This window comes from Mercenaria mercenaria, chromosome 14, assembly GCF_021730395.1.
Source record: "Mercenaria mercenaria strain notata chromosome 14, MADL_Memer_1, whole genome shotgun sequence".
In the NCBI taxonomy this organism is placed as follows: Eukaryota; Metazoa; Mollusca; class Bivalvia; order Venerida; family Veneridae; genus Mercenaria; species Mercenaria mercenaria.
Window position 1 is genome coordinate 56,518,884 of NC_069374.1, and position 266,612 is coordinate 56,785,495.

General features: G+C 33.9%; 2 protein-coding genes across 3 annotated transcripts; both read right to left on the reverse strand.

Annotated features, from left to right (window-relative positions):
* Nucleotides 1-19,923: 19,923 nt before the first annotated feature.
* On the reverse strand, nucleotides 19,924-200,090 carry LOC123527894 (plexin-2-like). 2 transcript variants are annotated; one of them, XM_053523577.1, is made up of 28 exons: nucleotides 199,832-200,090; nucleotides 198,572-199,418; nucleotides 192,401-192,503; nucleotides 190,146-190,352; nucleotides 189,865-189,996; nucleotides 176,350-176,450; nucleotides 162,324-162,435; nucleotides 149,630-149,771; nucleotides 126,138-126,234; nucleotides 110,159-110,255; nucleotides 109,730-109,879; nucleotides 105,388-105,495; nucleotides 96,795-96,891; nucleotides 94,292-94,461; nucleotides 86,603-86,754; nucleotides 85,563-85,674; nucleotides 84,427-84,563; nucleotides 72,781-72,960; nucleotides 69,278-69,392; nucleotides 62,928-63,037; nucleotides 59,198-59,342; nucleotides 57,330-57,498; nucleotides 49,031-49,243; nucleotides 47,350-47,458; nucleotides 37,667-38,193; nucleotides 35,260-35,433; nucleotides 34,199-34,357; nucleotides 19,924-32,873 (listed from the first exon to the last, which is right to left on the reverse strand). In XM_053523577.1, exons 1-28 carry the CDS (start codon nucleotides 199,854-199,856, stop codon nucleotides 32,854-32,856), a joined length of 4,710 nt encoding a protein of 1,569 aa, XP_053379552.1. In that variant the 5' UTR covers nucleotides 199,857-200,090; the 3' UTR covers nucleotides 19,924-32,853. The 2 variants fall into 2 exon arrangements, with proteins under 2 accessions (XP_053379552.1, XP_053379553.1); XM_053523578.1 differs by lacking the exons at nucleotides 190,146-190,352; nucleotides 199,832-200,090 and adding an exon at nucleotides 190,445-190,519 and having other exon boundaries at nucleotides 198,572-198,603.
* Nucleotides 200,091-241,264: 41,174 nt separating this feature from the next.
* On the reverse strand, nucleotides 241,265-243,644 carry LOC123530931 (uncharacterized). The gene is made up of 2 exons (XM_045311709.2): nucleotides 242,720-243,644; nucleotides 241,265-241,957 (listed from the first exon to the last, which is right to left on the reverse strand). The coding sequence occupies exons 1-2, from the start codon at nucleotides 242,945-242,947 to the stop codon at nucleotides 241,676-241,678; spliced, it is 510 nt and encodes a 169-aa protein (XP_045167644.2). The 5' UTR covers nucleotides 242,948-243,644; the 3' UTR covers nucleotides 241,265-241,675.
* Nucleotides 243,645-266,612: the final 22,968 nt, after the last annotated feature.

The following is a 266,612-nucleotide window of genomic DNA, read 5'->3' on the forward strand; positions in this document are numbered from 1 at the left end:
CTTTACGCCCAGCATGGATCCAGACCAGCCTGCGCATCCGCGCAGTCTGGTCAGGATCCATGCAGTTCGCTAACGGTTTAATTGCAATAGGCTTTAATAGCGAACCGCATGGATCTGGATCCTTTCTGGTCGCAAAGCCATTATGTTGGTTTTCTCATGGTGCGGCTCATATATTTACATATGAGCCGTGCCATGGGAAAACCAACATAGTGGGTTTGCGACCAGCTTGGATCCAGACCAGCCTGCGCGGATGCGCAGGCTGGTCAGGATCCATGCTGTTCGCTTTTAAAGCATATTGGAATTAGAGAAACTGTTAGCGAACAGCATGGATCCTGACCAGACTGCGCGGATGCGCAGGCTGGTCTGGATCCATGCTGGTCGCAAACCCACTATGTTGGTTTTCCCATGGCGCGGCTCATATATTCCTCGTGTCATTACTCTCACCCACGTTGTCTCTTTTTTTACGTTCGTTTTTGAATGATTTGAGATCTGTATACTGTTTGATTAGTCTCGGAGACAGCTGTCTCTTGGAGCCCTAGAATTTGATATTTTATATACAATTGTTACATTAGCGCAACACTTCACGCTATCTCTATCTTTGAAAGAATGCTGCGCCTTGTATTGAAAATTTTTGGAAACCATTAATTCGGAAGGTCAATAACTATGCATTGTATCATATGTTTTCTTAAAATGTTATATTGATCTATCACTATCAATATATACACATTGAATACAACACTAAGCTATGCCAATTTCGTCCAACAAAATATATCTAATCATATAGAAATAAAGAAAAGATTTTGGACAAAATTTAGCTGTCCATACACAATTTCCGAATTAATTCGAAATATAAAATATACTGCTATAGTTCTAAAGGAATGAAGTGCATGTTAAATTTGATAATACGTATTTTTATGTCAAAATTGGCGAAAGAAAAACATCAGAATCACTGAGCACGTTCTCTCATAAAACAAAGAAAAGGACATAAACAACTATATTAAAGAGTCAAGCGACGATGTACAAGTGGAATACTGTTTAATCAAGAAAAACGCCTTGAGCGTATGCGTTTTGATGTTAAACATTTCCCATCTACTTGAATAATTTTGCATGTGGTAAGTAGTTGACTCCTGTCTTTGGGCCAATAGGTCATTTTGGTTTTTCGTAACTGGAGAGTTCTTCCATTAACAACAGTGAAACTTGTAAAAATAATATCATATTGTCAGTAGGTGATTTCTATTATCTTTTTGGATCTTTAAGCCGAACGGCCTAGGTCAACGTTTACTTAAGCTTGTAATTAAGCTACATGTCCAGTATCATAAGGGCAATCGTGGAAGCATATATATGTCACAAACAACTTCAATTCATTGAAAGAGTAGAAAACTGGTGAATGATCTTTTAATATCAGTTCGATTTACTAATTATATGCATTTTATTTGTATATTTCATATATAAACTGTTGAATGCTAAGTTCTGTGCTTGTAATACGTAAATATTCCTTTTTATATTCGGTATTGATACATCTCATTTACCGCCATCATCGTTTGAAAATATGTATATAGTGCATTTTTAAAACTTGACGTCTTTGAAATAAAATGTACATACTGACTGAAGGTGACTTATAGGTCCATGGGACCGGGTGTTCTTAGAATTATGTAGCTAACGTTTGGCTTTATATGTATACTGTATAATACATGTCACTGTAATAAAATATTTACTTACTTACTTTACTTATTAAATCCATGTGAAGTTATTTAACCCAAAGCCTAGAACATTGATTTAAAACTTTAACCCATTGAAAGTGGTAATTTTTAAAGTTGTAATTTGCGCATCTTTCATAAAAAATACTTTATCATTTGAAATTTACTTTGAAAACAAAAAGATAAAAAGTTACAATTTATGTAGATCTGCTTTGAAAGATAAATGCCATCCTGTTAAAAAACTGCCAATTTTCTAATTGTAACTACAACTTTTACGAAGTCGCATTGTGACTAGTTCTACATTATTAAATCTGTACAGTTTATACCTAACACAAAAGACGGATTATAAAAATACATGTTTTTTAACGTTGATGCTGGGTAGTAAATATTAATTTTTACAAAGATGAAATCTGGGCATAAGATCCCCTTAAGCATAAAATGATTCAAGTGTATAGTTTTATATACACGAGGTTTTATATCTAAACAGCAAATTTTCAGTCAATATATTGCAAACTGATTGGCAATGATTTGGCTGGCACTAGCAGTCCTTTTAGTACCTTGATTAAGTTGCTTGTCACTGTGGTGGGTATATTAAACGATTAGGTCAACAGTGATGCATATTTTACAGCAGAGTTTCCGCCAAACATTCTGTAGCAATTTCGATTTTTAGGAGACTGTACTATTGAACTTTTAAATAATTACCGAATATCATCTAGACGTGTCACAAACCAAATTAAAACATAAAATCAAAATGCACATTTTCTTAATAATAATAATTATTATTATTATCATCATCATGTTATTATTATCATGATTTTCTGACACTCCTCCTCCTTCATATGGTCTGTCTTCTGGTTCAGAAAATGCTCCTTCTTCTTCCATTTCTACATCTACCTGGTGAAACACATTCGTATGTAGTCTAATGTCTATCACGTTTTCTATCAGCAAAACTTCAACTAAATACAAAGCCATTCAGATATAAGGAGAAATTATACAAACTTGTTTTCGGTCAGCCAGAGTTTAGTAAATCTTTATTAAAATAAAATGGATTTTTAAACAATAATTATTCTCCCTTAGCTATTATAAAGAGCAATTTCCAACATCATATATGCTAGATTCATTGACTGCTAAAATCTTTTGATATGATTAACAGAAACGAATTGTTTAGTTAAGCTGTGAAACCCCGTGTTAGATACATTCCGAATTCCATAACTTTATTTATTTATCACTAAGCTTCTCTTTTAGATATATGAACAAAACATTTCACATGCCAAAGGTCTACCATAGTTCCGCGGTTTGTCTCAAGATTATGATGAACTTCTGATAGGTAAGAGTGACGAACATTTTGATATTTCTCTACAAACCTTCTTATCAGACACATTGCTTGTCCGATTTCAAAATAATTCAAGGAATGTCTTTTTTTTGGTGACAGTCTTCCAAGATATTTCAGACTAATCTGTTTCGACACAGACATGGTCACTGTGCCATATCAAAAATGGCATCAGTACATTTGAAAGCCAAAGAAAAACCAGTAGATCAGGTTGACATTTACTTGATTTACATACATGTATATACAGAACAAATGAAATGTATTTGGAAAAAGATATCGAATATAAAAGATTACTTTTTTTTCTTTCAGAATTATTTTTAAAAACTGGGTAAATTCATTGTGAGCACGAACAAAATCCCTTTCTAACTCCTCCACAAAAGAAATTACAGAGACTAAGCATCTGTTAAAATTCCAAGTTTTCCGCCTAACATGTTTTGCTCCTGCATGTCCAAATGCACGGAAGGACCCATGAAATAAGGGTTTGTTTGTTCAACATTTAGATAAAGAATGGCAAGGTTACAGGTTACATTTGTTAGTTCTTCCAAAAGTTAAGTTGTATCAACAATTATAAACATCGTTTTAAGGTTTAGGAGTATATCACCAAAACACAGAAATATTTTATAAACGAACAACATCGTTACCAATATTTCACCTGACCATTACATGTTCTGTCGTACTGTCCCGTACTGAAAATATTCTGAAAAAGTTGTCCCCCTTTGAAAATGAATGCCATTTGTAAAGAAATAAAAATAAACAATCGCTGAAAACTGTGTTCCACCTAGTTATGTGAAATTTCAACACTCGCACGCTATTACAAATGCATCAAAACAAACATGTGTAACAGTTCCTTGAAAATTGTGAGTTTTTAAAAGCGCTTGACTGTCTGGAAGTGGGGCCTGTTTAAACAGTTCTTTTTTCGGAATTCAATGCTTATATCAGTATATTGACACTTGTTTTGTAGAGTAATATAAGTAATATACACGCTATCATTACAAAAACAACAAAACAAGTGTCAGTATACTAATATAAACATTGAATTCTGGAAAAAAGATTGCCTAAATGGGACCCACTTACGGGCAGTCAAACGCCTTCAAAAATTCACCATTTTCAAAGAACTGTTACACATGTTAGTTTCGATTCATTTGCAATCGCATGCGAGTGTTGAAATTTCACATAATTAAGTGGAACACAGTTTTCAGCAATTGTTTATTTCTATTTCTTTACAAATTGCAGTCATTTTCAAAAGGGACACTTTTTCAGAATTTTTCAGTACGGGACAGTACGGCATGAACATGTATGGTTAAGTAAATATTGGTAACGATGTTATTGTTTATAAACTATTTGTGTTTGGTGATATATCCTAACTTAAGGCAATAGGAACATTACTATTAGATTAATGGCGCTACGTTTGTGCTTTTCACATCATTCTAGCATAAAACTGCTTTCTTGTCACTTTTCGGGGGTATTTTAAGGTAACTTGACATGGACAACCAAGATGGCGTCACGAAATTTGGATTGGTCACATTTATTTACTCGTATAGACGCAAATGCTGCTATCAGCGGTCTAAAGATGCTTTTAATCATTTAATTCCACATATACAATGTAAAAATGCATTTATTTAAATTTAAAATCATGTTTGAAACTCACATAAAAATATGTCATTTTTGTGCACATTTGCGGAAAGTTATAAATCCAACTGAAAATAATTTATATCCTCCTTCTTTGAAGATGTCCTTGAGGTGTCCACCTACGACATTGAGTTTTTGCTATTTGCTCTGGAATTTCGTTGTAAATTTAATTTCTATATTTTACACCTAAAAAGTTGAAAACTACTGCAGTATGAGGTATTAAAAGTTCCAAGTACATGTAAGTTTTTTTGTTCTTATTTCTGAGACTTTAATCCTCACATATTTAGAGTTTTGAGTGCTGTGTTCATTTCTTAGTAATTCTACATTGTTTGTATTTTAATTTAATAAACGTTTACAATCATTTCAATCTGTGTCTAGTTCAATGTGCTTGCTACTGTTGAATAACCCTCATTTCAAAACTTCACTGACTTGCATGGAAATCTCATGGGAAGCGTGGGTCTTAGGCCTACTAAATTAATGTATGTTATGTATTGCTAAGTACATTTTCTTGATTTTTTGTTGCCTCCAGAAAATATAGAGCCATGTTTGTTGACGATATTCTGCATTTGAACATGCAAGGGTATAAAACACAATGTAATTTACCCAAATTCAGCTATGTTTAGGTTCAGTTTCCGTCATAGGATGGGTGAGTTTAGGTAAACATATTTTTGGAATTGCATAGCCCCTTGTTACTGAATTTATTTGCAACAAAATATTGAAATTTATAAGGACTTCGGACACTTTCTATATGACTTGCCTACTCAAGAGTAAAAATGAACCACTGAGAAATAGTATTTAATTAATTACTCAAATACTATTTGAATATTTCTTAAAGTCAAATTTTTCAAATTTGTTCATAAAATGGTAATTTTTTCTCTAATAGAATTACGTACCCTGTTATATACATAAAAGCTTAACAACATTGTCCCCCGTGCTCAAACCTATTTGGCAGCATATGAGATATTATTATACACATTTTGTGACTATTGTGTTGATGCAAGGGGTGGAGCAGTACTTTTAAACAAAAATATAACTACATGGTGTTCCCAAATGTAAAGTAACAATACTTTTTATATTATTTTCATAATTTGATAGTCACATATTTTACATCTGTTTGTAACTCAATACTATTACAAATGTTTGAAAGGGATTATTGGCATGTTATACATGTATAGTAGGAGAGAAGCAAATACAAAATGTACTGTGAATTCATTTTATTTGTTGGTTAAATTTTCATTGGCTTATCCGGTTGTTTGTTGCAGTAGATTGGCAAATGTGTGCTGTAAACACTAGCATCACACAAAGTTATTTCTCATGCCTCTCGCAACGCGCATGCCACTTGCGATGAAGATGTAATTTGTTTTCCATTTGTTTTATTATTTTTGTATTTTTATATATTTTTATTTCTTTATTTCTTCATTTCTTCTGAGCATTTATATTTATTTCTTTTAGAATACTAATGTCACACACATTCATTACTTCATGTTCTTCCTTGTGAAAACTGAATGAAGATGTTCTTTGCGGGGACTAGGCCTAAAAACAACAAAAAGAGACAATATGTGCACAGAAGTTAATCTGATCTGATTATGTCTATCCAACAGAATTAACCCTTAGCATTGATATGCCTGTTCATGCATAGGTCAAGAACAGTAGCTTCTTGGCAGGTCATATCGGTGCGGTTTCACATTCAGTGTGATGCCACGAAAGTGATGTGTCAAGTCGCTTTCCATGCAGATGGCTAACAAATACGGCTAGACGCGAAAACGAATAACGGTCCAGCCGAGTTTCAGGTGGAATTTTATGCAGAGACCTGCTTTGCTTTATGCCCTACAGATGACACATTTCGAATATGTTTGCCACAACTTCAGCCCTGAATAGACAACATTATTATAGAGGGTTGTTGTCGACTTATCCGATTAACTTTTTCCGATCCAGCTTCCTTAGAGCTCAGAAAGACTGTCATTTCGGATACATTTTATTATATGTTTAGCGAAATGAGCGTGCCATGGATAACACATAATGGCTTTGCGACAGATGGAACCAGCCCAGCCTGAGCATACTGCGCAGTCTGGTCAGGATCCATGTGTTCGCTTTCAAAGCCTATTGGAATTAACAAACCGTTAGCGAACAGCATGGATCTGATAGACTGCACAGATGCGCAGGCTTTCTGGATCCATGTGGTCGCAATTGCACTATGTTGGTTTTCTCATGGGGCTCAATTTATCTGTGCATGGTACTTATCCAAGCAAGCCACCCTACGTCCTTGATAAGATTACTGCTTTTTTAGTATTAATGTTACAGCACACAATATCTGCCACCACTTATACAGAGCTATACAGACATGTACATGTACTTAAATAACTACCTGAACCACTGTAATAAAACTGACCGGTCACTTATACATGTATACCTATTCACACATGTAATGCATCAATAACTTTACATTACGAACAGTGTATAGATAAATCAAGTACAGGTTGTTTGAAAAAATATCGTTCTCTTTTTTTTTTTATTTATTTATAGGATTTTAATCTAAAAATGTCATTTTTTCCTTAAATAAACAGATTTTGCCACCGTTTTCGACTGGAATTCATATATTTAAAACTTCCATAAAGTGATGACATTATATTTTTACGGAAATTAAACATTTTATTTTTTCAAGAAAATATACCCTGGCCCACATAAAATAAGAAAAACATCTTGATAGGAACAGATACAAATCAGTTTCTGCTGTAATAAATTAACTAATATATTGAATTATCATTGACTTGAAACGATTTGGGTATTGTTCAAATACTTAATGAGAAATTTGCATTTAAAATGTAGGCTAGAAGCATACGGTAGTGTCCGAAGTCCTTTACATACGAAATTACAGAGCAAATAGCATAAAACTCAGTGGATAAGTTCTTTTGTTCATAGGTGGAGCACCTCAAGGACATATTCAAAGATATGAGGATATAAATTATTTTCAGTCTGGATACATAACTTTGTCGCAAAATGTGCACAAAAAATGACTGGTTTTCATGGTGAGTTTCAGAACATTTGATTTTATAATTTTATAAATTAAATGCATGTTTACAATTGTATATGTGTGTATTAAATGATTAAAATGCATCTTTAGACCTCTTTAGCAGCATATCGTCTATATGAGTAAATAATGTGACCAACCCCAATTTCGTGACGCCATCTTGGTTGTCCATGTCAAGTTACCTTAACAGGAGAGAAAACGTGTGTTAACAGAGAGATTATCGCGCTCACATGCTATTATAACACCTTTTATAGATGCACGTTCCGTGGCAAAGCGTAAACGTATTACGGCCCCAAAACAGATAATTCAAATGGAAATGACTTCAACGTGAAAAAACAACGCATACTTTCCCGCGCGTTTCATGGAAACTTAATGACGTTGAGTGACAATATATTAATTTATTAGTTTTTTTTCGCATTTTATGCTAGAATAGCGTTAGGCCATGTTGATTTCGTATTATAACAGCTTCAGAATTCCTCGTGATTCTGCAGACGTTATAACATGAAAAAACATGCGTTATCCCTACATTAAAACGGCTGAACCTTAACATAAAACAAAAAATATCATTTCCGCTTATGTTAAGGCATCGCCTACAGTGGCAGCCATTTGACTCAAAATTTTACATGTAAATTTTCATAAAAATAAAAGATGACCAAGTGGTAACTATAAAGTCAATAAATTTGTCATAATTATGTTTTAAATGTCTATGTGAACATATGCAAGTAGAAGGATGTGCATTTCACTACCTATATTATGCCTTTATTCGATATTTTTTATGACAAAATTTTGCAATTTTATCTGCAGTGAAACTCAGTATATATTCAATACATTTCAAAGATAATTACAGCCAATTGTAAAGCAGACCGTGAAGAATAAAGTCTTCAGAAATTATTTTGAAATTTTACCTGATTACTGAATTATACAGTCCCAACACCATCTTTATCCAAATTGTGTTATTTGTTCACACATAATTTACATGTATATAAACAGGTGATATTATAGGATTATGTATAGGTTTACCTGGCTACCTGTGGTCAGTAATGCATGTACAAACAACATTTTAATTAAATTTACATGGGGTTGTCTTTTTGTGTCTAATGCAATAACCAGGAACAATTTCGACAAAAATCCTTAGGAGTTTGCAGTATACATATTGTACTATGAAATTAACTAAATTTTGTTATTGTAATATTTTATATATTGGAGTTCTACTGCACATAAAATTTCAATATTTTGGGGTAAATTTTCGGTCTAAACGAGACTCAAATATTTTACAAGCGGCATATGTACTATAAATCATCATATGCTTCTTATGTTGATGATAATTTGACCAGCTGTTAAGGCTTTAGTGCAATTTTCAAGAGAAAAATACTTGGCCTGAAAATATGAACTGATACTGAGTTGTGACTGTGGCGATGCCTGAATTCAACAAACAAAACATGTACCTGTTTTGAGATGAATAAGTAAACATTGCACTATATGCACAATTTTTACATGTTTCTTCACTACATCTGCTGCTCAGAAGCTTAGCTAAAACTCTATCAAAGATGTTTAAGCTGTTGTGATTTTGTCATCAGATAAACAAAGTCGCAATGTGCGGGTCGTTAGAGTTCACCTGTATAATGAAAATTTGACAATCGTCACTAAGCGCACCACGGCTGTGCAGCGCCACGCAAGCAAACAGAAACATGGCTTATTTCGTTAAATTTTTATCCAGTAAGGTAGTTAGATTTAAGAATCTTTCTTTGGATGACCCTCTGGGTTTTCGGCATATTCATGATTTTCAATAATGACCGCCATGAGCTTCGCAGCTATTTCTGTTTATTTAATATAATTATTTCTTGGTTCACTATTTACCGATATTGTTCACGCACACATAGCTGCAATCTTGCTGGGCGAGTTTCCATATATGTCTTTATGTATACCTGCCTGAAGTCTGAAACTGTGGAAAGTAATCTATGATCACATGGGCCATTTTTACGATTACAAAACACTGAGTGAAAAATTGCAAAATAAAGAATTAGCATTGAAAGAACAATGTTATATCACATATAAAGAATAATTTATTTCGTTGATCCCACGCTCTGTACTTAACTGACGATTCACTTGAATACATGGGCCACTGTTCATTCTTAAACTCACAATTTACTTGAATAAATATACTTTCTCTGTATGGCCCCATCCACAGCAGCTGAAAAGTATATAGAATACACGTGCAACATTTTTATGTGTGTGTAAATGCCGTATCTAACAATCAAAGCTATAAAAGAAAAGGTAATTTGACTTTTATCATACCTGTGTGTTAACCACATCGAATAACCCATGTCTTGAAAAAAGTAGACATTGCAAAAAATGTGATGTTCCGCGTGGATAAAATTATATTTTAAAACATATAAAGAAAACTATGACCTACTTGAATGCATATACGACAGTGATAACAAAAGAAATAATATTAATAAATCCATTTCCAAGATATCAGAATCTAGTATTTGAACTTCTGTTCGTCAGGAAGAAAAAGACACTTGGATATGTAATTACTAGCAGCATGTGTTGTCATCTTTTATTTGTTTGTTTTTTTTTTCAAGGCAAAAGGTGCATTATGTGAATCTGGTTCATATTGATTGTAAAGAAAACGTCACATGTGCATACATGTTTTTAGTTTTGTTTTATTGCTTAACACTTAACGTAGTTCTGCACGTTCGGATCGAAATTTTTCTACAGTGTAGATTTTGATTAAATTTTTAACCTTGAGTTTTCAAAATTTCAGAATATTCTTAGAACATTCAGCAAATAAAAAAAAGATAGGGTCAAGAGCTTGATGTTTTGCTAGACTGATTTGGAAAATTTGGACCTCATGCAATTTTTCATAATGGGTGTCTGTGGGAAATCACAACTTTCATAGCATTTTAGCGAATAGAATTTTTTCTACAATGTCGATTTTAATGAATTTTCTCACAGTTATAAATAAACATATGACCTTTAATATGGTGAAATAAAACATATAGGTCCCTGTGCTTATTTGTGAGACATTTGACCACAATTAAAGTGAACTGCACATTTTAAGCTAATTTAAGACATTATTTTGAATTATTTAACGTTTCAGGTGTTTTAATGTCATAGTTTAAACTTAGAAAGATAGTAACAGTATGCCACTGTTATATTTTTTTCACGGGTTGCAATTAATTCATAAAATGATTTGCATATCCGTACGCCGAATCCAGGCTTTATTCTATGTTTTTCGGATAAATGACGTTACGCCATCATCCGATTCATCAAACGTGCAGAACTACCTTAATGGACTTCATGCTAGAAAGTTACGGAAGCTTTATCTCGTGGTTGCCTCGAGTTAAAAAACCTATCTGGTGCAAAAACAAAATCAAGTCAGTTACTGCATATAACAGACTGAAGCTATGTACATTAGTACAAATTAATATATCTGATGCAAACTTGATACCTCTTAGCGTTGAATGTCCGTCAATTAATGGTTCTTTTATTATCTCTTAAGATGTCAATAAAACAAAAATGGTAAATTTCCTCATGCCAGTTAGCAGTTTTAACACATAAAAACTACGAATTAAAGAAATCCATTTTTTACGACAAGAAAGAAAAAAAGGAAATGTTAGATACCTGGAAATTATTGCTGTATTTCTTAAGAAGGCTTTGATGGATTATGTATTATGGAAGCTAATAATTAAACGTACCCGAGCTGTCGGAATTTTGCAACAAAATTCCAAATCGGTCACTTCAATGAATTGCACTTGGGTTAAATTTCGCCAAATGAGCTCCGATGGTAGACAGTCACCGATTGAAAGTTCTTGTACATGGAAATAAGGTTAAAATGGAAATAACCATTAAAGTAACAGCTACAAACAAATTATATGTGAAATCATTCACGTTTCCCGTCGTTACTTTCAGTATTCAGTATTTCAGTACCTGCTTTCCTTCTTGCATCAAAAATCTTTAACATATTTTTGTTTATGCATTATAAGTCTTGCTTTGGACGATATTTTCGTGATTAAGCGTCAGTGTATAGTATTTAAAACTTGCATTATAAGTGTTGCAGTTACTCGAGGCAAGAATTTGCCACCAAAAAGTCATTTCTTACTTACAACAATTTATCCCACCCTCCCGCCCATTATTTTACAATGGTATACAAAATTTACTCCCTATTCTGTTAAAATAGGCACCTTTTAGTGTTTCTTTTCTTGCTGTTGCTTTACAGTATTTTAGTATTTTGCAGGTAAACCAAAGATATCGAAATGGTGTCAAATACAGTTGCTCGTATCCTATTCTGTTTTTGTTGTATTTGTAGTTATAGTAACAAGGGATAAACGAATAATTGATTTGCTCACGAGTTAAAGTGAGTAACAAAATTCTTTTGAAATTAAAAAAAAGAAAAAAAGAAAAAAAAAAAAAAAACACGTGTCGTAAATTTGTCCCGGCTAGCAACATATTCAGATAGCTCGATCGTGTTGCTCTTGTGTCAATTTCACCATAATATGTGTTTTTCTATTAGGACTTTTGTCAGTAATGCCAAAAGTGTAAACGAACACGTGCATGTTGCTGCACATGTCCTACTCGTGCAAAGTATGCGATATTGGTCAAAACGCCTAATGCAGTTATTTTGGCTGTGAGTCGGCCAAAAATAAACCAATTATTAGCTGCAGTACGTATTCAAATGCCGTTATGTGACATTTCGTGTGAATACATGCATTATTAACAAAATAATAATACAATATAAACTGACCGATTAGGAATTTTGTTAAGTGTATTTTAACCTTAAGTCTGTGTAGTGTTTAATGTGTATATATTTGTCATGTTCGGTTATATTCATATTTTTATAGTCATGTTTTATTAAGATAAGAAGGCAGGTTTTGTTTCTTTTGAATTCGTAATTGTAGGTATGAGTTTTTGGCATGCATTACTAGTATATTTCAAGCACTTTTGAAAGTGTACATGTGCATATTAAAAGTGATGCATAAATGTTGTGTAGTAATATCACGCCTGGTAAACAACAGAACTACCTCTTTCAGAAGTTTATGGTAAATCGCTATGTCGCATCTTCCGAGCTAGTGCAGGTCGCGATAAAAGAACATCAACAAATGTGAATGTCATCATATTTTGTTTTGCATTTTTACGAGCATTGTATCGAATATAAAAAATCGGGGAATGGTAGGAGATGTAGGTATGATTTAACTTTACAGAGAACTTAAAGCTTGCAAATTTATTTTTAATATGTGGTCCTGTTGTCAAATATTTGCATTTTAACTGGTATTAAGAAAGCAAACCGAATAGGCAAGTGACATGTTACGCACTTTTTTTCCACTTAGGTAATGTGAGACTTTTTTTATTTCGTTTAAACGAAATCATTTCGTTTAAACGAATTAGTTATTTCGTTTAAACGAAATAGTTATTTCGTTAAGACGAAATGATTTCGTTTAAACGAAATAAAAAAAGTCTCACATTACCTAAGTGGAAAAAAGTGCGTAACATGTCACTCTATGGGCACCGTATGTTTGGGAGTAAAAATATTCACTTTTTATTGTGATAGACAGCTCTGTCGTGAAGAAGATAGTCAAATCGCCAAGTAGATAGCTCTGTGTTGCATCAACAGTTTTGAGCAGTGTTGAATGTAACAGGATAGTAGTTATATATATCCAGTTACGAGATACAATTCAATTATTACATTTTTAGCTCGACCATCGAAGAATAGTCTAGCTATTCTACTCACCCTGGCGTCGATGTCGGCGTCACACCTTGTTTAAGTTTTGCATGCAAGTACATATGGCTATCATTTAAAGGCATACAGCTTTGAAAAGTATTTTTTCTAGGTCAATTACCAACCTCACCGGTCCAAGTCCCATAACTCTGACATGTATTATGAGCAAATTATGCCCCCTTTTGGACTTAGAAAATTCTGGTTAAAGATTTACATGCAAGTTACTATCTCCAAAACTAATGCAGATATTGAATTGAAACTTTGCATGTGTTTTAGGGTTATAAAACTAGTTGATAGCATCAAGTCGCATAACACTGACCTGCATTTTGCCAAATTATGCCCCCTTTTGGATTTAGAAAATCCTGGTAAAAGTTTTGCGTGCAAGTACATACAGCTATTAATAAAAGGCATACAGACTTGAAACTTATTCTTTCTTTTTCTAGATAAATTACCAACCTCACTAGGTCAAGTTCCATAACTCTGACATATATTTTGGGCAAATTATGCCCCCTTTTAGACTTAGAGAATCCTGCTTAAAGTTTTACATGCAAGTTACTATCTCCAAAACTAACGCATATACTGGATTGAAACTCTATAGATATTATAACATTTAGGGTAATATTTTCCTGCTTCTGGGACAATAATTCGAATAGTCAAGCACTGGCTGTCTCACGGACAGTTCTTTTTATAATAATACAGCATTTATATAATACATATTTTCTTATTTATTTTGCTTGTTTTGTATTTAGTGCCGTTTTAACCAGTACTTCTGGATTCAGCACCAGTACTAACTTGTTCTTAACAAGTAACTATCAAGTTCTCCATATTAATCATTGTGTAAGAGATGGAAGACAAATGACTTCAGACACACTGTGAAATAGTCGGGGGGGGGGGGGGGGGGGGGAAGGGGAAGGTCAGACTCAAAGACCATGATCAATAGATCTGCACTTTCACTTTTGACCTAAGCGGGGGAGCTATATTTTGTTAGAATCGGTATGTGCCACTTTTTCTATGAAATAAATGAATTCAGTTAGAGAAAATGTAATACGTGAAATCATCTTGTGAAAAAGCAAGGGTGGCCTATATTTTTTAAGACGCCAACTTTAGTGGAAGTGGCTCTGAAACTTGTTTACACTACGTATTACACTTGCAAAAACATATCTGAATATATTGATACCATAATTAATTTTCGTTGAGGACACTACTAGTTTGTTTGTTCATAGTCGCTTTGACTTCATCATTGTACGAGCACGTTCAAATGCACTTATGAATCTAAAGTCTGAAATTTTAAACAGTCATGCTGATTTACCAGCTAAACCAAATTTATTGGACAACTGTACGTAGAAGCTAATCATCATACATTTAGTGTGTTGAAAATGTACACATTATATTAGCAACCTCAATTACACATACAATAACAGACAAAATTACTAAGGTGATCGAATTCTAAATTTAAGAACTTTCTGTATAATATTATTCGCGGTTATTTTCATTTCTATCAATCTATCTTTTATCTGAACCAATCAGACGCGTTTGTTGAAACGGACTGGATTTTGCGTAAAATTATCTTTCGTTAGAATTGAAATTGTGTCATATTAAGAGCATTAATTAGCATCATAAAATGCGAAATTAAAAAATAAAAAACATGCCCGAGCCGGTAATTTCCTTATTCATTTACTGTAAAATTATTTAAATTCGTCAGCATAAAATTGCGTGCAAACGGCAAAAAGCCAGTTTCGCGCGGGCTTTAATTCGCACATTTTCAATTTAAAAAAGATTTCATAAAAGCAAACATTTTGATCAAATTTCATGAACATCCTGTTTAAAATGTAGCCCCTATTACATTCAGGAAGTTTTTCTTTGATTTTACTGGGTGACCTAGTTTTTGACCTCAAATGACCCTTACTTGTATTCCTTGAGTACGGTTTCGCGCGGGCTTAAATTCGCGCATTTTCAATTAAAAAGAGTTCATCAAGACAAACATTCTGATCAAATTTCATGAATATCCAGTGTAAAATGTAGTCCCTATTGCATACAAAAGGGTTTTCTTTGATTTGACCAGGTGATGACGTTATATTATTATCATTATTATTGTACCACATTTATATATTTCCTTTTCATGATAAACATGTTCAAAGACGCTTTGCAGGGCGCGAAATCCAACGTCTGTACTTGAGTAATGTATAATCACCCCGTGGATATGGTGTCTGCTTTTTAATTTTGTCTTTTGACAGTTTCTGTGATACGCAGGCTCCATAACCTCAGGTCCCCTTCCTAAATTCCAGTTTTCAGTTCTGCCCATTGTTTTCTCGTTTGGGGCAAACCCTTTACTTTATCTGGGGACAAAATGCCGCTCTTCATGGAATTACACGCCTCAACGCGTTTATCATTGAAAGTTCCATGTTCACCGCCGTTTGAATACATCTGCTGATGTCTCTAAATTGTATTTGTACTTTTAGCATGTGTAAATGTTGAGATCTGCTCATCCCGGGGCTAGAGGGCTTGGACGATATCATGCATTTCCACTACAGTCCATGAACAGGCTCAATCAAACCGAGCCATCAAAATTTTCGTTTCTGGCGTGTTGAGCGACCTGTGAAGTTTCCACTTTTCTCTATTGTACAGACAGAGCGGTCTGACCAGAAGGACAGAGTGAGAAAAAGCCCTTCGCAGAAAAAGAAATTCCTTTGAAATACTTGTCCGGTTAAATTAGCCTAGTTCTTTGTGAATAGACAGTCTGTTTCTTTAAATGTGTCCGGTGTATAGCTATGATACACGCAAAGCCGTCTTTTATTGGAATAACCAGAACAGTCCTGTAACCGTACGTTCTCTCTTCACTAAAAAAAGCAAAAAAAAAAAAAAAAAAAAACACTTTCTTGACAACAGTTTTAGAATCCATTAAACTGAAAAACTGAAACTGTTTTATTTGATGAAACGCCTATTTTTACGTAAAACATATTCAATTGCGTTTTACCAATACATAAAAAATACATAAATATCATTGTGAATTACTTATTTAGTAAGCGTTGAACTAAAGATCGGGCATCAGATAAGATTAATAAAAATATTAGACTATTACAATACAGTAAGACTGCGTGTATCGTAGCTATACACCGGACACATTAATTGTATGAAAGTTTTCCGTTGCACGAGTTCTCTGTTAAATACGAAAGTAAATGTATCTTTATGTCGAGCTCTATGCATCATTATTAGTTTCGTTTTGTCACGCATACCAAACAACACACTTTCAAATTTTGTTATTATGTTTGAGGTGTGTGCCAGGACGACACAAATAAAAGTGTATCATCAACTACGTGCAAGCCAGTGCAACATCACTAAACATCCTAAAAGCCACCATAGATAAACCAACGACAGCATTTACACCTGACCCTATACTGAAATTATTACGTATATCGCAGAATAATTGAAAACGAGTTTCAGATTTTATCATCGATGAAATGAAATTGTTTAACGGGCTAAATACAAAACAAGTTTTACAGAAAAAAAGTATACATTAGTTGACATTTTCGTGGCAATGTGTTTTGCATGTTTCAATCAGGTCTATTTTATAAAAGATTAGGGTAAAGGTCTTGCTTATTAAAGCGTCTCCCCTTTTCAAAGAGCTAACCGATTCGGTTTATGAGACAAATTTTTGTGTGTACCAATTGCCTCCCAACTCGAACACGAACTGCTCCCTCCATTCCTTGATTCATTCAGTAACTGCACAAGGAAAAGAAACTATTGGGTCATTGTGCACTGAACGTTTGACGTACTGACTTCGAATCAAAGTGAAGGGTTATTTACCAATTATAAATGGCCTCTAGATCAAATCTGATTTTAGACAAAAGCATTCTCTTGTTATTTGACAAAATATTTTTATTGTTCTGGGTCAATGTGACATTTTGCCTTTGACCTACTGATCTCAAAATCAACAGGGGTCATCTGCTGGTCATGATCAACCACCCTATCAAGTTTCGTTAAATTCGTGATTCTAGGCCTAAGCATTCTCAAGTTACCACACAGAAACGGTTCAACTGTTCCGGATCGCTGTGACCTTTGCCTTTGACCTATTGGTCTCAAAATTAACAGGAGTTACCTGTGGTCATGATCAACCACCCGATAAAGTTTCGTGATTCTAGGCCTAAGGGTTCTAAAGTTATCGTCAAGAAACTGTTTGACTGTTCTGGATCATTGTGATCTTAATCTTTGACCTACTGATCTCGAAAACGACAGAGATTATCTGCTGGTAAAGACCAACCTCCTTATCAACATTCAAGGTCATAGGCCCATTCTTGAGATATCATCTGAAAACGGTATACCTGTTTTTCGTCAATGTGACCTTGACCTTTGATCTACTGACCTCAAAATTAAAATGGGTCATCTGCCGTCATGATCAACCTTTTTATTAAGTTTCGTGATTCTAGGCATAAGCGTTTCCAAGTTATCGTCCAGACACTGTTGAAATGTTCAGGATCACTTTGATCTTGACCTTTGACCTATTGATCTCAAAATCGATAGATGTCTTTTCTGATCATGACCAACCTCCTTAACATCTTTCATAATCCTATGCCCAAGCATTCTTGAGTTATCATCTGGAAACTGTAAACCTGTTTTTCGTCAATGTGACCTTGACCTTTGACCTACTGACATAAAAAGCAATAGAAATCACCTGCTGGCCACGGTAAACTTTTTCTATTAAGTTTAGTGATGCTAGGTCCAAGCGTTCAGATTTTTCCTCCAGACACTGTTTAACCGTTCCCGGTCACTTTGACCTTGACCTTTAACCTACTGACCCCAAAATCATTAAAAATCAATTTGCCGATTATGACCAACTTCCATATCAAATTTCATGATCCTATGTGCTCGTTTTCGGAAAGATAGCTGAACAAAACTATTCAAAAATCAAACTAAATTTTAAATGTACCATTATAAGTGTTGTCCAATTTTTCTATAATTTTACAAATACAAGGGCTGTAACTCTCATAAATGCACATCTATTTCATTTTTTAAGACCCAGACTGATTACTAATTTCCTTCGACATACATTTCGCTTAAAATGATGGGACATTTGTATTTCATAAAAAGTATATGGTGGGAGTATACTGATACCTTTTATAAATGATTTTAAGGGGCATAACTCTGATCCTTAGTATTTACCATTAAAGGCTTGGTAGTGGTGGGTTCTAAATCTAAAATGTTTCGTTATAGATAATAGTATTGTATCAGATAAAGATCCAGACTCTTCTAAAAAGTGCACAAATCGGCCATATTTTCAGCCTTTCAGCCTTTCCTAATATACAATTTGTAAGGGATTCACAGAATAAAATGCCTTGGAAAAAGAGGAATGTATGTCTCAATAATGTACTAAGTAATTTTTATCTCTTTAAGGTCTATAACTCTGATGTAGTAATCCTGACTATAATCAAACATATACAAAATACAGGCAAACTCGCTTTAAACGAACTCATCTGGACCTGGGAAATGTGCTCGTGTCAAACGAAATTCGTATAAATGCATGTATGACTTACCGGAAAATTTGTCCGAGCAAGTTGAGCAATATCACCGGTATCATCGGTGAATAGATTACGATATATGGAAGTAGTTAATAGTTTTAAACTTATTAAGTTAATTCATTCAGATAACATTGAAATTACTCAACAAAAGTCATACTTAAACACGTAAAACTGTATGCATTTAAATTGCAATGTGCGGTCGAGGTCCAGAGTACCAAATTATATCCACCGCCAATATTATTTCTTTTATGAAGCTTTTACTATAAAATCTTTTGTAAGACACGACCTACCTGTATCGGCAATAGAAGGTCAATAATGTGTTTAAAATTATTTACAGCTTTTCAAATCTTGACCTGTCGATTAATTAAATTGTTTTATATTGACATGATAAACACAGGACCAAGTATTTGTTTTTGAATAAGTGTGAACTACTCAATTGTCTAATCACCTGGCAGTACAATGTTGACAATAATATTATTTTTACTTCGATTAAATATCAGCACTGTACAGTTCAAACTACTAAATAGTCAATCGTAACAAGGGCGAAATGGCAGCCGACTTATAAATTAATTCGTATTAAAACATAGAAAATTATAACATTTAAGCTAATTGGGCCTTTCGAAATGTGTTCGTATCTACCGATTATTCGTATGAAGCGAGTTTGCTACTACCAAAATCATTTTACAAAGGAAATAGAAGGACTCGGCCAAGGAATCCGGACTTTGTTAGTTTTATCCGAAAATTCGTATCCCGCGAGTTCGTATTAAGGGGACTCGACTGTATATGCATACATTGTGACCTCAGAATCGACTTATCATTAATATGCAGACATTTACTTTTAATCCTTAGGTGGCTGCATATATTCTGTTTACCGCCACAAACATGGATAGTGCTGTAAAACTAGTCAATAGAAGTATTGACGGACGAACCATGACGAATTAAAGTTACGATAATCAAAATGGCTTACTGATCAGGGGAACTTGAAGTAACAAAAAAAGAAAACAAAATAAAGATAATATTTTATTACACTTATATAAATATAACGGCTACACTGTATTATGTGTTATGGCACATGTAAGTATTCAACATTGATTTTCAAAAGATAAATCAAACGGGCACATCTCCAGATTGATATCAGTGGCTAAACGTAAAATAATACTTTCATTTGTAAGTTCCTATATTTGTATTAGTAAACTGTCAGACAATGACTGATTCAAAAAACAATGATACGTTACATCTTAATATCATGCTAATTATGTACAACAGGGTTATCACCAAGATTTTGTTAAAGCCAGGCTCTGCGGAATTATGGTCGGGTACTTCTTAGCTGTATATCGTAATAAGCATATTATTCATTAATGTAAATTGAGATGTTAAAATATTAGAATGATATGAAACACCTTGTGAAAATGTAAAAGATTTAAATTTATCTACGGTAGCTTAGATAATAAATGCAAGAATCTTTATCTTATATTTTCTAGTTGATTTTCTCTGACGTTTGAAATAACAGAAAAGATGTTTTGAGAATTTTCTTGCATTAATTAGATTTTAATCCCAACAATGGAAACAATGTCAATCTATTTGACAGTGTCAAACACACCAATTAATAATTCTGTGTTTCGTGTTTTAATTGAATCTGAAGCTTATTTCATGAAAGAATATTTGAAGTGAAAGTAATTTGTCTAATAATTACAGCGTTTTACCTTTTCTGACACTGTGTATTGATTTTATCTGAATATGTGTCGTCCGAAATACCCTAAAGTTTCGGTTACAAATTTTACCGATTTTCGCAAATAGCGGTTGTATTTTTGTACGTTTTGCAAGTATTTCAATTGAAATGGCCTAGCTACTACTTGCTAATTACGGAACAGACGATACAAATGGTTCAACAGGCTCTGCATTGGTTTGATTTCAAAAGATTTGTCAATATCTGCTGATAGATTTCGTTTTGAAAGATGTCAAAATTGATATAATCAATATAAAACTTTGTTTGCTATATACAAGGATTTGAACGCGTTGTGTTTTCCCTCAACATAAAATGTGGTTTAAAAAAAATTGTCGTGCAAGAACATTTAAGTACAATTTGACAGTTGGCGGTAAAATGTGGTTTGCAAAAAATTGTCGTGCACGACCATTCAAGTACAACTGACAGTTGGCGGTAAATTGAGCCGACTGTTGTCACAGTGTCCGTTAACACGTTCCACGATTTTAACACATTTTATATTTTGCCCCAGGGCATGATCAAAACAGGAAATTATCGACTGTTTAAGTTTACTAGTGATATGATGTGTATATGTCAATATGTTTACCGAAATTGTTATAGCCGAGCAATAAGATATTTTAACCGGAAGGAGCGCCCGGTAGAAAGGGCCTGTGGATAACCCTGGTATAGTGTAAAAATCTCAAATAAAAGTCAGTTTTACTTATTGCTTAAAGGCACCGACCTCCAGATTTTCTTTAAAATGTAAGTTTGATCATATTATGAACATTAGAATATGAGATCTGTTGTTAAACTATCTGGAAAAAGTAAAACAAGAAACCAGAGGACCATGATGACCCTATATCGCTCACTAGAGTTGATCTGGCCTACTGACCTAGTCTTGGCTCCATTTGACCCAGTTTCGAATTTAACCTAAAGATCATCAAGACAAACATTCTGACAAAGATTCATATAGATTGAGTCACAACTGTTGCCTTTAGAGTGTTTACATGTTTTTCCTTTGATTTGAACCTGTGACCTAGTTTTTGACCCCAAATGACCCAGATTCAAACTTTACCTAGAGATTAGCAAGACAAATATTCTGACCAAGTTTAAAAAAAAGATTGAGTCTCAACTGTGGCCTTTAGAGTGTTCACAAGCTTTACCTTTGATCTGGCCTATGACCTAGTTTTTGACCCCACCATGACCCAGTTTTAAACCTGACTTAGAAATCGTCAAGATAAACATTCTGGCCAACTTTCATAAATACTGGATCACAACTGTGGCCTGTAGAGTGTTCACAAGCTTTTCCTTGCATACTGACTTAGTTCTTGACCTCACATGACCCAAATTAAAACTTTATCTAGAGATCACCAAGACAAATATGCTGACCAAATTTCAAGAAGACTGAGTCACAACTGTCGCCTCTAGAGTGTTCACAAGCCTTTCTTTTGACTTGACCGGGTGACCTAGTTTTTGACACCATATAACCCAGATTCGAACATAGTATATAGATTATCAAGACAAATATTCTGATTAATTCTCATGTGTTTCAAACATAAATTTTGGTCTCTAAAGTGTTGACAAGATTTCCCTTTGATCTAGCGACCTAGTTTTTGATCCATATGTTCCAGATTCAAACTTAACCCAGAAATCATAAAGACAAACATTCTGACCAAGTTTCATATTGATTTAGTCAAAATTGTGGCATCTAAGGTGTTCACAAATTTTTCCTTTGATTTGACTGGGTGACCTAGTGTTTGACCCCACATGACCCAGATTCAAACTTGACCTAGAAAGTATCAAGACAAACATTCGGACAAAGTTTTATAACAACTGGGTCCCATCTGTGGCCCTTCGAATGTTCACATGGCAAATGCCGGACATTGACTGGTCACAATAGCTCTCCTTGAGCACTTTGTGCTCTGGTGAGCTAAAAAAAGGCCCGAGTAAGGAATACAACCCGGGCCGACGCGGTATTAAAATCTTTCCCGCGGTCCTGACCAATATACCACGGAGGAATTTGTCTTATACGATCGTTAAACATAGCTATTTATGATTAAGGCAGTTTACTCCGAGTAACACGTAACAAATGCTTTTCAATTTTCAACGTAAAGATTAGTTAAAAAAAAATAAATTCCCATGTGTTTCAATAGCATTTAGTCTGTAAGAAATTAAGTTTCAAAGCATTCATAAGTAATATAGCATTAATTTCTAGATAGCTTAAAAGTTTTCTCTTCTTTTTGATGTCGTTCAACCTGGAGGCCAGAGGCTTTAAACTGTCAAATAATATTAGCTCAGAAATACATTTATAAAAGTATTATAATAGGTATAAACAATTGTCCTTAAAAATGCTATTAAAACATGTTATTCGTGTAGAATGTTCAATTCTTTAACATTTTTGAATTATAAAATCGAGACCTTTAACAAGTTATGTGTGTATGTAACTTTATCAATTAATTTAGTTATATTTTCTCAATACTACTCTAATTGTCGAAGACATTAGATGGTAAAGTTGGCAAAATTTTGATTCATTTCGGACAATAAAGGATTTTCTATGCCAAAATTAACTTCCTATGATATGATTGTATAATTATACTGGCAACTCCTTACTGATTTAGCCAATTCGACCGATATCAGTGTTCATTCATGGCTGAAAAATTGACACCATCTTAATATATATTCAACATATACTATTCGATTATGAAAAGAGATGTGAGGAATTAAGTAAAACACACAAACAGTAACTCATAATCATTCTGTTAAAACTAATGGAAGAAACAAGTATATATTTGCACCTGTCGACAAAGCTTTTTTACAAAAGAAATTATCAGAGACCCGTTTATCGTGCTAATTTTTACATAACCGAGAATGAAAGATCTGTAACTATCACCTAATTTTGAACAAAATCCACTTTTACTTAAAAGGTAAATATATATAAAATTCCGGACCGAAATCTATAAAGAACAAGAATAAATACAGTCTTGTAGGTATAATAATTCTTAGTGTTGACTTACATAGTTTGTTTAGCGTGCATCCAATATTTTCAACGATTTAGCCTGACCTAAGTTTAAATGTAAATGACCTGAGACGGTTATAAATGTCACAAGAGCATACTATAGTACACATATCACGGCATACCATCTATAACAAACAACTTCAAGTTAGGGTGAAATTTGTTGGGCTAATTGTCCTAACGTCGCATGTTGCTGATTCATGATAAGCAAGGTAAAATTAAATTAGAAATGTGTCCACTGGATACGGATGTCCCGAGATATGTGATGTTTATTGATGTTGCCTAATCTACTTGTTTTGACTTGTCCTTCCGTAAAATCCACCGAAAATTGTTCATAATTAACAGTAACAGTATAATATTATGGACTGAATACGATAAGAGGTGAGAAATTACAACACCATCCTTGTTATAAACATTATTGTACTGAAATCTATATATCGGGTTTATAATCTTTCTTATTAATGTAGTAAATGCCTTTCTTGATATGCGAAACAGGAAGCCTCAACACTAGGGCAGTATGCATTTCTGCAATGTTTGTATTTTGGGATTGGGTTTATTTCCCTTGACTAGTGTTGCATTACAGAATTCATATATATCAACATAAAGCATTTGTAGCTGACAAACGAATGAGACAATAGTATCTACAGGTATATATAGGAACGTAATGTTTTCTTCTTGCACAAAAATTACATTTTTATCTGATCCTTTAAAGGTGAAACAAATATTAACAGATATGTTTCCAAGTTCATAACTTCAGTGCACGTGTTCAATTGTCAAAGTGTCATTAATTGTAGGAATAACACTTTCGTGTCCTAACAATCACATAGCTGGGGCCCGAGAAATATGCTATTCAGTGTGACAGCAAGTTATGATATTCGAATTTTCACAGAATCATGGTCGATAATAGTGTTGCTGTTGAACTTATCAATTCCTTTCCTATCTCAAACGTTTCATAAATCATGTGACGATATGCACTCCGTGGAAATTTTGTATCATGAATTTAAAAAAGCTTTGTCAAGCAGATTACGACATGACATTGTAACACATGAGTGATGACAGTTAATTAACAAAATAAGCATGCATCTTGATATTTGACATAATAACGGAATACATTTGTGATGATAGGTAGCTTACAAGAAGAGCATATATTTATATATTTGACATAGCAATCGGATATATGTGTGATTAACTCCCGTAAAAACATGTATAAGAAATGTTTATCTAAAATTTACTCAACTGAAATTTGTGACGGGGCATGAGATTTTAGGTCCAAATACGATTTTGTCGAAAATGGGATTTTTTAGGTACTTTGACAGACTGACATGTTCCGTGTACAAATTTGCCGAATTTACAAATCATCACTTTTTGGACACCATGTTTTCGTTTAACTGTATCAAAATATAGGCAGAGTATCTTAATGAAGTCTCCTTCTTAAAACAGTATTAAGTCAAAATACGAATTGCTATAATAAACACAACATGCGGTTAGTGATATTTCTTTTTCTCTTTCCTTTTCTTTAATTTTAACACCAATATTGCTTACTAAAAACCGTTTTCAAAGCAACACATGTGTAACGCCAAATTTTAACCTTTTCTAGTGTACAGACAGAGATCACACACAAGTCTTATGACAATCTTTTCATTGGATATTAAGTTAGATAGTATGACAAAATTAGAATATTAAGCTAGTTGTTAAGAAAACCTAATTCATTGGCACACTTCTTTGTATCTGTTCGAAAAATAATCAGGCAAGAAGATGTATTTGTTAGAAGTATCATAAACTATGATTTTGCTAAAATTTCAGATGTTATACTGATCGTTGACTCGTAAACATGGCAACAATGATCTATTTTTCCTACAAAAACTAATGTTTCTATCGATTTACAATTTGAATGTTTTAAAGTGTTTTTCCAAATATGTATTTACATAAAAACTGTCTACTTTCATATTTAAATGTAAAAGTCCTCTTAATAAAATGGTTTAAAGGATATTCATTTCATGTTTGGAAGTCGTCGGTTACTTACAAAGAACAGTAATCAAGGGTGAAATCCACCAATCATGGTCAAATGAACTGAATAAAATTTTTATATAAAAAATCTTTTGAGAATCATTTTCATACAAAGTACAAACAAACATCCTAATATGTTTTGTAGTTTATAATGTGTGTTTGACATGAATAAGAAAAGGAGATTTTAACTGACAAAAAGGTGATACAACAGTCAGTCTGTGTTCCTGTCAGTCACTAAATAAATATGACCTAAACACTATTACAAACTCTCTTTCATACAGATCTGAATTGAACTACTAATAATGAGGCATAACCGTTTGAAAAAGTTTGCTTCCTAACAGACTTAGATTATATTACAGTATAACTGGCATTAGTGTCATTTTAACTATTTTTCTAATTCCGGTATAATTTTGAAAAACAATAACGGACAAAACAGTTGATATGAATAAAAGTATTTTTTTTAAAACCTACATATGGTATAAATATTAAAAAATCGTAAAACTATTTTTTGGTAGTTTCATTTTCCCCACCTTCTACATTTACAAATTGTAAAATACGTGCTAGATAAGTACTGTTCAACTCTTCGTTCATTTAACATGCCAGTCGAGAGTATCAATGAAAAAAATACATTTACTAACGCAAAAACGTGTTGAACTGAAGTAACTTTAATCTCTATTTTCTCGAATGACGTAACGCCGCATTTGGACCCAAAAATCATGGCGCAAGACATTTCGTAATGTTTATCCCTGGTTTCAAAATCCTTGAAATCTAAATGTGATTCGGCTTCCAGTTATGTTGAACATATATTGTAAATGTACCTGTCATTAATTATTTCATATTTCGAATAATATAAATTTGAATTATAATTATATGTTTTACGGTGTATACATGATAAGCCACATATATGTCGAATGGTATACAATTAAATATAATTCATCTATTCTATCTGAACATTAAAATACGTATGTTTATAGTTCCATGAATGACCTGTATACTACGTGAAAAGTGATGGCAGTTACAGGAATAAGACTTCATTGTCTCAAAAATACAGTAATATAGATTTATAGACGCAAGTTAAATGCGTATAAATTTTACACTTAAATGCAGCTTAAGAAACTATCAACATCTGAATAGATCTTTGTTTACTTGTGCATTGGTAGCTATCGTTGTTTCATAAAGTTCCTTCTTTTAGCTTAACTCTGTTTTCTTTTAACACAATGTCATTTGTATACTTCAAAGGAAATAACATTTTAACTTCATAAAGGATAGTAATTTCTGCATTTTACAAATCAAGAAAAAAGTTTGTACGAATATCTAAATTTATAGAGTACAAAAAATGAAACTTATATCTATTTAATAATAGTGGATTCAGATACACATGTAGTTACTAGTTACTTCCATCCAAAGAGGTTTCAAGATAATATATTTTATTTAGATAATACAATTTAAAATGACTGAAGATAGTTCTGCACGTTTGATAAATCGGAAGTGATGGCGTAACGTCATTTATCCGGAAAACGTAGAATAAAGGCCGGATTCGGCGTACGGGAATGAAAATCAGTTTAGGAATTTAAGGTAACCTGTGAGTAAACTTGTTAGAATGGCACTGTTACTATCTTCCTAAAGTTCAAATATAAAATTAGCACATCTGACACGTTAAGTAATTCTAATTCAAAATGATGTCTTAACATTAACGGTTTACTTTAATAATGGCCAAATATCTAAAAGGCACAAGGAACTTTTTCAAATCAGTCTAGCAAAAAGTCAAGCACACGACCCTATCTTTTTTATTTGCTGAATTTTCTTAGTATATTTCGAAGTTTTGAAAATTCACAGTTTAATCAAATTCTACATTGTAGAAAAAATTCAATCAGAACGTGCAGAACTTCCCTAAGAAAGAGCGTTTTTGGGCACTCAAAATTTGTATCATGGATGGCTAAAAATAAACCTCATGTATATTCTCGAGTATTTAAGAAAAGAACAATCAGAACATTCGCAAGCGGTAGCATGTTTATATGCATAAGCTCAACTATATTAATATAGTTATGATAATGAAAATACATGTATATAAATATGAAAAACAAAACAAATAAACCATTCCAAAATGAAAGAGGAATATGTATAAAGTAAACAGCGAAATGCAAACTATGGACAATTATAAAAAAGATTGTAAGTAAACATTGGACAATGAAGAATTTACTCTTAGGTCTGCAGATGGTTACATCTAAGAATAAAGTAATGATTGCACTAGACAATTCAGACTTATCACGTAAGGTTTCAATGTATGTGCACAAAATTGCAACGACAGTTATCAGATATATGAACATTACCATTAAAGAAATGTGGAAATTGTTCAAGTTTAATCGCTTTAACTTTCAAAACAGGAATATAAGTTAAGCATTAAGGGTTTTAAACTTTGATCGTATAACTTTATCTGATAAACTTGGAATACGGTAGGTCCAGTATAGTGGTTGCATACACTGCATACGCTGCAGTAATAAACGTAAGTTTAATTATAAAGGAATTAATCACTACAATTTCATTAATAATGACAAAGAAAAAATAGTTAAAAGACATTTGCATTAACTGACCGACGAGATTGTTTTACGATTACTCGAAAGAAGTCAAGTACATTGTAAATTTCAAAATAAGTAAAACATCTCTTTTTTGTAATTTAAGTGCAACATTTTTTTCTCGTGATCAAAATTATATGAGACTGAAAGCTTTGTTTATATTATATGAAGATCTAATATGCATTTGTTGTACATTGAACACTAGATGAAACTGACTAATTTAAGAGCCAATTCTTGGGTTCATTACTTTTAAGGTAAATGGCTTAATATTTGCTAGGGAAATGATGCTTTTAATTAGTAACAATGTGTAATTAATAATTCTGTTTCATTCAGTGCCAGAGTATTGCAAGATCGTGTTGTCTTCAATGTATTTACAATAAGTGAGTTATAACAAATAACGTTTTCGGAGTATTCAGCCGTTTATCGAATACGCCTTAATCAATAGAAAATCGGTATAGCTTCTATGATAATGCACTATTAAGTTATGAGAGTTCAATTATTATGACTTTTTCCGTCATTCCGACTTTTATTTTTGGCAAACCGTTTCTTGCTAAAGAATATTTGCTGATTATCATTCCATTTTTTTGCAGTAAGCGCTTTGACTAAGTTTCATGATGATTGGTCAGAAAATGTTTATTATGTAAGCATAAAACACGCTGACAAACAACTGCTAAGGACTGATAAAGGTTATTCGGAATCGCTCATCATGGGCGAAATTACAAGAAAATGAAAATTACAAAGGAGAAATAATGAAAATGACTGATATAATTATGTTATTGCATGTGTACATTTTCAAATATTTACATGAAATCAAGTTTTCGATCAAAATACATACACACTGAAAATTAAGAAATACATCAATATTTTCAAAATTAATTCAAATTATGGTTTTAAGTGCCCAATTTTTCAAAATTAAATTATATGAACATGTTCAAGCTATCTATCTACATACAAATGTTACAAGGATAAAAAATATTTACACTTGCCTAATTGATTTTTTTTCAATTTATGTTTATTTCATACATGCAAAAATAATAACTCTACTGAAAATACACACCCACCCTCACCTCAAATAAGTAATGAAGATCCAATAATCATAATTATACTGGGAATATTTCGAAGAATATTTGTTGATGATCATTCCGAATTTTTTTTGCACTAAGCGCTTTCATGGGCGAAATTACAAGATATTGAAAGTTACAAAGGGGAAATAATAAAAATAATTGATATTTGTTATTGCATGTATTCCTTTTCAAATATTTACATAAAATCAAGTTTCGATCAAAATACACAGAAAACTAAGGAAACACATCAATTAATTCAAAAATTAATTCAAATTATAATCTAATAATATTATGTCTAATCTTACAAAATGAAATGCTATGGAAATGTACAAGCTATCTGTCTGGATATGTTGTTAGAAGGATAAAAATTATTTACACTAAATGCAAAAATATATGCAAAAATCATAAATATACTGAAAATACCCCCCCCCCCCCCACCCCCACATGCAGTAAGTGATAAGGACCCAATCGTCCTAATTATACTGGGAATATAATAGCGGATATGTTTTTCAACCGTTTCTCGCTAAAGAATATTCGCTGATTATAATTCCGAATTGTTTTAGCACTAAGTGCTTTGACTAAGTTTTATAAACGTTGGTCAGAAAATGTTTAATGTGTAAACATAAATATGTTGGTAAACAACTGCTACATATAAGAACTGACAAAGATTGGTCGGAATTGCTCATCACTAGGCAGACATGGGAGAAATAACAAGATACTGAAAGTTATAAAAGGGAAATAATGAAAATAAATGATATATCTCATGCATGTGTACCCTTTCACATATTTAAATAAAATCAAGTTTTCGATCAAAATACACATACACAGAAAACCAATGAAACACATCAATGAATTCAAAATGAATTCATATTATAACTTAAGCTTTCATGTCTAAAAAAGAAAAGATAAGAATATGTACAAGATATTTTGTTACAAGGATAAAAGTATAATATTTACACTAAATGTTTTCTTTTTCAATATATAGTTATTTCACACATTCAAAAATCCTAACTGTACTGAAAATACCCCTCATAAGTGATAAAGACCCAATTATCATAATTACACTGTAAATATTCCCAGTTAATGCAAAAGCTACACTAAAAGACATAGTTACATCTAAAATAGTAGCGGATATGGTTTTCAACCGTTTTTCGCTGAAGAATATTCGCTACTTATTTATTGGAAAGTCTGTTTATGTGTTAAAATTACATAATATTAAAATTCCTGACCATTTCCTATGATAATTGCACGTCAAAAATGATCAATTGCAGGAAATTCAAATGCCAGAACACAACATTTAATTCATATAGCAATATGTCTATGTGACTGAACTTGTTGTTTATCCAAAATTTGCATTCGAATATGCTCTGATCCTTTTCCAGGACAGACATTAGTCGAACAAAAATATTTTACACTGAGCCAGTCGCATTTCGAAATGCTCATTCTGTAGTCAGTGTTGCTTCATAAAGTGAAATATTATTCTTACTTCTTTATAACTGTGCTTTCATTTAACACAATACCATTTTAATACTTATGTATTATTTCATAGTTGTAGAGTTTCATTCTTGTTGCGCAGTAACCAGTTTTACAGCTGTATCTAATTAACTATGTTTTGACTATTTTGCATGGGTTTTACAGCTGTAATACAACGTCTACATCTGAAAATATGTAATTAAGTGTGTCAATTTCTAACCGTTTTAGACGGTTGTTTTGAAAGAAATATAGGTCTGAATACATTGTAAGACTTCAAAAATGACAGTATTTTCTGAATATTACAAAAGATAAAAGGAAAAGTTAGATAGCGAGAAATGTTTGCGGTAATATCCAAACTGATACAGAGCACAACAAAAATAATAACGCTTATATATAAACGGTAGTATAATAGTACATGCAGATACTTATAAGTCACTTCCGTCTAAAGAGGTTTCAAGATTTTATGCTTAATTTAGCAAATTAAAAGTAAATTAATTTGAAATTATTTAAATAAGAAAAACAACTTTTGAGCTTTCACAATTTATACTTGAATTAGAAAGCATGCATGACACAAATATAAAACCCATATTTACATTATCAAGTATTTAAGAATAATATCAACCAGAACATTCATCAGCGAAGCCCGTTTATATGCATGGGCGAAACATTATCAATAAAATAAAATGATAAAAATATATGAATATATAAGAGCACAACAACAATTTTTCCAAAATGAAACTGGAATGTGTATTTTAAATGAAAAGGCGAAAAGCAAAATGATGGATTTGTATTACAAGTTGGGGACAATAATAAAAAGTGCTTGTAAGTAAACATCGCCGAATAAAATCAAGTTTTCGATCAAAATACAGACACACAGAAAATTAATTCAAATTATTCTTTTCTTATTTTCTATTTTTTATAATTCTTTTTTAATCTTTTTAAATTTATTATTTTTTTTATTTTTTTTTATTTTTTTTTTTTTTTTTTTTGCTTTTTCAATTTATCAGTTTATATTTACAATGTATTTTATATCATCACAAAAATTGTAATTATACTGAGAATATCTACAAAATGAATGACAAAGACAAACCAATTATTATAATCATACTGGAAATATTCACAAATAATGGACCACAAAAATACCATAATTACACTTCATATAGTAGCAAATATTACTTTCAGCCGTTTTTCACAAGAAAATGTGCTGATTATTTATTGAAAAGCCCGATACTGTGTTAGAATTAAATAACATTAGAATTACTGGCCATTTCATATGATTATTGCACATCAAAACTGATCATTTGGATGAAACAACTTTTAATCGATATAGCAATTTGTCTATGTGACTAAAAATCATTAATTGGTTTTCGGCTATGCTTTGAGTCTTTTCAGTAAAAAATAAAATACAGGTGGTCAACTGTATTCCAATCTGCTCATTATGTAGCTTCCATATATCATTTGAAATAATCTATTATGACTTCTGTCTTGGGAGAATTAGGTAGTCTACATGAATATTCGTTTCTTCTTACTTCAGTGAAATTTGAATATTATGTTCCACCACATATGTAGCAATAAGCATTATATTTGTGTCTATTTAGCCAGCAATAGGCATGTACGAGAGGCAAACCTTAATTTACTTCTAATTCTTTTTACATCTGTTTCAAAACGTTTATTCAATCTGAACCCGTTCACCAAATAGGTTTTAGATTTTAACATAAATTTGAAATCTAGATTTGTGGCAATGATGTTTCGCTTTGGAAAATCAAAATTTCAAAAACAGAAAGAAAGATAATCACGTTTCCAAAACCGAGTGATCTTAGTTCATTACAAAAAGTAATTAGAGTCTATGTATTTCACTTGTTAGAAATTTGTTTCTTTGATATAATATAAAGTTTGAGCAATAACAAAGATATTAAACTATCAATGACATATTCTATAAAATCTTAGCACAAGCTTTAAATACATAACAAGAAAAAAAAAACTAAAAGAAATAAAAGAAATATCCAGCATAATACTGGCGTGTGAAGCTATTACAAAAACTTTTGTTTATTAAGATGTTCTCCATACATTTACTTTCTTCCAGTCTTAAGTCTATGTCATTTGGTCTACGGTAAATCAGCATTCCCTATAAGGAAAGATAATATAAGTGTTACTCATACATATGTTTCCTATATCAATCACCCTAAACAAAATGAAGCTTTACAAAACTTTATTTTAAAAGCGAGGTGATATTCATAAGGTAAATGATACGCTAGTTGTGTAGCCGTGCTGCATCTAAAACAAAAATCTTCATCCCCTAAATACTGCTCCACATTAAGAGACCAAGACAGTTTATAAATCTCGAAACAAGTATTCTCAAAATACATTCAATTTCTAAAACATCTATATACGATTTAATAATCAGTATACATATTTTCATTCGGTGCATTTCACTTAATGATACATTTCACTGAATCCTTGAATATCTCTTTATTCTTTATGCTACTTACTTCATTATTTCGTTAACGCTTTAGGCTTATTACTTGATAAAGTCTGTCCAACTTTATGTAACTCTTTAATTCTTAATAGTTTATTTTAAACATGAAATTCAATAAAACACTTCTGATTAATATACCAGAACAAAACCGAATCAGAAACTGAATTCATTTAGTATTATCTGTATAGATGTGATGGTAGTTATTCAATTTCCCTCCAAGGTCCGGTCGAATATAGTCCATGCACGTAAAAAGTGACAGTGTTTCCGATTTTTAAAAGGGGAAGTACTTCATGATATCTCTCTACCCAATAAAAGTGTTTTTATCAAAAATTTCAACCACCTGATATGTATTTTATTGCATTATTGTCAACCCCTTATATTGTGGTAAGTTTCGAATATATATAAACTGATCTACTAGACAATAGTTCTCCCGCAAGAAGTGAAAGACTGTAAAATTTAAATGTTGGTAAAATAGGTTGACAATAGTGATTTTAATTAATCTGCAAATGTAGCAATCAGCACCTTCTTACTTTTTATATAAACATCAGTTTTAATGTGACGTGTGTAGGTCGTAAAATGTCTGTTGATTCTTGTTTAAATTTCTTACACCAGAGAATTTAAAGTACAATTGTCTTTCTAAGATGAATCATTTCAGTCTGTACATTCATTGGATATGTATCATCTATTTTAGCAGTAATTGCCCTTTATGACGGACGCCGAATGGTGATTGATCTTGAGCTAAGGATGTTAAAGATATCTGGTAAACTAAATTTAAACATCTGTCGTTAATGTTCCCTTAACTTGGCCACGGATGCAATGAAATGATTTAAATGTGTTTCTTCTCAAGTTTAAAGAGTTACTGTTTTGATTAATACAGAAAGTATTTTCAAGACAAATATAACGTAGCAGAATGAGTATTATCTGATCAATATTCATGATATTCATGTAGCTGAAGTTCTGCTGTCAATTATTACCTTGTTCTGGTGTTATTTCCTCCAGTGTTGTTTCCTTTTCGTTTTCCTTGTACTTTAGATCTGCTGATTCAGATTTCTCTCCCTGTTTTACTAGTTCGAGATCCTTTTCCTGGCCTCCACTTGCATTAATAAATCCGTCATCATTGTCCACAGTATGCCCTGCATATATAAAACACATTTAAGTTAATGTCCTTTCCCAATATTTGTCCACTTTATCGTTACTCAGTATAGAAATGTATATAAAGTGAAATATTTTCAAATCTTCGCCCAATTCATATATGTATAAACTTTCAACAGAAATATACAGACAGAATATTATAAGAAACAGTTTATATCTTACAAAAAAAAACAACAGGAAAATCATTTTCATAGGACGCAGTCCTTTCAATACGTAACACGAAATTAAGGTATTAAAGTAAATTTTTGTGTCATGTGTATTGAAAGGACCAGCGAAGTTGGCTGATGAGACACCAATATAGGATTACATTGAACAGTATTACTTCCCGATTCCTATTTTCCTATTTATTCTTATTTTCAATGCCATACACCAGGCAGGTAGGCAATCGATTAACCATTATTAAACTAGCTGGTAGCGCACCGACTAGTCTCTTCTTGGAAACAACATCCGCCTCTGAGAGGGCTAGAACCTTCGACGTCCCAATTTAGGGACAAGTGCTTTATCAATTAGGCCATATATGACAAAACATTATACCTTTACAAAAAAAAACTATGGACAAAGTGGAACAAACAGACAACCCCGAAAATAACAACCAAACACTACAAGGGAATTTAACGCTAGCACCTGTGCCGGTCCCAGCTATATTCCGAGCGACAGTAAAAGTAACAAAATTTCGCAAATTGTAGCTCAATTGTGTTTCAATTATTTCATGAATATATATTCAGTTAGTGCAACTTTCCTTAAAATGTGAATAAGGTTGGTAGAGCATTCTTCAAATCACGGTACAAAGTATTTATTTTCAGTAGAACGAAAATTACATAAGTAATTGGCCTTTTATTAGGTACAAGAAAACATTTGATTAAGATAATTATATTCTTGTTACCTTGTCCCGAGGCTAACCCTTCCTTGGATGTTTCCACCGATTTTCCTAGTACGTAACTCGATCTCGGTGTCTCAAGCATAATTTTGCGTTTACTTTCCCGCAATTCCTGGCTCCATACTGGGTGTATATATCCTCCATCGACGTTAGGTGTATAGTCATCAATTTTCCAATCATCTGTTTAATAATTCACATTACATTTAGTAGTTTTCTAACGATCAATGTAATATATCCCATTTGCTATAAATAAGAACTGAAATTCACTGGCACAGTAAGTAACGATACATTAGTCTGATCATCACTGAACAGATAAATACTTCACCGTAGAGTACAATAATATTAAGAAACATATATTTATACTAATAATCTCGAGTTCATATTAAAAATATATATGATAAAGTCATCTCGAAGACTAATACTAGCTTTAAAATCATCTTACATTTTTTTTATACATTTAGATCAATTAGATTTTAGTGAATTCTGTAGGACGTAGATTAATTTCCGTTAATTTAATACAATTCCACCTTTATTCAAATGCATGCGCAATAGATCATAATACGTTAGTTAAGTAACGAAATATAGTCGAGGTTTCACAATATGTTTTACAGAAAAACACGATTACCCTGAACAGGTTTAATTACAGTCTTTACAAGCACGAAAAATATATAAACACGACTTATTTAAAAAAACAACAGGAAAACGTTAGTAAACGTTGCAGGTAAAAACAAAAGGATCCACCATTTTTATTACGATAACTTAAAGATGAATGCAAAGTACGCTTTCTTATTCATTAAACATCTAAAATTAAAAATTACGACAATGCCTGCAGAAACAAACTGACATAGAATCCGCGATATGATTGAAAGAAATCAGATAAAGAATAAATATGTCCAGAAATAACTGTTATAGCGTAGTGCTTCAAATTTTCTTTCTAGCAAAATCTATCTGAACAGTTTAGAGCTTTAGCACTATAAAATAGCTATTTATTAATGTGAGAATTTATGATTTTTGAACTAATTAAATGACGATACATCTGGTTAATGAAGTGATCCTGACGAAATTGCACGTGTAACACCACCTTATAATTATCAACATTTGTATAAAGTGTCATGAAGATCAAGCAAAAGGTTACTTAGATAAATAAAAAATCATCTTTTTTAACAAATCAATGGAAAAATCTTTTCTGGGCCAAGGAGAATAATGTTACATGTGAGTAAAGGTCAGTTTGATGCTTCAAAATTGTCTTCACATTTATTTGTAGCATACAGACCTTTGTATCAGTTTGCCTATTTATAGACTGATGTACAACAAGTTAAAATAGAAAAGAGAAACAATAGGTACTTGTGTTTTCTCAATAATCAACGCTTATTAGGAGCTCCAGAATTGATGTTTTTGTTTGTAAAACAATACATATATGCCATAATAAAATGCAAACAGCTATTTACTTAAATTTTCATTCTGATTCTATTGTCTTCCGACCGATTAAAATTAATGAAACCACAATCAATATATATAAAATTTAAGATATAATTATATCAACACAGAAGAAGCGGTCTTGAGAAATGTCGAAAATATCTGAAAGGTCAAAAGGCTAGTCCTAGTTATGCATCCATATAGCCTGCATATGGAGGCTAAGATTGTAAACGAGTAATCAAAGTTTAAAAGACTTATATGAACTGGAACGATAAACCTAACAGAATTCCAAGACCAGAAAAAAAAGCCAAAATTGGGCCAAATATCTTTGACATAGCTAAATATCCTTGACTACCGATCGAGATCATGACGATGTGTTCAAAGTTTCAAAACCACATGTAAAATAGTTTTGACAAAATGTGAACCTCTACGAAAGCTGAACCAATTTTGTGGTCCTAAAAGAGCTATAATTCAGCCAAATTACTTGAAGGAATTATTTGCTCTTGTCTACATATCGTCACCTCAGTGCAAGTGTGGATAACTCCATTGACTAAAGGAAGGTTTTTTAGCGCCAAGGTGACAATATATAGACAATATGACGAAAGGTTTTGACTAAATGTTAACTCATACGAAAAAGTTAATTAGGTGTGAAGCCGGTAAAAACGCCGACGCCGTGGTTAGTAGGACAACTTTCCTTATTCTTCGAACAGTCGAGCTAATAATCTAGTAATTTATATTGACCGTCATTCAACTGTCATTCATTTACGTGTTTTCATGTGATGAAAAGATTGATGGAAGAGAAATCAGCCAATAGTACAATAAATTATTATCTTACTTTCGACTGAATGCATCGATCGTGGTGTTTGACTGACATATTCCTTTTTAATATCTATTATTTCTAGGCAACCCAGTGGCAAAATGTATAAAACTGTTCAGTATCTTCTCATATTATTACTCCATACTAACTGCTCTGCTATACAAATATGAAACCTCTTACCCTTTTCAGTAGATTTAGATTCTCCAGTCGCGTCTTTGGAACTCTCTTGATTCTCTGCCGGGTTTACTTTTCCGTCGTTAGCGTCATTCTGAAGCTTATCGACTTTCTCCTGGAATCCAGGGACATCTGATCTGCTGCTTTTCTCTAATTGTTGCAAATCCATATTTTCTGGTTCGTCACTCACAGGTGTATCGTTTTTTATTGCCGACTGATCTACTGTACCGTCAATGTTATGATATGGATATGGATCGATATACTCATCCGCTTGCGTGTATGTTAGATCTTCTCCAGATAGCTCAAGATATCCATTGACATCATCGGCGGGTGTATCGTTTTTTATTGCCGACTTACCTACTGTACTATCAATTTTATGATATGGATGTGGATCGATATACTCATCCGCTTGCGTGTATGTGAGATCTTCTCCTGATAGCTCATGATATTCATTGACATCATCGGCGTCAGCAATAACATCGTATATTACAGTAGTTGCTCTTCTAGAGATGTGTGAAACTGCAGACGTATTTCTTTATACCATTTCATAGGAAAAAAGGAGTGTTTTAAACGGCATGTTTGATAGTTTATATCTGCAGAACAGATAATATGATCTTTATCTTGTCTTTTGTAGTCAATAACTACCGTAACTTAGTATAGTTAAACAACTGTAAAGGTATCAAATGTCCACCATTTATGAAAATATTTTGTACTTTGATAATTACATCATGTTATTATTTATTGCTATATAAAACTGTTTGACTTTGTGTATAATCTATAATGACAATAAACTAATTACATGTACTTAAAATGTAGAAAATCTTAATAAAATGCATTCAACTTTACCATATATAAAATTTACTGAATGTTTATATTTAGCTACCTTCACAATTAAATGTAATTAGGTACCACTTCCACTTTTAGTGGTAGGACACATAGGTGGTAACTGTTTAGCTATTACTGTACAGACTGTTAAATGAGTACTGTTTTAAACAAGACGGTCATGATGACCCTGGATCGCTCACCAGAGTAATATGAGCTACATATTTCAAATGTCAAACTGATGATTTTTAGAATTTTTTTTGGAAGATTTACCTATGTACAATCAAGTAACCCCATGGGGCGGGGCCAATTTTACCCCGGGGGTCATGATTTGGACAAACTCTGTAGAAATCTACTAGGCAATGCTACATATGAAATATCTAAAATATAGGCCTTCTGGTTTATTTTCAGAATATTTTTGAAGATTTTCCTATGTAAACGCAAGTGACCTCTGGGGCGGGATCAATTTTGACCCCGGGGGTCATGAGTTGAACAAATTTTGTAGAGATCCACTAGGCAATGCTACATGTGAAATATCTAAGCTCTAGGCCTTCTGGTTTATTTTTAGAAACTTTTTGAAGATTTTCCTATGTAAAATCAAGTGACCCCTAGTGAAGAGTCAATTTTAACCCCGGGGTCATGATTTGAACAAATTAAGTAGAGGTCCACTAGGCAATGCTTTACACCAAATATCTAAGCTCTAGAGCTTCTGGTTTTTGAGAAGAAGATTTTTAAAGTTTTTCCTTTCGGTTGCCATGGCAACCAGAGTTCGGCATGGAATTCAATTCTTTGAACAATTTTTGTAGAGCTTTACCCTAGAAACATTCCTGTGAAGTTTGGATGAAATTAGCTTAGTGGTTTATGAGGAGATGTTGTTTAAAGGAAAGTGTGGACGGACGGACGGACGCCGGACGGTGAGCGATCACAATAGCTCACCCCGAGCACTTTGTGCTCAGGTGAGCTAAAATGTACTGTAAATACATATACATGTAAACCTGTTAATTTCATGTTTATAAAAAATTCTGTTCAATTGTTTTATTTTTTTCAATTATCAAATTTGTTTCTATATTACTTTTTAAAATGACAGGCACGAGGGTAGAACCACCGACCTTCCGTAAGCCAGCTGGCTTCCTCAAATGAAGAATTCAACGCATCGAGTGAGGCTTGAACCCACATCAATGAGGGGCAAGTGATTTGAAGTCAGCGACCTTAACCACAACAACCCTTCAACCCCTGATGGACAATAAATTTAATTTTAAGCCTTTTACACATAAAGGGCTAGAACAGTGTTACTGCACGTTTCTTTCATTTAATAACATTCGGATATTCCCTTGCTCGCATGTGCGTGAAATTAGCAAGAGCAGCCAGAGTAGCCAGAGTAGCTAGAGTTCAGTCAGAGTTAAGCCGTTTAGCCAGAGTAGCCAGAGAAGTCAGACCTCTGGTTACGTTACTCTGGCTGGCCAGAGTAGCCAGAGTTCAGCCGGAGTAATCAGAGTTCAGCCAGAGACGTCATATTTCTGGTTACTCTGGCTGGCCAGAATAGCCAGAATCCAGCTAGAGAAGTCATAACTCTGGTTACTCTGGCTGGCCAGGGTAGCCAGAGTTCAGAAGGGTAGCCAGAGTAGTCAGAATTTAAGCACACAGTAGGCAGAGTTTCTAGATTTTTAACATGTTCTGGCTACTCTAGTCAGCCATAGTAGCCACAGTAGCCCGAGTTACCAGGATATTATTTGCTCTGGTTACTCTGGCTGTAGTTCAGCCATAGTTACTAGAATTTCAACATGTTCTGACTACTCTGGTCAGCCAGAGTAACCAGAGTAGCCAGAGTAACCAGGTCCCGTGTTCGCAAAACATTTTCAGTCTTAGCTGAGTTTGATTATGAAACTTAATATGTCATTTCTATGAAAATAGCATATTTAAAACTGAATTTCAAGTTAATAATTATTATCAAGTGGTTAATTAAAGTAGCTGTGGTTACTCTGGCTGGCCAGAGAAGCCAGAGTTCTAAGGTTTTGACATGTTCTGGTTACTCTGGTCAGCCAGAGTAGCCAGAGTAACCAGGTCCCGTGTTCGCAAAACATTTTCAGTCTTAGCTGAATTCGATCTTGAAACTTAAAATGTTATATCTTTCTAAATAGCATGTTTAAAACTGAATTTCAAGTTAATAACTATTTTCAAGTGGCTATTTATAGTAGCCTTAGTAGCTAAAACTCTGGTTGACAGAGTTCAGCCAGAGTAATTTTATTATGATTTTAACATGTTCTGGCTACTCATACCAAAGCAGCGTAACATCAATGCTTGAAACTTAAATGGCAGATACTAGAACATAGAAGAATACATGCATCTCGAATAATGTTGAACAAATAACCATTAATCAAATCATTCAGTTTCAGTTTTATTATTGCATATGCCAAGTTTTTGTGATTTTCCTACATATCTGCCATATGTCAGATGTTTAATTGTTAAGTGCACTTGAACGTATATTTTATTTTAAATTGGCGCCTAATAAATCTGGATTAATAATAATAAAAATGATGATGATGATAATTATAATAATATAATAATGATAATAATCTCATATACTAAGTTTTTTCTGCAATGGATGCAATATGGTGTTACAGTATTCTAATTAGGCGAACGTATGTTTCTTTAATATTATTGTTTTTACATTGTACATACTTTTTTTATAAATCTGAGAGTGTTACTAGCCTTTGAAGATGTAATTTCAATATGTGTTTCCAAGTTAAGACATCACTAATTGTAATCCAAAGATATTTAGCATTTCCTGTAGTTTTTAGTTCTTGATTATGTAATTTATATGGAAAGATGATATTTTTTTCTACTTTTTATTGAGATTCCTATTACTTTGCATTTATCAGGTTTGAATTCCATAGACCAGTTACGTTCCCATTCTTCTAATTTTGTCAAATCATCTTGAATTTTGTAAGAGTCTATTAACGAGTCTAATTTGAGGTATATGATAGTGTCATCAGCAAATAAGCGTATTCTGCTTTTAACAGAGTCATGAAGGTCATTGATGAAACAAAGGAAGAGACAAGGACCCAACAATGAACCTTGAGGAACCCCCTGATAGAACTGGTAGAGAGTGTGAGCCTTCAACTACTACAGATTGAGAACGGTTACTAAGGAAAGATTTAATCCAGGATAGAGAGATTCTGCAGACACAAAGTTTCACGATTTTATAGAGAAGGAGTTGATGATCAACAATGTCGAAAGCTTTCGAGAAATCTATTACAATGAGACCTGTTTGTTTCCTAATTGGAGATTCTCAAAAGTTTCTTATGTAAAGGATAATAGTTGAGACTCACAGCTATGTTTGGAACGGAAGCTATATTGGAAAGGTGTGAGAAGATTGTGGACTATTTTGATTATCTCAAGGTTGATATTTTTTTAGTTTTATATATCAAGTGATTCATAACACGGACTTCTGCCAGAGTAGCCAGAGTTTCTAGGGCTTTAACATGTTGCAAAATGACCCTTTCTGAACCCTCAGTGTTTTTTTAGTATTTCATGTATTAAGTGATTCATCAAACGGACTTCAAAGAGTTGTCTTACTTATCAGTTAGCAGTCCTATAACTATAACACAGTAAGTATCGTATCATACACGTTCACAAATAATACCGAGTTAACACAACATGGAATGTTGATTGTCTGATGGCATGAGGCGATCACAATCAATTTTTGAATGGCATTTTGCATTTGGTTGGCATGTCACAGGTACTTACATTTTTCCAAGGATTTAAAGGAAATACCGTTATTAAGCCGCTTTAAGTGTATGTGTTCACATGTCAACATTTCGTCAACTTCCACAACTTTAAATGCAATTTCAGGAATTGGTTGCAGTTAATAAGTATGAATTTGTTTTCTCAACTTTCTTTATATTATATATTCAAGTTAATTCTTTGGTACAAGTTCAAGGCAAACACTGATGTTAAATAAATACAAAACCAGAAGCCTTCAAATATTCTTAAATATTCTTTATTTTTACACTCAAAGTTATATGGAATTCACTGCCATTGTTTATGATATCAATATAAACAAGAGGACCCATACGGTCCTGAATAAGGTCCTGAATCGTTTACCTTGACCTTGCAGGTTATGACAGTCATAGTAAAAAAAAACTCAATTTGTAATTGTTTACTCTAAATTCTGGGCATTCTTGAAATTATAAACTTATATTGCATAAGATTAGAAGTAGATTGATAATACACAAAGAGAGACTAATATTGCCTTGGGGGGTTGTGATTCAATCAAGTTTGAAAGAACTCCATTATAAATTTTGCTAATTTACATGCAAAATATTTCAGCTCTTACCCTTGTGGCTCTGAAAAAGATTTTTGCTATGTAAGTATATCATGTTTTTGTCAATATAAAACTTAAGTAGGAACCATTTTGACTCTGGGGTATTGATTTGAACATGTAAAATATGTTAACTCTTCTCACCGCAATTCTTTTGAGATTTTAAAAGATTTTCCTGTAGGACTTTGCAAGCTCATTAGCACAAGCGGGGGCAATTTTGACATCAGGGGACATGATTTGCTTAATCTTAAGAGAGGCATTCACTAGGCCATGCTACATACAAAAAATATATTGTCTGGGCCTAAAGAAAAATAAGAATATTTCTGTAGGATTTAATATATTACTGTATGTGAAACTTAAAGCCCCAAGACAGATCCAATATGACCCCAGAGTCCATGATTTGAACAATTTGAAAGAGATGTACTTGCAAATGCTTCTTGCAAAATATCTAAGCTCTGGGTCTTGTGATACTTGAGCAGAATTTTAAGGTTTATCAATACAAAACGGAATAAGTACTGAGTTCAGTCAAAGAGCCTGACTCAATCGGATAGACAAGACAAAAGTTGATCACAAAACCTCACCATGTCACACAGTGACGTGGGCAAAAGAATTCAAGTATAGTGTATGAGGGTCATTCAATATTATAATGGTAACTATTAAATATCATTTAATCTGATTTAGTCCTACCTTTTCCTTTTGTTCAGTAATGTAAATTGACTTTTCACCATTTTCACACTGTTATGTACAGCGTTCCGTTTGGACAATCGTGACTTTTTATTTAATACTAAACCGCGATGCACGATTGTACGATAATACATATAAAATACTTAAAAATCAAACCTGAGAGTACCAAAAGGGTCATTTTGCAATAGGTATTACAGTATTTTCTCTGGCTAGCCAGGGTAGCTAGAACCAGTAGACATCTCGAAAATTCTGGCTGTTCTGGTTAGCCAAAGTAGCCAGAGCAATTGACATCCTGGTTACTCGGCTACTCTGGCCACAAGGAGTAACAAGATTTCTGGCTAATCTGGCTGAATTCTGGCTGTTCTGGGCAGCCAGAGTTACCAGAATTCTGGCTACTCTTACTGAATTCTGGCTACTCTGGCTAAACTCTGGCTACTCTGTTCAGCCAAAGTGACCAGAGTTCTGGCTACTCTGGCTACTCACTTCAAAATAGTTATTAACTTGAAATTCAGTTTTAAACATGCTATTTATATAGAAATGACATATGAGTCGCGCCATGAGAAAACCAACATAGTGGGTTTGAGACCAGAATGGCGCAGGCTGGTCAGGATCCGTACTGTTCGTTAACAGTTTTTTTTGAAGTCCAATACGTTTTAAAAGTGAACAGCATCGATTCTGACCAGACTGATGCGCAGGCTGATCTTCATCCATGCTGGTCGCATAGCCACTATGTTTGTTTTCTCATGGCACGGCTCAATTATTAGATTTCATTATCAAATTCAGCTAAGACTGAAAAACTTTTGTGAACATGGGACCTGGTTACTCTGACTACTCTGGCTGACCAGATTAGCAAAAACATGTCTTAAAATCATAGAAACTCTGGCTACTCTGGCCAGCCAGACTAACCAGAGCAAATAAAATCCAGGTGACTCGGCCTATTCTGAATACTATGGCTGACCAGAGTAGCCAGAACATTTTAACATCCTAGAAACTCTGGCTTTTCTTGCTGAACTCTGGCTACTCTGGTTGAACTCTGGCTACTCTGGCCAGCCAGAGTAACCAGAGTTATGACTTCCCTGGCTGAACTCTGGCTACTCTGGTCAGCCAGAGTAACCAGAGTTATGACTTCTCTGGCTGAACTCTGGCTACTCTGGCCAGTCAGAGTAAACAGAGTTATGACTTCTCTGGCTGAACTCTGGCTACTCTGGCTAGCCAGAGTAACCAGAGTTCTGACTTCTCCGGCTAGGTTAGTCTTCATCCATGCAGGTCGAAAAGCCATTATGTTTGTTTTCTCATGGCACGGCTGAATTATAAGATTTTACAATCAAATTCAGCTAAAACTGAAAAACTTTTGTGAGCATGGTACCTGGTTACTCTGGCTGACCAGAGTAGCAAAAACATGTCTTAAAATTATAGAAACTCTGGCTACTCTGGCCAGCCAGACTAACAAGAGCAAATAAAATCCAGATGACGCTGCCTATTTAGAATACTATGGCTGACCGGAGTAGCCAGAACATTTTAACATCCTAGAAACTTTTTTTAGAAACGCTTTTCTTGCTGAAATCTGGCTACTCTGACTGAACTCAGGCTATTCTGGTCAGCCAGAGTAACCAGAGTTATGACTTCTCTGGCTGAACTCTGGCTATTCAGGCTAGCCAGAGTAACCAGAGTTCTGACTACTCTGGCTAAACTCTGGCTGAACTCTGGCTGCTCTGGCTACGCTGACTAAACTCTGGCTACTCTGGCTAATTTCACGCACATCTCGCTCGCTGTACAGGTTTTTTTTACCAACCAATCCTGCGAGATTCTGAAGATGTTTCAACAGGAAAAAGACATGCGTTATTACTAAATTACTAAATTAGCTGTAGTTATTAGTTATAACTAAATTCTTATTCATAAAGATTATGGTAATTGCTATACTATCAATTTTACAGTATGTTATTAAACATTTTTGAGGCTATTAAATCCACAGAACCAGTTTCGTACTTAAATCTTAGACAATTTATTACACCATTGGAGATATCATAACAGGCTGAGATACCAAACAGAGCGGTTCCAGGTTCTAATAAAAGCCTTATGTTTATGTGTAGAAAATTCTTTCAGCAGATTTAAAGATATGAATCGCATCATCACCCACCCAACCTCACCCAGAAAATAAAAACAGCAACCCCCCCCCCCCCCCAAAAAAAAAAAAAAAAAAACAATCATTTACAGGTAACTAATATCTGTTTTCAAACTTTGATATCTCATGATTTTTGTATACAGTTACATTTATGACAGTATTTCTTAACGCCCAAACAATCCTGAATTTAATACTGCAGATGCGTAAACTAATGGAATAGAATTGTCATTGAGAGTAGTTTATAGGCTTATGTTATAATTGAGTCGATTCGCACATTTCATACCATCTCACGAACGGACTTAATCAAACCGAGTCTGCAATTTTTCACATTGTTACGTTCTATGCTTATGAAGGATACTTAAACTTCTTAGCCTATAACTTACGAAAAGTTTATCATTTTTTAACTTTTTACCAGACTGTCTCAAATCTAATAATCTACAGGACATTATATGTTTTAGTTCTAAAATTCATGATTATCAACGGAAAATTGTAAGTTTATGTTATAAAAGTAGCCAGAATAGAAACATTCTGACGTTTGTAATAAAATAATAAAAAAATACACGCTTATTTGAGAACTGCCATTGTGCTGTGACCAAACTATGTCCTTAAGAAGGCGACACCACTCCAGTTTTTAAAAAAGTTAACAGTGGCCAATGCTGTATTGCATTTACAAAGAATGTCATCAAAGTAATTTCTATGCCTATGGTTTGGATAAATAGGCACACTATAATTACAATTTGTAACTTAGACTTTTGATTCAATAGTATTTAAAGAAATCGTAGGCAAAAGATATTTTGTCGGAGACACAAGAAGTTAAGAGTTGCATGTAAGCCGATTTGCTTAAGCAAACAGTTAATATGTCAGTTGTGTTGTTCATGTTAAGTTACATTTTGATGTATTTCAAAAATGACAAGTCGAAAGATTTCCTGCGGCCAGAAGTTATACAGACCAGAAATAGAAATTGTTATCGATGTTTGTGTGACCACAGTCTTAAAAGTAATTTATGGGTGAATAGCGAGCTTGTTTTCTTTTGTTTTTGTTTTTTTTTCATACCATTACGCTTTAATGTAGAAAATATTTATCCATTCTACATGTTTTACAAGTAGATCTATGAAATATGTATTTCCAAAGACGTATGAAATACACAGAATCGCAACAGGAGATAATCTAGTTTTAATCTAATCTAAATTGATTTTTGTAGCTCTTTGGTATATCTTAATTCTGAAAGTCATTGTTTTTAGCAAAAATAACTATATTTCCCTTTCATGTATAACATAGCTTTTAGCTCAACTGGTCACATTCCTTGACTATTGAAACACTTTACTAGAGCTATCACAAATGTGATTCATGCCTTCACCTGGACGACGTTGACATATAGAGCAAAACAACACAGAACCATAATCCAGGAAATTAAAGAGCATTTAAAAAGTCTCTTATGCACAATTAAGTATCAATATTGATCATAGCTGAAAGTTTGAATAAATTATATGAAATAATGAATGAGGAATTCAGATCACAAGCATTTCTCTTTATATCATATAGCCTGCCAGCTATATTGCGAAAACGGCGTTCCATAAATGCGAAAAACCAATCACATATCGGTTAAAAATCACGTGATAGCACCCATTCCCTGTGTTACACTACTTGTTGCATTCCAATATACCTGCAGCCTTCAGGCCGCAGGTAATAAAACGTTTACTAATATAGATAATGTAAAGAATCCAACATATAACAACTTACCTGTTGACGTTTGATTTTGTGGTTTCATTTCTCCTATACAGCACATGTGTGTTAAGTTCGCCATCACGCCTATTTCTGTGCCTCCGATAAAAAACTAGACTAATTATTCCTAAAAGAAAGAACATTGGTAGAAAGGCATTAATATCTAACGACAAAACTGACATTTCAAGGTTTCCATATTGTTATCCGTTGTTTTGCAGCAACCTTTAGACTAGACTATCAACCATGACCTGTGTGGTATTTCAATTTTGGACGGCTAAATAAAATGAAGTACAAAATGTAAATCAAAATTATTCTTAGATTAGCCATGTAACGTTTAAATAGAAACGGTTGATTTAATGGCATACACAAAAATAAACAAAAACGTGATTTGCGTAATTGTGTAAAATATCGTTTTATTCCCTTACATATCTTTGTTTCAGACATGCTCCAGACATAATTTTGGTGTAATTCTGCCGACAAAAATATTATTGAATATAGATAAGGGATAAAGGTCACTAAGCAACGTAGAGTTATGCTCCTTGTTTATGCAGGCATTTTTTCCTTAATGACTTCAATATTTGTATGCAGATTTTTAAATCATTTCATTAATTTTAAAGTTTTGACCTTGGTAACAAAATTAAATGAAGGATGATAACGCAAAGAGTACACATGGATGATTTATGACACGGGTACAATGCAAGGTGTAATTTGAGTCTTTTCTATATTGCACTTTATCTGAACGTTCACTTTCTTTATATTTTGTTTTCACAAACTGCCTACAGTACATCAAGCGTAATGCCGAGGATAACCTTATCTTCTAATAAAGGGAGAAAATAATAAGCGCGTAATAGAGATATGTTTTTTTTTTTGTAAATTGCGTGGTCTGTCTTTATGTGCATGTTCAACTCGTTTTCAGTTTTGGATTTACTTTTTGGACAGAGTGTAATAAATCTTAAACAGGGACATAATACAAAAGGTAAGCAAAAAAAAAAAGAGTTCTGATAGTTCTTATATATTGCACTTCCTTTCATGTCCTATGTGTATATGTACAGTTTAAAAAATAACAACATTTTAATAGCACTTTTAGATTTATGGATTGGACTATAACATTTGAAAAAGTAGATAATAGATAAAGTAAACAAGCAACGATGGTGAACTAAGGAAATGTCAAATGTATCAGATATTGCGTCGATGTAGAATCATTCGCTGTTGACGTAGAGGTTTTGCATGTGAGTAAGTCATCCAGCTGGGTAACGGAATGCAGAATTTCGAACTAACAAATTTTCTATCTACATAAAAAATAAAACTCACTAGTCCTTGAGCTTATTTCCATATCCTTAAAGAATCTTAAACTTTTATCCGAATGTATGACTGCGTTTAGATCGTTTTGGAATAAACTGATTAAACATTTGCTTTAATATACATTATGTTAGACAGAAAAGAAAATTACACATGTAACCAATTAGCACACTGGTTGCTATCTATTTGTGACATTGTTTAGTTTTCGTAAGCCGTTTCCCAGTCTTATTCTTGATTATCTGGATCGACGAATATGACTTCCAGTTAAAATATATTGCACATACATACAATCTTAAGATAAGACTTATCATAATTTAGGGACTCCTCTCAAAGAAAGAGTAACTAGAGATATGACTTGCCTTTTGGGTATATGACTGGAAATTAAATAAAGTCTACATACCTATTGCTATTATAGCAGCTATAAGCACCGCTAGTACAATCACTACCGTAATCATGTTATTTGGATCATCTGATGTCGTGAAAATAGCTGCTGTAATCTCTGCATCTTTTGATATTGGTTGAGTAGAAGTGTCTGCAGCTGTTGTTATTGATGGAGTAGTAGTGTCTTCTTTGTAAGCAAGAAATCCTACTCTTTGTCGGAAGTAACCAATCTCTACCTGGAATGTTATTGGTCAAATTTACACTGATAACTTTTAAATTCTTTAGCTACTCGATGTTTGCAATCAGCTTAAGACATATCAGTTTTAATACATTTTGTCCAATTATTGCTTAATGCATAACATAGGAGAAACGGTGGCCGAAGATGAATCGCGCAAGCAGTCTGCTGTAAACATATCTAATCGGGTTGAAGTAGACGCATTTTAGAGTATCTACTGACAAACAACATTACCGCTGACATAAAATGCTATCATATAAATAACATGAATTACATTTTATCCAGTTACTTATATGTTACGCTTAATTAAATGTATTGCAAATCAGTCGTTAAAGAATAAAGGTTGTAGCAGTAATACCCATATATCCTCTGTCAGCTATACATGAATTCAGTGTGTACCTTTTCAAACATAATATATAGTACTGTTACTTCATCAAACTTTGTATTCTTGTAAACATTATCTTTATGTAATTGTTTATATTTTCAAATATGAGATTTGTGGCATGTGTACATTTTCATGTTAATGGATGCTTTCACATCGATCTTATTTTCAATAAGAGATCAATAATCTTTATGATCAGTTTGAGTCAATAACACCTCAGCTTCTCATGTCCGCTGAGAATTATACATAAGCAGAAGATGATTGCGGAATGTAAGATGTGGTGATATTTAACAGCTCACACCTCTCACAATTAGATATATGTTACTGCTATAAACTGGTAAGTCTAGTCATTACTTATAGTTATGTAAGGAGCGACTGGACCATCTTATGAGTACGTTAATTGTATACTTATTACAATAGCGAACTTACACATACGATGCGATTAAATACCTAGTACATTTATATCAAATACCTAGTACATTTATATCATACATGTATGAATATTTCCAAGCTTTCATGAAACAATGTATACTAGAACATGTATAATAATATACATATTCCCTTTAACATAACCTCGTTAATGTCATAACGAACTGTAAATACATGTATAATGTAACACAGACTGCATAAAATATAATAACCTTTTGATGTTACGAAATACGGAATCGGAACAGTATTTAATGCAACTGTAACAATAATGCAAATATGTGGTATCTTCATAATACCGGTATGCCAAAAGTGTACAACGTAAACCGATAGTAGAACAAAATATAATTATTAGAAAAGCATACAAACAGTTATAAATGTACATAATATTATTAACTTTCACAAATAGAAATAAAGAGTGCAATATTATAATAAACGTTCAAAAATAAAATAAAAATGAAATTAAACACCATGTTTAAGACAATACATGATATTATAAAATGTATTAATACTAGAAATGAAATGGGCCTTCCAGTATGGTTTATGTTTTATGAGCTGTTGTTACAGGGGAAATTATTCAGAGCATTTTGCGACTAACACGCTTCCCTAGAAACTTTACATGTACAAGCACACATTTTTTTCATGGATTTCTAGGGGGTTTTAATAGCCATGTACATTAAACATTTCAAAACAGTTGCTTCCGTTATAGCTGAGTTATATGCATTATAAAACATCACACTCGTAACAATGATGTTACTTTGTGGCAGAGAACTAGAGATATGCAGTTTCCGAAACAGCAGCATTATTGCGTAATTCATATGGAATTCTCATAAAACACTTGCAATTATAGGACCGGTGTACAGTGTCGGTGCTCCATTTTCTGACCAAGAGCAAGAAATCCAAAGCACTCAATGTTGTTAAACGATTTTAAAGATCTTATCTATTAAATGCAGATGGAAGAATTTATGAACGTCACTTCCATTTTCAAATTACTGTGATGTCATTGAACAATGTTTGTAACGCTTTAATGGGTTACAATTGATATTTAAAGGAAATACTCGGTCATACTGAAATGTAATGGCTCATCCATACAGCAAAATTGTGACAAAGTATCTTCTCACTGGTATAATTTTGAATGAATATATTAATATATAACCTTTAGGTCTTTTAAAAATAACGAAGAATTTTTCTCGAGCTTTTATAAATACACTTCAGGGAAGCAAAACAAAAATAAATACATTATCACAATTCCCATTTTTCTGCTACCTTTCATGCATATTTGGCTCAAATATAATATAGTCAGCACTTTTGCCTCCTTGGAAAAAGTAACTAACATGAACCTGTCGTACAGGGATCATATGTCTACAACGTTAGCTTGATTCCGTTAATTTCGTATTATTGTACATTTGTAGATTCTGATAAACAGTATATAGGTTATAATCAGTATTTTGTTTAGAATAATGTAAACAATATCTCATATCATTCACATCTAAGAAAGCAATCACACCGTTTGTAATCTGCCTTAATTCAAGGCAGAACTGATTGATCTTAATGTCGATTCCCTAATTGTTGGACAATGAATTTGGTTGTCTTTTACCAGTCACCACTAAAAGACTTAGGCACTGAACTTCCAAGTTGTCTATGCTGTCTGAAAATAACATAACGCGCACATTAAATACCAGTATGCCATAAAGTTCAAATATAATTTTCTTCCACCTCAAAAGTAGTATTTTGGGTATCATACAGATGTCTTACACCATCTTTAAGGACTTTATAGAAAGTTACTTGATTGCAAATGAAAATATTAGTAAAGTTTTATCATCGAAGATAAAAAGGAACTGCACCGGCTATACGTAGTTATGGTAACTCAGACGTTCTATGACCAAATAACGATGATAAATGCTACATTGCACAAAGTACAACATACACCATGCTTCTTTTTGAACAGTTTAAAGACCCACCACGACCTAGTGACCTACTTGTTTCGCCCACAAAAACTTCATGAAAATCATTCTTATAATACCAGTAATATAAAGCTTTTCAGGTGGACAATTTAGGCCCTGCCTGAATAAATGTGTTTTTACAACTTTATCTGCAAATTTATTCAGTATAGTTTTAAGAATATAGATAAATAACTGTCTTACACTGCAGAAACAAAAAATGATTGAAATTTAACTAAATACACTGATTTATGTACATATTACTACATTAATTCAATAAAATTTCAAGACATTGAACACATTGTCTTGACCTTATATATCTCACTGTCAATTTGAAACTAAATTCTTGCATATCTCGTATTTTGTCATGCAAATCATGTATAATTACCATCATGGAAACACAAAAGAATACAGTTACTTTGTGGTGCCTCTTTAAGCAAAAGTCTACGATATTTTTGAACAGCTCTCTTTGAATGTTAGACAATCAATCACTGTAAAAAAAAAACAAATATGGTTTATAAAATATCTAATTTTACTTTAACATTCTTTACCTTTGGAAATAATTTAGATTTTGTAATTTCATTGTTCATCTGTCAGTGTTTATTTTTTTCTTTCTGATTGCCAAGTTTTAGTTTTGCCATTACTTTTAAATTAGCTAAATTGGACATTTGCTTATAATTATTTAAATGTCATCCTTTATAAGATAAATGATTTATGTTTGTATTTTTTATCACATTTATCGATAGTTGAAAATACATCTGACAGTGCACCGTAATATTCGGGTTTCCCCAGAGAGTAAAACACGATATAAACATCTATGATAAACTAAGTCTTGAACTCTATAAGCTTGAAAATAATTTACACCGAGTTACTGTGTCTTAATTATTTCTAGTGGCCTCTTGTTTCCTATTCTTAGCGACACCTGTATAAAATACATTTCAACAACCGGTTACCCAAAATTATGTGATGCTAATCCAGAAGACAAATTAACTGATGTTGTACCCGATAGACAGAGCTCCAGGTCTAGCGCCTCTGACTGTTTTCGTACCAGATGTAAAACACCCATACGTGAACTCAAATCTGATGTCTTGTAGTGGTTCAAGACATAAAAAGCGAAGAATGGAATGCACAAACTTTAAGGAGGTAGGTTACCTTAATATTTGTATGAGCGCATGTCCAACTGGAAGCGAATTGACGATTTACGACGACGTTTACGACAAACTAAATGTGTTTGTATATTCATTCTTCTGAAAAAAAAGCTCAAAAACATGAACCTACCCCCGATCTGCTGCTTAATGATTTAATAAATTTAATGCAGAAATAATGAATAAACTGCAGCAAAATCGCTTCAGAACATTGTTGCTTTAAAATGACGTCATTGACGTCATGAAGCTACGTGTCAGTTACCGCGCAATATTAATAGCTATTATGCTGAAAGTACGTAATTATGTGCATTTTCTTTAATTAAACTACTTTTAAAACAGCCATTTTTACTGAATTTTTTTTATGAGTCTTTCGCTCAATAATGATGAAAATTTTCCTTCTTTTATGTAGTTATATTGAAATGTTATGCGGAATGTAAGAAAATGGATGATGGTAACTGATGTTATTGGGAATATAGTTGGGTGAAAGTTTACTTATTACGGCCATTTTCAAATAACAAGAGGACCATGATGGTTCTGAATCGCTCACCTCTTCCCACATGACCCAGTTTTGAGTATGACGTCGTTTTTTTATATTATTTGACATAGTGACCTAGTTTTTGAGCTCATGTGACCCAGTTTTGAACTTGACCTAGATATTATCAAGATAAAAATTCTGACCAATTTTCATGAAGATCCATTGAAAAATATGGTCTCTAGAGAGGTCACAATGTTTTTCTATTATTTGACCTATTGACCTAGTTTTCGAAGGTACGTGACCCTGTTTTGAACTTTATTTAGATATCATCCAGGTGAACATTCTCGCTAATTTGCATGAAGATCTCATGAAAAATATGGCCTCTAGAGAGTTCACAAGGTTTTTCTATTTTTATACCTACTGGCCTAGCTTTTGATGCACGTGACCCAGTTTCGACTTTGACCTAGATATCATCAAGTTAAACATTCAGCTCAATTTTCATGAAGATCCATTGAAAAATATGGCCTCTAGAGACGTCAAAAGAGTTTAACAATTTTAGACCTACTGACCTAGTTTTTGACCACAGTTGACCCAGTTTCAAACTTGACCTAGATATCATCAAGATGAACATTCAGACCAACTTTCATACAGATCCCGTGTAAAAGTATGGCCTCTAGAGAGGTCACAAGGTTTTTTATATTATTTGATCTACTGACCTAGTTTTTTAAGGCACGTGACCCAGTTTCAAAACTGAACTAGATATCATTAAGGTGAACATTCTGACCAATTTTCATGAAGATCCATTCAAGGGTATGGCCTCTAGAGAGGTCACAAGGTTTTTCTATTTCAAGACCTACTGACCTAGTTTTTGATCGCAGTTCATCCAGTTTCAAAATTGACCTATATATCTTCAAGATAAACATTCAGACCAACTTTCATACAGATCCCATGAAAAATATGGCCTCTAGGGAGGTCACAAGGTTTTTCTATTATTTGACCTACTGACCTAGTTTTTGACGGCACGTAACCCACTTTCACACTTGACCTAGATATCATCAAGGTGAACATTCTGACCAATTTTCATTAAGTTCTCATGAAATATATGCCCTCTAGAGAGGTCACAAGGTTTTTTTTATTTTTAGACCTACTGACCTAGTTTTTGAACGCACGTGACCCAGTGTCGAATTTGACCTAGATATCATCAAAATGAATACTCAGACCAACTTTCATATAGATCCCATGAAAAATATGGCCTTTAGAGAGGTCACAAGGTTTTTCTATTATTTGACCTACTGACCTAGTTTTTGACGGCACTTGACCTAGTTTCGAACTTAACCTAGATATTATCAAGATGAACGTTCTGACTAATTTTCATGAAGATCTTTTGAAATATATGGCCTCTAGAGAGGTCACAATGTTTTTCTATTTTTAGACCTACTGACCTAGTTTTTGAAGGCACGTAACCCAGTTTCAAACTTGACCTAGATATCATTAAGATAAACATTCTGACTAATTTTCATGAAGATCTAGTGAAATATATGGCCTCTAGAGAGGTCACAAAGTTTTTCTATTTTTAGACCTACTGACCTAGTTTTTGATGGCACATAACCTAGTTTCGAACTTGACCTAGATATCATCAAGATAAACATTCTGACCAACTTTCATAAAGATCCCACAAAAAATGTTATCTAGAGTGGTCACAAGCAAAAGTTTACGGACGGACGGACGGACGCACGGACGACGGACGCCGCGCGATCACAAAAGCTCACCTTGTCACTTTGTGACAGGTGAGCTAAAAATTGGACAGTATGTTGTGTAATATCTATTTCCCAGTTTCTGTTGATAGTTTGTTACTAATATACTAAAACTAAGTTCTATATTATTGATATTTCAGCAGAAAATTGTGGTTTCCTGAATTACATTGATGTTACCACGGAAACGAAGCCCGCGATCTATATATCGAAATTTAAAATTCAAAAGCGTTGACATTAAACTATTTAAGGAACACAGCTTCGGCTTTTTATTTGCATTTCAACAATATCAGTGAGAATAACAGCAGCATGAAGAACGATTTTTCAATAAAAAGTGTCAGACGAGGGGAACTGCTGTAAGTATTTGAATTTGTAAAATTTGTTTAAATAAATGCAGATAACACGAAAATGTTAAGTTAGAAATAAGATGTTTTAAAGCTACATTAACAAGAAAGATAGTTTTATTTAATATTTTTATAAGAAATTACGATAAAAAGCAAGATATAAGCTAATTTAAACATCTTTGTTGCCATGGTTACTTTGAACTTTAAGAAAAGTAGGATAGCATGTGGCACTGAAGCCGTCGAAAAACTCGTTTTCATACATACTTGTTTAAAAAAAAAAAGAGAGAAAATGCGTTACCATGGAAACACGAGCCCCGAGATATACATTTAAAGCTTATATAAGAAAGCTATTAAACGAGCATACTAGTAAAATATCAATTATGCAGACTTCTATGGATAACAATGAAACCAAAATATACTTAAAAGTGTTAAATATCCATATTTTCCTTATTGTTTCAATATAAAATAACTGTGAAGTGTCATGTACTTCAAACCTGGATAAAAACTACCTGAAGGGACAGAGATAAACTGAATTGAAACTGTAGCAGTTAAAACATTAAATTATACGAAATACAAAATATTGTTGCGCTTCAACTAATATAAATTTACCCTGGTCTCAAGGTAACCTACTTCCTTAAACTTCACTGATACTTGTCTTGTTACTGAACCATAGAGCCATCTGAAATATTGCTTATATGACTGATATCCAATCACCAATTACAACTGTGACGATAAGTGTTTGACCAAATGGTAGCCTTTGTGAATTGTATGGTAAAAGTTATAAGAAAGCCCGTACAATATCAACAATTGCTATGTTCTATTGTTATTCACCATTCAGTCCGCTGGCAATGTTTTGTGATTGCATATGTCATGTTTTGTTATTTTCCTGCGATGTGTCACATGTTTAATTGTAAAGCGCCTTTGAACGTATATTACATATGAAAAGGGCGCTCAACAAATCTGGTATAATAATAATAATAATGTACGTTAAAAGCAGACATCATTTACGAAGATATGACTTATCTAAGTTAGTGTGACCAGCTGAGGGCGTGAAAGCGCTAAAGCTCTACCAAAATAGTTACTGTAACAGAGCTTTGTCGAAAGAGATACGTTGGCGTTGCATGTATAAAGTCTAGAAATGTAATAGAATAAACATAATGTTCTTTTGAAAGCAAAGAACGCAACAAAATAAAGAGAAAAAGGTATTTTTGAGAGGTAACGAAATGAGCAATTTCCCTCGGGCCACCTAGCACTGGATTAAGCGGAATTCTATTATAGTGAAATTGAATGTTTCCCATTAGTAAAACACTTATTACATTGTCATTTCTTGGGCTGTAAATTTTGAATTTAAAGGGTCTTCGTGTTCAAAAAGTCTAGACAGCGGATTTCGAATCTCCAAGCCCCTTACCACTGGGTGTTCGAATCCTCTTTTGGAATGTCAATTCATTCACTGACACACGTAAATTTTCTAACCGTTCATGCCTCAAAAATACGTTGAATGGCACTTGGCGTCTTCCACCACTAAATAGAATAAAAGCTGTAAAATCACCATATGAGCGCAATTGTACCAATCGAACCTAAACCCAAAGAATGTATAAATTGTAAGCTTAAAAATGTGACCTACATCTATAGGTAATGGCTGCTTTCCCCCTTTCCAACAAACAGGCTTGTTAACTGGAGGTTCACATCCAATTCCTTTTAAAGATGTTAAGATGTCACTACACAACTCACATCCAATGTATACTTTCACATAGTCTCTCTCTGCCAGCATGTGACGATTAAGCTTACCCTACAAGCATTGAAAACATAAACAGTATAAGTAACCCAGATGGTACTTGGTGAGAATGATGATCTGATGCATATAATATTTTTAATCGATCAATTATTATTCGTTTAAAGGCTTAAGAAGATAAACCTTTTCTTTGCATGTAAAATATAATTAACCTTACACCGCTTAATAGATAGACAAACATAAACTGTTTGTTTTAAATTCGAAAATCTAGCTCAACGCCGAGATATGGCACTAATAACACGAACAATCGGTTAAGTAATTATTTAGTTAGATCAGTTATTTTCAATTCAGGCGTTTGCTCAAATTATTGTTATTTAATGTTGAATATTTCTTTAGCAATGCATTTATTGCTAAATTATACTATGGTAATTAGTATTCACTCACGCAATTATGATACTTCTACATGTATTTATCCTACCCTCATACAAGATAGAGCGCAAAATCGGCTTGCCTAATAAACTTTGCTTTATCTAGTCAGTGTCAAGATATCACTTTTGCGGGAACTTTTGAAATCACATATTTTTTTCAAAATTTTGCATTAAAACCATCACCATTGTATTGGAAATGCTTGAACTTAGAAAATGAATGGTCAAATTATAGGTTTTTATCCAGAAACAAAAATATTATTACTATTTTTCACTTTTACAGCACTTCAGCCTGAAATTGTGAAAACACCTTTTTTCCGAATTTTTCACAGAAACCATTATTGTTGTATTGGAAATGTTCTAACTAAGAAAATAAGTGGTAATATCAATAGTTTTTATCCAGAAACAAAAAAGTTATTGCAATTTTTCAATTTTATCCACAAATGGAATTGTACTTGCAAACGTCATATATGACGTCAAGTCTGCACGCTGTTGCTCTTTCCAACGACTTTTTCCCTATTTTCTGAACAGGTAGGATAAATAGAATATTAGATTACTGTCTGAAAAATTTAAATTTATTAGGCTCGTCTACGAAAAAATATAAGGCTCGGCACAGCCTCGCCTAATATATTTTCTTCAACTCGCCTAATAAATTTAAATTTATCAGACAGTAACCTAATATTCTCTATTTAAGCATGACATAACAAACCTAAGTATTTACTTTGGTATATGGTACCTGCTTTTTAATTTTGTCTTTTGACAGTTCCTGTGATATACAGGCTGCATAACCTCAGATCCCCTTTCTAAATTCCAGTTTGTTTAGTTCTGCCCATTGTTTCTCGTTTGGGGCAAACAAATTACTTTATCTTGGGACAAACGCCGCTTTTCACGTGTATCACTGAAGGTTCCATGTGCACCGCCGTTTGAATACATTTGTGAATGTCTCTAAACTATTTTTGTACTTTTAGCATGTAAATGTTGAGCTCTGCTCAACCTGGGGCTAGAGGGCGTGGACGGTAGCATGCATTTCCACTACCTTCCATGAACAGGCTCAATTAAACCGAACCTGCAACATTTTCTTTTTTGTCGTGTTGAACGACCTGTGAATTTTCCATTTTTTTTCTATTTCAGTCTGATACTTCGTTTTATGTAATATTCAGAATTGTTGTGTTTTGATCTCTAAAATAATCATATAATGTTTTGATATAGATGAAAAAATCAACATTGAAGAAGCGTAAATGACAAAAAAAACAAGCAACTGAAATAAAGATTTAGCATAACAATTACTGTATATCGAAATATTATAACACTACAGTAATATTTGACAATACCTTAATAGCTATGCGCCCTTCGTTGTAGACCAAGACCTCAGTGAAGTTTGTTAATACAGGATCAGGAAAGTACTGAATAGTTGCTATGTTACTGGGAAGGTTGTATGCGGTAACAGATAACACATCGTCCATCTCAAATCCCAACCTATGTTCATATCGAAGATAGAAAAATATATTCAATTTAGATTCAAATTTGTTTTATCTGAAAAAGCGAAAGATTTAATGACATAGCAACTGTATCATTACTTTTTCTCTAAATATTTCAGCAGATGCGCTATACCTTGAAGTTCCTGTCTAATAGAAATAATACTTTTATGGTAACCATTTTGATTTTCGTAAGATGTAAATGTAAATGAATTCACTAGTTAAAATAAAATCATGCTTTATCACAATAAACAGTAAAGGCACATAAATGACATAGTTTCTCCCTCGTTTTAATAGTGCAGTAACGGGCAGTGTTAATACATTTCACCTCCAACAGCAATAAAATAATAATTACCGGTACTGTTACTGCCTGGTTTGCATGTTTTCCTTTCTTAAAGCGACTAACACACCGATCGTGGTGTGAAATCTTAAAATATCCAACTTCTCTTTATTTACCCTTATATCGCACATTTGATGTTATAACAAAGTAGTTTTCATCAAATTCTACTGAAAATCGTTGTTTTTTTCTAATAAATTTAGAATAAAAGCATTTGATTTCTAAAAGGGTTTTCCAATTTATAAAACAAACGGGATTCCGTTAGCGAGCACCTTGAACATATTACGCGTCAGTAAGAAAAAATACAGTAATGTAAAGTGATATGGCAAAATGTCGCGTCATGTAGCAAAATGGGGCGTAATGTATAAAAAATATACTAGAGCTAAAACGCTTGCGCAATGACATGTGTTGTTGCTTGTAAAACATTTTCTCTCATGAATTATGATAATAATCATTTTACCTATGATAACACACATTATCTAGGTAGCATCCAAAGCTAAGTACTGGTGCTCTGTACATCTGTCTATGCGTAATGAAGGCTATAAGAGGCGTAATGTATGTTTGAAATTTATACCAGAGTTAAAATACGTGCAGAGTGACATAGTGAATTGCATAAAAACAATTTCCTCCATAAATTGATGTGAAATAGTATTCATGTCTATGGTAAACCGCATTATATAGATAGCACTCATAGCAAAGTCCGGCGTGTTGATGATGGAAACCTAGTATATATAGGCATAATATTAATTGTAAAAACAGACTATTTAGAAACAAACACTTTAAAATGAATTTGTTGAATAAACATTTTATTTGAAATGATATAATGAGTAACGATTTTATGGAATACGAATCAATTAATTAATTAACTAGCATATCAATCCTTATTTATTCCTTGGTTGGCGAGTTAATGTTTGATTCAGCCCTTTCCGTTTCAAGATGTGTTGAGAATTTTTCGCAGGCTTTAAGTATAAGCTTATTACAATCATAAGCATCACCTAGGGATGGTTTTATAAAATCTTTTAATTTTAAAATATCTTAAATAATGCAATATTTTCTCTCGTTTAAAATTCCATGCAATTTTTCAAAAATAAGAAGAATCATCGAGGGATGGATTTCATTATGTGTTTTTTTTTTGGTAGATGCAACAGTTATCTGATTAAATTTCTCTTTAAATCCATTGGTTCTAACAAATATATTTTTACAACTTACTGCAAAAACCTTATTAAAGATTTAGTATACTGTCGAAATCGAAGTGTTTTTATGTATTTTCATGATACCATGTATATTTCATTTTGTTTGTTTGGGAAAGTAAACAAGTGTATGTTTTCTACATAAAGTGATAAATGCCTTACGTAGTTTATGATTTGAAACTTACTTGGTAAGATGTGTAAGGAACCAAATATGTAATGCTTTTAAACATCGATTAGGTCACACTTTAGTCATTCGGCGTGGTATACTTTTATGCACGGTCCGCATTGAAATTGCACTTGTTTTTCCTCAACCCATAATCACCAATCACAATATGCTGTATTGTTCAAATTTGAATAGTCTATATATATTGCAGTAAAACAAATTATCACAATTCATAATTTTTAGCAAATGCAAAGCTTCGTATATTTATTTAGAATAAACCATATATAAGTAAATAAATCGTAATAAGGCATTTATATAAATATTATCAACTCAGAAGCAACCAATTAAACACTTTTTTATCACATGTTTGACGTCGTGGAAGTAAAGTAAAGCCATTACTTTAAACTGAAAATACACTACAGCTTTGACTTCGTTTAAAGTGTAAGAGACGTTGGTCAAATCGACCTGTTTATAATATTTAAAGAAAGTAGAATTATATACGTTTCGGCAGGAAAAGCTGACATGTGATAAAGGAATATTAAATTTGGAATTTTCCAAGTAAGTAAATGGCATTTGACTCAACACTTACAATAAAATTGATACTGACTTTTAATTGATCTCGGATGGGATGTCTTTGTATTCTTTCATAATTTAATTATTACTGAAAAAATACAGGGGAAAAATTTATATTGATATAAGAAAAGCAAATGTTAAATGTTACGATTCATTAAATGAATCGGAAGCAAATCGGGTTTCGGGAGAATGTCCCGCCACCATTCATTGCAAATAATTGATTTCTTTACCATTCATTAGAAACAGGAATTTTGTGCAGTACCATTTATTACTGATTCATTAATTCTTTTCGGAGGGAAACATGGGTATTGTCAGTCAAATTTAATGCTTTTTTTGCGAGATATAACAGAAATACAAAGCGAAACCACTCCCTCTAAAATACTGGAATTGAAACCGTTATGAAATACGTAAAAACAAATGTCTAATTATCTAATATAGTTGCAATGTATAAGTACATTAACTATTTACACTGTATTTGAAGCTGTTAAGTTTAAAAGAACTAATTACAAAACTGTCATACGTTTTCATGACAAAGAACGTTTTATAAGCAAGATCTGAAGCATATGTTCTATATTGTATCCTACTGTTGAATTAAGCAATTGCTGTACTATAACTACATTTCTAATTCTTCTTTACTTACTAGATCATCTATTTTGCCATTTTTATGGTAAATGCTACCTTTTGTAGAGAATAACAATTCATCCTTAAATCTTTTGTACCCATTTGCTTTCCCCCCTTAAAATAATGTACGATTCATTACCGATTCATCAGCACGATTTATTGCCGATTTATTAGTTCCACTGCTTTCAAAGTCCTTTCATTAATTTTTAACTTCAGCACATCCGATTTTTGTTATCAATTCATTATTTGGCAGCCAAAGACCTGATTTGTTACTGATTTATTAATACGATTTGTTAACGATTAATTACCGATTCATTAGCTCATTTGTATCGTGATCAAATCGTGAACAAATCAGCCGATTTGTTCACCATTTATCATATCGATTCATTCTAATCTATTTTTGTTTGGGTACTATAGTCCTGATTACAAAGCGTGGCGCTAATTAATACTTCTAAAATCATCGCATAACTACCTAAAATTTGTTCGAAATTCTCCGGTTAAATAAAGATAGTGATGCGTGTTTTAGCATAATCGAAATCGCGGCAATTTTTAGCAATTACCAGAATACAAACAACAGTCTTCTGCAACCACCGGCAAGCCGTAATATCGATTTATTTAGGAGGAAAGCATGAAATGATAACGTGATAAAGGATTCGTGTCCTATAGCAGACATAAGCAAATAGACTGTACTGTTGAACAAACCTTGCGGACGAACCATCTTCTTCTGTAATGGCATCCTCATTCGGGAATAAAGGGGAAGGGCAGTTTAAAACAGTATTGTCAGGTTTGCCAACTTTCGTGCAAGTCTGCATCTGTTAAAATTAATTAGTTATAATATATAAATGACAAAAATCTCACACTTGTCTTGGGAATTCCATAACATGGATGTTAAGGTAACTGACTACAAATCATTTGCTTTTCATTGATATGTGTTTGAAACCTCCCATGTTTGTTTTTTTCATCTCACACAAGCGTTGTTATAGCCGTGTAGCGGCTGTTAAATCTCTCACAGTACCTTAAATCAGAGCTATTATCTTGCGATCTCGTAAGATCGTCAACACAAAATTTGTTTTGTGTTCGTATACTTTTTCAATTGTTTAGCTTGAACATTTCGACTTTTAAAATTGGGGGTTCCAATATTACCGCTAGCTTTGGGTATTATTTAATCACCTGATGCATAAGATTCTTATTTTAATTTTCCTTTTGTATTTTGACGATTTCTGTGATGGGCAAACTTAATAACCTCAGAATCCCTTCTATAAATTCCAATTTGCTTAATTCTGCTATTTCTTTCTCGTTTAGTGCAGATGTTTTATTTTAACATTTGAAAATATGCCGTCGTTCATTTCATTACACTCTGTATAATATTGAACTCTGTTCCTTGTACACCGCCGTGTCAGGAAGCCAACGAGCTTGCTTACGGAAGGTTGGTGGTTCTACTCGGGTGCCTGCCTGAAATGAAATTTTGTAAGGAGGGGCACCTTCGGTCTTATTCCACCATCAAACTTTGAAAGTCTCTATGTGACGTTTATTTGTGTCTTTTTGACGTTAAGCCAAGCAAAGTCAAATACAAAAGGTCAAGATGTTCGTCAACATGAGCTTCACATGACCTTGACATCTATCGATCAGATAAAAGGAGATGCCACATAATCCAATCTACATAAAAATGGTTACAGATGAATCACAATATTGACTTTGACACAGAGAAAGCAGTTTGCTATTACTATGTAGTATATTGAAGAGGATAATTATATTTAGGAAATTTGCAAACACCATCTGTAAACATAATGGAGGCAACATAAAATCCAGGAAAAGCAATAGCTTAAGTGGAAATGAAAGAAATCAAAGCGTAAACATATTGGACAAATGGATCACAGCGAAAATTGATAAGGAAACAAAACATATCAAGGCAGTTTCGCACGTTTAGATTTATTTTATAAAATGCCGTGTCGCAGGGTCAAGTATACTCTGCCCGTAGTTAATGTTTTTATATGTTTATGTTATGCATGTCCTGTATTACATTCTATAGTCGTACTATTGAATTTTGTCCGTCTTCCGTAGCATAGTTGTTGTATTTATTTTTGTCATGTTTATGCATTATTCTTCATCCAGTAGCTCTCATATCAATCATTTCCAATAGTCCAGTATGGCGTTTGTGGAACAGCACCTAGCTGGGTTGATTCCTTTCTGCGGCCCAGAAGTTGCCGTGTAAGTGTCAATTCAACCATGTCCTTTCCATGCCAATTACATTGTAGCGTTCCACAAGGGATTTGCTTAAGACCGTGGCTCTATTTGACATATGCGGGGACACTGTTTGATGTTATTCCGCCATCGATTTCAGTTTACGACTGAGCGCATGACCACAATGCTAATAAACGCCTTAATTAAACCATCATCTTAAACAGTGGAATCCCAGGCAATACAAGAACTGGAACAATGTGCCATTAACAATCAACAACTGGATTAATGAAAATAAGCTCAAAATGAACACTTCCAAAACCGAGCTCATCATGTTTGGTAGTAGGCAACAACTCTCTAAGTGTGCAACTCACAAAATATGCATTGTAGGTGATGAAGTGAAATCAGTGAGATTTATTCGATATCTAGGTGCATACCTGGATGAAAACTTAAATCTAAAAGAGCGTGTAAAACGAAAGTGTAGACCAGCAATGCTCAATTACTTCAGAATAAAATGTATCCGGAAATAACTGACTAAAGAGGCTGCCAAAACTCTTGTGCTGTCTTTGGTAATATGCCATTTAGGTTATTGCAATGCCATTTTGTATGGTATTGTTCAAAGCGAGGTAAACAAAATGCAACGAATTCAGAACATGTGTGCAAAACTTGTCCTATATCGAAGAAAATTTGACAGTTCCAAACAAGCGCTCTATGATCTTCACTGGCTATCACTCAAAGCCAGAATCACATTCAAGATGCTCAACTACATGTATAACTGTTCAGTCGGAAATTCTCCGGAATATCTTTCAGAACTTCTCATAAAACAAACACAGACAAGGAACTTGCGTTCTTCAAATTATGTTACAGAGTCTTTCGTTGTTCCTTTCAACAAGCGCCAAACGTTCAGCGACAGAAGTTTTAGTACTGTTGGACCTGAACTCTGAAACGAATTGCCTCTCGAAATAAGGAACTCAGACACATTAGATGTTTTCTAAAAGAAGTTGAAAATTCATTATTTTAGAAATTACTTGCACCCTTTTAGAGATTATGACTGTGATTTTTAAGATATTGTGGTAACATGAACCGGATGATTTTTACTGTGTAAATACATTCGAATATGAACAATTATATCACACATACAAAAATACAGTCGTATGAAATAACTTATGGACATGTCTTAATAACTCACTTTTACTTACTTACTAAAACAGCTATCTTACAGTATCTTAATATTCTAATATTTTGTTAATATTATCTCTTGCCTGATCTTTTGTTTAATACTTTCTAAATAGTCTATTCACAATGATATTTATGCTCATTTATTTCATACATCTTTAAAATGTCATCAGCTTTAGACGTAACTTTTTATGTGTTTGTAAAACGCTATTGAATATGTTTCACGTAAAAATAGACGTATGATCAAATAAAACAGTTTCAGTTTTCAGTTTCAGTCCAGTTGTTACCCATATTACTTACTTATAAATTTCATGTGCGTGAAATTAGCCAGAGCAGCCAGAGTTCAGCCAAAGTTCAGCCACAGTTTAGCCAGAGTTCATCCAGAAAAGTCATAACACTGGTTACTCTGGCTGGCCAGAGTAGCCAGAGTTCAGCAAGAAAAGCTAGAGTTTCAAGGATGTTAAAATGTTCTGGCTACTCTGGTCAGCCATAGTATCCAGAATAGCCCGAGTCACCTGGATTTTATTTGTTCTGGTTAGTCTGGCTGGTCAGAGTAGCCAGAGTTTCTAGGATTTAAAGAGTAGCCAGAGTAACCTGGTTCAAAACACTCTCCGTCTTAGCTGAGTTTGATTATGAAACTTAATATGTTATTTCTATCTTATTAGCATGTTCAAACTGAATTTCAAGTTAATTTTTATTTTCAAGTGGCTATTTAGAGTAGAATAGCCACCAGGATATCTTTGCAAAACCAGGATTTTGCCAAACTTCACTACCATTTCTAAGTGACTTAGAAACTTCTGTTTTATCTTGGATGGTAGTTTAGGGGCCAAGGAGCAATAAATGATATAGTTTTGCATTATTATTAATTTTCTTATGTACAAAAAAGATGATTTAAAAAATTGGCCAATTGGATTTTTGTAATTTCCAATCGGATATATGGCGTCCGACTGGAATGTTTGAAAATCCAATCGGACATTTTCCCAATATTTCTCCGTGCATTTTGACGTCAGCTTGTTTTGAATATGGTATTGTTTTCATCTCATTACATTTTTCCCTGTTCATGACTTCATACTTCCGAAGCATTTAACTTAATTAAACAGAAGTTAATGGACCAGGTTACACCAAATAAAGAAGGTAACCAATACTAGCGCGTAATACTTCATGTGTTGCTGTAATCTTATGTTTCTTGCCTACCTAGCGGGGAAAGTATACATTTGTCCGAGCACGCGCCGGGAATACTGGCGCCATTGTGACGTCATAAACTTTATAAATAATGTCAGGAAATACCCAGATCTATTTGTCTCTACGATCTTTTTTGAACGTGATAGGCAAGAAAATGATCTAACATGTCTGCCTGTGTAAGACAGCTGTTTTTCCAACCTTCGGGACAGCTTGGATAAAAAACCTCGCTAACGCTCGGTTTTCCATTCCACACTGTCCCTCGGGTAGGGAAAACCCCGTCTTACACAGGCAGGCATGTAAGATCCTTATAGTCTTGTCTGAGTCTCGAACATATATGAGCAGGACCCAACCAATAAGCCAGTGTAATTTTGGACTGCGACATAGAAATCGATAAAACTCTTAATTTATAAGGCAAGTATAAAGCCTGGGTGGTTTTCTCGATTTTTCACCAGACGGATTTAACCTTTTGCAAGTTTTTCATAATGGTATTATATGGCAAAATGAAGATTATGATAACATTTTTGCATATAGAATTTTCTCTCGGTCTGTGACATAGTGTAACAAACTGTATAACTTCATGTGCTTGTGTTTGAGATAATTGCCAATGAGTAAAGATCTAAATATTTTGAATAAATTAAGAAATAATTTGGAATTAATTAACCTGTCAACATATTTTAATATATCATACTTCATCTTAAGACAGATATGAACATTGCCACTATAAGAAATCTACTTATCGGATTGCCATAAATTTGTATATTGATTTTCGTTCTTATATGCCAAGTCCAGCCTTTATCTTATGTTATCTGGATAAATGAACGCCATTAACTGCCTATAGGATATCTCGTTAAAGTCAGGGACTTGGTATTTCTCTACAATGTCCAAGTGATTAAGAAACTTCTGCTGTAGTTTGGGCGGTAATTTAGGGGATAAGGGGGAAATAATCTTGTTATTTCTTTGAAATATTCACAAAAAAATAAGTTGAAAATTATTAAGTCTCTAATTGGATCTACGGCGTCGAATTGAAAATCGAGTTGTGCCTTTATTTGGCGAGCTGGAATATTTTTGGAGGATGACAGGATAAAATTGTAAAAGTTGTGTAAAAAACATATGTAATGTTACATATAAGACGTTTAACCTCATGAAATAGTCGCGCTTCTGGGAATTCTTTGAAAATCAAGTCTCAAGTTTTGTCCGACTTCTGTTCATGAACAGGCTCAATCAAAAGGAGCCTGCAACATTTTCGTTTTTGTCGTGTTTTTGTCGTGTTGGGCGACCTGTGAAGTTTCCACTTTTCTCTATTTCTTTACTGGCAAAATGTCTGCTCGAAAGATTTGTTCAATTTGATTTGATTTCGAGTATAGTATTTTAACAGGGAAAACATAAACATATCATTTAGGATAGAGAAATTGTTCGGAGAAACATTACGAGGTTTGGATCATCAATACATCCAGTAAATAGATGTGTGCCCATAGGACCATGGTGTCCTATTTCTTGTCACTGTTAGCATATGTTTGACTGTGTCAACAGCCATTACGCTGGTCTGGCAGCGTGAATCCCAATTTAAACACCAGGTTTACATTTGCACCTGTAAGGTTCAATGTCAAATACTTTTCGGGACGGACGGACGAAGGCAAGGTCAAGTGCAACCCCAACTGGATAAAAATTGGGAGGGGCATACAATCAATTTAGAAAATTATAACTTTCAGTTAAACTTCAAAAACAAGACGCTTGTTTCGTATCAAGAAATTTGAAATAGCATTTTTCTTACACAGGTTTAGGAGAATGGTTTATCGGGGTTTTTAAATGACGTTTCAAAGACATTGATAAGTACTATTCTTCACTGTCTTCGTTCTTTTCGTTCCAGTTCAGTTGAAAAGAGCTATATCAAAGATATATATTTTAAACGCCATTGATAAAGGTGAAGTGACCGAGTAAAATATATCTGCATAAAATAATTCAAAAATATGAATCTTACATTGCGTTCCATATTTCCCGCATTTCACAGTAACAAATAAGCGTGCAAATGTGTTTTGATTGTTTGTCTGTTAATGGATGAATAGTTTGGTCAGTGTGTTGTTATTCTGTGTCCGGTATTTGTTGCGTATACAGCTTTGTTTTTCAATGAAAAAAAAAAGACTATAAATGTTCACATTTATGCATAATCAAATATCTTTTATCAGACGAATGGTTTCATACATTATCAGAAATTATTCTGAATGTGACAAAAAAATGGGTATTTTGTCAGATCTGACTTACAAATGTAACGTTTTATGATAGGGAAGTATTAAAATGTTTTGTGAGGGAAAGTCATATAATAATATGTTTGTCGTGAATTCTCTTTGTTGGTTTTGAATATTTATTGACACATGTAGTAAGAGTCCAAGAGTGAATGGCATCATTGTATTAAACTTGACATATCTTTAATGGTATTGAATATGTGCAGACAAAGAGAGAAAGACTGTGTCTGATTATTTTAAATGTTAAACATCATAACAGTGCAGAGAAACATTTACCTCAGATTTTATCTCTGAATAAGCTATTTTTTTCCAAATACCAACGACTGCATAAATCTTCGGTTTTCCTACTACATTCAAATTTATCCCCTCCACCGTCAATGTTCTTCCTCCACTAAAAGAAAACAAAATGTTAACGTTTGAATATTTTATAAGAGGCCCTTCACATATATTTCCTCTTAATCAAAATTCATGCTAGTGACTTCAAGACAAGTGTGTTACCAGTTTCAAAATCTTACAGTGGAGATTTATTTAATTAGTGACCAAAGTCCGGTGCTGAATACTCCTGTCTTGTAATACGTCATTCAATTTGGTAGCATATTTTAGGTACTGGTTGTCCATAGAGAGGTGCAACATAAAGCTATTTCGACCTACTAGGTTTAAGAAGGTCATATAACAATTTTGAGGCAAATTTTGAGCAACAGTGCTAAGCCGGCAACATACTGAATGTGTAACATTCTGGTTGTTGGAGTTTGACCCTTGCAGTTAATTGTACACGGAAATAAAATAACAAAAAATACATAAAAATATATTATACGGCAAATAATCATATCTAAGATATTAACATCTATTGATAAATAATTAACAACAAAGTACTTAAACCCCTTTTTTTCTCATATTACGTTCGACCATTCTTACTGTTGTGGCCTATTTTAATACGAGTGTTAAAAAAAACGTACGCCTAGGAGCAGGAAGCTTAGAAGCAGGGCTGTTGCTACTTAAAGCCGAGTGTTTAAATAACATGAGTGTAGGGGCAGGCTGGAGGCTATTAATCCAACTGTTAATGTAACATGTGCGTAAGAGCAAGGTTGAGGTTATTGCAATCCGAGTTTTAAAGTAACATAAGCGTAGTAGGAATAGGATGTAGCTATTTTATTCCATGTGTTCAAGAAACAGAGGCGTAATAGCAGGGTGGAGGCTATTTCAATTCAGATGATAAAGTAGAAAAGGCGTATAAGTAAACGTAATAATATTCCAGTCCGACTGTTAAAGTCACACAAGAGTAGGAGCAGCGGAGGTACAAGGGATGGGAATTGGGTTGGGATGAGGTGGGGGCTGGGGTGATGCAGGCCAACAATTAAGAGGCCAGCATATGCATTAAAATTTTGCTCACACCTGTTTTGCCGCTTCATCTGTATTTTCACAGAGAAAAACTAACCATAGGTAAAAAGACTACATGAATAGGCACATAGATGCACTGGTCAGTATACATTCCAGTAGTTATCGATACGTTTATTTGTTGTTGTTTTTCTTCAGTTATATGAAATGATCGGGTAAAATATAACAATGTGCGGCCGTTGCCAACTTACACCCCTCTTGGCCTCAAAGCTTTGAAAGAAGGTTTTCTATTTACATCAAGCTGTCATGTTCTCATATCAAAACATGCAGCTTTAATATGTTTAGCAGTGTATAAGATTGTAGTAAACATGACAGCTATATAAAGAATTATTCTTGTCTTGTCAAGTGTTTTATTTCATTCACACTGTTTTATGAATTCAAGAGCAAAAATAAGTACTTAAGTAAAACATTACTTCGACGTGTTTATCCCTTGCATCGAAACTATTCTTAGCTGAATTCGTTGATAATTCAGGTTTGGCTACTAAAACGGTTTAGGTTATCATTTGATTGTTTTAATTAAGGTATCGGTACCGCTGAATACATGCTCACCCCTTATCTCTACGGCTGGTCTAGCTTGTAAATAATATAAAAAGTCGTATCTCATATTTTGACATCAGTTAAGACTCAAAAAGTGTTGTAACAAAATATCATTACATAAAAGACTAAGGTTCCTTTTACTTGATCGTTTAGATTTGAAAATGTATTTGTCCTCTTATTATTGGTAAAATCAGTTTTGAATTTAAAATGATACGCCGTTTCTCTTGAATTGATATGAATATTACATATTATTACATACTCGTTCCTATTCCCCGTTAAGTTATACTGGTACCGGAAACGTCAATATTTTTCCATACACTGACGCCTGAATTTCATATCGGGTGCGTGACGTAATTCAGTGTGTGTGTTGTTGCACTATTTTTTCTATTTTGTGCAGTATTGTCAATCCTGTTCAGGCTATTGAACAAATATATGATATTTATATTATATTTATAAGTGTAGATGAGTATGTAATAAAAAGGTTATTATCTTTGCATCGGAAAATATGCACTCGTTTTTCAGCGGAAGAATATTGCGCTCCTAAAGTCGCGCAATATTTTCGCTGAAGAACTCGTGCATATTTCCCGAAACAAGGCTAATAACCTATAAATACCAGATTTATGTAGCAACTTTTTCAAGAAAAACACGTTCAAGAGCGCTTTACATAGTGCATTCAAAGCACAAAGCAGGAAATGTTTTTCTACATGTAAGTGTAAGATGCGAACGACAAGGTATCCTTAATAACTAACATTCATGTCTTTATTCAATGACATATGCGAATGTAAATATCTCTTTGGTCTCCTCTGTTTTTTCAACTAGATTTGGTCACACTTTTACTACTATCTTATTCATAATATTATTCAAAAATTGGAATTTAAAAATCAGGACATAAAAGCAAAACTATTGGATTATAAATATCATCTTAGTCAATATAAATACTTCTTGAAATTTCCTGCTTTCTTAATTTGTTTTTGTTTGATTTACTAACTTTTAAGTTAACATTTTCTATGGCAGTAGGCTTGTGTTAATGTTTGATTTTTATATTATGTACAATAATCGGATACATATGTCAGTTGCCGACAAGAGGCTAAAGGTTAACTTTCAAAACAACAATCTTTAAGTACCGTGTTTCCGAGAATTGGAATCATAGAATCCACTCAATCTGGGTAATTGAAAACCACATAAGCCGGTGTTAGGGGCGTGAGGGGTGCTGCACATTCCTCTACCTTTCATGAAAAGACTAAATAAAATCGAATCTACTATAATTATTATTTTGTTTGGTTGCATTTTGTGCTTCCAAAGGATCATTTTATAGATTTTATCATCTAGATTTATTCATACGTCTATCCTGAGAGATATGACTCGAAATGTTTGATACAAGACAAACTGAAGTATGGGAAAAAAAAAATGAAATAAAAACAAAAAAACAAACAAATAGAGATTGGAAAATACGTCAGACATTCATTAATGTTTATGTCTCAATAGACTTATTTATAATAAAAACATAAATACGTGTTTTGACCAGCCATATGTACGACGAGTTACTTTCAGAATACAATCAATAATGACTGAAACAAAATATATCATACTGAAGACAGGATATTGGGTCAGTCATTAGCAATAGTTTAGTATACTTGAGTCAGTGAGCAAGAAAAAATATGTAAAAGTAAACGCTAGGGACGCGGAAACAAATGGTCAGAGTTAAATGCATGTATTTGTAAGCGAAATGTAATGAACAGAGTACTATGAGAGTACGTCTTCAGTAAATAAAGTAAAGATGCTATTTGGAACATACTAGACGTCTGCTTACATTGCTTTGTCTCATTATCTTATTGATTGAAAATTACCTCCTGAAACTTGTCAAAGGGTGTATCTTTCTGATGAATGGGTCTTCGTAATAACTGTACTTCGAACTCATATTTCCTAGAACTTTTGCGCCGTCTATCTCTACCACTACTTTAAATGGCGTAGTTTCATACAGAATCATATCTTTAGTCTTGCATATAAGTTGATTTGGTAAATTTCTCCTGAAATGTAAGTTAACAATTATAAATATTTAGCTCTATTTTAAGTATTTTTCATTACAGCTCGCCCTATAAAATGGCTCTTACAGAAAGAGAATATTCTTACAGTTCGTTTCATGTATTTTCTATGGTAGAAATGGAGTTATATCAAATGTAATTCATTGCCAATACTTTCCAAGCATGATGCTTTATTATCCTTGGTTGGCAGAAAACCTAACCGTACAAAAATTAATTTAAAACGTTAAATCTATCGAATAGTATACATGTATAGCATCAGCAAATGATTCTTACAGAGGTGTGGAATACTGTTGTTGTAACTGCCCCTATTGTCAAGGTTCAATAAAGAAAAATTATCGAACGAATACAGTTTGCTTAAGTTTTGAACTGAAGTGGTAAATGGAAATCGCAAGTTTAAATTAGACTAACATTAGTGTGTTAATAAATGACTGAGAAAATTGCTAATTTCCCCGGTTAATATTGTACAATACTTTCTTTTATAATATTTAAATTGACCTTCATTATACAGATCATTTCGTTAATTGAATTAACTAATATTGCCTGGACGTTTAACTGATGTACTAACTGATAATTACTAAAGTAGGGAATGAATAGCATATTTGATATCCGAAAATTCAGTAAACCTTTTGAACGAATATTCGAATCAACTTATCAACAAAACAATACAAAATCTTAGTATAATACGTGTTTATATACCCTAATCAGCAACTCGCATGGATTCTTCTTTCATTTACGCCGGAAATAATACACGAATTGGCAAATAATGACCACTCGTTATCGTCCTTTTTCATCTTTTATCAGAAAAGGAAAATAAAACTGCTTTCATTTAGTTAAGCTCTGGTTAATAAGTTTTATTCCTTACCGGTTTACTCCACACAAATATTACCTAGTCGACTACTCATTGCCGGATGATAACGTCAAATACTTCCAAACGGCAGAAGACATAGAAAGCATTTTGATAGTAGATCAACGTTTTACCTAAATACATCTTTGATCGACTTTGATTGAAATCCTAGTCATTAGACCAAGAGTTTCTAGGTGTAACTATCACCGGTGTGCACGTAATCATTAGAAAGTGGTTTTGGAAAATAATATTCGTTGCCATTCCTAATTATTACATTTTCTCGTCATTACATAATCGTTACTTTCATTACAATAAATGTAGAGTGTAGTAGACGCAGAATGATAGATAATGCTGATTAATCCTTTAGAAAGAATATTTTTATCTGTATAATTATATTGTAAGAGGAAGAAACTTGAATAAATGTAGTTATTATCACAGGACTAAAACCACCTTGAGAAGGAAATTTAAAACACCGCTTCGTGTACATACCATTTATTTACAGTATCTTTACATCTTAATTATCTATTTTACAACATTTATTATGTTTCAAGTTCATGTTAGATTTTCAGATTCAATATTTCGACTTGACTGGTTTTAGTACTCTGGTTTTCTTAGTTTTGGGCATTGTTTATCCACTCCTTGAATATAGTGATTGCTTTTTAATAATTGTATATAATTGTATATTACCAACTTTTGTGATATGCAGGCCCCATAACATCAAATCCCCTCTCCAAATTCCAGTTTGTTAAGTTCTGTTGCAAATGGCTTTCTATGGAATTGCATTCTATGTTTCATTGATGGTTCCACGTATACCACCATATACCGCCGTATGAGCACATCTGCAGATGTTTAAATTGCTCCGGGTACAAGCAGCGTGCACAAATTTGTTAGAATGTGTGGACGGTATCATACATACCTACTGCAGTCTTTGAACAAACCGAGCCTGCAAAATGCTAATTTTCGTCGGGTTGGGCGAGCTGTGGAGTTTCTACATTTATTTTGGTGAACATTGGCTTTTGCCTTAATCTGCGTCTTAACGTGTGGCAGCTTAAATTCTGGAGAAAAAACTTTTGAAACTGTCAAAGAATGCAAATAAGCTCATAGCAAAATCAAAATCAAGTTCGATGATGGGTAAGAAACCTTATCTAAAACTAGAGTTGCGTCTGAGGCTTCAAATGTGTGGTAATTTCATCAAAATTAATGTACATAAACTATATACGGTCGTAAGACAAAAATTAAGAATGTACGTAGGTAGGACTCCTTTACTTACACTAGAGTAACATTTCTTGATCTATTTAAAATTATAATTTTATTTCACAGCGTGGACAAAATGTAAGTCTTTTGTGTTACTTAAACAAGTTACGTTGTATTGCTTCAGAAACAATTTTGCAAGACGATAGGATAAGTGTTTTGAGAAAACTGTCGTACTGCTGTTTTAGCCGCCAAAGAGACCAGTTATCCGTGACTTAATGCGAGTTATGAGGAATCTGATTAAGCTTTTCCGGAGGTACTGGAGCTGTTTTGCATCTTTTTCTTGCATATCCTCCGCCACTGTCTCTGCCTGTACTTTTCCTTTTTGTGTAGTCTATACCCAGATTGTAGTATTTGTATTTAAGTGCGTCGGTGATTAGGTCTAACAGCAAATGACCATACGGACTTTTTGAAGCTTCTTGAAAGTGTTGAGAGAATATATGATTACATGAAAGAATAGCGCCCCTGGACAGGGTCGATACTTACTACATGTAAGTAGAAATGTTTAACAGTACGAAGATGTGCGTGTTCCACACGGTGTCTTTGTAGGTTTTCCCAGTGGAAACGAATTGAGTGAGATAGACGACGGAAATGTTTCACTGAAACATGTCTAGCATTTATTTGCTTTATCTAATTTCCATAAACGTTATTTAAAATCACTCCTCCTCCTTCTCAATATTTTATGTTTTGCTGCCAAACTTTCTACATTTTCACATCTAATATTCCGCTGTATACAATCCAATCTAGCCGCAGAATTCTAGAATACTTGGTTTTCATGTCTCAAATACATCTCTTACTTTACTTTTTTGTTTGTCCATTCCGCTTTGGCAATTTTGATTGCTATGGACAGAGAAGATACCCATTTAACGTCCATTGGATAAGCCGTTATGGTTCCTAGGTATTTATTTATAAACATCCACCTGAGACCCTTCTGATCCCTTCTAGTCCCCTTCCTCTTCCCCTTCCCTCATATTTCCCCTTACAATAGGTAGAAACAAGATGTGTCCAATAAAAAATGGGTTTTCCAGTTTCGTATTAAAATTATTCAGATGTGAAGATGACAACTAAAATACATTGATAAGAAGTATTTAATGATACAATATATTTGAAATAAATATTAGTCAAATGTCATATTGCAATAAAACTTACCAACTATTGTTTTAGAATGAAATGTCATTGTTGCTTAAAAGTTAAGATCAAATCAAATAGACCCACCGCCAATGCACCCCTGAACGTTACTAGAGTTCACTCTCAATGATATATCGGCTCAAAAAATAATTCCGCATGTACAACATTGTACTAACATTATTAGTAGTTACGGTTATACAATGATGGGACAAGGTTATTATTAATTCATAACGTTAATTAAATATCCAGATTGCATTTTTACCTAATTCATTAAATAAAAGTCTATATGATGAAAGTTTAATTAAAATAAAAATTGTTCACAATAGTTAACAAGAACAATATTTTTGCAATATATAAGTATTTTAATTGAAACTGTGCTATTTCTAATTACTTAAGCATAAAATATTAAACTGAAACGTATAGTATTGCTACGAGGAATTTTCTTAAATTAAATTAAAGTAATACCTTATAAACGTTTATTAACATTTTCAAGTGATATTTAAAGTCTGTTCCATCTAATTTCGTTTACCTTGTGTCTGAGTTATCAATGTCGATAAGGTCGTCCAAAAATATATTTTATATCATACATCAATATCTCTAGAACTTTTAAAAAAGAATTTCAATAAAGTGTTTTTTAAAGAAATAATCTTGCATATTTTGTCCCATAGACCGTAATGCTATATGAAGTTACGTCGACTTTTCAGTATGGCGGCACCCGTAGCGCAAAAAACTTGGGCTCAACTCAAAATTAAAATGCCTCAGTTAATATTTGACAAGACTGTGTTTGTTTGTGAATTTACATTATCGTATCAGGTAAATACTTGGAAGAATTTATGTTCAAGAAACAAACAAACAAAACAAAAATAACATTAAAAACAAACAACCCCCACCAAAAAAAAAAAACAAAAACAAAACAAAAAAAAAAATCAAACAAAAAGCAAGAAGATTTCTAAAAAAAGATGCGTGCGAACGTTTCGTTATTTTAATAACATATGGGCATTCTTATTATATTATTTTTTCTGTCATTTAAAGAAAACTAACTTCACTTCATTTGATGTAAGATAAGTATTACCCCTTGCCGAGTCGCGACTGGATGTATTTTATGGATTAAATGTAGGCATTGTAACTGAAAATACAAACTTTAAGTAGGTACTATCTATATTAGATGTATGTGAAGTTAACTACATCAAAATACAAGGACTTAAAAAATTATTAAAATATTATTTCCCGAAAAAGAGTTATTCGAGCTGAAAAAAAAATGATCCCGGATGAAATATTTGGAAAAAATGGAGACAACTCCGCAAAGACTTTGATAGACTTAGGTGACTATTGACCTAGAACCTCATGCAAACTACCTACTTTTTACCTCTAATCATGAAAAAGCATGCATTCTTGCCACATGGATAAGCAACCTGAATACAAAACTATGTAAAGGTCAAATAATTGATTGCCCTAGGGAAAGTAGGACATTTCTGTAGTGAAATTTGTCAACAAACAGACGATTTTTTTAAAGTCAAAACCCACAGAATTTCACAAGGTGAAATATGTTGAAATGGCTACTGCTGGAAAGAGAACAATCTCAACTACCCATACATATGCGTCAAAGTATGAGAAAAATATCTAGAAATATGAGAAAATCAAAGAAATCAATTTCGAGACTGTTAGATGCATAACTGTGTAATCATACATGGCATTTATCATAGATAGGTTACTTTTCCTTTGCACTGATATAACATGGGCAGGATTAGGATTAAGAAACGGTGTTCACTTAACAATTTCACTATATAAACGGATCGGATTGTTTCCATTGTGTAAAGAAGGCTTAGGGTAAGTCTCTATTAAATTGATAAAAGTAGAACCTAAACTACGCAGTCCGACAGGATATGCCCTTTCAATCACGTCACATAAATCTGAATGGAAAGGACAATGAAAAAATATTAGTTCCATGCTCTACACCAGTGAGTATTCGGAAAACATGTAGAAAAATAATAGCTTAAACACACCAGATGTTGCATGTAAAATCCTGTCAGTGTAGTTACCACTGTGGATAAAAATTAGAACGGGCCATGGTCTCTTTTCCGAAGGTATCAATTCAACGTTATATTGTTATTATCAAAATAATATAGAGTTCTTTGATCTTTCGTTACTCAGACCCGCCGGCCCTATTTTCCGCCATTTTAGGAAAAAATATTGAAATTTCAAAAATTTCAAAATTATTTTCGGGCTACGATCGATGTTTTGCTGCATTCTGACGACGACAATGTCGATATTCGTCAGTGCATTATCCGTCAGTGTCATATAGGCAAAATTTCCGCTTAAATGGAAGCGTCTCCCGTACGTAAACAAAAATTTGTGTAAAATTTAAGATTGCCTTTGAACGATTTATGCGCGATGGAAAAGCGGAATATTTGGTCTGTGATCTAATATATAGACAATAAAACAACGAAAAACAAGTTCTGTAAAGGCCAAAAAAATGAAAGCTAGAAAAAACTGAGCGAAATTTAGGTAATGAAACGGTTACGGTCAGTAACGGTGTTCAAAATGCTAGAAAACATAGATTTACCCGACGTAAGAAGGTGAAAAAACCTCTGTGATATGCTTATGAAGATATATTACAAGTTGCCTCATTGGAGGTAATTATCTATATATTCCACTGAATATAAATCCCCTTCAGAGAGCTCTGTAGCTACTTATGCTTTCAGTCATTTTCTGACAATCGAATATAAAAGAAAGAGTGACCCGACTTTTAATCACTGCCCCTAACCACTGCGGGATCGAGCCCCACTCGATCATCATGTGAAAAAGATATCTAGCTGGCTGACGGAAGGTAGGCCGTTCTGTTCTACCCAGATGCCCATTGTTGCCCGAGAAGATGGCTGGAGGGGTACCTGGGGTCTTCCTGCAACATTTAAATCTGGAAAGTCACTATATGACCCGTAAAATTGTGTTAGTGTGACTTAAAACACAACAAATAAATATTAAAATGTATTAAATAAGGAACTTGGTCAGAAAAGTTTGTGAATTAAAAGTAAAAGTATGTACATCCTAAAAATGAAACCAGCCAATCACACCATTGAAAATTGAAAATGACAGATGGTTCACTATTCAAGCATCAATTTAATACCCGCCGTAAATGTTATGACCAAGGGCAAATAGTACCCATGCCCTAAGAGTGATTTTGTTAAAGTTTTTTAAATCATCAATTTTATGTTCAAGATAATAAAAAGATTAAACACAGAATGGTAATTTTCTTTGTATTACAGGTTAAATGCGTATTAAAGTAGTGTTAAAACCCTTTCAGGCAACACATTTGAAGTGATCAATTATCATCTGTTGTTTTAGTAAATTTTACTGCCTTCTTTTTTCCTCCTCCTGTCAACATTTTTCTGCCCAGAATCCGAGTAACAAAAAATAAAAATCTCCAGCCTTAATCGTATCCGATTCGATCCGCAACTTGTACATGTTTGTCCTTGAAAACGGAGAGTATATGAGCTTGTAGAGTACGAGGTGTACAGAGATATACTCGTATATTAAACATTGCTCAGTTGGCAACTAACTTTTTGTCCGCCAGAATAAGTGAAGGGATTGTCATTGACAGTCATTTTGTGATTCAACTTAACGTCCTTTTTAAAGTTTAACACATAATATAATATTAATATTTCCGAAAGAAAAATATCATAAATAGCTAGTCACCATCGTACAGAAATGAACGCTCAGAATCGCGTATTTTCATTTGGTTTCCTTATGCCAGAACAATGCAACATTACATTTTTTGATAAAATCATAATCTTTTCTGTTGACGTGCAGTTTTTCCACCAAAATAAGAAACGGACAGCATATTACACATAATATATACATATACACAGAGAGACCAATTCCTGTGGGAATGCAGGACAAGGAGCCCATATGATTATTTGACATACATTCTGCATGAGCAAGGAAAAATGCCCCTTTCAATCATCTTCAGCCCGATTTAGGCCCCCAACGTGCATGTTTATGTTTCGGTTTCCTCTTTATTTCGGTTAAGGTTTCGGCGTATATATGAAAACCTTCATTATATTTCTTTCAGGTCCAGGTTTGGTGTACACAGTTATGTTAAATCTCTCTCTCTCTCTTTATCAAAGTACATCACACTAAAGCTATATTACATTTCCTATGTTTCTGTAATCTTTGGACTATTTGCATTTGACAAAAGACGTTACATCAAGTTCTTATCTGTAGAAATGCTCTTTCAAATGGGCTTTTCTGTTATTTCTAAGAAAAATCTCTTTTTCAATTAAAAGTGCGGGGCAAGACGGAGGGGTGGTGGTGGAGGGCGGGGGCAAATAACATGCTGAACTCCAACTCTCAATTTTTTTGGGGGTGGGGGGTGTCCAGATCCCGCTGCTTCTTGCGCGCCTCGAGTAATCCAGGTCTTGAAATAATCCATTGCAGCCTAACACAACATATATGTTAGACCGGATTTATATCATCAAGCTACTTAAATAATAAGCATATTATATATTTCAATATTTGTTGCATTATACTGATGTTGAGATAGTTAACACAAATCACGTGCAAATTATGATACACGGGTGAGCACCGGGCGAAAACTGTGCACAAAGGTTCTACTGTTTTGGGTCAATGTGACCTTTGACAAACTGACCTCAAAATCAATAGGGGTCATCTACTGGTCAAGATAAACCTCCCTATCAAGTTTTGTGATCCTAGGCCCAAGCATTCTCAAGTTATAGACTGGATACATTGTTTCAGGTCACTGTGACCTTGCCCTTTGACCTACTGACCTCAAAATCATTAGAGGACATGTGCTGGTAGGGATCAACCTCCCTATTAAATTTTGATATCTTTGGCCCAAGCGTTCTCAAGTTATCGTCTGGAGACTGTATAACTGTTCCTTGACCTTTGGCCTACTGACCTCAACATCAACCTCTCTATATATTTTCGTGATCCTAGGCCCAAGCGTTCTTGAGTTATCATCCAGAAACCATTTAACTGTTCCGTGTCACTGTGACCTTGAACTTTGACTTACTGTTCTCAAAATCAATAGGTCATGGTCAATCATTATATTAACGGTAATGATCCTAGGCTCAAGTGTTCTTGAGTTATCATCCGGAAATCGTTTAACTGCTCCGGGTCACTGTGACCTTGACCTTTGACGCCATCTAAAAACAATATACCCCTCCTTCTTCGAAGGTGGGCGTGGGGGGGGGGAGCATAAACATCCGACTGATGTTTAAAAATTTTCTTGAATGGATTTGAGAATAGTATTTACATGTTTTAACTCTGTTTCTGGACATCGCTGCTCTGATGGACGATAAAAGTTGATAAAATGATAGATCGGGGATTTTTTCATAATTGAAGTTGGCGGTTATAAACAACTAAACATTCTACGCTCTACGACTGCTCTCTGGACTTCATACCAGTTATTTAAGTCAAATATAATTCTAGCAAAATAATAATAATAGATAGAGAGAATGGGTTCGCGCATTTAAAGAAATTTAGATTAGCAGCCTTCGGATCAAGAGTAAGTCACGGGCATAAAATGACTTCATTCCATATTAACAGCAAAATGAAAATAATGAAATAAAACTAATAGGTTGATAAAATGATAAACAAGCATTGCTTAAATATATATTTCAAAAAGAATAACATTAAGTGTAGCTAAATTCTCCTACCTACTTCTAACGTTATATTGTAAATTCATAACCCAATACAGTTTTGTCAAAACATGTTTCGCTTAAATAATCTTCAACTGACAATATAAAATATACAATGATATATAAAATACAGAAATGGCGTCGACGCGCCAAATAGACGTCGACGTCTAGACGCCACAAATGGCTCATTAAGGTGCATCTTGAAATAATAAGTTTATGTGCGTTCAATACTATACATTATTACATTATTCTTTAATGTAAATAGTTATAGACATTATCATTTAGATGATTTACACAATGACTCGTCATTAATTAACTCAAGGAATGACAATAAACTATTAACAAGATAATGCAACATTTTTCAAAAAGTGTACATAGTAGTAAGTAATCTAATTGTTTATACGTGATAATTTATTCAGCAAATATGATATATGACCGGAATTAATCAAACTTAGTTCCAAGTAATATTTGTAGACGGTACTTATCAAAATTTTACATGTAATAAAGAGAGGTAATAATTAAGATGATTTCTTTTTTTTGTGTAAAATGTCGTTATTGAATTATTTATATTCACAATAAATTGAGAATATATATATGTCAAAAATTAAAACTGAACAATTTTTATAGTGTTAAGAATATACAAAAAGCTTACATAACTGTACAAGACATGCAGTATATGGTTGTGAAATGTGCTATTATTAAATTAAAAAATCATCATACAAATGATACGAAACATTAGCTATTCTGAAAATTTATATAGTGACTAGTGACTTTGACTTCATGCCGTTCGGATGTAGAGTATCTAACTTATGTGTCTTTGAGAAATCTATCCATGTAAGTCAGTCGACATAAAGGAAAAGTCTACCTTTGAATGTTCAGTAAAATTGAAATGAACAGCAACATGTGATGAAAAATTTTGTCACATATAGATTCTACTTTTGATATCAAACTTATGACTGTTCATACGTTTCGATACAAGTTGATGCGTTTGACCTACATATTGTACTTTACACCTGTTACATGTAAATAAATAAATAACGTCACTAGACGTGTAGTTTCCATCGAAATATATTTTGAAAGTTTTCCCTGTATTTTTACTTTTCAAGTTTTCTATCTTCTATCGACTGATTGTGTATTTACATATAGGTAATGTTTTCCTGTGCGCCATAGCATTTTTTCTTCATTTTGCTCATACGTCACAAATTTCTTTCAAAGAAAAGAATTTAAATTCTCTTGCATACACAACCGGGGCGCGATATGGTGAATATTAAAATATTGTTTTTTGAAAACTGATCATTGTGAAAGAAATTAGATAGATCCATTTGGCGGACTGAAAATACTTTAGTAAGGATGCTAAAATACAGATTATCTTTGAACCATGGGTTTGGAAATGATGTTAAATGGAACAAATCATTGTTTCAAGGGCATGGTAGGATTGGTGTCTGAATTTGAACACCGATGTTTGAAAGAGCTTGTTTGTTTACAACTTATTCACAGAGGATAGGATACAACTAGATCTACTTGGAAGATCTTCGGAGTGATTACAACTTTGATAGGTTAAAAATGAGTCAATTTACATTTTGTGTTAAATAACATGCTCACTGTTGTTTCATTTTAAAATACAAAATTACAGTTCACTCATATATAAACGAAAAGAGTTTTGAATCGCTCCTAATAAAATTCACGTGAATTGTCCCGTAATCCTTTCCATACCTCATGGTTTTATTTTCGATGTAAATGAGATGTGTACCCAAATTTTGTAGTCCTGTTTGGCGCCATATAACCTATACTGTGTTGGTGCGCCGTAAAACCAAAATAAATAAATAAATAAATGTCCCGTAATCCTTCAAACTCCAATGGCGACAAGAGATTACAATGGGAGACTGCCGTTGAAAATATAAATTTGCCATTTGTTTGGATATTTGGGAAAACAGAAAAAAATCGTTAAATTTCTCGAGGGTGACTTCTTTTTAGTTTATCAAACCATGTTTACTTTGCCGGTAGGTGTCGTAGTTTTGTCATATGACACCGAAGTTGGGGTAAACCTTTGGAATGGAACAGACTTTAGTTATCTCAATGGGCGCTCAACTAACGTAATCGCCTGCGGTGGAACAACTGATTAATCAATTAATGCTGTGGCGCGAACGCGTGTGAGTATGTGTAAAACTGACGGTACAGTGCTATCTCATTTGCATGTCAAGCCATCACACATGACTTGATTCCCCTTCTAGTCACATTTTACTTTACTGACGAGCTTACCGAACCTTAAAATTCTCTTTTAATGAGCGCTGAGAGAGAAAGCTACTTGTACCATTTTTCATGTCTTTGGTATGACGCGGTCAGAGAGCAAACCCAAGACCTCTGGCTCTTGAAATGTGCGCTTTGCCTAAAACCAATTAATATGAATGTAAATTACTTCGTTACCTGGTCTGGGCGCCTTTTTTAGTACTTTTCGGCGTGCAAAATTGAATCATACGCGACGTCGAAGGGACCTGGCCGAAAACAATGTTATTATTCCAAGAATGAGAGTATAATGTGTAGTATATCACTTTCTAAACAATTGTTACGTACGTGGTCAGAACGCATTCCTTGGGACCTATTCTAACTGTGGTTTTTCTTCCAATATTTAAGTGTCTTCCATTTATTGAAACAGGTGTACCACCAGACATTGGGCCAAACGCTGGTTCTATAGAAGTTACCACTGGGACCTGCAAATATTTCAATATTTTAGATGAACTGATTATACGTCTGGCTTCCGTAACAGTTGAACGTTTATATTCTTTGTATTCATGCATAAAATTTGGAACTATACAAAATAACTGATTCGAAAAAATAAAGATAAACACAAACAGAGAGAGAGAATGAGAGAGAGAGAAGAGAGAGAGAGAGAGAGGGAGAGCGAGACACAGAGAGAGACAGAGAGAGTGCGTGGGTACGTGTGTGCGTGCGTACGTGCGTACGTGTGTATGTGTTCGTTCTTGCTTACTTGTGAGCGTGTGTGTGTGTTTGTGGTCTGGTTTAATTACGGACGCTTTAAAAATATCAAGTGTATGATTTTGAAGATATGTCAGGGTACATACAAATTCTACAATCAATCTAACCTTAAACCAATAGGTCTGATATGCTATGATCATTTAAAAGAATTGAAACTAGGGACCGTAACACATAACAGGTAATATGCTAATTTTGTAACTGACAAATTGCGCAATTTGTTTCCAAATTACATATTTGGTAAACATTTTAAAACTTGAAAGGCTGTGTCGCAAGCATTACGTCATTTCGACACATATATGACGTCGCAACTAAAGCAATTTGTTTCATCATTGAATAGGTTTTGTTTTCGACGGGAGTTGGATATTGAATTTTGTAATTCCTCAGTGATATACAAACTGTATCTCAGGCAGAAATCTGTAGGTATAATATAATCAAGATGAATGGTTATTACGTGAAGTAGCTATAAGTAAATAAAGAAACGTCACCAAATATCAAATGAGTACCAAAACCTCATTATTTTATTATATTGGAAGTATGGATGGATTAGAAGATGGACAAAAGAATGCACACACGTATAACACTTTAACTACGCCCTATCCCTTTAAATGGTTGAAATAAATCATTGCTGTATAAATGATTATGTAGCTAATTGACAATACATGAAAATCTCGTTTTCATTTAATACAATCATGCGTGATTATATAAAATATTACCAAATGATAAAACAGTTCCGAATACTGTCCTGTTGAATTGTTTGCCAAAGTAACAGCCACCACTCCACTTTTCTCTGTGACATTGGATTCTGGGGCCAGTTCACACCATATTCTGAAGTATTGATCAGTAGTATTAAGATGCGAACATCCTTATTATTTCTGTGTACCATGTGATTATAAACAATTGTTAGAAGGTGCAGTTTTTCGATTTTGAAAGTCAACATTATCATGAACGATTTGATTTACACAATGCAATGTTACGAAATTAAAACCAACACCATCATAACAATTTGAGTTACTTTGTTCAAAGCTGATAGTCATGTTTGCTTGAGCTTAATCTGTACCTTATTATATGTTTCTTCTTTAGCATATATTTATAAACATCATTTTCATGATTTACTCTTAAATCATGAAATGGGCATTTTCTAAAAATTTCAACATGCATTCCAATATATCTGCTTTATATATATATATACAACCAGCTAAATATATAGTTAAAGTGGCATGATGAGCATCTTACTGCATATAATGTGTTTTTGTGAATGTTTTATTAAAGGAATTTTCGGTTGCTCTGCATTTAAATGTGTTAAATTAACGATATTGCCGCATAAGTATTTGAAGTTGATGCTTTAGAAATAACTTATACAATAATAGTTCTGTCTTCGATCTTCTACAGTGATCTCCCTTACCTATAGGTGGAGATTTCTGAAGTTGAAGGAAAGCAACTCATGCGTGCAATTTGACTTTTCTTAAAAAAGACTGCCCCAGACAAAATAAGAAAAGTCATATTTGGAAACTCATTATTGTATATAGTACTGGTAACAGGAAGAGTTTGATATATTAGGTTAAAAAGTATAATTTCCACCACTCTTCTTACACACACATCTATTTCATTGGATCTTTACTTGAAAAAATGCGCATTTTCCCACTTTAACAATTTATATAGCCAGGTTCTATATCGTGGTATAAGCATATACATGTTGAAAATTATCTATATACAGACTCTCTACTGATAAAAAGTAGTCTTTTATATTAATTACTTTACTCCTGGTTCGTAGCGACTTGGTATTGAAGCACATGGTTTACCAGCTATTGAAACAGCATTCACTGTATCGTTGTAGGATGAGCCAAGATTAAAACCGCCTATTTCTACCAAAGTAGTGGCTTTTGCATATGCAGATAGTGGGTATACCTAAGTGAAGAAAGAAATAAAAAAAAACAACATTAGATGAAACAAAGCGTCGAAGTAATTCGTGAACTGACCCAGGAAAATCGTTATAAGAATAGCATCGACAAATGTGTTGTAACACTAGTTGCCAAATTATAATATATCAGCCAGTCTCAAACCGTTAAAACGAAATCTTTTTAGTTGCTATTCATCCCATATGCAAACACTCCTTGCACTGATTTTTTATTATAATACTTTTTTGTTAATCTGCCTCATAGTGGTATGTAATTGAAGTACTTCATTTGTTGACCATGTCCACCGAAGCCGTTGTATAAGCCGCAAGCCGGAAGCTGGAAAGTATATTTTATAAGGCCAAATAATTTGCCTATGGTAAAATAATCTCCGAACAAGGAACAAGCAAAATTTGCAGGGATTAATTTAAAATTACTAAATTATAATTCGTCACGTAATAAACGTTTATGTGATTAGTATGTTTGCTACGAGCCACAGTATACAAAACATTGGTTTCAAGTTTTTAAGTACCGAGCAAAAACTGGTCTACCTATGAGAAGTATGGTAGTATAAACTAGATGTATTTTCATAGGACACATGCACCCATTCCCGTCACTGCACTTTGTTTCATGACTCTTGGTGAAAAATTTTTGATGTGTTTGCAACACGAACTTCAAAGAATTTTATGTGAGTTTTTCACCAAGTAAAGGTCCATAACTTTGGCCTAAATGAGTAACAAAATGAACACCAGGAGCACAACTTTACATGCTATAAAACGTTCCTCTAATGTATAGTATATTTGGAGATACATGGGACAAAAACCTGTATTTCCGACCATGTCAAAATCCATAACTTTTGAAAAGTGAAAATAAAAAAAAAATAAAAAATTCAGGTGCCTAAATTCATATGCCGGATAATATTCCTATATGGTTTTGTGCTTCTATGTAAAATGCTTTTAAGATAAGTGCAACACAAACTCACAAGCTTTTTTTGTGAATATTTCACCAGGTCAGTTGATCATAATTCGGCCAAACCGAGCGGAACATATGGTGCGTAACTTCACATCCCTTCATGTTTTATGACTATATGTCAAAAGTTTTTGAGGTACATGCGACACAAATAAGTATCCCATTTATGCATTTTCTTTGACAATCAAATTTGGTCTGACTAACAGAAATCAGGAACAAAATACCTGGTGCACAACGTCTCATACTGAATAATATACCTATGATGTTTCACGACCACCATTTCACATTCTGAATACTAGTAATATTCCTGTAATATTTTATAATCCTAGGTCAAATACTTTTTGAAATACACGCGACACAAACTTAGGCCCTTTTTATCCAGTTTTTTACTAAGACATAGACAATGATTCTGGCCGCTATATTCACCACCTTTCTGATTCAACACCTGGTTTTATATTTTAATCTTCATTGAATGTTCAAGATATAAATAAAAACTGGACTCAATATTTAAAGGTTATTTCATTATAACAAAACGCAAATAACAAAAATAACAACGGTAACAACGGAGACGAAAACACTAACAGTAACGGTTAAAATTAAGTAACCCTTCAATCAGAAGTTGCATAATCAGTTAATCCGAAATTATGGCGGTGCACTTCAAACTAATTGAATTAGTATAATTCCAAATTACTTACTATGTGTTGATATTTTCAAACCTGTTTAGTTAAAATGGACCATCCGGCTATATTTTCAATGTCAACGTGTACAGTTTATATCAGGTGTGTAACGTCACTTGTTATCCGTATTAATGGATACATATTAACGCCTAAAATTATGTTGAATTCCGTTTAGTATTTCTCAGGAACACATCTCCCGAGGGAAATGTTTTATGCACTGGTAATTTACGGAGCACTAATATTTCTATTTTGTTTTTGTTGTGTTTAGAGACTTTCGAACAATATTTAGGTCACATGGCGAGTTCCTCCAGCTTTTAGGTTGTAGAGAAAACCTTTGTTGTCCAAGCATTATTTCATCACGGGTGAGCATCCAGGTAGAACCTACGATTATCTTAATCCACAAATGATGGATTCTACATCCAAAACAAGGTTTCGAACCCATATCGATGACAGGCATGCGGTTTAAAGTCAACCACCTCAACCACTCGACCACGGGTCCACTCTTCTCTCTTTATAGTATGAAAAGGATTGGAACCACTGCCTTACACTTGCATGATCGTAAGAGGTGACTAATAGGGTCTTAACACTTGGTTTTGCAGTAGCTCTGTGATTTTAGCAGGTATGCAAATTTTGATTCCATACCTCATGTTTTATTTCGATGTAAATGGGAACCAAAATTTGTTGTCCTTTTTGGCGCTATATAACCTATACTGTGTTAGTGCGCCGTAAAACCCAAATAAATAAATAAATAACTCTTTATAGTAAAAGATAATAGGTAAGGGTAGATTTCTCGGAAGCACAGAGCACCAAAAACACAGCCCCAGAGCCACGCATTTACATAGTAGGCCCACAACAAAAAGAAGCTTTAATGGAAAAATATTTCAGACGGGTTGCTTCAAACATCCAACAAGTACATATTAATATAAGCTAAATATTGATTAAGGGGGCGGAAATGGTAAGGGGCGAAATTGCGTCGGGGGTGGGGGAGGAATCCGAAGAAGAAAGTTGAACAAGGACAAATATACAAGGGAATGCCATGTTCTTCAAAAACAGTCGCACTGCAACGTAAACCACAATAGCGCAGACACTCATGTACCAAAGACAAACACACAACGAAGATCAACTGAATAACATAGAAAAACGAACAAGCAACACATAAGAAAACAGTAGGGCACCGTAATAGACTCACAAGCTTACAAACGCACCCACACAAGTAGGAAAAACAATCAAGTACCGTCTTGGGGTTCGGCTGCCAAAATAAAGAGGAGCCTTGAAAACTTACTAAAAGTAAAGGGGATGGGATGCAAAAAGTAGCGTAAATACAAGGGAAAGGAGAGGGCAAAAGAGGGAGTGGGGCGGAGGAAAAACGCTTACAACAAACAAGAAAACATATGCAACACACAACCTGTTGAAAAAAGGGGCACCGCCTTGGAACGGTCAGTAACCTAGATAAAGGAAACTGGGGGTTTAAACGCGTTTAGGGCATGTCAGCCTCGCACTTACCCTATCTTCAACAAGTTGAACAACACAATGTAAATGAAATCCCCGCTGAGAAAGGCTCTAACATAAGTGCAAAAGTAACAGATAAATAAAGCAAAACAAACAATTAAAGTAAATTTAAGGTACAATTACACCAATGTACTCAACAACTTGTCTGAAGTCAGAGCAACAAGAACCTAACTTTTAAGGGCACGACTAAGAAAACTGTAAGACAAAAATCAACTCCCTCCGTCCGTTGTATGTAGGATTTAGGAGAAAAGCATCATGGAGTCCTACACTTTATTAGTCATCGCACCATCAAATAGAAAAGCGTAGCAATTAACTCTAGAGAGGTCAATCACTAAACATGCACTGTGCTTCACGATTTTCGCATCGTATCCTCTTTTGATAAACTTTTTAACCAATTTTATAAAAATTTGATTAAAATAGGGGTTATGTTTAATTTTCCGAATTTTATAAACTACATCTCCATAGTATTCCGGGTGTGTAAGTCCAAGATTTAAAAGTGTTTTAAGGGGCGTATTTTATTTTTCTAATAGTTCAGACGATCTGTAGTAAAATTTACTGAAAGCTTTCCGTAGCTTATGATAACGGTAACCCTGTTGTAACAATTTCTTGGTGATATGGATATTTCTGTCATTAAGGTGGAATGCGCCCCAAATTTTTTTTCCGAATTTCGTCCTGAAATTTATACTATACAAAATTCAGGACATATGGGATTAGGTTCCCATTTTACTTTGTCGCCATATTCTTCGAGTTTTTTGCTATTATGTCACAAACATGGCCCCTGACGTCACTTTTCGTGTAACGCCCAGTTCCGAATGCCCTCGGCATTTTTCCTTTCCTGCGCTCTGAATGTCATAAAAATGAAAAATACAAAATAATTGTCACTTTGCATTTAGAAAATGCTACTCAATGGTACAAAATTCAGCGAAATAAGATTGACGCTTAAGACGTCAGAGATGATACTGTGACGTCAGAACGGAAAAACTCACATCAAGTTTTGCTATAAATTTTGCCTTAAAATCCAGTTTATAAAAAATCGGCTCGATAAAAAAACGTATAACTTTGGTATGTTGTTTCACAGTATGTGTACGTCTAGCAGACATATAAATACTTAGGGGTCACCGACTTTTATTTTTCAATATTTGACGATATTTTACCCCTACCCCATTAAGAAATTTCACGCTAAATCGTGTTTTCACGCTAAATCGTGTTTTATTTAACAAAATAATCTAAATAGTATGCGAAGCTGCATGTATCAACGGTAAATCGGAAGGTATTGAGAGACATAAGGGGAGATTCGCTAAGAAAGTGTTAGAAAAAGTCAGATTTTTTAAAACATGTAATAAATTGAAACATTCAGTGATTACGGACATGTTCCGGAAAGAAGAATTGTAGATATGAAATATCTTGGTGAGATATTTGATAAAGGGTGTAAATCATGTTAACGACATGTCGTATCTAAGGATATTATCGAAAAAAAAAAACTTGTTGACCTTGTTCATTGGTTAAATTAAGTGTTGAAACTATAATTTCTACATCCAGGACATTCGGAGAAACAGATAGGATTTTTACTAAATCTCTGTACTCCGTAAATCTGAACGCTGCAACTGGTGAGGGTTTTATAACATCTTTTCTAGTATTTATTACTTTATTAAGAGTTTGTTACTGCACTTGATTAAAAGGTTTCCGCCAAGAAATGAATTCTTTGCATCGGACCTGCAGCTGTGCTTAACTGTAATAAAAAGACACTGTCTCAAGAATAAATTCTCTGCGTCGGACCAGCTGCAACACTTTATCGTCATCTGAAGATATGTCTTTCAGAAATAAAGTCTCTTCACTGGACTAGCTACTCTGCCTAACTGTGACCTCTCTGTCACTCTCTCTCTCTCTCTCTCTCTCTCTCTCTCTCTTTCTCTCCGGTGGGGCTCAAACTCCGAAACTCGCGATCCAGAGGCGAACGCTCTTCCACTGAGCTATAAATGCACACGATTCCACTTTCAGTGGAGTCATCTTGTCTGGAGCGTCTGCCTCCGGTGCGAAATATTATGACTTTGATCGCCATTCGTTTACCAAGAATGTGAAAAATGATAGCATTTGCTCAGCTTTATGCGGATAGAATAGACTCCTTTCTCAACTCGTAATCTCGCATGAATGAGATTTGGAGATTGATGTCTAAATTAGTAGAATTTATTTCATGATTCACCATAAATTAATTAGTATAAAAAATAATAATTTCTTATCAGATATAGGATCCGATATACTATTTTCGTGCTGATTATACATGTAAAGTGGAGCAGCCGTCTGCCATGCGTTGATAAATATTTCTGGTAAAATCAGGCAAATGCTCATTCATAAAATTACATTTGAACGAACTTTCTAAATGTTAAAAACACGTTAAAGTACCTATTTTCACGATATTAAATCGACAACGGACCACATACAAGCTTTTTTACAAAGCTAAGGTAGCATTTGCAAGAGACTGTGTTGAACGTTAAACTATTTTTCAACCTTTGAATTTGCATTTTGAAAACATCAATAGGAAATAAACAATGGATAGTAAATAGTGGATATTGTCCGTAAGTATTGACCTGGCAGTCATGGATATTCCGTACATTTCCGTTATTTAATTCTCCGTGTCCGGACGTAAATAGCGTAAATATTTCTTGATGATAAACAAAATATCGCATGTGCAAGTAGCTGCGGGGACAAGCCGATTATCCATCAATCCCGGGGTTGTGGGTTCGAGTCCTCTGTCTGATAATCTATTTTTTAAATTTCATCTCCAAACTGTACAGGCCGGAAAATTAAAACTTATCTGATCAAATTTTATGGTTCATTTATTGAAAGAAATACACTTTCATTCAAGATATTTTGTAGAATGTGTCGAGTAAAGGTAGGTATCTTAGATAAAAAGACAAATTACTCCCGAAAATTGATACTACAAGTGAAAACAAATAAAAATGCGTGAATATTGTCGCAAGGAAATGTAAGAATACAAGCAATTACGATAACACTACATTACATTTTGTACATTGAATATACAAAAATGATCTGAGGTAATTTTGAACCCGCGGTAATGTGCGTGGAAGTCAGACAGTTGATCATAAAGGTTATTTGTGTAATAATAGATCTTTTCAGGATACAATATTGCGTGAAGTAACGAAAACGCCCGAAAATATTAGTGAAGATTAATGATTGCCAGGTCAATACTTACGGACAATAGTATAAAATATACATTTTGTCAAAAGTGTTTACCCGTGGTAACGTGCGTGGAAGTCAGACAGTTAACTATAAAGGTTATTTGTGTGCTAATAGATCTTTTCAGGATACAATATTGCGTGAAGTAACGAAAACGCCCGAAAATATTAGTGAAGATTAATGATTGCCAGGTCAATACTTACGGACAATAGTATAAAATATACATTTTGTCAAAAGTGTTTACCCGTGGTAACGTGCGTGGAAGTCAGACAGTTAACTATAAAGGTTATTTGTGTGCTAATAGATCTTTTCAGGATACAATATTGCGTAAAGTAACGAAAACGCCTGAAAATATCAGCGAAGAATAATGAGTGCCAGGTCAATACTTACGGACAAAAGCATGAAGTATATACATTTTTTTCAAAGTTGTTTTCTTTTCTTCTGCAGTTCAGATGGAATATATCGTGAACATTTCTTATAATAAATACATCTCGTTTTTAACACGAACGTAAGTTGTGCAAGTTGAAAACGCATTCTTTTTAACTCTAACGTCATATACCCTAAAACCATGTGGGGGTGGGGGTAAAGTTATATCATATTGCGAAAAATAGAAGTCGGTGACCCCTAAGTATTTATGTGTCTGTTAGACGATCACATACTGTGGAACAACATGCAAAGTTATACATTTTTTTATCGAGCCGGCTTCTTGTAAACTGGATTTTAATGCAAAATTTATAGCAAAACTTGATGTGAGTTTTTCCGTTCTGACGTCACAATATCGTCTTTGACGTTTTAAGCATCAATCTTATTTCGCTGAATTTTGTACCATTGAGTAGCATTTTCTGTACGCAAAGTGATTATAAGTTTGTATTTTTCATTATTATGACATTCAGAGCGCAGGAAAGGAAAAATGCCGAGAGCATTCGGAACTGGGCGTTGCACGAAAAGTGACGTCAGGGGGCATGTTTGTGACACAATAGCAAAAAACTCAAAAGAATTTGGCGACAAAGTAAAATCGGAACCTAATCGCATATATCCTGAATTTTGTACAGTATAAATTTCAGGACGAAATTCGGAAAAAAAATTTGGGGCGCATTCCACCTTAAATTCATCTATCTTTGAGCAAGCTCTTTAAGTAAAATTAAAGTAAAATCAATTCATCATAACTGATTGTATTGAGAATAATTATTGTCTTTATACCTTATTGATTTCTGGATATCCGCATTCTGTTGTATCATTTGTAATTACTTTGTCACTGCAATGAGTCCCATTCCAATTGCAGTGTAAATGTGGTTGGTACCTTTCAAAACTTTTGCACTGTCCACAGTTTCCGGAGGGCTGGACAAGATTTTCGCAGGCATAAATTATCACTGAAATACAAAGATTAACAGCCCGATCGGTTAGCTTACCATATAGTTCGCCATATTATAATATCAAATTATTTGCCGCTATTTAAGTACTAAGCGGCTTTCGCGGTCAGTCTGTTTCCGCAAAAGTTTTGTAGTCAGCTGACTCAGCTGCATAACTTATATATGGATTTGTGTGTTGTTGTTAAAAACGACGTTTTATCTTGACTTTTGTATTATCATTTCATTCAGGTATATCAATTACCGTACTTCCGTTAACATGTTTTTCCAGAGACAGTTTCTTTTGTCAAAAACGAGCAGGACTGGTATTCTGATGCACGCATGTATATTTTCAAATTTAGGTCTCATCTTGTCTTTATAATGTTCATTATGTTTTCCTTTAAAGTTTCAAACCTGACTTAATTACATACACCGCTTAAACTGATTCGTTTGCGAAATGAATAAATAAGTCGGCGTCACGTGTCTACATAAATGTATTAATAGTAGGATCATGCTTTGCAGTAATAATATTTCCGTCCCTTTTAAATGGCCTAAAACTCCGTATAGTCATAAAGTCATGTTGGTCTGCAATAATGTACTATTATATATTGATTTGTGTTTACCGATGGTATATTTTGTAAATTTCGCTCACGATTACAGTTCTTGATTTTCTAAAAGTGTTAACGATAAGTGATCCGCTTTTTCCCAATTGATGTGCTGTTTTACCTGTAATTTTATCTGCAACTTTTTGTTACGTGCCTAACCTTATAATTCTTCGCGTATTTTGCGTCTGATGTATTTCCACGAATCACAGTAGCTGCCAACTCGCCTGTCGGTGTAAAAACGAGAAACACAATGTTCGCAAGTGTTTCTAGGATAACGGAAATACCCCAGTGCTAAAATTTCTCGTAACTCGATGAAACGTGGTTTTCAGCAACTTTTTTATTTTGTTTTCCTTTATAACTGACATTTATTTTTAAAGGGAAAATTTATACATTTTTGAGAATATATAAAGTATCCAGTCATATGGGATAGTTCGGTAGAACATGTAATGGACATATATATAATCATTGGTAATGATACCAAATTTTATTGCTCCTGTATTTGATGTCGATATAATCATAAACCTTAATGAATAACTTTTTTCAAAGATAAATTGCTTTTAATTCATTTTTTCCCCATCATAAAACGTTTTAAATTAGCTTTAAAATGATTTTGTTTCTCACCGAAATAGAATGGATACTAGACTCGTCATGTTGTTTATCATTACAAAGCTCTATGTTTTGTGTACGGACCTTATTGTCAATATATATATCAACACAGACTCTCAGATACTTATCTCATAATTAATTTGAAATGATACCAATACGTTATTGAAATATTTTTTACTTTCATGTACGCTTTCGTAGTCCCTTTTATGTGTTAATTTACTACTTTAAGTTAATACAGCTGTTAATGCTCTTATAGCATGTACACGTATCTGTATAAAAGTGCCCTATCATTTTTAGATTTTAATCTAAATATTTCTATTCTATAGATCTGAATAGGGGAAAGAAATATTATCGCTCCTGTCAAGCAGCGACTTATGCATCATGTAATATATCTGTTCTGTCCAGCAACGAACCAATTATATGTTATCTGAAGAAATTTTTTGTGTACATTCTCAGTAAGGTTCAGCAGAATAACATGATGTTTCTGGATCCAAAGAGTTAAGGGTTTCTCGGATAAAGATCTGCCTACTTTAAGACTTAGTAAGTCTCTGTAACTTAGTGCATGTCAAGCTAGCATTATGCAATTGTTTAATTAAATGCTTCAATGTGATCGTCTGGTGAAATATGCTTTGAAGTTCAATGTGTATAGGAATCTATCTCATCACCACTCATGATCAATCCATAAAGAATATATTGTGCACAACTTATTACTATTGTTTGTTAGTCGGGTTCAAGACCTTGAGGGTCAAATGCAATTTATGGAAGTTCTTAGTAACCGCACTCTTAATTGAGAAACTTGAACATATTCAGCAAGACAAAGTATATTGCAGTATTTGTAATCACATTCTGTCCGGAGCGTTCGTTCTCAGAAAACAAGTCAAGGCTTAACTCAAGTACATCATTTACCAATGGCATGCTGTCGCCACTGAAATTGGAATTATATATAGAAATTGTCAGCCGTTCATCAAAATTGTCAGTAGCATCATTTTGTTTTAGATGGGTTTCTATTCATAATAGACATGTTTACATTTAACAATTTGTTAGACATACATACAAAAGATATAAAAACTGGGTTCTTTAACACATTTTTGTCAGACCTAAATAACTACATGTATAAATAAACTTGTACAAACAGAAGTCACTTACCTGGCATTTTGTTACCATCTATTGGAGAAACACCCGACACCAACTGTAAGGCTGCCTCGCGCTTACTTACAGAATATGGTAGGGTTGTCATTTCCTCCTGAAAGGAATATCAATGCAGTTAAATTCCTACTTAATTAGGTAGAAAATGTTGTTTTTGACGAATGATTATCCAGTCAGATGAATTTAAAAAAGTGACTTAGTTACACAATAAGTTGCTATATATACTTATTACATATGAATGATAAAGAAACTGATGAAAACAGTTAGAATACTATTAGCATGGGTAAATCATTTTTTTTTTCTAAAATTATGAAAATATGCTAAAAAGAAATATCAACATAAGATCATTCTGATTATTTTTCATTTAGTATGAATAAAATTCATGAACCGAAATAAACAGTGTTTACCACTTGTTTGATCTATTGATAAGATAAATGATATGAATTTCATAATTAAGGATAATATATTGGTAGAGATAACTAATTAACTGAGTATCCACTATAGCAAAATAGTAATAAAAACGCCACTCTTAAGCTATCTGACACATTTTGAATGAAATTTATAAACTTAGATTGATTTCAATACTTCGAGGAAATCTGTATTTGTTACTTCCCAAACGGAAAAAGAAATTAACAAAACACTAACAAAACTCTAGCAAAATACAACAAAGCATATCTTAATATTTTGTCAGTATGTTTTGTTACTACAGCTTTTAACAAAACACTAATGCTGTACTTTCAGAATTCTAGGTGTTTCTAGATGAACACATCTGCGGATGTCTCTAAATTGTTTTTGTACTTTTAGCATATGTAAATGTTGAGTTCTGCTCAACCCGGGGCTAGAGGGCGTGGACGGTAGCATGCATTTCCACTACCGTCCATGAACAGGCTCAATCAAACCGAGCCTGCAACATTTTCGTTTTTGTTGTGTTGAGCGACCTGTGGAGTTTCCACTTTTTCTATTTTAGTATTTTGTTTATGTTTTCTTATATCAGTAATGTTTTATTAATTGTTTTATTACACTTTGGAGAAAGAAAACCGTGTTTTCTTAGTGTTTCATTACACTTGAATTTGTACATGCTATATTTTGTTGGTATTTCATTTGACTTAAAAAGTGAAGATGGTGTTTTGATGGTATAATGCATACTCATTTTCATATTCATAATGTTAACACTACTATAAAGTTAAATTTTGAGGATTTTGCCATGATGTTATGCTCATTGATGGATTGAAAAACATCATTTTTGTGTTTTGTTTCATACGGATATCTGCTGACAACACAACAGACACAGTATTCTATTTTCACGATATTTAGCTCTCACCTAAGCAGGAAGTGCTGTAGGTGGGCTGACGTGACCGCCTCGTGTCTGTCTGTGGTCTATTCACATTTTGTACCAAAGCACTATGAAAATGGCTAGTTAATCTTGATGCATTTACTCTTAATGATTGTACGGAGCATAATAAATAAATGATTTATTGTTTCTAAAGATATATTTGTTTATAAATATAAATTTTTTAATTCCCGTCTCTAGATTTGCAATGGTAATAAGGCTTTTGTCACTGAATTCCATGGAGCTCCATGGCAAATAGCATGGAAATCAATGGACTATTGAAATTCTCCATGGACATTGAACAGAACAGTAAGTTTCCATGGATTACAACTGAAATATTAATCAAGTTTCATGGAAACAAGACCTTATGCCGTGGAAAATTGGGATATAAAATAGCATGGAAAATAGCTTAGACAATTTTTGTGATGGAAACTGTGGACACAGAATGTTTGGGAGGTATTTCTTGTGAACATAGAACATTTTAATGGATAAGTCTTTTTATGAACAATAATTACAATTAACTTAATTAGACAGGTAACAAAACAAATGGGATTAAAACATTTATTGTAATGCAACTTGTATATATACACAAGTTCAATTTCCAAGGAAAAACAGCAGTAGACTTCTGAGATTTTTCAATAACTTTACTTCTTCACTGCAAGCACTTTCAATTGTACATATCTTCAGGCAGTTTACATTTTGAAATAATACAATGACATAACAAAAATCAGACGTTGCGGCAAACGAAAAAAATATATAATACACCTGAAGAATACCCTGTGTACATGCACAAAACTTGGCAGAAACAGAATCTGTACCATTCAAAAAGGGGAGATAATAAGTGTCGTTAAAACATATGTATGATCGATATATAAGTTAAGGAATAACATTTAGGTAATTGAATTAAAAGTAATGATGGAGTAAAAAATAATTATGGATACTGTTAAGAGAAAGAATTACTCAAATAACCCACTAGGTCTTTATGACAAAAGTGATATTTAAGCATATATCAAAATAGCATCAAAAATTAAAGGGAGGTAATAAAATTTAAAGACATAACTGAATTACAAGAATGAAAATAGATAGAAATTAATAAACAACAACAAAGCAATGGTGGTTCGTAAAGTGTACACAGTTGAAAACATTAAATTTTTAACCAGTTATAGCAATGTTATCTGAAGATGATTTTTGCTTCACATACATTTTTGTTCATATGTTTTCGTTTTGCAACTATTAAGCAGCTGTATTTTCTAGTTTATCATGCTTTTAATTTACTAAAAGGAAAAGTGGATATTTCTAAATGAAATTATTCAATGGAGTCAATAAAATTTAAACCGGTAGAGTTATCTCCCCAATTACAGGGTAAACAATGCCACCAGCCTGCTTACCACAGTTTACTTTTGTAAATTTAGAGAATAATATTTTGCTTTAAAATCAGTGTTTTTAACCTGTTACTTACTTATTAATTAGTTTACTGGTGTTGCACACATTAATGTTGAGGTAAAAAAAAATAACAGAGAAAAATGTTTATGGATTGGCAGTGGCTTATGGATCATTTACTTTTAGTCATAGATGATTATATTGTTTATTTTATAAGCTTGGGGTAAACAAATGAAAACATGACATATGAATAACTTCTCCAAAATATTCAAATTCATTAATTTAATCAAGTGCATCCAGATATTTCTTTTGATATTAAAGAGTACATGTAATAAGAATAAAGATTAATGTAACCCTTTATTTACTATACATTTGGTAGAAGCTGCTGATGACATTGTTTTGGCGCCATTATTCATCACAGTGTATACAGTTTAAATTATAGGTAATTGACATACCCAATAATAAACCAACATTTTTATGGACATCTAAGTTTTAAACTAAATCATTTTTTTTTAGGTGTAGCACCATATATGTATATTAAGTATCAGCACACATTAATGAATTGGGACTTATTCAGTTATGTGACCCAATGTATTGTGTATGGATCCAGCAGTTCAAAGACATGTAAGTATACTGGCATTATATATATTACTATATATACATGTACAGTGTTGCCTGTATCATAAAGATGCACTACTTTGAATAACATGTATGATATAAAACTGCTTTTATGGTTTAAGATCTCTTGGTTTCTTATACCACAGGTTTTGCAGTGAGGCGAATGGTGTCAAATGATGGCTTTGTGGCGGTTAGTAAAAACTGTGACATTTTACACTAATGGTGGCTAACATTTACAGGAAATTTCTCAACCTATAGTGACATTCAGGTAAAAATTATTTTACACTTACTTTCAGCTGAAAGTAATGGCATATCTCATACTGACTATGCATCGGAAGATTGTTGAAAAAATAGATATAGCAAAAAGTGGAAAATATTGTTATACTTCAATGACTTTGGAACTGAATAGAAAATGGTGACATTTTAGCACCATATTGTATGTATACTTTTTCTGTCACTTAGTGAAGGAATGTCAAATTCAAAAGCAGTTTTGTTATACATGTACTACAGAGTAATTATGAAATTATAGATTTAAACGTGACATGCAATATGGTTTCTGATTCTCATTTCAGTCCAGTTCTGTCACTAACAAGTTTCCATGGAATTCCATGGTATTTCAGTGGATTTCCATAGTTATTTCCTATGGCATGCCATCCAAATACTTCATGGATTGCCATGAAATTTTGAGAGTTCTCACAGTCATCTATGGAGTACCAAGGAAAGTCATGGACTTCCATGTAAAGCTATGGATTTCCACGGAACTCTGTGACATTCTATGGGAACTCCAAGGTATTTTTTTCTCTTTTTTATATAAGAAAACTTAAATTGGTAGTCCGAATACTCCATAGAATATTTTCCATGGATTTCCATAGAATTCCATGGCAAACCTAGAGACGGTGATTGTTTTCTTATTTGTTAGTATCATACATATAATTTTGTTTCATGCATGTAAATAATGTTTTTTTCATGTTTTCTTAAGTGTATCTTGTTCATGTTTAAATGGTGTTTTTACAAAAAATCATAAAATATTCTGTTAGTGTTTTGTATAAACTTGTAACATAATTTGCATATCAATGTTGTTGGTGTTTTGTTAGCGATGTTTCGTTAGTATTTTTTTAATGTTTTGTTACCTCATTTGCATTTCATTTGCTATACTAATAAAACATCATCAAAACACAGTATAGTACATGTAATAGTGTTTTGTTTAAGTGTTTTGTTTCCCCTTTTTTCATTTAGGTTATATTCTTGTTAACGCATCGTTTTATGTCACAGTAAGTCGTTGTTTACTTAAACTGAGAGCATAATCGTTATGTGCAGTACTTAATGACTTTTGAAAATTGACTTTCGAGAAACGTACGTGACTGCAGATTACATTATACGCATAAACAAATAACTACATGAAAACTATAATTCTGTAAAAAAAAAAACTTCGTCATGTAACGGCGGGCAATTAACCTAACAAGTTTTCCTGGATTCTGTATCAGTACAAACCTGTTCTCCGAAAATAACCGCCAGCTTCCCCACTTGAATCAGAGGTGGAGGACGAATGATTTCAGACAAAATGTCCTTATCAAATAGATCAACGCTTTCCCTAGCCCGCCCGCTTAGCTCAGGAGGGAGAGTGTTGGTCTAGGGATTGCGGGGTCGCGAGTTCGATCCCCAGACGGGGCTTATGTTCTCCTAGACGATTTGATAAAAGACATTTTGTCTGACATCATTCGTCCTCCACCTCTGATAATTCATATTGTCAGGAACACTTGTTAGGTAAACTGCCCGCCGTTGCATGACTGAAATACTGTTGAAAAACGGCGTTATACCCAAACAAAAAAACGCTTTCTCTATTGAGCTAATCATGATTAAATGGACTAATGTTTTCAGTATGAATAATATTAAATTTTAGAAAATCATTAAATTTGATATATATACTTGCAACTTCAATAAATAATATTTATTTACATATTTATAGAAAAACATTTTTTTTTTTTTTTGAAATTATCTTCTGATTTTGATAATTAGCGGTATTATACTCCGGGTCTAGAGGTACTATTAGTTTTCCTCTAGCAAATGTTTGCAAAATTTAAATAATTAAATACAGATCTTTGAAAATTCCACCTTCATTTCAGTTCCAGCAAAATTTTTTTCAAGTATTCCCAATGTTTCAAACAAAAAGACATTTTACCATTTCTTTTGATATCACTGTTAATACAGCTGAATTAAATATATAAATGACAGAACTATTATTTTATTCCTTGAATACAAACTACTACAAACCATTCAGTAGAGAAATTCAGAGAGATATTCTTTCAGTAATGTAATTAACACACATGAATTCTGATATGCATTAAACTATTTTTATCTTACAGATTATTTTCTAGCTTTCATTATTCTGTTACTATCTTATGGTTTTAAACTTTCAAATGTTTGTTAACAGCATCAATTAAAAAAGAACTATAATAGCCGAATTTTATGTTGTTTTACATCAATTAAAGATCTTATGTTGAAAATGGTTTTGGTAAATTATAAATGTAAAATCTAGTCGTGTAGGTTAATCTGAAACAATTAGTTATCACAAGTTATTTTTGTTTATAATGATGATAAAGAAATATTAGAATTTGAGAACAGAACATTTTATAAGTACTCAACATTTTATTGAATTAAAGAAAGAACTGTACGTAAGTCAGAGTAACACTTTTGTTATATAATCTTACAAACTGTCTTTGATTTTTGTAATGTTTTCAACTCGTTTTAAGTGATCTTAAATCCGACACGTTTAATGGTATTCTATATTGCGTTATTATAGACAAGGGTTATATCTTCTGTAGTTGATGACTTTATACAAGATAAATTACAAAATTTATACATGATTAACATTACGGTCCAATATTTTCGATCAAATCAATTTAACACTTTGCTTTTGAATTAACTGATGACGATACTTCTTTGCATAGGTTACTATATTTCTATTTTACCAGGAGACAGTCTCATAATTATGAGATTAAAATAATAAAAACAAGGTTATTCTTTATTTGTTGAAGAGTATTGTCATAAATATTAAAAGCAGTAACTTCAAATTTGACAGGTTTTTCTTACAACACCCAACACATAAAACTTATTCTTCTTCTGAAGTCATCTGGATTTAATCAATCAATCATTTTGGATTTTGAAACTTCTTGCTGTTTAAAAAAAACCTAGTAAAGGGTTTTCTTCTGCTCGTTTCCTTTAAAGACCAATTTGAAGTTTTAAATGATAGCTTTAGAGCAATTATGTCATCATACTTAAAAAATAGCAAATAATTTTATGAAGAAGAAGTTATTTTTTCTGATGAAGTGCGTATCACAGTTGCGTTAGTTACAAATACAGTATTTCAGAAAAGCCTTCAGTTTCTTGAAATGTATCTAAGAACTATTCTAAAATGAATTAATTACGACAATTAACTGAAAATATTACCTGTTATATGTTTTCTGTGTTGTTTTGCAATTAATTTGCTTTTTAGGTAACGTATGATAAGGACATGCATAGATAAATGCATATGCAAAATCAATTGTAACAAAATTTATCTGACTTCAAACACCTTGTACAGAATTAAATTTTTTTTATTTATTTTGTTGGGTTTAACGTCGCACCGACACAATGTACTGAATTAAGGTATTCATAAAGTAATGCTTCAATAACAAACTAAAATGCAGTACAAACTTCTTTGTTCAGTTTTAACAGTTCCTGTTTCTTCAAGATGAAAGCGTTTTTCTTTAAAGAATCGATAGCAATTGAAATTTTGAAAATCAGTAGGTGGCGTATATTTCCTTAAAGACGGAGTTTACATTAAAATGCAATAGTTTCACTGTTTCAATAAGATTTTATTTTGTTTATGGATAAATAGTATATCAGGAGCCATCTTAACATAAAATGTCTGAAGGACATGTGAGTCGACTACTGACTGATGTATTAATAGAGTTATTGTCATTACTGCAGTAAAAGAAAATCATGTTATAGTTCACGGGGTGTATTTATTGCAGTAGAAGAAATCGACTTAACGTAAACGGAAAGCAATGACAGCTCAAAACGTTAAAGTATATTTCGTTTTTATACTCTGCTCACAAGATCGAGGTATAATGGAAGAATAATCTGTTGAAAAGTCAATATGGACAAGCTGAAAAATACAGTAACCGGTATGCAGTACAGAAACCATACTGGACGGTCAGAAGGTGCGCTGAATTCCAGAGATTTTAACAGAAATTGTAAAATATCAGTTCCATACAAAACGGGAGTAATTGAGAGATTTATGCTGGAAATGGAATGTAGGTCACTGATGACATATTTGGAATTGTGTCTACTTTATATCAGGATGACCAGGAAGAGATACAATTATGACAAAGTGGTGATTTCAAATATGTACATATTATTCTCTAAAGTTGGATACGGACCTCTAGACAATCCGCACAGGGCTGTCTAGAGCTCCGCTAATCAATGTGAAAACAGAATACGGTATTTGCAGAGAGGAGCCTATTACAAAAAGAAACTACCTTATATGTTAACTCTCATTTGTTTTGCGAATTTCCAGAAGTAAAACTTATAACAGTATGTACAGAGATGAACACGTTTCAACTCCTATGGTTTCAATACATTGTATTTAATACCAGTTATTAGTATCTCTCACACGCTCTCATGCCTTTGCATGTGTTTTCCGTGAATATTAACGATGCATATTCTCTTTAGCCATGAAAATATCATAGATATGTCCTTTCCCGTTTGCACCTAAAATATTCTTCAAATAGACGTACGATCGTAAACTTGCTACATTTTCTGACAACATAAACTAATCAAGCATTATGAAGAGCATTTATACAAACCATGATTTTTACCACACTTTCTTTCCTTTCGCAATCATTTCACCATCATTTGAGCCGTGCCATGAGAAAACCAACATAGTGGGTTTGCGACCAGCATGGATCCAGACCAGCCTGCGCATCCGCGCAGTCTGGTCAGGCTCCATGCTGTTCGCTTTTAAAGCCTATTGGAACTGGAGAAACTGTTAGCGAACAGCATGGAGCCTGACCAGACTGCGCGGATGCGCAGGCTGGTCTGGATCCATGCTGGTCGCATACCCACTATGTTGGTTTTCCCATGGCACGGCTCATTTATCATGAACAGAATGCAGCCTGCTTAGTACCAATCCTTTAATCACATCATAAATATTGAGAATAAACAATATCACGTTGCAGTGAAATAACAAAACGTGTGCTTGAATATCTATGTATCTATACATACCTTAGTAATTCTACAAGTGACGCTGCCATTTTCGTTGAACTGTGAACTGTTAAGCCATAACGTTTGCGTATCTGATTCAATCTGGCATATGTAGGACTCAGACCCTGACTTTAAAAGAAGGAAATACGTTGATATGAATAATTGACAGTTATTAGAGTGTAATAGTAATATCAATATTTACCTCTAGCCTGTCATACTATACTAGCAACGAGGACACTATATATTTAGATAATAACACTAATCGATCTACGCGGGACGATCAAATGCTCAAGAGAAACGTCTCTGTAGACTATAATGTGGAAATCCTTTTTAAAGACTTTATAAATATTATCAATATTATATAATTCATTACAAATGTAAAAAAATACAGCTATAAAAATAAAAATGTTACGGCTAGAAATTTGCACTAACTCCTTAATTCATGAATTCCAATATTTTAGAGGATGTGTATTCTCTGTGAATTTCAGTTTTATTCCGCCAACATGCATTAAGAATTGCTGAAAATATCCACGGTCCCCTCCAAAAAAGTCACAGCTGAATTTGGAGACGTAATTATTTTACAGCTGTAACTATTATCTGTCAGCCATCTATCATTATGCCATTTTAATAATATTACCACAATTGTGTCAAAGTTATCTTCGGACGAAAAGGAGAAAAGATAGTAATAAGATTTGTCAGGAGACAACCAAATCGCCTCCAATGATTAAAAGCCCCTTCTGATTAGATTTGAGGGTGCAACTTCAGTGCGATGTGGATAGGGGTGACATAGTACGTTGAAGATAAACCAATGTACAGGGGGAGGAGAAATTTGAAAAGCGGGATAAAGGCTTTTATATGATATCATTAAATGAACAATTATATCAGTTTTAGGGGACACAAACTACAGATCAGCTCAAGCAGAAAATCCAGTCTACTCGAGCCTCGGAGGATGGCCAAAACGAGTACTAAGGCTCCGACTCGAAGTTTCATCGAGTCAGCCAATTTTCGTCAAGGTATTTCACTGTCTGACTCCGAGGATTTATGCGAAGTCACTCGAAGAGAATCCTTGGAGTGACTCGGGATGAAATCCAGTTAGCGGAATACACACCTGTATTTGTTTCTTTTGTTCCCGAGTCACTTGACGGAATTCCTCCGAGTAACTCCGAGACGAATGAATATTTACCTATACAAATTCAATTGGATCTTCGAGTACCTTCAATAACAGATTTTAGATTACTTGGATCAAGATAATTACATTTTACGTAGTGATACGAGAAAAAAGTAATTTATGAATAATTATAGTAGCATCTTTCTATTTTATATCAAAATAAACCAGATTTTCTGTTCACTTATAATATTGTATGACTTTTTGAGTGGATACGGCAGCAATTGTTTTCCCTTTTTATAATTCCTTCCAAATGAATGAAAGGCAATATTCATAATGATAATTAATCATTTCTCCTATAATTTTCAATAAAAGATTACTTTTCTTTAACGGCCGTTATCTTTAAGTTTACCTAGTTTTATATAGTTCTTAATTTTGTTCAATTTACATAAATCTGTTTCTGAATTTAATGTGCACTTTCAGAAACTATTTCAATATGATATTTCACAAATCACTATTCTTTAACGCCAGTTTTTTGAAAGTTTGTTTAGTTTTATATAATTCTTAAATTTAGTCCATTTTGAATTACATAATTTATTTCTAATTTAAATAGCATAGTCAAAAAGTATTTCAATATCATACTCAACAATTACATTTTTAGCGGGTGTTATTTTAAAGTTTGTCGAAATATAAATTACGCTTAATTTAGTGCATTTTACATAACTTTATTTCTAAACTTAATTCACAAAGTCAGAAATTATTTCAATATCAAAACTAAACAAATCACTTTAATTTAACGTCGGTAATTTGAAAGTGTATTCAATTTTATATGATAAATAATTTAATCCATTTTAAATTAATATGATGTTTAATCTAATTTGTATTGTCAGAAACTATTTCAATATCAAAATTTATCAAATTTAAACTGTAAAATGAACAATCTAATGATATAAAATGCCATCAAGGTGAGGAATACCACCTCGGAGTTTCGTGAGATCATCTTGCGTCACTCGAAATGACCTATTAGTTGTTTATTACAGACTCGGAGTCGCGCGGAGCGGCCATAAAATACCGGAAATCATTTTAGTGTTACCTGTATAATTTCGACTCAGAGTTCCGTTTAGTTATTTCTCGGAGTGACTCGACGAAATAAATTCCGCTAAAGTAATAAAACTATAACAATCATTACTCCGAGTCAGAAGAAGGCAGTACTGGGAGGAATTCCTCGCTATGCAAGACTTTTCCTTCAAGGAAAAACGGAAAGTGGGTTTTCCGCGTGAGCTGATCTGTGAGTTAAAAAAGACATGATCAGCTTAAAATGAAAACAAGTAACAGAACGTTAACTTAATACTTATTTTCATATTATTGGCTGGGGGAGTAGTCTGGTGTAAGTGTTAAGGTGGAGATATTTGTTTTAAAGCGATGGCGGGCGAGGTAATGTGCGCATGGATAGTTATGTGAGTGGAGAGTTGAGGTAGCAGTACTAAATTATTCTGCAAATTGCGAAACAAAAGAAACAGACACTGACAGAAACGGGAAGGAGGTGTGGGTGGTGTGGGATGGCAATAGTGTGCGTGGAACTGGCGTGACACTAAGAAAATATAACAAGAAGCAGTAGGATTAACATTACGAAAATATGATGTTTTATTTGCTTTGGGTAATGGTGGGGTGTGAGTGGCTGGGACAGACAGATAGACAGACACACAAGTACATGAAAAACATTTCTATATAAACGAATTCTTATACAAGAGGGCCATGATGGCCCTATATCTCTCACCTGAGTTAAGTTGCTTGCTTGAACAAATTTCTTTGCTAAAGCTTCAAAAACAAGAAAGTAGGTCAGTAGATCACATTCAAGGTCACTAAAAGTCAGTTTTAAGATCGATGTGCAAAACTGTACATTTCGTCTAAATTTCAAGGCTGTATCTTAAAAAACAAGAAAGTAGGTCAGTAGGTCAAGGTCACAGTCGGGTGACCCTTATCACTTGGGGTCATCAGGTAAATATAATTAAATAGTCCTATTTAAAGTATTTTTCCTATATAACTGATATATCAAGTGACTCCTGGGCGGGGCCTTTTTCACCCCAGGGGCATAATTCGAACAATCTTGTTAGAGATCAACTAGGCAATAATACCAACAAAATATCAAAGACATATGCCTTGAACTTTCAGACAAGAATATTTTTAATGTTTTTTCCCTTATAAGTCTATGTAAAACTTAGGAACCCAGGGCAGGGCCTCTTTTCACCCCAGAGAAATAATTTGAACAATCTTGGTAAAGGACGACAAGGCATTGCTACAAACCAAATATCAAAAGCCTAAGTCTTGTGGTTTTAGACAAGAAGATTTTTAAAGTTTTTTCCTATACAAGTCCACATAAACCACGTGACCCCCCCCACCCCTACCCCTAGGGCGGGGCCATATTTCATCCTAGGGGCGGGGGGGGGATCTTTTGACTAATCTAGGTATTGGCCCATTATATGATGTTACATACCAAATATCAATGCCCTAGGACCTTTTGTTTTTGACAAGAAGATTTTCAAAGTTTTTCTCTATATAAGTCTATAGAAACAATGTGACCCCCCACCTCCCGGGGGCAGGGCCGTATTATATCCTAGGCGGATAATTTGAACAATCTTTGTAGAGACCAACTAGTTGATCCTACAAACTAAATGTCAAAGCCCTAGGCCTTATGGTTTTTGACAAGAAGATTTTCAAAGTTTTTCTCTATATAAGTCTATATAAAAAATGTGACCCCCGGGGTGGGGCCATAATTGACCCTAGATGGAAAGTTTAATAATCATGGTTGGGACCCACTAGATGATGCTACATACCAAATATCAAAGCCCTAGGCCTTATGGTTTTGGAAAAAAAGAGTTTTAAAAATTTTCGATTCGGTTGCCATGGCAACCAGAGTTCTGTACGGAATTCAATTCTTTGAACAATTTTTAAAGAAGACCATCCAAGGATCATCCCCGTGAACTTTCATCAATATTGGCTTGGTGGTTTAGGACGAGATGTTGTTTAAAGGAAAGTGTGGATGGACGGACGGACTGACGGACAGACGCCGGGTGGTGAGCGATCACAATAGCTCACTCTGAGTCTTTTCGAGTAAAAAGATAGATATAGTAAAAAGATAGATATATATTCTTTCCATAATGTCTTCCGATAAGCAAGGTATTATACGGAAATTGTACATAAAATATTTCGATTAGATATTGGATCAAGAGAACTCTTGAAAACACGTAGGGTACATACTTTTGGTACATTCGTGACTTTGATATTTATTTCATAGTTTCTGAGTCGAGAAAGGTAGACCATCCCACTTGCGTCTCGCACAATGCCACCATCCGAGACGATTTTATAGTTTGTGATACGTGGACAATCATCTGCCTTTACAGCAATACCCTGAACAAAACACATTTTATTTAAGAGCAAAACATCTTTACAGCTTTGAAACAAATATAAAAGTATCTGACAAATTTATTAGAATTGATAAATACAGCACTATCATAGTCAAGGATGACAGAACAGTTAAGTAAATAAAACATTCAAAAGTTTTTAACGCATTCTGTACTAAACTGTAATTTTCTTTTTTCAAATATAAACAGAAAGGTGTCCTTCGATCTTATAAATAAAAGAACGTGGTGCTGGCTTATGAAATTAAAAGGAGATGTGTTAACGTACACTCGGGTTGCAGCTTTCGTCACTATCAATACACATTGACTGGTTAGTGTATTGACACCATTTACACTTCCAAGCTGTATTTGTACATTCACTGCACCTGCAATATAGGGAAAATGGTTGTACAAGATTGACCAAATTTTAAAACTTGACTATCTATTTGTTCATACTGGTGCGTTATGTTTGTCGTTTTTGATATGTCCTGTAGTACTATTCGTTCATTTATTTTTCCATCAGTTACAATATTCCCGCAACGTGGTTTTGTTTTAGAAACAGTGGCACCCATAGTTGTGCGTCTCTGAATTTAAATAGAACAAAACAGAAATAGTGGAAAATGCCAGGTCGCCCAATACGGTATAAATGAAAATGTTACATTTTTCTGCTGTATTTCAGACTCATTCCGTTAGCTATAGGTATCTCAAGATATTTGGCCCCTGAACTTGAAGGTGTTTTTTCATCTTTTGTTAGAATAGAAAAAAAGATGTTTTTTAGTCTTTGTTGAATCAAACCAGACAAAATAGACTGTGGTGAATGCAATATATCTTACTGAAACATGACTGTACGTGTTGTATTTTCTAAAAATAAAATCGCGCCTACGTATATACTTATAGTGCATGTGTCTTTGAAGTCATCAAGTCTTTAGTGAATATGCCATTGAACCATCAGATCTGCAGTACATGTGTCATTGAAGTCACCAAGGGATGGGTATGGGGGAGGTTTAGAGAAAACATCGAAATAAAAGAGGTCTTCTTTTATTTTCTTCCTGATATAATGGCTGTTTCAAAACACTCTTTTAATGATTTTCACTTTTCAGTTAAAATTAAAAACTGTATGATTGACTGACATAAATATGGTTACTAAGCAATGGTTCCCTATTGGATAAATCTATATAATTCTTACTGTTGATATGTCATTATTAATGTAATATATCGTATGTTTTCTTTCCTGTAATATCTTTGTCTCCTATTTTAACTTAAATCTCTCTTCATCTATGGCCGAGGAGCAAACCTCAACGTCTGCGATCAAACACTAGTCTGAGTATAACAGTCAGGTCTGTATACTTCGGAGAGGGAACATCCTTTTCAATCAAAAGAACGGTAATGTCAATAAGAGTGAGTTCGATCCTCGGGCGGGGCGTATGTTCTCTGTGACTATTTGATAAACGACATTGTGTCTGAAATCATTAGTCCTCCACCTCTGATTCATGTGGGTAAGTTGGCAGTTACTTGCGGAGAACAGGTATGTACTGGTACAGAATCCAGGAACACTGGTTAGGTTAACTGCCCGCCGTTACATGACTGAAATACTGTTGAAAAACGGCGTTAAACCCAAAACAAACAAACAAACAAACATAAATTATACAGCCATAATTACAGACTGTTTTTTAAGATTAATTGCAGTAAATGGGCAAACAATACAACGCACACAAGCATGCAAAATATATTAACACATTCAAAAAATAATTTAATACCTGCTGGTACTCTAGTTCGTACGCATAGACACAAGGGAAACATTGCATTACATACTAGGGCGCATATAAACTTACTTGTTCAAATAATCAAGATTCAATTCTTGTATGTGAACGCATACACATAGGCATAGAACTACTTATAATGTTCCGTTGATTCCTCGGACGCTAGGACACATGTATGTTTAAATAATTCAGTACCGTGTTTATTTTACCCTGATATCATGTATTCAAAACTCTTATGTATTGGCACATTATCAGTAAGTGTTACATACTTTTTTGGCATAAATGGAAATGTACACGACTAAGTAAATGTATAAGTATTTCGACCAAATTTGAGGGGTTTTCTCAAAACACTGGAAGAACATATTTTAAATAGCAATAATTTTCACAAATAATTCATCCAGTTTACATACAGTCGAAACAGAAAAGTTCGTGTTAAAATGTCTGGCGCACAAATCAAACTTACTATCAGCAAGATCAGTTCTTCGTAGGGTGATCTAACTTAGCTATGTGTGTGTGTTCGAGTTCAGTGTCAACATCAACCGTTTTTCAGTCATATAAACGACAGTATCTACTTGTAGCAGTGAGCTCAATGCCCAACTTTATAGTGATGCCTCACTGAAATAGCATGCCATAGTTACGTGACATGATACCCTGCCCAGTCACATTAATAACATTGGGCCTATCAGTTCTAGTTATATCCTCTAAATGCTGAGCGCCAGGCAAGGAAGCTGCTAGTACCGTTTTTACGTCTTTGGTATAACGCGGTCAGGGATGGAACCCACTAACTCCCACACTGGAAGTGGACGATCTACCACTAGGCTACCGAAGCGGTTCTAACTTAGATGTACCATGACTTTGAGACTTGGTGATAATATAAACTAATGATATCTTATTCGTTGTTGTCTAGAAAGAAGAGATATGCTCTCTTGATATCTTTTATTTATATCAAGTTTTATTCGATTTGATTAAGAACTTCAAGGAAGCTTAAAACGACAGTTATTCACGGTGAAGGACGGACGACGGATACCGTATGCCTCACGGGTCTTCGACACTCTTGGAATAAAAACACAACTGGTAGAAGTTCTGTTCAGATTCTATAATGAGGGGACGATCATAAGCAAATAAGAGGAGCTTTTGGTTGGTAGAATTGGCCCAGACTCATTTCCCCTTAATTTACAAAAATAGAAAACTAAACTTTGCTTTCGAAACATTCATTTTCATAGAACAAGTTTTACAATTTCGAGAGGCCATTGTAGGCCATTTGTGGGCCTTTGTAAACCAAAATTTTTCCTCTCCTGTAAACAGTATCATATACAAACAAAAATGAATTAATTGATAAAAGGCATATTAGACATTTCTAACGTAAACGTAAATCGGAAACGGATTACTGAATCCGTCAATGTTATTTGCAAATAATGGTCTAAGGGAGATACATGTACTATTGCATTACTATTAGATGAAATTGTCTCCCATAGACCACAAATTAGCCTAAAATTTTACGGATTCAGTATTCCGTTTCGTAATTACATTTACGTTAGAAAGGTCTATTATGCTCATTAAGAACGTCTTACGGTGTAGATGGTTAGGCAAAAAATGGGCAACATCGTTAATGCATGAGAAGCAATACATATGTGGATATCCTTGCTTGAACAAAAACCAAATTATAACAATACTGTCTTTCATACTTAATGCGTCGCAAAAGGAACAGAGTAGAACACTTGTAGTTATTACGAACTAAGCAAACGTATTTTTGTTGAATATTCATTGTAGTATGATTATGTTATTCATATTGCAAACTTATCTTGAGTTGGAGGCCGTAGGATATGCTAAATAGTGTAATATTTATTGATAGCGAATGAGAAAAAAAATGTCTTATGAGGTTTTAAAATAAACTTCCCGATTTTTGTTTGCATTATCACTGAAACAAGACTAGTAATACATATATTAATAGTTAAATGATGGTGTATTTATTTACTATCTTACAGCATCGCCCCTGATTTTCTTTGATGTCCTGTAAAATATGGTTGTGAAAATGTCAGCCATATGCGGGTCTCCTTCAATGCGGTGCTGAGATATCCTTTAGTTGAGGATGTGAATGCATCGTATCATGTAGGTTACCGTCATGGTTGGCTTAAGCGTTATGAAATTTGCATACACTGCGCTTCGTTGCGGAAAAATGTCCGTAAGAATGTTCTCTCACATATAGTCGTAAACAATCAATTCTTTACCTTTTTACGTAATGTATGTTTAGATAGCGCAAATATTTATGTACTACCGTTTCGACGTAAATGTGTATGTATACAAATACGTACATGTATTATATACTTCGGTCAGAAGTTTGGGGTTTTCTCAAGATAACAACTTATAGCATACCATCAGTTAATATTAATACTAAATCTCAAAGTAATGGTAGAGCTGAAATTGACCACCCTCAGATCTTGCTTATCGTTGTATTTAATACTAGTATTGAAAATGTTTAAAACATTCCACAATGGTAGAATATATCTGCCTCCTCTTCCGACCAAACTCTGATTTTCGCTCTGAAGTTCTGTCACCCGTTGTGAAATGTTAGTCACAACCGTATTTCTAAGTTGACTTGGAGCTACTGAACTATTCATATCTAATTAAAAAGCGATGACCATTAGAAAATCAGGGACGAACCTGACAGAAAAGTAAATAAATGTATTCCGATTCCAACATTAAACCTGATATAAACTACTTGGTCTTAATTATAACGAAAATATATTTCAATAAGTTTATTCCATAATCCAATTAGACATTTTGCTAGCTTTGCTCTCATTAAATCTTACAGCATTTGAAATATTCTGCTGTCCCCTCCCCCACCCCCGCCCACCAACCCATGATCAGTTTGAAATATAAATGTCATAATAGTCCAATGGAATAACAGAGAAAAGAGACCGAACCTTGCAGTAGGGTATATACAAGGTTTAATTGCAGTTTTCTGTCATTTATATTCATCAAGAAACTTTCGGATGACATCTTGCCATCATGTGGGAAAATGTCATTTTCTTATGCTCCTTTTTATATTATATTTTACTATGTAAATTACTAGTAAATTGAAAATGTCAATGCTTTCCGCAATAATTAACCGTGTAACATACATAACACGATTTGTTACCTTTTATTTTCCTGATAAAATAAATTAAAACGTGATAACACTAAGCAGTTATGAAAGCGCATCAAAACTTCACCAACTATATATTTGCTACATGCTAGATGCGTGTATGAACTCTAAATATATAGGCTTTTTCTAATACATATTTATATGAGACATTCCTTTTTCAGTAAAGTTTTTGCTTAAGTCAATATAAACAAGTGGCATGTCCAAGAAATGTTACGTAATATTTTTATCAAAATTGTACTGTGATATACCCTTTACACGTAGGACTACTTGCACACTATTAAGTCTGAAAACATGAATATATTGGTCATTACAACAACTTAACAGACTAATTTTGATCATGTGAAATAAGCATGAATCATATTAAATGGCAGGAAACTGGTGAAGTACTCCCAGCATATAATTTCAATAAAAGTTAAAATGTACGAGGTCGAGTTGAAATCATTATTTGATAATAATTAATTAATAATTAATTAATAATAACTAATTACAGTAAACATCACTTATAAGGAACTCGGATATAAGAAACACTAGGTTATAAGGAACAGTTTTCAATTTCCCGATCTAATTCCTTCTTTATTCAATGTAAAAATCCTCGGTTACAGGGAATTCGGTTATAAGGAACACTCGGTTATAAGGAACACTTTTTCTAGTCCCAAAGTACGAAATTCAATAGAAAACCCCTCGGTTATAGCGAACAGACATAAAGAATAAAAATTATTGAAAACTGGAAATAAACAGGAGAATCGCTGATGACGTCAGAGTAACGTCGGCACTTTCATGCGCTTTTATGCACATGAATAAACACATATTATTTCATTTCTATGATCTTTAGTTTGTTATTTCACGGATATGATAAAAAGAAAATAAATAATATCATCATTAACTTATATTTACTCGAGATTATGTTTGAGAGCTACATGTATTAGGTATTTCATGTTTACAATAGTGAACGAAAATCAGTCGCGGACAGGGTCATGTCATACTATCCTAAATAAATGTGTTAGTTACGCGTGATTAACAATGGCAAACAGTCCAGTTTACCAAATTTTCAATTGTAAAAATTATAGCAGGTGCTACATGTAAAATGGACAATAGCAAAACTATAGGTATAATTTACACTTTAGTCCGTATGTATGGCGCCGTTGTCTAGTCGTAATGCACTGTATGTCATAAACACCCTACTTTTAAATTTTAATTGATAGTCTAATTTGACATTTTTGTATTAATTATTTGAACATTTATTTTATATTAGTATTGATGCCTATTCACATAACATGCTGTCGAGCAAGGTAAGGGCTGCAACATATCTTATAATCATAATGTGGTGCTCTCTAAAAAAGAAGATAGAAATAGCCGACAAAAATAAACACAAATCACGTCATTCTGACCGACGTACATTTTGGCTTAGTTTAGGTTTAAACGCCGTGTTTCAACATTATTTCAGCCATATACACGCAGTCAGTTTACCTTACCATCTCTCTAGGAAAGGACCGGTACTAGACTCACAACTTTCTCACATAAAGATTCATGGTCGACCCGGAGCCCTTTTCAAACGTCAGTCAAATAGTGTTCGCTATACAAATTGTGTTCTTATATAAATCTCGGTTACAAGGAATAAGTTCGCTATACGGATATAAGGAACCTCGGTTATAAGGAACAATTTTTAGAGGTACCAAGCTGTTCCTTATAAGCGAGATTTACTGTAATAAGATGTCGCCTTCTGTTGAATAACTGTATCTGTCAACATGATGCTCCTTTAGAGCAGGAGGAATATAAGGACTTGTCATTCCTTGATTAAACTGATTAAAATAATGAGAGATATGTATAGGACAAAGGTTAAATTATCATCATACACAATGTTTACACAATTCAGTTCTTGCTGTGCCCTCTCAGTAAGTTTGTACATCAAATGATCATATTCAAACGATACAAATGTGAATAACGTAATAATTGTTTTACTTCAAGATGATAACCTCAAAGATGAACTTGAAATAAAATAGCTTACCCCGGTATCTTGAGTTATATTCCTTTTTCCTTAAAATGCAGGAAATTTGAGTCTGAATTCAGCAATTATGGTCCATAATATGAAACAAAGCTATTTTTCTATCCACTAGCAAATTTAAAGTTTGGCAGAAACATATTTACCCTACACCCATGCAATACTATATAATTTGAAAATGTCTAAAAAATTACTTATAATATTTTCTAAATTTCAACATACATGCAATCTAGTAAATTTAAGGTTTTACTCCTTCCACGATATAATCTCTCATTTTCAAAAGTGACTTTCTTAACTTATTGACTATAATCTATATTATGAAATAGTGATATTGTTTCGTATTACTGAAATTGCAAAACTCTTTCTAATCGTAACTAATAATATTACGAAGCCGAAAATATTATGGCAGCTATCAAAAGTTATCTCTTTAGATGCAGCGAGTCTCCAGTATTATATATGTAAAAATGTGTATACTGGAACAGTTAAATAAGACACAGACAGCTTTATTAATAGGAACAGTGGCCAGTCAGTTTGCAGATAGATTCGAGCTGAACTGTACATGTCTGAGGAGGGCTTTCCAGATTTAGATTATTCTTTGAAAGAAGAACGTGAGAATTACTGGGTGCTTAAATTTTGAATTCCCGTTACTGTGGATACATGGACTAGGTTCAATTTGATTTTGTAAAATACATTAAGGGGGATGATTTAATACAGCATTTATCATTTGGGAAACACTGCTTCATGTTGCAGACATACCGTATAACCATTTCAATTTTACTAGGTAGGGACGGACAAGTGAATGTTAATTTTCTCGTTATTTTTCTTGACATTTCTCCTAGTGATCGTAACATCACTAAGCGGCATCGGTGATTTTTTAATTCTGTGTAATGCAAGTTCACTGTAAATTTGAATTTGGTAACGTACGTATATATATATATATATATATATATATATATATATATATATATGTGTGTGTGTGTGTGTGTGTGTGTGTGTGTGTGTGTGTGTGTGTCCGTTACGGATGTAACAACAGGTCAAAACATGAGTTTACATGATTAAACAAAGTTTCTTGTTAACTAGCCTATTCAAATTGCGCTTTTCTGTTCCCATTTTTTTTCATTTTCAAGTTTAGAAAAATTGTTATTGTTGTTGTTGTTGCTGCTGATTTTGCTGTACCTATCTGTTTGTGACATATTAATTGTGTTTCTTTTCTCTCACTAATTTTACTTTAAGTGCTTATTATATCCAAGAATATGATATTGCAAATACAACAACACCTTTATCAGTTACTAAATAATCAAATGAAATACAATATAAAATATACGCTATCATGTGATTCTGATGGACACCATATTGGATTTCTATAAATAGAAAAATGCCCAAGGCTCTGCGAGCGAAAGTACTTTGATAGTGTGTATGCTCCATCTAATGAACAACATAAAGCAATAAAACCTTGCAAAAACCCTACTACAAAGATTCTCATATATTTTTCAAGGTTAATAGCATTGACATTTGACGATAGCAGCTAATATGAATTTTCTTAAATAAAAGAATTACCTCAAAGATGAAAAGATGTCATCCGGTGGATTCTCATTTAATGAAGCCTAAAGAACAGGAAACTGCAAAAAAACTTGTATATACCCTATTGTAAGGTTTAGTTCAAGTTCTACCGGACTAATCTGGCTCCAGTGAAAGGTTATCCTAGAAATTCTAAACAAAACACAAGTTCACTTCGCTCGTAATAACTTGAAGTATCTATTCTGTTCCATATTCCACATACTCAGTATAGAAAACAGACAGTACTGTTGTAATCAGCTTTAATTCCAGCAAAAATATCTTACTACCTTCAATAAGATATTAGTCCCTTCTCATGTAATAATTATGTTGCCCATTGAACAATACACATACATCTAATCTGGCATGTATTTTCTTCTTTTGTTCCTAACCGTCTACACAGTAATACACAATAATTTGGTTAATACGAAAGACCCGTGGTGACATTTCAACTTAATTATTTCAGGATTTCCACTTCATGAATTCACGTTTTCTGCTTCCTGATTTCATGAATTCACGAAACAACTTCACGATTTCTTGATTTCACGATTTCACGATTTCTTGATTTCTCGATTTCTCGATTTCACGAAAAAACTTCACGATTTCACAATTTCATGATTTCACAATTTCACAATTTCTTGATTTTACGATTTCTTGATTTCATGATTTCTTGATTTCATGATTTCTTAATTTCACTATTTCCATTTGGCCAATCTATTCCGTTACTCTCCATTCAATGAAGTGTAAACGTAATGAATGGTCTGGGTTACAGAGAGTGAGTTTATACTCCTGCATACGTCTGTGTGGAGGTTGGGGAGGGATATTGGTGCTTGTAACAAGACACGGTTTGGTACTTTCAACACTAAAACATGTATGAACAAAAAAAGATGCCCAAGTAACTTTACTGTTTTAGACAATTCCAAAATATATAAGTATGTTTATTATGCCCCCGTCATTTATGGTGATGGAGCATTAAGCCTTGCAGTTGTCCGTCCGTCGTTCCGTTATTTTGGAATCCGTCTTTCCGTCCATAGACGTCCATGGTTTCCGTTCATTTTAAAGAGAATGCTTGCATGGATTGAATTTATATTTTGTATGTATATCCTTTCCGCGCCTGTAACGTAGTAAAACGTTTAAGCCGCTTTTTTACGTTTTAAACGGCCCTCGTGGTAAGGCCGTACTCTTAATTAGCTCAGTTTGCATACCATTTACACAGCAGGTGGCAACAGCTTACATGTGAATAAGATGCATCGCTTTTCATTTAATAGAACAAAGATGGGGAGCTTTCTAAAACCGAAAACAGGGACCGGAACAATTTCACATTTAAAGCAATAATGCATTCTAAAAGTATTGTTTGTAAGTCTATTTCCTCATCAGTTGAGGCATTGTTTGGCCAGTTTCCACTTTCAATACCTAAACCTGGTTGTACAAATATATAACACGCCATCTTACATGTAGCGAATATTACCCGCGTTTTTCTACGTCATACATTAGTCATGTGACTAACAAAGTCGCGAAAAGTATAATTATGAAATCGTGAAATCGAGAAATCGTGAATTCTTGAAGTGGAAATCATGAATTCGTGAAATCGTGAAATTTACTTGTGAAATCGTGAAATCGTGAAGTTTAATGGTGAAAACGTGAATTCGTGAAATCGTGAATTCGTGAAGTGGAAATTGTGAAATCGTGAATTCGTGAAGTAGAAATCGCGAAATCGCGAAGTTTTGTCGCGAAATCGTGAATTCGGGAATCGCGAAATCGTGATGTTCTGTCGTGAAATCGTGAATTCGTGAGATCATTAATTCGAGAATTAATGAAGTGGAAATCGTGAAATCAGGAAGCAGAAATCATGAAGCAAAAAGCGTGAAATAATGAAGATGAAATGTCACCAAGGGTCTTTCGTAGGTTAAGAAGCTGGCTTCAAATCACTTTCTCCTCACTCACTGGTGTGGGTTGGAGTCTTTCTCAGGACGTTGAACTCTTCATGTGTGGAAGTAATCCAGCTACACAATAACTGTCGCTATCAGCTCCTTTAACAGTTTTCATCCAATTAGAATAAAACTTACTATAAAAACTCATCAACATCATGTGGACACATACCTCCCTGCTCTATGCAACGACAATTTACATATTATACTAAGTATCACAGTCATTAGAAAACGAAAGGAAGACCTGATCTTGCTTATCGTAGTGTGTGTTTGTGCCTTGTATGTAAACTGGCTGAATGATTCTTTAGAATTATAGGGACCTCCGGTGCCAAAAGGTTAACGTTGCTGGCTTCAAATCATTTGCTCCTCACCGATGTGGGTTCAAGCCTCACTCGGGGCGTTTAATTCTTTATGTGAAGAGTTCATCCATCTGGTTTAAGGAAGGTCGGTGGTTCTACCCGGGTGCCAGGGGGACCTCGGGTCTTCCTTCACTATACAAGCTGGAAAGTCCTATAATTGTGTCGGTGCGACTTTAAGTCCAGCAGAAAAAGAAATCTTTAGATTTATTGCTATTCAAAATAACAATCTGACTAAAGTACATCTCCAATTAACGCTACGCTTTGGATCTGAAGACGTGCTATTGATAGCCTCGTTCTGACTACCATTTCGCTAGCCAATCAGAGGCTTGCTTTTAATATTTTGAAAGTGGAAGTAGAAGTTTAAAAGATCTATATTTAGCCTGGGTTTTACACGTTTACAGATCTTATGACAACCACATTATGACTGCGCCCTCGTGTTTAGGGAGGAATCATATGTCATGATACGGACTTGGTCACTATAGGTGTCTGGCAGCCAGTTAGCTCAGTCGGTAGAGCACTCGCCCTGTAAGCGAGGGGTCCAGGGTTCAAACCCCAGATTGACGGCACATTTTTCTCATCCTTTGACACTCGACGCTATTTTGATGGTTCAACTAAATGCTTGCTGAAACGAGTCATCTGATTTGGTCAAATAAAGACAGATTTGCGAAAATGAAAATAGCAATATCGGAAATCCAAATATACAGAAAGATTAATATGAATGGGTCATCTTCAGACCTTTGTTTAGAAGATCAAGTACTTCAGTCAGATTGTTCAAAATAGGTGCTTTCCAGTGTAAAAAAGAACCTCGAAATTGATCGAAATACAAATACAGTTACGTAGTTTTATACATTTCCATTTACAACGAAAATGTCTAATAAGTAACAACTGATCACTATATGGGCTAGTCACATGTTACACAGGCACTGAGACTAAACTTTATCGAAGGTATATATTCACAATAGGTATCTCACAGTATTAATGTAAAAACAAGAATAACCAAAGACATATTCCGACACTTTTTTTCGATTCCCAGAACCGTATAATTGAAACATTAGAACATTTTAATTCATTACATTTACTCGTAGTGATCACTATAACTTTCGAAATATACTGGCATGTTTTTGGGAAAATAAAAATCTTATTCCGGACCATTATCGTGGCAATAAAATTGAAGATTTTGTCGGTTTTATACGAAAATAAGGATTAACTAATAAATTAAGAACTTGAGAAAAACAAGTTTAAACAAGATATGTAGTTCGAATTAAAAAAATGTACGAATGGAAGATTCGAACCGACAAATGTATCACTATAAAGTGATCATATTTACATCCACATTTTCCCTGTGCGACCTGGCCAGCTTCCGATTGTTTATTTACATTCTGCTAAATATCAAAAATGTCTTAATACTGCGCGGCACTTCTAGTCAAGATGAAAAAGGTTCATCTTGAAAAAGTCGCTCTGAATATTTGGAGAATCTACATTGCGTGTCATAAAATACAGTATTAATCATCTTTAATTCCATTCATGTGCCAGAAGAACCTCATACTTCAGAACTTCCAGTTTCAACGAAATATTCGAGGTCGCTTTCCCTATGGATCCGACGAGCGTTCTTCGATTTGCGATTTGCTTTGATCAAAATGATTCCTTCATGGGACCTAGCACTATCAGCTAGGCTTTTTTGAACAACTTGTCTAGCATGGGAGGGTAATTTCGCTCTTTCCCTAGTAAGGTCTTCGTTTATAAATATACCCTTCATATCATTGCCCTTGCACTTTGTGATTTAAAGACATCTCTTCTGTTGTATAGTTCATGAACTGCACTATTATATTCCGTTATTGTCGTGCTATTTCTGATATTCGGTTACGATGAAAGAATTAAAATTTGATAATTGATGTCAAATACTTTGTAACATAGTAAGACTATACATGTACATGCAATGTCCTCCTTTTAAATAATAATAAAAAAACTTTGTATAAAAGTTTGTATTTTCGCCTTTCTGTTGGCGCAGCGTATTCAAAACTGAATAGCCTTTGATAAGGACAATATATACTATGTAGGAAAACCAATTTGTTACCTATAATTAGAATTGATTAGGAGAGTATTGTTTTCGGTTTGAGGTTTTAGTTTGATATTATAAAGTCTAGTATCGGATAGTTATTTGGAGAGTTAGGTATGGTGAGTCGCCCACAGCATGTCGTACTTGGGTTGTCGAAAAATAAAATGAATAATGACAATGAAGAACAAAATGATAGATTTTAATACTTCGTGTTGTGTTGTTACTTTTTGGACGGTGCTATGGTATAACTGTTCATTCAGGATAATTTACCATTTTAACTCATCTAATGAAATACCTTAAGCAAAAAACAGTTTATTTTGTATAAGAAATATATGTCTTTCAGAGTTGTCATAGTTTACCCGACAAAATTTATAGATTTAGTACGTGAATTCAAGATTTTTGACATACCTTGAAGCTGATATATAAAAGTCCTTCATAAAAGAAAAATAGCTCTGTCGTCTTGTCTAGCCTGCGTGCATTGTGTACGTATAAGATGGAGTAAGCGGGAAAAGAAAATACTTTCAACGAATCAAAAAGATAGCTATTAAATATGGGAACAATACATTAATTTTCAAAATTAAAGCACTTCAAATTACGTAATAATAAAACATATGCAACAAATGATGCAATTGATTGCTCTGTAACTATATAAGAATTATGGCGAGGCATAGTGTGTTCTTTGTTTCAACAACGTATCAACAACCAAAGTTTCTATAGATTTTACTAAATGTTTCAAATACAGAATCATTATTCGAATGAACAACGGATTTTAAGATTTGTTTTAAACAAAACAACAAAATTGCTCTCTAATATAGCTTTGACAAGATATTTATACATTAAATATGACGTTACTATTAAAATGTAAATATAAGAAAACTACTCAAAATATTCTAGAATTTCAACCTCAGAAGGGATCTTCAGAAATTTTGTTTTTACTTCTAAAAGTCATTTTATATGCTGACACTTATATATATAACTGTATGTTACTTGTCAATAGATTTACATTGGTAGATGATAAAATATTCACTTACAGATGACAGATAGGGGAAATCTTCCAACTTCTTCAAATACAGCAACATTTGAAGTTTGCAATGTAACTCCTAATACATACTTGCAAAATCATAAATGCAATTTATCAATATCATTTGGGTTGTAGGCAATCCAAATTTCGGAACCGTGTAACAGAATGGGAACAGTCATTGTATCCAATAAGCGGTTTCTTGTATTTACATCTAGATGTACTTTATCAAATAATATCATTAAGTTATGATATGCTCTTAATGTTTGGTCATGAAGACTTTTTATGGCGTGATTCAAATCTCCAGTATATGAATATTTAGCTACAAGGTATGTGAAACTATCAACAACGTCAAATTGTTCTCCGTTGATAAAAAAAGTTACCATTGTGGAAGTGCTTGTGTCTTTCAAAAATACAAACGTTTGCTTTGTGGATATCTATATTTAAATCCCATTATATGGAATAATGATAACATATCATATACAATCGATTTGCGCTTGAAGGCTTACAGTATCAGTGGTGAACAAAACAATGTCATCTGCAAAAAGTATTCAATATATAGATAAGAGATCTAGATCTTTAACAGTTCAAAGATTTAAATCTCTGTTTTCTACAGTGTCATTAATGAATAGAACAAAAAAGGTGAGAGTGGCTGCCCTTGTTTATATGAAATAGCTACATCGAAAACATCCGAAAGGGGCACACTATTTGGTAGCTTGACACAAAACTGAACTTTACTATAAATAAACTTGATCATGTTGATCATTTTAAAGCTTATTCTAGTCTGAGTTAACTTGTTCCACAATGCATCATGATAAACGGTATCAAAAGCCCCCTGGTAGTCAATAGACGTTTGGATTTATTGGCTAATACTTTTTGAATAACTGTATGAAATAGAAATATAGCGTCAGTCGTAGTATGGTTATCACGTAAACCAACTTGAGAATCAATCATAATATGCTCCGATTCACGCCATTTATTTATATGATTTCTTAAAAGCAATGAAAATAATAAAATTATTTACCTATTTCATTAACAAGTATAATTCCCCGATAATTGGAAGGATCATTTTTATCTCCCTTTTTGTATATAGGTACTATAACACATTTTGTTCAAACTCCAGGATACACACGTGAATCAAATAGACGATATATATGATTAAAGATGAGACAAAGATATTGAGATATGAATGTGTTTGAATTAATGAAAAAATCTGTAACATTTTTATCAAAATCACAATTTTTATAGCGCTTTAATTTTGGAAATAGTTTGTTGCACTTCTTTTATAGTAGTTTTTGTATCCAGTTGTACAATGTTAAACGTATTGTCTTCGTCATCATGGCTATAAATACCCGAAAAAAATCTTCTCCATTATTAAAAACATCAGAAAAGTGCCAAACAAAGCTCTTATTATCCACTTCAGTATTTACAGTGTTTGATTTTTTAAATTTATTTAAATATTTTCAAAACTTACGTCGAAATAATTTACTTAATTTTGACAACTTGCTTTTCCCTTTATTTTGAAATTCCACCTTACACGTCTTTTAATTTTAGCATAATTTGTTGGGTTTTTTTAAATCTTAATTATTTTCATCAGATTTGCAAGACAAAAATTTTCGTTTTTCATTGAAACGCAATGATTTATTATTTTTTTATTTAACGTCGCACTGACACATGATAGGTCATATGGCGACTTTCCAGCTTTAATGGTGCAGGGAGACCCCAGGTGCCCTTCCGTGCATTATTTCACCACGAGCGGGCACCTGGGTAGAACCACCGACCTTCCGTAAGCCAGCTGGATGGCTACCTCACATGAAGAATTTAACGCCCCGATTGAGGCTCGAGTAAAATTTTCTTTTTACGTTTTGGTGTACTTGCTACGGGCTTATTTCTGTAAATCTCGTGATATGTGTAATATTCATGCTCTAGCCTACTATTGACAATAACGAGATTGTTTTCTTTGCAAAGATCTAACAACCGTGAACCGAAGTTATTTAATTGTGTATCACATTTTTTTTTCGGGAAGGTAAAATTGAGGCATTATAATCCAATTGTGATAAATCTAAGTAGCGGTTCAAATTTATGTCATGCACGTAGTCGAGTTGATCGCACGTGCGAGTTAAGATCACCTACGAGATATACGGAGCCAAGCTCATTATACCTTCGGATGTCATTATTTAGATTTTCCTAAAAACATCGAATTCGTACAGTAAAGAATTAACATTACGATACACGGCAGAATTTTCCAGAGGAATATAACATAAACAAATGTATACATCTTTATCAGAAATACACAATTTTTGTTTGAAGTAAATATAAGAAATCTACCCAAAATATTCTAGGATTTCTTCTTCAGACGGTATCTTCAGTAATTTTGTTTTTATTCCTGAATTATAAAATTCATTTTGTATGCTGACACTTATACATACATATAACATCTGTATGTTACCTGTCAATGGAGTTGCATTGGTAGATGTTAAAATATCCACGGAATTCTGGAAAACCATCCATCCGGAATTGAACAATGACTTTAACCATTAGGATTCCTGGAAAAAAATCACTACATTATTAATCACAGGTTAGAACTGAAGACGCTTTTAAATATATCAGTATTCTTCTTGATGAAATCCCTAATAACAGCGATAAGTAGATATAGTACTAGAGATCATTTAATAACATAAATAATAATCCTACCACGTATTTGTCCATGCACCTGTATGACACCAGTTAAAAGGTACAACAAACTAACTGTAAGATTAAAACTTAGCGATACGTCAGTTCATTTAAATATCAGTTTTTACCGTTGTTCCACAATATACATGTATTTGACAACTATTTGACAGTTATTTAAGTTTTTTTCCGCTATAATTCAGTTATAAATGGGGACAATACATTAATCAACGGTTTGTTAGGTGGGACTATTTGCCAGAGATGCTATTGAAATTAAAAAAGGAAAGTTTCCGAAAAGCTTACACGGCATGCTGCAGTAAAATCAAATAAAACATTCAGGGTTAAATTCTGTTCTAACTGTTATAAATTTACACTCATCGTGGAATTTCAATTTTTCTTTTCGTCGTTTCAGGATTCGCCATTTAAAATACGTCCCTATCTTAAGGCTTCGTGTCAGATTACTTGAGGACTTATTAGTGTTGTGTTTATGTAGTTTTATTTGTCTGGCAAAGAAACTTCGTGTGCTGATCAATATTTTGATAAGCTGTCAATCAAATTGAGGGATACATGTACCAGCCCTGACCTTTTTTTTATTTCTGGAGAGTAATTATCAGTTCCATGTCTCCAAACGTTTGAAAGACATACCACAGTATAATTGAATTCTAACGTGTATTATGATAGAGATTATGCATATCTTGCATCGCAAAATTGGGAAACGGAAGAATCTTTTTTGTGTACCCAGTAATAAATAATCAGTAGCATTATATACAATAAACCGTGTAAATAAATGCCTGTTAAATAAACTTTATGTTATTCCCAAATGATGAATCGGCGACCACTGTTAGTTAAATCGGCCTGATCTGTCTGAGTGTCCTAGCAATGTACATGGTTTCTAGAACGCTCCTTAATTACTTTTTGCGAAAAAATTATTAGAAGTTAAATTTAAATATATGATTCTATCTGATATGAATATGTATATTTCTATTTACACGTGCAATCTATTGCTTATAATTTTTATATACAGAATGTGTGTAAATCATATATGACATTAAGAAGAATATTGGTTGAAGCAAAGTCTCAACATATTCCTAAGCCTAGGAAATATCTTAAATATGTGTCTACTTGGAACAGTACACTAGTACTAGTTGTATAAGTAATCTTTGACAACTATTATTTAAGGATTACTTACTTTATTTTTTGATCACACTCAGTTGTCTTTAGAAAGATCATTAGCATGACCATTGCAAATGTCCATTAGTAATTTTACAACGATATTGGCAAATGTTGTCAAAGATTTTACTGTAAATGCACTTGGTATATATTTTCTAAATACGAGATTAATCTAACCCATTTAAAACGTATACCTATATTAGAAACGTATTACATTTCTAATTTGAATTTACGTCTTTACCGCCTTTTCTAACGTGCTTTTATGCGACGTCCAACCATTGACGTCGACGTCATCATTTTCTGTTGTTATTGTTTTGAACGTCGCTTCCGTTAGCGCAAACATATATTCGATTCAGGAACTTGATGTAAAACTTGGTAAAGATCAAAAATCGGTAAGATTTATCGAATTGAAATTGAGTGTTTTATTTTAAAAGGTTGCTTATTAAATATTTGCACTTGAATACTATTTAGCGTGTTTAAGAAATTTAATTAGAGATATTTGCGTAAGAAATGTAACTGTCGCTTTGAATATATTGCTGAATATATGTTTTTACCTGTGATTTAAATATACTTTTTATTATATGTATAATTGTTTGTAATTTCAGAGAATCGCTACGCTAGAGAATAAAATTGTAAAGTGAATCAGCGCATACTCGTTTTTTTACTGTGGTATCCAAGTTCCCGAACAATTCTCGATTTTGCGGTGTATGTTGTGTACACGAAGACGATGGCTACCGGAAATGAATCTATTCAGACGCACGAGGTATTTGACAGCGCAAAACGTGCGCGCACAGCCCAGTTGTCACAGATGACGAAATTATACAATGAAGTAGAACGACACATGATCTCGCACGACAATGAAGAAACTGTCAAAACTTTAAACAGTAAAATGTGTGAGCGATTTGAACAATTTAAAGCTGCTCATTTACGGTGTTTGGATGTGTGCTCATAGTCTGAAGTTGTATCTAAATTAGAAATGAACTATGAAAGCTGTTATAAGAACTTTGTTGAATTCCGGGAAAGATTTTCACAGTGGATTTCTTCTGAGAAAATGCCTGATGATAATAATGACGCCTGTTCTTCAGTCAGCCATGTTAGTTCATCTTCAACAGTGTCCTCGCGCTCCAGAGTAAGAAGCGCGAAAGCTAAACGTTTAATTGCGGAACATATAATTAAAATGTTAAATAAAAAGCAAGAGCTAGAGCGCGCACGCGTAGAAATACAAATGAAACAGCAATTACTAGATCAACAGTCTGAACTTGAAGAAGCGCAATTAGAAGAATCAGTATGGCAACAAGCTGTACAGGAAGAGAATGGGTTGAACTTAGAAGTCCAGTCTCAGACAACAGTACAACATTTACTACTTCCGGTGGAACAACTTCCGTTACTGGAAATGTGACAGGTACAGACAGTGATTGTATTCTTCTGACTAAAACCCATACGACAGCAAGTACGTCTTCTACCGGAAGGAATATAAACTATAATGATATGTGTAGCAGTGCACGTGATCACGGGCATAATCAAGATGAGGCTAAGAGTGCGCATTCTATAAACAATATGAACTCTGAGGTTAGTGTTTCTACAATAGATACAGCGTTCCAGAAACTTGCATCTACACTTCAGGAAGGGTTCAATCTTCCGAAACCGGAATTACTGACATTTAGCGGCAAGCCAACTGAATATTGTAAGTTCGTCAAAAACTTCGAAACTAATATCGGAAGTAAAATTACTTATGATAGACTTAAGTTGAGCTATTTAATACAGTACTGTTACGGTGAAGCAAAGTGTTGTATTGAAGATTGTGTTTTGTTGGAACCCGGTGAAGGATACAGGCGCGCACGTGACATCTTGTTCTCACGTTATGGAAGGCCGCATGTGATCGCTAGAACATATATTGAAAAATTGGTATACGGTCCACAGATAGCAGCATCTGATACAGACAAACTATCAAAATTGGCATTAGAAATGCAAAGGTGTGAACCAGGATATAATTCGGATGTAGATAACTCTGAATCTTGAGGCGAATTGTGAAACGCTTGCCTATGCATCTGAGAGTGAAATGGGTTGATATAGCACATGTAATTAACGAATCTGGCAGGGAAGTACATTTTACCGACTTAGTGAAATTCGTTGATGAGAAATCACGTGTTGCCAGTTCAATGTATGGAATCGATCTCATTAAAGAAAATCGAACAGCGAAGTCAACTTCTGGTAAACCGCACGGTGAAAAGCCCGTAAAAGATGTAACTACATTGACCACACACAGTACTACTGATCAGAGAAGAAATGAAAGAAAGTGCCGTTGTTGCCAAGGTAATAGAAATAGATCTTACTGTAATGGCGGTGGACGAAAACAGAAATGAAGAAGTGATACTTTCCAAGGTGTGGTCAGTGAAGGAGCTTCCAATCTGAACAAGATCCGCAGCAGTAAATGTTGACTTAAAGAAATTGCCCTACTTATTAGATATAGACATACCACAAATTGACACAAACAATGTTATGCTACTGATCGGTACAGATTCTCCAGCTGCACATTTTCCACTCGAAGTGCGTTCTGGAAACAGTGATCAACCGTACGCTGTGCGATCACGGTTAGGATGGGCAGTACGTGGTCCAGTTCAAGACACTTGTGCACCTAATACCGTAAATGTCCACTTTGGACAATCCAGAGACGTGTTACTGCAACAACAACTGGAAAGAATGCGGCATACAGAATTTAATGATAGATCATTGAATGAAAAGGACTCTATGTCTGTTGAAGACAAACATGCTCTGCAGATTATGGAATCATCTCTTACTCATGAAGATGGTCACTACAAAATTGGTTTACCATGGAGGAGGGAGAATGCATCCTTGTCGAACAACATAGCTCCTGCACAAGTACGCCTACAACAATTGAAACGTAAACTGTCACGTGACCCGGAATTACATAAAATGTATACATCATTTCTGAATGATTATATTGAGAAGGGATATGCAGAAGAGGTGAAAGATGGCCTTGAAAATATTTCTGGACGTACATGGTACTTACCACACCACCCAGTAACAAATGTGAACAAGCCAGGCAAAGTACGTGTAGTTTTCGATTGTGCTGCTAAATACCACGGCATTTCACTGAACAGCCAATTGCTGCAAGGACCGGACTTAATGAACAGTCTAGTAGGAGTTCTCATACGATTTAGGAAAGAGACGGTAGCTCTAGCCGCAGATATTGAAGCAATGTTTCACCAGGTGTGTGTTACGGAAGAAGACTGTGATGCTTTAAGATTTCTATGGTGACCTGGTGGTGACATCACACAGCAGCCAAAGTGCTACCGTATGAAGGTACATTTGTTTGGAGCTACATCATCACCCATCATATGTGCAGCATATACCTTAAAGCGTACTGCAACCGACAATGCCCGTTTATTTGAGAAGGAAGTGGTTTCTACAGTAGAACGAGATTTCTATGTCGATGATTGTCTGAAGTCTGTAGAAACGGATGATAAAGCTATCAAGCTGGCTACAGATCTGCAAACACTAATGAAGTTAGGCGGATTCCGACTTACGAAGTGGTTAAGTAACAGTAGGGCTGTACTGAACACTATTCCAGAATCTGAACTCGCACCATCTGTCGTCAATCTAAGTCTAGACGATACTTTACCATGTAATCGAGCACTTGGTGTGCAATGGAATGTTAACGACGACAGAATCCAGATTAAAGTCAAGATGTCTGATAAGCCACTCACGAGACGCGGCATTCTATCAGTTGTAAGTTCAATATACGACCCACTGGGACTCGTTTCGCCCGTAACACTTCAAGCTAAAGCTATAATACAGAGCCTGTGCAGACTGAAGGTCGGCTGGGATGACCAGATACATGTACCACAAAGCATCAACAATGAATGGCATACCTGGTTATCAACCTTACCTTGTCTGGAGAATGTGTCTGTAAACCGCTGTTTCCGACCAAGTGACTGTGTTAAATCTACGGAACTGCATATATTTAGTGATGGATCCGAAACCGCCTATGGAGCCTGTGCTTACCTTCGGTTTGTTGATACCTATGACAATGTAACATGTTCTCTAGTCATAGGAAAATCTCGTTTAGCCCCGATCAAACAGATGTCTATACCACGTCTTGAGTTATCCGGAGCTGTTGTCGCTTGCCGTATTTATGCGATGTTGTCCGATGAACTAGATATAAAGATTGATCAAGTTACCTTCTGGACTGATTCCATGATTGTATTAGGATACATAAAGAACCTATCAAAACGGTTCAAGACATTTGTTGGCAATAGACTCAGCATTATTCATAATACAACCTCACCAGACCAGTGGCGCCATATTGACACAAAGTCAAATACTGCAGATATAGCTTCAAGAGGCATACATGCAAATGACACTAAGAATTTACATATTTAGCTAAATGGACCAGATTTTCTAAGAAAAGATCATACTCAGTGGCCACAGAATCAGCTTGCATCGAAAGTAACCGACGATGATACAGAAGTGAAGAGAGAAGTCACAATGACTAATAGAAGTCTAGATGATATCATTGATCGCAACTCAAGTTGGACTAAACTTAGAAAAGCAGTCGCGTGGTTACTTAGATACAAGGTATTTTGCAGACAGAAATACTTAAATCACGAACTTGACATGGAAGAAGGAAACTTAACATTAGCGGAAATCCAGAAAGCGGAACATGAATTATTGATATATGTACAACAGGAAACATTCGCAAATGAGATGAACAACTTGAAACAATACAAGCCAGTCAGAACTGATAGCAGCATTGCATCTCTAAACCCCAAAATATGTGACACACTAATCCGAGTACAAGGACGTATACAATCTCGAAACCCGAGTAAATGCCCCATTATACTTCCAAGCAAGCACACTATAACAAAATTAATCATTCGACATATTCATGAGAATAATGGTCATGCAGGAAAACAACAGGTACTTGCAATCTCGCGTGAAAAGTACTGGATAGTACGAGGACTGAATACTGTAAAAGGTGTAGTGAGAAGTTGCATAGTGTGCAGACGACAACACTCCCCCCTGCTACAACAACAGATGGCGCCTCTTCTTGAAGAGCAGACGACACCAGATGAACCCCCTTTCTCTTATGTTGGAATAGATTACTTTGGTCCACTGATTGTAAAAGAAGGTAGCACACATGTGAAAAGATATGGCTGCCTTTTCACCTGTCTTTCAACTAGAGCGGTACACCTGGAGGTCTGTCATAGTTTGACAACTAACTCCTTCGTCACAGCATTTCAACGCTTTACCTGTCGCAGAGGATATCCAAAGAAGGTGTATAGTGACAATGGCACAAATCTTGTAGGTGGCGATCGTCGATACAAGAATGGAATTCTTCAGTAATAGGGAAATATATGACAGAAAAGGAAATAGAATGGCACTTTAACCCGCCTCAAGCGAGTCATAGAGGAGGAGCCTGGGAAAGGAAGATTCGTTCCACACGAACAATTTTAAAAGCGTTGGTCAGGCAACAATTGCTGACAGATGAACAATTAATTACGCTGATGACAGAAACTGAAAGAATTCTGAACTATAGACCAATAACCAAGGTTAGCGATGATCCTGAAGACATGTCTGCCCTTACACCAACTATGCTACTTCTAATGAAGTCTAACAGTAGTATTCCAAGGGGAATATATAATAAGAATGACACATATGTAAAACGATGGTGGAAACAGGTGCAATATCTCTCAAACGTTTTCTGGAGAAGATGGATACGAGAATACTTACCAGCTACACAACAGAGACAAAAATGGCAAAGAAAGACCACAGATTTACGTGTAGGTGATATTGTGCTAGTTTGATGAAAGTACCCCAAGAGGAAAATGGCCATTGGGAAGAATTGTAAAAACAAACAAAAGCACGAATGATCTGTGTACGAACAATCCGGGCAATTTGTTAGTGTTGTATTGAAACTAGAATTTTATCAGCCAGCGTTTTTATATGAAGTTATGTAGACACTTTCTCAGAAGTGACACTGATATTATAAAAGAAATATACTTGTAAATATTCGAAATAGGATAAATTTCAGCATTTAAATGAAAGTAGTGCGGTTTCAAGTCAAAGGACTGTGCTAGGGTATTTATTCGAAAAACATAATTTTCAAGACTGTTAATTATACTACATTAATTTGTAACATACATGTTTATGATAAATTTGAATTCTGTTATGAAATCTGGAAATTTCACGGCGAGGACTTTTAGAAACGTATTACATTTCTAATTTGAATTTACGTCTTTACCGCCTTTTCTAACGTGCTTTTACGCGACGTTCAACCATTGACGTCGACGTCATCATTTTCTGTTGTTATTGTTTTGAACGTCGCTTCCGTTAGCGCAAACAGATATTTCAATTCAGGAACTTGATGTAAAACTTGGTAAAGATCAAAAATCGGTAAGATTTATCGAATTGAAATTGAGTGTTTTATTTTAAAAGGTTGCTTATTAAATATTTGCACTTGAATACTATCTAGCGTGTTTAAGAAATTTAATTAGAGATATTTGCGGAAGAAATGTAACTGTCGCTTTGAATATATTGCTGAATATATGTTTTTACCTGTGATTTAGATATACTTTTTATTATATGTATAATTGTTTGTAATTTCAGAGAATCGCTACGCTAGAGAATAAAATTGTAAAGTGAATCAGCGCATACTCGTTTTTTTACTGTGGTATCCAAGTTCCCGAACAACCTAGTTATTATGCAAAGGAAGATCACAATTAAAGAAGAACGCTTAATTGTGAGTGAGTGAGTAATTGAGTTAAGTTTTACGGCCAATCAACACGAAAAGGTCATATCTCGCCGGAAAGAAATTATATTGAAAACGTTAATTGTAAAGCATACCTAAAATCGTTAAGTAAAAATGAATATAATTATATAATGTTAAAAATATCCATTGCAGACATACTAATATTGTAAAAGATGCGAATAAAAATATAAAATGATCAAATTATTTCATAAATGCCTATCTGCTTTGAAAGAAAAAGAATTACGATCGAATCTTTTTCAAATAACTCTTTCAAAGATTGAACGTCATAGTATGCACTGTGCTGTGGAGCAAAATCAACGAACGCTTAATTTTAATACCAACATAAATAGTTTGTTTTTTAGTTTAAACAGTATTTATAAATATATCATGCACAAAAATTACGAACACACTATAAAATTTACAATTAAACTAATGTAAAGGATCTAAAACATGCTTTCATCGAAAATTTATACTATCTAATTCATTTCTTTTTTCTTTCTGTTTTAATTGTAATACCAACATAAATAGTTTGTCTTTTAGTTGTTTTTTGTTTGTTTGTTTCTTAATAGACTTGCGTATAGTTCATATAACGGCCTTTTGCATTGTTATAGTATACAATCACTACAGGCGCCCCTCTTGTTGTCTATTTCAGGCATGAAAGGTACTCAGCTAGAACAAACGAGATTCCGTTACATATGATAGTGTTGGATAGCTTCCTCACGTGAAAGAATTCTACACCCTAAGCGGGCTTTCGAACTTAGAGAAGAAGAAGAAGGAGAACATTCTGTTGACACAAACTGTACACAGTTTCTCGCCATGCATACTTAAATACAATAAACATAACTTAAAAATAAGGTCTTAGTTACTGTAGAATATAGCGACTACAATAGATATACACAAGTTATACAGTGCTATGAGGGTCGTCTTACTTAAATTTAAATAATATATTAACACGTTTTGTCCATCATAAAATTTAATTATTCTAGCGACTATATCTTCTACATATGTTGCCAAATAGATGCTCGATTTCAAACCCAGACCACAAAGTATTTGCTTGTCAATATAAAAACAACGATACAAGTATACCATAGGTTTTTCATTCAGAATTAATCTACAGTAACTATTACCAAATTTGGAACAGCCTACAATTCGTCAAATCATATTCAATAGGCAATATACTGTGTCGCAAATCGAGTCATTCATTGAAGTAACGGTTTCGTAGTAACACTTCCATAAAGGAAATCCGTTTTCACAGTTCTTGAATACACATTTAGGCATGCGTAGTCAGTGTGTAAACCGAATAGCGTGCAACAGCGGAAAACAGCAACATGTTGTTGAAAGTGTTTAACCAAATATCTTGATGAATAATTATAAAAGGTAATTAATTTAAGTTTTATTTTTTAATCACATAAATGAAATATATGTTTACTATGTTATTCTAAGCTGAAATGCGCCTGACATATAGAAAACTGGCAATTTCATGCCCTGGGTAGCCAACTACCACTTGTTTCACAATGTTTCTTACATTCACAGTTTTAGTAGAATTGATAGGTAAATTACAAGTTCAGTATCAAAATATAATAAGTTCATGTGTCTCTGTTGCAGGATCGTTACTGACTTCAGTGTACATGTAACAGACAGTGACAACGCACGGTGAATGTAGAGATATACTGTAAGGCGTCGACAACAACAACAAGTCAAAAACATATGGTACACATAATTTGACGTAGTTATATGATCTAGTAGGCCTATTTACTGATAAAAAAGTGAATACTGATACATTTTTACTGTACTTTTTTCAGCCATGGTTATGCTTTTTCCCCAGTATCTCTTAATCTCTATAAATAGTGGCATCTGCCTAAGTAATTAACATATATAATTATATATATCCATATATATATATATATATATATATATATATATATATATATATATATATATATATATACAAATGTATTGTAATTCAACAATACGGATATAAATACAGGGAAAAAGAAGAAAGTAAAGGAGATCCGCTAATATCACATATGCGGTGTATTTAGATTCTGTCCAATAATAAACATAAAAGAACTCAACCCGGTTTCACTGCTTGTGCAGATCTTCAGGAGTGAAAATAACGTCAATAACGTCAATAACGTTGCATAGCAACGACATCAAATGACGTCAAAATAAAGGGACGTCACTCTTGACTACTTATTTGCATTTGTTAGTTATGTCTTGAATTAAGCTCTTGTTTAAATATATTGATAAAGAATTGCTCTTTTTCTTTTCTTAAAATCGCACTTGTAGATTGTAATTTATATGACGGAAAGACCATAAATGGTGGTTGTCTTTGTCCAGCACATGTGTCGATATGTTCACTGACATATAGCATTCGTGTGTTTTTGTCTCTTATCTGTTGTCGGTGAACAGTACAAACGAACACATGCCACAGCAAGTCCACTAACCCAATAAGATTAGTTTTGACGCTGCTTTATATAACCCTTTATAACGAACACTGACAATGTAATCGTATTATGTACTATGGTCAAAGTCTGGGGAATTTCTTAAAACATAACCACAGGGATTCGATTTATGTTTAAGATATTTTAAAGATTTTCGCTAAATCAAGGCACAACATATCTTTATAATTCTTGGAAGTGTTATCCTCTGCTGCGAATAAATCTTGTCTCGAAGGAGAACACAGACGAAGACTTTATATTTACGTATACATCTTAGATGAAAAAAAAGTTCAGTTTAATACCTGTAATTTTAAAAACTGTCTGTCATTTGATGAAATACCTTTTTTAAATTGTAAATTTATAAGAATCATTTTGCCAGTCTATCAGTAAACAACGCAATTAAACAAATTTCATCGTAGTGACAGAAAATACATTCTGAACTAAATTCATTGGACGGTAGCCGTTTCTTTGTATGGGTAAAACAATTCTGACCTGAACTCAAATATCCCATGGCTAGGTCTCTTCACTCAGATAAGTATAGTTTATGGCAGAACATTATCTATTAATTTAGGTACAGGACTTTGAACCAAACAGCTGTAATGAAATCAAAAGCTGTTCTTTATAACCATGTTATTTCTCAAGTTTGGTGACAATATGTCATTCCAAACTTTAGTTATTGGCCGAAAACCTTCGTTTCTATTTTCAGTAACAAACAAGTTGAACTTCGCTGCAGCTGCCCCATATATGGAAAACTACCTACAATCAAAGTTTTGTCGTAACATCCATTTCTTTGTTATTTACAGTAATAAAGTTCAATCATTTTTATGCAGTCAGTATAATAAGAAGGCAGTCTGAAAGACAGCTAAATCTCCCGCCACTGCTATGAATAGTGAAAGGGTAAACCTTTGACCTTTAGCTGTGTCCTTGACCTTGAACTGAAATGGCTGACTCATACATTCTGCACAACGTCTTGATGAGGTGATCATTTGACCCAAGTTTCATAAAAATCCTTCAAGAGGTTTAGGAGATACAGAGTGGACACAAAATGGAAGGCTCAGACTTTTGACCCTGAGTTGTGACCTTGACCTTAAGCCAGCATAGCTGACTCATAAGTCCTGCACATTACCTTGATGAGGTGATCATTTGACCCAAGTTTCAAATGAATCCTTCAAGGGAATTAGGGGATACAGAGCAGACACAAAATGGAAGGCTCAAACCTTTGACCTTCAGTTGTGACCTTGATCTTGAGCCGGCATGGCTGACTAATGGGTTCTGCACATCGTCTTAATGAGGTGATCATTTGACCCAAGTTTTATAAAATTCCTTCAAGGGGTTTAGGAGATATAGAGCGGACACAACATGGAAGGCTCAAAGCTTTGACCTTGAGTTGTGACCTTGACCTTGAGCGCACAAGGCTGACTCATAAGTTCTGCACATTTTCTTGATGATGTGATCATTTGTATCAAGTTTCATGAAAATGCTTCAAGGGGTTTAGGAGATATGGAGCGGACACGAAAGTGTTACGGACAGACGGACGGAAGGACGGACTGACAGAAGGACGGACGGAAGGACGAACGCAGACCATTCCTATAACCCCCACCACTTGTGGCGGGGGATTAAAAAAGAATCATTTCTTAAGGATTGATCTTGTTAAAGGGTAAATTATGCTCCAACTCTTTATGCATGTACAAGCGGCAATGGCTTCATCTCAAAAGTGTAAATAAACAAGTAAGAACGAACAGTGAACCACATTATTTATTTTGTAAAAAAAGTAAGCTTTCCAAATAAATAGGTACTATTTCTGTGAAATTCTAATGTTGTACAAACCGGAGCGGAATATATTGCAAAACCTAACTTTCATTTTTAACAGGACCTAAATCGCTACTCTCAAAAGCGCTAAATTTAAACAGTAAACCTCTGAGATCGATCTTCATTTATGATTAGAACTATATTGCACGTTTAATTGAAATAAGGTTCCAAATTGTTACAGTTAGTTGTTGTTGTTAGTTCAAATTGTTGTTAGTAGTCTTTTTTTACAACTAAGAGCCTCCTCGAAAGTATTATTTATTAGCAATTTCCTCCACTACCTTGCTAGCCGTCAAAAGTATGTAGATCCGGTGTTTACAGGCCGTATTAGAGCTGATATTGTTTCTAAATATCCTTTTGCCTCAATCCCACGGACTCTTATACCCTGACCACCAAAACATGAGACAACAAATAAATAAGTTTTATGTTCTTCTTATATTTTAGAAAATGTAAAAAAAAGTTACCCTGATTCCTAAAACATGTTTGAGAACTAGAGAAGCTATATTTTCTTTCTCTGAAAATTAACTGGATCTCAAGGATACACTGAATATATTATAATATATTACATATATAATTTGCATTAAGGGATGTAATTATATTCAGAACAGTCTAAAGGTAGTGAAATCTACCTTAGTAGTTAACAGATATACATGTTGGTAGGTAAACAGCTTAAAATATGTACAAAGTTAAACGAAATGAAATATATACATACAGCTAATCATAATTGTTTAATCTAGCATTTCGCATAGCGAAGGTTTCATACACATACCGGCTCAGATTTCTTAGGGTACTATGGTGTTTTGGTTCCATTAATATATTGAATTTATAAACACTAGGGTGTCTTTAAAAGTAGGGTTTGATATAAAGTCTTCTCAGTTGCTAGTATGCATCAAAAAGTGATACAAAATTAACTTCATCATCAGTATCTCTTTTATTACAGATTCTACAGTGGCGCTGCTGTCTGTCATTTCTATTTTAAAAATACCTATCAGTTTCAACTCGAAGTTTGTGAGACGAAAGCCGTAATCGTGCCAAAGCAACACGAAATTTGCTGGGTAATACACTTAGATAACATTCATGTTCAAAGGATGTCTTAAAATTCCTATACAAGTACAAAGAGCCACCATTATTAGAAACATCATTGTTCCAATTCTGAACAAAACCATCACACATTCTTTGTTTAAAAATACTTGGAAATATTAGCGCATTATGACATCTTTTGCTATCATAAAATCCTCAATCCGTTATGTAAGTTAGAGACAACTCTTTGAAAGAAATTGCGTCCCAGTTTAATTTTCATACTGATATTATTCCATTAAGTATAGCAATGCTTTCTAATAATAGTAATTGAATAAGTTTGCAAATATAAAGAACGCATGTTTAAATGTGTCTTTACTTTTCTTTAAATTAGCGTTGTGGTGGAATTTTAGAATTGAATCCCATCATTTTGTCCGTTAAGAAAGTCTAAATACCATAATCACAACAAAAATACTCGAGATATCTTCATAACTCTGTATGTACCTTAAAACGTGCGAAGGAAATTAAAATAATTATCAAATTTCGTTGAGAACACAACAATTGTATTTGCTATTGCAATGGACAAAAACATTTTTACGGCCACTACTACATGTATAATCATGAAACAGATGCGTTAGACAGAGAGTGATACAGATGCTATTTAGTCATAATTATGCCAGTACTGAAGTAGCTCATACACTACTTACCATGAAATTGTTACCCAATCTCCTCAGATATAACAAAAATGATTGCGCAAATAACAGTTGCAGGATTAATAGCTTCGATGTAATGGTTCTATGCATAACTCTTTTAAGTAATAGATGAAGTATTAATAAGTATAGTTAGCTTCACACACATTTCAGCACCAGATGGTAACGCCCTAACGCCAGCGGATACAAAACTTTATCATATACCTACATAAATACTGTCAGAAATACGGCTTGTATTTCACAAGTAAGTATGTATGAACAGAAAATTAAAAAAATAAGTATTGTACCTTTTGTATTAAATGTTGCCGGACTAATATTATTAAATATGCAGGACCTTACACAGTCTATAAGTTAAGCATACAAAAACTACACTCCTTTCTATTTCAACATGGATAAACATTGAATATTTTGATCGATAACAAAAGAACAAACAAAACGGTTGAAGAATATAGTTCAAGGGTCATTATTTCAGTAGCTTGATCTGTGACTTTGTATTCTCTAAGGCACGCCGACCTGGCAGAATCAACTCGAGGCGAAAACAGGATCCCGGATCGAACTATCATATTTTTCTAGTTTTGATCACTTCATGACGGGCTTCTTTGTGACACGAAAAGAATAAAATGGCAGTGGCAAAAGTCTATGTGTAAAACTTAGTAGACCGATGTTACCTAATCGATTTCAAAAAATTATATTTAGGACAGAAGCTGGAATACAATTCATCCTAATTTCTGTATCTGTTTAAAGAATCCTGGGAAATTTAAGTTCTGTATAGCAAATGAGTGTAGTAATTAGTGTTTATCATTTCTCAGAAAACTATTTTATCTTCTTTTTTGGTTGAGTTTACCGATACCATTGTAAGCCATATTGAGACTTTCAAGATTTTAATAGTGGAGGAAGACCCCAGGTGCCTCTCTGTGCATTATTTCATTACGAGCTGGCACCAGAACAACCATCAACCGTAAGCCAGCTGGAAGGCTTCCTCACATGAAGAATTCAACGCCCCGAGTGAGGTTTAAATCCACATCGATAAGCGGCAAGTGATTTGAAGTAATCGACCTTAAACACTCGGCCACGTATGCCCCCTTTGTGACTTTAAAGGGGCTTCGGGATATACCATTTATTATAAAAAATGTACAGGTTTTAAACTATATAGTGGTACGTATTCGGATTTTTCCATTTGATTATTATACATTTCAACATTACGTAATTTATTCTGTTATTAGAGATAAAATATATTACATTTTGCGTTTATTTAGCTTCATCTCTCTCTCTCTATATATATATATGTTTTATTTGCTTTTGTAGCAGCGAGCACAGTCAATGATCTTTTTTTCCACAGAATGTATAGTATTTTTGGGGGTAGGAAAAAGAGCAGAGGTGGGGGTCATTTCGAGTTGCACTTGTCCGCATTTCAGTCTCTGCATCCGCCTTAGTTTGTGATTTGGGATTTATGTGGGATTTACCCCAGTTCTTTCTATTTTATCTTGCGTCTCTTGATTATGTTTTGTAGTATCCATACGAAACCACACCCCATGATGACCCATACACCCGACCCAAGGTAGCATAAAAGGTTTACTTAGTCATACATATGACCATACGGTGACAGGAAGTCGGGCACAAGTATGCTTTAGACATGTATCTAGAATCTGGTTGTGACCTAAAGCAGTGTACATATTAAAAATTCCAGATTTGTTTAAAACATTTGTTAGACATTAAAGGTTGCTTATACTAAAGGGGTTTTATTTGCGTCATATGTTTTCTTCAATAAATAAATAAATTGCCAAATATTTCAGGCAGTTTAACAAAAAAGATAATATTTTTATGCAGAGACCCAGTTTTTGTTATCAGTAGAGTGTTTGTCTTATTATGTATGCTACAATGTTTACCATGCAGCAAAGATCAACAGAAAAAAAGATGCACTTTTTGATGTCGATTATATTTTAGAAATTAGGGAAGACACTGCATGTACCTGTACATATAATTTCATTATGTATTAAGGTTGATAAATCTGCGAAAGTTGAACTGTTTCCAAAACACGCCTATGTCGATCCGAAATATGGTTAAGTTTAAAAAGTTGTCTTCTCTAACCCTAAGGATTTTCGTTCCTGTTGTGTCGCAACATTTCAGAAGTTAGGAAAACAGGACGCTAACATTTGAATAAATGCAAACTGTGGATACTTTGGTAATTTGTCAAAACTTTAACACTTACAATTGACATCTACAGTCAACCTTTAGTATATACCCAAAAATGTTAAGGTCTTAGGTGTGCACGTGTGCTGCGACGGTTAACTAATCAAACGCAATGCACGAGAAACCTACGTTACCCTTTTTTGCCACCGTGATGCGGCGAAGATATTGCCAGTTCAGGTTAGACCGGAAATAACTTCTTAAAGAGCAAAAATAAGACCTTTGCTCCAAGTGTCGTCAGGGTTATCTAATATTTAAACAAAGTGCTGAAAGTAACTGACATTGACACTATCGTTGTTTGTTTTAGATACAAAGTTTGTTAAATATGTAGAGCTTTCAGGGCAATCTCCTAGCACCGGGTAGTGAATTTCGCGACTTTGTAATCCATGTTTTACCAGGTTTAGCGTTATTTCCGCAACATTACTTCAACAAAAAGTGAAACTGAATCTGAAATTGTAGAACCCAAAACATAATCTGGGGTAAGTACCACTAAAAACGAGGAGTATGTTTAACCCCCATGCAATGAAATGAATTTCATAATGGTAATAATGAAGAAGAAAAGAACCATACAGTGCTGGCTTGCGTTAATTTACATGAAAAATAAAAAACATAAAAACAAAGCATTGTGGAATCATGTCATGAAATAAATTTGAAAACGTCAATTATAAAACTCAACTTTTGGCACATTAATGTGTTGAGAAAACCCCTAAATTATTTCCGAAGTACGCATTCCGTTTACGAAGTCCGTTTAAGTTAGAAAGGTCTAATAGAGAGATATGACATAAAACTACCCCTGAAAGGCGAGAAAACTACCACCGCTACCCACTTATTAACACTCGAGCTAATTACTAAAATGAACTTCGTATACAATTCTAATATGCTTAAAACTGAAAAGCCAATTTCATTGAGATAAGGCCTATAATTAAAATCACGCGCTATATTCCTACGCGTGACGAGGCTTTACATAAATTTGATTTGTCGAATGTAAATCGCTTGAAAAATCTAAACAGCAGTGAAAATCCTGTTTTGTGAAGAAAACGTCAATATATATTGGATAAATTATTATTACTTCAACATTCACTTTTTTGTGCCCCCCTTCCCCAATGAATGGTGGGGGCATACAGATTTGGTCTTTTCCGTGCGTCCGTCCGTGCCCGCGAAATGATGGTTAAGTGACTGCATAACGGTACTTTCTCTTTGATGTCATTCATTCCGTTCTGTTTATGTGACTATTTTTCTTTTTATGTGACTGTTAGAACAATAGAGAGAACAATGGGGGTGTCACATACAGACCGTTTCGTTAGAACTTCCGTGTGTCCGTCCGTGTGTCCGAAGTTCGTGTCGCGCCTAGCTCAAAAAGTATTTGATATAAATACATGAAACCTTGCATGAGTCTTTATCATGATATGAGCTTGCGCACCTGCTATTTTTCGTCTCGCTCTGCTCTCTAATTTTAGAGTTATGGCCCCTGAAATAGTCAAAAATTCACATTTTCACCTTGTGACATGTCTAGCTTAAAAAGTATTTGATATAGATTCATGAAACCGTGCATGAGTTTTAATCATGATATGAGCTTGTGCACCTCCCATATTTCATTGGGTCAACCCCCCTACTTTAAGAGTTATGGCCCCTGAAGTAGTAAAAAATGCACATTTTCACATAATTATCTGCTTAGCTCAAAAATAATTTGATGTAAATTCTTGAAACCTTGCTTGAGTTTTTATCATTTATGTGACCTTGCACACTTGGTATTCTTCTTGAGAATCTTAGCGCTTATCACATAGTTATGGCCCTTGAAATGCCAAAATAGTTGATCGTTTGTTTGTGATGCTCATAACGCCAAAAGTGTATGGCCTAGAACAGTGAATCCTTTAAGTAGAAACGTATTTACATATTTAGTGAAAAAAAATTACTTGGAAACATAAAATATTGCAAAACTTGTGAATAAAAAACTGAAGAAGGCTCAGATCTTATGATATATGCCTATTTGTTTCAAAAATTGTAATATTTGTTGACATGAATTTGGCCAAACAACACTTTTAACGATTCAACATCATAGTATGAATTGCGCTGTGGATTGAAGTCTACACAGTCGATCAAAATATATTTAATAGTAAGCGGTGTTTGACATGGTACACATTCGGGTTGATCTTCATTGTTCAGAATATAAGAATGAGTCAACCGAGAAAGACCTATTCGAGAACGAGAAAAACAACTTCCTCCCTGCGAACAGATCTGTTTCCTTCGTGCCATTTACCTAGAGTAGGTTTGATATCATGAAGGTTATAGATTGAAGCATTGTTCCATGATGATTGTCATTTAGTTAAATTGTATTTGTTGATATTTGATCTAAAATCAGTATATGGTAATTTCAATTTAGATTACTGTAATGATAGCGATTTCTTTGCTGCAGTATCAGCATCCTCATTTTCATAAATACCAACATGACTAGGAATCCAACAAAATATGATGGATTTTTTAAAAGATAGTTCATGAACCCTGAGAAGAATATTTTGAATGAAATAATTTTCCATATTTCGGTTGTGAATAGATTGTAATACTGAAAGAGAGTCAGAAAAGATGATAAACTTTTCTTCATTATATTCTGAGATAAAACTTAGGGCCAAATCGATAGCTTTCGCCTCACCTGAAAAAATTGTAGTGTTATTTGGCAAACGTAATTTTGATTGATGTATTTGACTAACGGCGGCACATCCAACCTTTAAGTAATCTTTTAAATCATCCGTGTAAATTTGAAAACGATCCTTTTAAAGTCGACTAGATCTGTTTTTATTTGGACTTGAATATTTCAGGGTTTTCAAATCAAAAGAACTGTCGGAGAATTAAGAGTCCATGATGGTGTATCTGGAACTAAATTTTCTTTGATATCATCGAATTCAAAGTCAGGTTTCTTCATAGAATTGTTGATGCGAAATCCAAAAGTTTTAATTTGTTTTGATTTTCTGTCATACGAATCCTGGTACTTAATACGATTTTATGAGAAGGATTGGATTTGTTGGCAGCTACCCTCAGAGCATATTGCAATGACAGTTTTTCACGTCTCGTATTAAGGGAAGGTTCGCTTGCTTCAGCATACAAACTTTCAAAAGGTGATGTTCTAAATGCGCCAAGAGTAATACAAAAACGTTTATTATGAATAGTATCCAACATTTGTAAATACGATTTCCTGGCTGAACCATAAACAACACAGCCATAATCTAGCTTGTATCTATTCAAAGCTCTATAAAGTCATAATAAAACCTTGCGATCAGCTCCAGTATCAGTATTTGAAATTACCTTTAAAAGATTCAATGATTTCAAACATTTGGCTTTCAGATATTTTATAGGCGGTACAAAAGAAAGCTTTTTATAAAAAATAATTCGAAAAACTTTTGCTTCGTCAACTACAGGTATTTTTGTTTAGGAAAGGCCCCGGGTTAAAATGACGTTTCCGGAATTAAAAGTGGACACACTGAGTTTTTTATTGGGAAAGACATTTTTCATGGCCCAAATTTGAACTTTATTCAAACACTGTTGTAGTTTTTTAGTTTTTTAACGATAACATATCAGAAAACCATCAACTTATAACGAACAATCTGTCCCTGGTAACAAACATTTCACAATATTATTAATTCTGATACTAAAAAAGTGTGACAGATAAAACAGACCCTTGTGGAACTCCCTGTTCTTGTTCAAAAGAGTCAGAAAGGGTAGAGCCAAAACGTAATCTAAAATTGCGATTAGATAAAAATTGAGATATAAATGTTGGAAGACGACCTTTTAAACCTAAGTCGTTAAGATCATTCATATTTCCATGTAGTGTCATAAGCTTATTCTAAATTGAAAAAGACAGACACTAAATGCTCTTTTTTTAACAAATGCATCACGGATAAAATTTTCAAGTCGAACAAGATGATCAATTGTGCTGTTTGCGAAAACTGCTTTGAAAGTTCGTTATTAGGCCTTGAGATTCAAGATATCAGACAAGTCTAGAATTGATCACACGTTCTAGAGTTTTACATAAAAAACTAGTAAGGACAATCGGTCTATAATTACTGGGGCTCGTGCTATATTTCTCGGGTTTTGGTATGGGGATAACTATAGCTTCTCTCCAGGAATCTGGAAAGACACCAAGACTAAAGAGTCAAGCAATTCTGTGAGCGAAAAAGGGTTTATTATACTTAAGATTGTCAAAATCTTCAAGATTAAGTTTAAATCTAGGAGCAGAAAGTAATTGGTCGATGCAATGTAACATTTAATGCAACTGACTGAATATTTGTATTTAGATCAATCTGTCTGTGTAGGCATGAATTATTAATAATAATAGATGTACCACCAGAAGCTCTGTCAGTGTTAGTATTAATGAAGTTATAGATTAAGTACTTTTTGAAAGATATTTTGTCGGTTTCCTTTAAAAATGTTTCACTAAGGCACATAAGTTGAGGATTGTATTTGGACAAGATGAGGAGAATTTAATTATAATTTGCTTTAAGTCCACGGCAATTCCATTGGATAATTTTACTTGCCATTTACGATGTTATATAAAATGGTAAACAAAAATTGGACGACTTAAAAATTTATATGACAGATTATTATTGCATTGACTCGGGAGGTGGGACTCTCTTGATCCTCACCTTCTTTTTGTTAGATACACTGGACGGAGGAGACAACGGCGGATCGTCGTCATCTTCCCCTGTCAACCGGTTCAAGTCAAGAGGGAACCGGTTATGGTTTCGAATGGGATCATTAGATCCCTTTCCAAACCCATCATTTTTAAGTCAACCTTTTGTCTGGGTGTTTGACTCATCCCACGTTGAGAAGGAATTAACATAACATTGTGCTTTGACGACAGTGAATTTGAGTATTTTGGTACATTCTGTACAACTGGTGACAGCCTTTGTTTAGCAGCTGTTTTTTGAACTGCTGGTGTCTAAACAGGTTTTGTTGCAACTTTTGGCTTTGAACATCAGGGACAGGCAAAGAACCAATTTGCGTAGACGCATCAGTACATTGCGTTGATTTGTTTAAGTCAGATATTGTTATTGAAGAATATGTCGATGTCAATGATGGTGATAGGAACTTAGCATTGGCAATTTGTCTAGCCTCATGAAATCTAATGTCCTGTGTGAATTTGACATGGAAAACCTCCTTTTCGATCATCCATGTCTTGCAGTCTCGAGACTTGGAAGAATGCTGTTTGCCGCAATTCACACAACGCAATGGATATTTCAATACGTTATGTTTAAGAGAATAACCATCTTTGCAGCACTTTGGGCAAATGTGGTCAGTTTTACAGGTGTTTTCGGAATGCCAAGTGTTAGACTGATAGTGTTTGAATGGATTTCTTTGCCTCTTTTATTATTTTGATGCGTCTAGCAGCAGTTACATGTTGCGCTGTAAGTTCTCGAACAATTTTCGTCTCCGATACTCCTGCAAGATCAGGACAACGAATGACCCCTCTTGAGGAGTTCAGAGAACGGTGTTGAATATACTTGCACGGGTGATTAAGAAATGACGTCATGCCAAGTAGATTATGTGCATGCGTTGCTTTGTCAACCTCCACGAGCAGGTCCCCTGTACAAAGATTCATAACTGATTTTGGAGCACCAACGACACAGTCGAGTGTTTGCTCAATCACAAAAGGAGATATACTTGACATTTTAAATGTTTCTCGGTGGACTGAATCAGTAAAAATCAAGGGTAATAGTGTTTGAGCCAAATAGCCAAATGATCTTTGAGAAGAATTCTCACTTTCCTTACCGTCCGTGTCTGTTTCCGTACGCGGTCGTTTATTTCTATTCATATTTTCCATATTCAAATGATTCAGATTCATCACTCGCAGCCCCAACCCGCCGCGGAGTTCAACAAGGGAACATGTAAACAAATCGGATATCCAGCTTATACATGATAGGGAAACTGTAGTGATATACTCGGCCAGATATTTTGCAATCTTTTTTACATCGCTAGCTGTATTGCAGAAAACAATAAGGGGACTGAAGGGATTGCTACTCTAACCAACCAATTGACCCTAAGCCAACGCCTTCTATGAAATTAGATTGAAATACTTATAACAGTGAAGTGTTCAATAACTGTGTGAACGTACTATGAAATTTGCTGAGCGCAGTAAGATATGACAATAGAGACAGACATTAGATTTTGTTTAACATAAATTTGCAAAAACTCAGAAAATTATGCAATCTAGAAATGAAATCACATAGATGCAATTTAAAGTGAAGAACAAGTAGGTGTACTGGTCAGGAACCCAGGCAATCCTTGCGTGTATCAGTGCTATACACTGGGCACGTTAAAGAACCAGGCTGTCTATTCGCAGCGAGCTAGGCTAAGTTAGCCGGACAAGCCTGTATCTGATTTCTGATCTCTCTGTCGTGGGGGCTTTGTCTCAGTCTGTCCCTCTGGTCAGATCGCTCTGTGTCTGTACTAGTAGAGGATGAATTATGCGCCCTGTGTGGCTGCATTTGAACTATGTAAAGCGCCTTTGAACGTGAAATTGATCATGAAAAGGGCGCTATATAAATCTGGTATAATAATAAAAATAATAATAGATGCAAACGTAATTAAAGAGGTTTCCAAGGGCTTGGCATGACTAGCTGATTGATCGTATCAGGCCAATACGACCTCCAAAAACGTCTACACCGAATTAGAGGCCAAAGATGTGTATTCGCACCTACATCCCAAAAAAGGATGCACAAATGTAATCAAGCACGCCTCATCTCCCCGGGATGCTATGGGGCATCTCAACATCCAGGAACCTCCTCTCTGGCTTACGGGCCGCCACCCACGGCAAACAGGTGGCTCCATTTTCTGTGGAGTAGTACCCCTCTGCATGGAGATACCGGCTTTTTCTATACCCCGCCGGCAAGGGGCTTAAATTGAATTGCATCTCTAAGTTGGTATTGTCTTTCATGATTGTTTTGCAAAAGATATGTGATTCAAATCAATACTTAGATAATTTGTACGCATGGAATGATAAGGGACAAAAGAATAGATGACTCGGGATGATCGAGTCTATGAAATGAGCAACACATCAAACGTTCTATAAACCGATATAAGCGGAACTTAATAATGGCAAATCAGCCTGTTTTGCTCGCGATCAAAATTTCAGTAACTGTAGTTCCATTATGATCGTGTAGATATCTTATATATTTACCTTTTATTCTACTTTGCATTGACTGTATTGTAGTATTATCTGGTATACACGAACTGTATTCAAGATTAACACTATTCCCATAAACGAATATGCAGCGATAACGAAACTGGAACAACCATGCAGGATGAAGTTCTACTGTTATCTGCAAACAAAAACATAATTAATACTTTACACAAAATCTATATAAAATTAAGTTTTTTCCATCACATATTAATATTTCATAAAACTGTGTTCTGATGTACGGTGGTATGTTTAGAGGACACACTAATGTTAATTATTTTATGAATAAGAACGTTTTACATTTTTCCTCTTGATATAACTGGAATAAAACCAATAGAAAGTTATAAATCTGTCAAGATTTACCAAAGCAAATGACTGGTCATACAGAAGAAGAACTACATGTGTTATTCAGTGAAGTAAAAAAAAATATCGGACTGAATTCAAAGAGCATTTTATAAATGGAAAATGGTTTAAGATGACATTTTCATTTAAGGGCCGAAATCCAGAGAGAAATTAAACATTCTGATATCATACTAAATAAACTCCATGAAGACTTTAAGTTCACCATGGAAATCAGTAGAGATGCCCTTTATAATATTTTGGTCAAAATTAAAGGAACAGAATTGAAACAGACAAATATTATAAACCAACAGAAAATCAACAGTATTCGTTCTTCAGTTCTTGTCAAGGAGAATATTTCTCTTGCATGACGCCTAAGTACAATTATCAAGAAAAAAATGTATCAACACACAATCCGAACATTAAAATCATCAAAAACAAAAGACACCTACTCAAGTTGAAACTTCTGACAAGAGCAACCCTTACAGAATCAAACAAAACTAAACCAGAAATAAAGCAATGTGGAAAAAATATCTAGATTTCTGATAGAAGTACAATTTCAGAAATAGTCGACATTTTGATTTTAATATCAATGAGAAACATTAGCTTGTTACTTCCCTTGAAAAACTGTACGATAAAGCGTAAGAATAACGAAATGAAAATGATTAATTGAACCTAAATTTAGCACGGAGCCACTAAAAGAAAACTTGTCCATAATTAAATTTAGTAAAGATATTGCTTTTGAAAGTTACAAAGACCTCAACGATAAAAACAGACGAAGGACCAATCTACTTCTTGGACATAATCATGTAGGACGAACTTTCGCGTATTTCGCGCTAGCACCGATGCGCGAATTTAAGACCGCGCTATTATTATTTTTTAATTTGATTTTTTTTTTCATTTATAAATTGAAAATGCGCGAATTAAAGCCATTGCGAAACAGTCCTTTTTCACGTTTGCGCGAAATTTCATGCCAGCGAATTTAAATGATTTCACAGTACATAAATCTAATCAAAAGTGAAAGGAAGATAATAAAATGTAAAATTAGAATTGTATATGTGGACAAAACAAATAACAAAGCAGTGACTCCATTTTATCCACTTAAGGTAGTTCTGCACGTTTGATAAACCGGAAGTGATGGCGTTACGTCATTTGTCCGAAAAACGTAGAATAAAGCCTGGATTCGGTGTAGGAAATAATTTTATGAATTAGTCGAAACCTGTGAGTAAATTTATTACAATGGCACTGTCTCTATATTTCTAAAGTCAAAATATGATATTAAAACATATGCTCGTTAAACAATTCAAAATTATGTCTTAAAATTAGCGGTTCACTTTAATCCGCGAACCTATACATTTTATTTCACCAAATTATAGGCAATTTTGTGTTTATTTATAACTGTGAAAAGTTTCATCAACATCTACATTGCAGCAAAAATTCTATTCGCGAAAATGTTTTCGAAGTTATGATTTTCCCATAGATTCCCATTGTGAAATATTGCATGAGGTCTAAATTTTTCAAATCAGTCTAGCAAAAAAAATCAAGCACACGACCCTATCATTTTTATTTGCTGAATTTTCTATGTATATTCTGAAGTTTTCAAAAATCAGAGTTTAATCAAATTCTGCATTGCAGAAAAATATTCAAACCAAACTTGCAGAACTACCTTAAAGCGATTAATAGTATCCCCATAGAACGAAGTTTTGGGAGGTATATAGGAGTGAACTTTGTCTGTCTGTCGGTCGTTCGGTCTGTTGGTTTTATGGTCTCCGGATGATAACTCTTGAAATGCTTGACCTATTTAAATAAGTTTTGGTAAACGGATATAACTTCAGAAAACACAGGCCAAATTCGACTTTGGGGTCAGTAGGTCAAACGTCAAGGTCACAGTCACTCACAACAAATGAACAGTTTCTGGATGAAAACTCTTGAAAGGCTCGACCGATTTGAATAATATTTGGTACACAGGTGTAACATCAGAAAATACAGATTAACTTAAACTTTTGGATCAGTAGGTCAAAGTCGAACCTCCGACCTCAGGATTGGAAGGCCAGTGTGCAAACCACTAAGCTATCCGTCCATAAATGATAAATAGTAAAAGGCAATCCAAGACTTTATTAAGGGTACAATTCTGACCAAGTTTCATTAAGATCACATTTCGATTTAGAAAAATATGTTTTAAGTATTTAAGTTGCCTTTTACTATTTATCATTTATGGACGGATAGCTTAGTGGTTTGCACACTGGCCTTCAAATCCTGAGGTCGGGGGTTCGATCCCCGGCAGCTACTCGGGAATTTTCAGAAACGCTTTTCAGTGTTTCCCACCCAAGTAGAGGTGTACTGGCCAGGAACCCAGGCAATCCTTGCGTGTATCAGTGCTATTCACTAGGCACGTTAAAGAACCAGGCTGTCTATTCGCAACGACTAAGGCTAAGTTAGCCGGACAAGCCTGTATCTGATTTCTGATCTCTCTGTCGTGGGGGCTTTGTTTCACTCTGTCCCTCTGGTCAGTGTCTGTACTAGTAGAGGATGAATTATGCGCCCTGTGTGGCTGCATTTGAACTATGTAAAGCGCCTTTGAACGTGGAATTGATCATGAAAAGGGCGCTATATAAATCTGGTATCATAATAATAATAATAATATTAATAATAATCATTCTTTCCTGTTTTGTACCATTACTTTGCATGAGCGCAATCCTGGTAACACACTCATATTACATGGATTAAAAGATGTTACAAATGGAATAAAATTATCATTAGATATTTCATTTTCGCGATACGTCGTTTTCTCCATTTATATGCCCTGCTTAATTAATTTTTTCCAGGTAGTTTTGTTTCAATTGTTGTAATTTTCATTTTTAATGTCGTCTTTCTTGTAAATGTTTATCTGTCACTAAAGTAATTAATTGAAGCTCAGTAAAACGGTATCTTAACCTTAGTGTGTTTGGGGTGACAGGAATTGAAGTTCAAGGAGTTATGCGTGTCAGTAGATTTACAGTCCGTCGTTATGATTTTTTCCACATTTCTAAATAAGAGGGCCATGTAGGCCCTGTATCGCTCACCTGACCTATTGACCTAATGATCCACAAGATTGACATTCTGACTAAGTTCATTAAGATATGGTCATAAACGTGGCCTCTAAAGTTTTAAATAGCTTTTCCTTCGATTTGACCCATTGACTTAGTTTTTGACCAGACATGACCCAGATTCAAATTTGACCTAAAGATTACGAAGATTAACATTCTGACTAAGTTTCGTGAAGATACAGTAATTAATGTGGCATCTAGAGCGTTAACAATCTTTTCCTTTGATTTGACCTAGTGACCTAGTTTTTAATTCCCCCTAACCCATTTTTGAACTTGACTTATAGATCATCAGGATTAACATTCTGACCAAGTTTCATTAAGATAATTTCATAAATGTGGCCTCTAAAGTGTAGACTAGGTTTTCCTTTGATTTGACCTGTTGACCTAGTTTTTAATCCTACATAATCCAGATTCAAACTGGACCTTGAAATCATCATGATTAACATTCTGACCAAGCTTGATGAAGACACAATCATAAATCTGGCCTCTACAGTGTAAACAAGCTTTTCCTTTGATTTGACCTGGTGACCTAGATTTTTACCCTGTATGACCAAATATTAAACACATCCAAGACTTTGCCCGCCCGCTTAGCTCAGTAGGTAAGAGCGTTGGTCTACGGATCGCGGGGTCGCGAGTTCGATCCTCGGGCGGGGCGCATGTTCTCCGTGACTATTTGATAAACGACATTGTGTCTGAAATCATTAGTCCTCCACCTCTGATAATTCATGTGGGGAAGTTGGCAGTTACTTGCGGAGAACAGGTTTGTACTGGTACAGAATCCAGGAACACTGGTTAGGTTAACTGCCCGCCGTTACATGACTGAAATACTGTTGAAAAACGGCGTTAAACCCAAAACAAACAAACAAACAAACATCCAAGACTTTATTAAGGGTACAATTCTGACCAAGTTTCATTAAGATTGAGCCTAAATTGTGACCTCTAGAGTGTTAACAAGCTTTTCCTTTGATTTGGCCTGGTGACTTGGTTTTTTGACCTCACATAACTCAATATCAAACTCGTCCAAGACTTTATTGAAGGTAACATTCTGACTAAGTTTCTTTAAGATTGGGTCAAAAATTTGACCTCTAGAGTGTTAACAAGCTTTTCCTTTGATTTGACCTGGTGACCTAGTTTTTGACCCCAGATGACCCAATATCAAACTCCTCCAAGATTTGATTGAGGGTAACATTCTGACCAAGTTTCATTAAGTTTGGGTCCAAATTGTGACCTCTAGAGTGTTAACAGTCAAACTGTTGACGACGGACGACTGACGGATGATGGACGGACGACGACGTACGACGGACACAGGGCTAAAGCTAACCTTTGAGCACTTCGTGCTCAGGTGAGCTAAAAATGATATATCTTTATAAACGCCATAATATCATCTTTTTCACGGCATGTCGGGGTCAGAGGGATCTCCCCCAGGATAGAATAGTCTCCTCATTTTAGCCGGTTCAGGGGGCTCCCCATGGAAATATTTGAAATACAGGTATGAAATGACAGCTTCTGATGCATTTTTGTCTAAATTTTGCGATACTGTTGGGGTGTTCAATCACTTTAAGGGAGTAAAGAGGCTATTGCCCTTGAAAATGTTGAAATATTGGTATTAAATAATGGTCTCTGAATCATATTTTTGGACTGCATTGGACATTTATCTTCGGTATTTTATTTTATCAAGCAAATATATATTTCTGACACCATGATTTCTTTTACTTCTTAAAAGATTGATGGCATTGGATGACAGTTTAAACCAAAAAGATATTCAGTAGTAAGTTTTGTAAAGTACTTTTGCCAATGTATTAGGGTTATTAAGGTTTAGTGTTCTCACCTATGACATTGATTTTGAAGCACAGTACGTATCATTATGCTTAAGGTTTTGGTAAGATTTCTTGGAATCCCTTGAAATTGTCAATAGTCACAACTTTGTGTTCTGGACGATTAGAATAAATAATTGACATACAGATATTTCTGCTCTTCCAATTTGGACCATGACATACTTTATATGATTCTTTATATAATATGTTTTATTAAAATTTAAAGCATGAATGACTACATAATTTCTGATATCATGACGTGATTAATGATAGTGATGTGTGTTTGACAATTTTTTTTACAAAGAATTATTTTAACTTTCGTCATAATTCCACAATGAAAAAATATACGAAAATCTCTCTTTTAAAATTTATTTCATTTATTTACAAAATTTAAACCTATTATTGACAGCGCTATTGAAAATCAGAAATAAGTAACGTTTGTAAACACAGGAAAAAGTGTCTTAGTGCCATTTTAATGTCTGTCATGTTACGGTTTTTTCGAATAGTTTTTGACATCTTATTTTTTAAAATTTTGAAAGGCTTTGTACAAAAGTATGTATCGTTATACAATTTCTGTGAAGACATAGATAATGTAAATTATATTGACATAACCAGTCAGTGAACTTACTTACACAAATGTGCCCCAGCAAATACTTAATATGTTTGTGCGTTTGAATTCCAGTGGAACTACACCGTTTATGGTTGCCCCACCTCATCTTTTACTTGTTACTCTTACAAGAAAATTTAATTTAACGGAACTTTTAAATTCTATTCTCATGCAGATAATAGATAAAAAGTGAAAGTATATACTTAACAATTTTCAGTGTGGTATATTTCTAAATAAAATTTATGAAAAAAGGCCATGCAATTTTGGACCACCGTTTGTACATAATTATATTACTATTAGAAACGTTTGCATTGGCTGGCAACTTATCAATTTCGTCTCACTATTTTGTCATTCCTCAATATATTGATATCTGTAAATCAGTATTTTTCCCACATATGTTTTCAAAATAAAACCAGATATAAAGGTAACGTATTTAAAAGTGTTGTTAGATAAGAAAAACAGCAATACTTGACAAGGACGTTTGTACCTACTGCATTAATTTTAACTAAATGCACAGTAACTTATTTTTGAAATATCTTATAAATATAATGACACAGTAGAATAAGTGTAGTGAAATGGTAACGTAAAATATGTAAAATAAGTTGCATATAGTCTTTCCTCAAACTTAACCAATAAAAAAGAAATATGATTATGCTATTAAATAGTTTTTTTTTGTTTTTTTTCATGTTTTGCAGCAAAGTTCATAGTGTTTTAGATTTAAATTCTGCCTAAATTTAAAATCTTTCAATTAATTTGAAATAATATAACAAGTTTAATGAAAAGGTTAAGTAACTTGAGTAAAGTATGCTACATATTGACTTTTTCTTAAATAATGTGTTTAAGAAATACTGTCATATAATGCAGTTCACATAAACACAAATTCATTCGTATTATGTTTAAAATAATATACAAGTAATGTACATGTTGAATGAATTTACAAAGGGTCAATTTACCCCACCCGCCTAGCCTCGCCTTTATTCCATAATAATACCAAAAAAGTTTGTATAACAGGTTAAACCATTAAAACATAAATCAAATTAGACTATAAAACCATTTTGGTAATACTTGGGTGCTTAATCTTCTGGACAAAAATAGATTCAATGTGTTGATAAAAAACAATGACAATTTTCCGCCCCTTTTACAATTATAAATGCGCATATTTTATGCAAAAATTGATATTTCCGGCAAAAACCTTATTTAGGTATATAGTCGAACACGTCTGCAATACAAATCAACAAAGAAATAAGAAATAATCTTACTAACCATATTTTAACACACTTTTAACAATATTTATGCAATCGTCATAAAGCTTGGTAGCCATGCGGCGGCCATCTTGAATTTTAGCTGCCATATTGATTTTGAGTTGGGGATTCGATCAAATATTACCTAAAGGCAATATATCAAACTATAATCAGGCAAAGCGGTTTACTTGTAGAATTATCTGAACGATTCGGTCAATTTTGAGCTCTAAGCACTCTAACTATTAGTGCGTTAAATTTCTTTAACAAAATTGGGAAACAATTATCTAGAAATCGCTTTCAGTTAAGGCACAAGTAACTGAAAAATTCAGACTTACATCTATATCTCATATTGTTGTTAAGTGTTTCTTCTAAGTATTCAAGTACTAATATTGTGTAGGTTAGGTAGACCTGTGCCTTTTCCCTGGATGTAGGATTTGTCGTCAAAATAAAAAAAAATAATACTGTTTTGTAACATAATCTGAAGAGATCAAAATGTGTCTTTATTTTTCCGGGTATTTTCTTCTATCCAAAACCTGCTTCAAATCCAGGGTCATGAGGAATATTTGTGTATATGCATAAGACATCAAACGTTACTAGTGTTGATTTTTCTGCTACCTGTTCAGGCAAATAATTTGGAAAGTCGAAGTCGTCCCTGATGAAAGGGGAACAAAATGGTTTAAGTCTAATATCGAAAAAATTACTGTCTGTGTAACACTATAAGATCCACCTACTATTGGTTGAAAGGAACGTCATCTAGTTTGAGACATTTATGTATTCAGACATTTGTTTCTTATATTCATTTGCTATTATCTTGCTTAATGACTTGTTGTGTATTCAAATTTTAATCGACAAGCTTTTCTTCTTTCATTAGACCCTTGCCCTACTTATACACGCCTGGTAAACTACAGAACTACCTCTTTAAGAGATATACGGTAAACTGCTCTGTCGCAACTTCCGAGGTAGTGCACGTCGCAATAAAAGAACATCAGCAAAGGTGTGTGTCATCACATTTTTTGCATTTTTACAAGTAGTATATCGAATATCAAAAATCGGGAAATGGTAGGCGATGTAAATATAATTTAACTTTACAGAGAACTTTAAGTTTGCTAATTCATTCTTAATTTGTGGTCGTGGTGATGTTTACCAACAAGCTGATTTTGCAGTAAATTTGGCCATTTCGTCATGAAAGCACTTACATTGTCAAATATTCACATTTAAATTAATATTAAGAATTTTTTTTATTTCTACCAATTTATCTTTTATCTGTACCAATCAGACGCGTTTGTCGAAAGGGTCGTGACTTCAGATTTTGAGTAATTTCTTTAGAATTTGAATTTTGTCATATTATGACGTAAGAACATTAGCATCTTTAAATTAGGAAATTATGAGAAAAACATGCCCGGGCCCGTAATCGCATTTTCTTATTCATGTACTGTGAAATCATTTAAATTCGCTAGCATGATATTGCGCGCAAACAGCAAAAAGGCAGTTTCGCGCGGGCTTTAATTCGCGCATTTTCAATTTAATTTTGTTTTTCATAAATCGCCAGCATCGCATTTGTCCGGTATAAAATGCACTTCCAATTGCAAACACATTTTTTTCTTTATTTTTTCCTAGTGACCTAGCTTTTGTTCCAAGATAACCCATATTAAAAGTTGACTTAGATTTCATCAAGGTAATCATTCTGACCAAATTTCATGAAAATCAATTGAAAAACTTCAGCCTCTATCACATATTAAAATATTTCCTTTATTTAACCAGGTGACCTAGTTTTTTATTCCAGTTAACCCTTATTCAAATTTGTCCTATATTTATCCAGACAAACATTCTCATCAAATTTCATTAAGATAGAGTGTAAAATGCAGTTCCTACTGTATAGATAAGGTATTTCTTTAATTTGACCTAGTGACCTAGTTTTTGACCCCAAATAACACATTTTATTACTTGACCTAGATTTAAATAAGACAACCATTTTGACTAAATTTCATGAAGATGAATTGAAAAATACAGTCTCTATTGCATACACAAGCTAAATGTTAACAGAGAGACAGACAGACGACTGACGACGGACATCGAGTGATCACAATAACTCACCTGAGCAAAAAGTAAACAGAATGTACAACTATTCAAAATTTACAATTATAAAAACCGTTATCAAAACAATACTTGGAAAATTCATACATAGATGTATGTATGTATATCAAATATCTGTTCATGCAACACAGAGCTATCTCCTTAGCGACATGACTATCTCCTTCACGACAAAGCTATCTCTCACAATAAAAAGTGAATAATATTACTCCCGAATCATTTTCGGTACATATTTTATTTCCAAATGCATTTTATTTTTTACAGCTATCTCACGCCTACTCGGTTTGCTTCTTAATATTAGTTAAAATGTAAATATTTGACAATGAAAGTGCTTTCATGACGAAATGGCCAAATTTACTGCAAAATCAGCTTGTTGGTAAACATCACCACGACCACAAATTAAGAATGAATTAGCAAACTTAAAGTTCTCTTTAAAATTAAATCATACCTACATCGCCTACCATTCCCCGATTTTTGATACTCGATACACTGCTTGTAAAAATGAAAAACAAATGTGATGACACTCACCTTTGCTGATGTTCTTTTACTGCGACGTGCACTACCTCGAAAGTTGCGACAGAGCAGTTTACCGTTTACCTCTTAAACAGGCAGCTCTGTAGTTTACCAGGCTTGTTATATATTGTATCATTTATTAAATGTCTGGAATCTGCATGTTCATATATGCCCTCGTATTAACTGGTGTCGCGCAAAAATCTTGTCTCCATAATATCTTTTAACCATTCAAACCATGGATCCGCATTTATCTGCTTCTTCAGTAATTATTGATATTTTGACACCCTATCTGTTCTGTCACCTTCAGAAATTTTGGGCGTGTACATATTAGGCATATTCTTAAGTTGCATTTTACAACGTTTTCATGAGCGTTCATATGAAGTTTGCCGTAACGTATTTTTACGATGTTTCCCTACGATGTTTCCCGTATTTTAATGTTATGACGTTACATCATGATATAATTTCAAAAAGTGATTGCCCGATAATGTGAACAACTGAAAGCGCTTGCAGTGAAAATATAGATGTTTTTTACACAAGTTATTGGTTGCTACGCTAATATGATTTTAACGCGCATGCGCTCTTTACGTGTGGCAAAAGAACTCTCAACGATAAGAAAACCTACATAAATTATCATTATATTACGAATTGTTTTGCCATTATAAAGATAATTTCAGTCAAGTAATTTATCATACAATATACTTTGATTAAAGTCATGTATGTTAATTAATCATATCTTACCTGGAAAGCCTGCTTTATTCTTATTTTCGTCAGAAAAGAACAAGCATTTCCAGTCTTCCACACATGATACAAATATAAAACTTGTTCCTTACATTTAAAAAAACGTAGTTTTCATTATATTTATTTTTCCCACAACTTCAAATAGTTGTTAAATATACTTTTCTCCGCTTTAAATGACATCTACATACTTTGGTGTCGCGGCTCCATGCCACTGAAGTTGCTGTTTTAAGTGATATAACGGAAATCATTGCGTAACTGCTATGCAATTGTCATGATAAAACTTAGGTCACCTGTGTAATCAAGACTCTAAGTTAATTCGAGAGTGTCCCCTTATTAGAGCGGACCATAAAAGTTACTGAAGCAAATAAGATGGTTTGATGTGATATACATCAAAGCATTCTGTCATCAATGCCATTAAAAGAACGCACTCAGATTAATTATATCACGTGGCGGAGCTTTTTTGTGAATAAAAAACATTTCACATGATATCTAGTATTTCAAAATTTATAGGAATATTCTCTGGAACTTTAACGGACATTTCCTTTTAAAACGATGAAAGTGTAGTTACAAAAATTCTAAATTCGTATGATATTAATCAAATCAAGGACTGTAACTACACTCTGAAGGAAAATACCCGATATAAATCTCTATTTTATTTATTTCTTGTGTTTACATGCTAGATCATTTTTATATCGAAAATGTATCGTGCAAGAAGTCATTATCCGTGATTTAATAGAATAATTATAATAAACTTGACTTCCGCAAAGAATAGAACAGGTAACATCCCTCCCCAATACCCGTCCCCTCTCTATTGAATCTGACCGTTGCATTCACCATTGATAATGTCAAATAAAAAACTTATAGAATTCGAAGAAACAAATAAAATAAAAACAACAAGTTTAAGATGATGATTTTTTAAATACTGAATGAATTGATCCTCGTTAGAGTATAATTGGATACAAAACCAAAGGCTGAACTTTATTAATTGAACTTTTTATTTTCGACTTTTAATTATATTTCAAGTATCATGTAAGCTAATTGCAACACGTGGTAAATTATGGGAGATTACGTTGGGAAATAAAACAAAATCTTTGTTATTACTTTATAAATTCATGGAAAATATCTTCTTTTTCATTTTTCTTAACCTAAATTTGCCGAGATCAAAATTGCCGAATGAATAGTCCATTAATCCAAAATCATCAATAATAATGCAAATTAGTTAAAGCTGTGGATTTGCAAAGATCTACATTTTCCTTTGTCTTTCGGTGGATATTTACTATAAAACAGACTCATTATTGATCAAATAGATCAAAATACAATATATCTCTAACGTAATTTATATTGTGCAGTCATGTCTTTTTGCCCTACGCAGAATGCGCATGCGCGCAAATTGTTTCGCGTTGCTAAGCAAAAAGCTCTGTGTAAAAAGGTCTATAAATCTCTGAAGGTTTCAGCTGATGCAACGGCTAGATAATGAGAGTGCAATGACGAATCGCGACATCACGATAAGATGAAACTGCATAAATATGCGGTAGCCAAAATGAGCGATATTGTGATTGTCGTATTGTCACCGTCGCAACTGCGCGCTTTGACATCGTTGTCTCGCACAATATCAATCATACAAAGGTTCTCCATATTTTAGGGCAGACGCTTTGGCCATTACGGTCAATTGTAAGAATCAAGGGCAGTATTTCGAGAAAGTGTAAAGGACTGACGTAATTGTTCGCGTATACTCGAAAAGTTAGATACTGTTAACGTAAGGTTTTGCCGGAATTTTAATTAATAATTCCTATTTAGTTAATTCATTTTTTTTTCACGTTATTTTATATTATTCACATATATTAAATTAAATGACATTTGAACCGTTCAGCTTTTGTGATTTTGTGATTATGTCGTAAATTACAGTAAGAGCCCCGACCGCTTAGCACAGTAGGTAGAGCGTTGGCCTACGGATCGCGGGGTCGTGAGTTCGAACATTGGGCGGGGCGTATGTTCTCCTTGATTATTTGATAAACAACATAGTGTCTGAAATTATTACTCCTTCACCTCTGATTCATGTGGGGAAGTGGCAATTACTTTCGGAGAACAGGTTTGTACTGGTACAGAATCCAGGAAAACTGGTTAGGTTAACTGCACGTCGTAACATGACTGAAAAACTGTTTAAAACGGCGTTCCAAAACATACAAAACAAAACTTACAGTTAGACATGCAAAACATCAAGTTTTAATGTATATCACGCCAATAAATCTGTTTATAGTACTATACCTGACTAATTTTCTTGTCCGATATTGCTGATGGAATTATTTTCTTCATGTGAGGACACTGTTCATTGCTTGATATCAATGTTTTAGTAGGGCAACTGTTTCTCCACACACACCTGGTTTAAGAAACAAACAACGCTGCAGTGTATAAAGTCTATAAGTAAATCCCATTAAGTGCAAAAAAATAACAATTCTATATATGATATGTATACGATTGAGAGAATTATACGAACTACATTTACCACCACAATATACCAGACCAATAACGGCAAAAAATGAATGAATGAATGAATGAATGAATGAGTTGGGTTTTACGGCGAACGACACAAAAAGGTCATATATCGCTAATAAAAAAATTAAATGAATAACGTTAATTGTAAAGCATATACAAAACTATTATAGTAAAAACGTATAGACATATAAAGTGTTAAAAAGTCAGTTGCAATCATAAAATATTGCAAATTTGTGAATAAAAAACTTGAAAAAGGGTCAGATCTTATGATATAAGCCTATTTGTTTCAAAACTTGTAAAAGTTTGTCGGCAGGAATTTGGTCAAACAACACTTTTAACGATTCAACATCACAGTATGAATTGCGCTGTGGATTGAAGTCTACACAGTCGATCAAGATATGTCCAATAGTAAACGGTGTTTGACATGGTACACATTCGGGTTGATCTGCATTGTTCAGAGGATAAGAATGAGTCAACCGAGTATGACCAATTCGACATCGAGAAAGAACAACATCCTCATTGCAGCAAACAGATCTGTTTCCTTGGTGTCATTCGCCTAGAATAGGTTTAATATTATAGACTTAATTGAACGAAGCATTGTTCCATGATGATTGCCATTTAGTTAAATTGTATTTGTTGATATTTGATCTAAAATCAGTATATGGTAATTTCAATTTAAATTGTTGTAATGAAAGCGATTTTTTTGCTGTAGTATCAGCATCTTCATTTTCATAAATACCAACATGACTAGGAATCCAGCAAAATACGATGGATCATGAACCCTGAGAAGAATATTTTGAATGAAAGGATTTTCCATATTTCAGTTGTAAATTGATTGTAATACTGAAAGAAAGTCGGAAAAGATGAGTGAGTGAGTGAGTGAGTGAGTTGCGTTTTACGGCGAATCGATTAAAATGGTCATATATCGCCGAAAAAATGTCATATTACAAAGGCCAACTGTAAAGCATAAACATTGATGTAAAAATGTAAAGCATACCTAAAAAACATCAACGTAAAATGTAAAGAACACCACGAACAATGTAAAACATATCTAAAACAATATGTAAAAATGTAAAGCATATCTAAAGTCAGTTATGTAAAAAGGATATGTACGTGTGTGTTAAAATATCAGCTGCAAACATAATAATGTTGCAAGATGTTAATAAAAACATGAAATGTTAGATTTTTTATATATTCCTATTTGTTTTAAAAACGATATTTCCGACTGAAACGTTTTCAAACAAATCTTTCAAAGATTGAACATTATGATATGTACTGCGTTGTGTAGCAAAGTCCACACAGTCGAATAATATATGTTTAGTAGTTAGCGGTGTTTGACATGGTACACATTCGGGTTGATCTTTATTCAAAAGATAAGAATGAGTCAAACGGGTATGACATATTAGACACCGAAAAAGAACAACTTCCGCATTGTTCCATGACGACTGCCATTTAGATAAAATGTATTTGTTTATATTGGGCCTGAAATCGTTATATGGTAATTTCAAATTAGATTGTGACAATAAAAGGGACTTCTTTGCTGCAACATCAGCATCCTCGTTTCCATGAATACCAACAAGACTGGGAATCCAGAAAAATATGATAGACTTTTTTTAAAGATAGTTCATGAAACCTGAGAAGAATGTTTTGACTTAATGGATTTTCAATGAATGTATTTTCCATTTTTCGGTTATTAATTGACTGTAAAACAGAAATCGAGTCGGAAAAGATAATAAATTTTCCTTCATTATTTTTCGATATAAAATTAAGAGGTAAATCAATAGCTTTGGCCTCGGCTGAAAATATTGTTACATTATTTGGTAACTTTGACTGATGAAGGAGACTGACAGCAGCACAGCCAACCTTTGATTTATCTTTTGAACAGTCTGTGTAAATTGCAAAATAGTCTTTGTAAGTTGATTTGATTTCATGATTTTTGGTCTTGAATATTTCAGGGTTTGTTTCAGACTTTCTAAAGGCAGTTTTCAAATCGAAAAGAACTGTAGGAGTATGAAGGGTCCATGGTGGTGTATCTGGAACTGAATTTTCTTCAATACCATCGAATTCAAAGTCAGTTTCATTCATAGAAAATTTTATGCGAAATCCAAACTGTTTGGTTTTGGTTTGGTTTTTGGTTTTTCCTCATATAAATCGGAGTACTTTGGTTTAAAAATTATTTCATGAGCAGGATTGGATTTGTTGGCAGCCACTCTTAAAGCATATTGCAATGAAAGATTTTCTCGGCGCGTGTAAAGAGAGGGTTCGTTTGCTACAGCATATAAACTTTCAACTGGCGATATAAATTTTCAACTGGCGATGTTCGGAATGCACCAAGAGCAATACGAAGACCTTGATTATGGATAGTATCTAACATTTGTAAATAAGATTTTCTTGCTGAACCATAAACAATACAACCGTAATCTAGCTTAAATCTAATTAAAGCCCTATAAAGTCTTAATAAAACCGTGCGATCGGCTCCCCAATCAGTATTTAAAAGATTCAAAGACTTCAGACATTTGGCTTTCAAGTATTTTTATGCGGCACAAAGGAAATCTTTTTATCAAACCTTTCTTCATTATATTATAAAGTGAAAGTTAGGGCCAATTCAATAGCTTTTGCCTCTGCTGAAAAAAATGTAGTGTTATTTGGGAAATGTAATTTTGATTGATGTAGGTGGCTAACGGCGGCCCATCCAACCTTTGAATCATCTTTTGAATCTTCCGCGTAAGTTTGAAAATGATCTTTGTAAGTCGACTTGACTTCATTATATTGGACTTGAATATTTCAGGGTTTGTTTAAAACCTTTTCATGGAGGTTTTCATATCAAAAAGAACTGTTGGAGAATTAAGAGTCCATGGTGGTGTGTTCGGAACTAAATTTTATTTTATATCAACGAATTCAAAATCTGTTTCCTTCATAGAATTGTTGATGCGAAATCCAAACGGTTTAATTTGTTTTGGCTTTCTGTCATACGAATCGTGGTACTAAGGTTTTGATATGATTTTATGAGCAGGATTGGATTTGATGGCAGCTATCCTCAGAGCATATTGCCATGACAGTTTTTTACGTCTCGTATCATGGGAAGGTTCGTTTGCTTCAGCATACAAACTTTCAACAGGCGATGTTCTAAATGCACCAAGAGCAATACGAAGACCTTGATTATAGATAGTATCTAACATTTGTAAATACGATTTCCTGGCTGAACCATAAACAAAATAAGCATAATCTAGCTTGGATCTAATCAAAGTTCTTTAGAGTTTTAACAAAACCTTTTGGTCTGCTCCCCAAGCAGTATTTGAAATTACCTTTAAAAGATTTAATGATTTTAAACATTTGGCTTTCGGGTATTTTATTTGTAGTAAAAAAGAAAGCTTTTTATCAAAAATAACACCAAGAAAATTTGCTTCGACCATAACTGGTATTTTTGTAAAGCTCAGGTTCACAATGATGTTTCCGTAATTGACAAAAGTGAACAATCTGTCCCTTGTAACAAACATTTCACAATATTATCAATTTTGATACTAAAATGTGTGACAAATAAAATAGAACTTTGTGGAACTCCCTGTTCTAGCTCAAAAGATTCAGAAAGGGTAGCACCAACAAGTACTTTAAAATTGCGATTAGATACAATTTGTGATAAAAATGACGACCTTTTTAGACCTAAGTCCTTTAAGATCATAAGACCATAATTCCATATAGTGTCATAAGCTTTTCTAAAAAAAAACAACAAATTTCATGGGTTCGTGCTATCTTTCCCGGGTTTTGGTATTTGAATAATTATAGCTTCTCTCCATTAATCTGGAAAATACCAGTTTTCCATGTAATATTGTAAATTTCAAGGAGGAGGTCTAGTGATTCTTGTGGTAAATGTTTTAACAAGAGGGCCGAGATCGCTCACTTAAGAAACACACCTTAATACACCATAACAGTGTAAACATGTTTGACCTAGTGATTTCTTTGAAAAAGTATTCTGACCAATTATCATTAAAATTGGAGCAAAATCAAGTATTTACTTTGATTTGACCTAGTTTTTAACTCCAGATGACCCATATTTGAACTTGACCTAGATTTCATCAAGGCTATCATTCCGACAAAATGTCATGAAGATCAATTGAAAAATATAGCCTCTATCGCAAACACAATGTTTTTCTTTGATTTGACCTATTGGCCTAGTTTTTGAACTCAGATAACCCATAGTCGAACTTGATCTAGATTTTATCAAGGCTATTATTCTGACAAAATTTCATGAAGATCAGTTGAAAAATACAGCCTCTATCACATACACGAAGTTTTTCTTTGATTTAACCTAGTGACCTACTTTTTGACCCAAGATGACCCATATTCAAATTCTACCTAGATTTCATCAAGGCAATCATTCTGACTTACTTTCAGGAAGATCAGTTGAAAAAGAAACAACCTCTATCGCATACACAAGGGTTTCCTTTGATTTGACCAAGTGACCTAATATTTTTATCCAAGATGACCCATATCCGAACTTTTCCTAGACTTCATCAAGGCAATTATTCTGACTAAATCTCATGAAGCTATTGAAAAATATAGCGTCTATCGCATACACAAAGTTTTTCTTTGATTTGATCTAATGACCTACTTTTTGACCCATATTCGAATTGACCTAGATTTCATCAAGACAATTATTCTGACCAAACTTCATGAAGATTAATTGAAAAATGCAGCCTCTATTGCATACACAAAGTTTTTATTTGATTTGACCTAGTGACCTAGTTTTTGAAACCAGATATCTCATTTTCGAACTCGGCCTAGACTTCATCAAGGTAATTATTCTGACCAAAATTCATGAAGATTACCCTATCGCATACACAAGGTTTTATTTTTATTTGACCTAGAGACCTAGTTTTTGACCCCAGATGGCCCATTTTCGAGCTTCGCCTAGATTTCATCAAGGTTATCATTCTGACCAAACTTCATGAAGACAAGTTGAAACCTACAGCTTCTATCGCATACACAATGTTTTTTATTTGACCTAGAGACCTAGTTTTTGACCACGATGATCCATTTTCAAGCTTATCCTAGATTTCACCAAAGTAATCATTCTGACCAAAATTCATGAAGATAAGTTGAAAAATACAGCCTCTATCGAATACACAAGCTAAATGTTGACAGACGACGGACGCCGGACATCGAGCGACCAGAAAAGCTCACAAATTGATAATGAATTTGGTCTGGACCAATGAAACCTTTATCATAGTTGTTTGATGAAGTTGTTGGGTTTAACCAAGTGTATTGGCAATGGCCTCCTTAGTAGAAACAATGGACTGGTCTGATTTTGTTAGATGGGAAACATTTGAAGTTTTTCTTTTTCAACTTATTTTACGAATCATTTCCCAGACGTTTTTAACCGGTGACTTAGAATTAAGTTTGGAAACGTATTACTGCCAAGACCTTTTCTTTGCTTGCTTTTTAGTACCGAGAGCTTTTGCTCTTAGAATTTTAACTGATTGTAGATTGTCTTTTGTGGGCCGTATATTGAATTTTTATTTTTTGCCCTAAGTTTTCGAACAGTAATCTTGCAATTATTGTTATGCTATGGCTATTTTTTTACCATTTCTTGAAGTTTTAGGAATGTACTTGTCAGCAATATCGAATAGAAGAACAGAAAAAACGGATCATAAAAATTTGTGAAATTCTAAAAAATTAAATCATTTTTACATTTTAACGTTTGACTTTGCTTCCAGTCAGCTTTATTAAATCTAACATATGAAGGAAATTGGAAAATGGTCACTGCCATGCAAGTCAACTAGTGCTTTCCATTCAAAATAGGAAAAAATTATTCTGTTGACAAATCAAATCAAGTGTTAAGAAGTTACCCGTTGCAGGATGAAGATACGTTTTTAATTTATCATTTAATAAACAGAGGGCATTTCTTTCAAAAAATGTTTCAATAATTTGATCTCTAGTATTATTATCAGAACAGCCCCAAAATTCATGATGACCATTAAAACTGGGAGGTATATAAATCGAGCAGAAAGGTATTGGTCGATGCAATATAACGTTAAGTGCAACTGATTGAATATTTGTATAAAGAACAACTTGTCTGTGCGGAAATGAATGCTTTATTGATAATAATTTATGTACCACCAGAAGCGCTCTCAATGTTAGTATTAATGAAGTTATACACTGAATAGTTTTTCAAAGCTATTTTGTCAGTTTCTTTTAAAAAGGTTTCACTAAGACACATAAATGAAGGATTATATTTTGAAAAGAGGAGAATTTCATTATAATTTGTTTCTAGTCCACGGCAATTCCACTGTATAATTTTCCTCGCCATTTACATTGTATTATTTGTTTCAAATTGTAAACAAAAACTGAACGACTGGAAATTTAAACGATAGATTAGTGTGGCATTGACTCAGGAGGTTGGACCTTTTTGATCTTTACCTCCTTTGTGTTTGTTAAACTGGACGGAGCAGACAATGGAAAATCGTCATCACCATCATTATCAAATCTTCATTTACGACTTACACTACCCACTGAACTCACCAAAAGCAGGCGCGGAGAATGAATGAAGTTCAGCAAAGTTCTAGTTATCTAATTTTAACGGGTATGTAATAACGAAAACAAACAATGTATTCTTGTTAGCTGGCCATATTTCATCGTTTAGGTGCTTTGATGTTAAACCAATAGGAGTAACGCACTCGCGGTTCATTTCTTATCAAATATTAATATTTCATACAGCCAATGGGCCAATTCGTTTCACTTTTGTGGCGTACGCCATTTCGCCGCGTGCAACGGGCTAGGCGTTCGTTTGGCTTCCCGGCACTACCCGGGCTATCCGGCGTACGTCGATGTGCGCCGGTCTTGCGAGATAGGCAAAGCGGCAAATCATACATTTTTGCGATATTAAATTGAGTAAACATTTGGAAATATGGGTTAGTACAAGTAAATGTAGAAACATACTGCAAAAACTTTTTGCTAACTTATTTGGAACAGGCCACAAGAGAATATCATAAGTTTTGTATTGCAGGTCACCGGCGAGGACTTTTTTCTTGCCGCTCACGTAACCGGCTTGCCCCGGGTTGAGAGAAAAGTCGTTTTTGCCCAATATCGTAGACACTTGCAAAGGCACATGCCATGTAACTGAGGAAAGTACGTTAAACATTTGTTATTGCAATTTACTTCACATATTCGCAATTATTAATTTTGAAGATCATTTACATGTTGTTATGACAAAATCCTATTGTAGGCATTGTAACTAAAAATACAAACTTCAAGTAGGAGCTATCTATATTAGACATATGTGTAGTTAACTGCATCAAAATAAAAGGACTGAAAAATAATATATCACTTCCTGAAAAAGAGTTATTTGAGCTGAAAAAAAGTGTTCCCGGGTAAAATATTCGGAAAAAATGGAGACAACTCCGCTAAGACTTTATGATAGCCTTAGGTGGCTATTGACCTAGAACCTCATGAAGACTAAGCACTTTTTACCTCTAAGCATGGAAAAAGCATGCATACTTGCCACTTGAATTAGCAACCTGAATAGAAAAAACTATATACAGTCCGTGTCTGATAATTTCGGAGTGACGTCACGTTTGTTTATGTTTTCTGGACTTATAAAACTAACAAAATAGGTAAAGCAGCTTACATAATCAATAATATTGGGTATATTTTATTGCAACACGTCTGTCAGTCCCGGTAGCTCAGTGGATAAGCACTGATGTTTGAAATGTCGAATTAAGTATAGGGACCGTAGGTCCGAATCTAAATAGGTGTTGTTCTTTTCTCTTTCAATGTAACTACCATAATCATTCATTTTTCCTGGGATATATTAATATATTTAGATAGAAATATCATTAAATTAACTTCTGTCTTAAGGTGACCAGCCATCAGCTCTGTGTAAACACATCGTATTATTAATGCACGAAAACACTCGAAAATTTCGTGCAGGTTAAATTCCTCTCTGGTATATAGCCAGTATTAGTGTAGTCAACATGTCAGAGGCGTCAACTTCTGTTGTTGCAAAGAAAAACTTTGTTCAGTATAAGATAGATGATAAATGCATACTACAAAATACTCTGAAGCATATTTCAAGCAACATCAATTTCCATATTTCAGTTTGTTATTGTCTACCGTAGTGCTGTGTTATTGCATTTTGAATTTTTTCAATGGTGTATGAAAAAAAATGTAACAAAACATAAATAAAAAACAAATATAAAAAATGTATAAATCACAGTGGGATTCGAACCAACGCGACAATGGTAATAAAAAGAATCGCACATGTAAGGCTAACGCTCTACGGCCAGTACAAATATTTTACTTCAAACTAAGCGTTCCAGTTAGTACTATAGTATATAAGTGTGTACTAAGATAATAATAAATATCGATTACCTTCCTGACTTGGACTCGTCCAAATAGTCACTCCGAAGTTAACAGACACGGACTATAAATATCAAATAAAGTGGGACATTTTCTGGGGTGAAATTTGTCAACAAACAGAACGATGTTTAAAAAAATCAAAACCCACGGAATATCACAAGGTGAAATATGTTGAAAAGGCTACTGCTGGAAAGAGAACAATCTCAACTACCCATACATATGCGTCGAAGTATGGAAAAAATATCTAGAAATATGAGAAAATCGAAGAAATCAGTTTCAGGACTGTTAGATGCATAACTGTGTTATCGTGCATGGCATTTAGCATAAATAGGTTACTTTTCCTTTTCACAGATATAACATGTACAAGATTAGGATTAATAAACGGTGTTCACTCAACAATTTCACTATAAAAGCGGATTGTTTCATTTGTGTAAATAAGGCTTAGGGTAAGTCTCTACCTATTGATCGGTGGAAACAAAGGGTCTTAAATATTCATTTCGCTACATAGGTAGCATTTGCTTGTATGAAATAATTGCATGTCAAAGTATACATATTTCTAAGCATGCTATGTAGATACAACAGAAGATTATAAACAGAGATTATAAATAAAATGTTTCCATTGACAATAGGACTGGAGACAAACCAATTAAAATATTAATTATTTACCTCTTACTTCTATAGGGAAACTTAAGGGAATGTGACAGTTAGTTACTGAGATCAGATTAGTACTTGTACGAAACCAAGGAACTTTGTTTTATATAAAGGAATATAAGAAAAATATCAAAAGAAAACAACAATTTAAATGTTTTAATATCTATTTGGTGCCTGTAAATATGTAACTACAACAACGCTAATTTGTTTTTGAAATAATCAAGGAGAATACCCGAGCCCTTAGTATTACGGTGACCTTTAAATGAGGAGCTCAAGTACGTGTACAAGTGACTAATTTTTTTAATTTAGTTGGTCTTAATGTCACACCGAGACAATTATACGTTATATGGCGATCTCCCAGCTTTTAATGGTAGAGAAAGAATCCAGGTGCCCCTTCCTGGCATTATTCATCACGGATTGACACCTTGGTAGAAGCCGGCTCGTTTAGCTCAGTAGGTAGGGCGTCGGTCTACGGATCGCGGGGCCGTGAGTTCGATCCTCGTGCAGGGCGTATGTTCTCCGTGACTATTTGATAAATGACATTGTGTCTGAAATCATTAGTCATCCACCTCTGATTATGTGGGAAATTTGGCAGTTACTTGCGAAGAACAGATTTGTACTGGTACAAAATCCAGGAACACTGGTTAACTGCCCGCCGTTACATGACTGAAATACTGTTGAAAAACGGCCTTAAGCCAAAAACAAACAAACAAACACACAAAAACCTTGGTAGAACTGCATTCTTTCTGTATGCCGACTGGATGGCTTTCTCATTTGGAGGATTCTATGCCCCAAGTAAGGGTCGAACCGACAAGTGAATAGCGAAGAGTAAGTGAATCGAAGTCAGGGACGTTAACTACTCGGCAACGTAGGCCCCTATAGTGACTTGGGTAAGCTAACAATTTTACTGGTCAACACGATATAGTTAATACGACAATGAATACAGATATTACAGTAAAACTTACTCTTGTTTGTAGATTATAAGCCAAAGCAATGACACATCCAAATCTAACAACCAGGTTGAAAACTTTCAAGAATAAGTTATAATTTATTGTTACAACAAAGAGAGGTAAGTCACAAGAAATCTAAATTTTGATTTATTAAGTACACAAAAACTTCTTACCAGGTAAAGACACCTTAAAATATACATCTATGTTGTACCAAAGAAAAATTGTCTTGGTTTTATCCAACGATGAATTATAGAAAAGTTACAATATACGTTATATAAGATTTAGCTGTATATCACAAAACAACAGATTCTTTTTTAGCAAATGAACAGCATCTTGACACACAACTTATCTGTCCAATACATGTTTTACTGTTCTGTTCGACGGAGTTGGATACTTAAAATATTCTAAATGAGTTGCCCCCCTTTAAATAGGAATGCCATTTGTAAAGAAATAGATGTAAACAATTGTCAAAACGATGTTTTACCTAGTTATATAAAGTTTAAACACTCGTACGATGTTGCAAATGCATCAAAAGGAAGACATGTAACAGCGTTTTAAAAATGGTGAGTTTTTAAAGGCGCTGGACTGCCCAGAAGTGTGGCCCCTTCATGTAGTCCCTTTCCGGAATTCAGAACATATATGAATAAATTGACAATGGTTTTGTACAATAATATAAATGTTTTATATGCTGTTATATTTTCATGAAAAACAATGTTTTCTTTCTTTCTTTCAAACTTTTTTTCTCCGAGACATGGACCTATACCTTAAAGTAACAACAAAGGAAAGTTAATCTTAAAAGACAATTTAAAACAAGAAATGTAGAAATAATAATAATAATTATTATTATTATATCAGATTTTTATTTCGCACTTTTCATGATACACATGTTCAAATGCACTTATCATACAGAAATTTCACGAAAACCAGGTTTTCGTTGCATCATGTCAACAGGTTATTTTAAAAACTGGTCATATTCTGTTACATATATCTGACATCATCCATTCATGCCAATCAAAACCAGTTCTTATAATTATTTAAAATTATAAACACTAAACTATCTTTTTGATGATCAAACTGAATAAAATCTATTTTGATCATAATTATGAACATATTTTTTTCTATTTTTTCTTACCCAATGGCATTAAAATGACAATTTTGTCAACTAAAAAGGAAAAAATATAATTTTGGATGTCAGCGATATTTGAACAGGAATCGTTCCATTCCACAGCACAAAATTCTATTTTTGTTTCAAATATGACCCACTTTTTCTACTTTTAGTCACATTAACCTTGACCCTGATTCAAGTGACCTCAAAGACATTCCGAACCATTTTTGTTTGATAAAAGCTATCTACACACCAAGCAATAACTGTACCCAAACCAAAGATATTGAAAGGAAAAGAAAATGTAGAAACTCGACAGGTCGTTCAACACGACAAAACAAAAATGTTGCAGACTCGAGGTTGTGCAGAATTCAACATAAACGCATGCCAAAAATACAAAAAAATAAAAAAATAAAATTTAGAGACATCCGCGAATGTGTTCATACGGCGATGCACATCGAACCTTCAATGATACACTAGAATGTAATTCCATGAAAAGCGGCGTATGGTCCCCAGATAAAATAAGGGGTTTGTCCTAAACGAAAAAAACAATGGGCAGAACTAAACAAATTAGAATTTAGAAAAGGGATCTGAGGTTATGGAGCCTGCATATCACAGGAACTGCCAAAAGACAAAATAAAAAGCAGGCATCATATCCAATGGGTGCTTATACAATACCCATAGCTATGAAAGCGGGGATATTGGAACGACCAAGACCGAAATGGTCATGTTGAGAAACGAAACAGTACCAACTAGAAATTGCTTTTGTAAAAAAGCACATGTCTCCCCAAATGCAAAGTCCTATAGGCAAGAAGTCAATAGGGGTCAGGAGCGAAAGTCAAAGAGACACTGATGGTTGGCTGCGATAGGGATCATCCACATGGCATGTCCAGTCATCCCGCTAAATTTCAACACTATCGGCCTAGTGGTTCTTAAGTCACTGTTCAGGCTCCTGTGACCTTGACCTTTGATCAAGTGACCTCAAAATAAATGGGTGTCATCTACTCTGCATGTCCAATCATCCTAATAGTATTAAGTTTCAAAATTCTAGGTCAAGAGGTTCTCAAGTTATTTTCCAGAAATGATTTTACCTGACCAGGCCCCTGTGACCTTGATCTTTAACAGACTGACCCCAAAATCAATAGGGGTCTTCTACTCTGTATGTTTAATCATCCTTTGAAGTTTCAACATTCTGGGTCAAGTGGTTCTCAAGTTATTGATCGGAAATTGTTTTCCATGTTCAGGCTCCTGTGACCTTGACCTTTAACAGAGTGACCCCTAAAATCGATAGAGGTCATTTACTCTGCATGTTCAATCATCCTATGAAGTTCCAACATTCTGGATCAAGAGGTTCTGAAGTTATTGATCGGAAATTGTTATCAATGTTCAGGCCCCTGTGAACTTGACCTTTAACGGAGTGACCCCAAAAACAATAGGGGTCATTTGTTCTGCATGAACAATCATCCTGTGAAGCTTCAACATTCTGGGTCAAGTGGTTCTCTAATTATTGATCGGAAATGGTTTTCAATGTTCAGGCCCCTGTGAACTTGACCTTTGACGAAGTGACCCCAAAATCAATAAAGTTCATCTACTTTTCATGACCAATCATCCTATGAAGTTTCAACATTCTGGGTCAAGTGGTTCTCTAGTTATTGATCGGAAATAGTTTTCAATATTCAGGCCCCTGTGACCTTGACCTTTGACGGAGTGATCCGAAAATGAACAGGATTCATTTACTTTTCATGACCAATCATCCTATTAAGTTTAAACATTCTGGGTCAAGTGGTTCTCTAGTTATTGAACGGAAATGGTTTTCAATGTTCAGGCCCCTGTGACCTTGACCTTTGACAGAGTGACCCCAAAAACAATAGGAGACGTCTACTCTAGCAGCCCTATAGCCTTATGAAGTCTGAAGGTTCTAGGTCAAATGGTTCTCCAGTTGTTGCTCGGAAAGGAAGTGTGACGTACAGACGGACGGAAGGAAGGACGGACTGACAGGGCAAAAACAATATGTCTCCCCCAGAGGGACGGGGAAGACATAATAAATCTATATAGTATATTACTTTTGACCTCTAAGTGTGACCTTAACCTGACACCTAGGGACCTGGCTCTTGCGCGTGACACTAGTGAACAATTTTGCCAAATTATGTCGAAACACCTCCATGCATGAAGAAGAAATTCTCCTTACAAAGTTATTTTAAATTCAGCCTTTTACCACCTTGACTTAGACCTAGGGACCTTGCTCTTGCACATGGCAATCCGGCGCATAATTGTGAAATTTATTTGTGCCAAGATACATCAAAATCCCTTCATGCATAGAGAAGAAATGTTCCGGACAAAGTTTTTGTGGACGCCGCCCGCCCATTCGCCCAAACGCCCACCCACCGGCTAGGGTCTTTCCCATAATACGCCCCGTCTTCCAGACGGGCGTATAAAATAAATGATTTGATTGATTCCAAGAACGAGGCTGAAGAAAAAAAATAGTGAAAGACCAGAAAAACTGAAAAGAGAGAAAAGTCAAGAATGAGGCTACTTGTTCATCATTCCATATTTCGGACACAATCGTCATAGAAGAAAGGTATTGCTAGGCAGTCATTAATCCATTTAGTCAAAAGTAATTCAATACGCCGGTGATCATATTTTATTAAAAATACTTTGAAAAAAAGCTTAAAAAAAAATAGTTGGCCTTCAAGTCCAAAGACTGACTGAAAAATTATAAATACAGAATTGTTTGGTTTACCTGTGATATTCATAAGCAAAACACCATTCACAGTGTGGATCAGTGACACAGTCTTCACAAGACGAAAAGTATATGCACGACTGCACGGGTATCTTTAATACCTGCAATTATATAATAATAACATTTTTATATGAAGAAGGGAGAAATAAAACAAACATTTATATGTCGAAGCTCTTTAGTGTGAACTATACCGATTCCGTGTCCCTAGATGCACCCTGAACCTCTTCAACCTTCCAGCCATGATTGCTTGCACAATGATCATTTGATAGCAAAAGGTGATATAGTTTTCAATAGCATGTGTGTTCCTTCTGCTTGATTTCGTATAATACGTAATGCGCCATGTTATGAGCACGTCAGAGTTCCTAGGTAATCACTCACTGGCTTGTAATATCGATGTGTTATTGGTAATTGGTAACAACAATTCTTTAGTATGTCACTGTAGGTGCATATTATTTAGCGCCGTATACCGGTACCGTAAAAGCAGTTAATTTCCCTTAACAACGTCTTAGGCTTATTCTAATTGTATACGCGCAATTTACTTGTGTTTTAACCAGGATTTTACAATAACTATCCAAACTGGTTCAATTTTATTTATTTTGTGTTCTGTTTATTCATTTAAATTGATGTGCTTATTAATGTGCCTGTTCTTGTCATAAGATAAAATGATAAATATATGTAATTGCCTTATTAAAATACATGTATGTCTTTCACTTTGAAGTCAAAATGTATGTTCAGGCGTGGACCAGTATTTTTCAGATGTGACAGAATTAGACGTGAAATCGCACTGAAATGAATTGAAATTGATAATTACATAACGAGTTGGACTAATTCTACCGTAACTATCATAACTCAATGAAACTACATAAAAATGTTAAAGATTTTGTTCTTTGAAAAGACAATATTTCGTTCTCTAAAACAGCATACCAAACATAATCTTGAATTAAAAGAAAATAATAATTAGTTTTAATTTATTTTATTTATCCAGATATAATAAATAAAAATGGGATTTTAAATTGATATAGTTTTGATGGTTATCCAATGTATTCGGTTTCAACTTAAACAATATTATGCCTTTATAAAAGAAAAATTGAATTTCGTTTTGTTATCTTTATCATTAGTCGTTTCAGAGAATGAAATGCAAGTTAGGGTTAAGCTTCTAGTTAAATACAACAGGTTTGACTAACCTTGAGTTTTAATAATATGAATATGAATCATCGTTATAAGTTTAAAATAGTTTCTCATTACTTACTATCTCAAACTGACAAATAATCTAGATACGGTCATTATGTTACTAAAGCAGTTCTTATGTATCTTAAAGAAACGAGATTTTCTTAATAAAAAGTAAGAGGGTACTATCGAACTGTATCAATAAATATTTGCCAGATACGTATCCGCCACCAGTTACCTTTTATGTTAACACTTATACAGATCCCCATTGTTATCATAAGAAATGGCTGAGCGGCTTCCAAAAGCCGGTGACTAGGAGCCCTCTAGCCATGACCTCCATTTAGAACCATATTTACTACATCTCCCTCTGACGAATGCCAAAGGATTCCTAAAAGAGCTAGAGCAAATACTACGGAAGGCATTTGATTACTTTATACGGAGTCATTGAAGCTCATCTTCAACAAAAGGAAACAAGAGCTCTGATTTTTCTGCCATGGAAACTATGAGTGCCTGTTGAATCTCCACCACATTAACTGCATTTCAGAGCTAAAAAGCCTTGGTTTTATACATAACAGTAAAATGACTTTAACTGTTGATCTAAAACATCTGTTGAACCATCTGTATAAATTTGAAAATGATCTTTGTAAGTCGACTTGATTTCGTTATATTTGGACTTGAATATTTCAGAGTTTGTTTCAGACTTTTTCAAGGTGGTTTTTCATATCAAAAAGAACTGTTGTAGAATTTAGAGTCTATGGTGGTGTATTCAGAACTAAGTTTTCTTATATATCATCAAATTCATTCAAAATCAATTTCCTTCATAGATTTGTTTATTCGAAATCCAAAAGGTTTAATTTGTTTTGGTTTTCTGTCATACGAATCGTGGTACTTAGGTTTAAATATGATTTTATGAGCAGGATTTGATTTGTTGGCAGCTACCCTCAGAGCATATTGCAATGACAGTTTTTCAAGTCTCGTGTAAAGGGAGGGTTCGTTTGCTTCAACATACAAACTTTAAACAGGCGATGCTCTAAATGCGCCAAGAGTAATACGAAGACCTTGATTATGGATAGTATCCAACATTTGTAAATACGATTTTCTGGCTGAACCATAAACAACACAACCGTAATCTAATCAAAGCTCTAAAAAGTCTTAACAAAAACTTGCTATCTGCTCCCCAATCAGTATTTGAAATTATCTTTAAAAGATTCAACGATTTCAAACATTATGCTTTTAGGTTTTTTAGGTGTGTTATAAAAGAAAGCTTTTTATCAAAAATAACACCAAGAAATTTTGCTTCGTCAACAACGGGTATTTTTGTACCATTTAGATAAAGCTCAGGGTCACAATGTTGTTTCCGTAATTGACAAAAGTGAACATACTGCGTTTTTGACTGATTTAAAACCATTTTCTATGGCCCAAGTTTGAACTTTATTCAAACACTGCTGTAATCGGTAACCTTGTGGAACTCCGTGTTCTTGCTAAAATGAGTCAGACAGGGATGAACCAACACGTACTTTAAAATTGCGATCAGACAAAAATTGTGATATAAATGTTGAAAGACGACCTTTTAAACCTAAGTCGTTAAGATCATTCATAATACCATACTTCCATGTCGTGTCATAAGCTTTTCCCAAATCGAAAAAAAAACAGACACTAGATGATCTTTTTTAACAAATGCATAAAATGAATAAAATTTTCCAGTCGAATTAGATGATCAATTGTGCTGCGCAGCTTGCGAAAAGAACTTTAAAAGTTAGTAATTAGGCCTTGAGATTCAAGATACCAAACTAGCCTAGAATTGATCATACGTTCTAGAGTTTTACATAAACAACTAGTAAGGGCAATCGGTCTATAATTACTGGGGTTCGTGCTATCTTTCCCGGGTTTTGGTATTGGAATAACTATAGCTTCTCTCCAGGAATCTGGAAAAATGCCAGTTTTCCATGTTATATTATAAAGGGGGTAGGGGGGGGGGGGGGGGGTCGCAGTTAGGTGTCTGCGCAAAATGTTTTTTGATTTTCTCTATATTTTATGACAATATACCTACATGTATTAAGTTTCATTCACAAGTGTTACTGTTATCAGTTTTGACTTACTTTTATAGAAATTCACATTTAAAGTGGGTGGGGTAATTTGACATGTAACCAGCCAGGAAAAAAATCTCCGCCGCGTTTTTAAAAATGGTTCAAACTTTTTACCTGGAACTTTCGTGATAAAATAACTATGCAATGGACATTTACACAACATGTTGCGTTTTAAATTGTCTTGAATACTTTTTTCAACACAGAGCCACAAAGTGGCCTAATCAAATTTACTGATTTTCAATGGACGAACTTCACCAAAAATCTAAAACATTTTTATTAGTTGAGATATTTAGGTGTTATTTTCAGCAGATATTGTAAGCTAAGTAAACATTAAAATGACAATATATCAGTACACTCTGATTAATATTGGAATAGTGGTACACTCTCAAGCTAGGGAAAAGTGGGTGGGGTAAATAAACATGCGAAGCTAAACATTCGAAGCAACACATCTATACGAATAATAATTTTGCAGTTCAAGAAATGGCCTCAGATTATCTACTTCTATCTTAATTATGCCCGTATGAGTGGTAGGGGCATATAGATTTGGTCTTGTCCGTGCATCCGTGTATCTGAGCGTCCGTCCGTCGCCCGAAGATTTTGACGCACCTAGCTCAAAAAGTATTTGATATAAATTGATGAAAAATTGCATGAGTTTTTATCGTGATATGTACTTGCGTACCTTTTATTTTTTGTCTGGCTCCGCCCCTTCTTTCCAGAATTATGGCCCCTGACATAGTCAAAAACACATATTTTCACCTTGTGACACGCCTAGCCCAGAAAGTATTTGATATAGATTGATGAAACCTTGCATGAATCTTAACCTTGATATGAACTTGCGCACCTTTTATTTTTCTATGGTCTCTACACCCTTTTTCCAGAGTTTTGGCCCCTGAAGTAGTCAAAAATGCACATTTTCACGTTGTGATGTGGATAGCGCAAAAAGTATTTCATATAAATTGGTGAAACCTTGCATGAGTCATTATTGTGATATGAACTTGAGCATCTCCTATTTTTCGCCTGACTCTGCCCCCTATTTCTAGAGTTATGGCCCCTGAAATAGTCAAAAATGCACATTTTCACCTTGTTGTACGCCTAGCTCAGAAAGTATTATATATAAATTGATGAAACCATGCATGAGTCTTTATCATGATATGAACTTGTGAACCTCCTATTTGTCGTCTGGCTCCTATTTCCAGAGTTATGGCCCCTGAAATGGTTCAAAATGCACATTTTTACCTAATGACGTGCCTAGCTCAGAAAGTTTGATGTAAATTCATGAAGCACTGCATGAGTCTTGATTATGATGTGACCTTGCACACTTGGCATTCTTCTTAAGAAACCTTAGCCTTATTACAGAGTTATTGCCCTTAAAATAGCCAAAATAGTGGATGTTTTGTTTGTGATGCTCATAGTTCAAGAGGTATATGGCCTAGAATGATGAATCCTTTGTATAAAATGTTTGTTGAGGCTATATCCCCTTAAAACTGCAAACATGAATCATTGAATTATTGCCCCTTATTTTTGACAAATGTACAAGTGGGGGCACACCATGTGTCCTACAGACACATTCAATATCAAATACTTTCTGAGCTAGGCGTGTCACAAGGTGAAAATATGTGTTTTTGACTATGTCAGTGGCCATAACTCTGGAAATAAGGGGCGGAGACAGACAAAAAATAGAAGGTACGCAAGTACATATCACGATAAAGACTCATGCAATTTTTCATCAATTTATATCAAATACTTTTTGAGCTAGATGCGTCAAGAACTTCGTGCGACGGACGGACGCTCACATGCACGGACAAGACCAAATCTATATGCCCCTACCACTCATAGAGGCATAATTAAGATAGTAGTAGATAATCTGAGGCCATTTCTTGAACTGCAAAATTATTATTCCTATAGTTGTGTTGCTTCGAATGTTTAGCTTCGCATGTTTATTTACCCACCCACTTTTCCCTAGTTTGAGAGTGTACCACTCTTCCAATATTAATCAGAGTGTACTGATATATTGTCATTTTAATGTTTATTTAGCTTACAATATCTGCTGAAAATAACACCTAAATATCTCAACTAATAAAAAATGTTTTAGATTTTTGGTGAAGTTCGTCCATTGAAAATCAGTAAATTTGATTAGGCCACTTTGTGGCTCTGTGTTGAAAAAAGTATTCAAGACAATTTAAAACGCAACATGTTGTGTAAATGTCCTTTGCATAGTTATTTTATCACGAAAGTTCCAGGTAAAAAGTTTGAACCAGTTTTAAAAACGCGGCGGAGATTGTGTTCCTGGCTGGTTACATGTCAAATTACCCCACCCACTTTAAATGTGAATTTCTATAAAATTAAGTAAAAATTTGATAACAGTAACACTTGTGAATGAAACTTAATACATGTAGGTGTATTGTCATAAAATATAAAGAACATCAAAAAACATTTTGCGCAACACCTACGCACCCCAACTTTCAAGTAGAGGTCTAATGATTCTGGTACATGTTAAAGTGTAAGCCACAGTTTAACCAACTTATGAGATTTTGTCGAATAGTTGTTCGATGATCTCCAGGTCAAATATGAATCTGGGTCATGTTGGATAAAAAAGAAGGTCAGTTGGCCTGATCAAATGGAAAGATTGTGAACACTCTAAAGGCCACAGTTGTAACCCATATTTATGAAACTGTCAAATATTTGTTTGATATGTACTAGGGCAACGCGAAACTGGTCATGTAGTAAAACTAGCGTAGGCATTACAAATGAAAAGCTTTATACATTAAGAGCCCAGTTGTGACTCTATATCATTTATGAAACTGATAAAATGTTTGTCTTGATAATTTCTAGGTTCAGTACTAATCTAGGTTTTTCGGGGTCAAAATATAGGTCACATCGTCAATAGAAAGGCTGGTGAACACTCTAAAGGCATAAGTTGTTACTCAAATCTATTGACAATGATTAAATGTTTGTCTTGAGACTAGCAAATTGAAATGGTCATTTGGGTCAAATAGGTCAGTAGGCCTCATACAAATTCGTTTGCATTAGAGATAAAGATTTAAACACTAAACATGTGTATCTCAAAGTAAGAAGAAAAAAAAACATTCATAGGGGATTTGTGAAACAAAATTGTACCCACAATGATACTACAGATGGGTAGGGTACATGATAACATCGAAATTTGCTCGAAATTCAGAAACAATTACGAGAATTATTTTTATGCTTCTTGAACTGCTATATTGTGTAATGCATGCATGCGATTAAAGAAATAATACTGATATTTTGTTTAATTTATTTAATTGTAGATCAATTTGCAATACATAGTGTAATTGAAATCTAAAGGAAGCTTCCCTCAAATATCACGTAAAGTTTGGCTTGGATTTGTTAAGAGGACTATTTACCTGTATTGTATATCTACCTTAAGATTATAAAAAGCCAAGAAACTTCATTTTTAAATACATTTGAGGTTCGGACATCTTGTGTAGTAATATGACTGGCCTAGTTAGACACTTTGTTGAAAGGTTCGCACCACAGTTTGGCCTAGTAACATAGTAGTTTGACATGATAAGACATTATTTTGAACAGTTCACACCACATTTTGACAACATAGAAAAGCCTTACGCATAACAACACGTCCCATTGACATGTCCACATTATTCAATGACGGGGTGACCTACATTTGACACTATGATGCTGTCTATTCAAAAACAGCTAGACTATATTGGCAGGACATAGAAAGACACTTTCTGGACAAGCAAAAACTTTGATTAAATAACATGAACATGTTTTATCATATTATGTCTCATACGGTCATAGAAGCGATCATAGTATTTCGAGACACAATATATACTTTTTCGCAAAAAAACATAGCTGGTTGAATTGGTAAGATATTATGCCGACCATTTCACACCACCTTTGACAAAACAACACAAATATTTCACATAATAAGACAAGGTCACATTATTCATAGGCAAAGTGACATACATGTTGTGCATACATAGTATGGTGCTCTGGTTCGGGCATGATATAGAACATGGCTGTCTTTTCAAATTGAGCTGTGTTATCCGGACATATCTGTATCTAAACAATTGTCTCTATATATTCTGAGGACTTTATGTGTCTACAGCCGTATCGCCCTCTATCTGAAACTGTTGAGGCATTTTGAGCTCCATGTCGTTGCGTCTGTCTGCAAAGGTGTTTGACTGTATGATCACAAAAGGGTTTTATATAAAGTTGGTATAGTGTATATGATGACATTACAGCTTTTTAACTGTGGGGGACCTCCGTGGCCGAGTGGTTAAGGTCACTTACTTCAAATCACTTGCCCCTCATCGATGTGGGTTCAAGCCTCACTCGGGGCGTTGAATTCTTCATGTCAGGAAGCTATCCAGCTGGCTTACGGAAGGTCGGTGGTTCTACCCTGGTACCCGCTCGTGATGAAATAACGCACGGAGGGGCACCTGGGGTCTTCCTCCACCATCAAAGCTGGAAAGTCGCCATACGACCTAAAATGTGTCGATGCGACCTTAAACCCAACAAATTTAATAAATAAATAAATTTTAACTGTGGATAACACGTCCCGACGTAAGATATCTGTTGCGTTGCATACGCACACAATTAATTTGTATCACTTACGATGATGGGAACCTCGGCTTCATTTGTGCGTAAATTTTGTTTAAATTTAAGGAAATTCAGTTCATGCCCGCCAAAATAAGGTAAAATATCGAAGGCGTTATATCTTATGTATGTGCTGCCAGTTTGCTCTTATTGTTTATAATACTCTAATGTACTACGTTACTATTTGTAAAAACTATGCAACAAGAAAGTGGGAACTAAAATGTTATAAAATACGCGATATTACCTTAAAATGCAAATTTTTTTAATTATTGTATGTGATTTACAAAGTCCCCCTTTCATATTTCAAAATTAATATTTGCAATGTATGGCACTCTGGCTTTGTTTGGGTGCTCTTTGTTTCCTGGAATTCTACCTTTTATCATTTTTAGTGTATTAAAGGTGCACTGTAGTGCATCGGTTAACAACACCCAGTATATCGTGCTTTACTTGTATAATACAAGGTCCAGTATGTAATACTGGGCTATATATATAACTTGAGTGAATAAACATGGTAAGGATTTTCTAGTAATCTTAAGAGCGTAATGATTTGCGCCATTCCATGACTTGCATTAATAACATAAAATTCTAAATTAAGGTAACAAATTCTTTGTTTTAAAGAGTACAATTTCACAGAATGTATGTTATCTATTTCGAAAGTCACTACGCCTTAAAGAAAGTGACCGATCGCATTTGTGTTTTATATTGTGTGTCTTGCATAGAAAGATTATAAATTCTGGTTCATTTTTACACAAAGGGTGGAAAACTTTAGATAATGATATATCAATTTTACTTCATGATATTGAAAACCTTCTTATTTGATTCAATTCAAAGAAGGTACACAAAGATCAATGACTGTTCAATCCAATTTCATTAGCAAATGGAAAACCCTTAAGCCAAACCAGTCAAATAAGAAGGTTAAAGAACTTTTGCTTCTGCATGGCTTAACATAGTTTATAACTTTTTATTTGTAAATTTATTAGCATTTTAAAGGTTCAAAGGATTTGATGGGACTGTAACATAGCAAGGTTACTGTGTTGCCATATACAATGCATGAATGAAAAATAGAATAGATACATTGCAGTTATTATAGATAGTTTTACATTATCTGCGATTTGCCTATCTTGTATGTGGTGGGACTCAGAAAGGCATGATATAGCAACATAAACAGTGCGGAAAATTTCAAACGAAATGATGGAAAGATGCCAATAAATCATTTCTAGTGAACAAAAATGATAAAACTGTCGAACAATTATATCAATCAGTAGAAGTCGAACACATATAGCATGTAATAAGCCCGAAAACTCTGCATCTTTACAATCGGGTGGTGGTGGGTAAGTATAGTTGCATGAAATATCAACAAAACTGTTTAGTGATAGAAAAATTCATGTGAAAAAAAAATGGAAATTCCTGTCAACCACTTAGAAGCTGTTAAAACAACGAATTTCTAGTGCAAAAATTGTTTGCGTTTTTCATTATTCTGTATCAGTGTTTGGATCGACAAAATGAAATATAACCTTGGTTTTAATAAAAATATAATGAAACCAAGGTCTGCATTACAATCATTTTATGAGTTTTTTTTAATTATTTTTCATCGTTTTCTCTGTATTTTTGTTGAACTTATGTTGAAAATGTCATTAGATATCATATTGATAATGTATTATTATATATTAAGTCTTTGTAATATATAACGAAAGTAGCATGCAACATTTCAAACGTTATGTAACAAAACAAGATTCAATTTAGACCTTTTCTAATTTTAGGCAGCCATTTTTAATTTTCTTGAACCGTAAAATGATGCAACAACTACACCCTTTATTCTTTGACCTCATATGTTCCACTCATCCATAACTGGAGTCACGTTCAATCGCTCATGATAAAGAGTAAAAACCACCGGTAAAATTTTGATCGAAAGGAAATAACAGGAGTTTTCACAAACTTCCATTACCCGATTGTTTTAGTATTTTTTTATGTTTACACTGCCAATTATGAATATATGTATTCTATAAATATCAAAATTTAAATATTAGTTACACAAAAAAATGAAATTTGAATGAAAATCATTTTTATGTGAATTCCAAATTTGCTGTTTCAGTGGTTGATTAACACTACCCACTTTCAGAGCTCTGCGTGCTACAAAATATCTAGTAATTGTAAATGGCGTATATTTGTTTCTATGTGAGTGTTTACATAGCATAACATTTTGCCAATAAAATGAGAGTCTATAACAAAAGCAAAGGAACATTTTGAGAAATTAAGTCACTTTTTGTCTCACCAAAACACGCAAATATTTGAAATTACTGACAATATTATAAAATGTTGCTATTTTTGTATTGAGACATGTGTTGTCAAAAATAAGCAAGAATAAAATATTTTGTAGCTATGACTTTAAATGGACATCTAATTTATAGTGAAAATAAGAATTAACCCAGCTTACAAGGTATGCTATGGTAAAACAATAAAGCCTAACAGATATAAGATAAGCTAAGCTAATTTTCAGAGGAGGTACCCTCGAACAAATTAGTTGAAAGATAAAGAGGCTAAATTGTAAAAATAACTGAAATCAAGGACAGTGGTAACTTATGGCTATACAGTTAGGTAATGTAACTGTTATGATTATATTAAGTATGGATCCAAATTTGGCAACAAAACATTTTCCTATCACATAATTACTGTATTTGTGTGCATTGATTTTTATCATAAGTATCCCTCTAAGTAGTCGTATAACATTTGAAAATAGACTGTTCAAGACAAAACTGAAGATAACGTACTGTAATATTAAATTTTGTTGAAAAAAAAACAAAGCCTGGCAGGACAAGCGGATCCAATAAAATAATGTAAGAACTGACTACACTTCTTCTTCTTCTAGATATTAAGAATGCAAATACTGCTACTTATAACATATTGCATGTACAGATAATTCTAGAAACAATTCAAGTACATTCAACTAATATTGCATTCTTGACATTGCGTTGACCAACATACGTTAGAACCAGGCGTGCGCGTAGAGTGCTTGAAAACACATGTCCCGTTGGAAAAATGTTCGATTCATTTACACTTATATTTTGTTGCCTATTTGCAATGCGGTCAGTAAATTACCTCGCATCTCTACGTACACACATACATTAACGAACAAGGTTATTGACTCACAGTCTCTTGAAATATCTTTGCAACAACAAATTAACATTTTTTAAAAAAGAGGTGATGAACCTAACACTTAATATGTGTTTCCCTTCGTATAGATTATTTGTTTAAATGTACATGTAGTTCAACTCCACCTCCTCTACTCCCATCCCCACAACACACACACAAAAGAATTGAAATAACTGTCTTAACTTAAAAATGTTTAGGTATGTACAATTACTATGGTTATTGACAGTTATGACGAAAACAGAGAAAACTATTGATTGTATAGAATAATTGATACTCGGAGGTTGTTGGTGAACCTTCTTTGACAGCAAAATGTTTGCATAAACTAGATGTTCCATTTATATGTATCAGTCACATAATACTATTATGGCAGAAATACATAGAGACTTACCCTAAGCCTTCTTTACGCAAGGGTAACAATCTAATCATATAGTGAAATTGTTGAGTGAACAACGTTTCTTAATCCTAATCCTGCCCATGCCATGTTATATCAGTGCAAAGGAAAAGTAACCTATCTATAATAAATGCCATTTATGATTACACAGTCATGCACCTAACAGTCTTGAAATTGATTTCTTTGATTTTCTCATATTTCTAGATATTTTTCCCATACTTTGACGCATATGTATGGGTAGTTGAGATTGTTCTCTTTCCAGTAGCCTTTTAAACATATTTCACCTTGTGAAATTCTGTGGGTTTTGACTTTTTAAAAAAATCGTCTGTTTGTTGACAAATTGTCCTACTTTCCCCAGGGCATCAGTTATTTGATCTTTACATAGTTTTGTATTCAGGTTGCTAATCCATGTGGCAAGTATGCATGCTTTTTTCATGATAAGAGGTAAAAAGTGGGTAGTTTGCATGAGGTACTAGGTCAATTGTCACCTAAGCCTATCATAAAGTCTTTGCGGACTTGTCTCCATTTTTTTCCAAATATTTCATCCGGGATCATTTTTTTTTCACCTCAAATAACTCTTTTGCAGGAAATGATATTTTAATATTTTTTTCAGTCCTTGTATTCTGATGCAGTTAACTTCACATAAATATAATATAGATAGCTCCTACTTGAAGTTTGTATTTTCAGTTTTGTAATCCATTTTTTTCTATCTTTAAGGTAGGCGTAGTTTATTTTCTTTCGTCTGTTCGTCAATTTATATCTTACATAAATCACTAACCAAACATTATACTTAGTTGTGTTAAGTTCGCATTCATAATACTTTAGCCATCTCCATAAACTACGATTATACATGGAAAAATCAAATTATAAAATATTCGTGTAACGCTACAGGCGGTAAAGCTCAAGTGTTCGGCGGAACAATTATAACAATCTATGAATTTGCTCACTATTCTCGAAAGCTGGTATCTTAAATACTTGTCACTGAACGAGTTTGATCTTATAATTATAAAGAATCATATAAAGAAGACGCGATTTGAATAGTCTGTTAAGAGAGAAAGTGCAGTTTGCTACCATTCTCACATCCAGCTCTGACTCAAGCGAATTATACTATTCTAGAATTAAACGGCCTTCAACATCCTTAAGGATTACAAAGTATCATAATACTGCGTGTAAGCACAGGATTTATATCCGGATATAAGGTTAGATTCCACTACATTTTAATATCAAAGTTTGCTTTGGAATGTAACATTCTTTTTCAATTAAATCTTTAATTGACAGATTTTCTCTTTGATTACATGGATTAAGACAGAGATTGCACAGTCCATATCAATAGAAATGCAGGTTGGTAAGATACTTGGAACTGCATTTAATAATTAGGTAGTAAGAGCACTTTAAACTGTTTTTAAAAGTGTTTTTTTTAAATTCCAACTGTAAACAAAAGCATGAATGAAATGTCTTGATATCGTACTGTTGATTCAATTGTACCAGGTTCGCAGAAATTCTCTCTGATGCCATATAGATTCAAATAAGTACTACAGCAATTGATTTTATTACATTTCATCGATAATAACATTATATATTTATACTCTGTTGCAAAAGAAAGTGTGCACTTTTTAGATTTGAATATCTCCGGTTTTTTCTCTTTTTAAAAAAAAAAAAAAAAAAAAAAAAAAAACGTACCGATCTCAAATTTTCAACATACTGTGCTCGAAGCATGTTCTATCGATTTTTTGAAAATTGTACGATAAAACATGGTGGATTTATGGTTACAAGCGATAGCGTCCTTTTGCACGATTGCAGGTGGTCACACGAGATATTGAAACAAAAATGTCTTTAAGAAATGAAAACAATTCGAATTCGAAACACAGGAAATCTGATAACTTTTGTTCTTAACCCTTGTTGTCTTTGAATAGCTAAGAATCCCATTTAATGACAAAATTTTTAGAACAACTAATGCATGTCAAATTGGTCATAAACTGCCCTAAATTTTGGAACAAAAAATAAAATACTTTCGTTCGGAACAATAAACATAACTATTGACGAAACTTAAGTACACGCTTTCTTTTGCAACATAGTATACTAGTATATAAAAATCATGAATATAAAATATAATGGCTATACCTGTTTCGTAGTGAGTACAAATATATAATTCTGATATTTCGAAGTGTACATGTCATGTAGTATCATACTCCCAACTTTTCGAACTGCTGGTTGCTTGATTGGAACTGCTGATGCAGAAGGATATACAACAGCCTGTACATAAAAAGTAAGGATGTAACACAAATAAAACGTTTTCAAAGTGAGCAGAATTCACGTTTTAGATACAGTCTTGATTTGTGTAGGATAAAATGTGCTAATGTTTACACCAATATTAACAATGTTATACAGTTTTAACAATTTACCTTCAAAATTTCTCTTGCTGCTGTGCCGAAAAAGGCAACTACTTTGGAGTCTACAACTGACACTGTCACTGCCGTTAGTTGTACGTCATACTGGAGGACCGGCTGCGAGGACAGAATCTTGGTGCCAATTACATGATGATATAATGCCAGGTTGTCCTTGTTACACAAAAAGTAATCATCTGGCTTGTTGAATGTATCATTATCTGCCTGTACATTATAAATAGAACTGCCTGTACATTATAAATAGAACTGCCTGTACATTATAAATAGAACGCTAATCATACAAAGATAAAACTTACGTAAGAGACAGAAATGTTTTAATACATCCAAGGTTGACTATGGGATCGGACCGTCCAAAACCTTTGCTCACAACACTGTAGATTTAAAAAAAAAAGAATCTGATTAAACTGCTGAATAAATGTGGTTGGAGTGTCGTAAAGTAATAAATCTTCAAAGCAATTTATTCAATATTGCCCAGCAATAGGTAAATCAGTTCTATCAAAGGCAGCGCCAGAATTCAAAATCTGTTATAATGTACTCAGATGACAATGCTTTGTTTGTTTCCAATTTTCCGTTGTTAAGTCATTTCATAATATTAGAAACATGGAAGAAATCACTGGTACATGGTTTCAATCCTTTTAACACTAATTTATTTGGAATGTCATCTGAACAAAGATGAATACAGTCTTAAATCAAAGCTCTGACATTCAGAATATATTTGTATGGAAGTTTAAAATTGATTAATTCCGTACAGACAAACTCGGTGAAGTAATGTCGAGGATGGCACTGTCCATAAGACCGCATGCGCATTCTGCCCTCATTCATAAACATGAAAAAGAACACTAATTTTTGTCGTTCGAAAACTTCTTTTTAAATTGGACCTAAATTTTAAAAATTGCATTATATCATAAATTAGTTTTGTGATGCTACATATCAAAATTGAATCAACACGACTGTGTGAGTTTTCATTTAATTTAATGACATTTTAAACGAAAACCAGGACATCTGTTTTTATCGGAAGGTGAACCAAAGTTTAACGTTTGGCTTTTGTCGTACTTTGATGTTAAAAAGATCGATATCCTTACATTCATTTTGATTCTCTGATAATCAGGGAAAGCAAAGAACTTACTTTTGAAACAAATTACTGCGAGAAAAGTAAGTATAAGAAGTCTTTGCTAATTATGTGCATTTTTATGGTTATAGACCACATTAGGACTTCTTGAAAACCATCAAATAAAGTGCTATTCATGGATTTGCAAGAAATCGTACTTCTAAACAATAATAGCATTTGATTAAAAATATTCACACGATATAGACATAACAACATTTGCAAAAACCTTTTTATTGTACTTTAGGAATATTTAAAATATTTTGGCAGTTTCAACACGCAGGCTTTATTGGTCGTCAGTGAAAAGATGGGGTACCCAACTAACAGAAATCTTTCTAACTTTCAAGATTTTCTTTAAAATAAAATGAACTGGTGATTTTAAAATGCTAACAATGCTTGCAATGTCGCGTACAGTACAAATGTATACCGAGCATCATTTCGAAGAATTTCTGTGGTTTTCATAACTTTTTATTGAGCTTAATTTGTGACCTTGACCGTTGACCCGTCAGTCATTAATAACAAGACGAAAATGAACACTCAATAATTCCATTTTACCGGGAAGAATTTTTAGTCCTCAGATATTGACATTGATGAAACAACTACTTAAACTATCCATTGAAAAGCAAATTATTACAATTATCATTACACTTAAGAATATAAAATGATAGATTTTTAACATTTAAGTTAGCCCATCTACGACAAGCAATACTTAAATGATAAACTATTATAATTACGCTACTGAACAGAGTAAATCATGATATCTTGTAAAACAAATTTCATGTTCACCTTTTTGACATATATTCTGATATATTTTCCTTTTTTCTTCATTCTTTTAAAACAATATCTTTATGTTAAAAATCGATTTGATAAACGAAAATTACTAGCATTTAGGGCCTTACAAATTTGCAGATAGGACACGCACAAGCTTATTAGGTTTCTGTCCTTATTTTTTCTATAACTATTATTGTAAATGAAACATTAAATTACTTAAATGACATTTGACTAACCCTTCACCAATACTCTTAACATAAATCGTATTATCATGTTATTACCGAGCAAAAACCTGGTAAGATGTTTATATTATTATTTTAGTTCAGAACACAAGCTTAGTCTGAAACAAAAACAAAATATTCTAAGATAAACTCACAGTTGATGTGCTGCATGGGATACTTGACTGTTGGAAGTCGATATAGTCCTCATTTTCTGATACACGAATTCCCCTGTAACAGTCTTTAATGTTTTCAGCAAACCTGTAATATATCTATATCTAGATAAAATATCATGTAACTGTAAATAGTGGACATTCTTTATGTTTTTATGTCGGAAATGTATACAGTCTAAAAAAACGAACAGGTTACCTTTATAAAATTGTATCAGAACATTTTCCAGAAGTATGCATGATAGCATCTTGTTTTGACTGAGATTGATCGTAAAAAGTAATAAAGTGTACATTGACGTAACGCCCTGATACGTCGGTTTAAGTAGAATTTTAATATTCCAAAAGGTTGAATGAACTACACTGAAACAACGCATAGTAAGATTCTTACAACACTAATTGTAACACTACAATTTAAGACTGCTGTTGTATCATTCACAGTTATCTGAGACTCTGTTTCATGGTATCTGTACATGAGAGACAAATATTATGCAACATTATTGCCTTGATAAAGTCTTTTTATCTTTTTAAGCTTTATTTCTTCGAGACGACTGTACGTTTGCAATATGAATATTGCTTCTTACACAATGTGGCAACTAATTTTTCCACATCTCCTATTGGCTAATGTAAAACATATCGAGCGGGTTCGGGGTGATTCGGCCGTTTAAGGTACATTCTATAGCCAAAATATCGACATTTGAATGCTTGTCTTTACAACTATTTTGCGAATTTTTACTGAAAAGTTACACAATTTGATGAATGAAACACCTATTAAAAATGATTAAGCATTTTTTTGAAGTACAAATCTTGAAAACCATATGCCAACTTGTACCCGAAATTACGGACAAAAGAAAGAAAAAATACTTTTTAGGAGGTCATGTTTTTTTTGTATTTTTTCAAAATCAGCAACTGCTACACACAATCTATATTTTGTTTGAAAGTATGACCAAAACTTACATATATTATATATCTACTTCCAACGAGCAATCAATTTTGAAATAAATTTGATGAAAATACGTGTTAGAGCCGATCATTTCAGATAATTTTTGTTTTCTCTTTGTTTTCATGTCGACATCATCATTTCACTACTAATTTGAGATAAACCTACGTATTTATGACAAAAATCCAGAATATCATTACAAGGGCAATACACACAAACGTGAGATGTGTCGTGTCGATTGTATTTTTAGAAACGGTTGCAGTCACAAAGTAATTGAAGAATAAAATGTAAATTTCACTATATTTTTAACACAATAATGTGATAGTGCGTAGAAATGTGATCAGGCTGTGTGCACACGGTCTTAATATTCGGCGCTTAATGTGAAAAAGTTGAAGACCAGGATTCACAAACATTAAATGTATGCTTAAAAACTATATGTAATACATTATGCATATGATTATAATTCACGATAATATCGCATATGGCAGTAACTGAACAAAATTAAGCGCATAATAAGTTTTTTTTTAAAGTTTTAAATTCATTTGATACAACAGTTTCATCTTTACACGGTAATCACCTTAGTACACATTGAATAGTGACGTCATTACAGTATGACATTGTGTAGAAGAGAGGCAATCATTCGGCCAAAAAAATTAAAGCAGCTATTTGCCCTTATATGACATTCAAAATATCAGCGGTCACACGACCTGATTCGCTAAAACACGTGTCAAAAAGGTTGTAAAGGTTAAAGGTCAACTTTATCTTTAGAAAACATCATTTTTTCCTTCACCTATTTTTCATGAAAGTTCTATCACAAATTAACGAAAAAAAATGAAAAGAAAATAGGGGGTTATGTAATTCCTAGTGAAATGCCAGTCAGTTGTGGTCTGCTACCCTCATATTTGCTCTCGTCCGCGCAATTAACAACTACTTCCGGTTTCGATCTGCAAAACTTGCCATGTGGAGTATATGAACATAAAAACCCTCTCATTTCATGCAGAATGTATTCTGGTAGTGAAAAATGGTGATTAAAGCACTCGTTCTACACGAAATTGAGCAAAAAAAAATGGAAAATTAGGATCTATTTATTATGGACTACTTTCTACTACACCACGGAAGCACATTTTCTACCGAATTACTGACCTTATTCCTAAATGTTTTTGATAGACAAAATATCTCTTTTTTTCGGGTAGTGGATTTTACCACTGTAGACAACAGTGAGGTATAATAATATCTGATATGTATCTGATAGGTATTTCTCAACACTTTCCCAAAGTTATTTCCTTGAAATTTGAAGTATTTGCTATCATAAAAAGTAGGTGACCACCATAAGTAAAAGGTTTGAATTTTCAACACCTATCTCACGCGTTTGCTTCATTATTTTGAAAACCACCCATATGTTTTCTCATAGTTTTCTTATACTTTACATATTTATGATGAAGACATAAGATGAACCAAAGAAATAATAGGACAATAAATGCTATAATTGCCAAGAAGAAGACTGCCATATTTACACAGAAATTTATACAGGTAGGTTTTTAAAAAGTGTCTTGAAAATATATGTGGACTTCAGCACTTATTTTACAAACTATAAAAAATTATTTAAAAATTATGTACTTCTAAATTGTTTTCAATATGAAGTGTCAGCAATTAAAATTTAATGAGAAATCAAAGTTCATTGTGGAAGAAACATTTATGTATATATAAATATGCATGTTGGTCTTTTATTTTAGTTACAGTATGATATGGTGAACAAAAAGCCCTCTGAGCTTTGGCTAGAGCATGAACAGAAGACAGCAAAAAGGTACAGGATAGTTTCGAGCTGCATTTATTAAATTCTTTCATTTAGTTGCTAATTATCAGTTTAAATGAAACTTGGTACACAACATTAGCATGAAGTAGACATGCACATATTGTCAGGACTATCAAAATTTAATTATTTGTTTCATCAGTGATTATGTCATTTTTTTTTCAAATTATCCTATCACAGCTTCCTTCCTTCCCTGTGCATTAAAACTCGTTCTGCAGATTCCATCATATTCAAATGGATCATAATTATTATACTTCATGGTAAAGCAGCAAAAATACACATACTATAGTGAATTTTACTCCTAAAATCATGACCCTTTCAGAATTTTGAATTAGATATTACAGTTTTTTTTGTCCTTCATGTACTCCGGGTCTTCCCAACTTTGTATCCAATTCCCTTGAAACTTCTAACACACTTTAACCATAAATGTAAAGGCCTTCATCTGTTTTAGCCTAAAATCTAAATTAGAGGTGTTATGCCCCCTTTTAAATTATAAGAATTATATTTCTTCTCCTCCTACAGTTTGCATATTGTGTCACGGTAGAAAAGTAACCTGATATGAAATTATCAACATAAAGTAGGCATGAACATATGTCTGGTTACTTTTTTGACTTATGTCCTTTAACATATCATATTTATACACTTGTACATTGTGTTTGCCTACTCTCTGTCTCAAACAATTCAATAGACATTTAGTATACATTATGGACATGAATAGATCATGTGCGTAGTGTTAGTTGAAAAAAAATGCATGAGGACATATAGACACATATATATCATCTGTTAGAATTCATATCTAGGTCTTAGTCTTTATTACTTGTGTAGGGTACTGTTTTTCCACTTCTTAATGACATTTTCTTGATAATGTCTGTCAAACTGATAATGTTATATCTCTAAGATTTTACATTCTAAAACTTTAGGGTTTTATGATCATATAAAACATGTAAGATTTTACTAAATTTTCTCATTTCAGATGATCGTCTGATAGCATTGGTCAACAAAAACTGAACTATTTGATGGATCATACAAAATGTACTATCATATTTTCAGGAACAGAGAATAGAAATATCAAGTATTGCGCAAAATACATTGAAATCTCACAATTGCTTATTACATAATGCATATGAAAGTTTAGAAAGGTGTACTCTTCTGGAAAATATGCATTCAGTGCAACAATATTGGGTTTTTTTGTTTGTTTTTCTAATTTTGAGAACATAATTCTACATAAAAAATGTAACATGGCTACATAGATAATAAAAGATGTGTAATCTTACTTCCAAATACAAATTGGAGGAATCAGAAAAGAAATATCAAGAAATATTTGACATGCATGAAAGATTTTGCTTTATATTAATTTACAAAATACTTTGAAGCCTCTCAACTGTTAATGATATTATGAATATGAAAGTTTAGAAGCGTGCATTTTGATAAATCATCTACAGTCAAAAAAAATTGTTTTCAATTCTCTGAGCATAGTTTTACATAAAATTGTAACTAATATTGTCTTGTAGAAAAGGTGTAGACTTTGACTTCTTAGTATGACCTTGACCTCAGACTTAGGGACCTGGTTCTGGCGCATGACAATTAATCTCATGGTGGTGAACATTTGTGCCAAGTTACATTAAAATCCCTCAGTGCATAAAGAAGAAATGCTCCAGACAAAGTCATTCTTGAATTTGACTTTTGACCTCTTAAGTATGACTTTAGACCTAGGACCGGAGCTTTGCGCACAACATTGTGTCTCATCCAGGGGAATGTTTGTACCAACGCACGACACGTCGTCGCAACATAGGAAAAATTTATACCAAGTAATATTATAATCCCTTCCAAATGTGACCTTAACCTTTAAGCTAGGGGTCTGGATTTTGCGCATGACATGTCGTCTCATCATGGGGAACATCTGTGCTAAGTAATATTGAAATCCCTTAATGAATGAAAGGGTTATGACTGCTAAGCGTGACCTTGACCTTTAAGCTAGGGGTTTGAAAGTTATGCATGACATATCAACATAATGTGCCAATTGATATTAAAATCCCATCATGGATGGGAGAGTTATGGACCGGACAGAAAAAAAGCCCTGTTGACATTTGACTTCCAATTGTGACCTTAACCTTTTAGCTAGGGATGCGGGTTTTTCGCATGACACGTCGTCCCATCATGGAAATCATTTGTGCCAAGTAATATTAAAATCCCTTCATGGATGAAAGAGTTATGGACCGGAAACGAAACAGACCCTGTTCATACCATGTTAACATTTGACGGCTAATTGGGATCTTGGCCTTTAAGCTAGGGGTCTGAAAGTTGTGCATGTCACATGGTCTTACTATGAGGTACAATTGTGCTGAGTGATATAAAATCCCTTCATGGATGGGAGAGTTATGGACCGGACAGTAAAAATATAATTATTTATTTGGGTTTTACGAGGGACCAACACAGTAAACTAGTGTTTTGAGCATGACCCGTCGTCACATCATGGGGAATATTTCTGCTAAGTAATATTAAATTCCCTTCATGGATAAAAAAGATATGGCTCAGACACTAAATTGCGGACGGACGGAATGACGGAAAAGCGCATTCCTATATTCCCCGAAACTAATTTTCAACCAGTAGGTGACTAATAATATGTTCTTTTCATGTATGGGCAAAAATGTACATCTTTTTTACTCATAAGAAAAAAATGCAGCAGTTTTGGGTTCGGAACGAGAACGCCAAGATAACAAACAACAATTCTCTTGAATAGCATAGAAATCAAGTCTGAAAATTTCTAAATTTCTGTTTCTTCTTCCTGCATATTGACAAGTTGATAATCCACGAATAAATGATAAACTCAATGGAAGCCAATATATATATATATATATATATATATATATATATATATATATATATATATATATATATATATATATATATATATATATATATATAACTTATTTTTTTTGCAAGTTGACAAGAATGACAAAAATTTCGTCGGCCTTCCTCGGCCACTCTAAAAATATATTTGAAACATCTTCAACCGCACTCAAGTGTTTATTAACATAGATTATACGATATCGATTTATAAAATTGTAAACTTCACTTCTCCACTTCTCGAAACTTCGTTTGTTTGACCTTAAAATTTTAATAAATCATACATGTCAAATGTTAAATATAGATAGGTTACTGCTGCTAAAATAAAATTTGTCGTTAAAATACTGAAAACGTACTGAATATGCTTCATTTTCAAATTTTAAGAAATGGCGGACTGAACACTTCCATTTGCTCAAATTGACTTAACAACGGCACAAATAAAGAGTGTTTCCGCGCAGTGGCTGGTTACTGCTGACGTCCGGCCAGACCCGAACCCGCTCCTACTAGTATGATAAATAAATCAAAATATCTACTTTAAATTATCTATATATACAATTATTCTTACATTCTTTTTACTTTCTCAAATGGGAAAACGCAAACGGCCGATATACTTTTTTCCGTAAACACAATCACGAAAAGCGTCTCCGTTCCTAATTCGACTTTTTTTACTGCTTTTATTTCCTTTAATTGTCCACACTGCACTTGCATATCAGCATATGTATAAGGTGTTGAATATTTGTTATCTCCTTGAATGTAATGTTTGCACACTTGAGCTATCCGACTTCTCCTCCTTCCTGTTGCTTTCACTGTTTGACTACTGAAAAATAATCTAAAGTTGTCCACGGTCATAGCATCAATGAACTTGTTTGTCAAAACTGGAGTTTTTCTGAACGATTTAAATCCAAACCATGGCACACTTTTCTCTTCCCCACTGTTCAAATACCACGCTAAACCAGGTTTTGTGCATCTGCCCCCAAGTTCTTCTTGACCTTCTACATGCGGACATCCGATAAATAGAAAATCATCATACACTGCCACAAATGCTTTTACTCCGTTCGTTTTAATAAAAGGATATGAAAAATATTTGCATTTATAGCCTTCAGAGCTCACGTAACAATATAGCTCCTCACAGCATACGGAAATACAAGTTTCCGTTTTCGTTTTGTTATATGTCATATATTGTGTCTTACACAATTTCTTTGATTTAAACGCCATATTTTTAGTATAAATGTAATTTACATATCTTTGACCAGCAGTTAACAAGCGATATCCATCGCTTGACAGCATCATGTTGTGTAACGAGTCATTTTCTTCACAGGACCAGGCGACACTCTGACGTTGTTCTATGCATCTTGCTGACATAGAACAGCAGACACAGACAACAAGCTTTAACAAACTCGTTGCCATTGTATCTGAAACAAATATTTGATAAAAGTGTGAACTAATAGATAGTATATTAAAGAAACGCTTATTAATTTTTCATATCACCTGTGATTCATGCAATATTTTGCTTCTTACGTGTAAAAAGAATCTACCATTAGTATTAACCTACAGCATTATTGTAAAAAGATAATTTACATCCATAACTTATACTCTGGCTTTATCACAAGATTATTTATGACATATCAAAAAAAAATGCAAGCAACTTTATCATAAAACAATGTTACCGTATTGACTTTTTCTATAAATACATCTGTTTTATTTATTCTGCCCTCGTAATATCTAGTTTCTACCATATAAAAATCGTTTAAGCCTTTAGAATATATAATGCATTAACAAACTTAAACCAGCTCTATAACAACACGATAAGTAGAAAAACGAATACCTGAAAGATGTAATTCGATAGTCATCAAATCTTTGCAAAAGCCATTCAATATTTATAAAACATATTTCATCACAAACGAAAATTCCAAGAAAAAAGGTAGGATAAGAAGTGTTTGTGTATCATATGATACTCATGAAATTTATACTGATATGCATAAAGTCAATTGATATACGTTATTGAACTTTGAAGCACGTGACACTTAAATGAATCCGCTGTAAATCAGTAGGTTGATCAGATATTATTAGGTTATTTAACATTGTTCTGTACAATACGGAGATATATTTGTATTTGATTATAAATGTTTCTGCTTTAATCCTTGTACTTGCAAGAATTTACGAATCCCTATATGTAAATGTGTCCGAAATATTCAGTCGATACTTTTGCTACCTTTCAACTGTAGCGTTTTATTTTGACAATCACTTTTTAAAAGCATAAAGCTGAAGTATGTATATAACTTAAAGTGTTCTGAATTCTGGCACATTAAACGATTATTCATATGCAGTGCGAAATCATTTAATTAGGTAAAATAGAAAATATGGAAACTCCACAGATCGTTCGACACGACAAAAACAAAAATGTTGCAGGCTCGGTTTGATTGAGTCTGTTTATGGAAATGCATGCTACCGCCCACGCCCTCTATAGTGTAGGCATATGGTGACTTAACTTCATAAAATCATGTAATCTGTGAGAAAAGAATCAAACTTGGTACATATGTTACTTGGTATAATCTATATAGGAAAACGAAAAGAAGTTGTTGTAATACCCAAAATGGCTGACTAGTCGGCCAATTTAAAAATGGCCGCCAAAATCCAATATTTCTTCCAGTAATCTACTTTCATGCTAAATATTTCTAAAAAACTAGCAAAAATGCTCAATATTTACAGAGTATGATATTTACGGCTGTATTCTGTATTTGACATACATTGGATGTTACTGTGTTATCAAAATGGCCGTCAAATGTAAAATGGCTGCCAAAATATCAACATAAAGTAGTGATTTGTTTTCATGAACTGAACCATCATAATACTGTAAATTAACAACATATTGATCATAAATATGAATTTTAAATAGAAATAATTAAAAACAAATCTTCTCATATCTATATGGGACAGAATACAAAGACAAAGAACCATTTTACACAGCCTATTTCAGCAACAAACCTAACATACTGTTTTATGTAATTTGTAAAGAATGTTGAACATTTTATTTAACGGGATATATACGTACACGTATTTGATTCTTACTAAATTAATGTCTATATGTTTATTATCCAAGTTCATAAGTTCATCAGCCGTTGTCATAATTACCACCACGTTGACAAATAGCTATTATACATAGCATTATACTGCCTTTGCAAATGAGGTAATATTTGTCTTTTATTCAAGAGCATGTGTGAAATATGAAAACATTAAAACCATACTTATCTTCATCGCCAGTGTCAAGACAAACCCACAGTTTTCATTAGGCAAGCCCACATAGGGGTTGACCACAAACTATTATAATTACAGGTGTGTTTCCAGTGTGTATACAGTTAATTATCATAGTCTTTGTTATCAAAAATCTGAACATGTCATAAATTATGACTGCTTTGAAAACTACCCTCTAATTATATGCATGTGCCATGCACAGCCTCATGTTGATAAGCGAGTGAATGTGTATGTATTTAAACAGCTAATTTTCACTGATAGATAGCATCTATTTGCACGCTTAAAATACCCGTATTTCGACCAAGTTGCACTTAATTAGAACCGACTTTCACAAGACTAAACTTCTAAAAAGCAAGCTTGAACATAAGCGGCGTAAACTCAAAGTGACAATGAATACTCAAATATAAAGTGATGGGTAATATCAGGATTGAATTGATTACTACTCTGCATACGTCAAAATCTGTAGGGAAGCAGTAGTCTCAGCTCAATAGGGAGAGCGCAGATCTACAGATCGCGGGCCCTGTGACTATTTGATAAAATAAACAGACATTGTGTCTGAAATCATTTGTCCTCCACCTCTGACTAATGTGGGGAAGATGGCAGTTACTTGTAGAGAACAGGTTTGTTCTGGTACAAAATTTAGTAACACTGTTTAGGTTAACTACCCGCCATTATATAACTGAAATACTGTTGAAAACGGCGTTAAGCCCAAAACAAACAAACAGTAGTGATCTTGCTATCCCCTGTGAATTGTCTGAACAGGGACTTGCAATGAATAGAATTTCAGCGATTGTTGTATCAATAAATCGTTAAAACAAACTGTAGACATGACTTTTTAAGAAATTCCTGGAGGATCTGTAACCATTTATAACAAAAAATATAAATACATTACGTAATTTACCATTGATATTTAAGAATGTGCAAATGAGATCTATGTTAAAGAAACCTAGGCTAGAACCAACAGCCACAATAACAACATGCTTGAATCCCGTCTCCTACTTATTTTAAAGAGTTTGGAGACCAGAATGACTTAATAAAGTTACAGAACGACATTATTCAGCCTTGTGACCATATTATATGTATAATACAAGCTACTGGAACCATGATCATTGACAATCTGACTGTGTTGCACTGAAATGAGCACCATTTGGAAGGTCGGGTGTCATTTATCTAAGCAATAACTCTCAAATGATGTGCATTGATGGGTAGTTACCGACACTAGTATGTTAGCAAAATGCAGTGTACCTACGGGTCACAAACTAAACCCCAATAGTTACATATATTTACGGTTGGTGAAAAAAGGAGATGCTATGGAATAATTTGTTGGTTGTACGTTTCTTTTAAGTCTATAAAAGCTACTGTTAGGTATTGTCCAATAATGTAACATGCCCAAACTCAATGCTGTTAAAACAGAAATATTGATGTTGATATCAAAGCATAATAGCAGGTACAGTGTTAACGTGTTGAGGAAACCCAGTGACTCTGAAACTATGTATGTAAGGAATAGATGAATCTCAGTGTTACACTTTTACATGTTCAAATCTGTATGCAGGGCTGTATATCCACAATTGTACATAACAGGTCAGATCAGACGGTATCTAACCTGTGATGCAATCAACACCTTTACGAATTGCTTTCATACCTCGCATTAATAGACTATTGCAATGCATTGTTTCATGGTATTCCTAGCACCGTATTGCACATATTACAACATGTACAGAACACAGCAGCTTGTCTTATAACTAGAGCATCCGATCATAGTCAGATTACTCCTGTATAGAAGGAGCCTCATTTGGCTTGCAGCAGAATACTACAGTACAAAATACATACTCAAACCTTAAAGTTTCTACTCAATCTTTCTCAGTCTTATTATTTACAACATGATAGAAGTTTATAGGCAGAACAAGGGCACAAGATTAAAAGACACTGTGTCATTAGAAGTACCAGTGTCTTAATTCAACATTGATGCGTGACAACCGGAGCAACCATCTGAATCTCACTGAACAAAACTCCTTGAAAACGGAATATTGTTAATGTATAGCCACCAATATGAACTTCTTATGATCTGAATTTGTTCGGTGGTATTTTTATTGAAGTTGGGCACTGTAAGGTTTGTGAAGTTTCTACTTTTCTTTATTTTCTTATATCTGTTCTTTACACATTTTTGACATTATACATTTGTACCTCAAAAGTAGATAAAATAATGTTCGGAATGTTGTATAGGTGGCTGAATTCTTTGAATGTTTGAATATTTGAATTAAATCTGTATTCAAATTATCCTATCCATTTTGGTTAAATATTTAACATAAGTTATTTGACTCATTCCTTGATAAGGATTTGGAACACTTTTCTACATCTTTGAAGAAATAAATTAATATACACACATGATAAGTTTAATGATAATATTACTACATGGTCGAAAAGTAGTCTATATTCATCTTTGGAACATATTAGGAAGTGTTTATTTCAATTTATGCAGAGAAAATGAACTAAGTGACAACACACATGAATTACTTTAGTCCGAATATTACGTTGTATTCTCTACAGTATGCGTCAGAAAATGTTTGGATAATATTTCATTACCTTTTGTTTTGTCATTTGGACTCCGACTATTATTCTTATCAATCTTTCATGATTTTTAACATTATGAAATGAAATTTAACAGATCAGGCTGTCTGCGGTATATATAACGAAACAGCATCAAAGGTAAGTAACTCAGTTTCTGTAATTATATACTAAAAACAACAATAAATAGCTGAAATCTATTCATAAAAGTGTCTATAATCAGTGTTTGCATCAAAATGATTAAAAGCATAGATTACCTGGCTAAACAAATGTATTGAGTGTGTCTGATCCTAACTTTACTTCATATTTTTTATGATGGCGGCCATTTTGACTTTTTTTAAACGTCCTTTCACTTTTGAATTAAAGACACCATATCCTCCCTTTCTGTCAAGTTTCATGCTTTTCCCACAAATAGCACGATTTTTTCACCATATGCCTGCACTACTAGACCCGAGTTGAGCAGAACTCAACATTTACACTTGTTAAAAGTACAAAAAGCAATTTAGAGACATCCGCAGATATATTCATACGGCGGTGCACATGGAACCTTTAACGATACACGTGTTCTGGCGTGTAATTCCATGAAAAGCGGCATATGGTCCCCAGATAAAATGGATAAAATAATGGGTTTCTCCAAACGAGAAAACAATGGGAAGAACTAACTGGAATGTAGAAGGAGAATCTGAGGTTATGGGGCCTGCATATCACAGGAACTGTCAAAAGACAAAATTAAAAAAAAAACAGGCACATATCCAACATGTTTGTGTAATAATGTTCGAAACTTCGAGTACTGTATAGCATGTTAATTTATATTTGTAAAAGTAATCGGATGTATTGTTTAGAGGATTTAGGACGGCCAGTTATAATAAGAGCAATTATATTATAAAAGAAATATCCGCCACACCAATAAACATTGATCAGCGCCTCTAACACTGAAATAGTAAAACCGTGTTAAACGTATTTTAGCAAAAACTGATGCCGTTTTCGTCACGTCATATAACCAGCATTGGAATTGGCACAAGTGAACAAAATTGAAAAAAAAGAGCTACGTTTTCAAACAATATTTTATTCATGTTGGGTTTAACGTCGCACCGACACAATTTTAGGTCGTATGGCAACTTTCCAGCTTTAATATTGGAGGAAGACCCTAGGTGCCCCTCCGTACACAATTTCATCACGAGCGGGCACCTGGGAAGAACCACCGACCTTCCTCAAGCCAGCTGGATGGCTTCCTGACGTGAAGAATTCTACGCCCCAAATGAGGGTGAACCCACATCGATGAGGGGCATATGGTTTAAAGTCAACGACTCTAACCACTCGGCCACGGAGGCCCCGTTTTCAAACAAAGTTTTAATCTCTTTAAGAAGTAAATTAGAACACATTCATAACTATACATCGCATACATCGCAAAGTAGGCCTGCAACAAAATCTGGAAGGAGAAATATAGCAGACGGGTTGTTTCAACAAGAGGGCCTTCATATCGCTCACCTGACCTATTGAACTAAAAATCATAAGATTAACATTCTGACCAAATTTCATAAAGATATAGTCAAAATTGAGGCATCTAAAGTGTCAACAAGCTTTTCTTTTGTTTTGATCCGGTGACCTAGGTTTTGACCCCACATGACCCAGATTCAAACTTTACTTTAAGATCATCAAGATTACCATTCTGACTAAGTTTCATGAAGATACATACAGTCATAAATGTGGCCTCTAGAGTGTTAACAAGCTTTTCTTTTGATATAACCTAGTGACGTAGGTTTTCAACCCACATGACCCAGATTCAAACTTAAACTTAAGATCATCAAGATTAACATTCTGACTATGTTTCCTGAAGATACAGTCATAAATGTGGCCTCTAGAGTATTAACAAGATTTTCTTTTGATTTAACCTAGTGACCTAGGTTTCCACCCAACTTGATCCAGATTTGAATTTGACCTAAAATCAGCATGATTAACTTTCTGGCCAAGTTTCATAAAGATATTGTCATAAATGTGGCCTCTGAGTGTTGCCTAGCCTTTCCTTTTATTTGACCTGGTAACCCAGCTTTTGACCAAATCATCAGGATTACGTTCTGACCAAGTTTTATAAAGATACAGACATAAATGTGTCCTCTAGGCTGTTAACAAGCTTTTCCTTTGATTTGACCTAGTGACATAGTTTTTCACTTCGCCTGAGCCAGATTTGAATCTGGCCTACAGATCATCAAGATTAACATTCCGACAAAGTTTCATTTAGATATGGTTATAAATGTGGCCTCTGGAGTGTTAACTAGTTTTGCCTTTGATTTGACCTGGTGACCTAGTTTTTAATCCTACATGACCCATATTCAAACTAGATCTTAAGATCATGACGATTAACATTCTGACGTAGTTTCATGAAGATATAATCATAAATGTGGCCTCTGGAATGTTAACTTGCTTTTCCTTTGATTTGACCTGGTGACCTAGTTTTTGACCTTACATAACTTGGAACTTAAGATCATCAAGATTAACATTCTGACCAAATTTCATGAAGATAAGTCATAAATGCGGCCTCTACAGTGTTAACAGTCTTTTGCTTTGATTTGACCTGGTGACCTATTTTTGATCCCAGATAGCCCAGTATCAAAATTTTCCAAGATGTTATTGAGGACAGCATTCTGACTAAGTTTCATGACGATTCGGCCCAAATTGTGACCTCTAGATTGTTAACAAGCTTTTCCTTTATTTTGACCTTGTGACCTGGTTTTTAACCTCAGATGACTCAATAGCAAATTCGTCCAAGATTTTGTTAAAGGTAACATTCTGACCAATTTCCATTGAGATTGGGCAATAATTGTGACTTCTAGAGTGTTAACAAGTTTTTCCTTTGGTTTGACCTGATGACCTAGTTTTGACCCCAGATGACCCAATATCAAACTCTTCCAGGATTTTATTGAGGGTAACATACTGACCAAATTTCATCAAGATTGAGTCAAAATTGTGACCTCTAGAGTGTTAACAAGCTTTTCTTTTGGTTTGACCTTGTGACCGATTTTTAATTTTTTTTAGCCAAGATAAAGCAAAATCAGACTTGTTCAAAATTTTATTGAGTATAACAAACTGACCAAGTTTCATTAAGATTGGGCCAAAATTGTGACCTCTATAATGTTAACAAGATTTTTTTTTTATTTGACCTGGTGACCTAGTTTTTGACCCCAGGTGACTAATATCAAACTCGTCAAAGATTTTATTGAAAGTAACATTCTGACCAAGTTTCATTAAAATTGGGCCAAAATGTGACCTCTGGAGTGTTAACAGTCAACTTGTTGACGCCGCTTATGGACGGACGACGACGGACACAGGTCGACCACAAAAGCTCACCTTTGAGCACTTAGTGCTCAGTTGAGCTGAAAATAAAAAAGTACATTTTAGTTAAATTTTACTTGGTTTATTTTCTATTCATTTCCTCGTTTATGTTTGTTTGTATTGCCTTATTATGATAGAGTTAATCGTGTAAAAGTACTTGATCACTTGAATTATTAATGTTAAATCTACCAGGAGTAGCAGTAGGAAACTGACACAATTGACTGTTTACATCGGTTAATACCGCCAGAAACTGCAATTAAATTGTTGGTAACTGCTGAAACTTTTGTTACTACCAGTAGTTGTAGAAACTGATTCTAACAAACATGTTGTTCAGAGTATATCATTATTACCTCCCAAACTGATTTCAGTCAAACAAATTCCAGCTGTAGGAAATGGAATAGTATACAATATAACAGTTTTGTTAGATTCCTGTTAGTTTTATCAATCGTTACATCCTGTTTTTTTGTATAGTTTTATGGTGGCATAAGCAGTTTCCTATATATTCCGGAAGTCTTGTAGCTGTATTTCTAAGAACAGTTTTATCAATGTAATATAGTATCCAGCGCATATTTCTAAAACAACATGAGTACCCATTTGACACCGTAACGGTTGTTTCCAGTAGTTAACTTCCTATTTCTGAAAACAGATTAATACCCTTTTTTGAACTTATATACTGACTTGTATTTATATACCAGTTTAAGAATTGCTTATAAAAGTAACCATCAGTTTTACCCGTGTCATATCGTTATTTTTTCCAAACTAAATTTTGTTTCTAACATCATTTTTATCATTCTTTTAAATATACTCAATTACGTTTTTTTTATACCTTTTCAGTGAGTTTCCTATTAAAAAAGCCGTCGGTTTCTTTTCCTGTATATGCTAAATTCATCCTATATGCGCGCTTTACAAAAATCAACTGATTTAAATTCTTACATTTATTAAGTTACCTGTTTAAAAGTTAGCTGAATAATATTTTATCAACATTTTATTTCTTTCTGAAATTTTGCCATGATAAAGAAATGCAGCGTCATGGTGGAAAACTTCCAATGACTAGGCATAGGAAATAGAGATCAATATAATTGCACCTTTACTAATCCTACCAGGTGTTCTGTATTACAAAAAGTGGATCTATTGTGACATTTTGATACAAGCAAAACTGTATTATCTGCACTATTATTTACCTACTGGTACTTCGTTTTATCATTGGCTTGTTAAAAGTTAATTTTTTACCATATGTAAGTTGACAGAATCATAGAAATCATGTCTTAAGGGGTAAATCAAACACAAATGAATAAATCCTTAATGATTTTGTTGTGCAAAAAAGTATGATATTGTGTCTAAAACAGTTTTCATTTTCCACTCAATTGTGTAATTGCAAGGGAAGTAAACTAATAGATCTCTTCTTATAAGTACTAGCCCAAGGCAAGAGTTGTCATTCTTTCTGGATCACAACTTTAAATTAAAAATTAAAACTTCTGTTATTGATATTAACAAAACTATCATAAACTTCACATTTGTGAAATCATTTTTGGTTATTTCAAGGACTTGGAAATTAATTTCTAGACTTTATTTAATGTAATTCTATCATTGAAAATTTTAGGGCCTATCTCTACAATGACAAATAACTGCCAAAAATGAAACTAAAACAATTCCTGTGAATGTTTACTAGAAGTAAAACCTATTCCTACAGTCACCGGAAGTTCTTTTTTACGGCATTTGAATCAGTTTCCTGTAGTAAATGCAGGTTCAGTTTGCTGAATTGACTTGCAGGCAATGGAGAGACAGGCAAACTGGCTAAGATAGAAGCTCAGTCAGAACAACCAACATAACTTGTGAGTTACAAGGAGAAAGTCACCATCATCAAGGCACAAACGAGACCAAGGATGGGGAAAGATGCTTTTCATCTCCTTGATCGGTCTGAATAAGTGATGATGGTCAGGCTCCGCTCAGGGCACAACAAGCTCAATGCTCACATGTACAAGACATACAGACTGACAACATCGCTAACTTGTCCTTGTGGTGAAGAAGATCAGACTGCGGAGCATATACTTAAGAAATGTAAAAGTCATGACCAGGAGCGAGCTGCGACTTGGCCGATAGATACCTCAATCCATGATGTCAGTGTTAACTTTTAACTAAGGTTATTTCACGCAGCGGAATTGTGTTTAAAATTGCATTTTACATAAGAAAGTAATATACATTAAACATTAACGGCCGGGCGATACATTAATCGTATCCGTTTCATTTTGTTATTAGGTCAATATATTATAACTTACGCAAAACACGTATTTCCTATGACAATTAAGAGCAATTAACTATATTTTGCAGTCAAACGTGTTTTCTATAATAACTGCCAGCCCTACTAAGCAAACGAAATGTTCAATTTGAACAAGCGCAGCTAAAACGAAACAAGGACAAATATCAAATTTCAACTCTCAGACAGATTAAATATGTTCCGAATTTCTCACTTAGTCTCTAGCAAGTAAAACCTTACATGACAGTATTAAGCAAGCTAATACCTGCAGAAAAATTCCTAAATGACGTAACAGTAACAAAATGCTTTTTGTGCTGTTCAAAATAAAACTTTAGAAGTGTATACTCATGTACTCCTAGAGTACAGTATATTAAGAAAACATCACAATGGGCAGGTGAAGCAGGCTAGAAACTGGCACCACAGAAGCTCCGATGGGAATCAAGAACTGTTGGTCATGGTGTCTACACTTTTATATCTGATTCTTATATCTAAATCTGCAGTCTCGTCACCACTATATACATAATTTCTATACAGTTCAAATTTCAATTTGGAAAAGACAAAAATCCATGATGCTTAGTCACATGAGAACGGTGCATGTGAATAGAAGATAAAGCAAGACTCACTCAGTTCATATATCTTAAGAGGCGTAAAACAAATGTCTCCGTTTTTGATCATCTTAGTTTATTATTCGAATTATTTAGTAATATCAACTATGATAACACCCTTACAACGTTCAAAAACTTCCTAGCTATATCTGGATTCACGTAAACTTCCTTTGTGGACCTACCTCTGTTAGCCTTCCTCAGCCATAGAAAGCTGAAAGTCGAAATATCACATATAACTGTGTCGATGATTCCGTAAAGCCAACAAACACAAATCAAAACCACAACCCTGGAAGGTATATATGACAACTGAAGGTAGTAAAGTTTATCAGTTTTTCCTTTCCGATTATTTATCACTCTTCCGTTCCGTTTTGGTTATGCCGGGCCACTGCGTTGACCAGTGGATTTTCAAATAATGTTTGACTTTTCAGTGAATCACAAGATACGGCTTAATAGGAGATGATTTGCCTCGGTTTCATACCATAAGTTCTATGTGGCCGTAAGTCTTATTTAAGTAGTTACATGAAAAGATACAGAAAGGACTAGGAGTATTTATATTTGAATAAGACCAGATTGTCATAGATAGGGGAGTCTTTCTGTAAGGGACATGCGTGAAGTCTGTTAAGTGATATCTCCCGTTTGATACATGTCAGCCTCTTTTGTTAAAATCTTCAGCGGATGTTATGATGAACAGTTGGAAACGCCGGAAGCAGCCTACTGCTTTTTTTAGAACTTCTAACGAATGCAAACAACAGTTTTCCGTGATATACATCAAACTGCCTTACCACAGAAGAACATAGACTACAGTAGTTACCCGGTACAAACAATTATTAGCACTCGGAATTTTTATTATAAAGGTATCATACAATCTACCGCTGTAAGGCGTAACGAACATTCAGTAAACATATAGTCATACAATACGTTCTCCATACCTCTTGAGGTACAAACTCTCTTCAAGTGATACAAGTTCAAAGTAAATGTTACGTTTATTGTTAGGGCTATTGGAGTGAAAATAAATACTGGCAACTGGAAAAAAGCTCTTAAGAATTAATCATTCCATAGAAGCTTAAATGATAGTCAACTAAAACATAAACAGAACTAGCAAATACCACACTTTTGTGAGTTTCAGTTAAATTCATCCGTACTAGATTTGTTACGACAAAATGTCATCTCTGAAAGGAAACAATCTCGGGATTCCAGCAAAATAAGAATATTCTATGAATGACTTCTTCAATTAAAGGTAAGGTACTACCGGTTCTACAATAGCCATATCATCAGACTCTATTAAATTGTTTATAAGCGGCGTGAATATGAAGACAAAATACTAATCATAAGAGATAAATTTTAAAAAACATGTTCATGAAAAAAAATAAACATCGGTTGTCCTGTAAAGCGAGGGAGTTAGCCTGTCATAGGTAGACACCCCCTTCATTAGCCATCAGTTCCTACCCTTATGATCCGTAGATTTCTGCAGTCTTCTGACTACTGCTTGTAAATGAAGACACTACTTCTCCCAGAATAGCTTCAGTGATTGCCAATACCAGATCGACACCAACTTGACATCTTCTTTAACGGTCATCTTGTATTAATAAAAGAGCTTCCATTGTGTCGAATCTACTGCTGCACCGCCTAAATACCACCCTTGCCTAAATCCTTACTCAGGTTACCTCCAAAACAAGTTTTCTTTGAAAGCCAGCTCAATAGTAATATGAGGGACAACCCTCTCTAGTTCTTGTTAGACAATGAACCGCCGTTGGATACGAGTGCCAAATGTCAGAGAGGTTATCTATCCTGAAAACGGTACTTGATACAGAAGCCTTCTGACGGATGAACGAGAGTTCTCACATAATAACAATACCATATTATATATGTTGGCCCTAAAACCAACCTCTACAACGGCTATCTTGCACGACAAAAGAATGCCCTGGGATCTTTCTTTTTGATAGTTTAAGGCTAAAAGGTGGGACCAAAAAGGACTTAGTCTTATGATCCTACAGTACTAAGGACAACTGTGTCACAAGAGGACATCTGTTTCTGCCAGAATGACGATACCCCTTAAACAATTTCATGTATCTTTGCAAGAATGATCGTACCCGTGTCAGAAGAGGACAATTATCTATGCCAGAATGACGACACATCGTGCGAAATGAGGACATCTCAATCTAGCAGAAGTCAGTTGCAAGAAGAGAATAACCCTCAACGGTCACAGTCTCATATCGTCTTTTTAGTGTTCGGGGCTTATTCATGGGCGTCTTACGAAATATTCCTGGTTGATGAGACGGCTATTCGTAGGGACTGGCACACACTAGCGATTGTCTGACCATTAGATAATCATTAAGTGTAAATTATGAAAATAAAAGACGCTCGGTTTGAGCTTATCAAGAAATGTTATTTGTGATCGGAAATTATTAGAAACATCTTAAAGCAAATGGTAAGGATATATTAACATAGCAATAAGCACTGAAAAAAAACATACAGAGACATACAATCGCAAGATAGGCAGACCACAACATAAATTATCGCGGAAGGATACCAAAATCAAAAATCAAAGTGGTAGGGATACTAGGGAAAGGCGCGGGGGTGGGGGCAAGGAATATTCAATGAAGAAAAAAGAAACTAATAAATTGTACTTAGAAAACACAATTAAATAAAACAAATAAAACAAAATCGAATTGCTATAAAAATTGACATGTAGTATAACTTTTATTTGTGATACAGTAACTACAGAAAACTTATAAAACATCTATTAGATCTAAGCCGCTACATGAATATGACAAAACATTATTATAGACACCTTAATTCAAATGTTGATAGTAACTGTAAGAACACAATAAAATGCAATGCCATCCTAAGTTATAGAAGTGCAGGTGTGGAACAATTAAACAAATTTAAAAAGTACATAGACCTTATCCATTCATAAACAATAAACAGAAAGCGAGTTTCGAGAAAATGACATGGGGATACGAATCTGACTCACGTTCACCAACTAAAGACTTGCTTTCAACAATTTGAAACTACACTGTAAAAGAAAGTTGAAGTTAAAAAATGTCTATATTTATACTTTTCGATTATAATTACGGATTATTGTTGTTGTAGCTGCGTCCCTCGTATTTTTTTCTTTCAATCAGAATATATTAATGAAACACTAAAACAATGAAAAGCATTTGGGGGTACCGGAGGTAAACTGTCTCTGCTATAATACATCGGTAAGGGGTGTTTCTCTGTGGTGTATTGGGCGCAAAAAAATAATATTTTATTGCCGCGGAGGTCTGGGTTTGATTTCCGACTCGGTCATGATTTTTTCTTCAATTTTACACATCTCAAAGATAGTTTTGAAAGAAAAACTTAGTTCCTTATGTTTAAAATATGATGAAACTGTGATTCTAAAAAAAAAAAAAAAAAACAAACTCTGTACGATTATACAGAAAGATAAACTCGAAGGGGCTATGATCCGATCTAACTTTAAGGGAGATCGAGTACTTCAGACAGATTGTGACGACGCGTTTTGTCATTTTAGTATTATGTTCAGTCACATTCACCTGCAAATTTTAACGTTGCCATTGAGTAACTTCGTAAGTTCAATGGGCATCAGATCTGCTTTGACTCAAGGATCTCTAAAGATTCGTATTACATTTGAAACAAACTTTGCCAAACTTCTAAGCATCTGAAAGATCTGATACCTGAACCACGAAAAATCTAATGATAAACTACTTGAAGGCCTTAAGGGGACGCATATTGCTACATTCACAGTTCATACAGAAATGCGGAAGGGGTGCATATTCAAGAAATCGATGGTGGGAAAATAAAAACATTTTCCTAAACTGATACTGATGGACACCTGTAATATTCAGTATTTTGTGGATAAGGATGTGGTACTATGAATGTAATAGGAAAACAGAGGTCTTTGTTAAAGTACATTTAACACAAAATATTAAGCTTTTGTGTAAGGAAATAACAGGTTTTTTACAATAACAGTGTTCCAAATAATGTTGAAGGGATGATATTTTCTTTCTAACACACCAGGTTTGCTTAAACATGTAAAAATTTAACGCCACGTCATTTCAGCTCGGGATGGACGCCATATTACTCATTGATAAAAAAATGTAAACAAAAAAATCAGAGTGGGATTAACATTGCAAGGGCATAACATGTCATTCTACACAATGAATACCTTAGAACAGATATCTAAGATGCTACACAGGTCAGGCGGGTTAAATGCATAATGTCGATCACTTGAAATTCATCTTGAAAAGGTGGTTAATTTTAGTTTATTTACATGGTTTTTAATATTCCCAAGACTTCTCGGCGATTCACTGCAAAAGTATTACTGCGCCGGACGAAAGGTAACTCTAATAAACAACAGGAGACAACTTAGGTGTCAGAACGTGTACGATTTTTAAAAACAAACATGTCGATGATTATAATTTTTTATCAAATAATGAATCCTATTCAGATATTCGTCTTTAATATTAGAAAATTATTAATTTCTGTGCACATTTATCAAAACATATTATTTACAGTGGACTACTTTTCGCATCAAACTGGTTTCCGCTTCAGTTGTGAGGCACTTCCGTTATACTTTTTGACAACAATAACAAAACACAAAATGAATCAATAAAGTCACTTATAAACCGACTGCTACTTAAATCAGTGTAAGTATAATTGTTGTTACACCATTATACATGTTCGTTACGTTATGAGGTCAAGTTTATCTTGAACTGCATAATCCATTAATTACGTTTAGATGATATTGCATTTACAACTTATTTGACCCCGTTTTTTACGTGAATGACAGCATTCTCGTACAACTCGTGCAAACAGAGTACGAAAAGTGTGATGGAGAATTCAAGGACAAATTATAAATGACATTAAAGTGAGGATAACTGTATATTCGTCCAGTTTTGATCATTGACATTCCTGCTGTGTATTAGTAAGTTTTGTGAACAAGATTAGAATGTTACTTTTGCACATATACACATTGATTGGACCTCTCAACCAAATTTCATACCTTATTTTAGGGATTTTTAAGACAATACATTTTCAAAAGTTTGTTGAATGTGTTTTGATATTTAAGTGCATTGTAGTTCATGAATACCAAGTTAAAAATTAATAATGGCAACATTTCTAGGCCCTTATTGTAAGCCACTAGACTTCTGTAACGATAAATGTTTAATGTATTAAGGGGAATATACTCTTTTAGTTTTGGAATGTGGCATTCGTTGACCACCGTATCTTTTCTACTTTGTAAACAAACTAAATAATGTGTTTTTGCTTACATATGCGAAATGAAAAGCAAATCAGTGAATTTATTTCACATTCTTTCTTTAAATTAGAATCTGTACAAGATTGATAAATGTTTGGACAAGATGAAGCACTATTATTTTCGCACAAAAAGTATTAATTGTTGACTTTGAATGTACACAATAAGTCTAATGTAATTCAACAATAACTTTCTTGTTTCAATTTTTTCTCATTTTTGTTTTAGTGGGCAATCCTTTGTGTACTTATAACAGTTGAAACAGTATCCATTTCATGTACCAAAACCTTGTACTTTTTTGCAGGTAAATTTTATCATACCCCACCCACTTTTTTCTAATTTTAAAATATGCGTCCCCTTAATTTTGTTATATATAGAGAATAAGAAAAGTAAAACCTGAGACTGTTCTTCTATCACAAGACTAACATCATTTACCAACATACAATATACTGATAACTCAAAAATATTTTGGCGACGGATTTTTGTGATATTGATTATTATATAAAACAAAATCAAACAAAAAAACGAAACGAGGAACTTAACGTCCGTGAATAGAATGACGTCACAACGTTTAAAAACATTCGTAAATTTTACTGTGTGTAGTGGTACGCATGATTCGTAACTTTCTAGATGTACAAATATCTAGAAAGAATCAAAACTAAATCAGGATAGTATCAATCTTTCCTTAAAATACAAAAGTATTACTCGAATATATTAAATTAAACAACCAAAGAAGCATAAAATCTGCGGATTACTTCTACATTATACAATGTTTCTTAGTACGATTAATTATAAACATCGTCAGTCGATGATAATAAAAACTATAACTGTGAAGCTAATTTTGCAAAATTTAAAAAATCTTTATCAAAATTATTTGTCCTAGGTTTTACTTGCCTTCGGACAATTTATAATATATCCGGCTGAGCTTCGCACTTTCGTATACATTTTTGTTTCGAACTAAAATTTGATCAATGCGAATAAATATTTGCGAGTTCAACCTGCAAAGTAGGAGTTTGTGTTTTTTCACGATTTTGATGGACAGAAGAGCGTTTACCCGGACTACATTCTTGCTTAGATCGTCTCACTTTATTGATTTAAGCACACTGTGTCTTCGGAAAACACATAAAAGAGTAGTTGCTGATAAACATGTCTATTTCCATTTACTCCGTACCACAAAAGCTATGCTTGCATTACTTTTAAACAAATCCGATATTTGTTTTTGATTTCTGCCTATATGCCATTTCATTTGTTCTGTTGTTGACGTGATATCTGATCCACTTATAAAATGCATGCGAATTGGTATCTTAGACTTTTTGAAATACTTTACTCATGTGTAGGATATTGTTACACAATTAAAATTGTACAAAGCCCGCCTGCTTAGCTCAGCAGGGAGAGCGTTGGTCTAAGGATCGCGGGTTCGATCCACGGACGGGGCGTATGTTCTTCGTGACAATTTGATAAAAGATATTGTGTCTGACATCATTCGTCCTCCACCTCTGATAATTCATGTTGGGAAGTTGGTAGTTACTTGCGGAGAACGGGATTGTACTGGTACAGCATCCGGGAACATTGGTTAGGTTAACTGCCCGCCGTACATGACTGTTGAAAAACGGCGTAAAAATGGTATCTCTTCACTATTCTTAAACTACGATTCTGTCAAGATCACATTTTGTAAATTATATTTTGTACAGCTGTGTCTTTAAGCATTATTCTTTTTATCATACTTTTTTCAAAGACCAAACTTCAAGTACAAAGTTTATTATGTACATCTTTCCTTTTTGAAAACTTCTGCTTTGCATGTTTATTCTATTTTTCCTCATTCGCTACTGACTGAAGGTTTACTGGGCTAGAAGTCAATTTCTGCACATGGTTTGTTTTTCAGAGTTGGGTGAGTGGAGGTCGGGGTCTTCTGAGCTAGGTCTTGGTATTGCCTGCTTTCAAAATACCAGTATTGTAATGGATGCCTGGAATATTTTACTTAAACCTTCCTCTTATCAACACATTTTCGAAATACTTGAGACATTCCCCTTACTTTTCCATTCAATACGTATATGATTAGTATCATGTCATAATGGTTTTCCTGTGTGAATACAAGGCTATTCAAGAAAAAAGTAGGCCTATGTAATCCTGACCCTAAGTGTCCTAGAAATTCACCATAATATTTATAAGAACACCTGCACGGGCCTATGCAAACCAAATATAATTTTCCGCATTTTCACATAGGTATACCTGTGATATAATTGTCATGGAAATCATTAAAGTTATATTCATTTGCTGTATTTCTCTATACAAAGGGCTGTTTGCACCTAAAACGAAAAAGAAAAAAAAAACAACAAATAAACAAACTGTAGTCCTTAAATAAATGATTGGAATCAATCGCAAAGATCAACTATAACTTTTGATAAACATTCATCCCCTTACATTTAATTGAAGATATAATTATTTAACTTACAAAAACAAACACGAAAGCTTTAAATCAAACATCAGAAAAATAAAACGTATCAACTAGTAAGTTTGAACAAATTCATATATGAATAAGACAAATGTTAATTGTTATATCCGTTGTTTAAATTGTAAATAGATAACATCTTGTGTGAAGTATCCTACAATTAGTCCGAACAGGATGTATCTCTTAGTAGTTCGTGATACTGTAGGAAGGTTGTTTGAAGTGATATGTTATCACATAATAAAAGCAGTCTGACCGACGGATATCATTACAATCAACAAACAGTATAATATAATTTTATCATATAGTACTCCAAAACCGCGCCTGTAACGGCCATATATTTTCAATATTGGTAAATGTGATCAATGAAGATAACCTTTCAAAAGACAAAAAAAAACTTTATACAACTGTTTTTTTTTTCTCCACTTTTCGAACTAAAATCCCATGCCTCGTCATTTTCTCATAAATGATCTGAACTGAATCAGTAAACACGAATCATTAGAATTTTTATCATAGAATTGAATCCTTTTTTTCTGCTGTTCTTACATGTATAAAACCGGTCAAATAACGCGTAAATTGTTAAGACGTTAGAAATCGTAGAACTGTAACCACAGTTTACTTTTTTCTTCTTCAGAATGTCAAATAAGCTGTACATGGCTGATCTACTTTTAACCTAGACGGTTTTCTCTCCTTCTGTTCTCAATTTAAATAGCGGCTACCATAATAGATCGAAGTTTAAATGATTAAACAAAGCAATTATTTCAAATGAAAATGACTTTTCGATTCAACTAAGATATCGTACAAAACAAAAACAGAACTCTAGATAAATCATGTAACGCTGTAAAAAATACTGGATACTGGACTGGCGGGGGTTTATTTATGTCTTTACGGTAGGTGTATAAATAATACTCCAAAGAATAATATGTTTAATGTCGTTTTGTGGACACATTACATTAAAATGAACAGATCGTCTTATAAGTAATTCACTGAAGTAAATCAAGTTAACTGTTTCCCGACTTGGTAATTGTGTCTAATTTTAAAGGCGCTCGCTACAGTTTTTCCGGCCGGGTCGATATTTACCCCAACACCGTGCCAATTTGGTTATGTTTCTAATCGATGTAGCTCATTGCAGAGTTGGAGCGGTCTTCTGCGCATGCCCGGAAGTGATTATCTAATGTCGCGTACGACAAAAATTTGCAAATTATTGTATGTTCGCATGCATTTAGTGTATACTATGTATAATATACTGTCTAGAGGTTAGGGTATTATCACCATGGTTACAAAATATATACATTTAAAGTTATTTTACTTCAAATTGCTTCAATCCGACATAAACTGGAGTCTGTAATTTATACCGGCGCTCCAACTATGCATTGAGTCACAGCTGTTTCTAATCCCGTACCGTACCCATACCGTACATCCGTATTCGTAAACTACAGGTTTTGTTCGGAGAAAGGCGGAACCTTTCATCGTTCTATGGCATCAAAATGCTTCAGAAACACCTTAAAATCCGCTTTTTAAGAAATCTGCCGTTTGATAATTTGATATATCTCTATCAAAGTAATTTGCTCAAACACTGAAAGAGTATTTCGTACCAACCTGCGTTGTATAAATGCTCGCCTCACCCCACCTCGTTGTAATTTGATTTAAGCGAAATCTTATATGGTGACCTATCAATTTTCTTTTTGTTTTAGATTAGGTAGACATAACCAAAGGTATGTGCAGAGTTTGATTAAATTCTATTATGTGAAACTCGATAAAATAGCAGAAGTACCAATTTAAAATTGACAAAAATATGCAAAAATAGCCCTTGGGTCTGCTGAACAAATATTCCTTTCTTTACAAAATCATTTTCTTTTGATTTCTCTGAGCATGTTTCAAATAGATATATTGTTTTCCGTTACAAAATGCTTAGATATCAAATCTATGCTGATTATTGTACTTTACTGAAATATATTTTAGGATTATAGAAACTTTGAAAAATGCTAAAAATAGCACCATATCTAGGGGCAAATTAAATTGAAACAAAGCTAGTGACCTAGTATTTTTATTTCATTTTTCAATACATCATAACATGATCTTTTAATACAAAATATTTCATCAAAATCTATTATTGAGAAAAAAAAGTACGAAACTGTAGCAAGCGTCCTTAAGATTCGTATGATCTATTTCCATGAAATCGAATAGAAAAAGGAGAAAATTTAAGTCGACATATATTGTAAAAGGGCTTCAGTGTTCATTCATGAGGCAGTCATTTAACCCTTCCAGATCAACTTATGAATAACAGATCAAGGTTTGGTCAATCAGTTGCTTTATCGTCCATAAATGGATTGTAAAAAATAACAGGTAAGGGTAAATTTCCCGAAACCACAGAACACCCTAACACAGACAGAGAGACATGCATCGCAAAGTAGGCCTGTAACTGAAAAACTGTAGCGGAACAAAATAGCAGACGGGTTGCTTAACATCCAAGAACATGTACATTTTGATATTATACAAAATACAAAAATGAGTAAAGGGTAGATAAAAGGGTAGGTGTGTAAGGGATGGCGGAAAAAACTGGGAAAGCCACGCTCAAGATAAACTCATTCTCGTTAAATCGCAAACCACAGCACGAACGCAAACACGTACACATATTTCCGCATGCACACACGCACAAACATACACACACCAACACGCACAGAGAGAGAGAGAGAGAGAGAGAGAGAGAGAAGAGAAAACAAGAAAAGCAGGGGAAAGCAATACAGCGGGGCACTGCCATAGGACGTACGGCGACCAAAATTATCGTGGGCACCTAACCTCATTCATAGAAAAAGGAGAGGGGTGTAAATGTAAGGGGTGACGGGGAAAGAAAAAAGATATACCAGCAAAACACAGGACAATATAAAATGAAATACAAAACAGACAAAAACAAGTTTTAAAACGGGGCACCGCCTCGTAAGTTACCTAATGAAGGATTGGTGGGCGGGGGGAGGGGGTGGGGTCTAGGATTGAACGCATTTAGGGCATACCAACCTCGCACTTCTAATATTTTCAAAAAGTTGAACGAGGCTCTTACTTAAAGCGACTAACCAACATACTGTGATTTGTAATTTAAATAATTTATCACCGAAAGGCAAAATGGCGCCACTGTTTCATATATTTACATGAAACATTATTGTGACCAGTTTATAGTTTCCAGAATTAAAATTACGGGAACATTCGATTTTTTTTCAGTTTTTCTAGTGAACTTTTATAAACCGTTACAACAATTTATTTTGTAAAGATTGATAAATATCGAACGAGATGCGACAGTATTTTTAGACGCTATTATCACGTGAGCAGCAAACCAAAAGTTTGCCGGTAGTTTGATTGTTCAATTTATATACTTGTCTAACGATTTGGGAAGTCAGCATGATTTACTTTGCCTTATTTATGTAAGAACCACTCCGTTCTGAATAACACTACCTACATAACGGACCGTTCCATTATTAAAAGTACACAAGCATCGCTCACCTCAAAATGAACGAACAAAAATCATTCTGCCTGGTATGTCAGTCGTTAGAACACGAGACTCGTGTTTGCGGGCTAACCAACTAAAATTACTAACAGTCATTTGGATGAGTCTTCAAAATCAAGGTTCAGTCTATAAGTTTTATATACGGTGGAGCTAACTGACTTACTATGAGTAAGATTCTGCTTTGTTTCCTTTATACTAGTTAAAATATCAATGCTAAGAACGTTACATCTGCGTAAAAGTTCCCTGATATACAACAACTAGCTGTAATGATACTGTGAACAGAAGTGATTTCACCAAGTCCTTTTTCGTTTTTTTTTCACACCATGTTGAAACCACATTTTCATTTTAATACCAGTCAGTCCCTCACTTTGGCAATAAACCAATCATAGACCGGATTATAAGTTAATCAGTCATTCACACTTTTGGGGTTGTCTATCAATTAGTAACTATACACGCTGATTTTAGTTAACACATGTAGCACTGTCGGCTATTGCTAGCAATACCGTCATTTTTTTTCATGGATGCAACTATGATATATAATGAAATAAATATTAACGTGTTTCATATTTATCACATTCTTTTTTCAGTCACCTAGGCAACAAGCATATTTTCTAAATGAATAGACAGGAATTTAATTTATTTTAACTTGTTCCAGTCCAGTTGCCGATTACTTCTCTTCGAAGTGAAAATTTTCGTCACTATACCCTACCATATATTTATGAATGTCCGTCCAAACTTTCGAACGGATGGAATCGCCGATTTAAACTTACAGTCATTGGTTCAAGACCCGCTACATCATGTCTGCTAATAGAACGAAAGTTATCAATATCTTGTGGACACTAAAGTCGTGTCAGCAAATGGCCCGCCTGTTAATCAAGAAATGATTTATAGCAAAAGAGAGAATGCTTTAACACTATTTATGCACGATGGGCGGTTATACGTTGAGCGTAAAATTATTTATACGACGTATTACCGCCCAAGTGTATAAATAAAAAACTTTGACGTCCACGCACGTTATCGCGACGTCATTCTAGCGTAAGAGTTTTTTAACAGAGACAAGCATAACTGTTAAACGGCGTTTAATCTAATAAAAGAAAATGCACAAGGGCTATATGCAAACTTCTAATAATACTGATATTTTAGATAAGTCTAAGGATATGGCATTTTCTTGCAGGCGACAGACTTTGTGTAGAATTTAATATGATAAAGAATATAGCTGTTCCGGAAAACATGTATTTTGGTCAGAAAGATTCTTTTTTCAATAATCAGTTAGACAATTGTAAGAGTTGATATCTTTCGTTAGTTTGTTGGCCCTAAAAATGGCCGTTTAGTAACAATTAGTGAATGGAGCATATGTAGTGCAGTGATGTTTGGCTTTCTACATTGATGTCTTCTAAAAAGTAGCAAGGAAACAGGACTCCGTCGGCGCCATATATGTACAACACCCAGTTTATACTATCTAAAGCTGATATTCCGGCACGGGTCATCATTCTGCAGTCCGGATAAATGTCATTATCTTGATATTTTTATACTGGTCTGTATTTACATGGAATGTCATATGTATGAATTGCCTGATCATTGTCTTTAAGCCCTCTGTCCTGATGTGTGTCCATGCTTCATAAAACGTCACATTGACAGCCAATGTCGTACCTAAGCCCTTCGGAAAGGGCTTTCTCTAAAATCATTTTGATTGTGTAGGTAAGTAATCAACCACGACAGTATTCAGTATTCTAAAATTTATGCGCAGTGATAACATTCTGATCACGCCTCAGCCTATTAAATTACCTGACTCCTCATTTAAAATAATAAGTTTACGATTCCTCTAATCGGATCTAAGCGCTATATATCGCTCTAACAAACCACGCGACATGTACCCAATCAAAAATAGCAGTGCGATCACAACACAATTGAAGCTGGCCGGAAGTACTTCTATACCGGGGTGACACCTGATACGGATTACTACTTTAGGGTACGGCTCAGCGTTTGGTGTCACCCCGGTATAGAAGTACTTCCGGGTCGTTGTATCCTAGGAAGTAGTTCTTTGAAATTTTGAAGTTCCCAATTTAACGCTATCCCTACTTTGACATGTTAAATTCCAAATGTATTTATTGATACTGTGTACATTATTTGACATTTCTGATGTCTTTGACAGTTGTTTTATGTGTGTTTTTCAGGACTAAATTTCTGTGCGGAAGGATTAAAAAACTACACCAGACTGGTGGCCATGACAGATGTCAGTGGGAAATTTAACCATGGACTAGATACTTTGATGTGTAGCAAAAAAGTTCATCGTTGATGGTGGTGTTTTTCTGTGATATATTTACTGGGATAGTAGTACTCTTCAGAAATACAAAGCTGTCAATGCTGTAATTTTGTTGTGAAATTCACAATCCATGTCCAAAACTGCTTGTTTTACTATACAGCAAAGAAGGAGAAATTGTACCGGGCCGACACCGTTTCTATCCGTGGCTAGACGTAGCTATCCGAACCGTATGTGTGACTGGGGTATAAGACTGAACATTTAAACGTCTACTGCTCCGTAACAGAAGATTCAAACTCAACCAGAGGAAGCTTTTCGTCATTTATATTTTGTTTTCTTGTGCATATTTTATATATGATTATGTTTTCATCAAACAATTGCTTTTTTTAACTGGTCTCTCAGTTAGTGTGAATGTTTAATTACGGTCCATCCGCCCTTTCAGACACAATGTTACCAATTAATGACTATATGTACAGCGGCAAATGAGACCTGGACATTCCGAATTTAGAGTGTTCGTGGAGAGGCAAGCACATCGAACCGGACCGGACCCGCGTTCCTACCGTAGACAATATAGCAGAGTAGAATAGAGAAGGGTAGCCGTATCATCGGACTTCCGGGAGTCACCAGCAGTGCCATGCGCAGACCAGGAACCTGGGTCTTCAATTGTACCATCGCTTTCACACCTGTCGAATCCTCTTTGCCAATTTAATTTGGAAAATGATCGAGATTGTAAGCCAAAAAAAAGAAAGAGGTTGCCAAAGATTTTGCTACAATTCAGAGGTCTTTTTTCATACATTCTGTCTAAAATGATCTATAATACATTTATTTGTACACCAAAGTGTAGACAACACAACAACTTTACCAAGAATAAAAATTTACTTGATTTTTTTAAGCCATTTTCGGTCAAACAGAAACCTGTTTTTACCTATAAATATTTATCATGTTTATCTTAGTATTTGTTTTTGTTGTTGTTGTTTTTTTTACACTTTTTGTAATGTGAGGGGCATTGCCAAATAGCGTTACACCATTAGCCAGTTGTACTTTGCTCATTTCATTGAAATGCCTACCAGTTTTCGTCTTTTTGTTTTATATTCTAAAACTTATTGAATGGAATGTTGTGTTTACCTTACTGTGTATGCAAGTAACACATGGTATTACGTTTTCACGTATGAAAGGTATGTGGCCTATGGTCTGCGTATTGGCAGTAAGAGCCAATATTCAAGACTGGACGATTGACAGACTTGCTTCTGTTAATCATATTAAGCTACTGTATAGCTATTGTGCAATATATAGATTATATGTGATATTTTTCACCTTTCTAACTTTTATAACGAGTTTAGAAAGCCTGATTAAACTGGGACTAAACAAAGTGATAAAATACAACAGCATATTTATTTTTCAATTAATCAAGCTTTATAAACAATTATATCTCATTATTGCTTGATTTTTGTAAAAAAAAGGGAAAGAAAGAAAATGCATTCAGGTACCTTTTTTAGAAAATAATGAATAATTCATCTATAAAGAAATCATGTGTATTTTGAACAATTATATCTGTTTTTATTGATGGATTTTATCATGAAGGTCCATATTTTTTTTACATTTATTGAAAATGGAACTGAGTGCATTTTTAATTTCTAATAAAATCCAGCAATATTCATTTTTTTCTGTTTTTATTTTGTTACTTAGATAAAAAGATCATAATTAATTAATAACTGAAAAAAATGCTTGTCATTTCTCTTATTGAGTTTAAAATAATTATTTAATTTTTCATTAAATAAAGGTGAGAGTTTTCTAAAATGGTGAGAACTGTCTTGATGTGAGAATTATGATTTAATTTGTCAGGACATTACTCAAAAAGAATTATTACAATTAGTATATTATCAATTAAAATAATTTTTTGTATAATCTGAAAAAAGCTGCATTTCAATCAATGAAATGTATAGCACTGGAAATAACCAATTATCTTTACATATCAATAAAATTTATGATCCTCTGACATGGACTACATGTCAAGTCTACAGGGGGTTTATGGACACTTATCAGACTGGACTAGACAGGATCCTGTTTATTAGGGATTAAAGTGTCTGGCTTTTAGTGGGGGGTGGAGTTGTGGGTGTGTCACTTACATAGGAGATTTTCTTTGCCTTTAAGCATGTTAGCTTTTATACAGGCCTCAAAATGTGTTTTTACAATATCAGAGTAATTGTTTACATAATAATATATTTCTTATAGCCGTAGATCTAGTGTTCTGACTGGTTTAAAAAATGACTGCTTAATTTTGATTGGGGCGTGTAAATGAGAAATTCTGTATGCCTTCTCATTACTAGGTGTTATCATATGGTGTTGGCACAGTACAATTTTTCCTTCTTTGCTGTATAGTAAAACAAACACTTTTGGACATGGATTGTGACTTTCACAACAAATTTGCAGCATTGGCAGCTCTGTAGTTCTGAAGAATAACACTGTTCCAGTCAATATAGCTTAGAAAATCACTATCATCAACGATGACCTTTTTGCTATACATCAAAGTATTCAGTCTATGTTTATATTTCCAACAGATAATAGGTAAGGGTAGATTTCTCGGAAGCACAGAGCACCTAAAACACAGTCTCAGAGCCATGCATTAGCATAGTAGGCCCACAACAAAAAGAGGCTGTAATGAAAAAATAGTACAGTCGAGTTGCTTTAAACATCTAACAAGTACATATTACTTTATGTGAAATATAGATAGAGGGTGAGGAAGAGGTAAAATGGGTGGGGGTGGTGTCTTTAAAGAGGAAAGAAGAACAAGGATGAAAATACAAAGAGAATGCTACGTTCCTTAATAACAGTCACACTACAACACTCCTGTACCACAATCAAACACACAACTATACCCAACTAAATAACATAGAAAACAGTAGGACACCGTCTTAGACTCACAATACACATCTTTTATGGACGCCAGTCTGGAGTAGTTTTTTTAATCTTTCCGCACAGAAATGTAGTCCTGAAAAACAGAGGCAAAAGAACTGTTAAAGATATCAGAAATGACGCAAAATGTACATAATGTCAATCAATACACTTGGAATATAACAAAAAACAAAACAAAAAAAAAACAAGGAAGAATATCTAACAGGGAAAGCCACATTCCAAAAAACGCAGCCTCCCCAAAGGCGCACCAGTCAAAGTAGGGATGGCTTTAAATTGTGAATTTCAAAGAACTACTTCCTAGGATACAACGAACCGGAAGTACTTCACTACTGGGTCGACATCATATACAACAAAGGTTTGGCGAGGTGATATTCTACCAGGTTTCGTGTCATACCTTATGTATTCGTAACGAGATGCTTACAGTCCGGGATTGAGGCCCCGTTTCATATCATATATGATGCTCAGTCAGTATTCGGCTTATAAGTGGAATTAATTTGCATTGATAGAGTATGACCGTGGTACATAGTGGACCCGTCCTTCAACTGACTAAACATCTGCCTTACCTGCTTACTTTAGAGCAATGCATATTGACTATGACATTAAAACAATACTTGGTGCAGACAATCAATTTGGACAAAAGAAAACAAGTCATTTGGTCGAATGATATGTCACATGGTTGGGTCTTGTTGGCTTTATTTTGTTTGGACGCACTGCGGTCATTTGGAACCATGTTTTGTATCATCCATGGTATGGATCCAACTTCCGGCTACGGGACACGGTTCTGGTCTTTCTTTATTTGAGGATGTGAGGCTGGGCAGGAAGATTGCGACTGTTGGCTTATTAACAAACCTGTCCCGCAGTTGGATGCATACTTGACCATAGTTGATTCCGGATATTCTGTACATTTGGAAATATTTCTTTTTATTAAACATACTATGTGATATTGTCAGTGTTGCTTTACCAGAGCCAGTCATTATAGTAAACAGGGGCAGTTTTCTGGGTAAACGCAAATATGGAATAAATACAAATCCAGTCTGGTGGAAAAAGAAACAATTATTCAAAACAAATTGTTTGAAATAGGGATTACAACTATAAAATATATATCGGGTTATACCTATAGCCTCGAATGGTCAAATACACAAAAATTAAAACTGAAAGGGTGAAACGGTTGCAATTGTATGGAAAATCTAAATGGCAGGATTTTTTTTCTGCTAATGTGAAAAGAACAAAGAAAAATATTCACCACAAAGAAGGTTATATGAAAGACATATAAGAAAGTATAAGACATTATTAGATTGTGTAACTTTTATGGAAAAATAACAATTTTTACAAAAAAAAATGACAGAAAATGCTATTTTAAATATTTGTAATTTTGACAAAAGTAGACAATTTAAAGTAGAGATAACAATTATATATTAGTGTTCTGGGCTATTTTCTTTTAGTTGGAATTTTAGTTAATGTTTTAAATGGTCAAAAAATAATATCTTAAAAATGTTAGACTTTAGTGAAAATGAAAATGTTTTTGGAAAAAGTTTGTATTTCAGGGAAATACTCTTTAAATAGAAACAGATTGTGAAATTTTCATGAATTTACTAAAATTATGTAATAAAATGATAATTCAACTTCCGGGAATTTTGGCAAGAAGTAACCTATTTACAATAGAGAATGCATATACATGTATATAGTTAAGTTCTAGGATACTTTTTATAGGTGTATAAAATTATTGAATTGAATGGCCAAACACACACACAAAAAATAATTTGAAAATGTGAAACAGCTTATATTTTATGTTAACTTTACAGGAAAATAAGTTTTTTGTATATGTAAAAATGCTAATTTTTGGTGGAAATGGTTTTATCTCCATAAATATGTACAAAACTAGGATTAAGTACGACAGTTATTTAAATGAAGAATAAGCGATGAATATTTCATGACAAAATAACAACTTTTGTAGAAATAAAGAAAGAAAAGCAATAATATGATGGTCTGCAATCTTTGACAAAAGTAGATATTTTTATGTACAGATTAGAAGTATGAAAACACAACCTAAAACATTTCCTTATACAGACAAGTAGATATGGATTCAAATGGCTAAAACAACGAATTTAAAAATATTAGGCTATTAATCTTTTATAAAGAATTTAAAGTGGGGAGAAATTGGCGGGGGGTGCAGATGTGAATTTTTAATTTGCAGTCAGAAAATCTTGAGAAGAGAAAAAAATGAATTTTGAAGTGATTATATAGAAAAACGAATTGTTTTTTTTTTTAGTTTTTCTAAATTGCACAGGTATCTTTCAGCCTCTCTAAAACTTGTCTAACTTTTCGGGGGATAAGGGAAGTTATAATAGATATAAAGTATTGCTTTGAAACAATATATTCTGAAAGTTTGAAATGAAAATCTAATTAAATCTAATAACTGTCTATAGGGTTTGTACTTTTTATCATCATCATCAGTAACATCAGTACCAGAAAACAGAAAAAAAAATCCTCACGGTCTTTTTACCTCTATTGAACTGGAAAGCACATTATTGGAACTTTTTAATTTTTCAAATTATTTCAATATCAAATTTAAATTTCTCAGCAAGAGAAAAGAAAACAAAACAAATAAGCTCAAAAATAAAAAAAGCACCATGCCAATTTGGACGCATATAAACATTAACCTTGTTTATATAATACATCGAACACACTGGGCTTACTAGTGCAAGTCAAGGCATTATTCCACTGCTGTATGTTTGGGTACTCCTTTATCACCAGTCTGATTACCATGTCTTCTGATCAGAAACATTCATTAAAGATAACTTGCAATAATAAATGAAATTTGCTCTTGCTCTTGCTGTGGAAAAAGGACCATTAGAAGGTTATAAGGTCAATCGTTTTGTCATTTCCGCACGTTTAGTTGTTACACCCGCAAATTGTTTCTTTAGCGTGTGCCTTATAAAATACATTCCTTATATTATTCTTAATGCTTTGACACATTGAAGAGTCATAGATACTTTAATACCATTATTATAATTAATGTTGTCATCTTTATCATCATCATTATCACCATCACCATCATCACTACCATAACAACAACCACAACAATCATCATCATCTACATTTTTATCACCACCTCCACTATCATCATCATCATCATCACAACTATAATCACAACCATATGACAGTTATCATTATTACAAACACTATCATCAAGATCATCACTTGAGACTCTTCTTTAAATTTTTTAAAAAATGATTATACTGCTTTTAATATTACTAACTTTTCAAACTTCAAATGATAAATTATATTCAATTTAAATCCAAAATTAGACTCCAGTTTCACTCCAAGATGCCACTCTAGACTCCGCTCCAAGACTCCACTTTATATTTTGACGTATTAAGCCTGAGATAGTATTCTAATCTTAGAAGTTTAAATAAGGTACAGATAAACACCTTACTGTCAAAAATCTAAGTATTTAAAAAAAACAGAATTTTACAGAAGCACATAAAAATTATTTTTATTCTAAAATAGAGAAAAGTGGAAACTTCACAGGTCGCCCAACACGACAAAAACGAAAATGTTGCAGGCTCGGTTTGATTGAGCCTGTTCATGGACGGTAGTGGAAACGCATGCTACCGTCCACGCCCTCTAGCCCCGGGTTGAGCAGAACTCAACATTTACACATGTTAAAAGTACAAAAAGCAATTTAGAGACATCCGCAGATGTATTCAAACGACGGAGAACATAGAACCATCAATGATACACGTGTTGAGGCGTGTAATTCCATGAAGAGCGGCGTTTGGTCCCCAGATAAAGTAAAAGGTTTGCCCCAAACGAGAAAACAATGGGCAGAACTAAACAAACTGGAATTTAGAAAGGGGATCTGAGGTTATGGAACCTGCGTATCACAGGAACCGTCAAAAGACAAAATTAAAAAGCAGCCACCATATCCAGGGGGTGATTATACAATACCCAAGGCTATGAAAGCGGGAGTATTGGAACCACCCAGGCCGAAAGTTTTGGGAAATTTCCCCACCTTATTTTCAATTTACTTCTGGCCTATTGGCCGGAATTAGGAATGAAAATTATAGTACACACCTTAGCACACCTTAGAAATTAATAAAATGATGCTCTAATTATGTTAATTATGCTCGCCTGGAGGCGAAGGCAAACAAAAGCAAACACACACACATACTTTCACATGAAACATGCGCTCGAACCAGACGGATGCGCGTCATGTGCGCGCAATATCTGTAACAACTGTTAAAGACAAGGACACCTTTTGTAAGCTAAAATAAAGGAAAAGTAAATATAAGGTAATTTCTTTTAAGCTACAATGTCTATCAGACTGCATCATTATAAATATTGCACCTACTTATCATCTTAACACCATTATTAGCATAATATAGATAAGAATAATCAAAATGTCCAGATATCACCATGAAATTTTCACCTCTCAACAAAATTTGAGAAGTAATAAAATTTCCCCTATTTTGCTATTAGAAATATTTCAGTTGCCTATAATGTGGTGAGGCTATCCTGTTAAATATATATATATACGATCGCCTCACACTTGTATGAGCTCGTGATAACGTTTGCCCCATGTCATTTACAAACGAGTCCAGATTTGCAGTAAACTGCTAAGAATATACCTATCAAAAGAGAATGATAATGTAGTCTTTTGACATAAAAGTCAATTGGTAGCTACCGTCCTCCCCTTCAATGAGTGTTGATCATCGGGCTTATAAAAACAAGTTAAAGCCTAGCAAAATTTCTTTCTAAGGCACATTTATATATACATTTTTGTAATTATATATTGACCATCTTGTAAAATTTTGTTTGCAATATCTGTTTTAAATATTGGTCATTAGGGTGTAGAATTATAGGATTGGATGCAAGGGCAAAAGCCATATTACATGCCGAATGGCTAGGGCACAAAGTACTGTCCAGGTTAAGCAGAACACAATGTATGAAGACATTTTAATAACTGCACTAGATAAGTTTGTAAAAGCAAGGATTAATATCCAGCAGGGAAAGACACGTTCCAAAAATGCAGGCTCCTCAAACGTTAACCCAGCACGCGGACATACACATGACCAACACACACTCGTACACAAAGCAAACACACTGACACATATACTCGCACAAACCAAAAACACTATGTCAAAATGATTAAATAAAGGAACACAGTGGGGCATCACTGGGGAGCTTAAAGCGGTTTATAGTGTCCTAACCTCACTCATTTTTTCCTCCCTTTCTCAATGAAAAATAACAACAACATCATCATCAGTGCTATTAACATCATCAGGTGCATTTCCATCATCGGCATCATAAAAAAACAATGGCAAAGGTAATGATCAGCAAGACAAGAGTTTTGGAGATCAGTTGCTTGGTCAAGTGTGACTTACCAATTCTAAGACTTCCTTCACAAGAGGAAGAACAACAACGCCTCGCGAGTGACTCGAATTAAAACTATAGCTATTAAAATAATAAGTATCCGGCATACTTTTCAAGGCATTTTTTAAAATTTATAATGCATTAAAAATACAAGTACATATATACATATTATATATATATATATACATGTTAAGAATTGAGTCACACGCTTTGGCAACATTTAAAACGACACTATTATTATCATAACGATATTACACGGGTACACCAGGAATGTATGCAATACATCAATACATATATTTCTAAATAAACACAGTTGGATTAATTAAACAACAAACACTTAAGATTTTCCCACGCTCTTTTTTCTTTGTTTACAATATCAGCTGATCCGACGGCCCGTATGTATCTCTGTCATCTGATTGGCTAATAATTTATCGATTAGTGATTTAGAGCGACAAACTTGAGTTATTACGGGGTTACCAGTGGGAAAGCTATTAGATTTCATGGTGTACAAAAAAACTGATTAGCATGTTAATAATAGCTGAATGCGAACACACTTTCAAATAAAACCTATATATTTAGACAGGTGTACATACCACCTACATCGCTTATACTTCTGATATATTTACTAAAAGAACTGGAGCCATTTTTAGAAATTATGGGGGTGCTCTTAAAACGGTTGCTTTGCAACTATTGTTTAATATTTTCTTTGTAAATATTTAGGTTTTATTATTCAGTGGTTGTAGTTTATATGTGAAACAACTTTCATTGTCCAATATGATTTCCAGCATGTTTTTGAATACAGGGAAAATGCGTTTGTTTCATGGAAACTTGCAAAATACGTTGTTTTTTTCATGTTTTGGTTCAATCAAATTTGCACATAACATCATAACATTCCTTAACAGTAAGCGTTTCTGTTGATATTACGTTTATTAGAGTATAATCTTTTACAAAACTTTCCAACACCAAAATCTGTAAATTTGTAGTTCTAGATATCCAATGAATACCTTAAGTTAAATTCTTCATAAAAGTTGCATTATTTCACATTTTTAAAATCTGAGGGATTTTTCTTCGTATTTGAATCATTATGTTATTATTCCTCTTCTTAATATAAAGAATCATTTTCTGAAACATTATAATAATTGAGCCGCGCTATGACAAAAACAAACATAGTGGGTTTGCGGCCAGCATGAATCCAGACCAGCCTGCGCATCCGCGCAGTCTGGTCAGGATCCATGCTGTTCGCTAACAGTTTCTCTAATTACAATTGGCTTTGAAAGCGAACAGCATGGATCCTGACCAGACTGCGCGGATGCGCAGGCTGGTCTGGATCTATGCTGGTCGCAAACCGACTATGTTGGTTTTCTCATGGCACGGATCAATCATATATTTTTAATCTCTCTTTTAACGTTCTTACCTTTGCTAAAATGATTGCAGCAATCACAATAGTGATCTTCTTACCTAATTTTGCTATAAGTTGAAAATTGTCAAAGAAAATCTTTACAATTTAGTCCTTAATTGTGCCTTTTTCATATGCTAGCCTATTTAGTACATGAGCCATAGGGTTGATTGGTACCATCTCGGGGGATTAATTCTCATAGTGATTTTTGGAAAGGTATACGACCCTGGAGTAAGATAATATATGATAGCAATGTATCGACGGCAGCTTTTGGTGTGATATCATTCTGTTATATACCTACACTTAGATACAAGGTCAGGTGAGCTAAAATATATCCAATGTAGACATACGAGTTATGAAACATATGTTATTCAGTTTGAATAATTGATGTATTTGTAACAAGTATTTAAGAACAAATAAATAAAATATTTCCTTATTTTTCGACATTTTTGGGGTTGCTTCTTTGAATAAATGTTAATTAGAATAATGATTATAAAGAACATCTTAACAGCACGGACAACTATTAAGCATAATTACAGTTCATAATTATTAGATGTTCTTCGGATAGATGTTAGACCTTGAGGTACAATTTCCCCCTGCCTTCCCTAAGGAATTCCACATTATGGCTTTCGGAAAGTACATACTGAATGCTTTTTATTCCTACATAAATGCAGTTTGATTGCTAGGGCTTTTGTAATTTACGGGACATTTAATGTTTCCTAAAACATTTAAGACGATGAAATAGTGTTACACAATCGTTAAGAAAAAGTGCATTCTGTAGTTTATTAACAGTCTTATTTAACCATGAATTGAATGTGCTTTAAAACAAGATTATTTTCACGCACACGTTAACATCTAAATTAGTGTAATTTACATTGATTTTATTACCAACATTATAGACATTTTACTCGTACTTATAACCTAATAACCAAGATGTTATGATTTTTCATACAATTGAAAGTACAGACTGAATAGTGTTTCTTATAACTATTTTTCTGCGGTGGAAGGAACTTTTCCATGATGTAATCTCCGTATAAGTTTGTATGTTACCAAAATGTTACAAAACTGAAATTTCTAAAGTAAAGAAAATGCCCTACACAGATCGGGAAAAGTTATAACATTTTATAATACATAATTTGTATTGTTGAGCTAGATATTTACTAGAATGCAGTGAATTACCATCTCATTGCAATAGCGTCAAGCCTATTGGTATCACTGTTGTGTTCGCTTCCTGGAAAACCAGTACTGGTGTCAATAGAAAAGTCACCCACGACTCCTGGATTGAGCCTACACCTTATCCACTAGACCACCGCTCCCCTATCTGTTCCTTATGATGAGTCTTAAGTAACCCACCCTTGTGCAGAAAAGCTTTTGAGGGGTCGTGGCTTCAGTGTGTCTAGATCAGCCGTACCAGCATCACAGAATGCTGTAAAACTTACTATAGAACAGATTATCAACCTTCATGCCAAGGAAAAGAAAAGCATCATAAGTTTCAGCAGAAAATGTTCTTCATTCTACAGGTGTTATTTAACACAGCACATGCGAGCTAAATATGTTGAAGCTACACAACCGAAAACAGACATGACTTTAGAAGACAAATCCACACACAAAGAAGTGGAACCTGCGCAGATCAAAGCCGATTGTGCGGATGTAAAAAAAGTGATGACAGTTGTAGAAAAATTAAGGTTTCATTCAAAGCTGAAAGAAATGTGTCTGGACTATTCGTGATATTAGTTGTTGAACGCGCATGATGTAGACATAGAATTTCCTGTGTCCTTGGCAAAATACGGAAACAAAGACAGACAAAGCCAAACTATTATACTACGTTGAAGGTATTATCGAGTTGCAACAATCATACCATTCTATTGAAAATGTATCTAGCATCTTTGATGGCTATGCTTTCATAGTAGATTTCGTTGCAGATACATACTTTTCCAAAACAATCTAGTCTGTCGAAAGAAAACGACGTGGAACTGCACCAACACTTCTGTTTTCTGGTCAAAAATACCAAAACATCCGCATAATTGGAAATATTTCATGAGCAATGATGACAACAAAACTCAATTATGTTCAGACAGCTTAACTGGTAAGACGTCAACATGTGTGCTCCGACGACGTTGTGGAAGACGGAGAGTCATTTGTATTTGCCGTATAATGGTCATCCAAAATATCGGAACATCAACAAGGTTAGGTATGAAATTTTGTCAAGAAGAACGGCAACCAAGACGGCGTTCCTGATAGTTACGACGGCATAGATATGACCCTGTTGCCACCATACCAGACCAGTCAGCTACCAATTACTTATTCATTTACTTATATTAATCTACAAACTTTTAATATACATATTTGCGTAGCTATTGTAAAACAAGAGGGCCATGATGGCCCTATACATCTTTCACCAGAGTTGATCTGGCCTTCTGACCTAGTTTTTGACCCAACATGACCAAGACTGAACTTTACCTAAAGATCATAAAGACAAACATTCTGACTAAATTTCGTAAAGATTTGGTACAACTGTGGCCTCTAGAGTGTTCACAAGCTTTTCCTTTGATTTGACCGGAGACCTAGTTTTTGACCCCATATGACCCAGATTCAAACTTGACCTATTGATTACCAAAACAAACATTCTGACTAATTCCCATGAGTTTCAAACTTAAATTGTGGTCTCTAGAGTGTTGAAAAAAATTTCCTTTGAAATGGCCTAGTGACCTAGTTTTTAAACCCACATGACCCAGATTCATATCTGACCTAGAAATGATGAAGACAAATATTCTGACTCAGTTTCATAAAGATTGAGTCACAAGTGTGGCCTCTAAAGTGTTCACAAGCTTTTCGTTTGATCTGGCCAGGTGACATAGTTTTTGACCCCACATGACCCAGTTTCAAACTTGACCTAGAGATCATCAAGACAAACATTCTGACCAAGTTTCATAAAGATTAGGCCACAAATATGGTCTCTAGAATGTTCACAAGCTTTTCCTATGATTTGACCTACTGACCTAGTTTTTGACCCCACATGACCCAGTTTCAAACTTGATCTAGAGATCATCAAGACAAACATTCTGACAAGTTTCATAAAGATTGGGTCAAAAATGTGGTCTCTAGAGTGTTCACAAGCTTTTTCTTTGATCTGACCTACTGACCTAGTTTTTAATCCCACATGACCCAGTTTCGAATTTGACCTAGAGATAATCATGATAAATATTCTGACCAAGTTTTATAAAGATTGGGTCAAAAACGTGGTCTCTAGAGTGTTCACAAGGCAAATGTTGACGGACGCCGGACAATGACCGGTCACAATAGCTCACCTTGAGTACTTTGTTGGAAAACCCCATGGACAAAATGCCCAACAAATGTGGGCTGCCAAATCTGAAAACCCCATGTGACAAAATGCCCAACAAATGTGGGCTGCCAAATCTGAAGACAAAATACTGAGCATTCGACTCCAGCATTAAAATACTATCGGTAATTTATTTTTTCCAGTCGGTGACCTGGGCAATACTCAAAATGGCCTGGACATTCCCTGCTAACCATGTGGTAAATGCAGGGAGAAATAGATCCTTGAGAACATACACTGTACAAAATGGTAACATCCCTGGTTTAATATCTTAAATCATATCAAATTTACAAGGAAAATCTCCCCTTTGTTAAACATCATAAACTGACCAGTCATAAAATAGGCAATTCATGCACATTATATACAATTACAAGCGTAATCGCCCCTGTTTCATATATTCTGAATTGATCGGTTGTAAAATTTCACAGACGTCATGTAAAATGTACAAGGGTACTCCCTGTGTACATCAAAATATAATATAAAGAAAAGTGGAAACTTCACAGGTCGCTCAACACGACAAAAACAAAAATGTTGCAGGCTCGGTTTGATTGAGCCTGTTCATGGATGGCAGCCAACATTTGTTGGGCATTTTGTCCATGGGGTTTTCCAATTTGGCAACCCACATTTGTTGGGCATTTTGTCCCATGGGGTTTTCAGATTTGGCAGCCCACATTTGTTGGGCAGTTTGTCCCATGGTGTTTCCAGATTTGGCAGCCAACATTAGTTGAGCATGACTGCCCAGACAGTGGCAGACATTACTGGAAGGTGCACAATGGGTGTTTTGACCCTAACAGCCAAAACCCTCGGGCCCTGTATTTCCAATAGAAGAGCGGACAATTTCGTTATTTCCTGTAGCTTTGGTGTAAGGGAAAGTTTCCCTTAATCTAGGTAATTTAATTGAGCAGTGTTTATTCACTGTGTATTTGTTGTAGGGGAAAGATGCATTTATTAGATATTTGTATATGAATATTTACATTTATAACCTATATCTGGTATGGATGTATATACCTATGTTCTGTTTTGTTTATTTTTATAAATGTCAAAAATTACAGTTTACTCTATAAATCACAATGCAATCAAATAATCAACATATGTACGACTGTTATAACGCAAAGAAATCCGCAAGCTATAGCAGAGTCTTCAAAGGTGTTGCTGCCGGTATAAAATATAAGTCATAGCAAAAACATTGCGGCAGCCATCTTGGTGGCCATTTTTTAAATAAACTTGGTACGTTTCATTTGAATATATATCTTACTTTATACATTGTGTTGATAATGAAACTATAGTAGGATGTATACATAACTGAAGATGATTATCAATTTATTTTTTATATTACCTGTTATTAGATATATTCTTTATTGAATTACCCCACCCACTTCAATATATATATTATAAATAATTTGAATGTATCCTTTAACAAAATAATAATGTTATTACAATTTATTATCACTTATTTAACACGGGGTTGCATTGTGTAAGGAACAACAGTAAACAGAGGAATACAAAGTATATTGACTGTATGTTCAAGAAAATAGTATTCATCACATTTTCGTCCATATAAATTTGGTATAAAATGTGTCAAAAGTTGTATTTCATATCGATAAATGCATATAATTTTGCAGATTTATAACTTTCACAATTTTATAATAACTTCAAATTAATTTACAACAGTTAAATGCTTTTATTTTGCAATTGTATGCAATGGGTATCATTTTTGCTTCTCTTATCTACCAATTTAATCCTAGCCATGTTGAAGATTATGCGTTGACCGGATATTAGATTTCTTTACTCAGAGAGTCCTGACTCTTATTTCATCTTCTATTTGTAGGAGTTGGGAATTTGGATGTACTTTTTTTTAACCGTCCGCGGGGTTGTTGTGATTCTCGTTGGACCAGTTCACAATTATTTTGGTTGGAACAGATTCAGTTATTAGCATTTTATATAAGGGGTTATTATTAAATTACCTGAACTAAATTATTCTGTACTTGTGTCTCCTGTGACATATTTTTCAATGACCTTACAACGTCCATTCTACAGATAGAGGAGCAGCTCTAATATCGTCGCAGTTAAAGGCACTCGCTACAGTTTTTCCGTACGGGTCGATATTTACCCCAACACCGTGCAAATTTGGTTGTGTTTCTAATCGATGTAGCTCACTGCAGATATGGTGCGGTCTTCTGCGCATGCCCGGAAGTGATTATCTAATGTCGCGTACGGCAAAAATTCACAAATTATTGTATGTTCGCATGCATTTAATGTACAAAATGTATATTATATTAACTAAAGGTTAGGGTAAGTATCAGCATGGTTACAAAATATATACATTTAAAGTACTTTTAGTTCAAATGGCTTCAATCCGACATATACTGGAGTCTTTTATTTATACCAGCGCTCAAACTCTGCACTGAGTCACAGCTGTTTATAATCCCGTAACGTACCCGTACCGTACATTGGTAAACTATAGGTTTTGTTAAAAAAAGGGCGGAAACTGTCATCGTTCTATGCCATCAAAATGCTTCAGAAACACCTTAAAATTCGCTTATTAAGAAATCTGCCGTTTGATAATTTTATATATATATATTTTTCTAAGTCATTTGCTCAAACACTGAAAGAGTATTTCGTACCAACCTGCGTTGTATAAATGCTCGCCACACCCCACCTCCTTGTAATTTGATTTAAGCGAAATCTAATATGGTGACCTATCAATTTTCTTTTTGTTTTAGATTAGGTAGACATAACCAAAGGTATGTGCAGAGTTTGATTAAATTCTATTATGTGAAACTCGATAAAATAGCAGAAGTACCAACTTAAAACTGACAAAAATATGCAAAAATAGCCCTTGGGTCTGCTGAACAAGTATTCCTTTCTTTACAAAATCATGTTCTTTTGATTTCTCTGAGCATGTTTCAAATAGATATATTGTTTTCCGTTATAAAAATGCTTAGTTAATCAAATTTATGCTGATTATTGTACTTTACTGAAATATATTTTAGTATTACAGAAATTTTGAAAAATGTTAAAAATAGCACCATATCTAGGGGCAAATTAGATTGAAACAAAGCAGGTGACCTAGTATTTTTATTTCATTTTTCAATACAACATAACATGATCTCTTAATACAAAACATTTCATCAAAATCTATTATTGAGAAAAAAAATACGAAACTGTAGCGAGCGTCCTTAAATATTTTTATACTTTTTGGTAGTATCACTACACTACTTAGCTTTCAAAATGAAGGAGGCATGTTTAATACTGTCTGAAATTGCATTGAAATGCCCACTAGAGATAACTAATTTTCAAACTTTTTTAAACACATGCACATGAGATAAAAATTCAATGTCGGTGATCTAGGGTTAAATTAAATAGCATGGTACTCAAATTTAAATATTGAGACAATTACTAAACTGAAATGCTCAAGTAATTAGTTAATGATATACATCTTGAACGAAACATCGCCTTTTCCAATATGGGTCGATCATTTTTATATTGACCGCGTACCTTTTGTGTCGGCAATTTGGACAACAGATACTTTACAACACCTATTCACTTCAAATTCTCAGGCGAGTAATGCATTATCCAGAACGGCTATTGACAGTTTAAATGCTTAATGATATGATTATCACAAAAATATTTATTTGTTTAGGAAATAAACATATTGTAGAAAATAAAATAAGATGATGTTCAACTGCCATCGTATTTCAAAATCTTTTAACAGATACGTTACGAATCGTTTCATTCAGCATACATTTATATTACATTTATCTTGAAATGTTATTTAACAGTATGGTAAAACTTGTGTTTAACTTTGTATCAGGAATAAATATTTAACTTTTAGTTCCGATTTTATATTTTTTTACTTGAGAAAACATGTTAAAACAGATAAGTTTCAAAAAACAGATGCGTTATACAACTATGCTATAATGTGTAAGAATGTTGGAGTTGATTAATCATCACCTTAACTTAAAGGTTTAGAATAAAAGGTTGATGGCAGTTTAATTATTAATATCTAAAGTTAATAAGACGTCTTATGTTGAATTAAATTATTATTATTATTATTGTACCAGATTTATATAGCGCCCTTTTCATGATCAATTTCACGTTCAAAGGCGCTTAACATAGTTCAAATGCAGCCACACAGGGCGCATAATTCATCCTCTACTAGTACAGACACAGAGCGATCTGACCAGAGGGACAGAGTGAGACAAAGCCCCCACGACAGAGAGATCAGAAATCAGATACAGGCGTGTCCGGCTAACTAAGCCTAGCTCGTTGCGAATAGACAGCCTGGTTCTTTAACGTGCCCAGTGTATAGCACTGATACACGCAAGGATTGCCTGGGTTCCTGACCAGTACACCTCTAGTTGGGTGGGAAACACTGAAAAGCGTTTCTGAAAATTCCCGAGTAGCTGCCGGGGATCGAACCCCCGACCTCAGGATTGGAAGGCCAGTGTGCAAACCACTGACCTATCCGTCCACCCAATTAAACAGATACGTTACAATTTAATGTTAGATGTTCAAATTTAAGTTTTTCGATAATAAACATAAATATGTTGTGTTATATTTCTTTATTTTCAAACAGAACCCATATCACAATTTAAGATTGACTTTATTTAAAAAATAATAAGTTCCTTACCGTTGTTTATTGTGTATTTTATGATGGTTTGGAGTTCAGATGCATAGTAATTAAACCACGAGGGCGTTAGTTTTAGTGGTTTAATAACAAGCATCTGAACGACAAAACCATCATAAATTCCACGATAAACAATGGTAAGGAACTTATTATTTCGATTCTAACATGGTTTATAGTGGTTTATTGCCTGAACATTGTCATACTACATTTCGTGGCGTAAGCCTGTTGTTAGGAAAGTCACGTGGTATAAACATGTTGGCTGTTAGAATAACCTCCCCATTGAAATATAACACTATTTCTTTTTTATTGCAATATGCAGTTTAATGTAGTTACTTCGACCTTCTGATCGTTCAAAAAGTCAAAAAATCTTTTATCTCATCTGAAAGATTAAAAATCACAACAAATGTTAAGAAAACTTATATAGAAAGTTTTAAAACTGAAACGAGGTCAGTAAAACGGCAGCCATGATAAGGCATGACAGGAAGTGAACAGTTTTATTGGATTAATTAAAGTTTTAACGTCAAAAACGGTAAGCAGAACTTTCTTATTAAATTATTTTGCATTGTAAACGTTAACTGTAATAGTGCTCGAGGCAATGTTGCCTGTGAACATGTGTAAGGCACGACTGGTGCTGATAGAAGACATGTTTATGTCTATATCCCTGCTGCCAGTGCTGGTGCTGGTGTTGGTTGTGACACTTTCATTTGTTGAACAACCATGCTCAGATTCTGCTTGGAGATCAGATGATATAGCCATAGCTGCGGGTTCTGATGCAGCCGGTAAAGTCTCACTTCTGGTCTCTTGCCTCTTGATAGAACTAGGAGAAATGTTTTCCTGAAAAAAAAATCGAAAAACCCTAACCAGCTGATCAATACAATTTTTTCTCTTTTAATTTTATACAAAATTTTAAGTTTTATTTACATTTAAAAAAAAACAAAATATTTTTAAATGTGTATGTAATTTGCGACTAGATTTGGCAACCATAAATTTACTGAGATTTTGCATCTTCATTCGCTAGTAAAAATAATTTGACATTCAGATTGTTTTATAATTTTATTTGTGAAGGATAATCTGATAATATTTATAACCGTAAAAACTTCGAAGGACCAAAATATTGAAGAATAAGTCACAGTACTCGGTAATGTAAAATTACTAGTTTTATCGCTTGCGCATATCGTGTGTAGACACAGTTTTCGTAAATAATATACAGTAAAAATGCAAGCATACATTATAAATTTATACAAGAAAATTTTAAGATGATAGATACTGTACCCATCTTTTATTTTCTGCTGGAATTCTGAGACAATTAAATTCAAACCCTAGGGACATAAAATATGATGGTAAACTTGTTAAATTAGTGAAAATAACTCATTTTATTGACAGATCAGTAATTATTTAGCATTTTTTTGACTTAAAGTATATCAGAGAAGTAAAAAAATACATTTATATTTTTAGAGCTCTTTGGGTGTATCAGCAATACTAAAAAATGATGATGACTTTTTTCCAGTCTTATATATAGCAGAAAATCTGTAATTGAAAATTCATTCACGGTTCAGATATATAATCGCTTTAGTAGTTAAATTTTGGAAAACTTACTTCATTATTCTGATACCCTGCATAATTTAGGGCTTTGCTGATGCTGTATCTCTCCTCATCGGATGGTTTCACATACGAATTAAGACTGGATACATTTCTATGGCCAGTTATAGACATTATTGCTCTGCTTGAATAGCCCTTCTTATGTAGATGGGAAACAACAAAGGCTCTTACACAGTGATTTGTGTACCTTTGACTGAGACATGCTTTTTCAGACAACCTAGACATGAAACTTTGCAAAGTGTTCACACCCACAGCTTTGTTTGCGTACCAGGTTTTATGAGCAGGCTGGAATTTGTCAATAGGTCGCTGAAAGAGACTAGGGCACTCTGGACTTAGCTTTGATATTTACTTCAAGTAAGATCTCATCTGGCAACGTGGACCTTCGTTTTCATACAAACGTGGCTCTTTTGGATCTTCTCTTTGGTCTAAACCATGATTGGTTTTGTCTGCTTCGTTGTATGACATCCTGATATATTGACGGCCCTTTGAGCCCATTTTTACAACAAAGGAGTCCTTCCTAAGGTCATGGAGGCCTTCCTGGCCACAGCGGCCGAACTGACTCAGGATATCATACAGAACTTTATTCTGCAGAGTTCTTGGATTATCCTCTGAAAACAGTCCACTCTCAAACAGTTTATTTACATCATCCTCAGTAATTGGCTCTTTGTGTTTACTGAGGTCCTTTCCTTCACGTTTAAGACCCTTAACTAATCCAGACAAAACCTGATTAGAAAACATGAAGTCCCTGTCTTTCATGATATTTATTTTCCGTGACACAGGTGGTGTAGTTAGATAACGATTTATTCCTGCTCTGAGGCCAATAAGAACTGCCTTGGAGTAGTCATCACCTTTTTTGTCTGGACTGAGGCATAGAAATTATGTAGGATTTTGTCCAACACAGATACCTCCAACCATTCAAACTCAGTACTTTGGTAAACGGTTTCTTTCATCCAATCTGTAGTAAATTTATATATTCAAGTAGGGGTGTAATGATACACTAGTCTCACAATACAATATATACCGGGATACAGATACAACGATACGGTACATATAACGATACATTTCAGCATTCATGTGACAAAAAAACAACAATTTTACTATACTTGGAAAGTATTTGAAATTTTTCTTCCAAGCTGAAGAAAGTTTTATTAATAATCAATTTGTTTAGTTACTATCTTTAACATTGATTGTATTATTGTTAGCTTTTTACTGTATCGTTTCTGTATCCTGAAACAGGCTTTTCATACCATATGTGTACCAACTGATATATGATAGGTATCGTGATACAGTGAATATCTATATATCGTTACAATCTCTCATTTAAGTTTGAAATTATGACAAGTCATGGAAAAATATGCTCCCTTTTTATTCAACAAAACTCATTTAAATCATTTAGTTTTTTATAATCGCTATTGCATTGTTTAAAATTACCAAGTACAAATAATTTTTAAAAGGCCTTTATAGTATAGACAGAATTAAGGTGCATAGGAACTGATTCCTGAACCATGGTAAATCAGACAGTAAACTATAAAACTGTCTTGTTTGTATTTTAATTGAATTCTTACAAGCTGACGGAATTATGTTTATAATATAATATGCTGAGGCCTAAAAAAATTCTTTGTTTCCGGTAACATGCTAAAAAAAATTAGGATAGGTAGGACAGGGTTTTTTTTTAAGGGAGACTTTTTGAAAATTATTTTTGTGTCAAAAAGTGAATATAAAAGTGCAGTTTTGCAAATTTTTGTCAAAAAGTTGAAAAAATTATTCTCGAATATCATAAAAACATTTAGGTTCAGGGCAAAAATTTAGGGAAGGTCGGGATACCGGAAACAAACAATTTTTTTTACGCTTGAATTTTGATTTATCAAAATAGTAGTCAACTGGATTTTATGCGGTATTTTGACATCAAAATGGATGTCAGAACATTCTCTCACAAGACTTAGTGCGCATGTAAACTGTTGTTTATTGCACAATGTACAATGGTTGATTTCATTTGTTGGGGGGGGGTTGGACAAAAAATCAGGCTGCAATAAAATTTTCAATAACTGTGATGAATTTAGATTCATAATAATTGTTTTCAAATTATCAAAAATGATTAACTGAAATTAGTTTTAGGTGTTGTTTTTTTTTAGTAAATGTTTTTTTTTCCCCAGTTGACATTATTTAGCTTCCCTTCACTCTATAGTTTAAAGGTAAGAATGCTTCCTGCGGTATGTAGGAAGAGGTCTGGGTTCAAGTCCCAGTGGAGAGTTTAGCTGAAATGATATAGACTGGTCAAATTTCGGAAGAAATAAATAATCATGGCTCAAATTTTTGTCTGTCAAGTTTGCAGGAAGTTCACCATTGTATATTCAGTGATAAACAATGTTTCAGACAACTCCATGTATTATGACGTAAAATAAATCCCGGTTCCATCATCATGCATAATGAGCAAGTTCTAGAATGAAAATGAACACTTACTGCCTGATTTAGTTATACAACGGTTCATTGTTCAGATTCGGATATATTTAAACATTCCGGTAATGCCCTTCTGGTTCAATTCCTATGCATCTGAATTCTACGCTAATTTTTTTTTTTGGTCAAGCAAGGGGAATCGGGATGAAATGATAAAAAGTTATATTAATGATTGATGATACCTTTTAATAGTTTTACAACCCCTTTTGTCTGTCTGTCAATTGTTTTTTCAGTGTTCTGTGCCCGCAATATGTTGACGGAAGTTTCTGTTGCTGCTTTAAATCGCTTTTTTGGTACTTCAGTTTCAGAAGTGATTTCAGAAGCCATTGTGTCAGCTAAAGGACCAGGGACTAGTTCAGGTACATCTACAAGGGAAGATGTAGTTGTTAGTGTTTCATAGAGGACTTCATTTGTAGCATTGTCAATGTTACTTTTACCAGTCTCAATATTGACATAGTCTGGGTCTGGCATTTCATCGTCAAGATAGCTCATATCCTCCAAACCAAGTGACTTGAGTGAGAAAGTCATTTAATTCCTTGTAAGTTGAAGTATATTTTTCAAATATTTCAAAGGTAAAAACACATTTAGTGATCCCTGAATATAGTGACTGGACAACATACTTGTAGACTGAACCGTCATAACGATAATCAATAACTCTCCAGTCTTCTTTTGACCCTCTTAACTCACAAATAGCACCTATTCTTATCATGTCCGCCATGTTTACTTTTTTTGCAGACGAAGTAGTAGCCTAGTAGTACAAATCTGGGTCAAAAATACTACTTGTTTACATCACGTGACCTAAATTTTCATTCATAGTTTCATTCATAAAATGTTTAATACACGTGGGGGTAAAAAGAACAGCGGGTACTGACTATATTACGTCATTGTGCGCTATTTTTAGCAACCGTTGTTTATCGTAGATTTTATCGAGATTGTTTTTGTTCTTTGTTTAACTGGCAATCAAATCCAACCATGTTAGAATTTTTGATATATCTACAAAACAACAGATATATTGTTCATATAGTATGGTTCCCTCATCAACGTATGTATGTTAATCCACATGATGATATTATTTCATAATCTAGTATATGAAGTGCGTTTTATGACAACTGATATTTGTGTAAATTACGTTATTTTTCCATTCAATTTAATATATTTTATCAAACATAAGATTTAAATAACTTCATTTCTTATAAAACTATAAAGCGTATTTAGTCTGAACAGGTAAATAACGGACACAAATATTGTTATGTGCTATATATAATTTTTTTTGAATGAAAATTCGCAGGGCAACGTATCTGTCACTAATTTAGAGCCACCTTTGCAAAATCAATGAAATAACTAAAATCGTCGATAGTTAACTAAAATATTGAATTGGTGTACTGCAAAGGCATGAATCTACGAATAAATACTAATCTGATTATATTTAGGAACATCAGATGTGGGTACATTTTTGCTGTTAAGTTGCTCCTTTATCTGTAGAGTAATACACATGGCGGTGCTCCAGAGTATATGCAACCTTAATTTCTGCATTGGACTAGATAGATTATTGCGACATTTAAGAGTCAGCTTAGTAGCTCCATCAAGTTATGATTTAGCTCTTCATGTTTTCTCCGTTCGCAGAATGGGAACACATTGAAATTACCGATGCCTTTTGTAAATAAATCTATTAACCTTTTTGGCTCCTTTTACGTATATTTTTATTCTGGTTCTGTCCGCCCCTTATGATTATTTCTACTCTATTACTCGGTTTTGGTATTTTGTGTTCATGTTATTGTCAAAGGAATGTGGTTCCTGTTTGATTTATAAAAAAAGGTTAATTTCCATTGATTTTCAATTTCGCTGGATGCATAATGGCAATTTCAATTAAAACAGAATGAGCAGAATGATAAACACAAAACCTAATACATTGTGTGATATCTAACTAGCTTTTATTTGGCGGCCGGTGGTCATTTGCCTTTACATTCAGATAATTCTAGAAGAAATATAAAAACAACACTGCACTTTAAAAATAGTATAAAAGTACTGATTTCACCATTCAAATCACAGATTCTTAGAAAATACAAACAGCTGCTTCTGAACAAATAAATTTCATCCAGTCTCTGTCATTCGAATAGGTGCATGTGCTGTCCTCATCTTAATTGTAACTCGACAATACGCTCTACTGTTTTTAATATAAGTATATTGCTCTGAATTATGTCATTCCCTTATTTTGAACCAAAACTCAAGTGCATTAAATTAAAGAAAAATGTCTTTAATTAGTAGATATCTTTTACACTAGGCTACATACAAAACACACGTACATGAATGTGTACTCGATTTTACTTCGAAGGAAACGAAAGTATAAAAACTCCTGTTTGGTGATGCGTTTATGAGGGTTTTCATTACTGTAAAAAGGAATATGGATTAAATACTGATAGGTATATATCCTATTTTGTCAATGAATGATATTTTTGTTCGTCTGGATAAGTGTGTAGCAGGAAAAATACACCTAATTTCAATTTTCACGCTTCGAAACATGACAAAGCATTTCTCGGAAATGCCGTCAGATCGTGAAACTTTCAGGCCTCGTATTGTGTTTATGCTAAGGAAGCCTGTCTCCATACATAATAATTATATACATGTTTAAATTTGGTTAACGTGATTTAAAAGTTGTATACCTTCTAATTTGAAACTGAAAAATAGATAAGAAAGGCTAAAATTAGTTTAAAATTGAGCAATATTTATGGTTTAATAATTTATTCACTTGACAGTAGAATGTTTTGTTCTATGTTGCATTCGGTAATAAAGGTCTTCCTTGTTTTGGAAAAAAAAGTTGCCAAAATTTACAATCGTAGGAAAAGAGGTTCTATTTTGGGTAAACTTGGTTCAGTATCGTTTCCTCAATACAGGCCACCATTCCACGGCTTATTGATATTTTCTATGATTGTTCCGAGTTTGTAAATGTACAAGAGATTTCAACAAGTTATTGTATTATTACTGTCATCGATTTTCGAAAACGCATACTATACTGTAACCTCAAAGGTTCACTTACTGCAAGTTAAGTAGTACGCTAAGATCGTTTTTAAGGTCCAAGACAATAAATTCTTGTTTTGCCTTAAGGTTTATAACACCTCACAGCCTAGGGACATAGACAAAAGCTTTGTATCTATACATTTCCCAGAAATTCAACAGCACTCCATTTATTTTTTCTCATCATATATTGTCTAGATCTATTAAAATGGTAATGTGCTAGATGGGAATATGGCAACCCATAATAAAACCCCATAGGGTGCTATCATCTACTGGTAAAATTGTAATACCGTCCTGGATGGTTAAAATGTTAAATGCTAAAATCTCATAGGGCGCTGTCATAGTACAATTATGGCTCCGTCCTTGATGGTGATATGGCATCCCATGTTAAAATCTCATAGGGTGCTATTTTATGACTTGTCGAAGTAAGGATATGCTCATCGGGCACTTTCAACGATTCACCCAGACTTATAAAACCGTCACCGTACTTTTCCGTTTTGAGGTGACCGCATAAACCTCTGTTGCCTGTATAAACCTCCAGTTTATACGGCAAGCACATATTGGGCTGATAAATGCGTATCTGAGGAGGGCTGTGCTCTTTGGACGTGGCTTTTGCCTATTTGATATTAAGCCTTCTCTTTCTATGTTAACTATGAAAGTAGCCTTTAATAAAAAGAGTATTTCTTAGCTTTATTTAAATAACCACTTAATTGTAAATAATGTGGTTCAATCTATTTCAGATTCTTTAAAAATGCATAATATACAGCAACTTTTACAACACTTCCTCTGTGGATAATCATCTGCAAGTATTTTAAATTCGCAATAAAGGAAACAACGATTTCAACCAACCATTTAAGTTTTCTATTACAGATACTTCTATTTGGAGAAGATGCATTAAACAGAAAAACAAAACGCTTGCTTTTGAGCTGCTTAAATCAGGTACACTTCCCAGGAGTAAAAGACCATTGATGAAATATGTATAGTATTTCAAGAGGAGAAGGATTTAATTTTGCAAGTATGTAATGATATATGCAAGGAAATTGTCAAGGCAAGTGATGGAGTAACACATGTTTGGGCTGCCTATACATTGGAGAATAAGGCAAATGTAACGTTTGTTATTCATACTGACATCAACCACAGAATTGAGTTATGTGGTGGGTATAGATATGTGCATAGAGACAATAACAAATTTAGCTTTGAGGGTAAGGACGTACTTGCAGATCCTATATATTTAGAAACTAAGTTGACAAATGAGGAAAGAGATTCCATTTGTAGATGTATTAATGGTAAAAGAAAGGAACTAATGAAAATTCATAAATATCTCTCTATAATTGCTATAAGTCCAGTACGATCTCGAAATTACAAGCCCTCTTGTCCAAATTTAATTAGGGAAGCATGTATCTGTCTTTATGTTCCTGTGAAAGGTTATATTCCTATTGACGAACTACCGTTTCAAGCCAGTTACAATAATATCAGAACTGATGTTAGAGAGGGAATATTCACACCTTACATGCATTCTCAGGAAGAGAAGGAGGAATGTCTACGGTTTGGGTGTCAGATTGAAAACTCTCCTTCGAGTGATACACAGCAAAGTGGTGCGCTTTGTGGTTTCATTGAACATCCTAGATATGGTACTTGTGGAATAACCTCCGCTCATGTTCTGCTGCCTTCTAAGACGTTTGAAAAACTTAAAAGAGAGGAGGAAATAATCTGGCCCTTATTTCCGGAAAATAGGTCTCTTGGTCACGTATATTGGCGTTGCGGTCAAACAAAAGTTGGTGAAATTGTCCGAGCTTTGTATTGTAAAGGTGACGAAATAGATCAAGAAGGATATGAAGTGGTTTTATTTAAAATCACAAGTGGACGTCCTCAAGCAAGACAATTTCACGGAGTTAAGTACTTAAACCTTTTTGTATTAATTCATGAATTAGATAAGTAAGTTAGTCAAAATGCTTTACTTGAATGCATATATACAATCAGATGATTCGTTTCTTAAAATCTTAAATGATGATTTCTTTAACACGGCAAAATAAAATATCCAGAGATAGTTCAAAAGCGGATTCCTCCGGTTTGTTGGACATTCTCGAATTTCCTTTCCGAGTGCCTTCTTTTTGTTTGTTTAAACTTGGTAGGATCAGAATGTATGACAATTATTTGTACTGGACGCATCTCCCCTGGCTTTTTCATATAAAGCAAATCCAACTATACATGTAAAAGAGAACATTGCCTAGCTGAAACGTCAATTTTACAGTATTTTATGTGTATAGCTACGCAGCTTTTTTCTACATAATATAGCTACAACGTTTAGACAGTAAAACATAAAATTGATGCAGTTCCATCGTAAAACATTATATGTATATCGGTGAGATTTATCAGAGTCAGTATTTTCTGACGACTGAATGTACCTTTTGTGACGGACCTATATAGATCTAGTGTATATTATCAATTTTACATACGAAATAATTTTCAAAAACTTTTATCCAAAGGAGTTTCATGTAAGAATCTTCACTTAATCCATGGTTAATTTTAAAATATTACATTTCCTTTTCAGATGAGCGTGATACATACAATTCTGGACTTACCTACGACTATTTATGGATGGCTGATTCTCCGTTAGTCTTTAAATTTGGATGGAAAACGAACAAAACAGAAGCTAAATTTAACGACGATGATATCAGCATTTCTGTCAAAACAGCAAATGTTGTTCTTGGGGAAAACTTAAGTTATGAATTACATGGTCAGCTGTTGGTCACTTCTGCGACATTTGCAGATAAAGGAGATTCTGGTGCTCCTGTGTTTACAAGAAGACATGACGGAGAGATTGCTTGCGTTGGCATGGTAACTGGTGGGACTTCGTATGGGGCTACAGTAGTTACACCAATTGGACCTATATTGAATGCTCTGAATGTTACAGGATTGAAAAACTTTGTACAATCAACCCAAGCAGACAAACTAGATCGAATAGAAGGCAATTTGAAAAAGCTTAATACAACAATTGAAAAGTTAGTAGGACAACTTTTGAAGAGTCGAGAAGGGGAACAGAAGAAAGGTCGGGGTAAGAAGGTTATACTGAATTAAATGGGGAAAATTTGTGAGCATGATTTTGTGAGAATTAGAGCATGAGAGTTCCCGCATAACTTATAGGTTATCATACACGAATCAGGAACAATGATAATCTTGTTTTCTCAGTACATGTGTTTTAAAAATGTAACTATTTCGAACTAAATTAACTTTAATAAAGTGATTGATACAGAACAGAGAGATATGTCGTCATAGTAGATCATTTACAGTTATAGCTGTAATATGACGCTAACATAAATGCGGTCTTTACTTAATTCGACTCACATCGCATCTCGCAAATCTATCAGAAAAAAGTTGGTTTTGTAGTTAAGTAAACGTATACTGCTTCATGCAATTTTATTCGTTGAGATATTCAGTGTTTGGTTTTGTTTGGTTTGACGTCATACCTGCATATTTATAGGTCATATTTTGATGGTGTAGGAAGAAACAGGTGCCCATCTGCCCAACCGACCTTCCGAAAGCTTTATATGAAATAATTCTACACCCTTAGCATCGCACCACATCGCCTATGGACCATTGGTTCAAGTGAGCGACCATTACTATTTGAGGCCCCTAAAATCTTAAAACGATTTGCATCGTTTTAATGATATTTAGAAAGTATATGAACCAGTACATTGTTGAAAATGTCATTAAAATCTCTTAACAAATTTTGCGAATGACTACAAAATTTAGGTGAGAAAAAAGATAAGTATCATAACGGTCATCCATTTATTGGTGCCCAAGAGCTGACTACTTACATTCAAAATGTTATTTCATTTTATATATACATTATTCCCTGATTCCCTGTTTCAGAACACGTGTACGTAATTTCGATATATTTTTCCAAGAATATTTATGCCCTTATTTGCGCAGTAACAGAGAGTTATGCCCGCTTAACCAACAAAAAAAAATGAAACAAATAATTTGCTAAAAATATACGACAAAGTTCCCTCAAGGACGGAATACCACATAAAATAGAGTAACACTGTTGTGCATAGGGCTGTAGGCATTGTTAAAATATTTATGATAGATAAGATAATTTTATTCCCTTTAGAGACCCCTGTTGTTTTGTAGTTATACATTCTATGAATAATTTGGTTATGTCTGTTATAATGTCTTTTCTTTAATTGTAAAAGTTTATATACTTTTCAATATAACAAAAAAGCTAAAAATCTTTGAAGAGTTTGGCTGATAAAATTGCATAAATTATATTTAACACCACTTTAAATCATTTGAACAATATTGTTCTTTTAAATTCCTTTTGAAATCTTTATTTCTAAATTAGTTATCAACATTTTAGGATACGCAAATGCGTGTCAATAGCCAAGTACAATAGATGTTTTCGTATGTTAAATAATTTTAGATCAAAATGTGTACACTTTTGGACCGTTTTGAATACTAAACAAATCTGGAAACCTCAGAAATATTTTTTCAAGCTCTATGTTGTTTTCAGATTTTTTGCTAATTGTTTACAGAAAAACTTCGTTTTCGTGCTTCCAATTATTAATACTTTTTTTTCTTTTTCATTGCAGATTCCGACCTACGACCCGGGCAAAATAGCGATGAGGAGAGCACCACAAATTCTGATACTATGAAAGAAATATACAAGCGTGAAGCAAACTCTCCTAATTTAAGTCGTAAAAAGAAAAAAGAGTGAACCTGTCAACAAAGAAAACATTTAAACATAGGATATCGCAAATACAAACACTTGAACTGAGACTTATGAAAACCAAGCGCAAAGCAATAAAATTAAACTAAGTTTTTAACCCACCAGTTATTATTTTGCAAGATTATATTTTCTTATTGACGTCAATTTGACAAAATACTGGTGCAAATTTATATGAAGTACGCCACCACAGGAAATATGGAACATAGGTCACCTCGGACACCACTAAAATACACAGAGACAGGTGCCTTGTGGGGAACAATTTGTTATTACAAAAACTGAGAAATATGTTTGTTATATAGAAGATTGCGATTATTTTCTGAAAAAAATGCTGATAGGATATTAAATATTTCAATTGAAAACATGATCCATTTTAAGATACTTATTAGGGTAGAGGATTAATTTTAAAACTCTTGACCGGTAAAGCATCGATCATGTAAAACTGTACACGAGTTATGTATTGTAATATATTAGTGTGACTTTTAATCAAACAAAACAATTGAACAAATAAAAGGTTCATTCACCATAACATTTGTTTAAAACGTAAGTATTACTAAAACATGAACATTATTCATTTCTGATGCGAGTGCCATAATATTATGTATGTTAATCCAACAGTGGAATTATGTTAATAGGATTCCTTATAACGTGTGTTCATTTCGGTAAGACTAACATAACAGGTCTATTGATATAGTATATTTAAATATGCTCAGTACATCTAGAAACGCAATGTTTTTACATTCGATTTGTTCATACTTTCTTATGTACATGTATATTTGAATTTTGTATAGTAGTATTGTAAAATCGTGTATAAACCTGGCCATCATCTAAAACCAAAACCAAAGAAAAAATCAAGTAAGTACAGTTTTCTTGTCAATTATCAGATTAAAAAATATTGACTGTTGACCAAGTGTTACATTTCTAGATGTACTCAGTACATGTATGGGACTGCAGTTCCTTCTAACGTTTTGTCTTGGTAAAGTTGGTAGCTTAACTACAGTAAGTGTTGTTTCATGTTGATATGTTACTGTTTGACAATATAATATACATACAACGATGCTGCATATGTATATTTCTTCCAACTTCTTCATCACGAAAAGCAGAATACAATGTTGTCGGATATAATTATGACTCCTGACATTTCTGACATGTTTTCATAAGCATTGCCTCTACAATATCTCTATTTTCTTGCAAGCTAGAAAGGATTTTCCCGTGTTCTTGTCGGGGCTGGTAAAACTCGCCTTATACCATGGGGTGAAAGCTGATACTCGTGCTATAATTTATGAATGAATGCATAAATTCATAAGCTACTATAATAGAATAGTGCTTAAAATAATGGTATTTGTTTTATTTTATATCTTCAGTTATTTGAAGTATATGGTATGCAAAAACACATATCACAGGTAGAAGGTGGGCATGGAAATACAATGTATCTGGCTCAATGGTTAGTGTTCTAGCGCAGTAGAACCTCGTTACCATTCAAACAAATACCCTCGAGCCAAGATATTTCGATTCGCACGTTCAGCTAGTCAAATAATATGTAGTCTAATTTAATTAACAGAAACCTTTTGAGGTTAGTTAAATATTTAATGTGAAACGAACAAGTTTGTAAAATATTTTGTACTAACCTTCTCCAAATTTAACTTTAATTTTATAAATTGATTTTCACTGTCTGTCGTATATATGTGTGTATGTTTGTTATACTATGATGGGCTGAAATCCTAATGTAATAAATTAATAAATTGTCTTGTCTTATAAATGCAACCAAAACTATCAGAGGGTTCATTTATTGCATCAGGACCGCAAGCAGGCCAACATTTGTGAGAGAATATATTTAACCAAATGTTGAAAATAAGCAAAAAGGATATGAGCCGTGCAATGAGAAAACCAACATAGTGGGTTTGCGACCAGCATGGATCCAGGCCAGCCTGCGCAAAATATCGGACGAAAAACATATGAATAGTGATACTTTATTTAAGTAATTTTCGTGTGAATGAGATGACCCCCTGTTTACATCATTGACATGGCGGGAGAAATTCGTTTGATAAAACTTTTTTTCAATACACATAAAATGTAGCAAATTTTGTCAAAATGTATAATAAAATACTGTAAATGCAGTGAAAAAAATATCAATGTTGAAAAAATAATCACTTCCTGGGTTTGTTTGCATGACTGACCAATCAGAACGCACAGACGTTACCTTATTCACAGGTATACACTTACCTCATTCCCAGTAAGTTCCCTGTACTTTTTTGAATTGGTGGTCTCTGACCTATATTATTGAAACTCTTTTTCTGACGGCAAAGATCAATCTTGAATCGACACATTTTGTCCTTTTTGTTGGACTTTGAATTTGTATCGAAAGGTGAATGGGCGGGTTGTTTCGTCTGTTCTATCTCTCGATGTTGATAAAGTTAATCATATGTCGATAGTCTGACAATATTCTGATTTTCTTATATTATAGAAAGAAAAGCAAAGTATTGTAAAAAGTTCCATGTTATTTTTATGCGCTAAGACGGATAAAACAACACTCGGTATTTCTTGTCCTAGCATAGCTAGCGCGATTCAAAGATGTTTAAAATATATGTGATATGTCTGTGTCAAATCTAATATAAATGTTTCGGCACATATTGTTTCTAATGATAACTCACCGACATTTATATTCATCTTGTTTATTTTAAAGCTTTTCCTGAATATACTGCTTAGGCATAACCTCACTTACGTGCGTGTTGTTATTATTTACGTCGGCATGTTTCCTAGAATTAATACATCTTTCCTGCAGGAGCGACATCTTTCCTTTATACTTCGCAAATGCAGGGTTCCACAAAGGCGTGAAAATAAAATTCCCTGACTATTCCCTGTCTTTTTCCTGAGCAAATTTCAATTTTCCCTGACCAAAACTGTCTGCGTTCACATAAGCTGAACTGGTCATTTATGGGCATGATCTCCATCCTCTCCATCAGCCAACTATCACCTCCTTTAGTGATATAATGATAAACTGTATGTACATCAGTAGTTGTGTTTTTGGTTATGTTTCGTTTAATATTCCATGTTTAATTACCCAATATTAAATGTGAAGCTATGATGCCGAATAATTCTTAATGTCTACCCTAAGTATTCAGTTTGTTTGCTTCTTTTCTACCAATCTTAATATTTCAGTTATTTTCCCTGTTAGCTAAGTTCTAAAGTTTTACATGTTAAAACAATGATATAGCTTACTATTAAAATGGCCTTTTACATTAAACGTGAGAGGCCTCATGGCCCTTAGATCGCTTGCATGAGTGTGGCAGCTTGCTTTGTCAGATTTGGTAGAGGGTCATGCAAAGAAAAATCATTCTGTGAAATTATTTTGAAAGAGTGTTTTCTGAAAGGTAGCTTTTTAAGTTTCCATGAAATAAATATTGGTTGGTTATGACATTGTGTGCTTGTGTTGGTGAGGGAAAGGGCGTGGAGTATGACAGAGGAATCTAAAAAGTATTTAAAATAATAATAGAAAAGATATATTTAGAAGTGGGTTGCGTAATGTAGGATGTAATGAGGAGTTTAGGGGATAATGTAAGCAAGGAGATGATGATGTAATATTAAGAGACAATATCAGCAAACACAAGAAAGTATTTTTGTCAAAAAATGTGTTTACTGAGGGTAATGTGGGTGGGAGCTTGCCGACATTTAGTAAGGGTCATCCATGAAACAACTCTGCACAATTATTTTACAACTGGGCCAGCTACTGCTAACTTAAATGTTTTTGTTTTTTTATTTGTTGCAAGAAGTACTGATTCACTCTTAAGTATGGCAATATTCTTTTAATGAAACAAAATTATTAAATTTGGTAGATGTCAGTAATGGAACATTGCTGTGAAATTATTTTCAGAGCGGACCGTCTGTTTCAGAGAAGACGATGTTCAAATTTTTCCATATAACAATATGTGGTGTTACGTTAAAGTGTAAAATTGCTTGTTACTTAAAACACTTAAGGTAACAGAAAAACAAGTCAGCAAATATAAACAATACCAAATTAATTTAGACAAGAGGGTGGCCCTATATCACTCATCTGAGTTAAGTTGCTTGCTTGAACAAATTTCTTTGCTAAAGCTTCAAAAAATAACAAACTAAGCGAGTAGTCATGGTAAAGATTACCGGTATTCAAGATAACTAATGAAATCTGTTAGAAATGATAGAGGTGGCCAAAAGTCTTTGCTGTAGGAGAGTATGTCATTAGGACAGGGTTAAGAATATTAAACATGATTATTGAAATCTGTATCAAAAATTATACATGTGGTCCAAATGTATACACTGTAACTTCAGAAACATAGGTAGGTCTAGTAGACTATTCAAGATAAGTACTGAAACCTGTATCAAACTTTATATAGATGATCCGAATTTCTATGTGGTACCTTCAAAAATAAGAAAGTAGGTCAGTAGGGCATGATTAAGACAATTCAAGATGAGTATTGAAATCTGCACCAAACATTATACTTGTGGTCCAAATTTCTTTGCTGTAACTTTAAAAACAAGAAAGTAGGTCTGTAGGTTATGGTAAAGACTATTAAAGACGAGTATTGAAATACGTATTAAAAGTTATAAACATGGTTCAAATTTCTATGCTGTACCTTCAAAAACAAGAAAGTAGATCTGTATGTCACGATTAAGACTATTCAAGATTAGTATTGAAATCTGTATCAAACATTATACTTGTGGTCCAAATTTCTTTGCCATTGCTTCAAAAACAAATAAGTTTGTGTAAAACAAGGGACCACCCGGGTGTGGCCTGTATTGATCCCAGGGTCATGATTTCTTGGTAGAGAACCGCTAGAGCATGCCACATACCAAATACCTAAGCTCTTGGCCTCATGGTTTCAGATAAGAATTTTTATAGGCTTTTCCCTATACAAGCGAATGTAAAAACCGTTGAACTCAGGGCGCAGTCGATTTTGACCCCAGGGTCTGATTTGAACAAACTTGAAAGTTGACCACTAGACAATACTAAGTACCAAATATTTTAAGTCTTGCCCTTATGGTTCTGGACAGGAAGGTTTTTAATAACAATCCTATTTAAGTCAATGTAAAAAAAAACAAAGACAAATATCAAACAGGGAATGCCACATACCAAAATCGCAGCCTCCCCAAAACGAAACCTACAGCACGCAGACGTGCACACCACAAACGCACACACATACACGTGCACACACACAAAGCCAACACACGAGGACAAAACGAACAAAGGAACACACACACATACACGCGCACACACACAAAGCCTACACAAGAGGACAAAACGAACAAACAAAGGAACACATTGGGGCACCGCCTTGGAACGGCCAATGGCAAAAACACCACTGGGGAGCTTAAACCGGTTTATGGTGCGCTTCAACCTCACTCTTACCTCCACCATGTTCCAAAGACACGGGACAGTGTAAATAAAAGTAATCCCCTCCAGGTGAATCTCTAACACACGTAATGGAAACAAAAAGGCATGGCATGTAAAACTCAAAAATGCTCGTGTATAAAAATATAAAAAGCAAACCTTTAGAACCAAAAACGTATGTACTCAATGCCTTTTCAGAAGACAGAGCAACAAAAGAAACACCCTTAAGGGCCCGACGAAACAGGCCAGAAGACAGATATCAAAACAGTTCAGTCCTGGTAGGATTTAAAAAATGCTTATCATAGAGTCCTCCCCCTCTTCCGTCAGACACAATCAAAGAGGTTGAACACTAAACATGCGGTATGTCTCAAAACAGTTGGGTCGTAACCTCTTTTAATAAAAGGTTTTATAATTTTACCAAATACATTTGGAAAATTACCATGACCCAAGATCTTACGAAGTTTGTAAACCACGTCCCCATAAAAAACGGATTTAGAAATACCTTCTCGCAAAAGTGTCTTTAAATTACAATTGAATTTTAAAACTAAATCAGAATTACGATAGTAAAATTTAGCAAAATATTTACGCAATTTGTAATAACGGTACCCTTGCTGAAGAAGTTTACTTGTAATATATAGATTACGTTCATTGAAATGCTTGACATGACTACACGCTCTGGCAAACCGAATTAATTGAGAAATGTATACCCCATAAGATGTAGCCTGAGGTACATCCCCATCCAAATGGGGAAAATTTACAATACTAAAGTTAAAATCATCCCTTTTGTCATAAACTTTGGTATGTATAATATTGTAAAACAAGTGACCCTCCGGGCGTGGCTTAAATTAACAGCAATGTCATGATTGAGCAATCTTGGTAGAGAACGACTACAGCATGCCACATTCTAAATATCTAAGATATTGGCCTTATTGTTTAAGACAAGACTGTTTTAAAGGTGTCTCCCTATACAAGTCTATTTAAACATTTTTAACCACAGGAGGATAATCTGATCAATAATGGTAAAGGACTACCACACGATGCTATATACCAAATATCAAAGCTCTAGACCGTGTGGTTTTGTATAAGAAGATTTTCAAAGTGTTTCCTAAATAAGTCTATATAAACCATGTGACCCCAAGGGTGGGGGCCATATTTGATCTTAGGGTGATAATTTGAAAAATCTTTTATAGGACCACTAGATGATGCTACATACTAAATATCAAAGCCCTAGGTCCTGTGGTTTTGGACAAGAAGGTTTTCAAACTTTTCCCCATATAAGTCTATATAAAACATGTGACCCACAGGCCGGGCCATATTTGACCCCAGGGGGATGATTTAAACAATCTTTGTAAAAGACAACTAGTTGATCCTACATACCAACTATCAAAACCCTATGCCTTGTGGGGTTATTTTGGGGTTTTTTGACAAGAAAGTTTTCAATTTTCCCCCCTATATAAGTCTATATAAACCATGTGACCCCCAGGGCAGGGCCATATTTGACCCTAGGACGATAATTTGAATACTCTTGGTAGAGGACCAATGGATAATGCAACATACCAAATATCAAAGCCTGTGGACCTGTGGTTTTGGACAAGAATATTTTTAAAAATTTTCCTTTCGGTTGCCATGACAATCAGAGTTCTGTATGGAATTTTTTTTGAACAATTTTTAAAGAAAACCATCCAAGAAGCAACCCTCTGAAATTTCATCAAAATTGGCCTGTTGATTTCGGAGGAGATGTTGTTTAAAGGAAAATGTTGACGGACGACGGATGACTGACGTTGGGCGGCAGACAACCACTGACCACAATACTGTAAATCCGGTATTATTCACGGTGTTTTAATTTTCGTTATTTTACGCGAACCGGGTGCATCGCGAATTCATAAATCCGCGTAAATTTTCCTTCCATAACATACTGATGTATCTGAAAAAAAATGTCCGAAATACGATCAAGTTCTGCAATGAATACTAGCCGCCTGTACACGATATTTATTGAATGAACTTCAATTTATTTCAATATAATTAGTATGAATAAGTATAATAAAACTCCTTGAAACTACATTTCATGAAGCATATCACAGCTTAAAGACAGAATTGAAGCTAAGATCTAGAGGTTGGATTTACATGCAGCTGGCATCGATGTTTATTACATGATAACTTTGTTGCTGTTGTTTTTTAACAAGTTACGGAGAGCATCTCCTTGATGCACTTTGTATGTGTCAAACAAGCAAAGCGCGTGTTGCCTGAGGGGATGATCCATATCATCCTTTGTCTTCTCGACAAACCTGAAACCTTTTTTACACATTTTGTTTAGATAACAATAGGGATTAGCGGACAATTCATCATACTGTGTATCATATACTTGTACGTTACAATTATTTATGAAATGACTGTAACAAACTTTAACATTTTATCAGCTATTAAACGTAATAAGAATAATCGCCCGTAAATTAATTAAAGGATTAAAAGGCATTTTCAATCATTTTCAGTCGAACAAAAGCAATTTGGTGAATAAAGTAACCGATTACAATGCCGATTGCCCAATAAACTTGTAAACTAATATAAAATAACGTTATGGACCATGTATTTAACGATTCTTTGGCGTGCATAAATGTTCATTTACTGTAATCACGACTTCCGGAATTTGAATTTCGCTAATATAAGACAAGAACCGTCCCGAATTTAAATTTCTGACCCTCAAGTCGCGAATTCAAAAATCCGCGAAATAAGTCAGGATGTAGGAATTCGTGAAATAAAGATCACGAGAATATAAAGTGATTTACAGTAGCTCACCCTTGAGTTCTTCGTGATTAGGTGAGCTAAAATTAACAATTCAAATACCGTGCATCTTAAAGATATTAACTAGCTGTTTAGTCCAATTCTAATAAACAAGAATAGTCAAAATTTTGTCCTGGTCAATCCAGTATGTATTAATTCCACATACAATTTATTTACTTTTTGTTTGGTTTAACGTCGCACCGACACAATTAAAGGTCATATGGCGACTTTTCAGCTTTAACGGCGGAGAAAATCCCTAGCTGCCCCTCCGTGAATTATATCATCACGAGCGGGCACCTGGGTAGAACCACCGACCTTTCGTAAGCCATCTGGGTGACTTCTTCACATGAAGTATTCAACGCCCTGAATGAGGCTCGAACCTACATCGATGAGGGGGCAAGTGATTTGAAGTCAGCGACCTTAACCACTCGGCCACGGAGGCCCCACTACTTCACACAAGGTCCAATCTAAATTAAGTATATCCAAAGCATATAAAATTTCACTTCAAAAACAAGTCTTTAAATGCACAATATTAATGTATAGCCAACACATGTTAAAGATCCAATCTAGTAATATTTTGTTGTTAGGAAATAAGATTTTACTTTAGGTTCTACACTGTCCTCAGTCAGCTTCCTATTTAACGCATCATGGAAGATTTATGTACTTTCCTGTATCACCAAGAATAAAAAAGAAGATTGTAGAAATATCCATAATAAAGTAGAATTTAAAATACAGTAAACACCCTATCGATAGAACCTTCTTCTAGACAACTATAGACTATAAATAACTTTATGACATACATGATGTCTCAACACTAGGGTAGACTTTACAGTAAACAACGTGTCATCAAGAAAATAAGTAATGCAGTGAGCATAATGGGGAATGATATGTACATAGCACCTCCCCACCTGAAGGAAATGAAAGTTTTATGTAAAAAAACTTTCTTTTGATGTTACTACACAATATAAATGAAACACACACGATACGTAAAAAAGAAACTGAATGCTTCAGTATATCATAAATGTGCCAAGTGTCATGGTATATGATGACATTGTCAGTGTATCCATCACAACTTTGTTGTTTCCATTACATATATAAAACATTCACATACATATATTCATTTACCAGGTACACACAAAAAAACAACAATTTAATACAATGCAACAACACATGTTTATCTATACAGAATCTGTAAGTATTAATTTCACTTTTCCAATCAAATTAATCATATGTATGCATCTATTCAATTATAATATTTCATATGTATGTAGAAGGAGCGTTTTCTTTAAAATGGAAATGTGTTGTTAACTGGTGAAAAAGGAATGACAAAAAGAAAATGTTTGAAATTTGGAATTGTCTTCCTATATTTCATTCTAAAAATGCACATAAATGCATTTATAATAACGGAGTTTATTGAGCTTTAGTATTTTTTGTACAACCGAAACAGACATCCTCAAAATGGACTTTATATGGGATATTTCTAGTTTTGACAAAATTGTTAATTTTATTTCTTATAACCTGCAAATGTTGGCACTACCAATACAAATGTTCCTATGTATACATGTGCATTTTGCAGAAAGCACATGGATTACTGGAAACTAATTTACATGTACGTAAATATAAGTTTGTTGGCAAACGCATTAAGAATCTAGTTTGAAACTTCGAAGTGTTGGCATGACTTTGTACTGAATACCTTCAAGTGTAACCATTGTAAACTTGTTTAGCTTTATCTGTGAGAGGAATTTGCCAAAATTCTTTTAACAAATCACATTTCGTTACAAATTTTGCATGTCCAATTTTATCAATACAGTTGTCAACTCTAGGCATAAAAAAACGAATCCGTTTTCGTAACGCTGATAATTTTCCTGTAATTTATACACAACAGGTAAGATTCGTCAGGCTTTAGAACGTGAGTACGTGGCGAACTTCAGTTACTCTTGCTTCATTCAATGAAATCATTGTCTAACATATATCTTATTTCATTTTTTTTTAAATATTTCTGTTTAGTTGGGTTCATTATGTTTGGATGTTGTAGTTGATTGGAGTAGAATCTATAAATTCAGTTTCATGAAAGATATTATCAGCTGTAGTAGGTACATCTGGAAACACATGTTCATATTCATGGATAAGTCATTTCAGCTAATTTCTTGGCTGATGTTCCAAATTTGAATGTTTTTCATCCAGGTATTGTAGAATGTCTGAAAATTGAAGTTTTTTTTACCATGGACAGTGTTGTCACCTTCTCCAAGAAATATCTCTTTGAGTGATTCTGAAAGGACTGACCTACATATTATAGTTGTAAAATAAATGCTCTCAAAAATCCATAAATAGCGAATAATCTGAAAGTGACCAGTAGTACAAACTTATTGACATAGTTTACTAAGATATTCTTATGAATAACCCAAAAATATTGTACAAAGTGTAGTAAACCGTTTCAACGTTTTTTAAATAATGCAGACAATTTACATTCTTCTTGAATATTTACCGATATCTAACTTCTATTTCCACTCACTTTATCATTTTTCAGTGTCATATACACATTTTATGCTAAAATTAGTGGAAATGAAAATGTTGAATAATTTCACTAAAACTGTTGGCGAGTAGTTTTAAGGGTCCACGGACTGTACGACCAAACACCTAACAGTCAAATGAACTGAAGCCAAGCGATTCTTGTACAAAATATCTAACCGCAAATAGCAATAAATAAATGCCTTCATCCCAGCCCTTCCCCGTGTCAGCATAATATGTCCTAATCATATTTTTCAATGTTTGTTAAAACCCTTCTAAGGCACATTGACTTTCCGGGTAATAGGCTGAAATTTTGTATTATTTAAACTTAAGTTATGTAATACTGTTTGAAATATGTTAGACATAAAATTACACCTTGGTCAGAATGTACAGATTTTGGTAGACCAACAAATGAAAAAAATTTAATAAAGGCCTTTGAATGGATTTCACCATAATATTTCTTAAATGAATACCTTCAGGAAATCTTGTTGAAGCACACATAATTGTCAAAAGATACCGGTTGCCTGATTTAGTTTTAGGCAAGGGACCAACACAGTCCACTGTAATTCCGGCTGAGGATGTGCTTTGGATATTTTCTGATTAGGTTTGCCTACCATTTGAAATGTATAGCAAAACATACAAAATCGGGACACATCAGATTTAAAAGTAGGCAGATAAAATTATTAGATATTTTGTGGCATGTCTTATTTACTCCACTATGACCTGACATTGGCGGTTAGAATTTCCTGACAATGAAATGTTGGGACCACAATTTGGTAATTAACTTGACATTATTATCAGGTGGCCGCCATTTTCTCATTAACATCCCATGCTTAACAAAATAGCAGACAGGGACGTGTGAAGCGTCTTCTTCACTAACATCCTTTTGAAACAATAATGAAATATCAGGATCATTGTATTGTTCCTGAATAAGCTGACACCTTGACAGCGAGTAATGACATTGGTCCTTGAAATGGGAATGAGACTTATCTTTCTCAGAATTAAATGTTTCATTGATAATAGTATCAGACAAAGCTATTTCTGACACAAGGTCACTCTTAATGGCCATAAAATGGATAACTGCGCATGAAGTGTAAATATCAGGAATTTCTTGCTCAGTTTGATTAGGATTTTATCCAAACAAGATGTGTTTGTTCCAAGTGTAGTTACTACTATCTCATCTTCAGTTTACTGACACCTTTAAATGATAAGTCAGGTCTAATACCCACAGTCACGGGGCAAATAACCAAATCTGAGGTTAAATAAACAGTATAGGGGTCACAAATAGAAAGCCACACGACAACCTTTGAATAAGAACATTTGTTCTGGAAGAAGTCTTCTCAGAAGAAAGTAGGGCATCTGCACGAATAAGAATTGAGAAGCTCCTATATCCCTCAAACTTTTAATAATAGTAGACTGTGCAGAATCACCAAAAGGTGATACAGAACCATCAGATACTAGTATAAGGTATGAACGCAATAATAGCTGATCTTCTTTATTTTAAACAAGATTGACAAATTTCCAATAGCTGCAGCACACATCAGAACCCATTTTAAATGTCTTTAATTTACATTTTTTGGAGAATATTGTCAGTTCTGAATAAAAATCAAAAGAAAAGTAGGGGTCATGTTTGATGCAAGAAAAATATTTTCGGTCAAACACACAAACTGCAAAATCAGCAAAAACCTATACTGAAGTGGTGATTTATGATTCCGTTTATACTACAAATTCTGTCAAGCTATCATTTCATGATGAAGCATTAAGCTTGATCTTAAAACCCTACCGGAGCTACCTTTTAAACAAGTTTCATAGACTGTTGGGTTGCGCTTATCCGTTTTACATTCTGTTATTCCTTCAGTCCGTCCACATTTTCTTGTCTTGTCAATTACTTTGCCATCCACAAAAGAATTACAACAGAAGTAGGCAAAAATGTTCATAAAAATTGTCAGTATGTCATCTGCAACTCCAAGACCCCTAGCTTAAGAGTTACTTGAATAATTATATGACCAATGTACAACAATATTGGAAAATTCATTTCCAATATATCAGAACTACTTCTGATTTGTGAAAATGAGATATGTGAATCTTAACGATTCATTATATAGATTCATTTTTGTCTTATTCATTCGTTCAGCAAAATTATTAGTTTTTAGTATAAAAAATGCAACATCAGCATCAAATACTAAAAGATGTATTACAGATTTACCTTTGTCATAAATGTATAGAAAATGCAACAGGTGTTATATGTGGATGTCAGCTTGTTCATTAGTATTTGGTTTCACACTTTTTTACCCTTCCTTTCCCCCAAAACGATCATGTTGGGAGGGGTCACTTAGAGGTGCCACTGTCCTTCCGTCCGTCTGTCTTTTGTGTCATGCATATCTTAACAGAATTTGACCCAGTGTCATCTCCAGATTGTTATTCAGCATGGGAGGTTGCGCACTTGGAGTTTTTATTGGGATCTCAGACAGCTAGACCAGAGCTATGGCCCTTGGCTTAGTCAAAATATTCATAAAAAAGACCCAAGTTTGAATCGTATAACTCTCAAAAAGTGTTTGACCAAGGGTTATGGAACATTACATTTTCACCTTGGGTTTTGTTAGAGATATCACTCAGTCAGACCAGAGTTAACATCGTAGCAACATTTTTCAGCATGTGGCGTTGTGCACCTAGGATTTTGTTCCAAATTTCTTTTCAGTCAGACCAGAGTCATGGCCCTTGATTTTATAAAGATTGTATCGCATGTTCTACCGTTTAAAAATTATTTGACTAAGAGTTTTTAGTGATGAAGTTTAACTATTGAAAAAAAAAAAGAAATAGTGCTTAAAAGACTGTGTTATATATATATAAATATCTCATGAAATCATGTTCAGTGACAGGAGTGGGGTCCTATGGAAGAATATCTAGTTCAACAATAATTCACTTTTTACGTATGGCCAGATACGGAAGCTCATCTCTTGTGTCGTTGCCATTGCAGCGTGTCTGAAAAATAAATGCAGCGAGATCATTTACAAAGTGACAAAACAATGTAAATGAACGTATCTCCT

Bases quoted from the DNA above. Each gene is read 5' to 3' on its own strand.
- LOC123527894 (XM_053523577.1), bottom strand. From the start codon at position 199,856: ATGACTATCGAATTACATCTTTCAG. The intron at 84,564-85,562 runs GTAATATTTTAT...AAATATTTGCAG, and splicing joins CGGAACTGTTTTATCATTTG to GTCCCAGTGGTAACTTCTAT. The intron at 57,499-59,197 runs GTATTGTCAAAT...CAATGCTTGTAG, and splicing joins AAGGGCGCATAGCTATTAAG to GGTAAGCTTAATCGTCACAT.
- LOC123530931 (XM_045311709.2), bottom strand. From the start codon at position 242,947: ATGTCTAGGTTGTCTGAAAAAGCATGTCTCAGTCAAAGGTACACAAAT. The intron at 241,958-242,719 runs GTAAGTTTTCCA...TTTTTTTTTCAG, and splicing joins CAGGGTATCAGAATAATGAA to GAAAACATTTCTCCTAGTTC.